Source organism: Phoca vitulina, unplaced genomic scaffold (assembly GCF_004348235.1).
Source record: "Phoca vitulina isolate PV1807 unplaced genomic scaffold, GSC_HSeal_1.0 scaffold2, whole genome shotgun sequence".
Lineage (NCBI taxonomy): Eukaryota > Metazoa > Chordata > Mammalia > Carnivora > Phocidae > Phoca > Phoca vitulina.
This window is the reverse complement of record NW_022589705.1, coordinates 93,656,956-93,906,677: the sequence shown is the minus strand read 5'-3', so window position 1 is coordinate 93,906,677 and position 249,722 is coordinate 93,656,956. Positions and strand designations below refer to the sequence as shown.

The 249,722-nt window shown below is 43.9% G+C and overlaps 4 protein-coding genes across 7 annotated transcripts; 3 read left to right on the top strand and 1 right to left on the bottom strand.

Annotated features, from left to right (window-relative positions):
- Positions 1-16,950: 16,950 nt before the first annotated feature.
- Positions 16,951-32,125, bottom strand: LZIC (leucine zipper and CTNNBIP1 domain containing). 2 transcript variants are annotated; one of them, XM_032393974.1, is made up of 8 exons: positions 32,075-32,119; positions 31,349-31,451; positions 27,040-27,148; positions 25,870-26,005; positions 23,858-23,956; positions 20,880-20,975; positions 20,624-20,705; positions 16,951-19,896 (listed from the first exon to the last, which is right to left on the bottom strand). In XM_032393974.1, exons 2-8 carry the CDS (start codon positions 31,401-31,403, stop codon positions 19,838-19,840), a joined length of 636 nt encoding a protein of 211 aa, XP_032249865.1. In that variant the 5' UTR covers positions 31,404-31,451; positions 32,075-32,119; the 3' UTR covers positions 16,951-19,837. The 2 variants fall into 2 exon arrangements, with proteins under 2 accessions (XP_032249865.1, XP_032249856.1); XM_032393965.1 differs by having other exon boundaries at positions 19,532-19,896; positions 31,291-31,451; positions 32,075-32,125.
- Positions 32,126-32,162: 37 nt separating this feature from the next.
- NMNAT1 (nicotinamide nucleotide adenylyltransferase 1) lies at positions 32,163-56,315 on the top strand. 2 transcript variants are annotated; one of them, XM_032393953.1, is made up of 6 exons: positions 32,163-32,242; positions 33,138-33,259; positions 50,513-50,683; positions 51,797-51,980; positions 55,221-55,363; positions 55,707-56,315. In XM_032393953.1, exons 3-6 carry the CDS (start codon positions 50,569-50,571, stop codon positions 56,105-56,107), a joined length of 843 nt encoding a protein of 280 aa, XP_032249844.1. In that variant the 5' UTR covers positions 32,163-32,242; positions 33,138-33,259; positions 50,513-50,568; the 3' UTR covers positions 56,108-56,315. The 2 variants fall into 2 exon arrangements, with proteins under 2 accessions (XP_032249844.1, XP_032249849.1); XM_032393958.1 differs by lacking the exon at positions 32,163-32,242 and adding an exon at positions 32,253-32,351.
- Positions 56,316-66,489: 10,174 nt separating this feature from the next.
- Positions 66,490-81,416, top strand: RBP7 (retinol binding protein 7). Its single transcript, XM_032393943.1, has 4 exons — positions 66,490-66,562; positions 78,151-78,329; positions 78,454-78,555; positions 81,188-81,416. Exons 1-4 carry the CDS (start codon positions 66,490-66,492, stop codon positions 81,236-81,238), a joined length of 405 nt encoding a protein of 134 aa, XP_032249834.1. The 3' UTR covers positions 81,239-81,416.
- Positions 81,417-122,608: 41,192 nt separating this feature from the next.
- UBE4B (ubiquitination factor E4B) lies at positions 122,609-244,858 on the top strand. Of its 2 annotated transcripts, XM_032393929.1 has the most exons (29): positions 122,609-123,331; positions 162,789-162,975; positions 179,780-179,915; positions 186,130-186,217; positions 187,237-187,381; positions 189,270-189,498; positions 189,963-190,376; positions 191,149-191,298; positions 197,541-197,682; positions 198,598-198,698; positions 199,883-199,997; positions 204,091-204,174; positions 206,851-206,907; positions 207,478-207,594; positions 207,690-207,788; positions 208,364-208,477; positions 209,901-210,099; positions 212,242-212,380; positions 216,535-216,634; positions 217,877-218,004; positions 218,862-218,960; positions 219,866-220,101; positions 227,555-227,681; positions 229,449-229,593; positions 233,995-234,129; positions 235,922-236,113; positions 242,197-242,371; positions 242,935-243,081; positions 243,369-244,858. In XM_032393929.1, exons 1-29 carry the CDS (start codon positions 123,308-123,310, stop codon positions 243,428-243,430), a joined length of 4,086 nt encoding a protein of 1,361 aa, XP_032249820.1. In that variant the 5' UTR covers positions 122,609-123,307; the 3' UTR covers positions 243,431-244,858. The 2 variants fall into 2 exon arrangements, with proteins under 2 accessions (XP_032249820.1, XP_032249813.1); XM_032393922.1 differs by lacking the exons at positions 189,963-190,376; positions 191,149-191,298.
- Positions 244,859-249,722: the final 4,864 nt, after the last annotated feature.

Below are 249,722 nucleotides of genomic sequence, written 5' to 3'. Positions count from 1 at the left end.
GGGGGGAAGGAGGGCCGGGCGCCAGGGGAGGGACCTGAGGGTGGGGCGGGGCCGCGGGGCCGTGGGGCGCCCATTGGTTAAATCGGCCCATGGGGCGGGGCCTCCCGCCTACGGGGAGGGTGCTCGGGGGAGCGCGGGGACGCTTATTGGGCTCCTCGGGAGAAGGTGGGGCCAGGGATCCCGGGGCGGGGCCACGAGATGGGCGGGTGGAAACAGGGTCGTGGGTAGTGGCCGAGCCTTGCTCAGAACGAAGGGGTGGAGCGGAGCGGGGGCGGGGAGGGTGGGCAGGGGCTCGGAGGAGGAGGCGGTCTGAGGGCGGAGCCCGGATTAAGGATGGAGCTGGCTCTGCGGTGAAGCGAGTCTGCCCGTCCCTAGCTGCTCCAGAAGCACAGAGATCCCGTAAAAATAATGGCCTCTCCCACACACGAGTCTGTGTTTAAAAATGGGAGCGGTCAGACGGGGCGGAATCCTCGGTGAGGCCGGTTTCTCCAGGACCCCTAAAAATCTGAAACGGACGAGGTTGCAAAACATTTCGAGGCGTGGTCTTCCTGCGCGGTGGAACTGGGAACATAGCTACCTTTGAAGCTGCTAGGCCCACTCTTGAATTGGACGCCTGTCTAACCTGGGATCCACGGAGCCCAGAAAGCTCAGGAATGGGCCTCCGTGGGTCCGTTCAACTTAAAACATCATGAATCTTCGTGGGGAGTACATTTGCCTGGGGAGAAAGGGTCCATGATTAAAATGTTTATCTGCTAGATGGCTCTGTCTGGAGAGGATACAGGGAGAAACAGCCCTTTTTGGGCAAAATATGAAATGCTTTGAACACCCACTTTCCCTTTTAAAGGGACGCGTGTCTTTAAGAGTGGCCTCATTTTCAACATTTTTAACAGTTACATAGTGTTACACTAACCACACTTTAGAAGCCCTCCTGCCCGGCTTTTCCAGCCTTTCCTTTCGCCTATTTTCCATCCCATCCTCTTCCGCTCCCCTCACATTTCTTCCCCATCCTTATGCGAGAATAGTTTTTTTTTTACTTTATTGTGTTTACATTTTGTAATGTCCATATTACTCTTTTTGAGTTCATAACTATTTTAGTTACAACTGAGGAATATTTTATCAAAATTAGGTGGACTTTAAATAAAATTAAAGTCATGAGGGGCGCCTGGGCGTCTCAGTCGTTAAGCGTCTGCCTTAGGCTCAGGTCATGATCTCAGGATCCTGGGATGGAGCCCCGCGTCGGGCTTCCTGCTGGCGGGGAGCCTGCTTCTCCCTCTCCCACTCCCCCTGCTTGTGTTCCCTCTCTCGCTGTCTCTCTCTCTCAAATAAATAAATAAAATCTTAAAAAAAAAGAATTAAAGTCATGAGATTATGAACTCAAAGGCCAGAAATAGGTCCTAGTCATGTCTGTATCCCCATTAGTATCCAGGCTACTATGTCCACGGCAAGGGCTCAACCAATATTTGCCCACACTGTACCAGCGGATCCTTCAAGTTTCCCATAGCACACCAATGCAAAAAATGTACACATTCAGATTATTATGTAAATATTGAGTTTAAACAAATGAGTTAAAACTAAACAAGTTGCTTGGTATTCAAGACATAATGTATAAATGCATTTTTTTTTTAAAGATTTTATTTGTTTAGGGGCGCCTGGGTGGCTCAGTCGTTAAGCGTCTGCCTTTGGCTCAGGTCATGATCCCAGGGTCCTGGGATCAAGCCCCACATCAGACTCCCTGCTCCGCGGGAAGCCTGCTTCTCCCTCTCCTCCTCCCCCTGCTTGTGTACCTTCTCTCGCTGTGTCTTGCCCTGTCAAATAAATAAATAAAATCTTAAAAAAAAAAAAAAGATTTTATTTGTTTATTTGAGAGAGCCAGCACAAGCAGGGGGAGCGGCAGACGGAGAGGGAGAAGCAGGCTCCCCGCGGAGCAAGGAACCCGACAGGGGGATGGATCACAGGACCCTGGGATCATGACCCTAGCCGAAGGCAGACGCTTAACCAACTGAGCCACACAGGTGCCCCAGCATATGTCTTTTAAAAAATGTATGTATTTTATTTATTTATTTGTCAGAGAGAGAGAGATACAGAGAGAAAGAGCACAAGCAGGGAGGAGCGGCAGGCAGAGGGAGAAGCAGGCTCCCCGCTGAGCAAGAAGCCCTACATGGGGTTTGATCACAGGACCCTGGGATCATGACCTGAACCAAAGGCAGACGCTTAACCCACTGAGCCACCCAAGTGTCCCAATAAATAAAATCTTCAAAAAAATAAAATAAAAAATAAAAGACATATGCTTGGGGCGCCTGGGTGGCTCAGTCAGTTGGGTGTCTGCCTTCGGCTCAGGTTATGGTCCCAGGGTTCTGGGATCAAGTTTGGTGTCGGCCTCCCAGCTCAGTGAGGAGCTTGCTTCTCCCTCTCCCCCTTGCTCTTGCTCTCTCTCTCAAATAAGTAAATAAATAATCTTAAAAAAAAAAAAAAGACATATGCATAAGGATAAAGGTGGAAAAGGAGGCAGAAGATGAAAATGTGTCCATGTGAAATAATGGATGCTTTTCCTTTTTTCAAATTTTTCATAAATCTATTGTTTTTATAGTTCAAAGTTACAATAAGTTCATCATTACAGTCAGTCTCTCAGCTACCCTATCAGCTCCGAGCTGGAAAATTCTTCCTTTCTAGACAAGAGTATTACTTCAGGATTAACTCAGGCTCCACCCATCTGTAGGGTCTTAGAATGAAACACTGAAGGTTTAGGATGTAGGGAACATCTGTTAGTTCTGACAGTCCAGCACTGTCTCTTCCCCTTAGGAAACTGCTCCTCCCTACCCTCTACCCCCTAGAGGTCCCGAGGAGGCTATCAATTACAGTATTCTGCCCTCTCCTCTCCACAAAAAAAACAAACAGGAGAGACATGGGACCCAAGCTGGACCAGTCAAGTGCTACATTCTCTTGACTGCTGGCTAAGAAGCAGTCCCAAGCTGAACCAATTGGAGTCCTTCCCTAAAACTTTCTTTTTTCTTTCTTTTATTAAAGATTTTATTTATTTATTTATTTGAGAGAGAGCACAAGCTGGGGGAGGGGCAGAGGTAGAGAGAGAGAAGCAGACTTCTCGCTGAGCAGAGAGCTGGTCTCAGAACTTGATCCCAGGACCCTAGGATCGTGACCTGAGCCGAAGGCAGCAGCTTAACCGACTGAGCCACCCAGGCACCCATTCCCTAAAACTTTCTGAATTAGAAATGAAGGGAAGCTCTCTTTCCCATTAGATCAAGAGCTAGAAGGATATGACCTAGAAAATGTTAGTATCATCTTCCACACACCACATGGAAAATTCTGAAAGAATAAGTCAATGTTACAAGACAGAAAGGGACCAATATTTGGAAGGAGGAAAAAGGAACAGGTAGAGAAGAAGAGAGACCTCTAACATCCACAGTTTCAGTAGACCTTGTACCAGCTCTGTTCATACCATCTCACACTTAATAGGTCCCCAAATAAGCCTCTCTCCCAGCACTCCCCACCTTGAGTAACCGCCACCACACTCCACACAGTTGCTTGCACCAGAAGCTTAAGAGTCTCCTTGACACGCTGTCTCCTTTATCCCTCATATCCAGTCCATATCATTTCTGCCCCCAAACCTCTTCTTGAATGTCCCCACTTCCCACCACCTCCACTTCTCTTAACCCATCATCAACTCTCATCCTGTCTCCAACAGTAACTTCCAAATGCTCTCTCCTTCAGGCTTTCCCTACCACCCCCAATCCATTTTCTTTTTCTTTTTTTTTTTAAGATTTTATTTATTTATTTATTTGACAGAGAGAAAACAGACAGGGGGAGTGGCAGGCAGAGGGAGACACAGGCTCCCCACTGAGCAGGGAGCCTGACACGGGGCTCGATCCCAGAACCCCAGGATCATGACCTGAGCCGAAGGCAGACGCTTAAGAACTGAGCCACCCAGGCATCCCCCCATTGTCCTCCTTAAAATGTACCAATCTTGTCAGTCCTCTGCTATTCAATGACTTCTCTTCGTTTTCACGATGAAGTTCAAACTTTTTAGCATGGCTACAAAGCCCTGTGTCATCTGGCTCCAGCCTGATCTTGTAACTGGGCTTTGCTGACTGGGCTCCAGCCCCACGTAGGCCTTCTCTCTGTTCCTTGATCACAGGGTAATTTGTGCTTCATGACCTCTAGTTGTGCAGTTCCTTTTGCCTCAGTGGTTTCTCCACTTTTCCCTTCATCACACGACTGAATATTTGATCTTCTTTAAGAAGACTTTTATTTATTTATTTTTTTAAGATTTTACTTATTTATTTGACACAGAGAGAGAGTGAGCACAAGCAAGAGGAGCAGCAGAGGGAGAGGGAGAAGCAGGCTTCCCGCTGAGGACGGAGCCCGACACTGGGCTCAGTCCCAGGACCCCGGGATCACGACCTGAGCCGAAGGCAGACGCCTAACTGACTGAGCCACCCAGACGCCCCAAGGAGAATTTTCTTAACCTGTGCTAGCCATACATTCCAGGAGGGCAAGGACGTCCCTGCAAACCACTCCCACCTAACACAGGATCTGGCACATGCAGATGCCCACCAAATATTGTTGCATGAATAAATAAATTAATAAAACCCATGTAGATACCCTGCCCAGGACTGTCCCTTCCACTGGGCAGCCACTCCTGCTTGCCCAGCTCCACCCCCAACCCCAATGCTATCAACCCCTCCTCACTCTTCACTCATCACATTTATGATTCTGGATTTTATCCTTTCAGCTTTGGGGAGGGCCTCTCTGTGCTCTCAGACACGTATGTATCTTTAAATACTTGTTTTCCGGGGCCAAAAAAAAATCTCTATCCTCTCTGCCAAAGGGATAACTATAACAGTACAAAATTTTAGGCCACGTGTGAAACAACAGAGGAGTCACAGGCTTACGGGGAAGGAGAGCTATTCTGAAGTAGGCTTGCCAAAAGCGGTCCTTAAGTTTTACCCCGTAAGATGGCCTTCCTGCCTAGGAGTTTAGCGAGTACAGAACGAGGATGGGAAAGAAAGGAAGAGACTTTGTACCAAATAAGGACGAGGTTTGGTAGTAAAGAAAAACGAGAACCCATTCTTTTTGTGTTTTGAGAACCACATTTTAAATATCAATTAATAATTTCCAGGAAGATAGAAAGAAGATAATTTGTCTTTTGCTCTGGTCCCGATGTTTGTCTTCCGGTTTACATTTGGTGCAGCTCTAACTTTTCGGAGGACAGAGTGATAAGGGGGCTAAGCGCACAGCAGGCAAGGAGAGCCACAGTCATGCGCCATTCTCCTGTGTTTCGCTTTGCAGATGACTTGTCATCTAATTTTACTTTGGAGATAATAAGGAATTATTAAACACAATGATGAAAGCATTTTGTAGATCAGTGAATATACATATTTTGTGTCACGAGTGGGCTATGTGCAGCTGTGAGCATCTGGCTCTCTGCCAACGTGTCCCCAGAGCGTTGGTTTCTGCATGGGTAGATCCTCCTAAATCACAGAACTCTGTTCGTATTGCACTTGGGAACAACAGGAAGAAACGATTATTCATTTCTTTAGCTGAGGGTAGACCAACATGTCTTGTAAATGTATTTTGTCTGTGCAGAAACATTTTATTTTATTTTTTAAAGATTTTATTTATTTATTAGAGAGAGAGAGAAAGATCACAAGCAGGGGAGAAGGGTAGAGGGAGAAACAGACTCTCCGCTGAGCAGGGTGCCCGATGTGGGGCTCAATCCCAGGACCCTGGGATCATGACCTGAGCCAAAGGCAGACATTTAACCGACTGAGCCACCCAGGCGCCCCTGTGCAGAAACACTTTAATCACCTAGTAAAGACAAACCAACACAGGACTCCAATCTGGATCCAAATACTCAGCTTATCACCCTTTAAGCATACTAGTCTGTTTGTCACCTTTTTCCTCCTGCTGGTTATCGTCCAAAATTACTATCCCGGGGCGCCTGGGTGGCTCAACCAGTTAAGCATCTGCCTTCAGCTCAGGTCATGATCTCAGGGGCCTGGGATTGAGCCCCAAATTGGACTCTCTGCTCGGTGGGGAGTCCCTTCTCCCTCTCCTCTCCTCCTCCCCCTGGCTTGTGCGAGCTACCTCTCTCTCTCTCTCAAAATGAGTAATAAAAAAAAATTTACCATTCCTAAAAGCAAATAGCCTTTACTCTCTGGGAATAAACAGTAAAACAGCTCTTTCCCCCAGCGCATACCAGCAGGCTTCCTATCAGTAGATGTTGCAATGCTACCAATGTATTCAGGGTGAGACTGAAGAACATTCCTGACAGGCAGTTCCTCACCCTGTTGAGGCACAGATTGCCCAGTAGTTTACTGCTGTAAACAAATAGAGGGGCCTGTTCTGATTAAATATGTGTAGCTTTGCTCCTACTCTGCACTGTTGTAAGAGCGGAAATTTTCAAACCTGAGATTATAAACCCTCCTGTTTCACATTCATATGTTTGTCAGGGAGTTCCTGAAATCCTTTGCTATTTGTGACACTGAAGCCTGGCTTTGGGGTAATGTGACAGACACTTAGATTTTGCATTTTGGTCCAGCAGCAATTGCTCAATCTAAATGAACTTTGTGGTTTTCTTTCCTCCACGTCCCCCTCCCCTCACTTTCTTCATTACTGTTCTTCCGGGAAATTTCTTCCCATCAGCAGGTATTTGCCCCCAGCTGGTGCATCAGATGGGGCTCTTTTTTATAGTTAATAAACACTGAAGGCTGAGGGCGGCACATGTACACCCTGGTGTCAGCTAATGAAGAGCCTCAGGTGAAAGCCTATGAAAAGGGGACAGGCATGGTGCAAATGTCCTGGGATCCAAGATTTACTCACTCTTCTCCCACATGCTGCATAACAGATAGTAATGATTATTAATTATTTAAGCAAAGAACATGAGAGCCAACACAGGCAGGAAAAAAAAAAAAGGAAGCTGCACTCTAGGATCCTCTGTGGAAACCATTTTAATTAGCACAAGCTATAGAGCCAAGGGAAATAGACCAACATACTTAATAGCTAAAGAATTTTAAAAAATTCCTTACCACTTTTTTTCCCTTAAAAGAAAAGACAACTTAGCTTACATTTGTGTATGTTGCTGATAAACTGGAACAGGACAGTGAAATGGCTTCCATAGGCTCCCTTCAGTGATGGAAGGGGGGGTGGATGTCGCACGGGGGTGACTGGAAGAGGTTGTCAGATCTTTGCAGATGCCAGTGAATCCTAAGGCCGTGAGTTCCAAGGCTCCCCTGAAGACATGTCTTTCGTGTTCATAAGCGGTTTCAGGTTCATTGAAACCTGAAAGTTGAAGCTCCCTCCACCCTGATTTTCTTTCCTTTGTTCTTTGGACTGAAACCTTCATGAGATTTTCACTTCAAATTTCAAAGCTCGTGTCATTCCTGGTATGTTTTACTTTTTCTCTGTAAATATCATGATACTGAGAACAGTTTTTCTCTCTCAGGTAAGCTGTGACACGATTTAAAAAGCTAAGAACCCAAAAGCTGTGAATACAAAAGGGCATAGGTTTTATTTTATTTTCAAATTCTTGGACTACCTTCACTTGGTTGAAACCAGTCCAACCTTCGCACATTGTCAGTCCCTCGGTTAATGACATTTCCTCTTATAATCAGAGTTTTCATTTCTCATTCAGTCCCATTTAGAAATCAACTCTCATTATTATTATAACCAACCTGGCTCTGTGACTAACAAGAGACTGTTTCCTTTGCAGGTGTTTTTTTGTTCGTTTATTTTGTTTTGTTTTGTTTTACCTTGTTCCAATATTCACACTCTCTTACACTAAGTCCTTACAGGATATTTTAGTTGAACTGATTCAGATCGTCATCAACATCACATGTGGCCTATTCCCTGACTTCTGTTCAAGCAGTCTCTGTACTCATTCATTCATTCAAGAACTATTAGCTGCTTCCCAGGTGCATGTCATCACTCTCAGCAGGAGATAAAGCAGCACATCAGACAAATATCGTCCTTGCCCTCGTGATGGCTAAGATGAGTTACACAATTGAATAATTCACTGCAGCTATAGTTAAGTGCTAAAAGCTGAAATACACCAGTCTGTGAGGCCGTATTATTGAGAATCTAACCTTGCATTAGGGTCAAGGAGAATTTCCTTGGCAATGTAACATTTAAGCTTCCACTTAACTAGGCATTAACTAAGCAGAAGGTGGGGAGGAGAGGTTAGCACACACCGGGACCGGTCCATAAAAAGGTCATGGGGAGAAAGGAAAGCATGGTGAGATCAAACAACTGAGAGAAGGCTGGGTGGCTGGAGTGCAGAGTGATGGGAAAGAGGCCAGGCACTGATGGTACAGCACTTTATAGATCATGCTAAACTTTTGGTCTTTATTCCAAAATAAGAACTACTGAGAGGTTTAAACAAGGACGTGATATGGTGGGTTTGTATTTAAATAGAGAAATATGGGGCACGTGGGTGGCTCAGTTGGTTAAGCGTCCCACTCTTGATTTCGGCTCAGGTCATGATCTCGGGGTCGTGATCTCAGGATAGTGAGATTGAGCCCTGCATTGGGCTCTGTGCTGAGCATAGAGACTGCTTGAGATTCTCTCTCTCTCTCCCTCTGCCCTCCCTACCACTGACTTGCACGTGCTCTATCAAATAAATAGAGAACTATGGCTTTAATATGGAGAATGAAGTAAAATAAAACAACGATGATGTATTAGGGGTGCCTGGGTGGCTCCGTCGGTTAAGCCTCTGCCTTCGGCTCAGGTCATGATCCTGGGATCCTGGGTTCCTGGGATCGAGCCCCACATCCCAGGCCCCCTGCTCAGCCAGGAGTCTGCTTCTCGCCCTGCCCCTCCCCCTCCCCCTGCTGATGCTCTCTCTCTCAAATAAATGAAATCTTTTTTATTTTTTATTTTTAAAGATTTTATTTATTTATTTGACAGAGAGAGACACAGTGAGAGAGGGAACACAAGCAGGGGGAGTGGGAGAGGGAGAAGCAGGCTTCCCGCGGAGCAGGGAGCCCGATGCGGGGCTCGATCCCAGGACCCTGGGATCATGACCTGAGCTGAAGGCAGACGCTTAACGACCGAGCCACCCAGCAGCCCTAAAATCTTTTTCAAAACGTGATGTATCAGTCTATTGCTGCGTAAAAAGCCACCTCAAAACTCAATGGCAGAAACAAACATTTATAATTTTAGCTCAGGGGTCTGCGAATGGCCTGGTGTGGGTCTACTTCAGGCTGTGGGTTGACTGATTCTGCTGGTTTGGGCTGGGATCAGCAGGTTTTAGCTTCAGGATGGGATTAAGTCTGATCCACATGTCTCCTCATTCTCCTCAGACCAGAGGCTACATAGGACATACTCCTCTTATGATGAATGACAAAAGAGCAAGAGTGCCAAGCTAAACCATGGATGCACATTGAAGACCTCTCCAGAAGTCATATCCATAAAAATTCCATTGGCCACATGCAGTCTCATGGCCAAGCCCAAAACAGTGGGATGGTGAGTAATATTCCAACATAACAAAGTGGGGATGATCAAGGCATTTTCCATTCTGATGGAAACCAAATAAATCGTAGAGGCTATTGCTTTCCTCATCCTAAGCCACCTTGCTTTAGCCCCCAAACAACTGCTTTAATTTCCCCAAAGCCTTTAACAGGTAGGGTATGGTATAAAATTGGTGTAATATTGGCCTAGAACTACTTTGATCATTCACAGAATGGTTTAGGGTCCTCAACCCCAATTTTTTCACTGGATCTATGGATGCAATGATGATTTTACAAGTTTTCAGAAACAAATTGACCCCTTTTTGCATGTACTTCTATGTAAACATGAGAGGAGTTTCTTCCTGTCATGGCTGGCTCCACCTTGCCCAGGAACGCTCCCTCTTCTGCCAGTTACTCCAAAGCTACCGGTTCTACAATGGTCTCCAAATGGAGAGGAGAGAAAGTCATAGTAGGTACCTAATTTATGATGGATGGCTCTGGCATAGTGCTATGTACTCTCATCGATGTTTATTTATTTAAAGATTTTATTTATTTATTTGAGAAAGAGAGAGAGACAGAGATAGCGAGAGAGAGAGAGAGCAAGAGCGGGGAGGACAGGAAGAAGCAGGTTCCCCACTGAGCAGGGAGCCCGATGTGGGACTCGATCCCAGGACCCCGGGATCACGACCTGAGCCGAAGGCAGACGCTTAACTGACTGAGCCACCCAGGTGCCCCTCTCTGATCAATGTTTAGATATAATTTTGTTTTTTGTATTTTTTTAAAATATTTTATTTATTTGAGAAAGAGCATGAGAGAGAGATAGAGCATGAGTGGGGGTGGGGGAGACAAAGGGAGAGGGAGAAGCAGGACCCCCCCCCGGGCTGAGCAGGGAGCCCGACACAGGATTTGATCCCAGAACCCTGGGATCATGACCCAAGCCAAAGGCAGCCACTTAACTGACTGAGCCACCCAGACACCCTATTTTTTGCATTTAAAAAAAATTATTTTTTGCAGGGAAATCTGTTGTCCCCCCCACCCCCCCACCCCCCACCAAGCCCTGATTTCTTGTCTCATATTCTTGGGCTCAGCTTTAGCAGTTAGGCATGTATTCATAGCAATTGTCCTGGGTCTTTAATAACAAGCTAGGCTTGTTATGGGCATCAACATTTTTGGTGGGGTGTAAGGCTGAGGGGAAAGTTCAGGTTAAGTTGGAAGCAGCCCTGGGGAGTAAAAGTGAACTATTCTTAGCTGAATTCAAGTGGAGGCAATTCACTTAAAGAACCCAAAGGCTTTTGCAATATCTTAGGTTGACTTTAATGAGTAGTTGAGACTGAAATAGCTCCAGGCTCCAGGGGGTAGACCAAACCTATTGAGAACCTCTCCTAGGAGATAAAAAGGTGCTTATATAGCTTGCATCATGAAGTAGTGTCAACTTCTTCCGTGCCCCCAGCACAGGCTCAGCATGGGAGCATTTCTGCTCATCTTACTAATTGGTGGCTAAGTACAGACAGAACAGAAAGGGACACTTACTTCACTAATGAGTAGAAAAGCTTTCTGAGGAAAGAGAAGACAGGCTCGCAGGAGGCAGGGAGTCCTCAAGCAAGCATACAGGTGACACATGAGACTTTTAAAAACAACTTTGAGCAGGCAATTTCCATTTAATTTCTTTTCAGAGTAAGACACACATAGAAACAGCCTGCTAAAGGGGCTGCAGAGTCTGGAAAAGATAAAGAGGCTAGTTTTAATATGCCTTCCATTTCTGCAGCTAATGACACCCTGCTGAGACAGACTATAATATTAACACAAATATTCCCATAAACTCAGTAACATTCTTTCAGTAGAATGTCTTGGGTTATTTATTATAAGATCTCCTTAGCAGAACTTATATCACTAAAAGGAAATAGAACAGAAAAAGTAATTTATCTCACCTCCAGGAAAGGAAAAAACAAAAGTAACAAAAGTAGGCTTTTTCCCACATTAGGTACTCCCAGTTAATTTTATGATCTTAATTTCCCATTACTTCAAATATCTAGAATATGAATATGAGCTTCCCTTAGTCAAACCAAACACAATGCCTCCATTTTATTTAGTATTCTTAAAATGCACGTTTGAGATTTAAAATATTTTATTCTAATGAAAGTGGTATTATTTAGCTTTTATACAGCTCCTTACATCACAGTTTCAAAGCAATTTATACATTTAATAGCCACTCTTCACAAAATAGCTACATGAATATTTGAAAACATTTGTCTTGTTTTAGAGAATATTAAATGGAGAGGAAGTTGGAATACTTCCGTAGGGGAGGAAAACTATCCTTCCTCTACCCTTTAATGTTGTTGAATGGGACCCCTATTACAAAAGACATTAACAAGAGAAAAGATACAAATTTAATTAATATAAGTTTTATGTGACACAGGAGTCTTCATAAGGAAATGAAGACCCAGAGAAATACCTGAGTGGTTTTATGCTAGGTTTGGTGGAGAGTGGAAAGTCAGGGAAAGATGTTGATAAAGTGTAGTAAAGATGAAATAAGTGTAGTGAACTGAGAGAAACTTAGCAAGTTCTTTTTGTTGGGATTCCTCTCCCTGTCCCTTGTCTTCAGAGATAAGGATGCTGCTGGCTTCTAGGTACTGGAAGGGCACCTCTCATAAGGAAGGCAACTTGACAAAGTGGGACAGACCTAAGAGAGTGGCAGAAGTAGGACTAGAAATGGAGTGACGGGGCTCAGGACATGCTCCCCCAAAATATGGCACCTTGGCACATGGAATATTTTAAGTTGAAGAAATTTGAGAAATGGCACAAAAATTTTCATGAGCTATGTAGTTTCCAAGATTGACCAAAAGGTGAAGTAAAAAATTATAGATGAAAGAGATCATTTAGATCAAATTATATAGATCAGGATTATTTCCAAGCATAATATTCTTTTTTTTTTTAAAGATTTTTATTTATTTACTTGACAGAGAGAGACACAGCAAGAGACGGAACACAAGCAGGGGGAGTGGGAGAGGGAGAAGCAGGCTTCCTGTCGAGCAGGGAGCCCGATGGCGGGGCTCAATCCCAGGACCCTGGGATCATGAGCCGAAGGCAGACGCTTAACAACTGAGCCACGCAGGCGCCCCCCAGCATAATATTCTTTACAATATATAGATACACAGTGAAGTAATGTTTCTAAGGACCCAGCTAACTATGATAGAGTAACATATCTTTTTTTTTTTTTTTTTATTGTTAGGTCTATTTAAAACCTAATTTTATCACTGTAAAATAAACCTCTTGGTAATGCAGCTGGATATCTAAACCTCTATTTTTTAAAAATACCTTTTTTAAAAATTTTATTTATTCATTTGAGATACAGAGATACAGAGAGAGAGAGAGAGAGAGAGAGCATGAGCAGGGGGAGAGGCAGAGGGAGAGGGAGAAGCAGGCTCCCCGCTGAGCCAGGAGCCCGATGTGGGGCTCGATCCCAGGAGCCCGGGATCATGACCTGAGCCAAAGGCAGATGCTTAACCATCTGGGCCACCCAGGAGCCCCAAACCTCTATTTTTTTTTTTAAGATTTTATTTACTTGAAAGCACAGAGGGAGAGGGAGAAGCAGACCCCCACTCAGCAGGGAGCCCAACGTGGGGCTCAATCTCAGGACCCCAGGATCATGACCTGAGCCGAAGGCAGACACTTAACCGACTGAGCCACCCAGGCACCCCTAAACCTGTATTAATTATATGAATACTAAAGAGTCATTTTTTTAAAAAAGATTTTATTCATTTATTTGACACAGAGAGAGAGCACAGGCAGGGGAAGCAGCAGAGGGAGAGGGAGAAGCAGGCTCCCCCCAGAGCAGGGAGCCCAACATGGGGCTTGATCCCAGGACTCTGGGATCATGACCCGAGCTGAAGGCAAACACTTAACCAACTGAGACACCCAGGCACCCTTAAACAGTCATTTTTAAAAAGATTTTATTTATTTACTTGAGAGAGAAATAGTGAGAGAGCACAGCAGGGGGGAAGGGCAGAGGGAGGAGAAGCACACCCCTACTGAGCAGGGAGCCAGACCTGGGGCTCCCAGGACCTGGGGATCATGACCCGAGTCGAAGGCAGACGCTTAACAACTGAGCCACCCAGGTGCCTCCTAAAGAGTCATAAAAAAAAAAAAAAAGACACTGGGGCACCTGGGTGGCTCAGTCAGTTGAGCGTCTGACTCTTGGTTTCAGCTCAGATCCTGATCTCAGGGTCCTGGGATCGAGCCCCTTGTCGGGCTCTGCACTCAGCACAGAGTGTGCTGGAGATTCTATCTCTCCCTCTCCTGCTCTCCCTCCCCTCAAATAAATTTTAAAAAAATATATATTTTTTAAAGACTATCCAATATCCAATTAAGAATGTTTAATGGGGCGCCTGGATGGCTCAATCAGTTAAGTGTCTGATTCTTGATATCAGCTCAGGTCTCAATCTCAGGCCCTGTGTTGGACTCCACTCTGGGTGTTGAGCCTAGGGAAGGGAGGAAGGGAGGGAGGGAGGAAGGGAGGAAGGAAGGAAATTTAACAAAAGAGACCCAAGCAATGTGTCTGGCATATATCAGCGCTCAGAAAATGTCTGAGGAGGGACACCTGGGTGGCTCAGTCATTAAGCGTCTGCCTTTGGCTCAGGTCATGATCCCAGGATCCTGGGATCGAGTCCCGCATTGGGCTCCTTGCTCGGCGGGGAGCCTGCTTCTCCCTCTGCCTGCCGCTCCCCCTGCTTGTGCACGCTCTCCATCTCTCTGTCTCTGACAAATAAATTAATTAAAATCTTTAAAAAAAAACAAAGAAAACGTCTGAGGAAAGAAGAAATGACATCATAGTCAGAAGAGGTAGCCGATAAAAACTGTCCTTGTTCCCACACAGTAATTACTGTTAAGATTTTTCAAAACATGGTTTCTTCTCACCAATCTCAAGACCTAATCCTCACCAGGGAAAAGCACATTTTGAGTTTTTCAAACCAAAAGGGCCTAGAGTACATTTGCCCAGTGCTTTAACAGAATTAACCTGGCACAGTCAACCTCCCACTCTGGCAAGAACAGCACTGTGGGAGGTCCTGAGTGCCTGATGGGAGCAGACAAGCCACTTTTCCAGTCAGACTCCCAGAAGAGAGGCAGGCACATGAACAAGAACGCGCTCACATCCCTCATTTCTCCTCCAAGTTCACAAGTTAAAGACAGAGTCCACATTCTCCTTTCTGAGACTGGGAAGTGGATTTGGTAGGTCTATATGTACTTTTTTTTTTTTTTAAGATTTTTATTTTATTTATTTGAGAGCGAGAGAGAGAGAGCACAAGAGGGGGTAGGGTCAGAGGAAGAAGCAGACTCTCTGCCGAGCAAGGAGCCTGATGCGGAACTCGATCCCGGGACTCCGGTATCATGACCTGAGCTGAAGGCAGTCGTTTAACCAACTGAGCCACCCAGGCGCCCCTATATGTACTCCTTTATACAGTCTTGCTCATGGTATTTTCTTGCAGAGGAACAAACCACTCAAGCTTCCAGAAGACAGGATGAAAAGAAATGCCATAAGACTAAGGCTAACGGACTGAGATTTTACATGTTTGCTCATAAAGTACAAATGCTCCTTTCCTGAGTAAATATGACACAAAATATTTAAGTAAGAGTATAAGCTCAGAGCTTTATAAACCAAATCTAAGTTATAATTTACCAAAACCTAGATTAAATTTGATGTAAAACTTGTGATAAGAAAGTTTTCTTTTTACATACATGTAGTAGTAAAAGTACCACATTTTCTAAGATCATGGTCAAACCACAGGGTTAGGGCAATCAGTTATAATCTAATCTAGGCCAAATACTTGCTTTTACCTAATTACCTACCTCTTTGATTACCACTGCAGGTAACAGCCTCACTTTCAACTTGGTCTGGTTTATGAGTGTTGGAGGAGTGATGCCAGGCCTGAAAGAACAAAGTTTTCACACAAGCAAAAAAAAAAAAAAAAAATCCTTAAACTCCTCTTACAGGAAAGAACAGCCCCACATGACAATTTAGTGGTAACAAAGAATAGTACCTGACCTACTCAGACGTTTGAGAGTAAACATACATAATCAAGATAACCTAAGCCCTTAAACCATGTACTGAAATTATGACTGTAACACAAAGTCACAGGTTCTTGTGGGAAGGCTTCTAAAATTCCCAAAGGGGCCAGAAATTGGGGGCAGAGCATCTGTGGCTGGTGCATTATCTTAGAAAAAACCCTTACCTAATCTTCCTCTTTACTCAAAAAACCAAACCAGAACAAAACAAGACAAAAAAAACCCCAAAAACACAAAACTGGTGACTCTCCTTCACCTTCTTTACAGAAAATAATTTTACTTGTTTACTTATTTTTAATTGCAGTCCGTTGTCTGAGGCCATAAGGAATGTGGTCTTTTCCAGAGGAAAACCACCAAGCACTACGAAGCTTCCAACGGACAGCCTCAAACCTCTAACTTCCCTGGTCCTCTGCATGGATGGCAGACGGCGTGCAGCTGCGCCGTGAGCCCGGGGCAGGAGGCTTTCAGCAGCTTCGTCTCCCCGCTTCGCTGTCAGTATGGCGGGGAGAGGGACTTCAAAAAGAAAGTGAGTTAGGATGTCAAAAGGCCACATTCTAGGGGAATAGCTAGAAGAACCGTATTTTTAACCTGCTTTTAGCAATTTTTTTTTTAAAGATTTTATTTATTTGAGAGAGAGAGAATGAGAGAACACGAGAGGGGGGAGGGTCAGAGGGAGAAGCAGACTCCCTGCTGAGCAGGGAGCCCGATGTGGGACTCGATCCTGGGACTCCAGGATCATGACCTGAGCCGAAGGCAGTCGCTTAACCAACTGAGCCACCCAGGCGCCCCTGCTTTTAGCAATTTAATGAAAATATTAAATACTAGTTAACCCAGTTTCTAAATCTTTTTAATTCCAGGGCCAAACAGACTGGAAGCAATTACGGCTTGTTCATGGGGGTCTGTGGGAATGCTGACAGTTTTAATTTACATATTAATGCTGAAAAACATTTTGAGAGGCAAAGAAGAGCATTCTTTGGCCTTAGTAATGAATAGAGTAAGGGGGAAAAAAAAAAAAGACAGGAAAGTGGTTGAAAAGCGCTAGGCAAAATGGTCTGGGTTTATTTTTTCTGTAATAATTTCAAACTATCCATCATTCACTGTAATCAGATACCATCCAGTGGTGGATTTGTACAGTCTTTTATTTTGGCTAAGATGACCATTCTTTGGCTGAGTTGTCTTCAAAAAAACGCCTAACAATCAAAGTTAACAATATCTGTCTCAACTCCAACTCTTTCCTGGGAACAACTCATTCTACTGCTTGGTTTCTTTCTTTACCACCCACCTAGCATACCTATCTTACCGCTCACAGGAAAAAACAAAGCACTGAAACATAGAAATTGTTTGGGTTTTTTTTTTAATTTTTTTAAAGACTTTATTTTTAAGTAATGTATATACCCAATGTGGGACTCGAACTTACAAATCCGAGATCAAGAGTCACACACTACAGACTGAGCCAGCCAGGTGCCCCTAGAAATTGTTTTAAATTATTAACTTTTATTAAACAGCCCAGTTGTACACTTGCTTGTTGGAATTTACTTCTGCTTCAACCCCAGTTCTTTGAAAAATGCAGGAATTCTTCTCATTAAAATATTAGCTTGACCTAAGGATATCAAAAAGCTGCCTTGGCATTAATTATTGCAGTCTGAAACCTCCCAAGAAGTTTAAAAAACCAGAAGATTAAATATAGTAAAATATGAACTGGAAATATAGTTTGCACATCATTTAATAACTATAATTGTACAGAATTTTCAAATTATTCACTTTTCAACTTATTTTTCTGAATTATACCAAATTTGTGTAACAAAACATATCATATGGCCCTTGAAAGAACTGTTAAATGGTAGATTAGCTCCAATGCAAACCTTTCTGCATTAAGGAAAAGAGGGGAATCCACAGTAATCCTATGTGGTAGGTAGGTCCTACCCACTTATCCCCATTGAACAGAAGAGGAAAATGAGACTCAAAAAGATTAAGTAACCTACCAAAGGTCACATGGCCATAAATGACAGTGTCTTGCTAGGTACTGCAAACTTCGCAACTTTCCCAAAGGAAGATTAATTTTAAGTTGAGTACTAGTCATTGCTTACAAAATGAATACACTAATGTGATTAATGACAAAATATTTCACTGATGTTAGTCTTAGAAAAAGTGTAAGAGAAACCAAAATTAAGGACTCGGGATTCATCTAGGCCCCTTTCAAATACCAAATATTCCTAATTTTCCTTATCCTACTACTGGAGGGGAAGGGGGAATCTTGTTATGGCTTAAAAAACAAAACAAAAAATACCCCAAAATACACATACAGACAGCAATTCCATTCATAGGTATATATCCAAAAGAGCTGAAAACAGGTATTTAAACAAACTTACACAAATGTTCATAGCAGTACTATTTGCAATAGCCAAAAAGTGGAAAAAACCAAATGTTCAAGAGATAAATAGATAAGCACAATGTGGTATCCATGCAAGGAAGTATTTTCAGCCATTAAAAGATATGAAGTACTGGTATGTGCTACAACTTAGATTAACCTTGAAAATATGATGCTACGTGAAAGAAGCCAGACACAAAAGGTCACATACGGTATGATGCCATTAATATGAAATATCCAGAACAGCTAAACCCAGAGATAGAAACAGAAAGCAGATTAGTGGTTGTTGGAGGGCTGGGATAAAGAGGAGGGCATGGAGTGACTGCTTAATGGGCATGGGGTCTCCTTTGGAGTAGTGAAAATGTTTTGGAACAAGATGGTGATGGTTGCACAACATTGTGAATCTATTAAAAACCCTGAATTGTACACTTTAAAATGGTGAATTTCATGTTATGAGAGTTTCACCTTGATTGAAAAAAAAATGTAGAATAGGGGTGCCTGGAGGGCTCAGTCAGTGGAGCATGCGACTCTTCATCTCGGGATCATGAGTTCAAGCTCCACGTTGGGTGTAGAGATTACTTAATAAAACAGACAAGCAAAAATGCAGGATAATGAAATGATGATTGACCATAAAGTCCTAGATGAATAGCAGGTCATTTGCTTCTTCTTGGTTTGTCACAATTTCAATGAGTTTTTGACCATCGTAAACCCATATATAAAAAGTTACCCATTAAAAGTTCCAAATAAGGCATTAATGAAGCTGAGGTCCCTAATTTGTCCAGTTGGCAGAGCACCTAGTAGAGTTTACAGTATACAAGAAGCTTTAAAAATGCTTTTAATTTGTATAAAGTGCAAAGAAAAAGAAAATTGAGAAATACATGAAAAAATATAAAGTGGCCAGAGCCTAGAATATAAGCTAACATACACCTGCATGGGGAAATCTATATATTTAAGCATGCAGAGAAACATAAACACTCAATAGTATGCTTTTCCTCATAACTTATTTTGTGCTTCTCTAAAGACTGAAGAGTAAATAATAGTTTACAGTCACCACCCTCTGGGTTTCAGCAAAGAGGTCACACACAGGGAGGGCCTCCAGCTGCCACTTTCAATTGCCTCCCTGGTGGAACAATGGCAGGAGGTTAAGTTACTCCAGGAGACTCTCAACAGGGCTCCCATTGTTCTAAGCTCAAAACTCAGAGATACAATGGGCCCCATTCATACGGAGGCCTTACAGGCTGAGGAATGGTCCCTTAGAGACAAGTTCTGTTGGGACACCGAATTTTTCATAAACACAGACTTGCCCAAATATGTGTTAATTAGTTTTTAAAAACAGCACAAAATACAGAAATAAAACTCAATGGACACAAAGTTGAGAGTCAGGACACCCAAGTCTTATCACCAGCTCTGTCTTGGATGTGACATTAAGCAAGTTAACTTGCTCTTTCTGAGCCTCAGTTTCCTTGCTTATAAAATGGAAATGATTTCTAAGATCACTTAGAACTCTAAAATTCTATGAACACACATGAGGTCTATTGATGTTGGTACACTATTCACTCCAATAAATGGGGATAAATTATGAACAGAAAAGAATCATTAGTTCACATCTTTTCATTTACTATCAGCACTTAAAAACAAGGAGGCTTAAAAAAAAACAGGCAGAGAAACTGTTTTCTGTTCTCTCTCTCAAACACACAAGACATAATGAATAAGGTCCAATGGGTCCCTCATCCCAACAAGTCTAGGATGACTCAGGCAGGAGCCCTACACAAAGCACAATGATGAAGGGTATAACCAGAAGCCACAAGTATGTTTTTCTGTCACCTTTTCTTAGGTTATCAGTGCATTTCAAGAATCTCTTGATTGCTTTGCAATGATTCAAAATCCCTAGAAGACAAACGCCATTTACAGCAAGAATGTGACCAATGTTCCAATCCTCCACACCATGTCATTTTTTTGTTTTTTCAACCTCAAAACTTGCCAATGCAAGAACTTTGTCTCCGGAGCCTAAGGAGAAAGACACATAATAAACAAAAGGTTATTTCAAATGCATTTACAGTTCCAGATAACAAGGGGAAAATCTATCCCATATATACTGAAATAGAAAATAAAATGAGCTTCTATTATCAGAGCATTACCCCAAACCTTCCCAGTGCCAATTCCCAATTTCCTTTCCCCTGCACAAACATCTGACATACACAGGGTGATTTATTGCTTACAAAACCTTACTCTACCTTTAAATGCGAAATAGAATATATAAAATTTAGTTTACTTTTATTTTTTTATTTTTTTATTTTTTTATTTTTTTTTAAAGATTTTATTTATTTATTTGATGGAGAGAGAGACAGCGAGAGAGGGAACACAAGCAGGGGGAGTGGGAGAGGGAGAAGCAGGCTCTCCGCCGAGCAGGGAGCCCGATGTGGGGCTCGATCCCAGGACCCTGGGATCATGACCTGAGCCGAAGGCAGATGCTTAACAACTGAGCCACCCAGGCGCCCCAAAATTTAGTTTACTTTTAGTTGACAAGTATTTTTAAAATATTAAGTTATATTAATTTAACTATTTTTAAGTAAAAAGTATTAGGAAATAAACCCAATAAGAGGGATTTATAAAGAAAACACTTCTGGTTTTACCTTTAAATGAAGAAAAGGCCATCCTGTTATGTTTACCCATGGCATCCAGTAATCTGGAGCAGTAATGCACGCTCAGCTTTCAGCAACACGAGGGTACTCACCAAGGTCCGTAGAGACTTTCTCAAACTGGCTGAGTATAGCACCTGCATTTGCTGACAAGAAGGCCTCATCATCTGCAGTCAGCTAAACAAAACAAAACAAAGCCCAAGGGAGTGGATTCCAATGTTAACAAGTGGTTCTAAGAAACACCATTAAGAATGTCTCAGGACCACAAACTGGATCACAGATCAAGAAGTTCTGTACCAAATACTTTATACCTTTTCTTTATACCTGATGTATTAAGTTAAATACAGGTACCTTCTCTCCAAGTTTCCTGAGAGCTGTTAGGATCTCCACTTTCTGCTGAGTGTACAGGCCTCTGTCCAGCTTTCCTACCATGAGATCTCTATCCATCTGAAATGGATGAATGCAAAGTATATGGTACTTACGTTAAAAACATTCTGCCCATAAAATCCAGCTTTTCAGATCTACCACTACTACTTTTTTTTGTTAAAGTAATCTCTACACCCAATGTGGGGCTCGAACTCACAACCCCGAGATCAAGAGTTACATGCTCTTCTGACCAAGTCAGCCAGGTGCCCCCAGAACTATTATGACTTTTTTTTTTTTTTTTTAAGATTTATTACTTTTAGGTGGGGAGGGGAAGAGGGAGAAGAATCTTCAAGCAAACTCCTTGCTGAGCACAGAGCCCAATGTAGGACTTGATCACCGGAACCACGAGATTGTGACCTGAGCTGAAACCAAGAGTCAGATGCTTAACCAACTGAGCCACCCAGGTGCCCCCAAATCTACTACTTCTTCAAAAAAATCCTCTAGAGGGGTGCCTGGGTGGCTCAGTCGTTAAGTGTCTGCCTTCAGCTCAGGTCATGGTCCCAGGGTCCTGGGATCGAGCCCCGCATCGGGCTCCCTGCTCAGCGGGAAGCCTGCTTCTCCCTCCTCCACACCCCCTGCTTGTGTTCCCTCTCTCGCTGTGTCTCTCTCTGTCAAATAAATAAATAAAAATTAAAAAAAAAAAAAAAAGATCCTCTTGAGGACTAATATAGAGAACTACAGAAATTCAAGGCAAACATGCCAGGAATGCAATTTACATAGCTCTAGTAAATCTTTTTTTTTTTAAGATTTTATTTTTTAAGTAATCTCTACACCCAATATGGGGCTCAAACTCACAACCCCAAGAACTGGAGTCACATGGGCCACTGACTGAGCCAGCCAGGTGCCCCTCAATCCTAATAAATCTTTTTTTTTTTTTAAGATTTATTTATTTATTTATTTATTTGAGAAAGAGAGAGAGAGTGAGCACAAGCAGGGGGAGCAGCAGGCAGAGGGAGAAGCAGGCTCCCCGCCGAGCAGGAAGCCTGATGCGGGGCTCGATCCCAGGACCCTGGGATCATGACCTGAGCCGAAGGCAGACGCTTAACCGACTGAGCCACCCAGGCGCCCCAATTCTAATAAATCTTAATGATAATCATAACCACTGTCTTGATTAAAAACTCTACTGAGGAACTGGGAAGTCAATAGCTTCCTTTAGAGAGAAGCTGTCCTCTAAGAACTCATTCCCTTAAACTGAAGTGTGGTCCATAGGCTTGAATGAGATAACTGGTATCATGTCTCTAGGAATGTTGGTTATCATCACCTCTATCATCAGAAACACTGATAGCATGTACTAAGCCTGGGTACTATTCCACGTACTTTACATGTATTACATATTATACATAGTATGTGTTTTACCTATATTACTTCATTTATTCTTCATAACAACCTTAAGAAGTAGGGACTACCAGTATCACCTTTTTATAGATGGGGAACTGAGGCACAAAGAAGTTGAATAAGATAAATTATCCAACTTCAATAATAATATTTGTTAAAAAGATTATTAATTGTGTTAAAACAATTTAAAAATAACTTCCCAAGGGGCACCTGGGTGGCTCAGTCGTTAAGCATCTGCCTTCGGCTCAGGTCATGATCCCAGGATCCTGGGATTGAGCCCCACATTGGGCTCCCTGCTCAGTGGTGGGAAGCCTGCTTCTCCCTCTCCCACTCCCCCTGCTTGTGTTCCCTCTCTCACGGTCTCTCTCTGTCAAATAAATAAATAAAAACTTAAAAAAAAAAAAAAAAAAAAGAATAACTTCCCCAAGGTCAGCTACCTTCACAGTAGAGCAGGGATAAAAATCCTGCCAGTCTGACCCACATTCACGCTCTTAACCACTATGCTACTGAATTACCAGTGGTTGCAAATAACCTGTTAATGTCTTAATTATATTCAAGCCTATAAACAGACTTTCTCAAGTACCACGTTTATAGAGATGTTTGAAATTCTTAGATGACAAAGGCCACATGTGCAGAGAGCAATGCCGCTAATGGATTCTAGATGGAATTTCAACTCAGGGCTCCAGAAGTATATGGTAAAACCTTAAAGGTAGGGTCCAAGTAGAAGCAGTTAGTAGCAGTATAAACTGTCATATGCTGTTTAAACCTCCATATTCGTTATCAATAATAATTGCTCAAAAGACTAATTTTGTCAGAAAACTATGGGTTGTGGCTCTAAAATCAACTGATCAGGGGCCCCTGTATGGCACAGTCAGTTAAGGGTCTGACTCTTGGTTTTAGCTCAGATCATGATCTGAGGGTTGTGGGATCAAGCCCCATGTTGGGCTCCAAGCTCAGTGAGGAGTCTGCTGAAGTTTCTCTCTCCCTCTCCCCCTCCCCACATTCTCTCTAAAATAAATAAATAAATCTTAAAAAAAAAAATCAGGGGCACCTGGGTGGCTCAGTCAGTTAAGTGTCTGCCTTCGGCTCAGGTCATGGTCTCACGGTCCTGGGATCAAGCCCTGCATCAGGCTCCCTGCTCACTGGGGAGTCTGCTCCCTCTCCCTACCCCCCACTTCTTCTCTCTCTCTCAAATAAATGAAATCTTTAAAAAAAAAATCAACTGATCAATTTTTTTTCTAACAGACTATTTTTCAGAACAGTTTTAGGTTCACAGTAAATTGTGTGAAAGGTACAAAGATTTCCCATATACCCCTCACCTCTACTCATGCACAGCCTCCCCATCATAAATATGCCCCACCAGAATGGTTCATTTGTTACAACAGATGAACCTACCCTGACACATCATAATCCCCCAATTCCATAGTCTATACATCATTAGGGTTCACTCTTGGTGGTGTTATACATTCTCACCTGACCAATTTTTAAATTTCAGAATAACATAATGAAATTCTGGAGCTGAGAAAACAAATACACACAGCAAATAAATCAATTTAAAGAAACTTTACCTCTGCTAACCTTGTCCGAAGCTGACCTGGTTGTTTCTTTGCAAATAACCTGATGACCTCTGGGGTTTTAAAGGCCTGGCTGATAGCTGCCTGGATAGCCTAGAATACAAGAAGGTAAAAACTGAGCAAAATATTCCAATGAATCAAATATTACAATAACTGACTGATGAGTCTTCAATTACAAATAGGTCTTCCTTGTTTGTCAAACACTGTTATAATTTTAGTTTCCACAAAAGCAAAAATGAACTACTGGGACTTCATCAAGATAAAAAGCTGCACACCAAAGGAAACAATCAATAAAAGTAAAAGGCAGCCTAAAGAATGGGAGAAGATATTTGCAAACGATATATCTGATTAGGGTTAGTATCCAAAATCTACAAAGAACTTAACAAATTCAACACCCAAAAAACAAATAACCCAGTTAAGAAATGGGCAGAAGACATGAATAGACACTATTCCAAAGAAGACATCCAGATGGCTAACAGACACATGAAAAGATGCTCAACATCACTCATCATCAGGGAAATACAAATCAAAACCATGATGAGATACCATCTCACACCTGTCAGAATGGCTAAAATTAACAACACAAGAAACAACAGATGTTGGGGACGCCTGAGTGGCTCAGTTGTTGAGCATCTGCCTCGGCTCAGGTCATGATCCCAGGGTCCTGGGATTGAGTTCCGCATGGAGCCTGCTTCTCCCTCAGCCTGCCACTCCTCCTGCTTGTGCTCTCTCTGTCTCTGACAAATAAATAAAATCTTTAAAAAAAACAAAAACAAAAAACAACAGATGTTGATGGGGATGTGGAGAAAGGGGAACCCTCTTGCACTGCTGGTGGGAATGCAAACTGGTGCAGCGACTCTGGAGAACAGTATGGAGGTTCCTCAAAATGTTAAAAATAGAACTACCCTACGATCCAGCAATTGCAACTACTAGGTATATACCCAAAGGACACAAAAATACAGATTCGAAGGGATACATGCACCCCGATGTTTATAGCAGCATTAGCAACAACAGCCAAACTATGGAGAGAGCCCAAATATCCATTGACTGATGAATGGAAAAAAAGGATGTGGGTGGTGTGTGTACACACACCCCCCACAATGGAATACTACTCAGCAATGAAAAAGAATGAAATCTTACCATCTGCCATGATGTGGATGGAGCTAGAGTGTATTATGCTAAGTGAAATAAGTCAGTCAGAGAAAGACAAATACCATATGATCTCACTCATATGTGGAATTTAAGAAAGAAAACAGAGGAATATATGGGAAGGGGGAAAGAAAAAAAGGAGAGAGGGAAATGATCCATAAGAGATTCTTAACGATAAAGAACAAACTGAGGGTTGATGGAGGGAGGTGGGTGGGGGATGGGCTAGATGGGTGATGGGCATTAAGGAGGGCACTTGTTGGGATGAGCACTGGGTATTGTATGTAAGTGATGAATCACTGAATTTTACTCCAGAAACCAACATTGCACTGTATGTTAACTACCTAAAATTTAAATTAAAAAAAAAAAAAATTTAGTTTCCCTTTGCTATTTCTGTGCATGTCACTGGAGCCAAATACATAACTAAATGAAGATCTGGAAGCTTATGCTGCTTTATCCATAAGTAGACACTCATCTAGAAGTCAAACCCCCAAACAGGGTTTCTTTTTTTTTTTTTTAATTTCATAGTTATTTTAATAACCAGGTGTACATTAACAGTCACTTGATGAACTTTTCTTTAATCTCAGCTAAACTCAAAACACAGTTTTCTTCACGGTTCAAACCAAACAGCTCTTCACGTTCCAGAGCTGCCTCGCAGCTACCACAGATCACAGGGAGATTTACGGTCTGTTCATATTCACCAGACACAGAACTGAACACCCACACACCGTTTTCCAAAGAGGGAACTTGTACAATGAATGCTGGCTGCCCGGGACAGGGTTTCTTTTCTATCTTAAATATACTTATAAAAAAAGAGAGAAAAACCAGCTGTGTCACCAGTGTATGTAAATTATGCTTACCAGTTGCATTCCACTTAGCTCATCTACCAAAGTCATATTTCCAGACATAATTTTCTTCAGTGAATCATTAAATTCACTTAGTTGCTCCAGAGTTTCCTTTTTGGTTTCTTCATATTCATCTGTATCAAGTTCCTCTCTGAAGTACAGTAAACACAATATAGAAAAACACAAGAGTTCCAAGTGAAAAAAGCAATCTTAATATTTGTACTCTAAGACTTCAGATACATATATTTACAAAAAATATCTGGGGGGACAAGGCTGAAAGGAAATGACAAAATGCTAACAATAGATGTGTTCAGATGTTAGTAATATGGGCGTTTTCCTGCAATGTGGTTACCTTGATAATTAAACATTTTTCTTTTACCAAAATGAGGCACACTTAACAAACCACATAATAACTTCCTTTTAAGCAGTCTATGAATCAATTCATAACCATGGGCAAGATACTTAACACAGCCAAGCCTCAGTTTCTTGATCTACAAGCCACAGATAATGATAGTACCTACCTTATAGGGTTGCTATGAACATTACATGAACTACAGAAAGTCCTTGACAAACAATAGGTACTTGACAAAATAGATGCTACTTTTATCACCATCATCAATGGTAGGTAAAATTTTGTGCATCGTGAAATACAACAGCAATGTAGTACCTGTCATCTGAGCACGAGGCTAGTTTTTTTTATTATGTTCAGTTAGCCAAGAGGCTATTTTTAGTCACTAATGGAACAAGCCATTTATTAAACATTTACTACAAATAATGATAGCTACCATTTATTGAGCACCTACTCTGGGCCAAGCCTACTCTTCATTTGAAATAACTACAACAACCTTTCAAAGTTGTTAAAAAAGGCAATGAACAGTTTCAGTCCTTTGAACAGTTAAGGCTGAAAATACACTAGAAGTTCAAGTATATACCAGGCAGGGCTATTTTAAATACTGAAGACAAGGTAGGTGTTACTATTTCTACTTCACACTCAAGGAAATGGAAACTTAAGGGAGTTACTTTTATGACTCCAAAGCTTGCACTTCTATTTCTCCAACAGACAAAGCACTGGGAAGAACACTACAGGCGAAACCAAAATCACACATGGGCCGGCACCCACGGCTGGGAATCTAGCTGCAGAAAAAAGCCATTTGACAGCAGAGCAGCATCCAGTTACACTATTACCTGCATTCCTCCAGATCTTGTAATTGCTGCATTAGTCTATCCAACTGTTCTTCTAAATTCTGCTTTAGTTTGCTTGTCTCTGTCTTTCCTCTGGAAGCCATTTTGATCTCTAAGTAGAACAATAAGCCCACATATAGTATTATTTGGTTATCTGAAATGATTCAACATACCAGTACAATTTAAAATGGGCTATACTCTTTCTGAGCTACAGGTGTGGGAAAGACAGCTGTGCAAAGAGAATTTCATTTTACATATGAAAGTTTAAACTCATATACTAGTAAAACCCCACAAAAATGCCTGGCAGTCTTCCTAACTGACTTGACAAGTTAATTAGAAATCTTACTCTTGGGACACCTGGGTGGTTCAGTTGGTTAAGCGGCTGCCTTCAGCTCAGGCTATGATCCCAGGGTCCTGGGATCGAGCCGGCACTGGACTCCTTGCTCAGCGGGGAGCCTGCTTCTCCCTCTCCCCCTGGCTTGTGTTCTCTTTCTCTCTCTCTAATAAATAAATAAAATAGTAAAAAAAAAAAAAAAAAGAAATCTTCACTATTGGTCCATCTTACTTTAAACGAATTGGAAACACAATTTTATAAAGAAATAGATCTGGTGTGACTTTGCGTTACAAAAAGATTTTTATAACATTCTTTTTCATTCTTACTAAGTACTCTCCAGGACTCAGAACACTCCTAGCCTTATCTTGTTGGTCTTATGTGCATTTACCTGACTTATGGGCATTAACAACTTTTGATATGAATTTCTTCTTTGGAAATGTGCCCATGTTTCTACTGGATTATCTTTCTCTTACTGATTTATAGGAGTATGAAGCCTTTGTAGTTATGTTGCAAATATTATCCCTTGTCTCTTAACTTTAAATTTCACTTAATGTTGTTTTTTGTCATGATAAATTATTTTTACTTTTTTTTTTTTTTTAAGATTTTATTTATTTATTTGAGAGAGAGCGAGAAAGCACAAGCAGGGGGACAGGCAGAGGCAGAGGGAGAAGGAGAAGCAGGCTTCCCGCTGAGCAGGGAGCCCGATGCAGGACTCAATCCCAGGACCCTGAGATCATGACCTGAGCTGAAGGCAGACTCAACCGACTGAGCCACCCAGGTGCCCCACAATAAATTATTATTTTTAATGGCCAAATCTGTCTTCTTCTTTAAGGCTTTTTAGTTTTATGTCCCATGAAGGCAGGCCCTAACCATCTCAAGATTTAAAAATGTATATATTTTGTATTCTAAGATGTACATAAATTTTTCTCTTCTTACATGCAGTTAAGCCACCTGCAACTTTTTTTGTTAATGCTGTAAAATAGGAGTCTAACTTTTACTTTCTTTCAGATGGGCAGCCAGTTGCCCCAACACTGTTTACTAGTCAGTACTTATGCCACTTTTATTGGTTGTTTGTTTTAAATAGGCTCCATGTCCAGCATGGGGCCCAACACGTAGCTTGAACTCACAACCATGATATTGAGACCTGAGCTGAGATTGAGTCGGACGCTTAATCAACTGAGCCAACATGGGTGCCCCATGCCACTTTTAATATAGATTCAACAGAAACAGACTGAAGTTGATTTCACTGATAATGTTCTGGTCCTAAGACATTACCTTGCTATTTTAATTGTTAGCAGTAGAGCTGGTGTACATTGATAACTGATAAGGAGTTGCCTGTATTATTACAGAATTTTCCCCCCCATAACTCTTGGCTATTCCTACGCATTTTCTCTTCTGGATGAACTAAAGAATCAGCTTGTCAAATTCCCTTAAAAATGCAGTTGAGGGGCGCCTGGGTGGCTCAGCTGGTTAAGCGTCTGCCTTCTGCTCAGGTCATGGTCCCAGGGTCCTAGGATCGGGTCCTGCATTGGGCTCCCTGCTCAGCGGGGAGTCTGCTTCTCCCTCTACCCTTCCCCCCTGCTCGTGATCTCTCTCCTGCTCCCTCTCTCAAATAAATAAACAAAATCTAAAAAAAAAAAAAAAAATGCAATTGAAATTTTGACAGGGATTACATTAAAATTAGAGACTAATATGAGAAGATCTGTATCCTTGAAATTTGAATCTTCCTATTAAGGAATATATCACTCCATTTATCTCAGCTTTCTTTCATGATCTCTAATTTTAAAAGTATTGTTTTATTCACAAAGGCCTTGAACATTGGCTATTCTAAGACATTTTGTATTTTTTGTTAATACTGGGAATAGACTTTTTATTATTACAATTTCTTATTATTGTGGGGCACCCGGCTGGCTCAGTCGGTGGAGCATGCGACCCTTGATCTCAGGGTTGTGAGTTCCAGCTCCATGTTGGGCGTAGAGCTTACTTAAAAACAAAAATTTCTGATTATTGCTAGTGTAGAGAAAAGTTACTGATTTTGGCATGTTGATATTACATGCATTTACCTTAACATTTATAGCATTTAAGTTTTTCCATTTATAAAAATTAAACTTACATTCCTTTCAGGAAACACATTTTGCTTAATATTAGATATAACCATTCATTAAAACCTAAACCCTGGGGCGCCTACTGGCTCAGTCAGTGGAGCACGAAACTCTTGATCTTGGGATCATGAGCTCGAGCCCCATGTTGGGTGTAGAGATTACTTAAACAAAAATTTAAAAAAACAAACACCAAAAAAACAAAACAAAACAAAAACAAAAACCCTAAATCCTAGGGTAACTTATTAAAGCATTTAAAATTTTCCCACACATAATCATTACCAGATGATCTGATATGTGAACTTCAACGAAGAGGATTCCTTACATTACACTCAAAATAGAATGTAATCAGTGAAAATCTATTCTTACTACTGTATCTTTTAAAATTGGCTTATCTACAATGATTAATGATATATAAATACAAATGAGCTACATTATAGCCAAAAGTGTAATTTCATGTATAACAGGTTAGCCAGAAGTGTAATTTATTACACATAATTTATTACAGCTATGCTTCATGTATAATTTCTCCTGGGACACATACAATTAAACTTTATTTTATATCTGCTGAATTTTCCAGTAAAAGTAAAACCAAACCTAAAACCGACAGTGTCTTTTCAGGCTCAGTTTCCTACAGTCTAACCACGCTAAACTATGTGCTGTTTCAATTTTTGTGTATGTGCAGCCAAAGCGAGCACAACTTGGTGTTTCAAAACGTGCCATGCACTTTCATCCTTCTCTTTTGAGCCAGCTTTTTTTTTTTTTTTTTTTCCTACCTATCAAGCCCAGGTAATCCATTCTTCAAGGTCTAGCTCAAGGTTCAGTTTCTCCATGTCTTACTTGGTTCCCTCCCAATCACTAAATTGTGAGCAGGGTTTTTTTTTTTTTTTTTTAGATTTTATTTATTCGGGGCACCTGAGTGGCTCAGTCCTTAAGTGTCTGCCTTCAGCTCAGGTCATGATCCCATCATCCTGGGACAGAGTCCCACATCAGGCTCCCTGCTCAGCGGGGAGCCTGCTTCTCCCTCTGCTGCTCCCTCTGCTTGTGTTCCCTCTCTCGTTGTCTCTCTCTGTCAAATAAATAAATAAAATCTTTGAAAAAAAAAGATTTTATTTATTCATTTGAGATAGAGCGCGAGAGAGCGCACACATGTGATCGCAGGAGCTGGGGGAGGGGATAGAGGGAGAGGGAGAAGAGCAGGGAGCCTGACAGGGCTCGATCCCAGGATCCCGGGATCATGACCTAAGCCCAAGGCAGATGCTTAACCGACGAAGCCACCCAGGCACCCCTACTTTTTCTTTATGCATCAGCATCCAGCATAACGTTGGGCAGACAGAAAGTACTGGATAAATAATTGGTAAATGAATAATGAGAACTGATTGCTTCTTCCACGGCATTTCACATCTTATTCTCTATTTAGCACTTATTTGTTCCTTAAATTATATGTGATTTCATTACAGCACATTGTTTACTGGTCATTCTCTCCAGACTATAAACTCTGGGAGAGGAGAAAATGAGTCTGATTCCTCTTTTAGCATCCTCAGCACTTAAGAGGGAATAGGTATTTGATAACTGGATACAGCGTATAAAGGCACCAGATATTTTAAAGGAGGTAAAACTATTTTAAATAAATTTCAGGGAAGATGGGGCACTTTGAAAGCCTTAACCTGGTGCTGCCCGTTATTTGAAATTTATCCCAGAAAGACTGACTCGCTGGCACCACCTAGTATCCAATAAAGGCGGTGCAGCTTTCACAGAAACTGCCGAAATAGCACTCAAAAACTGTCATCCGGAGCGGAAGATGCACTCATTCACGCTCACCTTGTCTCTTAGTACTCTGAACTCTGCACACTCTTGGCCGGTCCCAAAGTGCATAAACCTCCAACTGCCGAAGTTCCAAGTGTCATAAACTTGAGGAAAGCGAAATTGTTCATCAGGACTACAAGAGGCTCAAAGTTCAAACCACTTGGAGGTGGAGTTGGCTGGGAAACAGGGAACCATTAACAAGTAGTTTCACTGACTTCACAGAAACCAGCCTAAAGCAGTCCAGATAACTTTCACCTGAGCAGCCTGCATCGGACACACACCCTTCTCTTTTTAGGAAGACACCATGGGAGAGAGGGAGCGGGGCGAGGAGGGGCAGAAGACGTTTTCTCTCCCGACAGCGCCTCGGGCAGCCTTGCTGAGGCGTCCCCTGGCGATGCTGCGGGTGTTCCTGAGGAAAACCCTGCACCCCCACGTGTCCGGAGCGCGGCTGTCAAAGCCAGAAGCACGGATAAGATAAGGGCGGAGAGCACACGTTTTTCCCGGCTGGACGTGAGCAGCTAGGGACCTCAACCATCGGGACGCGACACGGAGCAGCTCGGGCCACCGCCCCAAACGCCGTCTCCACGGGGGAACTCGGGGCTCCCGCACTTGGGTCCTGCGGCGGCCGGGCTCGACTAGGCCCCGGCTGCCACCAGAGGTCGCCATGAACCCCTGCCCCCGAAACTCTTCCAGCCCTCCCAGACCAAAACCCAGACAACCTCCTGGGGCCCTCGGGGGTCCCCTCTCCCCCTGTGCCACAGCCTTGGTCCCAGAGTTCGGAGCCAGGGGCCCCGCCTACCTGAGGGTCCCGGCCCGGCCGACGCTCACAGTAGGAGTACTTCCGCCGGACGCATGCACTTCCGGCCTCCAGGAGCCAATGAGAATGTAGCCAGGGGTGTTACCCGTCTGGCGTCCGGGCTGCGGGTCGTCTCCGGGAGGACTCGGGCCGGTCGACCCTGAGGACGTGGTAAGCCCTCTAGCCCGAGCCCCCTGAACAACCAGTCTCTAGGGGAGTCAGCGCAGGACTCTGTCGCAAGCATGGGGGAGTCCAAGATGGTGGAACCTTTGAGAGGCAGGTATAACGGTCCCCGAGGCAAGGTCATATTCCAGTTTGGGGCAAGACTCCTTGCCCCAAACTGGAATATCTCCCCCTGTGCCACAGCCTTGGTACCAGAGTTCTTTATTTATTTATTTACTCATAAGAGACAGAGAGAGAGAGAGGCAGAGGGAGAAGCAGGCTCCCCGCTGAGCAGGGAGCCCGATGCGGGACTCGATCCGAGGACCCTGGGATCATGACCTGAGCCGAAGGCAGATGCTTAACCCTCTGAGCCACCCAGGCGCCCCCTTTCCATCTTTCTGTGGAACCAAAAGCCTCGGTAATTTTTCCTCTGGTCCTCTGAACAGGTGATTCACCTTGAAAAAAAAAAAATCCCTTTGTAGAGGCTTCTTGAGCTTGGCGGAGGTCGGGGGGCGGAGGAGGAAGTTTTCCATTCTGAAGGACTTCTCTTTCCTAGGAAATCTGTCTTTCCAAATCCATAAGGACGAGACCCGCCCCCCAGGAAGCGGTTTGACGCTCACGGCCCCTTGAGGACACTACCAGCTGTTGGGCAGCACTTTTAAAGTTACTGAGACCGTGGGCGGAAACCCTTTGACCAGCTGTTGCCATCCCCGCTCCTTGAGTCCGTAGTTCCCAAGGGTTGACGGCAAAATTGTTTCAGAGATGTTGCCTTTCAGGCTAATTCTATTCCAGCCACCCCAAACAGACTTCCAACTAAAGTTACCATAGGACTCTACCAGAGAGAGTTACTTCTGCCAGTTCGAATTGTAGGATTTCGTACTTATTACCATACGTTGTTTTTCAGAGTTACAGTTTGGGTGTGAAACCGCTGTGGCAGCCCAACTTAGAGAACCTTGACACAGTTGGAATGGTTCCAATAACCTACCTTGCAAAAGGCTTCGTGTTCACAGAATTTCCTTTGTGAAAGTAAGTGGACAGCTCTGTTAATGTAATCATCTCTAATTTTTGATATGTGAATGCGTGTGGACGGGTCAAGGCTTTGAAAAATGCGGAACTCCCAGGGACAAATAGGGTCGGTGCCAAACAAAACAAAACTGAAAAATATACTTCTTTGTTTCACCATTGGAAGAACTTGCTAAATACACATTTGCTCATAGTGTACTTCCCCTAATTTTTTTTTTTTTTTTTTTTAAGATTTTATTTATTTATTTGACAGAGAGTTAGAGCCAGAGAGCACAAGCAGGGGCAATGGCAGAAGGAGAGGGAGAAGCAGACTCCCCCCTGAGCGGGGAGCCCTCCTCTGGGCAGGCCCCTGGGATCATGACCTGAGCTGAAGGCAGACGCCCAACCATCTGAGCCACCCAGGCACCCCTACTTCCCTTAATTTTGAGGATGCTAATATGGTGTTCTATTCAGGCATTTGTGTTGGTTTTAGTGCGTGCAATCATAGGAGCTGTGGAGGACAGGCCTCACCCGATCCGTGCATTCTGTTTGCCTGCTCTTCTTTCTCAGTGACTTGATAGGATTCAGCACTTCTATACTGAGGGTGTTCCTTGGGTTCTTGTCTCCATTTAACGGATAACGAAAAAGTATTCCTAGTGCATAAGTAAGAGAAATTGGTTTGGGTTCCAGTTCTCAAACGAAAACAGAATCAAGGCTTTGGAGGGGTTGGTGAGGGAAGAGAAGAAACTGGGAAGATAGGAATAACATGTTAGGTAGGTAGTCACTGGAGAGAGCATGGGGGAAATAACCTCAGACCTGGGAGTTATAACTGGGAAACTGGGATAAGTACTGTTTGGCAGCTGGAGGATTTTAGGACACTTTGACTTGGACTTGGGATGGGAGCCCAGAGAGTGCAGGTTGCTCCAACTAGGTAGGGAAAATGCTGGGGCAGATGAAGCTTGAGTGGCTAACAAGAAGTACGTGAGCCAAAGGCTCTCTGAACATGTGGATCTCTTAAATGTCTACCAGTAGATAGCTTGTACCATTGTAAGTCTTTTTTTTTTTAAGATTTTTTTTTTTTAATTTGACAGAGAGAGAGAGAGACAGCGAGAGAGGGAACATAAGCAGGGGGAGTGGGAGAGGGAGAAGCAGGCTTCCCGCCACCGAGCAGGAATCCCAATGTGGGGCTCGATCCCAGGACCCTGGGGTCATGATCTAAGCTGAATGAAGACACTTAACTGACTGAGTCACCCAGATGTCCCTGTTTTTTGTTGTTGTTGTTGTTTGTTTGTTTAAGTAAACTCTATACCCAAACCTGGGGCTTGAACTCATGACCCTGAGGTCAAGAGTTGCATGTTCCACTGACTGAGCCAGCCAGGCGCACTTCTCCCCATTATTTTTAAGCTATCCTTTTACATTGTACCTAAAATCCTTTCTCTGTAGTCTCCTTAAGGACCTTCCTCCATCAATTATTCACTTTCTTGAAGCTTCTGTGACTTCCCCAACCTAGCAATAGTCTTTTTAAAAAAAAATTAAACAACCTTCTCTTAATCATGATATCTTACTGAAGATAGTGTTTAATATCTCTGGGTTCTAGTCTCTCTCTCTCTACGTCTGTCTGCCTGCGAGATCTCTACTTGGATGTCCGGTGTGTGCCTCAAATTCAATACCTATAAAACAGTAGCCTCTGTATGCCTTCCCTCCACACCTCCTCTAATATTCTTTGTCGACTAGTGGCACACCATCTACCCAGTCACTTGAGTCAGAAATCTCCTCCTTCTCCCTGCATTTCCTTCTCTCCTCCATTCAGCCACTTGTGAACACTTGACATCATCCCTCCTGTTACTACCCTTCATTGTCTCTCATCTGAACCAATGGAGTGCTCCAAAGCAGTGCTTTGCGAACTTTAAAGAATCATACAGATCACCTGGGGATCTTGTTAAGACATAGATTTTGATTCAGCAGGCCTCAGGTAGGGCCTGTGATTCTGCATTTCTAACCAGCCCCCAGGCGATGCCCATACTTGTCCGTTCTGTCTTCACTCCCTGTCTAGGTAATGTCATCCTGTCTTGTGACTTTAAATACCATCTATATGCAGATGACCCCAAATCGCTAGTAAATCTCTATAGTCTGTACTTCCCCTCTGAACTGGGCTCTGTTCTCCATTTGCCTCCTTACCGTGACCACTTGGGTAGCTAGTAGACCTCCCAAATGTAACTTCTGAATAAACTGAACTACAGATCTTCTCCCCTAAACCTCCTCCCTGGCCATCTTTTTGTTCTCAATTAAAGGTGACTCTTACTCTTTCAGTTGCTTAGGCCAGACGTTTTTGGAGTCGTCCTTGACTCCTCTTTCTCTCACAGCCCACATTCCTGTCCTCAGCAATCACATTGGCTCTCCATTTATACTATTTCCAGACTCTGGTGCCTTGTCACCACTTATGCTGCTGCCACCCTGGTCCAAGTCAGCATCAGCTCTCACCTGGCTGACTGGAATAGCTTCCTGTCTGGTCTCCCTGCTTCCACCCTTATTTCTCTCTACGTTCTGTTCTCAACTTCAACAGCCAGAAAGATCCTTTAAAAATCTGTTGGATCATGTCATTTCTCTGCTCAAAACCCCACAGTGGCTCCCTTTCACCTCTTTGACTACATCTGCTCCACCTTCCGTCTGTGAACTCTGACTCAGCCATTCCGGTTTCTCTGTTCCTGGAGCATGACTGGCATACTTCTGATTTTTTGTGGTTACCTTTGCTTATGACATTCTTCCTTCAGAAATCTGCATGGCTCACTCTTGCCTCTTTTAATTCTTTGCTCAGATGTCACTCGTTGGGGCCTTTGCTGAACACCCTACTTAGAATCCCACCTCTCCTTAACTAACTCTTGCCCTGCTTTGTTTTTCTCGCAGCCCCATTATTTAATATACAGAGTATATGTGTATTTATTTTGATTATTGTTTGTCTCCCAACACTGGCATGTAAGCTCCAGTGTGGATCGGGAATTTTGACAGTTGCGTTTACTGCTTTATTCCCAGCATCTACAGCAAAGTGTTTGTTCAGAAATATTTGCTAAACTATGATGAATACATGAGAACTATTTCTAAAGTTCACCGGTACATTACTTCCTGTTGAAACCCGTGAATACATCCCCATTCCTTACAGGATAAAATCCAATCTCCCTAACATCACATTTGAGGGTGGAAAGACCCTGAAAACAGTATTCTAGTAGTTCCATGTTAACTTTTTTTTTTAAGATTTTATTTATTTATTTGAGAGAGAGAGAGAGAGAGAGAGCATAGGCGGGGAGGGGCAGAGGGACAAGCAGACTCCCCTCAGACCCAGCAAGGGGCTCAATCCCAGGACCCCAAGATCATTACCTGAACCGAAATCAAGAGTTGGTTGCTTAACTGACTGAGCCACCCAGGGGCCCCTCCAAATTTTTATTTAAATTCCAGCTAGTTAGCATACATATTTTGTTTCTTTCTGGGGTATATATGCTATTTATTTATTTATTTAATTTATTTTTTAGTGTAAGCTCTGTCCATTGTGGGGCTTGAATTCACAACCCGGGGATCAAGAGTCTCTTGTTCTACCAACTGAGCCAGCCAGGTGCTGAGAATTTGGAGATTTTTTTAAAAATTTAATTATTTATTTAATTTAATTTTTTTTTAAAGATTTTGTTTATTTGGCAGAGAGAGACACAGCGAGAGAGGGAACACAAGCAGGGAGAGTGGGAGGGGGAGAAGCAGGCTTCCCGCGGACCGGGGAGCCCGATGTGGGGCTCGATCCCAGGACCCTGGGATCATGACCTGAGCTGAAGGCAGACGCTTAATGACTGAGCCACCCAGGCGCCCCAATTTATTTATTTATTTTAAAAGATTTATTTATTTATTTGAGAGAGGGTGCATGCAGCAGGGAGGGGCAGAGAGAGAGGGAGAGAGAAATCCAAGCCGACTCTGCTGAGCGTGGAGCCCAACGCGGGGCTCAATCTTATGACCCTGAGATCATCACCTGAGGCGAAACCAAGAGTTCATTGCTTAAGCAACTGAGCCACCCAGGTGCTCCTTAATTTTATTTTTTATTTTTATTTTTTAAAGATTTTATTTATTTATTTGACAGAGAGATAGCGAGAGAGGGAACACAAGCAGGGGGAGTGGGAGAGGGAGAAGCAGGCCTCCCGCGGAGCAGGGAGCCCGATGTGGGACTTGATCCCAAGACCCCGGGATCATGACCTGAGCCGAAGGCAGACGCTTAACGACTGAGCCACCCAGGCGCCCCCTTAATTTTATTTTTTAAAGTACTCTCTAACCCTAAGGTGGGGCTTGAATTCATAACCCAGAAATTGAGAGTTACATGCTCTACTGAGCCAGCCAGCCGCCCCCATCAGGTTCCTTTCTTTCCCTTTTTTTTTTTTTTTTTAAGATTTTATTTATTTATTTGAGGTAGAGAGAGAGAGCGAGCAAGCCAGAGAGACCAGAAGTGGTGGGAAGGGGCAGAGGGAGAGGGAGAAGCAGGCTCCTCACTCAGCAAGGAGCCCGATGTGGGGCTTGATCCCAGGACCCCGGGATCATGACCTAAGCCCAAGGCAGATGCTTAACTGACTGAGCCACCCACGCACCCCCCCCCCCCCCCAATCAGGTTTCTAATTCATAAGTTTCAGCACTATGTCTGAGATGTGGAAAGCCCTCAGAAATGTCAGCGTGCTAGATGGATAGTGTTTGTTAGGTAACTTTTCCTCCGGCAGGTGTCCCCTGAATAGAGAAGCAGGTGGAGAACAGTCATTCCCACTTGTGAAGGTCTGTGCCTGTCATAGATGTGTTGGGAGATGTTTATATTGAATTTGATCCTCCTGCCATATATAGTTCTTTTCCTCAAGAAATAGAGTTGTCTTCACTTCCTAAAAATGTTGAGAGCATCTGTGATTAACTAGCTCCTACTTAAAATACCTCAGAATCTGTGAATACACACAGGAAAAGCAAGAAGATGAACATTATGTGGATCAATTAGTTATTTTCTCTAGACAACCTTTACTGTCATGATGCAGAAGATTGTTGTCACCCATATGGAGGAGATTTTGGTTATTTTTACTCTGAAATTTCCCACTACATTTTTATTTTTATTTTATTTTATTTTTTAAAGATTTTATTTATTTATTTGACAGAGAGAGGGAGACAGACAGCAAGAGAGGGAACACAAGCAGGGGGAGTGGGAGAGGGAGAAGCAGGCTTCCTGCCGAGCAGGGAGCCCGATGCGGGGCTCGATCCCAGGACCCTGGGACCATGACCTGAGCCGAAGGCAGACGCTTAACGACTGAGCTACCCAGGCTGCCCCCCACTACATTTTTAAAGAACAAATTGTTCAAATATACCATCTGAATCACTGTATCCTCTTGAAACTAAATCTAAACTTCTGTTCATTACTAAGATTTCTATTTTCCTTCTTCCTTTTCAGTGCTTATTTCTGTAGCTACCATCCAGCTGATGATAATAGTTTCATGAAACAAAAAAGGAGGTTCAGAAAGTCAGTGTCATAATCTTGAAAGTATTTAATAGAGTATCTTTATTTGGGGTGAATTTGGTTGTGATGTCAATCCAGTGATTTGGGTTGAACTGTTCCTTTTTATCGATTGTCAGTGCTAATCGATATTTAAAGACAACTTTCAGATGACTGGTTTTGATGTGCTTCCTGTGGCCGTAGTTCTGATGTCAGCTGACCATCTCACTCAGGAGCGGCAGGGTGGGAGAGGAGCTTCTGCTCCGGCAGCGGTCAGGTGGCAGTGCTGCTCGGACAGGCTCACCTGCCGAAGACATCCGCGTGAAGCCGAGACCAGAGGGCTCCCGAGCCGGCATCAGACCGTTGGTCTGGTGTCTGGTTGTGTGCAGGCCGCGCTGGCCAGGCGGCTCAGCCCCAGGCCCGAGGAAAGCACTGCAGGATGAATGGGATCTAATTAAATGGGTGGGAAATCATGTGAAAAGGATGGCTTTTTACTCCTTTGCTTCTTGGAGCTCTTGCTTTAGGAGGAACCAGGGCTTCCTCCTTACACTGTGACCACCCTAGCTGAGCAGGTGCTTCCTTGAAGGCTTTGACAAGGATAAGCTACTTGGAAAGTTTTGCTTACCTGTAGAAACCAAGCTGCTCACTGACAGCAGCACAGACAAGTAGTAAAGTTCAGGGGTCGTTTTTTCCTATATTTGGGAGGAAAAAGCACTGTGAGGAATACTTATCTTTTGATTGGAACCTGTATTTACAACATTTTTGCCAAAGGATTTAAACAATGGCACCCGCTTAGCAAGAGATGGAAGGCTCGCTGCTCCCTGCCCAAATGCAGGCCAGCACTTGCGCTGTTGATTGATAGGTTATCTTTTTTCTTTTTTTAAAAGTCTAGTAAAGTGGAATTCACCCACAAAAAGAAAAATCTCTCATGAAATTTTTAAACTTCCCCTGGTGAAATGTTTTAGCTGTGACACGTGTCTAATTAGGAATTCTGTCTCTACATATCTCTATTTTTAGTGTGAGGAGAAAATAAATATTGAAGATTGATGGTGTATTATATATAGACATGCTTTCAGATTAAGATGAGCCCTTGAGAAATTCAGTATTTAAAAACACACACAGTCAGTTGCCAAAACTGTTAACACCATGGTACAGGCTCCTTCACCGAAGGATCCCACACCGAATAGAGCAAACATCCTCTTGAGTGCCTGTGGGACTGGTTCCATATGCGTAAGCAGCACAGTAAACCCTAGAAGGACAGCAGAACAGCATCCATTTACTGGGTGTAGTTATCTCGGAAGAACATTCTTGAATGCAAACCTAAATAGAGGATGTTTCCTCGCTTCCCTCCCATGGGACACAGATGCTCAAAACCTAGCCAAGCTAAGGTTTTCCTTTGACGTGGGCTGTGTTCTTATTATTGGCATTGCTGGTGATAAGAGCTCTGACTGCTTTTTTCACAATTCTATTATCTCATTTAAACCTTAGCAAAACTGAAGCCAGTTTTTTTATCTCCACTTTATATTTCATTTTTTAAAAGATTTATTTATTTACTTTAGAGAGAGAGAGAGCATGGGGGGGCGGATAGGGGCAGCGGGAGAGAGAGAATCCCAAGCAGACTCCCTGCTGAGCGTGGAGCCTCACACAGGGCTCAATCTCACGACGCTGAGATCATGACCTGAGCCGAAATCAAGAGTCAGATGCTTAACCGACTGAGCCATCCAGGCGCCCCTTATCTCCATTCCATAAATGAGGAGCAGGAAGCTCAGAGAGGTTAGGTAGCCCCTGTTGTTGCGGAGTCAGTGTTTCCGCCGGCCTCCCTCTGTCTCTAAAGCCAGTACTTTCACCATCACATATGCTGCCTCTTGTGGAGCTGGGATTCAGCAGGAGACTCTAGAACAGTGCCTAAGGCATTCAACAATTTTTTTTCTTTTAAGATTTTATTTATTTATTTGAGAGAGAGGGAGAGAACAAGCAGTAGGAAGGGTCAGAGGGAGAGAGAGAGAGAAGCAGACTCCCTGCTGAACAGGAGGCCCGATGTGGGACTCGGTCCCAGGACCCAGAGATCATGACCTGAGCAGAAGGCAGATGCTTAACGACTGAGCCACCCAGGCGCCCCAGTGACTATTTTTTCATTAAAAAAATTTTAGGGGTGCCTGGCTAGCTCAGTTAGTGGAGCATGCGACTCTTGTTCTTGGGGTTGAGTTCAAGCCCTACGTTCGGTATAGAGATTACTTAAAAAAATAAAATCTTAAAAAAAAAATTTAGGGGCTCCACGGTGGCTCAGTTGGTTAAGCGTCCAATTCTTGATTTTGGCTCAGGTCATGATCTCAGGGTCATGAGATTGAGCCCTGTGTCTGCTTTTCTCCCTCTCCCTTTGCCTCTCCACCTCCACCCCTGGGCACACTATCTCCAAAATAAAAAAATAAATCTTAAAAAAAAAAATCTTAGATGGGGCACCTGGGTGGCTCAGATAGTTAAGCGTCTGCCTTCAGCTCAGGTTATGATGCCAAGGTCCTGGGATCGAGCACCTCATCGGGCTCCCTGCTCAGTGGGGAGTCTGCTTCTCTCTCTTCCTCTGCCTCTTCCCTCTGCTTGTGCTCGCTCGCTCACTCTCAAATGAATAATGAATAAATAAACTCTTCAAAAAATTTTTTTAAAAATCTTAGACATAGTTTTTATTTAAATCACACATTGCTGGGCGCCTGGGTGGCTCAGTTGGTTAAGCAACTGCCTTTGGCTCAGGTCATGATTCTGGAGTCCCGGGATCGAGTCCCACATCAGGCTCCCTGCTCAGCGAGGGGTCTGCTTCTCCCTCTGACCCTTCCCCTCTCATGCTCTCTGTCTCCCATTCTCTCTCTCAGATAAATAAATAAAATCTTTTAAAAAAAAAAATAAATAAATAAATCACACATTGCTCTTATAAGCACACACATAGGAAAATGTAATCAAAATGTATTAAGATAATCCTAAAACTTTACATTTCAGAGTCCAACACGTGTCTGTCACTTCTTTATTTCAAATTGACGAGGTCCCTGGTTTTCTTTTTTTTTTTTTTTTTAAGATTTTATTTATTTATTTGACACAGAGAGATAGCGAGAGAGGGAACACAAGCAGGGGGAGTGGGAGAGGGAGAAGCAGGCCTCCCGCTGAGCAGGGAGCCCGATGCGGGGCTCGATCCCAGGACCCTGGGATCATGACCTGAGCTGAAGGCAGACGCTTAACGACTGAGCCACCCAGGCGCCCCCGGTCCCTGGTTTTCTACACGGTATTATCTCCTGTCCAGTAACCATTTATTAAATGAATGAATGAATTTGATATTTTTTTATATTATAACTAATGAATTTTATAACACTAACACAGCATATTGTATGGACCCAAATTTGAGGACAACCAAAACAGTTTACTAAGGAACTTATAAAAAATTTCCTTCACCTGAATTTTAAATGTGAATTTTTTCTGAAGTTTCATTCTGAGCTCCCAAGGAGCTTTTTTGTTTGGGCAATGTCTGGCAAATAATAGGCACTTAATAAGTCTTACCCATTTTTGTTTGGGCAATATCTGGCAAATAATAGGCACTTAATAAGTGCTTGATAAATGCACACTTACCAATTGTGAAGAAAGTAAAGATGATACTGCCAACCAAGTTGGTAAGGAGAGGTTGCCTGCAGTATCGGGAAGATCTGGGCCTAAAATCAATACACAGGTCATTAATTTATCAATTATTAGAAGAAATTCACCCTATAAGCATGATACCAGAAGGCACTAACCATTGAATTCTAATTCTAATTCTGGCCCAAGGTTCATTTGGCTGCAGGCAACTCATTTAAGAACCTTCGTTCCTGGGGCACCTGGGTGGCTCAGCCGTTTAGCGTCTGCCTTCGGCTCAGGTCATGATCCCAGGGTCCTGGGATCGAGCCCCACATCGGGTTCCTTGCTCGACAGGGAAGCCTGCTTCTCCCTCTCCCACGGCCCCTGCTTGTGTTCCCTCTCTCGCTGTCTCTCTCTCTCTGTCAAAAAATAAATAAAAATCTTAAAAAAAAAAAAAAAAAAGAACCTTCGTTCCTGGGGCGCCTGAGTGGCTCAGAGGGTTAAGCATCTGCCTTCAGCTCAGGTCATGATCTCAGGGTCCTGGGATCGAGCCCTACGTCGGGCTCCCAGCTCGGTGGGGAGTCTGCTTCTCCTCTCCCTCTGCTTCTCCTCCTGTGTGTGCTCTCTCTCTCCCAAATGAATAAATAAAATCTTTAAAAAAAAAAGAAAAAATGAACCTTCGTTCCTTTACCATGACTGCAAATTAATAGTGTGAAAACAGCCCACAAGTAGTGCAAGAGTTGTTAACATTTACAACCGGTGGACAAATAATGTTTATCATCTTTCTAATTCATGTTAACCAGATATTTTGGTGAGAAAATATCTTGTGGAAATTCTGGCCTTCTGGAGTAAGGAAATAGGCCTTACTGCACACAAAACTCCTATGACAGACGTTGGCAAGTTTAAATTAGGCTAATTACAGTGAGTATCACAGTTCCTTTTCTTGTCACTTAAGTAGATTCTCGGTTTTCAGATTGTTTTAGAATTTCCACATTTTTAGAGCTACAGTTTTTTTATTTTGATGTATCAAATGGCATTTGCTTCATTTGTCCAGTTACTAGCTGACTTTTTCTGCCAAGACTAATGTCCTCCATAGAATCTAAAATAATGTATCAAGTCCCAATCTGGTCACATATGTCTGTGTCACCCTCAGCCCTGCAGACGTTAGCTCATGGGAGGCCGTCAGGACTGGTCTCTAGGGAATCCATACGTTGAAATGTTGGTGCCCTCGTTGTCTCCCATTTAATGGCTTCTTGTACCAGAAGAAATTGTGTTAAGTTAAACTCAGTCTGCCCTATTCCCAGCTATTCTTTTGGTATTGAGGTTTTTGACTTTCCAAAGAGGTAAAGCAGGTAACTACCATTGATAACAGGGGCAGAAACAATGAGGCAGGCTGCAGTTAAACACCTAACAGGAATCTCAGAGCGTACCCCAACCATCTCCAGAGGTAAGACCTGCATGCTGGGCTGTCAGGTAAGGGGGTTGGTGGTGAAAGAACTTACCTTAGCAGAACATACAACTGGAGGACCAAAGCGGTGATCCCAAACAAGAACACTGTCACTTGCCTGCATGGGACACAGCAAGTTACATTTTACGTTACTTCTTTAGTGATAAAATGGGCTTCAAGAAACTAAATTTATGGGGTGTCTGGGTGGCTCAGTCATTAAGCGTATGCCTTCAGCTCAGGTCATGATCCCAGAGTCCTGGGATCGAGCCCCGCATCGAACTCCTTGCTCAGTGGGGAGCCTGCTTCTCTCTCTTCCTCTGCCTCTCCCCCTGCTTGTGCTCTCTATCACTCTCTCAAATAAATAAATAAAATCTTAAAAAAAGAAACCAAATTTAGGTTCTGTTTCATAACAATGTTACATTAAACCATGGAGATAAAGTTTTAAACACAACAAGGATGACTTGAGATCATCCCATTAGAGCAAAATTATGTCTAATAATACTTCACTAAGAATAATGGCTACCATTTATTGAGCTCCTACTATGTAGCAGGCACTGTTGATACTGGTCTCTAAGGAATCTTTAGAACCTTCGTTCCTTTACCATGACTATAAGTTAATGCTGTAAGACAACCCACGGGTAATAGTAAAAGTTAATATTCATCATTAGTAAACAAATGTGTTAAACATTTTTTATTCACTTTCTCATTTAATATGCATAAAATCTGGAGCGCCTGGGTGGCTCAGTTGGTTGGGCGTCCAACTCTTGGTTTCAGCTCTGGTCGTGATCTCAGGGCTGTGAGATTGAGCCCCATGTCAGGCTCCACGCTCAGCAGGCAGTCTGCTTGGGATTCTTTCCCTCTCCCTCTCTGCCTCCCCCTCCCCCCAGCTCAGTCTCTCTCTCTCTTTCAAATAAATGAATAAATAAGATCTTTAAAAAAATATGCACAAAATCCTATGAGGTAGGGACTGTGGTTCCCCATTTTATTGAGGAAACCGAGACTCAGAATGATGAAGTGTCCTGTCCAAGGACAAACACTGAGTAGTGATAGAGCTAGAATTTTGAACCAGGTCCGAGAGTCTTAACCATGCCTCTGTGCCGCGCTAGCTCTGTTCTGGCCGGATGGTTCACACTGAGTGTAACTAATAAACAGAGTACACCTACCTACCACAGCTTACACAACCAAATGAAGTCTGCTGTTTCTGCTCATTTTTGAAATTCTTTTGAGATTATGTGTACATAGTTTCCATGCATATAAGAAAATCTTCTGCAATAACTAATCTCTTCACCATAAATTGTATTATTTACCTTAATTATTTTATTAATCAGGTTTAACAATGAAAGAATTTAGGGTATTTGTAGAAATCAAATCTACCCTCCAAAGACAAAGATTTATCCCCATTGATGGGGGTGCCTGGGTGGCTCAGGCTGGGCGTCTGCCTTCGGCTCAGGTCATGATCCCAGGGTCCTGGGATCGAGCCCCGCATCGGGCTCCCTGCTCCGCGGGAGGCCTGCTTCTCCCTCTCCCACTCCCCCTGCTTGTGTTCCCTCTCTCGCTGTGTCTTTCTCTGTCAAATAAATTTAAAAAAAATGTTTAAAAAAAAAAAAAAGATTTATCCCCATTGAAAGTACTAAAAAAAAAAAAAACAGACAATTTTCAAAGACCCCCAGACTGGTAATCGCACATTGTTACAACTAGGATATAGTTATAGGCTTAATGTGACCATTTTGGAAGGAATAGCATCTTTTTAGGGGTATAAATTCTGATCAGTTGTCAAGTCAATCATATTATTTTAACAGTCAGCCAACATAGATTTAATCATATTGAGCATTTCTGAAATGTGACAAGAAAAGACAGTTAACTATTTTTTTAAATGTTAACATTTAAAAAACTGGCTTAATGTTTACAAAATATTTCGTTAATGTTTACATATCAGGTTTTAAAACTTAAGAGTCAGTAGTTATGTCAAGTACACCTGTTTTTTATAAAATGATTTAAAAATTGAAAATAAATTTTAGTTAAACGTTGAGACTGTCTCAGGAAGAAATGGGCTTTTTGTCATCGAGAGCTGGGGAGGGACACTTACAGCCTGAGCCGGTGTGATCTCGGCAGCCAGCAGTGCAGGTGGTATGCTGTGTGGGCCAGACAGAAGTGAATCATGGGGACGCTGGTCCTTGAGCACCTGGAGCAGGGCACGGAGGATCCAGAGCAGCCCTGTTAGAGCTCCCAAACTACTACTCCCCCAGTTTGTCCTCAGCTTGTCCTGCTTCCCAGTGCAAGTACTCTGGTACCCTGCAGTGATCCAGAGGAAGTACTTTTCCTTGGAGAGGGACAGATCCTTGTTCTTCTAAAGCCACCCTGGGCTATGATGGACGCTCACTGTAACTTAATCCTTCTGTGGTTTTGAAGGTCCTAGCTCAAGTGGGCTGTGTTCCCGGGGAATTAATAAAACCAAGCTGGATATTTGAGATGGGTTGAATGTGACAAGGGAGAAAGCTTCCTTTAGCTGAGAGATCAGCTTCCCCCAGCCCCTTTCCCAGCCTTGCCCCTGGGGAGGACCTGGAAACCTGAGTGCATCCCCAAGGTTGGGGAAGAGCTCCAAGCTCTTTGTTCTGTCCTTCCCTGAAGGGCAGGCAGCTCCCTTGGGGACCCATACCTCCTGTTCTTAGCTTTATTGTTCTTGCGGCTCACAGCACAGTCTCCGGGGGTGGGGGGGAGTGGTGCCTGAAGCTTGAGGTGGGCGGGGCTGGAGCTGCTCTGCTGCTGGCCGGTTACCCTGGTTTCCATGTGGGCCTAGAGTACCCTTGGGGATGTTGTATTCACCACCACCCCATATACCACAGGCACTTCCTATGGGAATTGGGGGATAGGGATGGGAGGAGTGGGAATGAGCCTCAAGTGAACCCCAGTATCATCCTTAGGCTGATAATTGAAAGGTAGGACATTTAAATCATTCTTACGAATTAACTCTTTTTTTGTTTTGTTTTTTTTATTTCCATGTGGAGCATTACTGACCCTTCTGTCCTTTGTTTCTTAGCAACAATTAGCATCCCTCTGATCCCTACCACTATGCTTTGTTGGGAGAAACCTCAAATGTTTGTTTGTTTGTTTGTTTGTTTGTTTATTTTTAAAGATTTTATTTATTTATTTGACAGAGAGAGTCACAGCGAGAGAGGGAAAACAAGCAGGGGGAGTGGGAGAAGGAGCCTCTCTCACTCGCAGAGAGCCTGATGCGGGGCTCGATCCCAGGACCCTGGGATCATGACCTGAGCCGAAGGCAGACGCTTAACGACTGAGCCACCCAGGCGCCCCTCAAATGTTTGTTGAATAAATGTTTCTTATTTCCATTCTCACTGACTACTTAAATTGAGGCACTCATGACTTTGTAACTGGACTTCCTGTCTTGTTTTGCCCCTTCCAGTTAATCCCCTAGCATTACCATCATCAGTATTGTCACTTTCCTCACAAATAACAGCTAGCATTTATTTTTAACTGTGCTAGGCAATATGCTAAGCACTTTGCCATTAATCAGAATTAATTCTCAAAGTAACTGAAATTGGTTGTCATTGTTTCTGTTTTACAGATGAGGAGACTGAAGACACGTAATTTTTTTTTTTTTTTTAAAGATTTTATTTATTTATTTGATAGAGACACAGCGAGAGAGGGAACACAATCAGGGGGAGTGGGAGAGAGAGAAGCAGGCTTCCCGCTGAGCAGGGAGCCCGATGCAGGGCTCGATCCCAGGACCCTGGGATCATGACCTGAGCCGAAGGCAGACGCTTAACGACTGAGCCACCCAGGCGCCCCTGAAGACACGTAATTAAGTGATTTGGTTAAGTTGGTAAAACCGAATAAAGGTTTTAAGTACCCATGTCTTATTTTTCTAAAACATTGTTTTTATAGAACCCTGTTGTCACTCCATTGCTCAGAAAGCTTCAGAGGTTCTCATTGCCTAAGGGGTTAACAGTCACATTGCTCAGCTCCTCAGCTAGGAGGGCTTCTTTCTATTCTGCACAGCTCCGTGTATCTCCCATTTTTCTTCTTGACGAGAGAGCCTAGGATTCAGGAAACTGAGATGCTAACCCTGGTTCTTTCACTCCCTAGCTTTGTCCAATGAGCATAGAATCTGAGCAGAAGTGAGTTGGTCACCCTAGCAGTTGGATCTGAACAATATTGGGCTATAAATAAATGGTCCTGACACACAGATCTTCCGAGCATTGGCAAGTCTTAGAAGTGCACAGCGAGGGGCACCTGGGTGGCTCGGTCGTTAAGCATCTGCCTTCGGCTCAGGTCATGATCCCAGGGTCCTGGGATCGAGCCCCGCATTGGGCTCCCTGCTCCGCGGGAAGCCTGCTTCTCCCTCTCCCACTCCCCTGCTTGTGTTCCCTCTCTCTCTCACTGTGTCTCTCTCTGTCAAATAAATAAATAAAATCTTAAAAAGAAGTGCACAGCGAGGTGTTGTATAGCCTTAATTTCCAGCTCATTCTCAACCCATTTTTTTCTCTGAGATGTTTGTAATACTGAAAAACTAGAAAAACCTACATGTCCAATGATAGAAGATTAACTGGAAAAATGAAATATCTAACAATAGCTTTTTTTTGTAACAAGCTAAATGACTTTGGCCAAGTTTTTGTGTGTTTGCGTGGTGAAGATTTTTTTTTTTTTAGATTTTATTTATTTATTTGACAGAAAGAGACACAGCGAGAGAGGGAACAGAGGAGGGGGAGTGGGAGAGGGAGAAGCAGGCTTCCTGCGGAGCAGGATGCAGGGCTTAACTGAGCCACCCATGCGCCCCTGTGTGATGAAGATTAAATGATCATGTGTGTCAAAGCATTTTATACGTCAAAAAGTGTCATACAACTGTTTGTTTATTGCTGTTTACTGTATTTCTACATTAATTATAAAAATACTCTGACCTCTGCAAGTCATTCCCCAAAGTTCAAAGTCAAACCCAGGTCCTGGGATCGAGCCCCGCATCAGGCTCCCTGCTCCGTGGGAAGCCTGCTTCTCCCTCTCCCACTCCCCCTGCTTGTGTTCCTTCTCTCGCTGTGTCTCACTCTGTCAAATAAATAAAATCTTAAAAAAAAATAAAACTTTATAATAACAAAACTGTTTTTTGATGGTTAATAGGCAATGTTCATCAAAAAAATAGAACTGAGTGATTTGACTTTGAGGGATGGAAATGTTCATTGGGTCAGGGAGCAAGAATTCCTGTCCTCTCAGGTCTTTCTAGCTTAGGGACTAAGAATCAAATTGACATGAGAGAGATAAAGAGGAGAAAATCAAATTTAATAGAGTACATACGGGGAATCCACATAGACATGGAAATTCCAAAGACAGTCAGGCAAAATGAGGCATATTATGTCATTCTGAACTAAGGCGAAGAGAGTGGAGGTCTGGGATTTCAGAGGAAAGGAATGCACCTCACAGGGCAGCAAGAAGAGCAGATGTTTGGTAATTAGATGTTTGCCCTGCCATACAGGTGGGTCCCTCAGATAAAATTTATCTCTGCTAATAACCCTTATTCTGGGAAAGACCCCCAATTTAGATTCTTCTGTGTAATTAAGGGAGGGACAAAAGTTTCTCTTGAGCCTGCAGGGTCTCAGATGCCTTCCACTCAAAGTAATCTGCATGCCAAAGTGGCACATTCTGAACCCCTTCAGCTGACTCCCAGCACAATGAATGAAAAAGACCCCCACGAAGATACAACATTATGCCATTTCAGAGCACTGGGGATAAAGAAGACATTCCACAAATCGGCCAAAAAGAAAAAAGTCATGTAAAAAAGGAACAAGAGTCAGAATGGCGTTAGACTTTCAACAGCAGTGTTGGATGCTAGGAAACAATGAAGAAATGCATTCCTAATTTTATTCTTCTTATTATTATTTTTAAAGATTTTATTTATTTATTTGACAGAGAGAGACACAGTGAGAGAGAGAACACAAGCAGGGGAGTGGGAGAGGGAGAAGCAGGCTTCCCACCACAGAGCAGAGAGCCCGATGCGGGGCTCTATCCCAGGACCCTGGGATCATGACCTGAGCCGAAGGCAGGTCTGTTAACTGTTAACTGTTAACAGTTAACTGACTGAGCCACCCAGACGTCCCCAGACTACTGTTCTGAAGGGCAGGTTGTTGGGGAGTCCTATTTATTTGGTAGTTGATAATGTCATTGTATCAGTTAACTGTGACCACAGTAGTGCATCACAAAACCTCGGCAGCATACAATAATAAACGTTAATTTTTGCTCATGAGTCGAGGGTCAGCTTGTGGGTTTGTTGATACAAGCCCGGCTCAGCTGATCTCGCTGGGGCTTGCCTGTGTGTCCGAGTGTGTCGTCTGTGCTTTGGCTGGTGCAGGATGGCCCCCGCCGCATAGCTGGTGTGGTTGGCTGTCCATCAGTGGGAGTAGTCTCTCTCCCAGGCGGTCTGTCATCCTCCAGCAGGCTGGCCCTGGCTTGTCTTCATGGCAGAGGCAGGACTCCAGAAGAGTGTGGAAGTGTGCAAAGCCTCAAAGGCCTGGCTCAGAACCGCACACTGTCACGTCTGCTACATTGTTTTGTCCAAAGCAAGTCACAAAGAGGGGGAAGGAGATCCCATCCCCGTACAGCAAGAGCTGCAAATGCACCCTGAAAAGGAAGGGTGGAGGATGGGGCTGTCTTTGTCATTGAAGCCACAGGCTTTTGTCCATCCACTTGGAAGGTGGAAGGACATCTAAAGACCCAGAACTGAACTTGTTTCCTTTTTCCTTTGCAGACCACAAGCAAAGTGTCAGAGTTTTCCATTCAGATCAACAACTTCAAATTCTTAGCATGGAAAATTCAGAGAAGACCGAAGTGGTTCTCCTTGCTTGTGGTTCCTTTAATCCTATCACCAACATGCATCTCCGGCTATTTGAGCTGGCTAAGGACTACATGAATGAAACAGGTAGGAACAGTAGCCAGGACACTACCCCAAAATATGGCACTGTGGCTTGTTGGGTATTTTAAGCTGAAGGAGTTTGAAAAAATGGCAGAATCAGGAAGGTCCCTCTGACCTCCTCCGAACCGTTCTCCCCTGAAGCAGCTCATAAAATCTTGATGTGAGAAGTGCCCTCCGTATACTGGGAGGAAAGGAGCATCCTTATTGCTAAAGACAGATGGATGCCTGGAAGAATCTAAACTAATGGGCCTTGCCAAATTTCCCTGAGTTTACTACACTTACCTTGTACTCTTTGCCCTATCATATTTCTCGACGACTGTCCACTCTTCACTAAACCTGGCATAAAAATACTCAGGTTTAACTGTTTCTTGGGGTCTTCATTTCCTTATGAAGACACCCGTGTCACATAAACCTTCTATTAAATAAATTTCTACATTTTTCTTCTGTTTTTCTGTTTTTGTCAGTTTAATTTTCAGACCCAGCCAGGGACCCAAGGAGGGTTGAGGAAAACTATTACCTCCCCTACACAGTATGTTTTGTTACATAAATGATCATGCATATGCTGCTAGATAGATGGATGGTTGCTCAGACTCACTAATAATCCTAATAATCAGGGAACTAAGATTTAAAAATGAGATCTATTTTGCCCATCACATCGACAAGAATGTTTAAATTTGATAGTGTCAAGTATCAGAGGTTGGGCAGAAATGGGTTCTTACATACACTGTAGGTGGACTGTACAAATTGATTAAGGCTTTTTATAAGGCAATTTGGCAATATCAAAACTTATATTGTGTAGGGGGTTGGGGAGTTAGTGTTTCATGGGGACAGAGTTTCAGTTGGAGAAGATGAGAAAGTTCTGGAGACAGATGGTGGGAGACGGATGGTGGTGAGGACTGCACAACAGTGTGAATGTGCTTGATGCCACTGAACCGTGCACTTAAAATGGTGAATTTTATGTTCTGTCTATTTCACCTTGTTTGTAAATGAATGTATGAATGAACCTGAATCCCTGTTTTGAAAAGGGGGGGTCTGTTATAAAACCATATTGATGATAATATTTCCTGTGCATAAAATCTAACTTGTTACACCTCACATCAAATCTGACTCTTTATCCAGGAAAATATAGAGTTATCAAAGGCATAATCTCTCCTGTTGGCGATGCATATAAGAAGAAAGGACTCATCTCTGCCCACCACCGAGTTATCATGGCAGAACTCGCCACCAAGAATTCAGAATGGGTGGAAGTTGACACCTGGGAAAGTCTTCAGAAGGAATGGGTAGAGACCATTAAGGTGCTAAGGTATTTATGGTGAAATCAGCTTTGTCAGTTCTTCGAAAATGGGTTAGGGGCTTTTTGCCATGTTCCAGTGCTGCCTGTGTCTGTGAAATACAGATTTGCAAACTGTGACTCAGGTCGGGAGGGCTTCCTACATACGTTGATTTCTTGGGTGTAGAGCACAGCCGCAGAGCATGGGGCTTCCTTAGACTTTATGCCTTTCATCATGTTTTGAGCTGTTTGCATGCTTGTTACTGTATCTCTACGAGAGAGAATACATAGAGAAGCCTGCCCGGCCTGTCTGTGCCCCAGACAAGAAAGGCACAGTTGTAAGATGTTGTCGTTAATCTTTTTTTTTTTTTTTTTTTTTTAAAGACTTTATTTATTTATTTGACAGAGAGAGCGAGAGAGCACAAGCAGGGGGAACAGTAGAGGGAGAGGGAGAAGCAAGCTCCCCACTGAGCAGGGAGCCCGATGTGAGGCTCGATCCCAGTACCCTGGGATCATGACCTGAGCTGAAGGCAGACATGTAACCATCTGAGCCACCCAGGTGCCCCTTGTTGCTAATCTTATAAGATTTTTTTTTTTAAGATTATTTATTTATTTATTTGACAGAGAGAGACATAGCGAGAGAGGGAACATAAGTAGGGGGAGTGGGAGAGGGAGAAGCAGGCTTCCCGCGGAGCAGGGAGCCCAATGTGGGGCTCGATCCCAGGACGAGCGAAGGCAGACGCTTAACAACTGAGCCATGCAGGTGCCCCCTTTTTTTTAATAAGATTTGATTGATTGATTGATTGATTGATTGACAGAGACACAGCGAGAGAGGGAATATAAGCAGGGGCAGTGGGAGAGGGAGAAGCAGGCTTCCCGTGGAGCAGGGAGCCCGCCCTTGTCGTTAATCTTTTAAGTAGAAAAGAGAGAGGCAGGTAATTTTTTTTTTTTTAAAGATTTTTATTTATTTATTTATTAGAGAGCGAGCGAGAGAGAAACAGCATGAGAGGGGAGAGGGTCAGAGGGAGAAGCAGGCTCTCCGCTGAGCCGGGAGCCCGATGTGGGACTCGATCCCAGGACCCTGGGATCATGACCCGAGCCGAAGGCAGTCGCTTAACCAACTGAGCCACCCAGGCGCCCGAGAGGCAGGTAATTTAAAGCGAGAGAAGCAGTGGTACTTGGTCATGGACGGCCCTGATTTTACATGCTGCTTCCGTGACCACATATGGGGGTTGTCCCAGATCTCTGTTCTGTCACCTTTGAAACAGTTCCAGGTGAGGATTCAGAAACTAGAGGGAGTGACATCTAATTATTACTTAATATTATCTTGAGTATCAGAGAACTTTCTGAAAAACCTTCATGTCTAATGTCTGTTCTTAGAGTTCTGATTCCTTTGGTTCTAAACATATCAGTTAGGGTTTCAACAGGAAATAGAGACCACTCTGAGTGTTTTTTGTTTTTGCTTTTTTAAAGGTTTTATTTATTTGTTTATTTGAGAGAGAGAGTATGAGTTGGGGGAGGAGCAGAGGGAGAGAGAGAACCGTCAGGCAGACTCCATGCTGAGCATGGGGCCAGCTGTGGGGCTCGATCCCCCCGACCCTGAGATCACAACCTGAGCCAGAATCAGGAGTTGGGCGCTCAACTGACTGAGCCAGGCGCCCCAAAAGCAGAAAGGGATTTAGGTGCTCGTCCGGAAGTGTCAAGGGGTGGCAGCAGGGAAGTCGGGTCTGTTCCAAGGTCGTACCTCCTTAGCTCAGTCAGCGTTCAGGAAGCTGTCCCTGCCTCTGCCACCACAAATACGGCTGTTCACCTGTCTCAGTCTCCTGAAGTTGGTGACTGGACAGTGGAGTATGGAGTCCGGCCACCACGCTCATGCTGTAAGAGATGCTTCTCAGGCTCCACAGCCCAGAGAGACGGCCTCTGCCTCCCTTCTTCCTTCCGAGTCTCTCGTGAGTGAATCTCATCAGCAGAATCTCTGTCACATCGAGAACGTGCCGCAGGGACTCCGGGAAGTGTGTTTAGGGCAGGACTGGACACTGAGCCAGCAGACCGTATGCAGCACAGCAACTTAAGAAGAGGAGTGACTTTTCGGGCTCGGCAGGGAAGAGTCTGCCCTCTTCGTTGGCCAGCAGTTCTCCCGTCAGACGGCGGGCTTCTGCACGCCCCCCTGGCCCAGCCTTCCCTCGCGGGCTCCACAGCGGTCGCACTATCCATTCCGTATTAACTCAGCTGCTCAGAAGGGAAAAGAGTTAGGGGCACAGAGGACCCACACTGGGCTCCCCCAGCTATAGCTCATGTTTCCTGGGTAACTTCACAGTGGTAAAGTGGTGGGCATCCTGCTGCCAATCAAGAAGAAAGCTACACACGACTACTGCCTGTGGTCCCTTCCTTTTAGGCCTCAGGCACTTGTCCCCTTTACGACCTTATCCTTGGCCTTGTGGCTCTCCATTACTAGGTCAAGCCACACTCTTCAGTGGTCAAGAGTATTGGCTCTGGAACCAGACTGCTGGGGTTCAAATACTAGCTCTGCTACTTATAAGCTAAATGGCCTTGGGCAGGGGCGCCTGGGTGGCTCAGTCGGTTGAGCATCTGACTCTTGATCTCGGCTCAGCTCTTGATCTCACAGTCATGAGTTCGAGCCCCACATTGGGCTCCATGTTCGGTGTGGGGCCTACTTAAAAAAAAATGGCCTTGGGCAAATTAGTCTCCTGTCTCGATGGGGAGAACAATTCTGATATGATAGTGGGAATAAAAGAGCTGCTTTATAATAACCAAAACATTCACTCAATCAGATTGTTATTGAATGCCTCCTGTGTCCCAAGGAGTCTACCAAGAGCTGGAGTCGCAGCTCCAAGCCTTCACTTCCCTCCACTATGGGAATAATAATAACAATAATAATATTTATGGCACGGGATATTGAAAAGATTTAATCAAATGATCCATGCAAAGGACCTAGTGTAGTGCTTAGCACATAATAAATAACTAATATTCACTCTTGTTATTATGACACACACATAAAGCTTCGAACAGTAATAGCCACCATCTGTTGTGCTCCCAGGATCTCCTTGCTTTCTGTTCCTGATAGCCAGTCCCCAGCACCACTGGCCAGCATCCATGCTGACTGGTCAGGCATCAGGTGTTCTTGTGGTTAAATGTTTTTAATATCACACAGCCTTAACTTTGGGTCAGAGGCTCTCGGGCATCTCCAGAGAGACAGTATTTTAATTGAATGTTGTGAGAAGAGAAATGTGCTATTGCTTTGTTGTCTTGTAGACACCATCAGGAGAAACTGGAGGCTGGGAGCTGTGACCACCAGCAGGACTCACCTACGTCAGGGAGGCCCGGACAGAAAAGGAAGTGGGTGGAACAAAGACAAGATTTTAGTCAAAAGAAATTGCTAGAGCCAAAACCAAAAGGTCTGTATGTTTCATCAAGACTTACCAACTAAAGTAGATAAAATTCTAGAGCTGAGCAAGCCCCCTTTGTATTTTCATTTCATATTCAGTATGTGTGAGTGCCTGGAAAATGCCCCTTGTTAGTTTTGTGAAGGGAGGGAGGGAAGGAAAGGAAAAGGCATCTTGAGCTTATTTCTCCTACAGTGGTTCTTAACTTTTGTGGTATCCTAGATCTCTTTTGAGAATCTGATTCTGATCAAAACTATGAACCCTCTAGCCAGAAAAACACATTGTTGTGTTCATTTTGATGCAGGGAATTATTAGCAAAGCAGACCCTGAAGCTGTGTTTTCTTCTTCTTCCCAGTTGTGCCAGAGGTAAAGCTACTGTGTGGGGCAGATTTATTGGAGTCGTTTGCTGTTCCCAATCTGTGGAAGAGTGAGGATATCACCCAAATTGTGGGAGACTATGGGCTCATATGTATTACTCGGGCTGGAAATGATGCTCAGAAATTCATCTATGAATCTGATGCACTGTGGAAACACCGGAACAACATTCACCTGGTGAATGAATGGATCACCAATGACATCTCATCCACAAAGATCCGGCGAGCCCTCAGAAGGGGCCAGAGCATTCGCTACTTGGTACCAGACCTTGTCCAAGAATATATCGAAAAGCATGATTTGTATAGCTATGAGAGTGAGGAGAAGAATGTCGGGGTCATCCTGGCTCCTTTGCAGAGGAAAGTTGCGGACGCTAACTCATAAATCCTACAGAATGATATTTTGGATTTCCAGTTTGGGAATTTGAAACAGTCTGGGTGTTAGTAACTGGGAAGAGAAATTGTGATCCTGTTTCATAAACTAAAGCTTCTTAAAAGTTTGGTAAAAATCAATAGTAGATTAAAATCAGGTTTATCATTTTATTGGAAATTGCTAAGATGAATGTTTTCAATATGGTCTTTTTTTTTTCTTTTCTTTTTTGAAGAATGTACAAATCCTTGAATCTTTTTTTTTTTTTTTAAAGATTTTATTTATTTATTTGAGACAGAGAGAATGAGAGAGAGAGCACATGAGAAGGGGGAGGGTCAGAGGGAGAAGCAGGCTCCCTGCCGAGCAGGGAGCCCGATGCGGGACTCGATCCAGGGACTCCAGGATCATGACCTGAGCCGAAGGCAGTCGCTTAACCAACTGAGCCACCCAGGCGCCCCAATAAAATCTTTAAAAAAAAACTATTTAATATCCTAACTTTAGTTATAAAGGGAATTAACATTTTGTGCATGCCTGTTTCTAGGCATTCTTCACCAGGGGTGGCCAAGGAAATAATTCTTAAAATAGTGATCTTATAAAGTGCACCACTGATCAGTCATCTTCAGCTGTAAACTTGACACTAGCGGTTCAGTCTCTGGCACACGTCCGAAGTTGGCCGGTTAAGTTTTGCCAAGACACATCTGCCTGGAGCTCCACCTGTGGCCTCAAGTGTTCAGAAAGGTGCACCGGTGTTCCTTCTGCCCACAGCCGAGGTAGAGCAGTAGTGTGGGTGTTAGTCACTGGGGAAAGGAGTTGTGAGCCTGTTTCATAAACTAAAGCTTAGAAGTTTGGTGAAAACTAATAGTAAATTAAAATCAGGTTACACGTTATGCATGTTCTCTCAGCACAGCCTCTGGTGGCTCTGGCCATCTGCCATCTTGCCGCCTTCAGGAATGACTTCAGAGATGACGTCACACTACCTGGAACAGAGAGAACCACAGAGAATGAGGGAACTTATTCAAGGATTTTATTAAATATCAGTGCTCTTAGCCTTTTTTTTTTTTTTTTTCCTCTTAGCCTTTCTTAATAGCTTAATAAACCAAAGATGAACGGAGATCCTACGAACATGGGAAATGCCGCACTGGATGAGCTCAGCAGTTCCTCCTGCTCAGAATTTTGGGCACTGACAAATGGCTGGTTGGAAGAACGCTCCATGATCTCAGTCTAAAACTCTCTTGAGTTTCTGAAGAGCCTTGCTGCTTCTGTTCCAGCCTGCTGTGAATCTGCCATTTGTGAATTTAAGCAGAAAAAAGGGTCTATGTTCTTACCCTTTTCCCCTTGTCCTTTTATATGCACTTTAACCAAAGTAGAACTCCCAAATAATAATTGAGGTCATAGCTTTTTTTTATGTTACAAAGACAAGCTTGTTATACAGTTGGATGCTGATTAAAATTTTGTGGAGGTTTTACCAACTGGTAAAGCAGTAAGACTAGAAATAGCTTTTTATAAAGTAGTTTCATGATTCAGGAAAATCATCCTGTGATAAAAACAGGACTAAAGTTAAATTTCTCATGACAGTACAATAATTTACTTTTTTGCAATTTATATTTCATACCTACACCATTCTAGATGAAGGGCTTATGACTCTGCGGAAGGAAAAAATACTTGAAACTATGCAGTTGTCCAGTCAGATCTGAATACACAGTCTGCATAGGGACAATGTGAAAGCCAGCCAACGTGCATTCTGCAGCTCCTGACTTACTGAAGCCAGCAGGCCAACCTGACAAAGACCGGGAGGGCTGAAGAGCCTGCCGCCAGTAGGCTTCAGTCTCTGCTGACGGAGTGACAGGTTAGAGTCTCGGATCGTAGAGATGAGGGTCATTTCTCCCCCTCCTTAGCTTTTTGGAGTTGAGAGTTGAAGCGGTCCTGAAAAAGAACCGTCTAGAAGCAGATGAAGCTACTGAAGTGTGTAACTTTGATTTCTTCTCCTCGAAGACTGCACTTCGCTCATCTGATGTGTGTACGGACTGCAGAATGCTGGAGATGCTAGAAACTTCTTTTATTTTGTAGAAACTTCTCTTATACCATGGTGCCTTCCTACTTAGAAGTGCCCAACCATGCTCAGCTGTGAGTATATTGACCTCAGGACCCACTGGGTAAAGCCTTTGAGGACCTCCCAGGAGACGTGGTAATAGTGAAATGATCCTGTTGTTTCGCTATTTATGGGTCAATACCTTTGTACATGGAACAAGCTGCTTTTAGCTTTGTCCTAGTACCAAGGATGCTGCTAATGCCACAGCATAATGACATAGTTTTGGGTGACCCCAAGGGCAGAATTTCCTCTTTTGATAATGGAAATTAGAACAATGAATTTCACAGGGGAATAAATATTAATAATTGTGACTTCCATTGAGGAAGAGGAAAATATGCCACTATTTCCTATTATGGCTTTTTCATAATCTGCTTTTGTAATGTGAATTTTGAGTTTAGCAAATGTGTAAAGCTGGTGTTTTGTGTGTCTGATGCTGGTGTTTTTTATGTGTTGTGCTCCTTTACCCCTCACACTGGGTAATTTGAGTGCAGCAAATGAACAAAAGTCCTTTACTGGCAGCTTAATTCAGTTGAATGTACAACGTCTGGAGAATTTTTTGTTGTTTACCTGTTTAGGGGACAAGTGTGAACAGTAAACCATTTAGATAAAGAGGACTGGGTTCTCCTTGGTGATCAGGGTGGAGAGATCGAGCCAGAGGCATGATTTAGGCCCATCTTGCATCAAAGGATGCTCGCTCTTTTTCTGCCATCTGGAGGGTCTCCCCGCAGGATGGAGGGAAGCCGTCAGGGTCAGCATGCATGGTAGTGGCAGGGTATTTTTCTTACCCAGCCTCTGATTCACTTCTGTCAGCCCAGAAGTCACCATATGGTGAAATGGGCTCCTTTAGCATTGACTTCTGGGTGCCACAGGACATCCCTTCCCCTGCCATCCTCATACCCGTTCCCACAGGCCTCATGATCTAGAACATTCGTCGCAGCGTCCACCCACCGGTGAGGCCGTACAGTGGCTCTGAAATCTGTCCCTAGCTTACCGGTGGTGCTGTCTGAACCTCAGGACGCCAGCACTGAGCACCTACGGTGTGCTGGGCGGGACTGAGTCGGAAAGAAACGAGGCACAATCAGGTGACTGGTATAAATGACACACCCGAGGCCTGAATGAGCAGTTTGTCTTCAGAGCCTGGGCTCTTAACCTCTTTATGCCTCATGTAACATAATACTCTTCAAAGAATGAAGTTTTAGCCAAATCTTGGTGTTTTCATCCACCCCAAGTGGACGAGTACAAATAACACTTGCAACATGATAGTCTGACGGTGACGTGTGGTGTGTTCTGTCCGCGCAGAAGGACCAAGTGGAGCCTGCCCGGTGTTAGCAGTTCCTTGGAATAAGGGCAGTGAATGCCCAGAGCGGGGTGGTAGGAGCCACAGGTCACTCTTCAGCAGCAGAGGCAGGAAGAATGGCACCCAGACGCCCGGCCAGTACTGCAGTGCCACCGGGCAGCACTGTTCCCTGCAAGACAGAGCAGAAGCGATTCTGCCCCGGACGCGGGTTGCCAGCGCCAGGCGTGCCAGCCAGCTGGCTGCGGGGGGAGGGCGGGGGCGGGCACTGACTCCCAGAGTCTCCTTCTGCAGAAGAATGCCGTGATCTCTGGGGTCCCTCCAGCTGTGAGATGAGATCGGCCCGGTGGAAGGTTGGCACCTGTCCCTTGTCCTCCATGTGACCAGGAAGCATTTCTTGGAACACTATTATTATGTGAAGTGCCAACGGGGAGCACACAAGTACAAGTCGGTCCCTGCCGCCAGGTCGCCTACAGTTAGGTGGTGAGAAAAGGCCACATCTGGAGCATCAGCAAGGGACTCTGCAGCATCACTGCTGAGGGGTTCCTAAACGTGAGCGCCTGGAAGCCAGGGTGGAGGGCCCTCCAGGGGGAGCTCCTCACACTGGGAATATTTGTCATTCATCCGAAGGCCAAGGAGTCCTGTTTCTGTTCTGTCTGCGGGGCTTTTGTTTTTCTAATGCGGGCAACCTTACGTGGGAGGAACAACCTACAAGGAGATGCTGAGAACCGGCGTGCCATGCCCCCGTATGTTACCACAGTTGTACGAAGGGCTCGCAGGAGGGACTGAGGAGCCGAGGACAGTCAAGGAAGAAAGGAGGTATTTTTTAAAAAAATCGTTTGCCCTATTCGGTCCTCCCCAAGGTCTCAAGAACAAACCGCTGCAAGGGAAATCAGTGAGCTGTGTTTGGCCCAGCTCATGGAGGCAAAGTCCTGCTACCTTCTTCAAGGTACATTCTTGGCATCCAAAGTTTCTCTGGATTAATAGGCTTTAAAACAGTGCAGCTAGGGCGCCTGGCTGGCTCAGGTGGTTAAGCGACTGCCTTCAGCTCAGGTCATGATCCCGGAGTCCTGGGATCGAGTCCCGCATCGGGCTTCCGGCTCGGCGGGGAGCCTGCTTCTCCCTCTGACCCTATCCTCTCTCATGCTGTTTCTCTCTCTCTCTCTCAAATAAATAAATAAATAAAATCTTAAAAAAAAAACTAACAGTGCAGCTAGAAGTATCACTCCCAGACCTGAGCTTCTGGCCACACTGTTCTCGTTGAAATAGTAGTACTCAGGGCGCCTGGGGGGCTCAGTCGGTTGAGTGTCTGCCTTCGGCTCAGGTCATGATCATCGGGGAGCCTGCTTCTCCCTCTTCTCTGCTCGTATGCTCCCTCTCTCAAATAGATAAATAAAATATTTTTTAAAAAATAGTATTGTAGTATTTTTTAAAATATTTTTTTGAAGTATTTTTTTAGATTATTTTCTTCTTTTTTCTTTTTTTAATTTAAATTTTAGGTAGTTAACATAAAAGTGCGATATTGATTTCAGGAGAATTCCATCACTTAAATACAACACCCAGTGCTCACCATAACAAATGCCCTCCTTAATACCCATCACCCATCTAGCCCGTCCCCTGCCCACTTCCCTCCAGCAACCCTCAGTTTGTTCTCTGTAGTTGAGAGTCTCTTACGGCTTGTTTCATTCTCTCCAAAGCTTGCTTTATTTATGAGAGAGAGAGAGAGAGTGCCCATGAGTTGGGGAGAGGGGCAGAATGATCAAATCCTCAAGCAGACCCCGAGCTGAGCAGGAAGTCCGACATGGGGCTCAATCCCACAACCCATGAGATCATGACCTTGAGCCAAAGCCAAGAGTCAGAGGCTCAACGGACCGAGCCACCCAGGAGCCCCATGGTAGTATTTTATTTAACATTTGCTAAGTACTCTCAGCAAGTTAAACATGCTCAGAACGGAACCATAATTAGCTCTTCTGCCCTCAAACAGGTTCAAAAAGGCAAATAAGTTACTTAAGGAGACAAGAGTAATTTAACTTACTTATTTTCTATATCAGGATATTTTCCACTGCAGGTAAACAGGAATTTTAACTCCAGGTGGTATAAACAATAAGGACACTTACACCCAGAAGTGCAGATGGAGGGCCGGATTCAGGGTGCGCAAACTGAACGAGTGGTGTCATCGGGGACCCAGGGGCTTTCCATCCCCCCGCTCTGCAGCTCACGGCGTCCTGAGTCTGGAGCTCCTTCAGTAGTAGGATGGTCACTGTAGCAAGGCTTCCCTGCTCTTGTTCAAAAGTGGGAGAAAGGCTGGCTCCCTGGGGCTTTGTTAAAATCAAAGAAACATCTTTCCCAACAGGCCTACCAAACTTAACCAAACTTATCATATATCCTTGGCTGATTCAAATTCATTGAAACTTGCTTGTCCCTAAAACCAATCACTGTCAAAGGAGGTAGCCCTTCTGTGATTGGCTTAGTCTTAAACTAACCCAGGTCTCACTCCTAAACCTGGACCAAGCTCCTTGATGGCAATGCTTCTCTGCCTTAGGGGGTGGAAGGATGGATGGCATGAAGTGTCCACAGTGTCCACGCCATTCTTTGCTCAACCAGTACCAGACTCCACCCGGTGAGACAAGAGTGAGTCCACTGCCAAGTGCCCCTCATTCATTCCCATCCATTTCGGTCAAGGAGGAGCAGAGTTGGTACACAGGTTTAGGATCTCATCTTGGCTATAATCTTATGATTTACTTTGCCAGTATGGAGAGGAAGAAAGGGCTCAAATTGGCCAAATAAATTTCACCCCTCTTTCCAGAGAGAACTTTTGGTCCTAGTCTAGAAAAAAGATCCAAGAATTGTGGAGGAGAAAATTACTCTTTATCCCATGGCCAAGCTCAGTCTATGCCCGCTTCAACTGAAATTCAACTCTATCCATACCACATGGCCCTTGCTCAAGCTAGCCAAAAGCCATACCAACCGGCACAGATGCCAAAATTATTACTAGTTATTTCTGTGACTTTCATTTTCAGGCCAGCATTTAGAACAATAAGATTTTAAAGGTAGGAAGTAAGTGTGACTTTTCCATGTCCTGTTCCTTTAGTTTTCTGGAATTTAAATAGGCTCCATGCTCCAGAAATCTGGTCAGAGTTCATCGTTCTCTGCCATTAAATGGTAAGATATAGCTAATCCAGGATTTGATATCAGCCTGTCATATTCCGCCAAAGGAATCAATGTCTTATAGTTAGGAGAATCAACAGTCTCATTCTGGGTGGGCCACTCTCGTTTCTCAGCAAAAATGGCATTTCTCCTTTGAAAAAGGCTGCAGCCATTCATTCAACAAACATTTATGGAACACTTGCCAGGCACCGTGCTAGGCCCTGGAGATGCTGTAGAGGCAAATGAGGTGAACGTGGTCTCTGCCCTTAAAATTTTAATGAAAAAGGGAGTCAAAAAACAAACCAAAAAAAGATAATTGTGGATTATGATAATTATAAGGAAGTGGAGATGTGATGCAGAGTAAATGGATATGAGAAATGTATCAGAAGACTGTCCTAAAAAGGTGACTCAGAGATTATTAAAGAGAGTCAAGTATTTTTTTGTCCACGTTCTAAACCAACTGAAAAATGAAATGAAAAAAAACAAATGAATGAAAATAGCATTTAAAAAAATTTTTTTTAAGTAATCTCTACACCCAAGGTGGGCTCAAACTCATGACCCTAAGATCAAGAGTCATCTGCTCCATGGACTGAGCCCACAGGCACCCAGAAAATAGCATCTTTACAACTGAGAAAGTCTGATAAACGTTCAAAGTTGAAGCCTGCTGTGAGGCTCAAAGCGGAATTAGGTAACCGTGACAGATTATGTGTTTTCCAAGATGGCTGTTATGAGACCTCCCATCCCACTTGCTCTTCTTACAATGTGACATTGAGAAATGAGGTCCAAGTTCCCTCCCTTTGGATTTGGGTAGGCGTGTGACTCCAGCGGAAATGACGTTATGTGACTTCGGAGACTAGGGCATAAAAGACAGTACGGCATCTTACTGGTTCTCTTGGAATGCTCCTTCTCAAAACCCAACCCCCCATGCTGTGAGGGAGCCCCAGCAGCCCATGGACAGGCCCCCATGGATAGGAACCTGGCTTCTGGCCCACAGCCCTGGCTGGGCTCCAAGCTAAGACAGCCCGCACTAATTTGCCAACGGTGAGAATGAGCCATTTTGGAAATGTCTTCTCCTACCTGCCAATGTAGGGTCGGGGTACCCCCGCTAATACTACATGGAGCTGGGATGAGCCTTCCCCTGCGAGCCATGCCCAAATTGCAGATTTAAGAGGAAATTAATGATTTTTGTTATTTTTAAGCCATTAAATTGGGGGGAGCAATAATAGCTTATATACTAACTCCCCTAGACTAGACTTTGGAACAGTCAACCAGAGGGAAAGTTTGGATCTGTAAAACAAATACACTCTCGAGTCTGTGTCAAAAGGGGGGAAGGAAAAAGTGGAAATACCCTGCATTTAGAATGTTTGATAGATTAACTCTACCTTACAGTAGAGAAAAATGGTTCAGTGGCTGTGTGCCTAAGGCAAGCAACACATTCTAGGTTTTCCTGGAACTTTTCCACCTGGAGCAGTGAGAGTCCCATGTGTTGGGCATTCCTTCAGTCCTGGGGAAACCAGGATGGGTGGTCACCCTTGCTGCCTCCAAGCAGAGAACTCATTCCACTTCCACGACAAGGAAGTAGGTTTGGAAAGAAGCCAGGGTGTTTAGGGGAAATTTCTCTCCATGAAGAGCATGATTAGAAAAGACTGTTCCCCTAATTGTGACTTTTGAACTGGAAGTCAAAGGAGCTAACCATGCAAAAACCAGAGAAGAACATCCCAGGAAGAGGGAACACTGTATACAAAGACCCTGAAGAAGGAAACAAAACTGCTGTGATTGGAGTTCCTGAGTTGGGGAAGACAGAATGTAATACTGTTGGAGAAGTATCCAGAAGCCAAATCAGGAAGGGCTTTATAAACCATAGGAGAGAGTGCAAATTTCCTTTTAAGAAAAATAGGACAACACCTAAGAGTTTTAAGTAGAGGAGTGAAAAGATCCGAATTACTTTTCTCAAAAGCTTGCCCTCCTGGCTACAGTGTGGAGAATGGTTTGGTGGGATCAGAGGGGAAGCAGCAAGTCCAGGGAGGAGGCAAGACATGATGGCAGCTTAGGTTAGGATAGTAGAACCTCCAGGACTTGCTGACAGATTGGAAATGGATGATCAGAGAAGAGAGAAATCCACAGTATCTACTGGGTTTTTGGCTTGAGCAACCAGGTGACTGGTAAACCAGTCATGTGGTTTATGGAGACGAGGAAAGCGAAGAATAACTATTGCGTGCCGTCCTGGATGTGTTCAGTTTTAGACGCATTTCAGACATCCAAGTGGAGACACCAAGCAGGCAGTGAGAGGTGGCAAAGGAGCTCAGAAGTCAGGCTGCCTGGGTTTGCATCCAGACTCTCCCACCAACTGCATAACCTCTCTTTGCCTCAGTTTTTGTCTCTGTCAAATGGACATAATAACGTAACTATTGGAGAAGTAGGATTTTGTGACGAATGATAATATACACAGTAAGCACTCAATAAATGTTAGCTATTAATATATTTGAGTCTGCAGCGCCGGGCTTGCTCAGTTGGTAGAGCATGAGATTCCTGATCTCCAGGTTGTAAGTTCGAGCCCCCATTCGGTGTAGAGAACTTAAAAATAAAATCTTGGGGCACCTGACTGGCTCAGTTGGTAGACTATGCAACTCTTAATCTCAGGGTCGTGAGTTCAAGCCCCACATTGGGTGTGGAGCCTACTTAAAATAATAAAAAAATAAAAAATAAAATCTTTAATATACAAGTATATATTTAAAGATTTATATTTAATATATAATATAAAGATAAATAATATAAATATTTTGAAATACATAGAAATGTAAATCTTTATATTTAATGTATATATTAAATATAAATATATATTTGAGTCTGGAGCTCATGGGTGAGGTCAGAAATAGACTCTAACTTTTGGAGCCAGCCTATATGGATGGTGTTTGTGACTAATACTGTAGGTTAGCCTCCATTCCCAACCCTCTTCTCGGTTGCCTTTCTCTACTGTCAAGACTGAAGAGGAGATGGGAGATTCCTCAGGCTCCCTTGCAGTTAGAAGTGGCATGTGACAGGGTGCCTGGGTGGCTCAGTCGTTAAGCATCTGCCTTCCGCTCAGGTCATGATCCCAGGATCCTGGAATCGAGTCCCACATCGGGCTCCTTGCTCAGCAGGGAGTCCGGTTCTCCCTCTCCCTCTGCCCCTGCTTGTGTCCCCTCTCTCGCTGTGTCTCTCTCTGTCGAATAAATAAATAAAATCTTAAAAAAAAAAAAAGTGGCATGTGACATAGCTTTGGCCAATGACTGTAAACAGGAATCTAATGACGGGATAATGGCAGGTGGTGCTTTCCCCCTTCCTTCTCACCTGGAACGCGGATGTCTTGGCTGGAAGCCCAGCAGCCAGTTCATGATGGTGAGGTAACCAGCAGGCATAAAAGGCCAGGAGAATCACAGAGACTCCACTTCCACCTTGGGGAGTTGCCAAATCATCCCCCATCCCGGGACTGCTTGATAGGTAAGAGAAACCAACCTCTAGTATGTTGAGACCACCAGAGTTGGGTTTCTTGGCCGGAGACGCTAATTAATGCCATGCATTTGAATTCCCTTGGTCATAAGTACCATGCAGGCAGAGAGAAAAAAGTGTGGCCGGGAAGCCAGGGTTTAGAGCTCAAGAGGAGGAGGAGGAGGAGGAGGAAGGCGCAGGAAAGCAGGAGTGGCCACGCGCGGGGCCGGCCGGAGCCCAGAGGGTTTCCCAGCAGGTGCGTCCAGGCTCGGCTCCTCCGGGCGCGGCTGTCACCTCGCGGTCCCGCCCCGGCCCGCCTCCTCCCCCCGCCCCCCCCACCCCCAGGCCGCAGATAAGCCGAGGCCCCGCCGCCCGCGGCCGCCGTCGCCCTGCCCCGCCATGCCCGCCGACCTCAGCGGCACCTGGAACCTGCTCAGCTGCGACAACTTCGAGGGCTACATGCTGGCCCTAGGTAGGGCGGGCCTGGCCTGGCCGTCCGTTTCCCGGGGCGGCCGTCTCCCCGTACCCCGGTACCCCCGTACCCCCGTCCGTCTCCCCCTCCTCCGTCCCTCCCGTCCATTCTCCATCCCCCCCCACTCCGTTTCCCAGTCTCCCCGTCCTGTGTCCCTACTCCCGACCATCCAGTGTCCCCCCAACCCCCTGTCCCTACATCTCCGTCTCCCCGTCCCCTCACCCCTTCCCCCTTCTCCCCGTCCCCCCTCTTCCGTACCCTCCCCGTCCATCCTCCGTACCCCCCTTTCCGTCCCCCCGTCCTTCCATCTCCCCGGTCGCCCGTCCGTCCTCCTCTGCCCCTGTCGGTCTCTACCCGCCCGGTGGCCAAGTCTCCTGTCCCACCGCGGACAGCTGAGGCGCCGGCCACCTCGCAGGAGGACTCGGGGGTCCGATCCCCGTCCCGGTCCCTCTGCGCCGGGGCTCTGGGTTTCCCGGAGCCCGGTGGCTCTGCTAGGGAGGTCGCCGGCCCTCGGAGTCCGAGCTCCGGGCTGCGCTGAGGTGCACGCGGTCCCCGCCGCCCCCAGCAGGCGACTCTGGTGCCCGCTAGAGTTCGGGAACCGCTTTGGAAATCTTTGGTTTTCTGACTTCCCCGCTCCCCTCGAGGGCTTGGGTGGGGACAAGAAACCCAGACCCCTTGGTGGCCACCCACCCTCGGCCCCAGGGACGCAGTGCCAGCCCGGGGAGGGGGCGGGGGGCGACAGTCCCGGGTGCCTGGAGGGGTTGCTTCTTCGCCTGAGAGGGAAGGGGACTTGGTGGCCGCCCGGGGTGTGTAAGGGGTGGCGGGGGTCTGACCCATGTCCTTGCTTCCCAGAGGGCTTGGAGAATGTTTCCCGCCCTTGATGGTAGAACGCCTCCCTTCCTTACCGGTTCCCAGTTTGTCCTGCTCTTACTGTCATTCTTCAGATGTGGGGCATCGGAGCACCTCGGTGCCGAGCGCCTTCCCCTAAGTGACACCCATCAGTGGCTAGAGCTGCTGGGAGCATGGGGACCCAGCAGCTGCTTTGGCTTCTCCTTATCTGACACTGGGCCTGTTTCTCCATCTATAAGTTCAGACGGAGGGAGGGGCCCGATTTTTTTTCTTTTCAAAAAAATTGTGGTAAACTATACAAGACATAAAATTGGCCATTTAAGCCCTTTGAAATGTACAGTTCTGTGGCTCCAGTGTGTTTTTAAGAGTTCTGTGCTTTTGGTAGGCTTCTCTCCTCCCTTCTCACACCAGGGAGGGAAGTCCGGGGCTTCTCAAGCTAACTGATTCAGACCGCGGTAAAACCCTGCAGCGGAGGAAGGACGTACTTTGCTCATCCCATCCTAGGTTCATGGGCTGGGGCCGTGTAAATTAGACGAACAAAAGACAGCTTAACCACCAGAAGTTAGTTGCACGTGGGCGGGGAGGGCACCTGGGCGCACTCAGTGTTGCGCGGCTGGAACTTGAGCGAGTCTGTGGGGCATCTTAGCAAAGAGCAGTAACTTTGTTGAGAAGTGACAAGACGGAGACTTTGAGTTTAGCTTCTGGGGAGCGAATTGTGGGGAAGGTAACTAACAATACAAGGGGCTGGTTGGGAAGGTTTATCATGGAAGTTCTGGGGCCATCTCTGGGCTGCTAAGAGACCAGAGCTGCCTCCCTAACTTCTGCCTGTCCTGGAACAGAGGGGAGAGGGGACAACTTGACAAATTTATGTCCTGCTTTTAGGCAAATGGGGGAGGGCAGAGAGCTTTGCTTCTGTCGGCTTCTTCCCAGGTACCTTCGGTTCAATATAATCAGTATGCCAGAGTGGCATATTTTGGGATGGCGTATCCTGCTCACCCTTCAACCTGAATCGCATTTCCTTTCTGTTTCCAATTCCTAAGTAGGAATGAATGCTTACGTTTCCCAAAGGTGGTAGGTCCTGATATTTTACTTATCTGCCCACCTCCAAATTAGTGGTGACATGGGACCCTAAGCGCTTTCTTCCCTGATTTATCTGGCTGCGATCTGGCTACTTGTGTGGGGGATAAAGGCTAAACGTCAGGTGATGGCTTCGAATGTTGCCTTGCTGTGTACTGTGTTTGTGACGATCTCCGTGGCTTTTAGAGCAAACCTCTGAGACAACAGGGAATGGAGTCAAGAGTCACCATTCCAAGTATGGGAAGACATCCTGTGCTAAGTCCGTCTGGTATCACAAAGCAGGCTTCCGGGCGCCTGGGTGGCTCAGTCGTTAAGCGTCTGCCTTCAACTCAGGTCATGATTCCGGGGTCCTGGGATCGAGCCCCACATCGGGCTCCCTGCTCAGCGGGGAGTCTGCTTCTCCCTCTCCCTCTGTGCTCTCGCTCTCTCTCAAATAAAAAATAAAATCTTTTTTTTTTTTTTTAATTTTATTTATTTATTTGACAGAGAGAGACACAGCGAGAGAGGGAACACAAGCAGGGGGAGTGGGAGAGGGAGAAGCAGGCTTCCCGCTGAGCAGGGAGCCCGATGCGGGGCTCGATCCCAGGACCCTGGGATCATGACCTGAGCCGAAGGCAGACGCTTAACGACTGAGCCACCCAGGTGCCCCTAGTTTCCCTTTTTGTTAAACGAGGTAGTTGGGCCGGATCGGATATTCTAAGTATCTCAGTTACAGACCAAGAGATCTCTTGCATTTTATATGATAGCTGAAATCAGACTTAAAACCTCTTGCCTGTTCCTCATAAGCTGGGAAGAAAGTGATCTGGCAAACATTGTAAAGAACACAGCCTCCAGGGTCAACCCAGTCTCCCCTGGGCAGATTAGGGGCTCAGGACCAGATGAGGGTAGGGTTTTGTTACTCAGAACTAGCAGGAGCTTCTTAGCTTGCACACTATGTGCCTCACCCCAGATCCCAGATCTACAGCATCAGAATCTGCATTTAACCAGATTCTCAGGTGATTCAGATGCCAATTAAAATTTAAGAAGTGCTGCTCTCTGATGTGTCAAGTGGTCCTTGGGACAACTGCAGAATGTAACTACAGTTGACCTTGAACACACAGGTTTGAACTATGCGGGTTTGCTTATATGAGGATTTTTTTTTAAATAAATGCAGTATAGAATTGTTCATGTATTTTCTCTTATGATTTTCTTAATGACATTTTCTTTTCTCTAGCTTTATTTTAAGAATATAGCATCTAATACACATAACGTACAAAATGTGTATTAACTGTGTTATTGGGAAGGCTTCTGGTCAACAGGAGGCTATTAATAGTTAAGTTTTGAGGGAGTCAAAAATTATACAAGGATTTTCAACTGAGCACACAGGTGCGGGGGGGGCAGTGTGGTGGTGGTGGTGGGGGGACTCCCCTAACCCTAACCCCAGTGTTGTTCAGGGTGAACTGTACTGTAAAACCTATTGTCCCTATTTATGTATGTTCTAATGCCAACTTATGCAGAAGTATTTAGACCTTTCCTGAGGACTTTTGCCTCTGCTAATGGCAAACCAATTTATACTAACTCTCCCAAAGAAGATAGCTAAATTAAGCTAGACTATATATATATATATATATATATATATATATTTTGACTATATATATATATTTCTTGAACAGACTGTAGTTTCACTGTGAATCATCTTGGTGGTCCAGAAAAATCTCAAGACCTGAACTTGAATTCAGGTGCTCCCAGACAGCTAGTAGCCTTAAAAGCAATTTAAAAAAACCCTCTTTGGAGGAAGAGAACGTCATGGCAGCTCTGTATGCACACTCTACAGAAACAATGCCCAGGAAATAATCACAGTCAAACAAGTACATACGGAGATAAAAAGGCATGACAAGAAAATTCTGGAAGGTGTTGCCTCTGTCTGTTGCCATGATTGTGGTGATAGTACCATGGGTGTTTGCTTAAGTCCAGACACATTAAATTGCACATATTAAATATGTACTGTTTTTTGTACATCAATTACACCTCAATAAAGCTGTTAAAAAATTAAAAGACCCTAATAGCAAGAACCCGTAGAAACAAGAACAACAGAAACAGGGTCTCCAGATACTGGGATTATCTGAAATAGAACAAGAAGCAGTTATGCTGAGCTTAATTATGGCAAAGAACCAGAATCTATACAAAGTAACATAGCAGAGTCGAGAAAGAAACAAATAGAAATTCTAGAATTGAAACATAACAAGCAAACTTAGAACAAGCTCTGTTCTTCAGATTCCCCTCTGTGTCCCATGTTTTCAGAGATAAGGATGCTCCTAACCTCCGTTGTAGAGAAGGCACCTCTCGTATGACGGTTTTAGGACCTGCTTAGGGGTAAGGTCAGAAAGCTCTTCTCCCACATACCATTCCTCAGATTCCTTCAGCTTGAACTATTCAGCATGCCAAGCTACCATATTTTGGGGGAGCGTGACCTATGCCCCATCAAGAACAGAGTTTCTGCCTAGGAGGATGAAAAAATTCTGGAATTGGATAATGGTGGTGGCTGGACAACACTGTGGATCTACTTACCACCCTTGAACTGTATGCCTAATAATGGATAAAATGGTAAATTTTATGTTAGGTATATTTTATTGCAAGGAGACTTTAGTAGAAAACCTACAGTAAATCCTATATTACATTTAAAAAAATTGAAACTCCTTTTAAATGCAGTCATTTGAATTGATTAATAAGTACGTTTTATGAATTAGCCTTCCCTCCTATCTTCACCATGTCTTATTGATGTGGGAAAGAAAGGAAAAAGAAAAATTAAATTTCCTTACTTCGTACAGCCCCTGGACAAGTCCTTGAAACAAGCAGAGTGACCTTCCTCTGGGAGCTCAGCTGCCTCAGTGTTGACACTTTGCTAAGGGCAGAAGGCAATCTTAGCCCGACCCCCAGGCTCCTGTAAGTCTACTTTAACTAAAATTCCTTTGGAAACTTCCTTTATCTCTACCCCCCAAGATACATATTGGCAATCATCCCCCAAGCATATGATCCACCGATATACATCTGAAGAGTCTCATGACTGAGTTTTTACCGAACAGTAATAAAGGACCTTTTCCTAACTAGCTAGACCCCCGGGATCCTGGAAACCTTGCTTCCAAAATACCTGGGAGACTTACGCTATCCCTGACCCCCTCCCAACTTGAAAGTCTATAATGGGCCACTCGTCATGACCCCAGTGCAGCTCCTGCTGCCCACGGGTCCTGTGCCCAAGCTTTAATAAAACTACCCTATTGCACCAAAGACGTCTCAAGAATTCTTTCTTGGCCATCGGCTTTGAACCCTAACATCTTTCCTACATCATTATGACTTTACACAGTGAACTAAAACATGTTTTGTTTTGTTTTTAAAGATTTTATTTATTTATTTGACAGAGACAGCGAGAGAGGGAACACAAGCAGGAGGAGTGGGAGAGGGAGAAGCAGGCTTCCCGCGGAGCAGGGAGCCCGATGTGGGGCTCGATCCCAGGACTCTGGGATCACGACCCGAGACAAAGGCAGACGCTCAATGACTGAGCCATGCAGGCACCCCTAAAACATGTTTTTTAAACACAAAGTTTTATACTTCAGGTGAGTAAAGATAGCTCCTATAATAAAAACCAGAGAATCCTTATCTTTTTCATTAGATGGAAGGAATATACAACCAGGACATCCATCCCTTTTGGTGAAAAACAGAGCTTGAGATCTCTGTCCTGGCTGAATATTTAACTTAACAAAGTGCTTAGTAAATTATACAATGTCTTACGTTTAGATTCTTTAAAAAAAATAAGCACATAGCACATAGAAGGAATTTATGACACAGAACTGGAATAATCAAGGTTCTTCTAGGTTCAAGAGGATTGTTTTCAGGGTGCCTGGGTGGCTCAGTCGGTTAAGCTTCTGCTTTGGGATTGAGCCCCATGTGGGGCTCCCTGCTCAGCAGGGAGTCTGCTTCTCCCTCTCCCTCTGACCCTACCCCCCCACTTGTGTGCACACTCTCAAATAAATAAATAAAATCTTTAAAAAAAAAGGAAGATTGTTTTCAATTTTCCTTTAATTGGAACAGATTCTCCTCTTAAAGGGAGACTTTGATTATTCTGTTTTCACCCCCCTTCTTGGTTATAAGCGCATTTATAACTTTGATCTCTCTACCCTTACTCCCGCCCCCAGTAAAAGGTATTTAAATATTTCATTTGCCTGAAGAGAGGGAAGGTCGTACCACAGCCAATAAGAAAGTGTCTCTCCTTAAAGCTACTGTTCAACAAACTCCAGGAATCTCCTCCAGCTTTAATCCATTAATGAATATCATTTAGGCACTTCCTGTGTATTAGGGGCTGGGCAGGGGGAAGGTATATAAAGAAGCAAAGAAAGTGCCTGCTGTCTGAGATTTCCTATTCCAGTGCAGAGGGAGGGCACCTCCCCTGCCCTAGGGCTTTGCACACACTAGGTGTGTGTTTAATACATGCAACTTGACAGAGGAAAAAGCAAATGGTAAGAGACATACAAGTGTGGGGGAGAAAATGCTATTCTTTGGATAAAGGCAGACAGTGGAAACCTTCAATTCTGGGTATTAAATAGTCATCAACTGAAACTACCAGCATTTCACTTTCAAAGAAGTGAGGACGGTAGGGCAACCTATATAGGTTTCATGGGCACAGAAAGCAGGGCTCCTAAGTTAAAAAGGCAATATGGGATCTGTGGAGGCAAATTATCTAAATCAGGAGGGTGTGTGCAGGTTCTTTGCCTTTGTTTTAGGTATCGATTTTCTAATTGGAACATTGGCTTAAACAATAAGTGAGCCATGCAGTTTTAGAATTATTCAGGATTAGGGTTAACTTTGCTTCTTTTTCTTTTACACAAGGATAGTTTTTCACACCAGAACCTGGGAGATCAGTGTAATTGTAAAACAATCTTCTGAAAGCCCAGCAACTCTGTTGAAGCCTCAGATCTAGTTTAAGTACTAATTCCTTAAGTCAAACTTTTAATACTAGAATGGATATTTACGTAATGCTATAAATGTTAAATTTTATCTTAAGAATTAAGCTAACAATCCTGGATGTTGCTGATCTACTTGAATATACAATATGATGTCAATTTTTTCATATACTTATAGAGAAAATACATTCCATAAGAAAATCACAGACAACACTAGCTCTTTAAACTGGATGGTGTAGGAAAAGAAGTGGTGGCCTGTTCTTTTAAAGGTAGAAGTGAGATGAATGCCTGTTAGCAGAGATAAGAGTCAAGTAAGGTATCAGAGAACACCCAGCAACACATCCTGTGATATGCCCCAGCCAGCAACTCTCTTGAGGGGGGAAAAACTCCTTTTGGACTGGAACTGATCTTGCAGCTCCCCAGCATGGTTCTGACATTGCTCTTTCGTAGCTTCTGCCAAATTGCAAGGAGAATTTGGACAAAGAAGTAAGTTTGCCTGCATTTTAAAGTCTGGAGGATAGGGAACCTGGGTGGCTCAGTTGGTTAAGCGTCTGCCTTCAGTCGGGTCATGGTCTCGGGGTGCTGGGATCGAGCCCCACATCGGGCACTCTGCTCAGTGGGGGGGGTCCTACTTCTCCCTCTCCCTCTGTGCTCTCCCCACCCCTCTCTCAAATTAAAAAAAAAAAAAAAGTCTGGAGGAGCTAACCTGGGGGTTGGGAGTTCCTGGTGGACCCCACAGTGGCCAAGGAAGACCCAGGGTATGAAGCTCCAGGCAGGAAGGAACCAGCTGCTAATGGCTGCTGGTGTTCACCATTCTGTCCCCATCCTCCTCCTTAATCCTGATGACTACGAGAAGGTGGTGGTGTGATCACCTTGCGCAAGATCACCATGTAAGCTGGGATTTAAAACCAATTTCTCTTGGCTCCAAAACCCACGTTGCCTCAAGATTAGAAGTGGCTTTGGGATTAAGGGTTAATGTGAACAGATGAAGTTTAGAAAAGTATATGTCTGTCGGCTTCTTTGAGATCCTGCCCTAAAGGGTACACACACACACACTTGTAATGGAATGCAAAATAGCTAGATCATCTCTTCCTTATGCATGAATGTCTTATTTCCTACATAAAAACCTAATGGTATGGAAAAGCATGGCTTGCCTGGATAAAAGCCTTACAAGCACAAAGCCATTTGGACCACTGAGGTCACAGCAAACATGGACTGGCAGAAATTGACCAGACCTTAAGCTGATTTAAATTTTGATCTTTAAGGGCACCTGGGTGGCTCAGTTGGTTGAGCATCTGACTTCAGCTCGGGTCATGATCCCGGGGTCCTGGGATCGAGCTCCTTGTGGGGCTCCCTGCTCAATGGGAAATCTGCTTCTCCCTCTCCCTCTGCCCCTACCCCTCCGCTCGTGCTCTCTCTCTCAAATAAATAAATAAAATCTTAAAGAAAAATAAATTCTCATCTTTAAAGCGACAAGCCCTAAGTAACAATTACAACATGGTAGTACAGATTATAAAGTTCCTGGCAATGAATCACTTCACAGATTTTCTTTTTTTTTTAAGTAATCTCCACACCCAATGTGGGGCTCACAGATTTTAAAAGTATAACTGATGTAAAGTAATAATCTAAAGTTTGTTTTTTGTTTGTTGGGTTGGTTGGTTGTGTTTGACTTACAGAATAGGGTTTAAGGAAAGTCAGCAATAACTATTTTAAATTTGGCTTGGTCTGTTTAATAATGGGATAAGTATTTTAAGGCTTTAGCCTCAGTGCTTAAAGATTGCTAAAAACCAGTAAAGACTGGATCATTTGCAGCTCAAGCTAAAACCTTGCATTCTAGGTGTATTAAAAAAAAAAGAGTTTTCTCAAAATAAGGACATTTATATTATTTTGGGGCTAATGAGATGCTGAAGGAGCCCTGCTCCGTGCTTGGCCAAGTTTTCTGGACTGGAAAGGCTTTCTGGGAAGCCCTGGGTGGCAGTTTCATGTCGGATGAAAACGAAATCTGTTAGGCAAACAAATTAAAATGGGGATCGGCACCTGGCTGGCTCAGTCGGTGGAGCGTGCGACTCTTGATCTCAGGGTTGTAAGTTCAAGCCCCACGTTGGATGTAGAGATTACTTAAAAAAAAAAACACCTTAAAAAAATAAAAAATTAAAAAATGAAACAGGGGTCAACTCTGGAAGCAAACTACCTTCATTGAGGCATGTAATTCTCTGAAATGAAGATTCTTGGAACTTTATTTTACATAATAGGATAATCCTAAATGGGAGAACCATGCATGCTCTGTGGCTCATGGAAATGTCTAGGTGATGAGCCAGCGTCGAGTAGTGCCTGACTGCCTATTAGACCATGTCACCTGCACCTAATAGTCCAGTGGCACCCATCTACATCTTCTTGAGTTAGAGCCCAGTGGTCCTTATGGTACCCCCACATTTCAACTCTTGATCCTCTCCGCTCCTCATCTCCCTCATTCTGCTCCAGCCACCCCAGGCTCCTGGTGGTTCCTGAAACCATCCGGCATACCCTTCCTTGGTGTCCCTGGGCTCCCTGTGATCTCTGCCTTACGCTCTCCCCAGAAATCTGCATGGTTTGCTTCTTCACCTCATTTAGCTCTTGCCCGAAGTGTCATCTGGCTACCTACTTAAGATAGCAACAGGTGCCTGGCTGGCTCAATTAGTAGAGTATGTGACTCTTGATCATGGGGTTTTGAGTTTGAGTGCCAAGTTGGGCATAGAGATTACTTAATTAATAAATAAAGTAGGGGCGCCTGGGTGGCTCAGTCGTTAAGCGTCTGAGCTTCACTCATGTCATGGTCCCAGGGTCCTGGGATCGAGCTCCGCATCGGGCTCCCTGCTCAGCGGGAAGCCTGCTTCTCCCACTCCCCGGGCTGGTGTTCCCTCTCTCTCTCTATCTCTGTGTCTCAAATAAATAAATAAAATCTTAAAAAAAAAAATAAAGTAAAATAAAACAGCAACAGTTACCTCTAGCTACATAATGTGCTCAAAGCTACTAAATGGGAAATGGGGTTCAAATCCACTGTCTATATCAAAACCTGGATATTCTCAGCATTCCATGTTTCTTCTGTGTGTGACTCTGTTTTAGGTTTATTTTATTTATTTTTTTAAGATTTTATTTATTTATTTGACAGAGAGAGACACACAGAGGGAACACAAGCAGGGGGAGTGGGAGAGGGAGAAGCAGGCTTCCCACTGAGCAGGGAGCCCGATGTGGGGCTCGATCCCAGGACCCTGGGACTATGACCTGAGCCAAAGGCAGACGCTTAACGACTGAGCCACCCAGGCGCCCCTGTTTTAAGGTTTATTAAAGATTTCGGGGCGCCTGGGTGGCTCAGATGGTTGAGCATCTGCCTTCGGCTTGGGTCATGATCCCTGTGTTCTGGGATCGAGCCCCGCATGGGGCTCCCTGCTCAGAGGAGAGCCTGCTTCTCCTCCTACTGCTCCCCCTGCTTGTGCTCTCTCCCTCTCTCTGTCAAATAAATAAAATCTAAAAAAAAAAAAAAATTCTAAATGGATAGTAGTATATGCATATTTACAGTGGCTTTCGACCTTTTTTGTTTAGAAACTGTTCAAATGCTTTTTTTTTTTTTTTAAAGATTTTACTTATTTGACAGAGACACAGCGAGAGCAGGAACACAAGCAGGGGGAGTGGGAGAGGGAGAAGCAGGCTTCCTGCCGAGCAGGGGCTCGATCCCAGGACCCTGGGACCATGAACTGAGCCGAAGGCAGATGCTTAACGACTGAGCCACCCAGGTGCCCCTGTTCAAATGCTTTTTAAAATTTAAAAAAAATTTTATTTAAATTCAATTCATTAACTATAGTATATTATCAGTTTCAGAGGTAGAGTTCAGTGATGCATCCGTTGTCCCTAACAAATGCTGTCTTAATCCAAAGTGTAAATACATAAAGCAGACAAAGGCTGAGTTGCTGTGTTTGAGTTTGGGTTGGGGCCTGAGTCCCGTCCCCTTGGCTTCCTTGTCCTCTTCTCTGCCTCTGGGGGGGACTCCCAGAACTGCTTCTTCCAGGCCCTGCTTCAGATCCATTACCTAAGGCACAGCCAGCCAATGACTCTTCCCTGAAAGCTGTTCAAGCTTTTTTTTTTTAAGATTTTATTTATTTATTTATTTGAGAGAGAGAGAATGAGAGAGAGCACATGAGAGGGGGGAGGGTCAGAGGGAGAAGCAGACTCCCTGCCGAGCAGGGAGCCCGATGCGGGACTCGATCCTGGGACTCCAGGATCATGACCTGAGCCGAAGGCAGTCGCTTAACCAACTGAGCCACCCAGGCGCCCCTGTTCAAGCTTTTTAATCAAGCCTCTGGATAGAGTTTTACCAGGACAACTCCCTACAGATCCAATTTCGGCAGCAAGCGGCATTGAAATTACAAAAGAAACAATAGTGATGAAATACAATGGTTCTGGGGAGCCTGGGTGGCTCAGTCGTTAAGCGTCTGCCTTTGGCTCAGGTCATGATCCCAGGGTCCTGGGATCGAGCCCCGCATCGGCTCCCTGCTCCGCGGGAAGCCTGCTTCTCCCTCTCCCACTCCCCCTGCTTCTGTTCCCTCTCTCGCTGTGTCTTTCTCTGTCAAATAAATAAACAAAATCTTAAAAAAAAAAAAAAGAAATACAATGGTCTGAGGACAGCTGCCAAATTCTTAGCTTTTGCATCTCGAGTGAATGTTGAGATTTCTTTTTTAAAAATTGTTTTTTAAGGTATTGACTTTGCTACTCGTAAGATAGCCAAGCTGCTGAAGCCACAGAAAGTGATTGAGCAAGATGGAGATTCTTTTACCATCCACACATACAGCAGCCTGAGGAACTACCTTGTTACATTTAAAGTTGGAGAAGAATTTGATGAGGATAATAAAGGCCTGGATAACAGGAAATGCAAGGTAAAAAAAAAAAAATTCAAATGATAACATAGGCTCTTGATTTTGCAAGATTAACTGGGCCTTCTTAGTACCCGTTGAGGAGCCTGCCAGGGCAAACCAGCCTCTTCTCCCCTCTCTCATGCAGAGCCTGGTCACCTGGGACAATGACAGACTCACCTGTGTCCAGAAGGGGGAGAAGAAGAACAGAGGCTGGACCCATTGGATCGAAGGGGACAAACTTCACCTGGTACTTGCCACATTTTGTTCTTACGTCCCATGAGATGATACAGTATTAAACCATGACAGTGTTCCCACCATTCCAACCCGCTGTTTTCAACTTGGCATGTTACCTTCCAGTGTCTGGTAAAGTAGTCTTTTTCATTTACGACAGACCATATTCCAGGTTTCAAAATAATTTTCCTGTTGAGTTCGTCATGTATTAACGGAAAAAAATATAAAGGGGCACCTTGGTAGCTCAGTCGGTTAAGTGTCTGCCTTTGGCTCAGGTCATGATCCCAGGGTCCTGGGATCGAGCCCCGGGTCAGTCTCCCTTCTCCGTAAGGGGCCTGCTTCTCCCTCTCCGCGCCTCCTGCTTGTGCTCTCTCTCAGTCTCTCTCTCAAATAAATTAATAAATAAAACCTTTAAAAAGAAAAAGAAAAAAATATAGTTCTTATAGATAATATATACATATATTACATTTACCTTAATATATGTATTTTATATATATAAAATAAGGTAGCAAACTGGCTTCATAATATTCTATCAGGTTGGTGAACTATTCATTTTTAGAAAACATTTCCATAATCTCAGTGTCCAGGAGTATTGTTTTTAGGGTGTTTTCTGCTACTACTTAACTTCATGTAAGTAGAGCCTTTTGCATCCGTGGATTTACTTCCTGAGGAAGACTTCACAGAGAGGAGCATTGTCAGAGCACGTCACGGCCGCTCTCTACTTAGTGGCCTTACTTCCAAAAGATCGTCTCCTTGCTGATGCCACCAGCACTTCATGAACATACTAGTTATAGCTCAAGCTAATCAATAATTTTGAAATATAATTCAGAAGGTATAGGGGCGCTTGGGTGGCTCAGTCGGTTAAGCGTCCGGCTCATGATCTCAGCTCAGGTCTTGATCTCAGGGTTGTGATTTTAAGCCCCACATTGGGCTCCACACTGGCCGTGGAGCCTACTTAAAAAAAGAGAGAGAGAGAGAGAGAAGGTATAAAATTGTACATCAAGGCTTAATTATGGCTTTTTTTTAAAAAAAGATTTTATTTATTTGACAGAAAGAGAGAGAGAGAGAGAGCAGGAACACAAGCAGGGGGATTGGGAGAGGGAGAAGCAGGCTTCCCGTTGAGCAGGGAGCCCGATGCAAGGCTCGATCCCAGGACCCTGGGATCATGATCCGAGCTGAAGGCAGACGCTTAACGACTGAGCCACCCAGGTGCCCCTAATTATGGCTTTTTAAATGAAAATTGCTTCCTGCCATATGTATTATAATGGCTTATGTTTCTCGAGTGATGATTTTTCACTCAATTACTGTGCTAAATCTTTGTATGCATTATCTAAGTTGGTTTTCAAGACAATCCTGTGAAAGGGACACTATTTTTTCCATTTACAAATGAAGAGACTGAGATTTAGAAATTCCCCAAGGCTGCCAAGTAGAGATTCAAATCCAGATCTGATAAAAATGTGTGCTTTCAACTCTATGCCTTTTTACCTTAATGTATGGAAATCTAAGCCGGACCCATGAAAACAAAATTAGAGCACTTATCTTAAAATTGGATGTGGGTGGTCTTTGAGGGTCTGGGTAGTCTTTGATTACAAAGGCATTGAATATATTTTGATTTTGGGGGCGCCTTGCTGGCTCAGACATGGAGCATGTGACTCTTGAGCTCGGGGTTATGAGTTCACACCCCAGGTTGGGTGTGGAATATTCTTTAAAAAAAAAAAAGATATTTTGATTCTAGATTGATAAATCTTACACTCTTCTGACAATAGAAACAAAATTAAGAAACTTGCCATCACAAAAATGTAATATGGAACTTCAAGGAAAACACAAATACGTTTGAGGACATACAGGCGAGTTGGCTGTAAGAAGTAATGTTCAAATCGCATGCATCCTTCTTGGCATATACATGAACTCTGCCCAAGCGGAGAATAGAAGGAGCCTTCCTCTGAGGATACTCACAGGGCAATCTCTCCATGCTGTGATATAATACAAAATAAGTATTTGGTCTTGGTACATGGTTCCTAAAACCCTCGGAATCTCCAGAGTAATTAATGAGTGTCTCCTGTAGGCTAATGAGATGATTGGTGGTTGGGGTCTCCCAGACGGCCAAAGATTTAATCAATCATGCCTATGTAATGAAACCTCCACAAACACCCCTAAACGAGAGGGTCTGGAGAGTTTCCTAGTTGGTGAAAACATTGATGTGCTGGGACAGCGTCATTCCTGGAAGGGGCATGAAAGGTCCGCACACGCACCCCCATACTGTGTCCTATGCATCTATTCGGCTGTTCTTGACTTGTATCCTTTATAATAAACCTGTAATGTAAAGAGTGAACCGTTCTTGCAAATTACTGGACCTGAGGAGGGGGTCATGGGAATCCCGTTCATAGCTGGTCCGTCAGAAGTTCAGGTGGCCTGGGACTTGGAACTGATGTCTGAAGTGGGAGCAGTTTTTGAGACTGAGCCTTACTTAACCTGTGGGGTCTGTGCTAGCTCTGGGTCGTTAGTGTCAGAATCGAATTGAATTGTTGGACACCCAGTTGGAAAAGACACCACGTATTTGGAGCCAGAAGTGTTGTGAGTAATAAATAATAATAATAGCCTGCATGCCCACTCATCTTCTTTCTCCTCCTATTCCTCCTTGTCCCTAGGAAATGTTCTGTGAAGGCCAAGTGTGCAAACAGACGTTCCAGAGAGCCTGAGCTGTATCCAGCCACAGAGCCCATGTGTGACTGCAGCTTAACGTTGAAATCTATCCCCAAGTGAACAGATGTTCGTCTGTCCTGGTTTGGCGATGGGAACTTGTGGTCGGAGAGATGTCCCCCAGCCTGTACCAGAAGTCATTTACTCTAACTGGGGCAAAACGGCTCCGTTTCAATAAACCTGTCCAACAACCCTGACTTTTCTTCCTTCTAAATTTAGTGTATCCCATTATTTGAAGAAGTATTTTGAAAGCCTTCTAGGTGCACCATGGACACACCAATGAACAGGATGTAATTCTGTCTTCAAGGTCTAGTGAGGAAATGGACAAAACAAGCATTGGAACCGCAGTGGTAAGTACAGGCAGCTATGAGAACTCAGGAGGGGAAACCTGACTTTTGGGGATGAGCAAGTGGCAGCAGGGGTCAGGGGTAGTGGAGGTGGTCTCCAGGCTCAGAACTGAAGCACAGGTGGGCAGGAAGAATCGGGAAGCATTCCAGGTAAAAGGCTGGGGGTAAGTTGGAGGGATGTTTGAGGAACTGAATGAATGTGTTTGCTGGAGCAGGGGTGAATGTGGATGGAATGGTAAGAGATATCAGAGGAGGCTGGAAGGCAGGCAGGGGCTCTTTCATGAAGAATCTGGAAGGCTGGGCGACAGCTAAGATTTGTCCCCAAAGTCATAGGAAGATGGTGCCTGGCTCTAAGCAGATCTGCACAGCCAGGTTGGCTCACAGAAAGGAACCCCAACTGCACAGAGGAGAAAGGGCTCTAGGTGGGGGATGCAATTTGGGAGCCAGTTTAGAAAGCACTGCTAGAAATCCCAGTGTGAGGTGGTGACGGTCAGGAGTACCTGGAGCCCAAGTCTCAAATACAGTGAATGGACTTGGGGCTGGAGAGAAAAAGCTAATCATGTAGGACCCAGACTCATAGTCCAAGGTGGTCGATGAGCCATGAGCTGTAGGGATGATGGAAGGGGAGGGGTCAAGGGAGATGCCCTGTTTGGGGTTCAGGCAGCTGTAGGAAGAAAGGTAGGAGCCAATCAGAAGGCAACACAGAAGAATGAGCTCTGGATCTTGAGGGGCCTGTGCCCAGTTTAAGCCAGGCCATCAGGAGAGGATAAGATGATGTGAAGCACATAAACTCTGCATATGGATGAGACTGTCTGGGACATTGTGTTTATTTATAAGTAATCTCTACGCTCAGGGTGGGCTCGAACTTATAGCCCCAGAATCAAGAGTGGCATGCTCTACCAACGGAGCCAGCCAGGCACCCCAGGGACATTGTGCTCCAAGTGAGGAGAGAGAAACCTGAGGCCCAAAGGGGTACACTAGCAGGGGTGGCCAGAGGGGCTGGAGAAACAGGGGGGCATCCAGGAAGCAAAGGCAAGAAACGTTTCAGGGTCCAGGGAGTGGTGGGCACTTGCTGAGATGCCCGAGGCAGCAATAAGTCAAGCTGGATGATTCTGCCTCGGTGAGGTTGGTTCAGGGGCAGGGCTGGTGCTGAGCCAGCATGCTGGAGGGTGTGGAAGTAGGGGAGGTGAGCAAGTACAGACAGGGAGCGTTTGGCTGAGAAGCAGAAGGAACGCAGGGATAGTTTCAGGGAGGCCTGCGAGGGAGTGACCGGTTCAGACGGGTGGGACTGCTGGATCAGAGAGTCAGCATGGGGTAAGGGAAGTCAGGAGTGCCCACGGTGAGCTAGGCTCTAAGCTGGGCTTTAGGGGCTCTCTGGACAACAGCTGAGGAAAGGTCTATGCCTGAAAGGAGCTTATAGACTCTAGAAAGTGACAGAATTCAAGAGGAAATTAAAGTCTGAGCATCAGATCTAACTCTTGCTTCAACTAACAGAAACCGACTTGTTAGTTTGACTTTAGAAGCAGTGACTTTAGAGCCAGAGAAAGTCAGAGGGCAATTGTGGGTCCAATTAGATATGGTGACCCCAAACAGAAAGACTATGAAATTGTTTCAGGGTCGAATCAGGTAGTAAGTGGATTAGCTGAGCTGGCAGATGGACACCAGATTTGAGAATTATGTGGTGAGTAATCTCTCTTTTCTTTTTGGTGCAAAATGGTGGTTTACTAAAGCCCAGGGACAGGACCTGTGGGCAGAAAGAGCTGCAGCACTGGGGTCTGGAGGAGTGGTGATTACATACTCAGGACTTGGAGGAAGTAAGGAAAAGGGAGGTTTCAAAAGAACTTTCATATGCTAAAGAGGACCGACCTACAAGATACCAGAGGCCTTGACATTGTCAAGGTAAGGTCGTTTTCCCCTCTAGCAAGGTATTAACATTAAGATAGTTGGGACATCCCTGGAAGAATGCCACACATTTCCCACCCTGGGGGTGGGGGCAGGTTGCAGGGTGTCAGCTTGTGCTTTGTCTTCAGCTAGCCTTCTGCTCCATCATTCCCCGCCCTGAACAATTTTGACCCTTAAATCTTTAAGGTGGTTAGGTGGAAGGTGGTGAGGGTGGAAGGTCGCATGTTCTGTAACGTCTTCCTGCTGAATAGGGGCGTAGAGATGTCCCTACCTATGGGTCAATATTGGTCAGTTGGAGAACACATAGGGGAGTTACGAGAGGGCATTGTAGGGATGGAATCTCGACACCAAGCGGAGAGATACTGAAAAAGACAATGCATTAAGATTAGTGTTCCTAGTGTTCCGGAACCTGGACTGGATCGCCCGACGGAAGAACCAAGCGGCACTCGGAGATCTTGGAGGTTAGGAGGTTTATTTAACGCCCGCGGGCTCAGAAGAGAGTGGTCTCCAAAGGTCTGAACCCCGAGCACAAAGGGGGCAATTTATACACTTCTACTTCCGCATACTTGGCACTTTTGGCGCATGCGCAAAGCGGGGCAGGGAGAAGAACCCGGATTGGTGAAGAACCCGGATTGGTGCGAGCAGGAAGCTGAGCAGGGAGAAGAACCTGGAAGAGCCCCGGGGCAAGGACTGGGACTCTCCCGCTGGCTCGGTCGGCCATCTTGGGACACAGATTTTCCTTATTCCCCCCTTTGATGCCCCTTTAAACAGCTAGTTTAGAGGTCACCATCTTCATCTTCTAAGGGGCGATAGTGAGTAAGGAGTAACTGGAGTCTGATTTTAGCAATTTGAGTAGTGATAAACCTAGTAAGGGCATTAAGAATACAAAGACCAAATGCTACTATGAGGAGAAGCAATAGGAGGGGGCCGACGAGGGGGGTGAACCAAGGGAACCATTGTGAGAGGGTAGCCCACCAAGTTGTCCGCTGGAGTTTTCCCACCGGTGATGTACTCGTTCCTGTAACCGGGTCAGTTTCTTGGACCACCCCCAGCTCATTAGCATAGAAACAACAGTCCTCCTGTAAGAAGAGGCAGAGCCCCGCTCGCGCAGCCGTGAGCAAGTCGAGCCCGTGCCTGTTTTGGAGGACCGAGGCCAGTAAAAGTGGGATCTTTGACCTTAGGTAGAGGGAGCCATCGTGGCTAACCCATCAGCAGATGAAACCCGTGGACAAGTAAGTGCAGTAATACAGCCTAGAGACACCCAATAAGCAATGACAATAGTAAGCTTCTGGGGGAAAGTCCAGTCAGGAGGGGCAACAGTGTAGAGTCTGACTCCCAAGATGAGGGTAGTCACGCCGATGAGAGTCAGGGACCATGGTGAGCAGGTGTCCATCAGTCAGTGGGGTCTCGTCGAAGGTGAAGCCGGAGTGGGTTTGTGAAGTCTGGCTGGACTCTCCACTGGCACGGCTTCTCATCCAAATGGTGAGCTTTCTTCACTCTGGAGTGGTGGACGCACGGGTGATACCTGAGACCTTGAGGGCAGTAGGGGCGGTTAGAACAACAGTGTGGGGCCCTGTCCACTGCGGTTTGAGGGGGTCTTTCTTCCAATCTTTGACCCAAACTGAGTCCCCTGTCTGGAAGGAGTGCACCTGAGACCCAAAGGAGATTGGGGCCCTCTCAATGGTATACTTTTGTAATTTATTTAGGGTGGCCCCCAGGGCCTGAAGCTGCTCCTTTATCCCTTTATCTCCAACCTGATGCAAGTTTCCTGGAAGGCTTCCCAAGCAAGCATGGGGGAGGCCGTCCACATATTAATTCAAATGGGGAGAAACCTGACGTCCCGGGCGTGCAGCGAGCACGCAGGAGAGCTAGGGGTAGCAGATCCGGCCATGGGCGGTTAGTCTCCTGACAAAACTTTGCTAAGGTTCCCTTGAGGGTGCGATTCATTTGCTCTACTTTCCCTGAACTTTGGGGCCGGTAAGCGGTGTCGAGTCTCTAGGTGGTGTTGAGAGATCTGGTCAGACCTGTACACTGGCTGCCACAAATGTGGGTCCGCTGTCACTATGGATTGTCAACGGCAGGCTGAACCAGGGCACGATCTCCCACAAGCGGACTTTAGCTACTTCCCGGCTTTGCTCCGTCCTGGTCGGGAAGGCTTTGACCCACCCAGAGTCTGTGCACACTATTACTAGGAGAGATCTGAACCCCCTGCTCAGCTGCGCATCTGTGGAGTCCACCTCTAGATCTTCGAAGGGGGCTGCTCCCATCCTCCGGACACCGGGCGGGGCCGTGGTGCACACCGAGCATTATGTTTAGCACATGTCATGCACCGTTCACTCGGTGCTCGGCATAGGGCCGCAGCTGACTGATGTAGTGGTGCTTCTTGAGAAGGGCCTCTAATGCAGTTTTCCCCAGATGAGTGAGTTGGTGGTGTTCCTTGACTAGATGCCCTCCAGTTGCTGTTGGAACAAAGATTCGTCCATCTGGCATTATCCACCATCCCTTTTCAGTCAGGGCGGCTCCCTCAGCCATGGCCTGTTCTTTTTCCTTTTCAGTGTTAACTGGGCGGGGGGACTTCTTCCAGGGGTGTCGGGGCCATGGTGAGGGAAGGGGCTCTGTCTATGTCCTCACTGGCTGAGGTCTTGGCTGCCTCATCTGCCAGATGATTTCCCCGCGCTATGGGGTCATCTCCTTTCTGGTGTCCCTTGCAGTGCAGGATTGCTGCTTCCTTTGGAAGCCAGACGGCTTCAAGGAGTCTCAGTATCTCCTCCTTGTTCTTGATAGTTTTTCCTGTGGCGCTTAGGAGGCCCCTTTCCTTGTAGGTGGCTCCGTGTATATGTACAGTAGCGAAGGCGTGCCGAGAGTCAGTGTAGATGTCGACTCATTTGCCTTCACCAAGGGTGAGGGCTCGCACTAAGGCATATAATTCAGCCCGTTGAGCTGACCATCCAGCTGGTAATGCCTTAGCTTCTAGGACTTTAGTGGTTGTGGTTTATTCTTGGTAGGATAAAAGTTTTACATTTAGTGCTGATAACTTTAAAGGTCTATCTTAAACCAACAAACTTGAATATTGAATTATATTCCACCTGGGCCCACTCCATTTTCAGTTTTTACCTGAAACACTGGTGGGGAAATCTGGAGTAAGCGGTGTTAAGTCCAGGGAGTGCTCTTCTTGCTCCTTGATAGCGAGGGAAGGAGCCATGGTGCCTGAGGCACCGAGGATGGTCTGGGAGCCAGCTATGCAGGCTGCAACCCAAGGTGGTGCAGAAAGAAGAAGGGGGAGGGGGAGACAGAAGAGGCAAAGTGTTGCCAGAAGGCAGAGAAAGCGTTCCTGGTTCTAGAGCTCATCAGCTCCAACAGAGGCACAGACGCCATGTTTTCTCGCCAACAAGTGGAGATAGGCCGTCCAAGTCAGGCCAGAGAAGACAGGGAACTTCCCCGAAACAAAGGGAGTTTCAGCAGCTGCTTGGGAATATTCCTTAAAGTCCCCGTCCTGAGGGAGACTAACCACAGTCTGCTCCAGTTATAGCCATTAACCCAAGCAATGAATGAGGGACAAGCCCCCACGTCTATTAGGAAGAACAGTGAGAGAGAGAGAGTCAAGCGTCCCCTTCGTCTGGAATGGCCCGTGTTTCCCCCAGCAACCTGGGTTTCCTCAGAGGAGGCCTATTTAGATAATTGTCATCTAATATGTTGGCGGGGGTGGGGGTTACAAGCTGACACATTCGGGCAAACACATTCTTCCAGAGGCTGTTAGGTCGGGGTCCTGGTGTAGAGCAAGGAAGGCCTAGGTATGAGCAATGAAGGTATCCTAGGTCCATGTGCCCTGTTTCCTGCAGAGGCGATCTAACCGATAGACCCCACTGAGGCCATGCTGTGTTACAGGAGCTCAGTCCTTTCCTAAGTTTTGCAATCCAAATTGTTTCCAGTGGGTTAAAAGGCACCCCAAGGGGGAGTCCTTGGGAACCGAAGAAAAGAGAAGGTCCATTACCTAGAAAATCCCCCCGACTCCCGGGTGGTGTCCCATGCGCAGGATATGTCAGAGGCCCCTGGTGTCACAGCGACCCGAGGCGTCCCTGAACAAAATCGCTATGATCACTGCCGCAGTTAAAGGCCCCTGTAAGAGGGAGGCCCGCCCTGCCCCCGCTTTCCCATTGCATCCTAGGACTGAAATATCATGCCTTGAAGGTCATGGATGAAGGTCACGCCTTTACCTGCTTTGAAGGTATTTTACCTTGATCTTGCCTTTAAGAACCTGCCGCTTTTAACCCATGGAGAACACTAGAAAAGTTTTACAACGGGAAAATTACCGAATTTTGTAATTTAAGTAATGAGTAGAGGACACGGACGGAAAACAGTAAAGATAGAAATCCACCATGATTCTAAGCGACATTCCAACACATGTAGTCCTTACAGCCGACTTCCCTAGAAACAGTCCCCAGTTGGGTTTTAATTCAATCGGGTGCTGCTTTTGGCCGGCTCCCAGTGGAGGTCCCGTGGCCAGAAGCAGCTAGATCAGGGATGTGAAGGGGATCACATTAGATCAATCAGGAAGAATTCTCACATGGGAGTCTTAAGATTGGCAGCTGTCCTGGTGACTTAGGTGGCTGTCCCATGCCCAAGATAGACGACTTTGTATAAGGACAGCAGTAAAAAGAGGGCATCAAGTTTCTGGGTCTTACTACCATCTGGCAAGGGCACTCACTTCCAGCTAAAAGGCAGGCTTTCTCCCTCCCCATGGAGTAGCCACAGGCTAGAGGGCTGCAGCCTGAGCAATCGGCGTGCAAGTGTTCCAGTAAGACCGTACTCCTTGAAGGGCCCCTGACAGGAGAGTAAAGGAAGAGGAGAGAAAGTACTCACCAACTTTGCACTGAAGCTCAGAGTTCAGATGTAAAGACTCAAAGCCCCACGTTTGGGCACCATATGATGGGGTTTTGGAATACAGTTGAGGTTTGGTGGGGTGAGGTCCGGAGCCGACGACCAAGAAGGAATTCTTGAGACGTCCTTGGTGCAAAATGGTGGTTTATTAAAGTATGGGGACAGAACCCGTGGGCTGAAAGAGCTGCTCCCTGTGGTGAGTAATCTGAATCCGGGGCTGTGGGTGGTGCGGGCTCCCCTTTTTGGAAATCTCCTCCCTAACCTAAGGTCATTGCTTTGAGGCAATTTGAAACAATAGGCTCTTGTGGGAGGCAAAATTTTATCAGCATTTTTTAATTTATCCAAATATGGGTAAATGTGTGAATTCCCGGAATTTAGCAGTGAACAAAAGGAAAAATTTCTCCCCTCATGGAACTTCCATTCCCATGGGAGGAGACAGATAATAAACATAAGGTAAAAATATAGCGAATCAGGGGCGCCTGGGTGGTGCATTTGGTTAAGTGACTGACTCTTGGTTTCAGCTCAGGTCGTGATCTTGGGGTCGTGGGATTGAGCCCCACATCGGATTCCACGCTCAGCTTGAAGTCTACTTAAGACTCTCTCTCCCTCTCCCTCTGCCCCTCCCCCTGCTCTCTCCCTCTCTCAAATAAACAAATCTTTAAAAGATATATAATGCATCAGATAGTGGTAAGAGCTACAGAATAATAGTAACAGGGAACTTGGGATGTTGGTGGTGCTCTTCAGGTAAGATGTTAAGGACTCAGAAAGTGTGACATTTAGGCAGAGTCTTTTTTTTTTTTTTTTAAAGATTTTATTTATTTATTTGACAGAGAGAGACACAGTGAGAGAGGGAAAACAAGCAGGGGGAGTGGGAGAGGGAGAAGCAGGCTTCCCGCGGAGCAGGGAGCCCGATGCGGGGCTCGATCCCAGGACCCTGAGATCATGACCTGAGCCGAAGGCAGACACTTAACCTACTGAACCACCCAGGCGCCCCTAGGCAGAGTCTTAAGCTGAGGAATAAGCTGGGTGGATGGCTGGGGCAGAGAATCAGTGCAAAGGCCCTGGGGTGAGAGGATGTGTGATGTGCTAGAGGTGTAGCTAGGAGGCTGAGGGAGCAAGGCCAGGAGTATGAGGAGACGAGGTTGCCTCTGGCAGAGCCGAGAACTTTCAGCAACCTTATCTTCTAAGACTGCTGCTTTGCTGCCCCCGGAAGAGCCAACTTCAGTTTAGGGCATAGAAGCAGTTGACTTTGCACTTCTTTTAGCAAAGCTGTGTTCCCCTCCACCTCTGCTTGCAGGCTGACCTGCTCCACTCTGGCTGGCCCCCATCCATCCTTCTCTCAGGGGACATGACCCAAACAGCAGCAAGTGACCAGCAGTTAGTTCAGATTAAGCAAATAGTCAAGGAAGGGAAGTTCTTGTGTATAGGATGCCAACTAATAGATGGGAAAAGAATAACAGATTGAGAAGATCACGATTTTTCAACCCTCGATGAAAGCATGGCCCTCAGCCATAATCATCATTGGTTGCTAACCGAGTTCTATGAAGAGTTAAGAGGGTCTTTAAAATGGATGGGTTAGGCTGACGCCCCCAAATGAGCCCAGTGATCAATCTTTTTTTTTCTTTTTAAGTATTTTATTTATTTATTTGAGAGAGAGAATGAAGGGGGGAGGGTCAGAGGGAGAGGCAGACTCCCGGCTGAGCAGGGAGCCCGATGTGGGACTCGATCCTGGGACTCCAGGATCATGACCTGAGCCAAAGGCAGACGCTTAACCAACTGAGCCACCCAGGTGCCCCCCGCCCCCACCCACGCCCCAGTGATCAATGTTATCACTCAAGGTAGGGCCAGGTACTGTGTGTGTGTGTGGTATGATGCGGTGAGAGGTGCTATGGGAGTACCTGTGAATCCTCTTCCAAAAAGAACAGAGGGGTGCCTGGGTGGCCCAGTTGGTTAGGTGGCTGACTCTTGGCTTCGGCTCAGGTCATGATCTCACCATCGTGAGATCAAGTCCCGAGTCAGGCTCCCAGCTCAGCGAGGAGTCTGCTTGGGATTCTCTCTCTCCCTCCCCTCCTCACCGTGCTCTGACTCGGGCACCTGCACGCACACGCACTCTCTCTCTCAAATAAATAAATAAATAAATAAATAAATAAATAAATAAATAAAATCTTAAAAAAAAAAAAGAAAAGAAATTGAATCGAAATCAGCTTGTAAATCTAACCACTGGTTCATAGGGAATGTGGGGAGAAAGCAGGGCATGTTACACCATCCGTCAAGTCCAGAATGTGAGGAATTCAATTCTAGAAGACAAATAAGCGATTATGTCACCCAATAACATAGCATGATAAAAATAGAGATAAGGAGAAGTGTTCTAAATTAAAAGAAGTAAAGAAGTAGAAGCCTTACCAATCAAATGCAATAGGTGGAGCTTGTGTATGTCCTGCTTAAAATAAAGCAAACAGAAAAGACCTATCTTAGGGGCACCTGGCTGGCTCAGTTGGAATAGCATGAGACGCTTGATCTCGGGGTCATGGGTTCGAGCCCAACATTGGGTGTAGAGATTACTTAAAAAGGGAAATTACTTAATTAGGGAAATTTGAGTGGATATTAGATGATAAAAAACTGTTGATTTCTGTGTGTTAATGGGGTGTGTGTTTTTTAAACTTACCTTTCAAGACATGCTGACATATTTACATGTAAAATTATACGTGTGAAATTTTCTTTGAAATATTCTAACAAAAAAATTTTAAAAAACGCAAAACATGAGGTGTATCGATGAAACAAGGGTTGCAAAGTTTTTTATAATTTATTGGAGCTGGGTGTATGTGAGTGCTGTGGACAGAATTGTGTCCCCCAAAACTCATGATGAAGCCCTAACTACCAAGTGACTGTATTTGGAGATGGAACTTTAATGAGGCGGTTAAGGTTAAGTGAGATCACTTAACCTGACCCTACAGAATCGGTGTTCTGGAAAAGACTCCAGAGAGCTTTCTCACTGTCTCTCCCTGAAATGCTTCCTCTGCCTCTCCCTCCTTCCCTGTTCCCTCTCCCTCATCTCCTTCCTCTCTTCCTCCTCAGGTCCAGAAATTTTATTTCAAGACTTTATTTTATTTATTGGGGGAGGGGTGGGCAAAGGGAGAGAGAGAATCTTAAGCAGGCTCCACGCCCAGTGCCAGGGAGGAGGCTGAAGGGGCGCTACCTCACAACCCTGAGATCATGACCTGAGCAGAAATCAAGCACCCCATGCTTAACCACTGAGCCCCTCAGGTGCCCCTTATTTTTTTGTAAATATTTATGTTTGTACGTATGGAATCTCTATGCCCAAGGTAGGGCTTGAACTCACCACCCTGAGATCTAGAGTTCCATGCTCCAGGGACTGAGCCAGCCAGGCGCCCCAAGAAAATGTTTCTTTTAAAAACAGTTCCTGACTTAAGCAGCACACAAAATCAAAGTGCATGGTTGTTTTCCTTCAACCTTCATCTTTTAGAACTGCTGAGATCTGCTTCTTCAGGCATCTTTTTTTTTTTTTTTTTAAGATTTTATTTATTTGACAGCGCGAGACAGTGAGAGAGGGAACACAAGCAGGGGGAGTGGGAGAGGGAGAAGCAGGCTCCCCGCCGAGCACGGAGCCCGATGTGGGACTCGGTTCCAGGACCCAGAGATCATGACCTGAGCTGAAGGCAGACACTTAATGACTGAGCCACCCAGGTGCCCCTTCAGGGATCTTTTTAAGGAAAGTTTTAAGTGTCAGAAATCAAACGGGAAAATGCAACTTCCTGAGGCTCTCACTCTCCTCGCTCTCCAAGGAAAGGACGGGCACCCACCTTCCTGTGGCCTTATTTTGGCCCCAAATACCGAGGGCTGGGGAAGCGGCACCGCGTGGGAGCTTCCCGCTCCAGCCGGGCTGCCCCCAGGGGACGCCCAGTCACCCCCTGCCCTGACGCCCCCTGCCCCTGGCCCCTCTCCCCCTGGCCGGGGCGCCCCCTCCCACTCCCCAGCCCTAGCCCCAGACGCCCCGCCCCCTCTGCCCCCTCCCCGGCAGGGCTGCGCTGCTGGCCCAGCGGCTCAGGCCCTGTGGGGGGCCTGCTGGTTGGGGGGCGGCGGCCCCCATGCTGTCTGTCCCCGGCGCCGCTGCCGGGCACCCTGGGCGCCGCCTGGGGGAGACGCGCTGCAAGTTGCAATGCGGGCTCCTCCCCGCCGCTCTTAGGCCGCTCGGAGGCTGCGGGGCCTCGCCGAGAGCGCCCCCTCCTGGCCCAGCCGCACCTCCTCCGCCGGTCCACTGCGGAGGGAGGGAGGGGGCCCTCGCTCTTTTTATTTTTTAGTTTTTTAGTTTTTAGATTTAGGGTGTTTTGTTTACATAACAAAATTTTATCATTTTAACAGTTTTTAAGAGTACAGTGCATTTGCATTAAATACACTCACGTTGCTGTGCAGCCATCCCCACCAACCGTCTGCGGAACTTTTCCATCTTCCAAACTGAAACTCTGTCCCCATTAAACACAACTTCCCATGCTCTCCTTCCCCAGCTCCTGGCAACCACCATTCTGCTTTCTGTCTCTACCGCTCGCTCTGACTCCTCATATATTCGTCCTTTGTGGCCGGCTGGCTTTATAAAGCTCACATCAGGGCTCATCCATGCCGTAACATGTGTCAGAATTACCTTCCTTTTATTTATTTATTTTTTAAAGATTTATTTATTTGACAGATAGAGACACAGCGAGAGAGGGAACACAAGCAGTGGGAGTGGGAGAGGCAGAAGCAGGCTTCCCGCGGGGCTCGATCCCAGGACCCTGGGATCATGACCTGAGCCGAAGGCAGACGCTCAACGACTGAGCCACCCAGGCGCCCCTACCTTCCTTTTAAAGGCTGAATAATATTTCATTGTATTGTTGGCATAGAACACAGTTGGAGGAACCAGTCATCCCTCTGTGGATGCTGGGGTTGTTTCCACCTTTTGGTGATTGTGGATAATGCCGTTGGGAATGTGGGTGTACACATGTCCATTGGAATCCCAGCTTTCAATTCTTTTGGGTATCAACTCCGAAGTGGAGTTTCTAGGTCATATGGTGATTCTATGTTTAACTTTTTGAGGACCTGCCACACTGTTCCACAGCAGCTGCCCCATTTCACATTCTTTTTTTTTTAAAGATTTTATTTATTTATTTGAGAGAGAGAGAGAGAATGAGAGAGAGAGCACATGAGGAGGGGAGGGTCAGAGGGAGAAGCAGACTCCCCGCCGAGCAGGGAGCCTGATGTGGGACTCGATCCAGGGAGTCCAGGATCATGACCTGAGCCGAAGGCAGTTGCTCAACCAACTGAGCCACCCAGGCGCCCCCCATTTCACATTCTTGCCCACAGAGCACAAGGGTTCCCGTTTCTCCACAACCTCCCCAACATTTGCTTTCCGTTTTTGGATAATAGCCATGCATTATCCAAATGCATTTTTAAAAATTGTGATAAAATACACATAATATAAAATGTACCATTCTAACTCTTTTAAAGTGTATGATTCAGTGGCAGTAAGTACAGTCGCAGTGTTGTACAACTACCACTGTCCAGTTCTAGAACTTTTTCATTACCTCAAATGGAAACCCCTTACCCATTAGCAGTCAACCCTTCCCACAGTCCTGGCAAGCAATAATCTACTTTCTGTTTCTATGGAATGGCCTATTCTGGATGTTTCGTATAAATGGAATCATACAATATGAAAATCGTGGCCTTTTATGTGGTATCTTTTTTTTTTTTTTTAAGATTTTATTTATTTGACAGAGAGAGAGAGAGTGGCAGAGGGAGAGGGAGAAGCAGACTCCCTGCTGAGCAGGAAGCCCGGTGTGGGACTCGATCCCAGAACGACCTGAGTGGAAGGCAGAGGCTTGACCAACTGAGCCACCCAGGTGCCCCTTGTGTTAGGTATCTTTAATTTGACCCTATGTTTTCAAGGCTTATCCATTTGTAGTGTATCAGTACTTCACTCCTTTATACAGCTAATATTCCACTGTTTGAATGTCTTAGTAGCTCAGACTGCTATGACAAAACACCATAGACTGGGGAGCTTGAACAGCAGACCAACAACAAAACAATGTTCCACTCATAGCATTCTACTCCTGGCCCCTCCCCCAATCCATGTTCTTCTTCTTATTTTTTTTTAAGATTTTATTTATTTATTTGACAGAGAGAGAGACAGCAAGAGAGGGAACACAAGCAGGGGGAGTGGGAAAGGGAGAAGCTGGCTTCCCACTGAGCAGGAGCCCGATGCGGGCTCGATCCCAGGACCCAGAGATCATGACCTGAGCCGAAAGGCAGACGCTTAACGACTGAGCCACCAGGTGCCCCCAATCCATGTTCTTATCACATGCAAAATACATTCATTCCGTATCAAAAGCCCCCAAATTCTTAACTCATTCCAGCATCAACTGCGAAGTGTGAAGTCCAGAGTTTCACATGAGACCATCGTCTTAATCATATACAGGTGAGATTTGTGGTATGATTCATCCTGAGGCAAAATTCCTCTCCAGCTATGAACCTGTAAAATCAGAAAAGTTACGGGTTTCCAAAACCCAGAGTGGTAGACAGGCATAGGATAGACATTTCTCTTTTCTTTTTTTTTTTAAGATTTTATTTATTTGACAGAGAGAGACACAGCGAGAAAGGGAACACAAGCAGGGGGAGTGGGAGAGGGAGAAGCAGGCTTCCCGCTGAGCAGGGAGCCCGATGTGGAGCCCGATGCGGGGCTCGATCCCAGGACCCTGGGATCATGACCTGAGCTGAAGGCAGACGCTTAACGACTGAGCCACCCGGGCGCCCCAGGATAGACATTTCTATTCCCAAAGGGAGAAGTCAGAAAGGAGAAGGGGGCGACGAGCCCCAAGCAAGTCCAAAACTTAACAAGACAAATTCCAAGAGATATTAAGGCTCAAGAATAATCCTCTTCGGTTAGATACTCTGACCTCTAGACCAACAAGGGCCGCAGTCCCACTCCCAGGACCCACTGGGGTGCATGCTCTATGGACTGAGTCAGCCAGGCACCCCATTCTTGCTCATAGCTGCATAGCAGTATGACCTGGTCCTGTAGGATCTCAGAATCCAACAGCCTTCCTTCGTGTGGTCCTGCTACTTCTGTTCCCTTTAATATCCTCTCTATTCCTGACTTCTGTTGAGATGGTTGATTAGGTCCATGGTTCACACCCACACCAATCTTGTCAAATGGCCAGTGAGCCACATCCTTGATGTTTTCTTTTTAATACACACTTTCTTGTTTGTTGTAATATGGACAAGCTGAGACTTTTCCAAATCTTCAAGTTCTCATTCCTTCTTACCTAGCAATCCTTCTTCCATTCCTCTCTTTCTTCTCATGTTTTACTCTAAGCAGTCAGGAGGAACCAAGCCGCCCCTTCAACACTTCACCTAGCAATCTCCATAGCTAGATATCCAACAATTCCATCACTCTTCGACAAAACACTAGAACCAACGCACAATTCAGCCAAGTTCTTGCCACTTTATAACAAGGATTGCCTTTTCCCCATTGTCCAAAAATGTGCTCCTCATTTCTGTCTGAGACCTCATCAGAATGATCTTGGCCACTCATGTTTCTACCAACATTTTGCCCATGAGAAGGTGGAGGCTTTCTCTCCAGCTTGGCTCTCTCCTTCCTACGCTCTCACCAGAATCGCCGTGAGCCGTCCCTTTATGGCAGTCTGGACTTCTAGTGTGCACCTCTAATCTCCTCCAGCATCTTCCCGTTACAGCTTCAAAGCCATTTCTGCTTTTGTAGGTATTTGTTGCAACAGTACCCCACCCATCAGATTTATTTATTTATTGAGAGAGAGCAAATGAGAGAGAGTACGAACAGGGGGCAGGGAGAGGGAGAAGCAAGCTTCCCCGCTGAGCAGGGAGCCCAACACGGGACTCGATCCCAGGACCCTGAGATCATGACCGGAGCCGAAGGCAGACGCCCAACTGACTGAGCCACCCAGGCACCCCAGGACCAGTTCTCTCTTAATCAGCTTGGACTGCTATAACCAAATACCATAGACTGGGAGGATTGAAACCACAGACATTTATTTCTCATAGTTTGGGAGGCTGGGAAGTCCAAGATCAAGGTGGCAGATTGGGTGCCTGGTGAGAGCCTGCTTCCTGGCTTATAGACAGCAGGCTTTTCACTTTTCATTGCTTCTGAGGTTCTTTGTGACACAAAATATATGGAGTGTTTTCCCATACTAACAACCAATTCTCGGATTCTCTGACACTCACTAGGTGTACAACAGTTCAACTCAATTCTGATATTATCTACGTGGAGTGAGCGTCAGACTCTACAGGTTAAAGGGCTCAGTCCTACCAGACTGCCTCCACTTCCCATGCCAACTGCAAATGGGGTGCCCAGGCTGCCTATACTTTGCCCAACTGACTACAAATTTGGAGGTTCCCATGACAGCTGCCTAGAATGACTCACAGAGCGCAGGAAAGCACTCTACTTACTATTACTGGTTTGTTAGAAATGATACAACTCAAGGACGGCCGAATGGAAGAGATGCTTAGGGCTGGGTACTGGGAATGGCAGGCTGGCATGCCTGGTGTATTACCCTCCCAACACTTTTTTTTATAATGATTTTTTTTTTAAGATTTTATTTATTTATTTGACAGAGAGACAGCAAGAGAGGGAACACAAGCAGGGGGAGTGGGAGAGGGAGAAGCAGGCTTCCCGCTGAGCAGGGAGCCCGATGTGGGGCTTGATCCCAGGACCCTAGGATCATGACCTGAGCCGAAGCCAGACGCTTAATGACTGAACCACCCAGGCGCCCCCTCCCAGCACTTTCATGCGCTCACCAGTCTGGAAGCTCTCCAGAACCTCATTGTTCAAGAGTTTTTACAGAGCTCCAACTCCAGTCCCCCATCTTCTCCTGGAGATCGGTGGGTGGAACAGAGGGTTCCCAGCCTCTAGTAAAGTGTTTAGTCTTCAGGGAGCTGCCCCCATCCTGAGGCTATCTCTGGGACCCACTGCAAGTCACTTCTTTAGCATAAACTTAGATGTGCTCAAAATTGGCCCCTTAGGAATGATGATAGACACTCCTATCATTCAGGAAATTCCAAGGGTTTTAGGAACGTTGTGCCAGGAACCAGGGGCAGAGACCAAATATATATTTTTATATCACACTGCTTTAACCTCAGTTTGGAAAGGCGTTTTGGAACCGAGACAGGAAAACTATAGGGACCCCATGAAAAACATTTTTTTTCACTCCTTTTCCTGCTTCTATTCTTGCTAGGACTTACACCCCCGCCTTACGCATGCCTTATAGCACAGATAATGTATGTCCTCCTTGTAAAGGACTAGGATTTAACAATTTCTTCCATCACAATAGATAACATCCAAGGAGTGACCAGACAGCATCATCATGAACGTTTTCCAGACCACTGACTCACCAAGAGCCCTGTCTCCAGGGCTTAAGTAACTTATGGAGAATGCCTAAAACTTGTCTTTTTTCCTGGATGCCTGAGAAGACATGTCACCAGATCACAATCCTCAATGAAAACCCTGGATCCCAAGTAAAGACAAGACTCTTTTCTTTTTCTTTCTGGTCTCCCAGATGCCCTATCCATATCTACACTCTCTATATATCTTTAATAAACTCTGCTCTCACTTCCTCTTGTCTGATTTCTATCCTGTGTGAAGCCAGTGACCCTCTTGGCTGGTCCTGCCAGACCTCCCTCTGGGTCCTCAGACCCAGCCAGACTGCATCAGAACCATCCAGAAAACAAGTGAAGGATCTCTTTGTCATCTTAAAATGCAAGAGGCTGGGGCACCTGGGTGGCTCAGTCGGTTAGGCATCTACCTTCGGCTCCGGTCACGGTCCCAGGGTCCTGGGATCAAGCCCCACGTCAGGCTCCCTGCTCAGTGGGGAGTCTGCTTCTCCCTCTCCCTCTGCTCCTTCCCATGCTCGTGCTCTCTCACTTGCTCACTCTCGCAAGTAAATAAATAAAATCTTAAAAAAAAATGCAAGAGACTACCTTCATGGTGTTTTATTATAGTTAACTATTGGAAGCATTTTGTCACAATTGCTTAGACTGAATTCAATTCAGCAGACATTCAAAGAGACTCAGTAGGTTTAGAGAACATGAAACAAAAGCCATGAAAAATGAATGACAAATTCAATAGAAATTATTCTGCCATTAAGAAGTGAATTATAACAACAACAAAAAAAGAATTTTAAGTCATACCAAAAGCAGTAATTCATTATGACAATTCATGTTGAATAAGTGTGATGAATAAGTTCTGGCATTGTTTGATAATCCAATGAATGGCAAAGGGTGAATGAAAAGATTTAAATTTTTGTTAATTTGCATAAGATATGCCAATGAGTTGATATGAAACATAACACATCACGACGACAGCAAAACCAAACTGGTTGATGCATGTCATCAATTCAGAGCATTACCACTAAGCACAGGGTAAAAAAAACCTGAAATGCCCTGAAATCTTGCAGTTCATCTCTGAAGCTTCATGGAAATAGCCACAAATTTAAAAACAGTCCTAAAAATACATGTCCTTACCAATAATGAGGGGTTATTTTATTTTTATTTATTTATTTATTAAAGATCTTTTATTTATTTATTTGACAGCAAGAGAGGGAATACAAGCAGGGGGAGTGGGAGAGGGAGAAGCTGGCTTCCTGCTGAGCAGGGAGCCCAATGCAGGGCTCAATCCCAGGACCCTGGGATCATGACCTGAGCCGAAGGCAGACGCTTAATGACTGAGCCACCCAGGCGCCCCTATTTATTTATTTTTTAAAGGTCTTATTTATTTTTGAGAAAGAGACAGAGCATGAACAGGGGGAGGGGTAGAGGGAGAGGGAGAAGCAGACACCCCACTGAACAGGGAGCCCAATGTGGGGCTTGATCCCAGGACCTTGGGATCATGACCTGAGCCCAAGGCAGATGCTTAACTGACTGAGCCACCCAGGCGCCCCATTATTTTTATTTTTAAATAATCTCTACACCCAGTGTGGGGATTGAATTTACAACCCTGGGATCAAGAGACACACACCCTACCGACTGAGCCAGCCAGGTGCCCCACCAATAATGAGTTTTGAAGCAAAAGACACTTTCCGGAAACTACCAATAATAACAAGTAAGTTTTGTTCAACCATACTAGCAGAAAGATTAATTTTTGAACCGAAAAATTATCTTATGGAATTGTCATATGGAGAGGCAAAGCTGCAGAAAGAATTAGTATAGAGGCAGTTAATAAAATTGTTTTTCTGAATTTTTAAGTTTCTTTTTTCATTCTAAATATTCATACTTGAAACTAATTTTGTATTCATTTTCTTAAAGGAGACCCCCTCCTCCCAGTTCATCCCTCAGGTGCTACAAAACCTGGGTCCATCCCTGTACTGGTACTATCTAAAATAGCATCTCACTAATACTATTTATTTAGCCACTTATTTCTCAGAAAAAGCTGTCCAAAACCTACTGAGGTGGATGATGGGACTTTTGGTAGGAAGGTATCCATTTGGTTCTGCTGAAGTTAACTCTACCCAAGCTCTAGATGTGAAATCCATGACATGTGACCAAAACTAAGTCCTGTGACGCTTCCTGTTTTTGCATGTGGTCCAAGGTGATCTAATCTGAGTGGATTTTAGGATTCTAGCTGGGAATTATGGGAAAAGATGATCGCTCTTCTTTGCAGGGCTTGAATGAGGAAATATGTTGTGGCCCAGGGGCCATTTGAACACCCTGAAGGAAGCCAGCCAGGAAAAGCAACGGATATGGCAGAAAGCAGAGAGAGAGAACCAAGAAGAAACTTGGGTCCACTGTTCAGCCTCAGAACAAACGTGACCTGAAAGTCTACTTTTGGACTCTAGTTCTGTAAATCAGTAAGTAAGACCCACTCATTGTTGACAAGCCAGTTTAAGGTGTGCTTTTCTTTTAAGATTTTATTTATTTATATTAGAGAGAGAGAGAAAGTGTGTGCACGGGAGCAGGGGGAGGGGTAGAACAGGAGGGAGAGGGAGCAAGAAAATCTCAAGCCGACTCCATGCTGAGTGTGGAGCCCGACAGGAGGCTAGATTTCACGACCCTGAGATCATGACCCGAGCCAAAAGCAAGAGTCATATGTTCAACCAACTGAGCCACTCAGGCGCCCCATAGGTGTGCTTTTCTTTTACTTGCACAGAAGGTGTCCTAAAAATGAAACACAGTGTAGTTACAGAGAAGCACCTGGGAAATCCTAAGCATTATTGAATATAAACTGTGAAAAATAGGCAGGAACTGATTCTCATGTTTCCTAGTCTCTTTGCCTTAGTTTGTATGACCCAAATATTGATAAGGGTAATGATCATGATAAAAATACAGATATGTTCTCAATACAGGAACATGTGGTGAGGAATGCAAATATGACCAAATAAAATCCTTCAAGCCACGGTTTCCACTCTGCGTGTCATGCCTTGTTTGTTAGACCGGTAGGTACTTGGGTGTTGTTACATTATTCTTTGCACCTTTTTGTTTATCTAAAATATTTCTTAAGTAAGTAAAAAACACTTTGGGTTTAAACAATCATGCTCTGCCAATGGGAAGAGACTCAAAACCCCGTGAAGTATTCATGGTAAGTGTTATCCCTGTTTTACAGATGAGGGACACTGAGTTACAGAAAGGGTAAGTGATTTCCTAGGAGGGTCACGAAGTGGGTTAGTGACAGAGCTGAGAGTAGAACCATAGGCTTTAACCTCTATACGAAACATCTTCTGGATTGGTTTAATGTTCTCGTAATGGCGGTTGGTATTAATGTCCTTTGATGTAGATGATCAGATCTTTCCACTGTAGACACTAGGAACCCACAAGATTGGATAAGAGTCAGGCAAGACTCACATTCAGAAGTGAGCATCTCAGCTAAGTACACATATCTTTGGTAGTGAAGGATGGGTCTAAGTGGGGAAGGGTATGGTGTACGAAGAAAGGCTGAAAAGTGCTATTCACTAAAAGGAAAGTTGAAAAACTAGGCAATAATAATAAAACACTTCTATAATGCTTACTATGGGTCAAGCAATTTTCCAAGTACTTTACAGAGATCAACTCTTAATTTTCACAATATATGAAATAGCTACTGTTCTTACTCCCATTTTATAGATGGGCAATTTATTTATTTATTTATTTTTAAAGATTTTATTTATTTATTTGAGAGAGAGAGAATGAGAGAGAGAGAGCACGAGAGGGAAGAGGATGAGAGGGAGAAGCAGACTCCCTGCTGAGAAGGGAGCCCAATGCGGAACTCGATCCCGGGACTCCAGGATCATGACCTGAGCTGAAGGCAGTCGCTCAACCAACTGAGCCACCCAGGCGCCCTATAGATGGGCAATTTAGACCCTGGGTATTGCGATTTGTAAGAAATATATATCTGGTCATTCAGATGACCAAAATAGATTTCTTATATATATTCGGTCTTCATTCACAGTTCTGCCTCACAGTTCCCCAAACCTAAGTGTTGAGTGTGATAAATGTGTCTTTTGTTGCATTAATGAAGGTGACGTTTGGATCTCACCCAAAGTGGAAGGCTGGTTCCCAGGGTGGCCAACCATGTGATAGGAGGGCTGGAAATTTCAGTCCCAGCCCCCGACCTCCAGGGAGGGGAGAGAGACTGGAGGTTGAATCAGTCAACAAGTCAATCCTGACTATGCAATGAAGCCTCCATAAAAACACAAAAGGACGGGGTTTGGAGAGCTCTTGGGTTGGTGAACACATGGAGAGTAGGAAGAATGGTGCTCCGGGGGCCGGGGTGGGGCATGGAAGCTGTGTGCCCTTTCCAAAGACCTCGCCCTGTGCATCTCTTCATCTGGCTGTTGATTTGTATCCTTTATGATATCCTTTAATAAACTGCTAAACATGTTTCCCTGAGCTCTGTGAGTTTCTCTGGTAAATTAGAGGAACCTGAGGAGGTGATTGTTGGAATGTCCTATCTGCAGCTGGTTGAGTCAGAGGCGCAGGCAACAGCCTGGGGCTTGCAACTGGCATCTGAAGTGTTGGGGCAAGGGTGTGGGGCTGGGGGGGCAGTCTTGAAGGACTGAGCCCTTAACCTGTGGAATCTGATGCTATCTCTGGCAAATGGTGTCAGAATGGATTTGAATTGTCAGACGCCCTACTGATGTCTGAGAATTGCTTGGGTTGTGTGTGTGGGAACACCTCCTCCCACATCAGAATTGGGTCCGGGACCCCCCCCCAAAAAAAACACGAATTGTCTTACGTTAAGAAACTTGCTCAAGGTCACAGTAAAATGGGGAAGTCAGTTTGAGATCAGGTAATCTGGTTCCAGAGTATGTATTTGTAGTCCCATGCTGAACATACATAATATGTCCCATGTCATGAATCATTTTATCTTGGATAAACCCTGGTGCTTCATAAATGTTGCACCTTTGTTCCTCACATATGTTTCTCCTCTTACTTCTGCTGTTTGGGCCATCAGAACACCAGGTAATTATTTCTATAGAGAAAACTTTTCTTTCTTTCTTTTCTTTTTTTTTAAGTAGGTTCCACGCCCAACATGGGGCTTGAACTCACGACCCTGAGATCAAGAGTTGCATGCTCTACCGACTGAGCCCGCTGGGTGCCCTGAGAAAACTTTTCAATTATTCATGTCTTCATTCCTTCAATATACCATGTCTACTACGTGCTCATGCGTGCTGGTTGTTTGGAGCACAGGGACACTTAACGTTTCTAGCGCGTTCTGCTTTGCAGATTCCAAAGCTCCCTACATACAGCAGTCTCATCCCCTTATTCCAGGTCACTGCTCCCAAATTCAGAGGTGTGGGTTCTCACTGTAGAAGCAAGGTGAGGAAAGAACTTGACAACAAGGAAGCTGAAAACACAACTCCCCCATCTTTGGATACTGTGAGTTACATGTTCTTTCTCAAGGCTTCACATGGCAGCTTCACCCCATCATCTCCCAGACTAGGGCATGACCTCCAGGTAAAAATGTGCCAGAATCTGGTTTGTTTGTTTGTTTTAAGATTTATTTATCTGAGAGAGAGAGAGAGAGAGAGAAAGAGAGAGCACGAGTGGGGGGAGGAGCATAGGGAGAAAGAGAATCCACAAGCATACTCCCCGCTGAGCCTGGAGCCTGACGTGGGGCTTGATCTCACGATGCTGAGATCATGACCTGAGCCGAAACCAAGAGTGGGCCTCTTAATTGACTGAACCACCCAGGCGCCCCTAGATTCTGTTTTTGATCTGCCAACCATGTAGGTCAAATCAATAACATGGTTAAGGTCACTATTATAGATGTCCATTATACCTCAATAAGGCTGAAGTTAAAAAAAAAAAAAAAAAAAGCCTGTCCCCCAAAGTAGTCCTGGTTCAGAAATGTATGAGCTCAGTGCTTCTGCTGTTCATAAAGAAGCTTCACAGACTTTGACTCTGTCTAGGTCTCTCGTGTTTTGGCTCCGAGAAGCACTGATCAAAGATCTTTCTACGAAATCATTACCAGATGTTGGCCCCTTCAGACAACTAGCTGGACAGGCCCATCTTTAGCAAAGGAATGTCTCCTAGCAGGCACCTCCATTATCTATCCCTTCTGAATGCACTTAAAAGAAAAACAAAAAAGAAACAAACAAACAAAAAAACAAAGGAAGAGAAGATGGGAGAAGGAGGAAAAACAGCATTTCAATTTTACTGGTAATAAAAATGTAATTTCTTGGAATGTGACTTGTGTTTTCGAACATTTTAATGGCTTTATTGAGTTATAATTTACACACCATAAAATCCACCCATTATAAGTGTACAGTCTGATAATTTTTAATAAATTTATACAGTTGTGCAACCATTCCCACATACCCCGACATTCCAGAGAACATCCATCACTCCAGACAGTTCCTTCCAGCTTGTTTGCCGACTATTGTTATTTTATAACCTTTTTGTTTGGAGTCTCAGACAGTGAACTCAGTGAATATACTTATAATGGATGCTTTTTATATTCACTTTGTTTCTGCCCAGGGCAAGAATCCCTACTTTATTTCCCCTGAGATCTTTTGTAGGATACTATTTCCCCTAATTTTCTTACCCTCCCTTCATTTGAAAGGTTTTTAATTCTCCACAGATGACAGGTTTACTTTTAATATTTACTCGGTGTGCTCATTAGCATTTAATTATATCTTTGGGGTGCAACACTTTGGGCCCTTTGCGAAATAGTCTTCTAATCAATAACAACAAACCAGCTTTTGGTTGTGTGTGAAAAGAACAGGTACATTCCCAGTCCCATTCATGCTATGAAAATGTTTTCTGCAAATGTAAGAATCACCAGTCATGAAATTACAGGATAACCTTTTTTTTTCGTGAAGACATGTAGATTTATCTCACCACTTTGAAAAGTGCTTATCTTAATATTGGGACTGGCAGGGCAGATTCTGGTGTTGGCAGCCCCTAGAACAATGAGTGCTGACAGAGGGCGTTGAGCCCCAAGCCTTAGACTGAGCCCTGTACCTTGTTATTCCTGAATCTGGCGGACATTGTGGTTGCCTCCCTAACATCCATTTTGTCCTTTTCCCATTTTGTCCCAGCCACAGGCTTAGAATGGGATTGGCCACCCAGGTCTGAGAGAGGGCTGTGATTGGTTTGATCGTGGTTGGCATTTCCCACATCCCTAGTGGTTGGTTCAGGGTTGGGTAACGGGAGCATAGTTGACCCATTCAGAGTGAAGGATTTTTATTTATTGTTGGCAGGAAGAAATTTCATTCTCCCTCTATTCCCCATTTCCTGCTTCCCACTTTCTCTTCAAGTCAGGTGGGTCAATAAAGTCCTTTAGTATCTAACGCGGTTTGAGTTGGACTTGCTACTTGCTTCGTAAGGAGTCCTTGTGGACATGCCTTACAGTAACATTGTAAGTATTATTATCCAAATTTCACAGATTAAAAAATTGAAGATTGGAGAAGCTTAATTTGCCTAAAATTTGCTTAAAGTCAACATGATTCTAGGGCCCACATAATTTACCATTGTGCTTTAGTAGTTCTCCCGACCTGTGTAAGTACTCCTGTTTTCTGCACGTTGAATGATGCTGGATAGCATCACCAGATTGAACAAACAAGATATATATATTCCCAATATTAAATATATAACTTGGGGTGCAAGCACATGAATATAAATAAACTAAGAAACTTTCTATTCAAGCACATGAATATAAATAAAATAAGAAAAATATGAGAAATTGCCAGGAAAAAAAAATAATTCCATTATAATGAAGACACTGTTGTTTTCAAGTCAAGAAAAAAGGGATGCATATGCTTAGGTGTACCAGGATACAAAACCAAAAATAGTCACGACAACATCGTTTATAACTGCCAAAGTCTGGAAAGAGTAAGATGGGCTCTTTCCCACCCCAGCTGCCTAAGGATAGCCTGCCATCATGAATGATGCAGTCAGTGTCTGGATGGAAGTTCATGACCAACCACTACCTCAGCAGAAACAATCCTTCATCCTGCAAAAGTGAGGTACCTAAAAGAAATTCGGGGGAAGCTAGCCAAAACGTACAAGACCACACCAGACGTCATCTTTGTATTTGGATTCAGCACCCATTTTGATGTGTTGCAGGACAGCTGGCCTCAGCATAATTTACAATTTCTTGGATTAGAGAAAACAATAAAATGAACCCAACCCTGATTTGCAAGACATGGGCTGTATGAGAAGAAAAAATCTCAAGGAAATGGTGAACTTTTACACTAAAACAGAAGGAGGAAAGTCAGGGGCATAGCAAAGGCCAATGTTGGCGCTTGCAACAAGCAGGAACAATTCTGCAACCATTGCACCGTGTTTCACGGAGCAGATTAACAAGCTGAAAAAATGTAAAAAGAGTAAAATGGATGAATAAGTTGTGGCATACAATTCGTGCAATGGAATATTTTACAGCAATAAACACACATGGACTATGCAAGCCAAATAAAATAACATGGATGAATCTTATAATATTGAACAACAAAGAGGTTATAGAAAAAGACTATAGTATAATTTCATTTATGAACACTTCAAAAATGGGCAAAACATATAGTATATTGTTTGGGGATGCACACATCAATGGTAAAATTATGAAGAAAAGCAAGGAAATAATCACTATGGGAGTTAGGATGGTGACCCTCTAGACACAAGGGACGGGGTTGTGAAGGTAAGTGGGTGACTATGGTCTGGCAACACTATTTCTTTGACAAAGGTGGTGAATATACACGTTTTACTCTATGATAACTTTTGTGCACACTTCTGTATGTGTTATATTTCACGATGAAAGGGTTTTTTTTTTCCCCCAAAGGAAAGGATATCCTTAGAGAAACAGGTGAGAATTAAAAATCTTCCTGTGGGGGCGCCTGGGTGACTCAGTCGTTAAGCGTCTGCCTTCAGCTCAGGTCATGATCCCGGGGTCCTGGGATCAAGCCCCACGTCAGGCTCCCTGCTCGGCGGGGAGCCTGCTTCTCCCTCTCCCTCGTGTTCCCTTTCTCACTGTGTCTCTCTCTGTCAAATAAATAAATAAAATCTTAAGGAAAAAAAAAATCTTCCTGTGAGGGGCGCCTGGGTGGTTCAGTCGGTTAAGTGTCTGCCTTTGGCTCAGGGCATGATCCCTCTCCTCCCCACCTGTGCTCCCTCTCGCTATCTCTGTCTGTCTCTCTCTTAAATAAATAAAATCTTGAAAAAAAATCTTCCTGTGATTATTTGCTATTTTACTGTTGGTACAATTTTTCAGAAACAAAGACACAATCTCTGTGATGAAGTCCAGTTGAACGGAAACATACCAGAATATCATTTGGAAACCTGTTTCTCAGAATAGTGCAAACTAGAACTGCATTCTGGAACCTCATTTTAAATATGTTGTCAATGTCAGCTATACTAAAAAAAAAAAAAAGGAAAAAATGTATGTCAGCTAGAGATATAAGAAAACAGATACTAAATATACCAATGGATAGCAATGTTCAAATAACATAGGTTCATTTTTAAGTTTTTTATAGCTCTTTATACATACATAAAACTTATAAAAACTTGGGATTTTTTTTAGTGGGGGAAGGGGCAAAAGGCGAGGGAGAGAATCTCAAGCAGACTCTGTGCTGAGCATGGAACCTGTGCTCAATCTCACAGCCCTGAGATCAGGACCTGAGCCGAAACCAAGAGTTGGATGCTTAACTGACTGAGCCACCCAGGCGCCCCAGGAGAGAGAGACTCTTAAGCAGCCTTTACACCCAGTGTGGAGCCTGACACAGGGCTCAATCTCACAACCCTGAGATCATAACCAGAGCCCAAATCAAGAATTGGATGCTCAGGGCACCTGGGTGGCTCAGTTGTTAAGCATCTGCCTTCAGCTCAGGTCATGATCCCAGGGTCCTGGGACTGAGTCCCACGTCGGGCTCCTTGCTCAGTGGAGCCTGCTTCGTCCTCTCCCACTCCTCCTGCTTGTGTTCCCTCTCTCCTGTCTCTCTCTCTATATATCAAATAATAAATAAAATCTTAAAAAAAAAAAAAAGAATTGGATGCTCAACCGACTGAGCCACCCAGGTACTTCAAAACTTGTGATTTTTATGTGGTTGCATAAAAATAGAAATGTGCCTTATGTTTTACAGTTTACAGGGTTGACTTACCGTCTTCTAAACAGTTCTATCACCTCATATTCTTATACACACACACACTACGCTGGAAGCTGGGGATGGCAGGAATATGCTCTTTGTCCTTTTGCTCACATCCAACTTATAACCTTCTAAAACAAAACAAATTGTATTTTTTGGGTGGTTTTCTAAATTCAGTGTACTTCTTCCTGCCTCTTTTGGATCTGCTGAGATGTCAGCTAAGTCACATTTGAAGATACTGGAAATATTTAGAGAGAAGGAGGGGAGAGAGGCACAATTAGTATTTTTGTTTGTTTGTTTGTGATAATAGGTACCTCTCTTCTCTCCCCAAACCCCTCAAATCTGATGGGATTAATTTACTCCCACGTGAGGTGGTGACCTTCCACCTTGTCCCTTTCTTACGCTAGCTGACACATTTATCAATCTTTTTTAAGCGAAAAGAGAGAGGAAGGTAGGTGACTTATGAAAATATAGCAAGAGGTAGAGTTTCCTTCAGATAACATTTTTCTTTTTACTTAATAAGGAAATAAAGATATCGAGTTGGTGAATGGGTTCACCTGATTAAAAAAACATTCAAACATTTTTATTAAAATGCAACTACTCATTAGGTTTTAAAAATTCAACAAAACTCTAATATTAAATTTTAAATATAATATTAATGGGGAAAATGTTATCAAAAAGAGGTGGAATCAGTCCATTTGGCTGTAAAATGAAAGTGGGGTTGGGGCACCTGGGCGGCTCAGTCAGTTAAGTGCTTTCAGCTCAGGTCATGATCTCAGGGTCCTGGGATGGAGCCCCATGTGGGCTCTCTGCTCAGCGGGGAGTCTGCTTTTTCCTCTCCCTTGCTCGTCCTCCACTCATGCTCTCTCTCTCTCTTGCTCATGCTCTCAAATAAATAAATAAAATCTTAAAAAAAAAAAAAAAAGAAAGAAAGTGGGGTCAAAATGTTCCTGCTTCTCAGGAGATTATAAAAAATGAATCATTATGTTTTAAAATGTGGGGACATACTAATACAAGTTGAGATCATTGTAAGGAAGGCTGATGGGTAGATTTCCTTCAGAATCCCTGCCTGCTTCAGTGAATCGGAGCTCCGTCCCCCAAACGGGAAGGAATAATCTTTTTCTTTTGGACTCTTTTAGTGCTTTCCTTGAATTTCTTTTATGGCACTTACTACGTTCTACCGTGTGTTATAGTTCTGTAGGTATTTTCTTTCTCTCCCTGACTGTAAGTATCTTATGGGCCAGGTAAGACCTGGGGTGTCCTGATTCTCCAGTTCATCTTTGTGTCTTGCCCAATGCTTTGCCCAGTTAGTGGTTACTGGACAGGAGAATAGATGAGAGACTGAGTCAGCGGCATTCCCCACCTCCCCCGGCTTTGGCAACCACATCTGCTGAGTGTATCAAACAACCCCAGACATTAGGCATGGTCGTGTAATCCCATGGAGATCAAATCCTGCGCCAGGCAAGAGGAATTCTGAATCCTAAACCCAAGTGAGAGTCAGAATAGACAGATTTAAAACAGTTAATGTTTAGAGGTGTTAACGCAGTCACAGGCTCTACCTGTGATTACAGCCAGAAAAGACACAGAGCTACCAACAAGGCCTCGTAAACAGGAGGCAGCCCTGGGCAGGCATGCTGCAGCATTTTATGCAAGAAGAAAGTGAAACATCTAGAAAATTGCTAACACCAAGTCAGCAGCAATAGCAAACAAGATGTAGTACTTAAAGGCTTTGTGTAAGAAAAAAAATTGCTATTATTTTCCTTTCAAGAGGAACTAGCCTTTTCCAATTTATAAGATAAGGATATGTGTCTTGGGAGGTAAAGAATTCAAAGACACCAAGAGTGCACAGAATCTAACAGTGCTCCTGTTTTCTCTCTACTTTTTCCTAAATCTTCATATTTCCCCCCCCTTCTAATAATTCTCATTAACATACAAGATATGTGATTATTTCTCCCAATCTTAAAAACAAAATACATTTACCCACTTCTTGCTAAGGTCCCATTTCTCTGCTCTCTTTTGCCCAAAACTTCTTGAGAGAGCTGTCTATCCTTGTTTTATTATTATTATTATTTATTTATTATTATTATTATTTTTAGGTAGGCTCTACGCCCAACATGGGGCTTGAACTTACAACCCTGAGATCAAGAGTCCCATTGTATTCTACCAACTAAGCCAGCCAGGTGCCCCCCTCACATTGTTTCTTTTTTAAAATTTTATTTAAATTCAATTAATTAACATATAGCATTAATGAGGTAGAGTTTAGTGTAGAGGTAGAGTTTAGTGATTCATCAGTTGCATATAACACTCAGTGCTCATTACATCATGTGCCCTCCTTAATGTCTATCACCCAGTTACCTCATCCCCACTTCCCCTCCAGCAACCCTGTTTGTTTCCTATAGTTAAGAGTCTCTTAGCGTTTGCCTCCCTCTCTGATTTTGTCTAATTTTATTTTTCCCTCCCTTCCCCTATGATCCACTGTTTTGTTTCTTAAATTCCACATATGAATGAAATCATATGATAATTCTTTCCCTGATTGACTGATTTTGCTTAGCATTAATAATACCCTCTAGTTGCGACAGCTGGGTGGCTCAGTTAAGCATTTGCCTTCGGCTCAGGTCATGATCCCAGGGTCCTGGGATCGAGTCCCACACTGGGCTCCTTGCTCAGCGGGGAGCCTGCTTCTCCCTCTCCCTCTGCCCCTCCCCTGCTTGTGCTCTCCCTCTCTCTCTGACAAATAAATAAATAAAATCTTAAAAAAAAATACCCTCTAGTTCCATCAGCATTGTTGCAAATGATAAGATTTCATTTTTTGATGGCTGAGTAATATTCCATTGTATATATAGACCACATCTTCTTTATCCATTCATCTGTTGATGGACATCTGGGCTCTTTGCATAGTTTGGCTATTGTGGACATTGCTGCTATAAACATTGGGGTGCAGATGTCCCTTTGGAGCACTACATTTGTATCTTTACAGTGCAATCGCTGGGTCATAGGGTAGCTCTATTTTTTAACTTTTTGAGGAACCTCCATACTGTTTTCCAGAGTAGCTTTACCAGCTTGCATTCCCATCAGCAGTGTAAGAGAGTTCCCCTTTCTCCAAATCCTCGCCAACATTTGTTGTTTTCTGACTTGTTAATTTTATCCATTCTGACGGGTGTGAGGTGGTATCTCATTGTGGTTTTGATCTGTATTTCCCTGATGCTGAGTGATGTTGAACATTTTTTCATTTGTCTATTGGCCATTTGTATGTCTTCTTTAGAGAAATGTCTGTTCACATCTTCTGCCCATTTCTTGACTAGATTATTTGTTTTTTGGGTGTTGAGTTTGATAAGTTCTTTGTACATCTTGGATACTGACCCTTTATCTGATAAGACATTTGCAAATATCTGCTCCCATTCTGTCGGTTGTCTTTTGGTTTTGTTGACTGTTTCCTTTGCTGTGCAAAGGCTTTTTATCCTGATGAAGTCTCTATAGTTCATTTTTGCTTTTGTTTCCCTTGCCTTTGGAGACGTGTCTAGCAAGAAGTTGCTGTGGCCGAGGTCAAAGAGGTTGCCGCCTGTGTTCTCCTCTAGGATTTTGATGGATTCCTGTCTCACATTTAGGTCTTTCATCCATTTCGAGTTTATTTTTGTGTATGGTGTAAGAAAATGGTCCAGTTTCATTCTTCTACATGTGGCTGTCCAATTTTCCCAACACCATTTGTTGAAGAGACTTTTTCCGATTAGATATTCTTTCCTGCTTTGTTGAAGATTAGTTGACCACAGAGTTGAGGGTCCATTTTGGGTTCTCTATTCTGTTCCATTGATCTATGTGTCTGTTTTTGTGCCAGAACCATACTGTCTTGATGATTACAGCTTTGTAATAGAGCTTGAAGTCCAGAATTGTGATGCCACCAGCTTTGGTTTTCTTTTTCAGCTTTCCTCTGGCTACAAGGGTTTTTCTGGTTCCAAACAAATTTTAGGATTATTCGTTCCAGCTCTGTGAAAAATGTTGATGGTATTTTGATAGGGATTGCACTGAATGTATAGATTGCTCTAGGTAGCATAGACATTTTAACAATATTTGTTCTTCCAATCCGTGAGCATAGAATGTTTTTCCATTTCTTTGTGTCTTCCTCAATTTCTTTCATAAGTGTTCCATAGTTTTCAGAGTACAGATCCTTTACCTCTTTGGTTAGGTTTATTCCTAGGTATCTTATGGTTTCTGGTGCAATTGTAAACGGGATAAATTCCAATTTTTCTTTCTTCTGTCTCATTGTTAGTGTATAGAAATGCAACTGATTTCTGTGTGTCCTCACATTCTTTCTTAAGCACGCTCCAATCAGGTTCCTGCCCTGTCATTCCACCAAAGCTGCTTTGAAGGTCACCAAAGAACTGCTTGTTGCTAAATTCACTGGACAATCTCTGTCTTCATCTCACGGGATCTATCAGCAGCATTTGAAACACGGGATCATCCTTCTTTCTTTAAATACTTTGCTCACTGAACTTAACAGATACAAAGTCCCCTGGTTTTCCTCCTAGTCCAGGCCAGTCCTTGGCAGTTTCCTTTGCTGCATCCTTAACCACTCTTTGCTTCTTAAGGTTGGAGGCCCCAGGGCTCAGAAAGAGACTTCCTCTCTTGCTGTAATCACCCCTGTGGTGATTTCATCCCATTTCATGACTTTAAATTTCATCTATGCACCAAAGATGATCAGCTGATGTCTCTGGTGTGGACCTCTTTCCCAAATTCCAGGTCTATTACATCCAACTATTTACTTGACATCCTTACTTCACATTCTCGTACATATCCTAGATTTAGTATGTCCAAAACTGAACCCATTATCTTCTCCTCAATTCTACTCCACCCATAATCCTCCCCATCTCAATGAATGGCAACATCATCCTACTACTCACAGTTGCAGTCATCCTTGACCTCTCTCTCTCCTTTTTCATTTTCACATCTACTTCCAAATTCTGTTGGCTCTTCCTTCAAAATATATCCAGAATCCAACCACTTCTCCCTACCTTCATCACTGCCACCTTGATTCGAGCCCCAGCATCTCTTACCTGGACCATTCCTCTCGCCTGGATCATTGCGCCTTTTGCATAACTGGTCTCCGTGTTCCTCTTGCTCCCCTCCTATTTTCCACCTGGCAGAGTGATCCTTTTAAAACCTAAGGGGATCAGGTAACTCCTCTGTTCAAAACTCGCCAGCAGCTCCCATGTTAGCATCAAAAGCCACCAATATCACCTTCTACTTGCCCTAACACTCATTCTGCTTTGGCCATACTGGCCCTGCCAGGCCTATTCCTGACTCGGGGCCTTCTGTTCCCTCTGCTCTGAATGCTCTCCCGCTGGTACCCACTTGGCTCACTTCTTCACTCCCTTCAAGTCCTTCTTCAAGTGTTACTTACTCAGTCAGATCTTCTCTGACTACACTACTTAAAATGGAAACACTCAGCTTCAGCATTATTCCCCTTTTTGGATTTATTTTAATCTAGAGCACTTAACACCCTTTAATATACCACACAATTTTTAAAAATATAGTATACAATTTATTTACTTAACTTATTGTCTGTCTCCCTACTGTAGGATGTAAGCTCCACAAGGAGAGGAATTTTTTTTGTTTGTTTTGTTTTGTTTTCCCACTGCTAACCTCTGTACCTTGTCAATGCTCAATAAATACCTGTTGAAGAGTCAATTCTAGGTACTGGAATTTTAGCAATAAACAAGGCAGGGCAGGTCTCTGACCTCAAAGGATTTACATTCTCTTGGTGGAGGATAGTGCGGGGAGGAGGGAAGGCTATCAAATCAGTAAACAAGCAAATGAAATTATTTCAGATTTTGATTGAGTGCCATGAAAGAACTAAACAGGGGATATAATAAAGGAATGATGGAGGAAAGAAGGTGACTTAGGAGAGGGTGGTCAGGAGGGCTCACTCACTCATCCTTAGAATGTAAGCCCCATGAGTACTCAGACTTTGCCTATCTTGTTTAGAGTGGTGATGGGATTTTCCAGGGTGGGGATGGAGCTTCTCAATTTGGAACCTGTTGAGAAACAGGACCCAGGAGATGGAAAAGTAGAGATTTTTTTTTTTCATTTTTCATTTTTATTTTTTTTATTATTATGTTATGTTAATCACCATACATTACATCATTAGTTTTTGATGTAGTGTTCCATGATTCATTGTTTGCATATAACACCCAGTGCTCCATGCAGAACATGCCCTCCTTAATACCCATCACCAGGCTAACCCATCCCCCTGAAAAGTAGAGATTTTTAAAATCATCTTTATTAGGAGCCACGGATGGCTCAGTTGGTTAAGCATCTGACTTGCGATTTCTGTTTAGGTCTTGATCTCAGGGTCATGAGTTCAAGCCCTGCAATGGGCTCCACGCCCAGTGTGGAGCCTACTTAAAAAAATTATCATTATTACTAATAAGATAACGTCAAACTTTACCCCTAAATAAGAAACACTAACGTTAAATGAGTCGGTGGGGCAGTTGGACAACCATAGGCTTCCCAAGAGGGACAGAGCCTGCCCCAGTTTGCTTATTTCCTCAAGGAGAGCAGACCAGAATTTCCGCTCCTTGCAGGTGGGCAAGCACTAGGGTATCAGAGAGAAAAGCCACGTGGCACTGACTCTAGCATGCGCAGTTCCTACTCCAAATTCAACAAGCAGCTAACTTCTTCCTGCCCTGGGGAAGAGTGAGGTGGGTTGATAGTGTGCAGCTGGAATGGACATTCAAATTCTGTCTTCCAAGGAAACATAAGGAATATAAGTGTTTCCTGCTAGCATGCTGTGGCAGCAGGGAGACTCAGATTCCCTGCTGAGGGGAGGGAGGTGGACTTAGGACCCCAGCTCTTGCCCTCAGGATCCACCACAGTGTTTGTGAGAGGCCAAGCTCCCCCTGGGCTGATCCCACTTGCAGGGTGCAATGCTAATTCAGGCCCATTCCTGCAAGAGGTGGGATTTTTCTAATGGGCAACTTTGACCCATCAGCTTGGCCAAAAACTTTCTCGGAACTGCTCTGCAGAGACTTTCTACTTGATGCTACTTCCTTTCTGATGAGGGAGCAGAAGGCTAGCTGAAGACAAAGCACAGGCTGACACCCTGCAACCTCCCCCCACCCTCCACTCCTGGGTGGGACATGTGTGACATTCTTCCAGGGTTGTACCAACTTTTTTTTTTTTTAAGATTTTTTATTTTTTATTTATTTGACAGAGAGATACAGCGAGAGAGGGAACACAAGCAGGGGGAGAGGGAGAGGGAGAAGCAGGCCCCCCGCGGAGCAGGGAGCCCAATGCGGGGCTTGATCCCAGGACTCTGGGATCACGACCTGAGCCGAAGGCAGACGCTCAACAACTGAGCCACCCAGGAGCCCCTGTACCAACTGTCTTAACATTAATACCTCGTTAGAGGGGAAAACAACCTTATCTTGACAATGACAAGACCTCTAATATCTTGTAGGTATCTTGTAGGTTGGTCCTCTTTAGCATATGAAAGTTCTTTTGAAACCTCCCTTTTCCTTACTTCCCCCAACTCCTGAGTATATAATCACCACTCCTCGAGACCCCAGTGCCACATCTCTTTCTGCCCATGGGGTCCTGTCCCCTTGCTTTAATAAACCATTTTGCACCAAAAACGTCTCAAGAATTCTTGCTTGGTCGTGGGCTCCAGACCTCACCCCACCAAACCTCACCTATATTCCAAAACCCCATCACTTTCCTCTCCCCTTTCCATGGTAGCTGACCTGTATGCGGTCTGAAAATCTAAACCTAAATCTTCCCTCTCCTCACCTTCTCTTTTACCCCTTATCCTTCACATGCATTTTCCCCAATAAATCTCTTAACACGTCTATTTCTATCTGGGTGTCTGCTTCTTGGAGGAGCCACACAAACATGGATGTTGTATGCTCAGCACCTAGAACAGGGCCTAAGATGCAAGGTGCTCAATAAATATTTGTTAAATGAATTAATGCACAAATGAGGAGGTGACATTTGAGCTAAGACCTGAAGAATGAGAAGAAACCAGCCATGCAAAAAGCCAGGGGAAGAGTTTTTCAGGCAAACAAGACGCCAAGTACAAAGTCCTCTAGGAAAGAAAGAGCTTGTCTTATTGAAGAGCCAAAGCCAGTGGGGTTGAAACACAGAAGGGGAGTGTGGTATAAGATGAGGCAAGCGAAGCAGAGGTGGCCAAATGCCATAGGATCTTACAGGTCATAAGGAGCTTGGGTTTTATTCAATGAACAATGGGAATCACTGAGGGATTTTGAATGAGTGAACAGCATGATTTATGATTTAAGGTCACACTGACTGCTTTCTGAAGTGTAGGTTGAAAAGGGACATGAGCAAAACAGGACCAGGGAAATAGCCAGACAAGACATGACGGTAGCTTGGATTTTGGGGTTGCGGGTGAGTTGGAGAGAAGAGAATAGTTAAGTTTCTGAATATCTGCAGTACAACCAACTCTAATTTGCTGATAGACTGTGTGAGGGGAAGGAGGAGTCAAGGATGATGCCAAGGGTTTGGGCTTGGGCTCCTGGATGGCTAATGATGACATTTGCTCTAGGGGAGGAGGAGAGGACAGATTTGCGGAGACCATCTATTATGCAGCCCAATACAAATAACAGTTATGCAGCTGGACATGTAACTGGAATTCAGGGAAGAGATTTTGGCTACAGGTATATACTTGGCACCCAGCATACGTACATGCTCTTTAGAGCCGTGGGCCCGAGACTTAGGGAAGGGGTGTCAACAGAGAGGAGAGGGCTCAACACTGACCCTGTGGCTCTACAACATTCATTCATTCATTCATTCATTCATTTATTTATTATGCCTTTGGGGGTTTTTGTTTTGTTCTTTAGATTTTAAGCACTCTCTACACCCAATGTGGGGCTCCAACTTACAACCCCAAGATTAAGAGTCATATGCTCTACTGAGTCAGCCAGGTGCCCCTCTACAATATTTAAAAGGTTGGGTGGAGGAGGCAGCAAATGAACCTGAGGAAGAGCTTCCAGTGGAAAACCAGAGTGTGTGGCCTCATGGAAGACAATATAGGGGAAAGGGTTTCCTAAGTGCTCAACTGTGCTGGATGCTGTTGACAAGGCCAGTAAGTATCGGACACAGAGCTGGAACTGATCTTGGCCTAATGGAGGTCGTTGGTGACTCTGACAAGAGAATTTTCTCAGAACGGTATAGGAGTAAGGGAATAAAAAAGATGTCTCTTTTGAGAGGTTTTGCTGTCAAGGAGGCAAAGAAAGAAGGCATAGTTTGAAGGAGATGTAGAGTCAAGATAGGTTTTTTGTTTTTGTTTGTTTATTTTGAGAGCGAGAGAGAGAGAGAGTGTGCAAGTGGTAGGGAGGGGCAGAGGGAGGGAGAGAGAAAATCCCAAGCAGGCTCCTGCAACCAAAGCGGAGCTTGATCTCATGACCCCGACCCTAAGATCATGACCTGAGCCAAAATCAAGAGCCGGGTGCCCAACCAACAGCGCCGGCCAGGCGCCCCTACTGTATTCTTATGATAAAGTGAACTAGAGAAATAAGGTTATTAAGAAAATCTTAAGGAAGAGAAAATACACTTACAGTGCTTTCATTGAAAAAAATCTCCATATAAGTGGATCTGCACAGTTTGAACCCTTGTTGTTCAAAGGTCAGCTGTACTTCGGGAGGTAATTAGCATTAGATAAGTTCATAAAGGTGAAGCATTCATGAATGAGATTAGTGCCCTTATAAGAGTCACTAGAGAGCTTGTTTCCTCCTCCTGCTCTCAGTCACATGAGGACACAGTAAGTCAGCAGTCTGCACCGGACCCGACCACGTTGGTACCCTGACCTTGGATTTCCAGCCTCCAGAACTGAGAAATACATTTCTGTTGTTTCTAAACCACCCAGTCTATGGTGTCCCATTACAGCAGCCCAAACTAGCTCAGACAATATTAAATGATTAAACATGCCTTGTAAAAGTCAATGTGTTGTATCAAAAGTGTAAGGGACAAGAGAAAAAATAGATAAACTGGACTCTATCAAAATAAAAACTTTTGTGCTGCAAATGACACCATCAAGAAAGTAAAAGACCACCCACAGAATGGGAAAACATATTTACAAATTGCAATCAGACCTTTAGGTACAGAGAACGGACTGGCCAGAGGGGGATGGGACAAGTGGGTGAAGGGGAGTCAGAGATACAGGCCTCCAGCTATGGAGTGAATAAGTCACAGGAACAATAGGTACAGCACTGGGAATACAGTCGGTGGTACTGTAATGGTATTGTGTGGTGACAGACGGCAGTGGTGAGCACGGCATCATGTACAAAGCAGTTGAATCACTGCATTGTATACCTGAAATTAACATACCACTGTGTCAACTATACTCAAAAAAAGACTTGCAAATTGCACATCTGATAAGGGACTGGCGTCTAGAATATATAAAGAATTCTGACAACTGAAAACAATAAAAAGACAAGTAACTCAACTAAAAAGTGAACACTGTTTGGCCAAAGAAGATAGACAAATGGTTACTTTTCTTTTTTTAAAAGATTTTATTTATTTATTTGAGAGAGAGAATGAAAGAGAGAGAGCACAAGAGGGGGGAGGGTCAGAGGGAGAAGCAGACTCCCTGCTGAGCAGGGAGCCTGATGCGGGACTCGATCCCGGGACTCCAGGATCATGACCTGAGCCGAAGGCAGTCGCTTAACCAACTGAGCCACCCAGGCGCCCCTAGACAAATGGTTACTAAACACAGGAAAAGATGTTCAATTTCATTAGCCCTTAGAGAAATGAAAAGCAGAACCACAATGAGATACCAGTTCACACCTACTAGTGTGGCTGTAATAAAAAAGACAGACAGTAACAAGTGCGGGAGAGGAGGTAGATAAATGGGAACCTCATACATCGCTGGTGGAAATGAAAAATGGTGCAGCTGCTGTGCAAAGCAGTTTGTCAATTGCTCAAACAGCTAAACATCTATGGGGCACCTGGCTGGCTCAGTCAGTAGAGCATGCAACTCGATCTGGGGATCGTGAGTTCGAGGACGTTGGGTGTAAAGATTACTTAAAAATAAAATCTAAAAATAAAAGCTAAATACATAACCCAGCAATTCTCGTTCTAGATATATACCCAAAAGAAATGAAAACATGTCTACACAGAAAACCTGTACATGAATGTTTATAGCAGCATCGTTCATAATAGCCCGAAGGTGCAAACGACTCAAATGTCCATTAATTGAAGAATGGATAAGCAAAATGTGATATATCCATTCAGTGAGTATTATTTGGCATTAAGGAAGTACTGATATATGCTACAACATGGGTGAACCTTGAAAGCATATGCTAAGTGAAAGCAGCTAGACACAAAACGCTGCATAGAGTAGGATTCCATTGATGTGAAATGTCCAGAATAGGAAAATTCATAGAAAACAGAAGGCAGGGGCGCCTGGGTGGCTCAGTCGGTTAAGCGTCTGCCTTCGGCTCAATCCTGGGATCGAGCCCGGCTCCCTGCTCCGTGGGGAACCTGCTTCTCCCTCTCCCTGCTTCTCCCCCTGCTTGTGCTCTCTGTCAAATAAATAAATAAAATCTTAAAAGAAAAGAAAAGAAACAGAAGGCAGATTGCTGGTTGTCCAGGGAGGAGAGGGGAGAATAGGAAGTGACTGCTAATAGGTATGTAGTCTTTTTTGGGGGGTGATGAAATTGTTCTAGAATTAGTGATGGTCGAACAACTGTGAATATACTGACCTTTGTATACTTTAAATGAGTGGATTGTACGGTATGTGAATTATATTACAATAAGGATGTTTAAAAAAAGAAGTGAGAAGTGAACATATTAACATCAATGTCACCAGGAGTCCAAATTCTGGCTTATACAGAATTCCTTTCCTGGAGAGCAGATAATATGCAAAGCCAGCAGTGGTCTCATTTTACTCACAAATTCCTTGCATATCTAGCTGTCAGGTTACTATTCTAAGCAAGTACCAAAGGGGGGAAAAAAAAGAAATTCTTTTAATTCTGCAATACAATCTTTAAGATTATGGTTTAGTAAATCATCCAATACAGTATATTCTTCAGTAGGTGGCAAAATCTAGAATTTCATGATACTGCTATGTTGACCACTCAATTTAGATTTCTATATTACAAAATATTTGTATTCTTCAGAGAACAGATTGGTGATCGCCATTGTGGGGTAGAGGTGGACCAAATGGGTAAGGTGGTCAAAAGGTACAAACCTCCGGGCACCTGGGTGGCTCAGTTGGTTAAGCGAATGCCTTCAGCTCAGGTCATGATCCTGGAGTCCCAGGATCGAGTCCTGCATCGGGCTCCCTGCTCGGCAGGGAGTCTGCTTCTTCCTCTGACCCTAACCCCTCTCATGTGCTTTCTCTCATTCTCTCTCTCTCTCAAATAAATTAAAAAAATCTTAAAAAAAAAAAAAGGTACAAACCTCCAGTTATAAGTCCTGGGGATGTAATGTACAGCATGGGGACCACAGTCAACAATACTGTATTATAGATTAGCTATATATATACAATACTACATTGCATATTGTATTGAAAAGTTCTCATCATAGGAAAAAACATGGTAACTATACGTGGTGACAGATGTTAACTAAACAATTTTGGTAATCATTTGTATTATATATATACACACATATCAAATCATTACTTTGTAATGCAAATCGAAACTACAACAAGGGGTACCTGGGTGGCTCAGTCGTTAAGCGTCTGCCTTCGGCTCGGGTCATGATCCCAGGGTCCTGGGATTGAGCCCCGAGTCAGGCTCCCTGCTCCACGGGAAGCCTGCTTCTCCCTCTCCCACTCCCCCTGCTTGCATTCCTTCTCTCGCTGTGTGTCTCTCTGTCAAATAAATAAATAAAATCTTAAAGAAAAAAATAATAAACTACAATGAGATATCATCTTACACCTGTCAGAATGGCTAAAATCTACAACACAAAGAAACAACAGGTGTGAGTGAGGATGTGGAGAAAGGGGAACCCTCTTGCACTGTTGGTGGGAATGCTGCAACCGGGGCAGCCACTGAAAAACAGCATGGAGGTTCCACAAAATGTTAAAAATAGAACTACCATATGATCCAGCAATTGCACTACTAGGTATTTACCCAAAGAATACAAAAATACTAATTCAGGGGCGCCTGGCTGGCTCAGTCGTTAAGCGTCTGCCTTCGGCTCAGGTCATGATCCCAGGGTCCTGGGATCGAGCCCCGCATCGGGCTCCCTGCTCCGCGGGAAGTCTGCTTCTCCCTCTCCCACTCCCCCTGCTTGTGTTCCCTCTCTCACTGTGTCTCTCTCTGTCAAATAAATAAATAAAATCTTTAAAAAAAAAAATACTAATTCAAAGGGATACATGATGTTTATAGCATTATCTACAATGGCCAAATTATGGAAACAGCTCAAGTGTCCACCCACTGATGAATGGATAAAGAGGTGGCATGCACACACACAACGGACTAGTACTCAGCCATAAAAAAGAATGGTCTTGCCATTTGCAATAACATGGATGGAGCTAGACAGTATTATGTTAAGCGAAATAAGTGGGTCAGAGAAACAAATACCATATAATTTCACTCATGTTGAATTTAAGAAACAAAACAGATGAGCAAATGTTAAAAAAAAAAAAAAAAAGGCAAACCTAGAACCAGACTCTTCACTATGGAAAACAACTGGATGGTTATCAGAGGAGAGGTAGGTGAAGGGGGGGTAATGGGTGAAATAGGTGATGGGGATGAAGGAGTGCACTTGCTGTGATGAGCACCGGGTGTTACATGGAAGTGTTGAATCACTATATTGTACACCCAAAACTAATATTACACTATATATTAAGCAATTGGAATTTATGTATTTATTTTTTTACTAACTGGAATTTAAATAAAAACTTAAAAAAAAAAACCCCAAACCCCACGAATCTTTATGCTGTATATCTAAAACGAATAGGATGTTATACGTCAATTATATCTCAATTAAAAAAAACCTGTATTCTTAAGCAGGTAAAGATGGCTTCTTTTCATTGACTCCAAAAGCCTTTCTTGTGTATGTGCAGACACTTCAACATTTTCTAGGTCTCCCAATCATTTATACTTTCAAATTTTACCATCACTCTGGAACACGTTTAAAAAAAAAAAAAAGCCAAAGCAGGAACTCTCTAAAAGGCTAAAGTCAAATAAAATGAAGTCGTACTTGTCTTAGTTTTCTTCCAGATGGGCTTTCTCTGTGGAGGTGAAGTGTCCAAGGGTTTTTCCAGAATGTGAGCGGTCAACGCGTTAGAGGACGTTGGCCCCAGAAAGGTCTTCTCTTTTCCTTTACTTGGTCTGCATCGTGGAGTCGCTAAAAAGCAAGCGCCTGGAAACAACGCAGGCGCTGCGCGGTCGCAGCGCAGACCGGCATACCCTCCTCGCCCAGCTTCCCGCGCCTCCAGGCTCTCCCGGGAGCCTACCTGGACGCGCCTGCCGCGCCCGCCACCCCCGGGCCGTCGCCATGGCACCGCGCCGCCCCGCCCCCCGCGCGCCGTCCGCCCGCAGCCCCGCTCGCCCCTCCCCCGCCCGGCGCTGCTGCGGGGGAGGGGGTGGGGCGTGGGGGGAGGAGACGCAGGCGAGAGGAAATCGGCGGCGCGACGCCCGCGGCCCATTGGCTGCCTCGTCCTGGGGCCAGGAGCCCCGCCTCTCTGGCGGGGTCACGTGATCCCTTTCAAAGATGGCCGCCCTGTTGTTTTGATGAATAATACTTGGTGGGGCGAGGGGGTAAGAGTAGGGGTGGAGGGGTAGGAGGATTTACTCTTCCATCCGGAGCACCGCGAGTCCCGTCCTCCCCCTCCCCCCTGCCCGGGCTCCGGCGTGGAGGCGGGGCGTGGCCGGCCTGCTTTGGGAGGGGAGGGGCTTCCCTCTTCAGTGCTGGGCTCTGCCTCGTCGGCTCTGGGGTCGCCTTACCTCGGGGCATCCACTCTGCAGTCGAACAGTTCCCGCCTGGGGCAAAGGGTAGGAAAGAGCAGGATCTGCTGGAGGAAGCGCACCTGCCGCGCCACCACCACGAAGACCCAGCAGGCTCGGGGCACGAGACGAGCTGGAGACCCGAGTCCCTGGTCTGGGTAACCTGGGAAGCAGAGGGCAATAGTGGCGCCTTAAGATAACCCTGTAGAGCAGCAGCAGTGGCGGCCAAAGGAGGCTGCTCGGGGCACAAGCAGCTGTAGGAGTCTCTGGGGCGATTGGAGTGACCGACGCCAAGGCGGTTCAGTGCCTCTCGTGTTCTTATTTTTTAACCTCTGACTATGCAATTCTGAAACCTCCCCCATTCGGGGGACCAGACAGCCCGATAGACACCTTCCATTCTCCTCCCGCCCTGGTCTCAAGAACAGAAGGATCTCTCCCTAACGCCTTTCACCATTAAGAGGAAAGCGATGGAGGAGCTGAGCGCTGACGAGGTGAGGAGGTTGGGGGACACCTTGGGAGATTAGTTGGCAACTCTTTGGCGCTTTGGACAGGGATGGTATTGCGCCAGTGGTGCCTGGCCTTTGGGTTTGGGGAAGGAATGGAGATGACATTTTCCAAGAATAAAATGAGTCCCTGAGAGGGTCTCCAGTTGTATTCTCCTGTATTACTTGCCTTCTTTCTTCGTTCTGAACTCCATTGGCTTCTTTTCGAGTCTTTTAGGGTCTGAAGAAGAGGAAAGCCTACTGAGGCGTTCATTCGTTTCCTCGGGGTGTTTAAGCAAGAAGGGTTAGATTTACATCAAGTTAAATGTGTGTGTGTGTGTGTGCGTGCACGCGCGCCTTACTGCAGAGATTTAAAGAATAATTTTGGGTGGAATTAGAATGTATGGGTGTATGTTTTTTAAAAGGCAGTATTTGAAATCCCAAGTATGTGTGGCTGTTGCCTCGAATAAGTTGATTAAACATGCGTTTGTGTTTGGGGGTGGCCTACAGACAGATTCTTTGATATTTAACAAAATATGTATCTTCTCAAAAGCCTAGTGAATTCCAGTTAAATTCTGTAATGTAACAAGTACTAATGACCCCTGGCATACTTCTCTCATTCATCCTTTTTCTAGTTTTAGGCCCTTTCAACTTGTCTTTCGCTGTAGCAGACACTGAACAGGAAGCAAATGGTAGCAAATGACTTTGTAAACTCCCCCTCTTATTATTTCTGAAAGGAGTTTTACAGATCTCTTTCTTGATGTTTTAAAGATTATTTAATAAGGTTGTCATAAAAACAGTGGCAATTGGGGTACAAGGAATTCTCTGTGATTCTACTCACTTTTCCCTTCCTTTTTACAAATGAGGAGCTACCCTTTCAGGACCCCTGCTGGCCTCCCTCTCATCAATCTACCTCCTCATTTCTTTCGCTAGTTCATATAAAACTTCCCTACAGTACTATGAAAGTAGTCATCCATCAGGTTGGCTAAGTACATGCTTCCGTTTCAGCTAGAGTAGTCAGTATATTTACTTAGGGACTAAAATTCTCCAGGGATGGGGCTTGCAAGTGGTGAGTTCAGATGTCAGGTGGGAAGGGAAACAAATAATTTTTGTGGGTTGTGATGCTTGGCTATTTGGAGAGTCAGGATTGCTCATTCTGGGCTACTTTTTTTTCTCAAATACATCAGGAATGTAATCTAACTAAAATTAGAAGAATATTGAACGGTTTCTTTCATTCCGGTAGGAACTCTCAAGAGATGATGCCCTTAAAGGCACTTTGTTTTAGGTAATTTTTAAAAATCTGCTCTCCCTTTCTTAACAGTAACTCTAATGGGTAAATTAAGGCAAAGAGTTTATGTTTTTTAGTAGTCCTTTGTTTCCAGAAATTACTTTTTTTCTTAAGGTTCTCTAAGTTGCTGCTGGTTTAGAGTTTTTACATACTTGGTATTTCACTGAGAAATTGTCAAATAAAGCATAGAGACCATTGGAAGATACTGCATAATCTACACTGCACTTTAACCAGTCTTTGAGGAAGTTGTAACTTTTTTGTGACCATATAGGAACAAATGTAATCGTTGTGGAGGAGATCAGAAAAACATTTTTCAAGGTCAACCGAATATTGAAATAAATGTGAAAAATTAAATTCACTAATGTTAGATCAACATAAAATTACGTTCGACAATTAGGTGACCTGAACGAAGAGGAACAGTTCAGTAACTGGTAATTCGGTCTCAGCAGAACCTAGAACAAATTAATGGGTTTTTTTGTTTTGTTTTGTTTTGTTTTTTTTGAATCCATTTCCTTAATTCTGGGATTAAGTGAACAGTTCTCAACAAAGCCATTTCCAGAGCTTTTGCCTTTGTATTGTTACTTGCTTGGTGGAAACTGTGTCACAGATATGGTAGGTGGTATTCATTTGGTTAGAAAATAAGACATTTTTCTTGCTGAAAATTCAAACATAACATCTCAGTGTGAAAACAGGCAAGACAGTGATCTTTCCATCTAAATTCGGCAATTAGGTAAGGCAGAGTTTTATATTCGAACAAAATGAAAATGTCTGAGAATACAGTCCCTACAAAATAGAGGTTGGTATAACCAGACTTGTAGCTTTAGAAGATTTTAGATTATGGGTCCCTCTCATAGATCACCTGAAATTCTTACACTTTTCTTCTCTTGTGTAGAGTAGTTCTTTTTTTTTTTTAAAGATTTTATTTATTTATTTGACAGAGAGAGACATAGCGAGAAAGGGAACACAAGCAGGGGGAGTGGGAGAGGGAGAAGCAGGCTTCCTGCAGAGCAGGGAGCCTGATGCGGGGCTCGATCCCAGGACCCTGGGATCATGACCTGAGCCGAAGGCAGACGCTTAATGACTGAGCCACCCAGGTGCCCCTAGAGTAGTTCTTTAAGTGCCTTATTGTTTGTTATTTATGTGGCACATTACAGTGAGTTCATTGCTCTATGGAGCAGATCCATGACTAAGTTCATTCTCTTCAGGAACCTACATTCCAAGGCTTCATTATGTACATTACATTCAGTCTGTAGCCTACTCATGTGTTGTTCTTCCTATACCAAAATGATGCTATGAGTAGGGGAGGACAGGTATTTTAAACTGTTTTTCAACTGTGGTGATGAAATTGCATTGAAATGATTTGCTTTTTCCTCTTCTTTCTTTTTTCCTTTTTCTTTCTTTTTTTTTTTGGCTTAATCTTCTTTATGACCTAGTTCATCTTCAAGATGGCTGGCTGGGATAGTTAGGGTGTGGTCAAGGTTTTAGAAGAGTGGTAAGTCTTCCTTCTCAAATGCAGAATATGTGACCTTGCACTTTTTAGCAGTGTTCTCTAAGTGGAAAGGGACCGACATTTATTAACAGCCTTAGAAACCAGCTCCGTGCCAGGCACTTTACAACCATTGTCTCATTAAATACAACAGTGCGATCAAGAAGGTCCTTAAATTTTCCTTGTTTTATAGATGAGGCAACTGAGATTTAGGTTAACTGACTTGTCCATAGTGATCTGGCTTAGAAGTGGCAGAGTTGGAATTCAAACCCGAGGTGCCTGATCTAAAAAACTCTTTTTACTACATTTTATTGCTTAACACCTGACAGTAGATTCACTGCAACTTCCATATACATATCCTACTAACATGCTTGATCTACATAGCTTTTCTGTAGGAGTGTTGTTTCTCATGAATGCATTCATGATATGATGGAGTTTATAGTCTTTTTGGTACTAACCCTTCATCAGGCCTCTCCAAAATTGTTCACTCCACAAACATTTTTTTTTTTTTTTAAAGATGCTAGGTATCTCTAGCTATGTGTTAGTTAGGTTAGGAGAAAGTCCTTTTTCTTAAAGAAATTGTAATTTAACTGGGCGGTGGGGGTAGAGATAGATACAGGTAGGAGGTCCAACAATTTCAATCCAGGGCTAAGTGCTGTTGTGGAGGGATGCACAAGACATTAAGAAAAACAAGAAGGGACCCCTGGTGGGGCAGTGCTGTAGTGAAGACTTTCAAGAAAAAGTGATGCTGAATGCTGAGCAGTAGTTGCCAGGCGACAGGCTCTTGGAAGTGGCTGTGAGACTGGGGAGCCCAGGAAAAAGCAAGAATGAGGGCCCAGAGGCAGGATTTTGCTAGGGGAGTGGCTGCAGGTAGGCAGGCACCAGATCTTGGAGGGTCTCAGAAGTACTTAGGAGTTTGAACTTCGTCAGTTAAGACTGTAAGAAGCCTTTGAGGAATGTGAAGGGGTTAGAAAGATGACCGGCAAGGTGTAAAAGTGAGTTGGAAGACGGTGGCTGCAGGCTGGGAGACAGATTAGGAGGCTCGTGTTGCTCTCCAGCAGCGAGGCAGTGGAGTCGAAGGAAGGCATTGGTGGTGGGGATGGAGGAGGGCAGACACCAGAAATATTGAGGATCTAAGTTAACCCACTTCTAACGATCAGATTGATGTAAAGGAGGCGGGGGTGGGAGAGGAGAGAAAAAGATGATTCCTTGGTTTCTAGCTTGAGAGAAGGAGGATGAGGAATTCCAGACAAGGAACAAGCAGATTTTTGGATCATTGAAAGATGAGCCAACATAGAGACCCCCACCTCTGGCCTTTCTACTCCGACCTGTCCATCTCTTTGACCTTTTCTTTCTTTGTACCAAGCCTCAGAACCTAAGCTCACTCTTTTCCCAGTAGGTAATTGCTGCCACACTATAACTAGGATTCTTTCTCAAGCCTGGTAGGGAAGTGGGATGTAGCCTCCCACTTCGTTCTTCACCCTTTCTGTTCACCTTAGTCAAGAGACAGAGAACGATTATGATATCAGCTAACATTTATTGAGCATTTAATATGTGCTAAGCATTTAACTTGCTCAGCAAGGTTGGTAATATCACCCCATTTTACAGATAAGAAAGTTGAGGCTGGTAGAAATTAACTAACTTGCTAAAAGACACACAACTGGGAAGTGGCAGAGTCTGGATTCTAATCCAGAGTTTGATTTCAGAGTTCTTTTTTTTTTTTTTTTTTAAGATTTTATTTATTTATTTGTGGGCGCCTGGGTGGCTCAGTCATTAAGCGTCTGCCTTTGGCTCAGGTCATGGTCCCAGGGCCTGGGATCGAGCCCCACATCGGGCTCCTTGATCCGCGGGAAGCCTGCTTCTCCCTCTCCCACTCCCCCCACTTGTGTTCACTCTCTCACTGTGTGTCTGTCTGTCAGATAAATAAATAAAATCTTTTTTTTTTAAGATTTTATTTATTTATTTGAAAGAGAGCAAGAGCAAGAGGGATCACAGAGGGAGAGGGAGGAGCAGACTCTCTGCTGAGCAAGGAGCCCGATGTGGGGCTCTGTCCCAGGACCCTGAGATCATGACCTGAGCTGAAGGCAGATGCTTAATCGACTGAGCCACTCAGACACCTCTGATTCCAGAGTTCTTAATCCCTTTACTAAACTACCTGAAAACAGAAATAATCTAAGCAAGTTTGTGATGTTTATAGTATTTTAATTGTTCCTTTTGAGATGGGCAGTGGAAGCCCCAGTTATTGCTAAGAGTGGAGCTCATCAAATAGCCCCCTATTCTTGTAGGGGAAGAAGACAGAAAGACTTGTGACGAGAGGCCCTTGGGTCTCCAGGCCTTTGCTTGGTGCAGAGTGCATTTGCTCACTAAGTGCTTAGGGTACGTCTAGGTGGACGTGTCCTCCCATAAGCAGCTCATTGAACTGTATTTACTGTTTACTTGCTGTGGGTCAGATACCACAGGAAGCTGCTTGCATGGAGCTTCATTCCAGTGGGAGGAAACATGATAAACAAACATGTACCCTTAGAATGTCATGTGGTGATAAGACTACCAAGAAAAACCAAATCAGCAAAAGGGGTGGGAGAGTAATGGGGACATGGAGTGTGTACAGTTTTGGAGGTGGCTTTTTTTTTTTTTAAAGATTTTATTTATATATTTGAGAGAGAGAGAGGGAGCTCGAGCGGGGGGAGGGGCAGAGGGAGAGAGAGAATCCCTAGCAGACTCCATGCTGAGTGTGGAACCCAACACGGGGCTCCATCCCAGGATGAGATCGTGACCTGAGCCGAAATCAAGAGTCAGATGCTTAACCGACTGAGCCATCCAGGTGCCCCAGGAGGTGGCTTATGAATAGAAATTTTAGGGATAATAGGGAGCCATCTGGGGGGAAAAGTGTTCCCAGGTACAAGGAACAGCAGGAAACAGGGGCGTGTCCTTGGTCGGCTCCAGGAACAGCAAGGAGGACAATGTGGTTGGAGCCTGCTGAGCAAGGGCACAGGAGCAGAAGTCAGTCATTCTGTCGGCAGAAATTTGAGTTCTTATAACTGGGGTTCAGTCAGTTGTGAGATGCCCTTCCCCACCCCTTTTTTTTCTTCACATTTTAACATCTATTACATTGGGATGCTTGTTATAATGGTATCATCACTATTGGCCAGGTGGCAGGTCTGACACACTTGTCACTTCCTGTTTATGTGCACACCTGGTTTTACCTGTTTATATTATTGCCCCTTCAATTGAGTGCCATGGGTGTTAAATTTAGTTGCCATTTTAAATGCCTTCCCCCAAACCACGCTTTGATCAGCAGTAATTAAAAGCAAATGTTACTTTGTATGCAGAGAGGAATGGCAAGAGCAGTGGGGTGTCAGTATGATATTAGTAAAGAAAATGTTTGTTGTTGGAGGAATGACCACGATTCCGTATTTTATTGCAAAGCACCAACGAAGTGCATCAGGGAGCTTTAGAAAGGCAGCAGCCTGTAAGTTTATGAAGCTGTGCCACATTTTGCAATTGAACATATAGTTAGAAGGATTGCCTTTCATACCTAGGCAATGCAGCTAAAGGTCACAGACACTTCACGTTCCTCAGAAAGAAATCTCAAAGCAACGGGAGGCTGGTGTAACCGTTTACAACTCTGTCCTGGTCTGTTGTTCAGCCATTTTGTTGTGGTTTAATGGGCAGTATTTTTTTCCTTGGCAGTGCAAAAAATAATAGTGCAGCTTATAATCACTGACGTCTTAAATTTGGTGAAATATAATATATGTCCAGTCTTGTTCTAGACCATGAGGATATACCAATGAAAAGTATAGGCAGAAACCCTGCCTTCATGGGGCTTAAATTCTGATTTATGTTTTTTTTTACTTTATTTATTTAAATTTTTTAAACTAATCCCTATGTCCAATGCGGGGCTCGAACTCACGACCCCAAGATCAAGAGTCTCATGCTCCACCGATGGGGCTAGCCAGGTGCCCCATTCTTATTTATGTTTTAAAAGAATTATATGCTGTGAAGTGCATAGACAAAAGGGGAAAGAGTGAAAGCAGAAAGGAGGCCGTCACAGGAGTCACAGGACAGGGTTAGTGTGAAGAAGTAACAAAGGGTCAGAGAGTGATTGGTCAGATAGGGGCGGGAGACCCTAGCACCGGGTAATGGGATGGACGTGGCGTGTGAAAGAGTGGAGTCGAGAATAACCGTGTGAGTCGGGATATCACTGGGCGGACCTTTGTAACAGAGACCTGCAGTTGCAGCTGCTTACGCCAGATCGAGGTTTATTTCTCTCCAAATAGGAGGCTGGGGCTGCTGAGGCCGCTCTGTGTTCAATAGGGGGCCAGGTGCCTTCTGTCGCCTTGTACCAACTTGCCTGACATATGGCTTCCATCTTTTGGTCTGTACATGTCTGCATTCTAGCAGGAGGGAAGAGAGGAGAGGGGAAGGAGAAATCATACTCCTTCTGTCGAATGGCACAACTTGGAAGCCTCGTGATCACTTCTGCTCACCTCCCATTGGCTAATGAAAAATATAGGCAGAACCTAAGGCACGTGGCCACAGCTTCTTGCCGAGAAGCTGAGAAGTATGGGTTCTACTGGGTAGCCAAATGTTCACCTAAAAGTTCTCTTTTGTTAGAGGGGGAGGACAGTCTAGGCCTTTCTTTCCAGACCCTTCTTCCCAAATCTAGAACACACTGTGCACCTTTCCAAAAGAGACAGCCTTCAGTCAATTTCAGAGCCCAGAATCTCTGGCTGATTGATATACAGTCTAGGAACCTTTAGATTGAGATACAAGATGTCATGCGCGTGTGTCCCCACCTTATGTACTGTGATTGAGTAGGACAGAATAATGGAAATAGAACTCTAGTTTGGGAAAGGGAAAAATGGGGAGTATAGACCCCTCACTGGTCCTTAGCCATTATTAGCTCCTGCCAGGCCATGTTGTGGGGACTTCCTGCCTTGGCAGGAGTTCGACTGCTCATTTAGCAGCCCTTGGTCTGCTCTCTTGGAGGAACTCCCTTGTCCCTTGCCCTTTGTGGTGGTTTTTCAGTATCTGTTTTCCTCTGGGAATATGTCATTGGAGAATATCCCCTTCCGGGCGATGAACAGTTTCTCCAGCTTCTTTCCTGCTGGATATTGAAGGAGTTGGCTTTATCAACCCTATTTAGCCTCCGAATTACCAGATTCTGAGGAGTTTAGACTGTAGGCTGTGGACATGCCTTAGGCAGACCTATATTCCCTTTTATCTCTGCATGCAAATTGGCAGGTTGTAGCTTGAATCTGTCTCCTTTTCATGGGACTTCTTGCTTAAAAAGTGGCAAGAAGCCAGTAAGCACCCAAATTCTGAATTGTTCAACCAGTTCCCCTAGAATTACAGGCCATGTTGGCATGCAGGCAGTTATTGAAGATGTCATGGGTTTTACCGTATATTTTGTTGTGGTCTAACAAGGGTTACCAACCTTCTGTCCTGCAGTATCTGTGCCCATGCTGACCCCAAGCCATTGCCACGTAATTGTAGTCTATTTAGGTTGATTACTTCCAGATTCAAAATTCTGTGCATTGGTTAAGATACTGGTTCGTTTGTTGGAGCCTAGCAATCCAAAACAATAATGGCTTAAACAAGGTAGAAGCTTATTTTTCTTTCAAATAAACATCTGAGTAGGTGGTTGGGAGCTGGTTCAGTAATTTCATGATTCCTAGGGATCCAGACTCATTTTGTTTTGTGCCCTATCATCCTCGGTGTGAGGCATCTAGCTCGTAGTCCAATATGGCAGCTCCAGCACCTACTCGCACATCTGCATTCCAGTACTTAGGGACTAAAGGGGAGGGGAGGGCATGTTCCTATCCCTTAAGGACATGATCAGAAAGTGTCACACATCATTGCTTACACCTTCTTGGCCTTCTTGGTGGCTGAATATATAATGAGGAGGCAACTAGCAATCTCTACTGCAGTCATATCAAGAGTTTTAGCCTACACAGCTTGAAAAATGGAGTTGTCATATACTGAAATGAGGAATACTGAAAGAAGATTAGAGGAAGAAACTAAGTTATGTTTCGATCATATTATGACTATATTGCTTAGCAATTATCCACATGGAGATGTTAAGTCAGTTGTTGATATATGTTGGGTTTGCAGCTCAAGAAGGAGGTTGGGGTTGAGATACCAGTCAGGATGTGTCAGTATATTTAAAACCATGAGAATGGGGACATCTGGGTGGCAGAGTCAGTTAAGCTTCTGACTTGGTTTTGGCTCAGGTCATGATCTCAGGGTTGTGACATTGAGCCCTGTGTTGGGCTCTGCGCTCAGTGCAGAGTCTGCTTGGGATTCTCTCTCCCTCTCCTTCTACCCCTGGTGCTTGTGCTCTCTCTCTCAGATACATAAATAAATCTTTAAAAAAAAATAAAATCATGAGAATGGACAGATTACATAGGGAGTGAGCGTAAATAGAGAAGAGAGGAAGTGAGAGGATTGAGCCTTGAGCCTCTTCAGCAGTTAAAAGGTGGGGAGGAGATAAAGAGGACCCAGAAAAGGACTGATAAGGGACAGCCACTGAGGTAGGAGGAAGGTCAAGAGATCATGGAGTCCTGCCATCCAGGAGAAGAAAGTGTTTCATGCCAGAGGGGAGTGTTCAACTCTGTTTAATGTCAGTAAAATAAGTTAGGGAAGGACTAGGCCTTGACAATAGGGTTGGGCAATGTGGAGGTTGTTGGCGACTTTGACAAGGCCAGTTTCACTGCTGGCCAGAATTGGTTCAAGAGAGAATGGGAGGAGGGAATAGACAGCTCAGGAGTGAGGCAGAGGCTCCAGGGATAGGCCGAGGAGCCCTCTGAAAATGGTAGAAGAATGGGTTTAAGAAGTGGGGAGAAAATCCTTGGTGAGCATATCTTTTACAATTTAACTTTTACCATTCTCTATCATAATCATCAATGCCTTTCTTCATTCAGTAAATATTTATTCAGTGTTTACTCTGCTCCTTTCTTTCCCTGAAGTAGGAAGTAAAGGCATAGAGGTAGATTTTGTATATTGTTCCTAGCAAGGTGTTTTGGGCCTGAAGAGTGGCACATACACATTTTGAACTGTAATCAGAGGAACACTAGATCATATTATAGTTAATTTTTAAAACCTTTAATAAAAAAAAAATAGAGTGGCAAATATGTAGATGGTAAATATTACTAATTCTGTTTGTTTACTTTCAACGAGTATAGGTAGGATATTTACTCTCTGCTAGGTACTGAGGGATACACATAGAGAGATACTGTCTCAAATATGAATAAGGCCTGGTCTTTTCCTTCAGGAACTCATGCTCCAGTGGGGAGACAAGAACACAGGCAGCTAGAGTTCAGGTGCTACCCTAGATATTTAAGTAAAGGGAGTGCTGTTGAGGGAGCACTTCATGCTGACTGTTTCCTCCAGGAGGATCGAGTCAGTCCTTAAAGATGGTCGGAGTTTTGACATGGAGAAAAAACTGTGGTGAGGATAAATGTTTCAGTTATTTCTTACTCTGGGCAAACTCAGTTAACATTCATTCTTTTGAAATTGGTTGTAGAAATTATGAGAACCACTGAGGAAAAATAGGAGATGGTGAAAAAATCTGATAGGGGTAGGTATTTGCCGATCTGAAAGGTTTTATGATGTATCAGGCACAGCCAGATATGTCACCCCAAACTCTCTAAACCACTAAGATTTGGCGGAAGCTGAAGGAGGAGTTGCTGGGGGAGAAGTAGAGAAAACAGCAAAGGTGTTTGATTAAAATTGCTTCTCCTGTCCTGATGCCAGTCACACTGCCTTGGAATTGCCTGTGTGCGTGCTGTGCCGACTGGTGCCGCACGGGCTCCTGACTGTCCTCATTCACTGTTTCTTATCCAGCTCTTAGCACAGGGCTTGGCACAAAGTGGCCCATAGTAAATATTTGTTGAGGGGCTCCTGGGTGGCTCAGTAGGTTAAGCGTCTGACTTCAGCTCAGGTCAGGATCTCAGGACCTTGGGATCTAAGCCCTGCATTGGGCTCCCCGCTCAGCAGGGAGTCTGCTTCTCCCTCTGCCCCTCCCCTGCTTATGCTCTCTCTCAAATAAATAAAATCTTTAAAAAGAAAATATTTGTTGAATGCATGAATTGAATACAAGGCGTCTCTTTGTGAGTCCCAATTCTTGTGTTGGAGGGTTCTTTTTTCTTTTTTTAAGATTTATTTATTTATTTTGAGAGAGAGAGAGAGAGAGAGAGAGCACGAGCTGGAGCTGGAGAGGCAGAGGGAGAGGGAAAGGGAATCCCAAGCAGTGCAGGGAGCTCGGCTTGGGGCCCGATCTCACAACCCTGAGATCATGACCTGAGCCAAAACCAAGAGTTGGATGCTTAACTGACTGAGCGACCCAGGTGTCGTAATTGTTTTTTGTTGGTAGTACATTAAGTTGCATTAGTTAGGTAAAGGTAAGCACTTGAAAGAAACCTTATTGTCAGAATTGTAATTCAGAGTCAGATAAACGTGAGTTTTAAGTGAACCAACCAATTGGAGGACCCTGAGCAAAGTACTTTCTGAGCCTCAGTTTCTTCAACTTGTAAAAGTTATGAATATCTATCTCATGGCATTGTTCTTCAGAATAATTGCAGTGGTATGTAAATTGTCTAGCACAGTGCCCTGGCAGAGTAGATTCCTGGGACATATTAGTTCTCTTTTCTGGAGTAAGATGGAATTGTACAAAATAAGAATTTTAGTGGCTGCCCATACAGTATCTAAAAAACTCCATGCATGCACAGCACACCTTGGAGATACTGCAGGTTTAATTCACAATAAAGCAAATATCAGAATAAAGTGAGTCAAACTAATTTTTTTGGTTTCCCAGTGCATATAAAAGTTATGTTTACACTACACTGGGGGCACCTGCGTGGCTCAGTCGGTTGAGTGTCTGCCTTCGGCTCAGGTCCTGATCCCAGGGTCCTGGGATCGAGCCCCGCATCGGGCTCCTGGCTCAGCGGAGAGCCTGCTTCTCCCTCTGCCTCAGCACCTCCCCCTGCTCATGCTCTCTCTCTGTATCTCTCTGTCGCAAATGAATAAATTTAAAAAATCTTAAAAAAAAAAAATACACTACACACTGGAGTCTGTTAAGTGTGCAATAGCATTAAAGTATATATATATATTTAAAAAGTATGTATATATGTATATAAATATAGCATAAAAATGTACATGCCTTAATTTAAAAATACTTCATTGTTAAAACATGCAAACCATCATTTGAGCTTTTAGTGAGTCATAATCCCTGATCACAGATCACCATAACACTTATGATAATAATGAACAAGTTTGAAATATTGCAGGATTACCAAGATGTGACACAGAGACACAAAGTGAGCAAATGCTGTTGGAAAAATGGCACCGGTAGACTTGCTCGAAGCACGGTTGCCACAGATGCTCAATTTTGAAAAACATAATATCTGCAAAGTGCAGTAAAGCAGGGTGCAATGAAACGAGGTATGCCTATAATGCCAGGAGTGTAGAGGGCCGTATCTTACTGGTTACGGTAGCGAACAGGCCCTGGCTTGTGTGAAAGGTTGGGTTGGAATTTTCTCCCTCTATCCCTTAATCTTCCTGAAGTCTCTTCTCACCCAGTATTAAGCTGTACAGTTATCACTCGTCAGGCCTTCTCCCCCGCTTTTTCTAAAATCGGGAGTGATCTGGTGGCCTGAAGGAACCTAGGGGGTAAAAGTGGAGCCAGGAGGTTTGAAAGAGGGGGAGCCGGGCAGACAGGACCTGAGGAGTCCCGGAAGCAACTTTCCATATCAGACCTAAAAAATAATACCCGAAGTGACCCAGTCTACCCAAACCAGAGGACTGACTTTGTCTTCTGAAGGGCCTGCCGGTCCTGCAGTGCCGGGAAGGGAGGGGAAATCTCTGAATTGGAGGTCGTTGTGTTAACTGCTCACCAGCTGCTCTATCTTCAGCATCTTGTCCAGTTCTTGGAAGACAATAGTCAGGCTGGGAGGAGAGGTATCTTTTGGGGCCTAGTATTAAGAAGGGCTGGGCCTTGACTTAATTAGCTTTCTAATTAAACATTGTGGAATGTATTTAGTGCACAATGTTTCTTTGTTCCCTGTCAGTGTTTGGTATAAATTCTAGATGTGTACTAGTGTCGTAATTTAATTAGTTCAATTTTCTGACTAGATGAAGTAGTACTTTGCTTTTATGGGCCTTTTGGGGAGCTGAGCTCCTAGGACTTCCAGGCAGAGCATAGTGAGCACCTGTCACCTGCCAGGCATTCTTCTAGAATCATATCAGGTCAGGGTCTTTTGTTAGACTGTGTCTATACTTGTCACCAGGGCTGGCGTTATGGGCATGTGACCTGCAGTCAGATGGTTTCATGCACGCGTGATTCAGTGCTCTGCTGTTGCTGTCTTGTAACTCTTAATAAATTTTGAGCAAGAGGCCCTGCATTTTCATTTGGTGCCAGGCCCCGCCAGTTCTGTAGCCCGTCCTGCTTTGTCTCTGACTTTCTGGCTGGTGGATAAATGTCTGGGAAGAGTTTGACCAGATCCCAAGATTATAGAAAACCATGTGAAAACTCACCAAAGAGAGATGTTCATGTTCTTATGGAGAAAATGTTAGTATGTGTCTACTATAATGCCATGTCATTAATAGAGTTTCTTGAAATTTTTAACGATTTTCTACTTCTACGTGATATGAAATCTTTGGATAACTTATTTCACTTCATCCAATGGATTCACTTTTTTAAAAATTAGGGTTTTTGACATAGAGGCATTTACTTCTGTATTATCTTTTTCATGTTGTACATCTTATCTCTCCAATCTCAGTAGGACCTCTTTTGTATTTTACCCAATATAGTATGTATCTTGGTCATGCTTTTACAGTATAAACACTTTCTTTTTTCCTGAAATATGGATTGTTGTATTTAAAGCTATAACTCATGTGGGGCACCTGGCTGGCTCAGTCGGAAGAGCGTGCACCTCTTGGTCTCAGGGTCATGAGTTCAAGCCCCACATTGGGTGTGGAGCCTACTTAAAAAAAAAAGAAAAAAGAAAAAAACCTGCAACTCATGTTGGTTTTAACATTTTAAAAATTTTAAATTAAAAAATGTCCTTCAAAGACTGGTTTTTTAAAGTATTAGTATTTCTCTGTAAATATTTATCTGTGCTGGCCAGTCAGGTATTAGGACTGACCAAAAATAATCATGTATAAGTGACTAATTTTCAAAAGTAATAAAGTACATTTAATATTAGAGCTGGAAAATTCTGTATATACGGATGTCCTAGTGGGGAAAACTCATTTCTGAGAAAGAAATGAAAATTGATGGAAAATTTAAAAATGTCTAGCAACCTTTATAATCTACTCAGTAGAACTTTCTGTGTATGATTTGATTTACTCATAAAATTGTCATGTGTAGGGTATTGAAAGATATGAACAACCAGAAAAAAGCAGACAATAGGCAAGATGAAGGGAAAAAGTGCTAAAAGTTAAAAAAAAAAAATATCCAACCACTTTTTCAGTATTGTATATAGATCTGCCAGAGGAATTTACACGTTGGTTTTGGCAGTTAATTATTCTGTGGGCCAGTTAAAAAAAATTATAGCCCTGTTGCACTTTGAACACCAGTTATGTGAAGTAGATGTTTAGATTGTCGTTTTTGGTGTTTTGCTTTCGGATGCTAAAGCACATATACATTTGTGTTTGATGAATATTAATGAATGAATGAACCTTTTACTTTTACATTAGTTAATCTTTTACTTATGATAGGTACAGACCAGATACCATTTCTGTGGAGTTTCATCAAAAGAAGTGCCACAGTTTTGGGGCACCTGGGTGGCTCAGTCGTTGGGCTTCTGCCTTCCGCTTGGGTCATGATCCTGGAGTACCGGGATCAAGCCCCCGCATCAGGCTCCCTGCTCAGCGGGGAACCTGTTTCTCCCTCTCCCACTCCCCCTGCTTGTGTTCCCTCTCTTGCTGTCTCTCTCTCTGTCAAATAAATAAATAAAATCTTTAAAAAAAAAAAATCCACATTTTTTTCCCCTCAAGGACAGTTTGGGGCAGATGAGGTGGTCATCTACTCTGGTTTGTTCATTTTTACTTTGTTCAGATGTCCTCACTCTCAAAAAGGTTTGGTGATTTATGGCCTAGGGAAATGTGAATCAAGCAGTCTTTTTCCTTGAGATGTTATGATTAGAATGGCTTGTGAGTGGGAGAACTTTAGTGAATGCCAAGTGGGAGAAATGCTTGTGGAAGTGTCCCCGTTGGACACCTCTTCATCCTTTTTTATGTTTTGCCTATAGTAAGCCCATTCACCCATCATGGAATGAGAAGGTTATGTGAAAATGTGGCCATTTCTGATTTTATTTACTTATGTAAAAAATTAAAAAAAAAACCCATCTTTTTAAAGATTATTTTTTAAAGATTAGAAAGAGAGAGAGTGTGTGCAGTTGCAGAGGAAAGGGGCAGAGGGAGAGGGAGAAGCAGACTCCCCGCCGAGCAGGAAGCCCTATGTGGGGCTTGATCCCAGGACCCTGGGATCATGACCTGAGCCAAGGGCAGCCACTTAACCTACTGAGCCACCCAGGTGCCCCTAAAAGAATCTTTTTTAAATAGGCTCCACACCCAATGTAGGGCTTGGACTTATGACCCTGAGATCAAGAGGACTGAGCCAGCCAGGCACACCGCCATTCTGATTTTTAGAAGGGAGAAGGGCCTGTTGGCATTGGTGGAGTGATGATGCATAACCTGCAGGAGGAAGTTAACATTAACAGTTCACATTAGGAAGGAAACGTGTATTCACACCAAGAACTTGATGGGCACATAGTGCCCAGAGGAGTATTTTCCCTCCCTGAGAGCACACTATACACTGTTGTCTAGATCTGCTAGAATATTGGCTTTGAGTATTCAGACTGAGTGGGATTGTAGAGCTTTGGTAGTGATCAGAGGAAATGTGTGAACCCTCCTGCAGAAGAATGTACCCTTGGGTCTCAGCAATAATTAGTTTGTGAGTCAATTTAAGATACTTTTCATGTACCTGGGTTTTAAAAAATTCTTTAAAAATGTTGAATGCTGGGGCGCCTGGGTGGCTCAGTCGTTAAGCGTCTGCCTTCGGCTCAGGTCATGATCCCAGGGTCCTGGGATCGAGCCCCACATCGGGCTCCCTGCTCGGCGGGGAGCCTGCTTCTCCCTCTCCCACTCCCCCTGCTTGTGTTCCCTCTCTCGCTGTGTCTCTGTCAAATAAATAAATAAAATCTTAAAAAAAAAAAAAATGTTTAATGCTGTCAATTTCAATTGGTCCCTTTTAAGTGACCAGAATCCATTTTATGGAATAGTGTCAGAAGTAGCTGCTACTTGGTCTTGTCATCTTGTCTGCTTAACCAATTGGGGTCAAAGATGAGAATGGGGCCCACATCATCTCTTTCTATCACTTGGGATATTTTTGGTGAGGACATAAAATTGTACTTGCAAGAATCATTTTTTCAAAAACCAGATGTAATTAAAAAGCATCTCCGCATGCTTCTCTGCTGTATAATGTTGGCGGACTTAGGCTCCTGGTCCTAGTAGTTTCTCTTGCTGCCAGTTTCACAGTCAGTTAACAGATCTGATGCTAATTTTTAGTAGCTGTGCTACATATTCATATTGTTGCGGTGAGACAGAGCCCTGAGCCCAAGGAAAACAGTGTCTGGGCCTAAAAGAAAGATGGAAAAGAGCAAAAGGATGGAGAAAACTTGTGGGCTGAAGTTATGAAAAAAAGTAATACCTTTATTGTGTGTCGGGTAGACACTTGTCATTTGTTCAACAAATATTTACTGTGGGCTGTCTGCTTTAGGCATTGTTTCAGTTAGTGGGGAGATGGTAGTGAATATAGTACATCAAGTGTCTGCCCTCTTGGAGCTTACATTGTGTTTGGGGGAGACAGGCTGTAGACTGGTAAAAATTCAGGTAGTATGTTACATTATTTTTATCTCTGATGACTCTTGCTAGGTAAGTGATATTTATGTCATCACCTTCTTCTAAATGGGGAAACCAAGGCTCAGAGAGATAACACAGCTAGAAAGGGGTACAGCTGGGACTGTGACCAGAGCTGGCCCCCTGAGCTGGCCCCCTGAGCTGGCCCCCGGAGTCGTGTAGAAGACTTTGTGAAGATAGGGCCACCCAGCAACAATTCACTCATCCGCTGCTTGGCCCCTTGTCTCACTTTCAAGTGGAATGCTTTTTAAAAAAGATTGCTCTGGGGCGCCTGGGTGGCTCAGTTGGTTAAGCGACTGCCTTCGGCTCAGGTCATGATCCTGGAGTCCCGGGATCGAGTCCCACATCGGGCTCCCTGCTCAGCAGGGAGTCTGCTTCTCCCTCTGACCCTCCTCCTTCTCATGCTCTCTGTCTCTCATTCTCTCTCTCGCAAATAAATAAAAATCTTAAAAAAATAAAAAAATAAAAAAGATTGCTCTAATGGCAAATGTTGATGAAGAGTCTAGAATAAGTCTTTATTCTTATAAGCTATTTATTATTCTAATTTGAACTAACAATAGTAATACTTTCAGTGTAACAGGTGACTCAGGAAAGTACCTTTGGTAATTAGGCAGGTTATGCCTTTGGTTCGTAGCCCTTGCCAGCCGGCAGAGCGTGGTTAGGCCTACTTAATGTTTTCCACGTTATTGATCAGGCAGAAATTATTGGTGTGGGCAATTGTTGCAGTTTATAAAACTCCTTGTGATGAAAAAAATAGAATCACTGGATTACATCAGAGAATTGTAAGGGCCACAGCCTTTTTTGCTCTGTAAGGAAATACAGTTCACAGTCTGTTTCTGATGACAGGAGGACCATTTCTTTGGTTCTATTGCAGCCAGGGCAGTAGGAGTTCAAAAGATGACAAGTTTGAAAGTTGTGTGGTTTGCTAGTAAGTGCTAGAACTTGGCCTTTGTAAGAATTTTGTACTTTATTTTTGAGAGATTATTCAACTAGAATAGGACTTGTGGAGGAAGTAAGGTAACTTGCCTTGTCTGCTTTCCTTTCTCAGGGAAGGGAAGCATGGCCGGCAACTGAGGGCATGGGGGTAGAGAGAGGCGCAGGAGTACGGGGAGGATTGTCAGATGGATGTAGGATGACCGTAAAATGGTCACATCCAAACTAGGACTCTTCTGAGAGGGAGAATTAGACAGGAGCCCCCGGAGTCCCCCTGCCCTCTGTGACACTTTGGGGCTGGTGGGAAGCATTTGGGTAAAAGCACTAGTTGCTTTATAAAGGTTTTGATTTGGGGGGTCAGTTCTGGACATGGTCATAATATCTTTTGGAGAAGAAATCAGCCTCTTGGTAACTTCGAGTCAGCGTTGTTTGAGCTGGGTGAGTAATCTGGGAAGGAAGGCAGATGATTGGAAAACCAAGGTTGCAGAGGTGACAGTGCTCCTGTGTTCTCTTCCCACTGTGCCCTGGTGTGTCCCGTGGCAATTCTCAGCTGACTGGGGGCCTTGGTCCTTCATTTGTCAGCGTGGGCAAGGGGGTCGGGGATGTTAGATTCATGCGTGTCAACACTGATGGTGGTTACACGATAACAACCAGTAGCCTGTTCCTCTCTCCTGATGTCTCCCTTTTCATGCTAGCAGAGGCCGGGTTAGACTGCTCTGCATTCTACAATGAAATGTAGAGGCAAAAATAAAAAGGAAAATAGGAAGCAGAAGGTAAAAAGAAAATCTTTGTTTAGAATCACACTTTCCAAGGATACTATTTTTTTTTTCTCTAGGTTAGGATTTATTTTTTTCCAAGCTAAATCTTCTTCTTCTTCTTCTTCTTCTTTTTTTTTTTTTTTTTTTAAGATTTTATTTATTTATTTATTTGACAGAGAGAGAGAGAGAGTGCACACAAACAGGGGGAGTGGCAGGCAGAGGCAGAGGGAGAAACAGGCTCCCTGCAGAGCAAGGAGCCCGATGTGGAACTCGACCTCAGGACCCCTGGATCATGACCTGAGCCAAAGGCAGTCGCTTAACCAACTGAGCCACCCAGGCACCCCCAAGCTAAATCTTCTAATGCTATTTCTTTCTCTTAGAATCATAGATTTTTAGAACTTGAAAATATTTTAGAAATCTTCATAGCCTACATTCTTCACTCAAATTGATTTTTTTTATTATAAATTCAGTAGCATGGATTCACTGAGTTCTGTGTGATTCTTTATAAGAATATTTCCAAATCAAGAATTAAGGCAAGAGCAAGAATTACCCGTAATCCTGTTATCCAGAGGTAATCATTGTTAATTTTTTGGCCTATTATTTTTTGGCGTTCCATTATTTTCTCTGTGTGTTGTTAAAAAACAAAATTCAGTGGAGTAAGTTTAAAGATCAGGTTGGCTTTATTCAGTGAATCATGAATCGGGCAGCATCCCATCTAGCAAATGGAAAGGAGTTCCCAAGAGCCAAACGAAATGGCAGACTTTTATGGGCAGAAGGGGTTTAGGAACAAGGAAAGAGTAGAGCACCTCATCTTTCTGTGGGGGCCAGAAAGGGTCTGTCAGGCAGATCACCTCCCTAGTGCTGTCAGGAAATTCCACGTTTACTGGTTTAAGATTATGCTCCCAGGAGAGGTTGAAACTGCTGTTAGGTGAGGTGTTGAGTCTTGGTTTGCTGATATGGGGCTTAGCACAAGTGACTCCATTATGGGCCCGTTGTCTCTCTTTTTTAACTGTGTATATTTGATGTACTCTACTGTTCCTTACTCCTATATCTCTGCTCTTCCTGAAGCCCTCCCTCCCTGAGCATGACAAGCTCGCCCTCTTTTAAGACTCAGCTGCCTTGTTACGTTCCCCTGGAACCTTTCCCTCAACACCCCACATTCCTGCAGGCCCCCACTCTGGTTTGGCTTCACTTCTGCTCTTACCATATTGCATTAGAGCAATCTGCCTTTGTGTCTGTTTCCCCTACTAGATTGACAGCACAGAATAAGTCACATTCATTTTTAATTTCCAAAGCCCATTTATTTCTGCCTGAAACATTGGGGCTTGGCTAAAGTTTGTGGAATCAATGAATAAATCATTTGAATCATATCATATCGTATGCAGTTTTATATATTGCATTTTAACTTAACATCGAATTATAAGCATTTCCTTGCATCCTTACAAATTAAAACACCAATTTTAATGGCTACAGGTTTTTCCATCATTAGGTATACTGGTTAAGTTTTCCCCAAATGTAGGAAATTCGGGTAGTTGTCAGTTTTTTTTTTCTTTTTTTTTTTAAGATTTTATTTGGGGCGCCTGGGTGGCTCAGTTGGTTAAGTGGCTGCCTTTGGCTCAGGTCATGATCCCAGGGTCCTGGGATCAAGCACCGCATCGGGCTCCCTGCTCAGCAGGCAGTTTGCTTCTCTCTCTCCCTCTGCCCCTGCGCAAGAGAGAGAGCATGAGCGGTGGGGGGGGGGGATGCAGAGGAAGAGGGAGAAGCAGGTTCCCCGCTGAGCAGGGAGCCCTATGTGGGCCTCAATCCCATGACCCTGGGATCATTACCTGAGCTGAAGGCAGTTGCTTAACCAACTTAACCACCCAGGCGCCCCAGTTTTTTCCTTTTTAATATATATTTTTAAAAATGTTATTTATTTAGTTTTGAACTTTTTAAAAAAATTATTTTTATTTTTATTTATTTAAGTAAACTCTACGCCCAATGTGGAACTCAAACTCACCACCCTGAGATCAAGAGTCACTTGCTCAACCAGCTGAGCCAATCAGGAACCCCTCTTTTTAAATATCATATCTGATTTTGTGATGAAGCTTTGTATATGAATCTTTGAATTTCTTTTTTTAAGATTATTTATTATTAGAGAGAGAAAGCGCACGTGCGCGAGAGCGTGCGCTGTGGGGAGGGGCAGAGGGAGAGGGAGAGAATCTCAAGCAGACTCCCTGCTGAGCGTGGAGCCCGACATGGGGCTCCATCCCATGACCCTGAGATCATGACCTGAGCCAAAACCAAGAGTCAGATGCTCAGCCGATGGAGCCACCCAGGTGCCTCTGATTTTCTGATAATTTCCCTAAGATTTCTGGAAGCAGAATTACTGGATCAGAGGGTATGATCATCTTTAAGGACTTTTCCAGAATGTAGCCAGATCGCTTTCTAGAAGAGGGGTAGGGCTACTACCTCAGTGTCAGGAGGGTGGGTAGTGTTTTGGAGGACTAGTATTTTTGACGTCACCTCTTCGTGATCCGGCGTCATTTTCTGAAGATGCAGTGGTGCCGGCCTAGTGCCGCACCTGTGGTGGGGCTCCGTCCGAGTCTCGGTTAGGATTAGGGTAAGAAATAGGCTGTGAGGAGATGTGAAGAAAAATAATTGGAAGGAAAATGTAGTGTCAGTGGGCTACTTTTCTTTGTATGTTAATTATATTACAGAACGACTGACTTTGATCTCGTCACTTGTTTTCTTTTTCTTTTTTTTAAACCATTTACTAATCTTTTCTAATCCAACACTTATGACAAATTACCTTTTTTCCTGGCCTATTCTTGAAAAACGTGGTTTTTTTTTTTTTTTTTTGGCATACCAGAAATGATAATAATGATAGCAATAATAGCTAATGTGTCCAGCACTTAGGATGTGCTAAACACTTTACATGGGCGATAACTATTTGACCCTATGAAGTGAGGTTATGGTCAGTGTTTTCATTTTATATGTGCACAAGGAAAGCGATACTCAGTCACTTGCCCAGGTCACCCAGCCATTGCTGGTGGTCGGGTGAGCCCTCCCTACCTGCCTGACGTCCAGAAAACAGGGGTCTTGCTAGAGCAAGAAGGAGTCTTTTTTTTTTTTTAAAGATTTTATTTATTCATTTGACAGAGAGAGAGATAGTGAGAGCAGGAACACAAGTGGGGGAGTGGGAGAGGGAGAAGCAGGCAGCAGAGAAGCGAAGTAGGGAGCCCGATGCGGGGCTCGATCCCAGGACCCTGGGATCATGACCTGAGCCGAAGGCAGACACTTAATGACTGAGCCACCCAGGCGCTCCAGCAAGGAGTCTTAAGCAGCCAGAGTTACCTAGGAAGACCCGAGATACATGTCTTTGCCCTTCCACTGCCCTCCAGGCTGTTCTACTCCCCTCCAGAAATATTACAAGTACCCACCTCCCCCAGCCCCCGACTTTGCTGAGGGGACAGCCCCTTCACATTCCCTGCAGGTTACATTGTCTTCTGCTTTTCAAAAGAAATCATAGTAGTCAGGCACTTGTTGCCTATTCCTTTTATCTCCCTCCTTCATTCCCACTGACTTCTTTCCATTTTCAGGGCATGAAGCCTGCCTCTTCCTAATAAAAATAATAATTGTGGTAGTGGTGGAGAGGAGGTATTTATGGGTGCCACCCCCTGTTCTAAGTGCTGGATTTTTATCTCTGCTGTGTAGGGCAGCGTCTTCATCGGTATTCGTTCTGTCCCATCTTGCCCTGTGCCTGGCTTTCTTGGTAATCATTCAAACTTCTGCCTTCCTTCTCTACTCCTTTTGATTCAGAAGCTCTCCAGTTCACTCCGGTTGTAAAAACAGCAAGATGCCACCTTTGGTCCTGCCCTCCCCTCTAGCTGTCGCTTTATCCCTGTCCTCCCCTTTCACAGACCAGACCCTTACAAGAGTGGATCTCCCCGCCCCCTCATTTTCCAGTGCCCTCCCTCCTTGTGCTCTTTTGGACGCTTCCCCCTTCATCACTGCATCCACACTGCTCTTGCTACGATTGCCAGATCCCAGGCACTTCTCAGAACATGTCCTTTAACCTCTCTTCAGCTTTTGACCTTGGCGATCACGGTTTTTGGCAAGTATCTTCTGGATGCCATGGGTGTATGGCTTTCTTACTTTCCTGTCTCCATCGCAGACCGCTCTTTCCTGATACACCCTAAATGATGTTTCTCAGGACTCTATTCTTGGTCCTCCTTTCGTTTCCTACCTTCCAGGCGCATTTGTTGAATGAATGAATGACTAGCCTGTTTGGGGGCATTCGTTTTATTTATTCCCCAGGTACTGTGGTCCATGCTGAGTTCTGAAGTGCTCAGGAGATAGCAAAGTTCTGCCCTCTTGGTACCTGTAGTTATCTGCCAGTACATACTGTACTAAGTAGATACTGTGTACTCCCTCAAATGCCCTCGATGGTCCTATCCCCTGCTTGAGTTGTGCACCCAGATCTCCAGCTTCCCCAGCTTCTCAACCTGCGGTGCTCATACACGTGGCTCTGCTTGGGGGCGTCCCTGGAAAGCCACTAAACCTCACCGTGGCTCAGTGCTTATCGGGAATAATGTTGGGCGCATGTTTTTACAGCGGATTGAATGAAGGCTCTGCAGCCCATGCATGCCCTGAGAGAGTAGTTTTTATTTATTTATTTTTAATTTAATTTAAGATTTTATTTATTTATCTGACAGAGAGAGAGCGAGAGTAGGGACACAATCAGGGGGAGTGGGAGAGGGAGAAGCAGGCTTCCCGCCGAGCAGGGATCCCTGATCCCAGGGTCCTGGGATCATGACCTGAGCCGAAGGCAGCCGCTTAACAACTGAGCCACCCAGGAGCCCAAGAGAGTAGTTTTTAATCTTTTTTAGAAAGGGACCTCTTTGGGCGCCTGGGTGGCTCAGTTGGTTAAGCGACTGCCTTCGGCTCAGGTCATGATCCTGGAGTCCCTGGATCGAGTCCCGCATCGGGCTCCCTGCTCAGCAAGGAGCCTGCTTCTCCCTCTGACCCTCCCCCCTCTCACGTGCTCTCTCTCTCTCATTCTCTCTGTCTCAAATAAATAAATAAAATCTTTAAAAAAAAAAAAAAAAAGAAAGGGACCTCTTTGAAAAGCTTATGAAAACCGGAGGCCCTCCTGACCCTCCGGTTTTGAACCTGCCCTTGGTACTCTACCTTAAATCAGGCCACACCAGCAAAGGTGATGTGTGGATCTCCTCATTGGGGCCCCTCTAAAATTGCTTTTTCTGAATTGTACTGTGGCATTAAGCCTCTGCAGATACTGATACGTGGTTTGTGTTGTCAGTCACACACTATGTTGATACACATGTGTAATGTGTACGAACCTCACTTCTGGCTTAGTCTTATCTTTTGTGTTCTCATTTTACTTCTGTCCTAATATCCTTATCTATTTGATTTTAAGTTAAATTAAAAATACTCTTATGTGTTGTTAATCCCTTTGAATCTAGTCGCTAGAACAAGGAAATGGAAACCATTTCCATCCATCCATACATACGTACATCCATCCATCCATACATATGTACATCCATCCATACATACATACGTACATACGTACATCCATACATCCATACCTTACCGTGTCAGCTACCTGCCGGGCATTCTGTTTGGGTGTTCTTACGGGCATCTCACCCCAGAGTGTAGTCAGAACTCACCTTCTCTTCTCAAAATCTCCTTCTACAGCCTCAATTTTAGGGAGTGGTACCAACCACTTAGGCCTGAAATCTAGACTCCATCCTTCCTCACATCTCACTTGCAAATAATGATCAAGTTCTGTTGAGTGAACACATGAAATATCCCTGGAACTGTCCCTTCCACAGTCCCCATCACCCAGGCTTGCTTTGTCCCGCCCCAGTCCATTCTCCACATAGTAGATAGAGTGATTCGTTTTCAAAGACAAATCTGACCCAGTTATTCCCCTGCTTAAATCCTTCAAAATCTCTTCCTCACCTTCATGAAAAGGTTCAGTTAGGATGGTATTCAGACCGCACCATGAGCTTGTCTCAGCCTGCCTTGTCGTGGCCGTACACGCTCATCCTTAAACAACTCAGAATTCCCTAAAACACTGTGTTCTCGTAAAACCTCCCAGCTTTTGACAGTGCTCCTCTGTCCCTTCACCTGACTAACTCCTCCGACCTGTCCTGAAGAAGAAACTCCAGTCAGGTGACGTGTATGCGTAGCATATGAGTTTGTATGTTGCTCGATTTTCTTTCTTTTTTTTTTTTTTTTAAAGATTTTATTTATTTATTTGACAGAGAGAGACACAGCGAGAGAGGGAATACAAGCAGGGGGAGTGGGAGAGGGAGAAGCAGGCTTCCCGTGGAGCAAGGAGCCCGATGCGGGGCTCGATCCCAGGACCCTGGGATCATGACCTGAGCCAAAGGCAGACGCTTAAAGACTGAGCCACCCAGGCGCCCCTTGTTGCTCGATTTTCAAAATCACTGCCTAGGATGATTTGTCATGACATTAATATATAGTCGGTATAAGTGAATTTGAATCCTGAAAACCCACTAGTGAGAAAAGGGAGGTGATACTGTGCACAGATTCCTGAGAGTACCTCTGGGGAGTTGAAGTAGTTATACACATACAGTAAGTAACAGAACGGCTTATCGAGCTGAGGCAGAAACTGAGATTTATTTTAAGGATGCAGGGGTCTTCTTTCTGAACCCAAGGACAGAAAGATGGCTGGGTCACAGGAAGAGACCGGAACCCAGAATCCAGATGCTGCCTTTGCCTTGGGTTTCTGCTTCGTGATACTCACGCCTTGTGCACACTGCCCATTACCTTCCTCGTCCTCACTTAGCAGCCCCGGAGACCCAGCTTCGTGCCTACTCTGTGCAGCTAAGCCCAGCTGGAAGAAACACAAGCCGTGTTGGCGGATCTAATTTTTCCCTCAACTTTTTGCTCCGGGAATTTTCAAATCTGCAGAAAGGTTGATTGAGCCACCTAGATGCATCGGTGTTTGGTGTTGCCTTCTTGCACGTTCACTTTAGCTCTCTCTGTACGTGTGTATACACATGTGCGTACATACACACGCGTGTGCATGCATACATGCGTACGTAATACACATACCTGTTGGTTTGGGCTGAGCTGTTTGAAAGCGTGGAGAACCATAAAGCAAAGATGGGAAATAGGAGGTGGAAAGGGAAGGCCTCCCTGGGGGGGTAGCATTTGAGCCAAGAGCTGAGGAGGGGATGCTGGGCAGTTATCCTGGGGAGCAGTGTCCCCGGGGAGACAGAGGTAACAGTACCATAAGTGACCCCTAACATCACGTATGTGGTGAATTAAAAAGAGAGTCTATTGTACCGGACTGTGTTCTTTTCAGATATTCACTGCCCCTTCCTGGGGGGAGGGTCTCTTTCTCCTCCGCCCTGCTGGCTGTAGGTGTGGCCGTGTGACTTGTCGGAGCCAATGAAATGTGAGCAGAAATGAATGGGTCCCTTCTGGCCAGTACAGCCTGTGCCTGGTGGAGGCTCCTTTGTCATCCTGGCTGTCGGAGCGAGGATGATCTTGAGCAGAGCTGCACTTCCACCTGAACGTTTTCAGGGTTTACAGGCAGAGCAGGAAATAATGATGGTTTCATTTTCTTCTTCAGAAATTGTGGGAAAGGAGGAGATGGGAAAAAATAGGAATTTATTATGTATCATTGCCATTTTCATTTATGTATCATTTGCACTTAATAATAATATCCATTGTAATGTAAATATGCCCAAATGGAATTATTGTGTGTGTCCTTTTGCAACCTGCTTTTCCAACTTAATTTTAAAAAGTACTGTGGTAAAACATATAAAAATAATTCTCCTTGGGGGCCCTGGCTGGCTCAGTCGGTGGGGCCTGTGACTCTTTATCTCAGGGTTGTGAGTTTGAGCCTCACAATGAGTGTGGAGATTGCTTAAAAACAAAATCTTTAAAAAAGAAAATCCTCCTTTTAAGAACAGGAGATCTTGAAGTAAATAGAAAACCCGTTGGGGGCACCTGGGTGGCTCAGTCGGTTGAGCGTCTGCCCTTTGGCTCAGGTCATGATCCCAGGGTACTGGGATCGAGCCCCACGTCGGGCTCCCTGCTCGGCAGGGAGCCTCCTTTTCCCTCTCCCTCTGCTGCTCCCCTGCTTGTGCTCGCTCTCTCTCTTTCTGTCAAATAAATAAACAAAATCTTCAAAAAAAAAAAGAAAACACATTGCTTTCTTTTAAAGATACAGCAGTATTGAGCTCCCTGTGTATGCACGCGTCTGTAACCTCCCCATGAAGCGGTAACAGATACCCCAGACTGAGTTGGGGTCTGAGTTGCCCTCCTTTGTGTCTTTTCTACTCTTATTACATCTTATGCAGACCTCGTCGTGCTGTATCATAATTGTTGGTTTTCGTCCATGTCTCTCCCCCGTGGATCTGGAAATCCTTGAGAGTGGGGATTACGGCTCAGGTGTTGTCTTATCTGGACTTCCTGCTACAGTGACTTCAGTGCACTTAATAAACCAATAAAAGACTGAATATGAGGGCAAGATTATGTTCATACGTCATTTTTGTTTGTTTTATTTGCTGGTAATCCGTATACTTTGGACCAGAAAATAGAAATGTTCTTTGTTTGAGGGGCGCCTGGGTGGCTCAGTCGTTAAGCGTCTGCCTTTGGCTCAGGTCATGGTCCCAGGGTCCTGGGATTGAGCCATGCATCGGGCTCCCTGCTCCGCGGGAAGCCTGCTTCTCCCTCCCCCACTCCCCCTGCTTGTGTTCCCTCTCTCTGTCAAATAAATAAATAAAATCTTTAAAAATTAAAAAAAAAAAAAAAAAAAAGGTTCTTTGTTTGAGTGTATGCACTCATCAAAGAGGGAGCTTACTAATACTCCAGTGTTGTTAGAGTTGAACACAGTATCTGAAATACTAACATTAATATATAAATTCATGAATTCGGGGCGCCTGGGTGGCTCAGTCGTTAAGCGGCTGCCTTCGGCTCAGGTCATGATCCCAGGGTCTTGGGATCGAGCCCCGCATCAGGCTCCCTGCTCAGCGGGAAGCCTGCTTCTCCCTCTCCCACTCCCCCTGCTTGTGTTCCCTCTCTCGCTGTGTCTCTCTCTGTCAAATAAGTAAATAAAATCTTAAAAAAAAAAAAATTCATTAATTCATAACTGATAATGAACAAGTACTATGTCCTCAGGGGAGTGAGGCTGCCTCTATGTGAAGATCACTGTAACTTCAGAAGGGATTTTCTGCCATAAAGATCAGTGGGTTGTGGTTAACATCGGGTACTCCAGAGTTAGACTGCCTGGGTTCAGTCTCCTCTTTCATTTTCTAGCTGTGTTACCTTGAGCGAGTCATCTAACCTCTCTGAGTTCAGTTTCCTCATCTGTAAAATGGAAAGATAAATGTACTGATCTCTTTGGATTATTAACTAGGTTTATAAACTGAAGCCCTTAGAATAGCATCTGGCGTATGGTTTAAGGGTTGGGTAAGTGTTAATCATATTATTATTTTTTTACATTTTATTTTATTATGTTACTTTAGTCACCATACATTATTACATCATTAGTTTTTGATGTAGTGTTCCATGATTCATTGTTTGCGTATAACACCCAGTGCTCCGTGCAATACGTGCCCTCCTTAATACCCATCACCGGGCTAACCCATCCCCTCACCTCCCTCCCCTCTAAAACTCTCAGTTTGTTTCTCAGAGTCCATAGTCTCTCATGGTTCATCTCTCCCTCCGATCCCCCCCCTTCATTTTTCCTTCCTACTATTTTTTTTTTTTAACATATAATGTATTATTTTTTCAGAGGTACAGGTCTGTGATTCATCAGTCTTACACAATTCACAGCGCTCACCATAGCACATACCCCCCCAGTGTCCATCACCCAGCCACCCCATCCCTCCCACCCCCCTCCACTCCAGCAACCCTCAGTTTGTTTCCTGAGATTAAGGGTCTCTTATGGTTTGTCTTCCTCTCTGGTTTCATCTTGTTTCATTTCTCCCTCCCTTCCCCTATGATCCTCTGTCTTGTTTCTCAAATTCCTCATATCAGTGAGAGCATATGATAACTTCTCTTTCTCTGAAGTGTTAATCATATTATTAAAAATTACTGTTTTATCTTAGAGTTTCCAGCACCCTTCTGGAAGTAGTTGTCAGTGAGTAGCCTAGAAAACTTTATTATCTGAGTACTCAATTAGCTTCCTATTTGCAGGAGAGGAGGTAATGGGATTGTATTGAGAAGTAAGGAGATAATTACTTGTGTTCAGTTGAAATCTTTGAAGGAGAATTTAAGTCACTTCTTGCCATAATGTTAAAATTGAAGCAAAAAGTATTTTTGTAGGGGAACCTGGCTGGCTCAGTCGGTAGAGCATGGGACCCTTAATCTCAGGGTCCTGAATTCAAGATCCACATTGGGTATGGGGCCTACTTAAAAAAAAAAAGAAAAGATTTTTCTATATTTTTGGACTCATGTATAATAGGGTGACAGTAGCAGATTGAATTTAATATATTTTTTCAAATGGGGGAGGGATTTAGATGACAAGAGTCTTGGAGCTTTTGAGTGCAAATTAATTTAAAATGGTGAATTTTTAAAAGGCAACTGGTGAACTTTTGGTCACAGAGGTGTGATGTTCGGATTTGAATTCATTTACTCTGAGATACAAAACCAGCAATAATCAAAATAAGAGACATCTCCAGGACACCATTCCAAAGAGTAAATATTCAAACGTGTTTATGTTGGAATTCAATTTTTTTTTAGTATTGAAAGATGCTTTTGTAGAATGACTATTTACTAAATTTAAAACAATGCTTTTTGGATTTACCGCTCCTCCCCCCGCAAAAAAAAAAAAACCCGCTAGAAATAAGAGGAACAGTTTGGCCCATCCTGTCAGAGCCTCTGCCCCACGCCACCGCAGAGGCCCTTGCTGTTTTGAACAGTAGCTGTTTTCAGTCTATTTTTAGTTGATCAGGAACATGAGAGTAGGAAATGCATCAAGATAGAACAGTTCTGGGGAAAGCCCTATTTTAATGTCACTTGTGAAATGAGGACTCAAATAGTCAAGACCAGAAAAACTCTAGAAATGAGATTTCATGATCTGTGTGTTTGAGTTTGAGTTGTGGTTCAGGACATAAGTTGAGGAATTGGAAGTTCCTTTTTTATGCTTTTGGTATTTTTTCTTTGTGACATCTGGGAAAACCAAATCCTTTCAAAAAGGACTTGTTTAACTTAAGAGAGGTTATACCAATCTTATGTGCTTGGTGTTAAAAAGTAGAGTAAGCAAAGAGAAAAAAAGTTTAAGAATATTTTGATGTGCTGAGCTATTTTTAGTTTGTGTCTCATATGTTGTGATGTTCTGTTTGTGATAAAAGTGAGGTCACATCTCTTAATAGTCAAATTAATTAGATAAGCCCTTATACCTTCGGTTGCTCAAAGCCATCTCCTGGGGGTCTCCTGTCTAGATAGTCCCTGGGTCTTTGGGCTGCTAAACCAGTTCATGGCCACCCCTGTCATAGAAGGTGGTCAGTCCCCGGAAGGGCACTGTCCTCCGTTGAGTGCTGTGCAGGCGGCCCAGACTGCTGGCCCTTTCGTGGCTCCTTCTCCTCTTCCCAGTAGGTCTTTTAAGATGGTGGTGGGTGAGGACTGGTTTTATCAGTCATCTCCTACCAGTTCGTGTCATGCACGGACCTGCCTGTGTCCCTTACTGCACTCCTCTGTCTTCGTTAATAGTCCACAGTATATTTCACAGAGTCCTGATTCTTCACTCCTTTTTCTTTTCTTTCCTTTCCTTTTCTTTCCTTTTCTCTTTCTTTCTTTCTCTTTCTTTCCTCCCTTCCTTCCTTCCTTCCTTCCTTCCTCCTTTCCTTCTCCTTCCCCTTCCCCTTTGTGGAGTGTTGGAGGCAGGGATTGGGGAACACCAGTGCAGTGGAAATCTTTCTTGGAAAACTTCCTTCCTTCAAACCCATATTGCAGTGAGTCAGGACATTTATTCTATGTTTGTTTCACCCAGGAGAACATTTAAATTTAACATCTCAGGCTGAACTTGGCACCAGATTTAAAAGTGGCTTTATAGGGTGCTTGGGTGGCTCAGTCGTTAAGCGTCTGCCTTCGGCTCCGGTCATGGTCCCAGGGTCCTGGGATCAACTCCCACATCGGGCTCCCTGCTCAGCGAGAAGCCTGCTTCTCCCTCTCCCATTCCCTCTGTTTGTGTTCCTTCTCTCGCTGTGTCTCTCTCTGTCAAATAAATAAATACAATCTTAAAAAAAAAAAGTGGCTTTATATTTTTTTTAAAAACAACATGTGTGCTTTTTCAAAATAATGATAATATAAATTCCTAAACACTAAATTTCATGTGCAAGACATTTTCTAGTACTTTTCGGGGCACCTGGGTGGCTCAGTCATTGGGCATCTGCCTTCGGCTCAGGTCATGATCCCAGGGTCCTGGGATCGAGCCCTGCATCGGGTTCCCTGCTCGGCGGGAAGCCTGCTTCTCCCTCTCCCCACTCCCCCAGCTTGTGTTCCCTCTCTCACTGTCTCTGTCAAATGAATAAATAAAATCTTTTAAAAAAAAGACATTTTCTAGTACTTTTCATTTATTCTTTCATTAACTCAGCAACTATTTAGAGAGCACCTTCCGCGTGCCAGGTACTCCTCTCGGCACCGGTGAGGCGTCAGAGAGAAAACAGAGAAGTCCTTGCATTAAGAAAGCTAGAGTCGGGGAATGGTGAATAAGCAGTACATAAACAACATCACGTATATAGGCGGTCAGACACGAGCCATGGAGAAAAAGGAAGTAGAAAACCGGGCACAGAGGGTGGTTTTCTCACAACTCTTGGAGGCTACGGTTTTTACCCCACCGTACAGATGTGGAAACTGAAGCACAGGGAGGGTTAAGTGACTTACCTTTTCTTTTTTTTTAAGATTTTATTTATTTATTTGACAGAGAGACAGCGAGAGAGGGAACACAAGCAGGGGGAGTGGGAGAGGGAGAAGCAGGCTTCCCGCGGAGCAGGGAGCCCAATGCGGGGCTCGATCCCAGGACCCTGGGATCATGACCTGAGTCACCCGGGTGCCCCTATTTTTAAAGATTTTATTTATTTGAGAGAGAGGGAGAGCACAGAGGGAGAAGCAGACTCCCTGCTGAGCAGAGAGCCCGATGCAGGGCTCGATCCCAGGACCCCAAGATCATGACCTGAGCCGAAGGCAGACGCTTCACCGATTGAGCCACCGAGGCGCCCCAATAAACAAAATCTTTAAAAAAAATAAAATTGTATCATGTTGGAAACATAAAAAAGACTACATTTGACATTTAAGTTATGAAGAACAAGATGAATACCCACAGACCCGCTACCCACATTGAAAGTGTGCAGCCCAGCGAATTTTCATACAGTGGACACACCTGTGAAACTAGTGTCATTTTAAAAAACAAGACCATCACCGGCACCCTAGAAGCTTGCTCATGCTGCTTTTTTCTTGTTTGTGAACTTGATATAAATGGAATCATGCAATCTGTGCTTCTTTATATGTAGCTGCTTCTGCTTAATATTGTTTGTGAGAGTCATCCAGGCTGTTGTGTAGAACACCAGCTCATTCATTTGATCGCTCCCTGGATTCCAGAGTAGGAATGTACCACCATTCATTTATCCTCACCGTAGTTTTTAGAGCACTTTTACATATACCACCCCATAACAGCTACCTGGGAAAGCTATTTAGGGCTGAGTTTATTATCCCTGTTTCCTAGCTGGGAAAGAGTTAAGTGTGTTATCCAAGATGACAGCAAGTGTGGCCAATCTGTGGTGGCACCAGAACGCAGGTTTCCTGACGGATCCTGGGTTCACGTCACTCTGCTGCAACCACATTTCCTGTTGCGTCGTGCATGTAACAGCACTGGGGTCTGTAGCCCATCTGTCTTCAGACGCTTCCATCTTTCCTTCTCTTCCTTGGCAGGGTGGACTCACTCCCCTCCCCTCCCCCCACTTATGCTCTTTTGTTTTTTTCTTTTTTTTTACAATAAAAAGATCTCAGGAATCGGTACTTCCAGTCTCCCATTCTTTGTTGGACCTGCTCCGGTCAAGCTTTCAGCCCCTACATTCCATCAGAATAGGTCTTGGTGAGGCCCTCAGTTCCCACCTCATTGCCAATTCCAACCAGCAACTCTTCAGTCTTCACATTGCTCAGCCTGTCCACAGAGTGATGTTAATCGCCGTTGAAAGTCTCTGACTGGTTCCTAGGAAGCCGGGGTCAGTTCTCCTGGTGAACCCAGAGGCCTCCCGACACCATTCTCAGTCTCCTCTATTGGTGTCACCTCCCTTCCCCTCCCCCACTCCAGTTGTTGGTGTGTTGCAGGGCTTCATCCTCAGACTCCTGAATCACCACACAGTGCCTAGGTGACCTCATCCTGGCTCACGGCTCTTCGTGCTGTCTGGAAGCTAACAGCTGTCCAAGGGTCATCCTAACCTGCCCTCTCCTGCACGTCAGATCATGTTTTCATTTTAATTGCTATTTATTTAATGACTATTTATTTATTTTTAAAAGATTGTATTTCTTTTTTCTTTTTTTAAAAGGATTTATTTATTTATCTGACAGGACACAGCGAGAGAGGGAACACAAGCAGGGGGAGTGGGAGAGGGAGAAGCAGGCTTCCTGAGGAGCAGGGAGCCTGATGCAGGGCTCGATCCTAGGACCCTGGGATTATGACCTGAGCTGAAGGCAGATGCCTAACGACTGAGCCACCCAGGCACCCCAAAAGATTGTATTTCTTTATTTGAGAGCGAGAGAGAGAGCACAAGCAGGGGAGGGGCAGAGGGAGAGGGAGAAGCAGACTCCCCGCTGAGCGGGGAACCCGACCCAGGACTTGATCCCAGGACCCTGTGATCATGACCTGAGCCGAAGGTAGACGCTGAACCGACTGAGCCACCCAGGCGCCCCCCTAATTACTATCTTATACTCAATTAAAAAAATCATAGAATTCACACAAAGACAACTCCATCTGCATGTTTAATAATCATGTTTCTAGAATAACTTTTATCTCCTCCTTCCGTCCCATGTTTTTTACCATTGTCTTTGTCTCAGTAAACTGATTTGATAAGTTGCTTGGGCCCAGGACATTGGTGTCAGCCTTATTACCTCCTTTGGTTCTGTTCTACTTAAATCCAGTCCATCAGCAAATCCTGTGAGCTGGCGCTCTGCCTTCAAAGTATATCCCAGTTGACCACTCACCACGATTTTCACAGCCACCCACTTGTGTTTAGGTCGTCGGCATCCTCCTACGTAGCCTCTCTGCCTATTTCCTTTCTCCCCTACAGTTTATTCTCCATAGCAGCCAAAACAATAATTTAAAAATGTAGGTTGAATTATGTCACTTTTCTGGTCAAAACCCCCTGGCAGCTTCCTAGTGTTTTCACCGTGGCTACAAGGCCCCTTCATGCCTCCGATCTCATCATCAGCTGTTTCTTTCTTTCTTTCTTTCTTTCTTTCTTTCTTTCTTTCTTTCTTTCTTTCTTTCTTTCTTTCTTTCTTTCTTTTCTTTCTTTTCTTTCTTTCTTTCTTTCTTTTCTTTCTTTTCTTTCTTTCTTTCTTTCTTTTCTTTCTTTTCTTTCTTTCTTTCTTTCTTTCCTTTTCTTTTCTTTTCTTTTCTTTCTTTCTTTTTTTAGATTCTATTTATCTATTTGACAGAGAGAGACAGCAAGAGAGGGAACACAAGCAGGGGGAGTGGGAGAGGGAGAAGCAGACTTCCCGCCGAGCAGGACGCCCGATGCGGGGCTCGATCCCAGGACCCTGGGGTCATGACTTGAGCCGAAGGCAGCCGCTTAACGACTGAGCCGCCCAGGTGCCCCTCATCATCAGCTGTTTCTATCTTGCTCATTTTGCTCCAGCCACACAAGGCTTGCTGACCTTGAACATGAGTCAAGCACACTCCCACCATACTTCCCAGATACCTACCGGGTTTCCTTCCTCTCTTCCTTCATGTTTGCAGACGCCTTATCAGAGAGGCCTTTCCATCCACCTTATATAAAAATCGCAGCACCCTCCCCCCAGCATGCCCTGCTGTCCCTCCCTCTCCTACTTTATTTCTTTCTAATGGTGCTCATAACCACCTGGCATTCTCTTTGTTAATTTGGCTCTTGTGTTTTTGGCCTCCGCTAGAATCTGAGCAGCATGAGAGCGGGAACTGTTCAGTTTACTCTCCCGTACTTGATGAGTATTTGCTGAATGAGTGGCTATCTGAAGAGGAGTTAATGGCAGAAGTCTGAAACTCTGTCTGGGCTTTGAATTTTCAGTTAAACACTCTTCTGTGTGGCTTTACTGCTTCGCTTGTCTTGCTTCCCTGTATTACTTTTTCCCGTTGTTCAGTGTGTACAGAGCTGTTATGTGCCTGGCACAACACTCAGTGCTGGAGATAACACCAGTGAAAACAACATAGCCGTGGTTTTCTCATTGAGCTTCCGTTCTACTAGGGAAACAGATGGTAAGCAAGACAATAAGAAATGGATAATGTAATGACAGGGGTGCCTGGATGGCTCAGTTGGTTAAGCATCGGACTCTTGGTTTCAGCTCAGGTCATGATCTCGGGTTCGTGGGATCGAGCCCCACATGGGGCTCTGCCCTCAGCATAGAGTCTGCTTGTCCCTCTCCCTCTGCCACTCCCCCTGCTCATGGGTGCATGGGCGTGCACGCTCGCTGTCTCTCTCTCTAAAATAAATAAATAAATCTTAAAAAAACAAAAGAAATAGGTAATGTAATTACAGACCATGCAGAGTGCTTGAAGCATGTGATCGGAGGGCTACAATATCAGTGAGTGTGGAGGGGAGGATAGTGCTAGATAAAGTGATCAGGGAAGTCCTCTAGAAGGAGGTGATATTTAAGCTGAGAATGGAAAGAAGAGAAAGAACCAGCCATGCCAAAAATTAGAAAAATTGCTTCTAGGCTTAAGGAATTGCAAGTGGCTGAAGGTAAGCTAGAGCTTAAGATGCTCTAGGAGGTGTCAGAGGGCCAGTGTGGCTGCCGCCTAGCGTGGCATACGAGGAGCCTGGAGAGACAGCCGGTGGCTCCATAGGACACGGTGAGGACTTGGTTTTTATTCCAAGTGCAGTGGGAAGCCATTGAATGGTTTGAGCAGGGGAGGGTGGTTTGTGTTTTTAAAGAATTACTGTGATTGCTGTGTGGAGAATAGATTGTAGGGGGAAGTAGGATAACATGCTTTCTTATCACTTAGGATTTTATTTTATACTTAGATTTTGAAAATCGCCCCAGCCCTTGGCAACAGCTATTCTGCTTTCTGTCTCTATGAATTTGACTACTCTGGGTACCTTATATAAATGGAATCATACAGTACTTTTCTTTCTCTGACTGGCTGATTTCACTTAGCCTCGTGTCCTCAAGATTCATCTGTGTTGCAACACATGTCAGAACATCCTTCCTTTTTAAGGCTGAATACTGTTCCATTGTGTGTATGTGCCACATTTTGTTTATCCATTTATCCATTGATGGACACTTGGGTTGCTCTTGCTAATAATGCTGCTGTGAACATGGGTGAACAGCTCGCTGTTTAAGTCCCTGCTTTCATTTCTCTTGGGTACTTCCTAGGAGTGGAATTACTGGATCCTATGGTAATTCTATTATTAATTTTTTGAAGAACCACCCAGCTGTTTAAAATGGTGGCTGCACCACTTGACATTCCCACCACCGGTGCACAAGGGCTCCAGTTTCTCCACATCCTCACGAACACTTGTTATTTTATGGTTTTTCGATGGCAGCCATCTTAATAGGTATGAGGTGTTATCTCATTGTGGTTTGATTTGCATTTCAGAAATCTAAAACCTTGAAAGTGTTTAAAGAAAGGAATGTGGAGCCTTTGCTTTTACCAGGCCAGAGTGGACACAGATAGATTCCTTGGGACCTTTCGCAGACGGCCTGGTGAGAAAGGGTGGTGGCCTGGATAGGGTGGTGGCAGAGGAGCTGAGGGGAGAGGGTGGACCCAGGTCGAAGGAGCAGAGCTTGGTGATAAACTGGGTGTTTGAGGAGATGAGGGGAGGCGAGGAAACAGTGAACAAAAATCCTGGGTCTCTGGCTTGAGTAATTGGATCGGGAATTTCTGGTCCATGTTCCCCACCCTCCAACCCAGGTAAGTGTTCATGAAACACTTCAGTCATTTCTTTCAGTGAGGTTTTTCGTCTCAATCCCACTTCTCCCTTGGATGATTTGTGATGACCTTCACCGTTCGCCGTTCAGCTCAGGTCAGGGAGCGCTGAGCACCTGTTACAGAGCAGGTGCGATGCTTGACAGTAGGGAGATAAGGATGAATAGGAGAAGGTGGTCTGGCTCTCAGAGGTTTGGTCTCAGGACTCCTTTATGCGCTTACGAAACCATGAAGATCTCAAAGAGCTTTTGTTTAGGTGGGTTCTATTCATTGATATTTACCATAATAGAAATAAAAAGTGAGAAACCTAAACAAAATAATGAAAACATTGTATGTTAATATAAATAATATATCTTTAATGACAAAAACTACCTTTTCCAAAACAACATGTTTAGTGACAAAAGTTGACATTATCTTCACTTCTGCAAGCCTTTTAAATGTCCGATTTGCTAGAATACAGCTGAATTCTCATATTAAATTCCGTATTTAAGTTGTTGCAACATGACATGTCACATAGTCTCTGGAAAACTCCACTGGACACTTGAGAATGAGAGCGAAAGAGGCAGATGTCTTAGTGATACTGTAAAAATAGCTTTGGCCTCAGCATACCCTCTGCAAGGGTCTTGGAGATCCCCAGAGATCCCCAGACCATTGGATTAGTGGTGAGGGCATATGCTCTGGAGCTAGATTACATGAGCTTACATTCCAGCTCTGCCACTTATAATTAGGCAAGGATGTAACCTCTGTGCCTCAGTTTGCTCATATATAAAATGGGCATAAGTACCCACAGAGGCTCATTATAGGGGTTAAATGAGTATGGATTCATAAAGTGTTGAGAACATTGCTAGAAGACAAAGTGCCACATCAGTGTTTATTTTAATTTTATTATTATTTTTTAAATTTGTAATCTCTGCCCCCAACATGGGGCTTGAACTCACAACTCTGAGGTCAAGAGTTGCATGTCCAACCAACTGAGCCAGCCAGGCGCTCCTCAGTGTTTATTTTTAATAATTAAGACCTGATCTTTCCTTCAAGGGATTTAATCTAGTGAAATAGATAGATGAACAACCAGACAACTTGAGGATTTTGTGTAAGTTCGTTGATAGATGTATTTGCAGCAGGGGCATAGGAGTGGGTTTCTCAACTTTGGGGTCAAGAATCCTTGGTCCTTGGTTGTGTGAACAATAGAAGGAGCAGATTTTCTGCAGTGTTAGAATGACAGATTCTTAGTTCAGATGAGGTCCATCCCAGTTAGCATTTGTCGTAGGTTAACTTTTTCATCTTCCTTATTTGTAAAGGAATGAGTGGAGTAGCCTAGTTGGTTTGCTTCTTTGATGCCTATGTAGAGCCAGAAGCCTTTCACAGTAGTTAGATGTCCTCACTGCCTGGGACAGCAGGTGGTCAGTGAGAGTTTATTGCCTGTTTATAAATTAATGATTATCAAAATGTGAGGGAAACATTTCTGGGATCCACTGGGATTTTGTGGTAGATATTTGTAATCACTGGATAACTCTGGGGTATTATTATAAGGAAGAAGTGGCAGATTATATTTTTATTGCAATTAAGTAAGACAAATTGAATTGCTTTGCACCTGAAAGTGATGGCAAAATTTGGGTCTTAGTGTAATGTTTGTTACTTTTGAAACTTTTGCTTTAGTAAATTAAATTGGGTATTTATTTGAGAAACAAGACAGAGGATCATAGGGGAAGGGAGGGAAAAAATGAAACAAGACAAAACCAGAGAGGGAGACAAACCACAAGAAACTCTTAATCTCAGGAAACAAACTGAGGGTTGCTGGAGTGAAGGGGGGTGGGAGGGATGGGATGGCTGGGTGATGGACATCAGGGAGGGTAGGTACTATGGTGAGCGCTGTGAATTATGTAAGACTGATGAATCACAGACCTGTACCCCTGAAACAAATAATATATGTTAATAAAAAAAATAAGTGAAAAAATAAAATCTCACCTATTTAGGGGAACCTGGGTGGCTTAGTTGGTTGAGTATCTGACTCTTGATTTCTGCTCAGGTCATGATCTTAAGGGTCGTGAGATCGAGCCCTGCGTTGGGCTCTGCGTTGGTGTGGAGACTGCTTGGAATTCTCTCTCTCCCTCTCCCTCTGCCCTTTCCCCCACCCCCTTCTCTTAAAAAAAAAAAAAAACAACACACACACAAAAAACAACTCACCTATCTCACCTATTTAAAATAACCAAGTTACGTGGTTTTATTAAAATAACAAGCTTCGGGGTGCCTGGGTGGCTCAGTCGTTAAGCGCCTGCCTTCGGCTCAGGTCATGATCCCAGGGTCCTGGGATCGAGCCCCGCATCGGGCTCCCTGCTCGGCGGGAAGCCTGCTTCTCCCTCTCCCTCTCCCCATTTGTTGTGTTCCTTCTCTCACTGTATCTCTCTTTGCCAAATAAATAAATAAAATCTTTAAAAAATAAAAAAATAAAATAACAAGCTTCCGTGTGTTTAAAAGTGTAGTATGGCAGATTCACGCTATCGGTTAAGGAAGTGTGATAAACAGGGATTGTAAGGCAGTAAGATGCAGTTTTTATTTTTTTTCTTAAAATTTTTTATTTATTCATTCGAGACACACAGATACAGAGAGAGAGAGAGCATGAGCAGGGGGAGAAGCAGAAGGAGAGGGAGAAGCAGGCTCCCTGCTGAGCAGGGAGCCGGATACGGGGCTCAATCCCAGGACCCTGGGATCACGACCTGAGCTGAAGGCAGACGCTTAACCATCTGAGCCACCCAGGCGCCCCAAGATGCAGTTTTTAAAAAGTGAGGTGGTAGTTTGTGAAAGTACTGGTATGCCAAGTTATTACTTGTCTTGGATGAGTCCTTTTTTCTCAAAGCATATTTAGTTGTTAAGCTCTGGTGTGGTTTTCGATGCTTACTGACAACGTTAATGTTGTTCTTAGGCAGAATTGTGTTTCTACAGTTGAGTTATAGAATGTCTTTTCTCCCCTTTTGTAGATCCGACGGAGGCGCCTTGCACGACTTGCTGGTGGACAGACCTCCCAGCCGACCACCCCGCTCACCTCGCCCCAGAGGGAGAACCCTCTAGGGCCTCCTATAGCAGCATCAGCCCCAGGCCCCTCCCAGAGCCTTGGTCTCAATGTCCACAACATGACCCCAGCTACCTCCCCAATAGGTGCATCAGGTAAGCCTCACTTTCATACCTGGGACACGTTTATAATTTCAGTCATGGCTTTCTAGGAAGCTTATGGTTGTGACATTTTCACAGCAGGGTAAAATGAATTGCACAGCAGCTTTTTAAAATCCTGCAAGCAAAAAAAAAAAAAAAATTCTGCAAGCAGTAGTTTAAAAGATTAAGATCATTATATTGTGTTTTGTTAATCTCTATTCATTTTTATGGTGATCTGTTAAAACTAATTGTTTTCCTTTCCATAACTTTCATCCTTTGTTTCAAACAGAGTCAGGTCTTAATCTCTGATGGCAAGGCGATTAAGACTTAATTTGACTCAGCTGATTTTATGAGTTTGGTTGGTGCTTTTCTTTTATGATAAAATCATCTGAAAATGCAAGATTGAAATAATGGTCAAAATAACAAGCCTCTAATTATGGATTTCCTTGTCTTCATTTTACATTGTCTTGTAACTCTTTCTCTGAATTTTCAGGGTATAAAAGTTTATCTGATGGGATGTTTTATAGCTATCTCATTGACAATTTAACTGTTGTGAAAATTTCTTTCTTTATGATTAATGGGCTCACAGTTGATACCCATGATTGTCTTTGTTGGGAAACAGTGATACTGACGCATACTGTATATTTGAAAATACCTGTCTTTTATCAAGTGAACTTTTCTACTGAACATAAGAATTATTACCATTATAATAAGTATTATAATTAGGATTCTAATTTTGAAAAAGCAGGTGCATTCAGATCTGCATTCTTCATCATCATGTCATTGACTAATTTAATATGATTGTTAGTTCTGCAGTCATGTACAGCACTCCCTTAGCTGCCTTCCACATAATGTCTTTCTGAACTAGGTAACTCGTCAATTAAGAGTATTTGCAGAGTTTCTGTTACCATAGCTCTTGTTAGGCATTGTGGTAGACTCTTCCCCATGTAAATATAAATGCTTATACATCCTTCTGTTGATTATAAAAGTGAGAGATGCTTAGGCCACATCATCAGTTAGTAATAAACAGTGCCTTTGCCTGAAAGGTCTCCCCTGTACACCTTTGAGAAGCCGTGATGGTCTTCTGGCAGGGGAAGGGCTCGGGATCCTAGTTGGGTTTTTGCCCTTTCCTTAGAGACAGTGCTACCAACAGTGCCGTTTGTCTCACCAGGACCAGGTCCCCACCTGGAATGCTGGAGATTGTTGGGGGAGGGCTAGTGGGATGGGGAGGGGCCTGAGATCTCACTGCAGTAGCGGTGGGCATACTGGAGACCGGAGCTCCGCATGCACATGGTCATTGCACCTGGTCATAGCACCCTGCCTCTTTGGGACCACCAGGAATCATCACAGCACGTGCCCTGTCCTGCTTATGTCAGCCACCGCGTCTCCCAGGTCCTCATCCGTTAACCTCTCAGTCTCTAATCTGTGTATGGTTTGTTACAGACACCTCTCTCCCCCCACCCCCACCCCCAGTTCTGAAATGCTCATGGTCAGTCCCTGGCAGAATCCTTCTCTATGGACAGCCCTTCCCCTTGGGGCTCTCGCTGAATTTACGCTCTTCCTCTGTTGCTTTCTCGTTTCTTCTTCTAGGCCACTCTTCCTCCTCCCTAAGAACACATAGATTTGAACTTCGTGTCGTCGGACTGTATTCCCCACTCCTGTCCTTGTCGCAGCCATCCCCTGAACCCGCTCTCCCTGCCTCATTCGGTCCACTGTCTCCCTGGTACTGCCTGTGTCATGATTCATGGTGATTTCAGTAGCGACATGGATGACCTTCCAGGACTCTGCCCTCTCACTTTGGTGAGCCGCTTTCCCTCAGTGACCTTGTCTTCCATCCGACATCAGCTACTCATGGCCGTGGTCATGCTCTAGACCTTTACATCTCAGCGACTTCCTGACTACCACCTTCAGCTTTTTGGCTCACCCCCTCTATGCCACTTTCTTCACTTCTCCCTCCCCCAGGGTCCCCACTTCCCTCCTTTCCCCATTTAAATTCCACAGTCATTCATTGTCACTCCTCTCTCTTGCCTCCCTCTCACTTTGTCTTACTTCCTTGGTTAAACCATGCTCCTGGTTTGTTTCATAAAGATTTTATTTATTGATTTATTAGATTTATTTATTTATTTTAGAGAGAGCGGATGCACACATGGGCAGAGGGAGGGGCAGAGGGGGAGAGAGAGAGAATCCCAAGTGGATTCCTCGCTGAGTGCGGAGCCTGACGCAGGGCTCCATCTCAGGAACCTGAGACCGTGACCTGAGCCGAAATTAAGAGTTGGATGCTTAACTGACTGAGCCACCCAGGTGCACCTAAAGATTTTATTTTTAATAAACTGTACACCCAATGTGGGGCTTGAACTCAACAACCCTGAGATCAAGAGTTCCATGCCCTACTGATTGAGCCAGCCAGGCAACCCCGTCCATGCTCCTGGTTTCAGATACCATTTCCTGGCTCCTTCCTGTCTCATGCTGTGGGACAAGACTAGACAAAAGTCCAGAACCATGCTATCTGTCTCATTTCAGATTTGTGGTCACACACTCTCACAGGTAGTTAGAGTGTATTTCCCATTCACTCCCCCACTCCACAGGTCGTTTCAAACCTCCTGCTTCAGTGGGCAGCACCTCGTTCTCTGTGCAGCTCTGGGCTGATGGCCTGCCTTCCTATTTCATGGAGAAAACAGACACAGGCGAAAGGGAATCTCTGTAAGCTCCCCATCATCGCATCCTCCTACCTGCCTGTACGTGTGGCCGGCCGGTTCTTGTTAAGCGTGAACCGTCCACCCCTGACTGACTTCTGTCCCCAGATCCCACCTCCTCTGTCCTACTCAGAGCCTTTGCCCGAGCACTTCCCATCTTTCCTGCTTCGTCAGGCTTTCTATCTCAAGTGGTAAACTTTTATTTTTTTAACAGTCATTATAGATGCTGTTCCTTCTCCCATCATGGGAATACATAAAAAGGAACTCTCTTGATCTCATTTCCCCTGCCAGCTTCCACCCCGCTGGCTCTGCATCACAACAAAACTTCCGGAGTGACTTGCCTATCCTCTGTCTCCTTTGTCTGTCCTTGCACCCACTGCTGATTCGAATCCAGCTGAGTGAGGCCTCCTGCGGTCTGCTCTGAGTCACCATCTTGGCCTCAGTTGATGGGGCTTTGGCCCTCTTCTTGAAACACTTTCTTCTTTTGGCTTCCAGAGCTCCACACTCTCTTGGCTTTCATCCTGTCTCTGTCTGTCTCTTCTTGCTGCTCTGTATGGTTCTTTTTCATTTCTCTGACCTGTAAATGTCAGGGGTCTAGGGCTCAATATTTAACCTGTTGTCCTTTCCATCTGTGTTGATTCCCTTACTGATTTTATCTGGTTTCCCAGCTTTAATTATTATCTCTAAGCTGCTGGTCCCTAGGTTGATCTCTCCAGCCCAGAACTGTTCCTTGAACCTCAGACTCCTGCAATGTCTAAGAAGCATCTCACAGTTAACATGTCCAAGATTGAGCTCCTGCTATTTCCTCACATCTTGTCTTCTCCTTGAGTCCCATCTCAATAAATGGCAACTCATTTTTTTCTAGTTGCTTAAGCCTAAAACATTACCTCTTCTTTTTACCTCATATTCTAGATCAGGGGTCAGTAAACTTTCTGTAAAGGGCCAGGTAGTAATATTTTTGGTTTTGCAGGCTGTATAATGTCTGTCACAACTATTCGTTTCAGCCCCTGTAGCACAAAAGCAGCCATAGACAATATATAATGAGTGTGGCTGTGTTTCAATAAAACTTTATTTACAAAAACAAATAGTGGTCCAAATGCAAGGTCCAAGGCACCAACATCTCCTGCCTGGATTATTGGAGTGGCTGCCTAACTGCTGTCTCTTAGGGTAGCACCAGACTGGGTCCCACTAAAGCACAAGTACAACCTTGTTTAACAGCAGGGTTATTTTTCACAGCAAGCTCATTACGTTGCCATCACGAACTACTGGAAAACTTGGGCAGCTCTAGATGGTTAGTTCTGGCCAGTGCACCTCTATGCTGTGAAGTCCTGATTATGTTTCTCACATAATCATCATTATTCATAATCACAGTTAGGTAGGTATTATTAGCTATGTGCCTGGCAGGTTGGATAAACAAATTTTCACAAATTTATTAAATAAACAAGTTTAAACGAAACAGAAAATAAGCACCTCATAAGGTGGGCCACATCAGTCTTCTGTTGGCTCCCTCCATTGGCTCCCTACCTCGTCAAGAATGAAAGTCACAAAAGGGGGAGGGGATTGGTTAGCCCGGTGATGGGTATTAAGGAGGGCACGTACTGCATGGAGCACTGGCTGTTATACGAAAACAATGGATCGTGGATCACCACATCAAAAACTAATGACGTATTGTAGGGTGACCAACATAACATAATAAAATTAAAAAAAAAAAAAAAAAAAAGAACGAATGTCACAGTCCTTACCTTGACCCAGGGCTGTGTATGCCCTGGCCCTGTTTTGGCTCTGACCTCCTTTCCCACTGCGCTCCTCCTCCTTGCTGCCTCTGCTCCAGCCATACTGGCTTCCTTACGCTTTCTGGAACATTCCAGACATGACCACTGTTGGGGGCCTTCCTGTTGCTCTCTCTGCTTGGAATGCTCGGGCCCTAAAAATCCACATGGCCTTTCATTCAACTCTTCAGCTGTTTATGCAAGGGTCACCTTCTTCGGCCACACTGTGAAGGTGCCACCTCTCTCTGACGTGGTACTTCTTCTTTGAGCTCTGTCATCAGCTGATGTAGCACACACATGACTTGTAGATCCTGGTTTCTCTGCTTCCCCTACTAAAGCAGGGACTTGGATCCATTTTACCGACTGCTCCGTCCCAGTGCCTTTAACAGTGCTGGGAGCGTTAAATCTGTTCATCTAGTGAATTAATGACTCACAAGAGAAAATGGCCAAAACAACATAGGCATGTATAACCTAAATCTCAAGAGGACGTGTTAGTTTTCCATTAAAAAAATGCAAAGAGTTGCTGTGAGGAAGATGAAGGCTAGTGCTTGTTTTCTGTGGTCCTTGATGGTAGACGGAGGGCCAGTGGGTAGATTTATTGTCCACTGAATATGAAGGAGAGACTTCTGTTCCAGAATCAAGAAGTGCTTTCTGACAGACACAAATCCTGGATAGACTGGCACCCGTGGTGAGGAGTTCCTCATCCAGGAGAGACGTGGCGGTCACTTGGCAGCCTCCTTAGTTGAGATGCTCTCTGCTACAGGGTTGGGGAGCTGCAGTGAGTCCTGCTAGTTGCTTCTCCCATCGGTGGTCCCAGCTTCTTGCAATGCCCCCTTTCCTAGGGCCGCCATAGCAAAGTATTGCAGACCTGATGGCTTGGAACAACAGAATTGTATTCTCTCACAATTCTGGAGGGTAGAAGTCGAAAGTCAAGGTGTAGGCAGGGCTATGCTTCCTTAGAAGGCTCCAGTGAAGACTGCTTGCCTCCTCCAGCTTCTGTTGGTTGCTGGCCACCCTTGGCGTTTCTTGGCTTGTGGCTGTACCACTCCAGTGTCCTCTGTCTTTTCGTGGCCTTGCCTCTATGTGTATCTGTGTTCAAGTTTCCCTCTTCTTGCGAGGACACCAATTACTGGATTAGGGACCACTCTAAGCAGCATGACCTCATCTTAACTTCATGACATCTGCAAAGACCCTGCTTCCCAGTGGAAATATCATTTATGGACTTTTTTTTTTTTTTATCACCATCCCCTCCTCCCTTTATTTATTTATTTTTAAGATTTTATTTATTTATTTGACAGAGAGAGACACAGTGAGAGAGGGAACACAAGCAGGGGGGAGTGGGAGAGGGAGAAGCAGGCTTCCTGCCGAGTGGGACTCTATCCCAGGACCCCGGGACCATGACCTGAGCCGAAGGCAGACGCCCAACGACTGAGCCACCCAGGTGCCCCCCCACTCCCTTTAGAACATAAGGTTAGAACAGGGACCTCGTCAATGCTGGTCATTCCCTTATCCCCAGAACCATCCCCAGAACCACTCCCCAGACCCGTACCGGCATGCAGTAGGTACTCTGTCCGTGCCACTAGTTAAAGGACTGAATGAGTGAAAAAATATTTTTTGTTGGGAATGTTAGTTGCAAAATAAGACTCCAGTTCTATTGATTGATTGATTTTATTTTTAAGTAATCTCTACACCTAATGCAGGGCTCAAACTTAGAACCCTGAGATCAAGAGTTGCATACTCCATTGACTGAGCCAGCCTGGCACCCCTTGAGTTCTAGAGAACATTTACTATAACATTACTCTTGCACCATGACCAGATCTAGCTGTCTCTTTGCTTTTCTTGGCATTCTGAACAGAATTTTAAAAATCCCTAAGCCTATTTTTTTCTAAAATTTTACCAAAAAGTTATTATAGAATATTCTGGACTTACGTGATAGATAACATCCATGAGACATAGTACCACCTGTGAACCCCTGATGGAATCTCTGGCTCTCTACACCTCTCCCCCACACCAGCAGGCCATTGCTGTTCTGAATTTTGCATTTATCATGCTCAGATATTTCTTTTTCTTTCTTTCTTTCTTTCTTTCTTTTTTTGCTGCATTGTTAATATGACATTGCTTTTGCCTGTCTGAAAACTTTATAAGTATGGGTAGTATTTTTCCTACAGCTGATTGCCACTTTTTTACAGTCATCGTTGATTATGTTGCTTTTATGTTTCAGTTCAGCCTGCTTGTATTTAGGGCCTACAGCAGGCCAGACCCAGTGCTAGGTCATGGGAATGCAAATACGAGTGAGGCTCAGTTTCTTTCCTGGAAGAGCTTACTGTCCAGTACGGGAGAAGGTGTTCTTTCATTTCCTTTTAAGAATCTCTGCTTATTAAATTCCTGGGAGGATGAACTGGTTTCCTTACTTCTTCCCCCCTCTTTAGATTGGTTCGTGATTGCCCAGCCTTCAGAAATTCTTAACCCCCTTGAAAGATTTTAATTTTATAGTCTTGTTTTGAAATTATACTTCTCTTCCTTCTGTTCCCTTTGATGTCCACCCCTCGGACATCTTGAATATATCCAAGGAAATCCTTACCCTTCCTGGCTGTCCTGACCTCTCCGAAGATGTGGCCTTTCTTGCACAAGAGTTCCCCAGTGAATCCTTTATCAGCTGGTTTTATCTTGACAGAATTCTTAGGTCTAGTGGAGCAAGTTCCCTTGGGTGCCTTTTCTACCCTCTCCAGTCGGAGTTCTTTTTTTTTTTTTTAAATTTATTATTTTTATTTATTTATTGGAGAGAGAGAGAGAGAGAGAGCCCAAGAGGGGGTAGGGTCAGAGGGAGAAGCAGACTCCCTGCTGAGCAGGGAGCCCGATGTGGGACTCGATCCCAGGACTCCGGGATCATGACCTAAGCCAAAGGCAGTCGCTTAACGACTGAGCCACCCAGGTGCCCATCCAGCTGGAGTTCTTTTTTTTTTTTTAAGATTTTATTTATTTATTTGTCAGAGAGAGAGAGAGCGAGAGCACAATCAGGGGGAGCTGCAGAGGGAGGAGGAGCTGGCTTCCCGCTGAGCAAGGAGCCCGATGTGGGACTTGATCCCAGGACCCTGGGATCATGTCCTGAGCCGAAGGCAGACGCTTAACCGACTGAGCCACCCAGGTGTCCCCAGCTGGAGTTCTTAAAAGACTGTTGTCTTTTCATGAGTTCTCCTGGCAAACCGATGAAGCCTTGGATCGGCATCTCAAAGTATATTTTTAAATGCGAATAATAAAACATAGGATCACAAAGGAAACCAATGATATAGAAATATGGTTATCACAATATTTTTAAAGATTGTGGCATAGTAATTTATGTGCTTCTGTGTTAAATGCTTTAGATAAAAGATCTAGCAGCTAATCAAACAGCTGCTATAATTTCGACCCCCTAAATTCTGTTTCCATCTCTTGTAAAGCACCTCTGCTGTGGGAACAGAAATGAATGACGGGGCCTGTTTGGAATGAGTAAGAAGCCAAATGATAGGTTTGGCTTCTGGGCTAGTTCCAGGGTTTGGATTAGAAACACAGAAGCCATTTCCTCTGTCTGCCTGCTAGTCTTTAATATACTTAATAATTTAATCTAAATTCTTCTTATGTTTGAAAATGATCTTCATCCTGCTTCCACTTACGCATTTGGACACTTGTTTAATGCCTTCTGTGTGCTGGGCACTGTGTTAGGAACCCGGGCTGCAAGCCAAGATGGGGGGTGTCAGAGGGCCCCGAGTCCGGCAGGAGGGGACGTCCTCATGGAGGCTCGCGCGCTGCACTGACACCGCCTGGCCGCAGGTCGTCTCTCTCTGCCCCACACTCCCGCTTGCGGTGGCCAGCTGTTCGGGAGAATTTTCACTGAAGGATTTATCTGATTGAAAATTCTGCATTAAAACAACAACAACGACAGGATTATTACTTCTTAAAATAGGGAACATCCTTCCATATCCCATTACAGTTGTTATTCTAAACCCTCCAGATTTGTTTGACATGTTTTATGATCTGTTTTACATTTCATTTTATATCGGTTGTTATCAGTGATCTACTGAACGCTGTAAATTCATGCAGCCTTCATTTACTACCTATTTGTTTAAATCCTTTCATGTGTCTGTTCGGTTCTGTTCTAGGTCACATTGCTTGTAGTCTCATGGGAGAAGACAAACAGTTTTTAAAAACCATAAAATCTATCAGGTGGTGAGAATTATTTTGGAGAAACTAGAGAGTTATGTTGCCAGGGTATGAGGGCATAGCTATTTTCAGTTAGAGAGAGAGTCGATGGTAGGCCTCATTAAGAAGATGACATTTCAAAAGAAGCCTGAAAGAACCTGGGGAGCAAACCAAGGGATTATCTGTTGGGTGTTCTTTTCTGACAGAAGGAACAACAGATGCAAAGGTCCTGGGGCAGAAATGGGCCCGGTGATGATTGATGCAAGGCCTGTGATGGTGCCGTCATCTTTAGTTCCCCTCAACTTCCTTCTCCAGTTCTGATACTGAACATCATTATTAAATAGCAGTACATTTGTAGAAATTTCAACAAAATCACACTTTTATAGTTAATTGTCTTTGGCTAAGAATGCTATTAGCAGTGACAAAATTATAACCTTTCATCCTATCCTTGATTGCTAATCCAGTATTTAAATCTTTTTTTTTTTTTCTTCTTCAGAAAGAAGCCCTATTGTTTCCACTTGGTCTGCAGCTTGGGAGAGGGCAGGGAAGAGGGCTCGAGGATGAGTCAGAAGCAAGCTGGAGGCAGAGGCTCAGGCAGAAGTTCCAAGGCCAGAGGGCTGCATTGGGACCCCTCGCAGACTGCAGGGCTCGGGAGGCTCCTGGTGGTGGTTGAAAACCTTTTCGCTTTAGTTGTGACAGATGTATCTTATACCGGCATGAATATTTCATCTCACTGGAGTGGCTATTTGGTCATCCAAGGGGGGGTATATTTTACATATATTTTGGCCACCAGAGGGGCAGGATATTCTATACATTGGGCTGGCTGCATTATTATAATGGGCTGTATTATATAGCATTATTCCTAGGGTCATGATACTTACTTTGTGAGTCTGGAAAAAGTGCTGACAGCTTGTTAGTGAGAGGTATGTAGCTCTGGGAATCAGATTCCTGTCTTGACCTGGGGTTGGTCCCTTTCTTCTCCTCCTCTATCCCCATTTAGGCTAACCTGGTCCTTGAACTTCTGTTGGGTCTGACTCCATGGGACATGAACATTATGACACTCCTGCTTTCACTGCTTAGGTCATGCTTTCAAGTCTCAGGAGGACTCAGAGGTCAACAGTGTGTGAGAGTGGTTTCCATAAAATGTACTTCCTGTCTCTTGGGGAATTTATGGCTTAGTAGGAGAGGTCAGACATGTCACCTGCTCAGAAGTCTTCTTTGTCTCCATGTTTGCAACTATAATGTCGTCCAAGAACTTTCAGGGTCCTCTGTGATCAAGCCTCCCTTCATTTCACTCCATGTTCTGTTTTCAGAGCATCTCTGCTCCTGTTCTAGCACCATCATACTCACTGCAGACACTGATAACCCTTAGGAATTGTGCTGCACAAGCCATTCTTAGTTTTGTGTGCATTTATCTTGTTTTCCTAACTAGATTGAAAACTCTGAATAAAGCTGTCTTATATTTCTCTTCTATCTGTTGAGCTCATAGTAGGTATATGTCCAGGAAGTAATTCTCTGGTTTTGATTTGGGAATATGCTGGCACTTTTTCTCTCCATCCGTCTCCAGTCTCCCAATTGGAATCTGAGGGAGTGTGTTTAAGAAAAATTAATGTTTTGGGGACTCCTGGGCGGCTTGGTCAGTTAAGCGTCTCTCTTCGGCTCAGGTCATGATCCCAAGGTCCTGGAATCGAGTCCTGCGTTGGGCTCCTTGCTCAGCGGGGAGCCTGCTTCTCCCTCTCCCTCTGCCTGCCACTCCCCCTGCTTGTGCTCTTTCTCTCACTCTGACAAATAAATAAATAAAATCTTTAAGAAAAAAAGAAAAATTAATGTTTTGACATACAGCCTTCTAAAACTGAGTCATGAAAAAAATAGAAAATCTGAATAGAATGATTACTAGTGAGGAGATTGAGTCATTAATCAAACACCTCCCAACAAACAAAAGTCCAGGACCAGACAGCTTCACTGGTGAATTCAAAGAATTAATACCGATCCTTCTCAAACTCTTCAAAAAAAAAAAAAGAGGAGGAGGGAACACTTCCAAACTCATTTTATGAGGCCAGCCACTGCCCTGATGCCAAAATCAGAAAAGAACACCACAGGAAAAGAAAATTGTAGACCAATATCCCCGATGAATATAGGTGCAAAAATCCTCGACAAAATATTAGCTAACCAAAATCAACAGTACATTAAAAGATCATATACACACTGTCATCATGTGGGATTTATTTCAGGGACCCAGGGAGGGTTCAATGTCTGCACGCCAATCAGGGTGATGCACCACGTTAACAAAACGAAGGGTAAAAATCATGAGCTTTCAGAATAAGCGCTCAACATCCATTCATGAGAAAAACTCTCAACAAAAGTGGGTATAGAGGAAATGTACCTCAGTATAATAAAGGCCATGTATGCTAAGTCCACAGCTAATGTTACACTCAGTGGTGAAAAGCCAAAAGCTTCTCCTTCAAGATTATGAACAAAAGGTTGCCCATTATTGCCACTTTTATTCAATATAGTTTTGGAAGTCCTAACCAGAGCAGTTAGGGGGAAAAAAAAAATCCAAATTGGAAAGAAAGTAGAACTGTTGCTATTTTCAGATTTGCAGATGACTTGATACTTTGTGTACAAAACCCTAATGACTCCACCAAAATACTGTTAAAACTGATAAATGAATTCAGTAAGGTTGCAGGATATAAAATTAATATACAAAAATATCTTGTTTTTGGGATTTTTTAAAAAAGATTTTGTTTTTGAGAGAGAGAGAGCAGGAACGGGGGGGAGGGGCAGGGGGAGAGGGAGAAGCAGATTCTCTGCTAAGCGGGGAGCCCAACACGGGGCTCAGTCCCAGGACCCTGGGATTATGACCTGAGCCAAAGGCAGATGTTTAACTGAGTGAGCCACCCAGGAGCCCCAACAAAAATCTCTTGTGTTTCTATACAGTTATAACAAACTATGGGAAAAAGGAATAAAATAATCCCATTTACAGTTGCATCAAAAAGAACAAAATACCGAGGAATAAATTTAACCAAGGAGGTGGGAGATCTATACACTGAAAACTACAAGATGTTGATGAAAGAATTTAAAGAAGACATAAATAAATGGGAAGATCTGTGCTCACGGATTGGAAGAATTAATATTGATAAAATGTCCATACTAAGCTAAAGCAATCTATAGATTTGATGCAATCCCTATGAAAATTTCAATGGCATTTTTCACAGAACAAAGAATCCTAAAATTTGTATGGAACCACAGTAGGCCCCTAATAGCCAAAACAATCCCGAGGAAGAACAAGCAGGAGGTATCACACTACCTGATTTCAAACTATTATAAAGCTATGGTAATCAAAATCGTATGGCCTGGCATAAAGACATTCACATAGATCAATGGAACAGAATAGAGAGCCTAGAAATAGACCCACCCATATATGGTCAATTAATTTATTAATTTACAATGAAGGAGCCAAGGATGTACAATGGAGAAAGGACAGTCTCTTCAGTAAATGGTGTTGGGAAAACTGGACAGCCACATGCGAAAGAATGAAACTAGACTATCTTACACCATACATAAGAACTCAAAATGGATAAAGACTTGAATGTAAGCCCGGAAACCATGAAACTCCTAGCAGAAAACATAGGCGGTAAGTTCCTTGATGTCAGTCCTGGTGATGGTTTTTTTTGATCTGACTCCAAAAGCAAGGCAACAAAAGCAAAAATGAACAAGTAGGACCACATCAAAGTAAAAAGCTTTTGCATAGCAAAGGAAATCATCAGCAAAATAAAAAGGCAACCTACGGAATGGGAGAAAATATTTGCAAATCATATATCTCATAAGCGGTTAATATTTAAAATATATGAAGAACTAGACCTAACTGTGAGACCCGGAACCATAAATATCTTTGGGGTACGACTGTTGACTAAACTAAAGATGAGTCTCCTTTGGTCTGTGACAGTTTCTTAGTCTTTCCATGGTTTTCATTATCTTGACAGTTTTGAAGAGCTTTGTAGAATCTCTCTTCATTTGGCTTTGGCTGATGTTTTTCCTCTTGATTAGACTGGGGTTTGGGGTTTTGAGCGAAGAGAATCACACATGTGAAGGGCCCCTCTCATCACTTCCTCCCTGGGTGCACACTGTCCATACCACCCCTCTGGTGGTGTTCACCTTCACCACCTGGTTAAGCTGGTGATCACTAGGTCTCTCTTCTGTGAAGTTATGATTTTTTCCCCTTTCCAGACTCAGTTCTTTGGAATCAGAGTTCCTAAGTCCAGCCCACCCCACTCAGGCAGTGGGAATTAAGCTTTACCTTCTGGAGTGGGGAATGTCTACATGTAGATACGTTATATGGAATTCTTCTGTAAGGGACATTTGTCCTTCTCCTTATATCAGTTTGAACTCATGTATATTTATTTTGTACTTTGAGTTCTAATTCAAATTGCTGTATTATTTATTTTTGCATTATTATTTTGCACAAATTGTTCTAGCTTTGGCCATTGGGAGCCCTTTTGGGTTGACTCCTCTGTTTGACATGCTCATCTTTTAATTTTTTTGAGTATTGTCTCTTTGGCACTGTAAGATGCTCCAGGCTCATCCTGTCTTTTCTCTGCATTAGCCCGCCACTCAACCATTTTTCTAAGGAGCAGTTAAGGTCTTTTGATTCCAGGTGTATGATTCTTTGCATGATTCACCCTTTTGACATGAAGGAAGGGAAACTCTATCGCATAAGTAAGAAGATTAAATCATTTTTCTAATTTGAGTTGTTGGTTTTCTTCTCTTAATATTTTAGGTACCACTGTATTCTTTACAGGTTTGAAATTTCATTCTATTTGTGTTAATTCACAAGAACAAAATGTTTTCACTAGGAAGTTAGCTGCTGACTGAATGTATCAGTTGGCTTTATGGAATAGAATATGCTCATCATAAGTACTCTTGAGGGGTGAGGTTTGGTATTGGCCAAATAAACTATGAGGGTACTCTGTGTTTTCCATGAATGTTAACCCTTTAGCTTAGTTCATTGTCAAGATCTATGTAAATTAGCCTTAGAATTTTGATTAGTAATAGAATGATGGTTCTTTTTATAACACTAATATCTTTTTAAGCTTTGCTCTTATAATTTTAGAATGCATGAAACATATAGCTTTGGTTTAAAATAGCTGTGATCAAAGCAGTGTTCAGCAGTTTGGGGTAGTGGAAATAGCATTTTCTTTGGAGTCAAGAGACATGCATTTTAATCTTGCCTCTATTTCTAACTTGCTAATAAGGGAAGTTCTTAGACTTCACAGATCTCAGTATTCTCATCTATAAAGAAGAGGATTGGCCAAGACCTTTAAAGTCACCCCCCCCCACACACACACACCTTTTTAACAGCTTTATTGGGGTTTTAAGGTCCCTTTTGGCAATTCTGTGCTTCTTTTTATACTAGAATTTAGCAAGCCTCTGTGTGTGTGTGTATGTGTGTAAAATACTGGACTAGATCTAGTGTTACAGCTTAAATAGGCATTTGGTCTGGTTTATACCTGAAAGGGAATAGCATTCAGGAAATACTACAGTACTGGGAGGAAAATCTTGGAGAAGTAAAACCCTCCTTCTTATTTCCTTTAAAATTATGGCCTTCCCACCCAGAATGTATAATTTTCCTTTAACAAGCTCTTATTAGTAATCAAAGTTTGGACAGCTGCCATCTTGAAAGTTTGTAGTTCATCTTTTGTTAAGTAGACGTGGCTTTCTCCATTCTTTGTTACACCACCCTCACTTTTTGAAGACTTGTTTTTAAATTGATAATGCAGAGAATTTCTCATCTTGTAAAGGAGAATTGGAGAAGATTATGTCTGTTTTAATTCTTTGATATCTGCCTTTATGGAGATGAGGAAGGGGGGGAGTCTCCATTCCTTGAAATTGGGCTTCCTGACAGTAGTGTCCCAAGTTGGGAGCGGGAGAGAGTGAGAGTCACAGGAGTTACGTGTGTGCGTGCTTTGGAAACAGCGATATTTTGTGCTGTTGCTTTGATTTGGTTTTAGCCACAGTATTTAATTTATATTGACTATAAATAAAGTCAAAGACACCATCATTTTTAAAGTTTAAGAAAGCAGTGGGGTCACTCCAGATTCTAGATGGGATTGAGGAACACTGTGATACGTAATAAATTCTGGGGAGAATTGCCCCACTGGACCCAGGATATGAAGATCACATGGAGGGTTCAAGAAAAAAAGAATTCAGATGATATCCTTGATGTTTTATTAAAATATTGCAAACACAGTGTTCTGTACCGTCTGGTATACTCTGGCATTGCATTACTGGAGGATCATTGTACATGTAGTGTAGCGAGGGTTCTTTTTGTTTATTTTTTTATTTTTGAATATTTTATTTATTTATTTGACAGAGAGAGACACAATGAGAGAGGGAACACAAGCAGGGCGAGTGGGAGAGGGAGAAGCAGGCTTCCCGCCAAGCAGGGAGCCCCGATGCAGGACCCTGGGATCATGATCTGAGCCAAGGGCAGACGCTTAACAACTGAGCCACCCAGGTGCCCTCAAATACAGGTTTTTTTAAACAACTTACTCTGTTTAATTTTAGAACTGGTTTTATAAGGTAGAAATTTTAAAGCTGCTTAATTGCTATTCCATAAAAATTGTTGAACTTTATTATTATTGATTAATTTTATTTAAAAACTGTTAGGGCGCCTGGGTGGCTCAGTTGGTTAAGTGTCCGACCCTTGATTTCAGCTCAGGTCATGATCTCAGGGTTGAGATTCTTGAGATTCTCTCTCTCTCTCTCTCTCCCTCTGCCCCTCCCCCTGCTCACGCTGGCTTACTCATGCGCACACTCTCTCTCTGTAAATAAATAAATTCTTTAAAAAAATTGTTAGACCTTTTATTGTGCTAGGTAAAATAATATTCTCCTAAGGACCTTGTTGAGGTTGTATTATTTATTCCTTCAGTAAATAGTTACTGAGAGCTTACTTTGGGTTACATTCTTGAATTCAGGAATTGAAAGTTTTACTATCTTCTCCAGGCTTATTTCAGAGTTTTTACCACATTAGGTACTTTCTGTATTCTCCTTGAGTCTATTTAGGAATAGAGGATTTAGTTTCTCTTTTCTTTCATGAGTCCTGCAGAAGCTTTAATAAACAGGCACATGTTAAAACCCGCCATCAGGAATGGATGGACGTTTTCTGATACTCTTCAATGAGAGACAGGGAAAGGTGGCAAGTTTACTTTCTTGTAATGCTGGGAGTGTTCAGGTTCATCCACTTGGTACTTGTTTCAGCTACAAATGGTAATTCCAGTTGTGGTTGTTTTTTGTTTTTGTTTTTAATGTCTCATTTTTTAATTTAAATTCAATTAACTAACATATAATGTATTATTAGTGTTAGTCTCATTTTCTTTTCAGCAACTTAAGTATATATTTTTTAAAGTACTTGCAAATGCCTGGGTAAAACATTTTTCCCCCCATGGAAAGATAGAGTATTTTTTTAATTCTATGAGAAAAACATGGTTTTAAAGACATTGATAAGAAATAATCTGCCCCGTACTCATCGCTGTTGTTCTCTATACTGTAGGCCCTATGAAGGCAAGGGCATTGTCGGGGTTTTTATTTTCCCCACACTATCATTCGATGAGATGTTCAATCAATAAATAAGTTGATCTGTATTTAAGGACATTGCTTAGATGGCTCTGTTGGCATGTTTTCAGCATTTTGTTGTGAAAATCTTAAGCCTAAACCAAAGTTGAAAGAATTTTGCAATGAACACCTATATACACACCATCTAGATTCTACTATTAACATTTTGGTATATTTGCTGTGTCACACATCTATCCATCTGTATATTTCTATAGCCATTTATTAACTTATCTTACTTTTGGTACATTTCAAGGATTTTTCTGGACCATCACGGAAGCTAATTTGTATTCGGGAACCATATTCGAATTGGTGAAAGAAAAAGTGATGAGTTAGTTTTGGCTATCAGATGTAGCTTTGTCACTGACCTCACATGACATATATGGATAAACTATGATTTCTTGCTAATGTTTCTATGATTTTAATATTGAACATTTAACATGATCTCCTGATAGAGATTCCTCATTTGCTGACTGTCATGATGGTGTGAATGCTTATGTTTACTGTCGCCATTACAGATGGCTTTAATGTTACTTCACAGGAAACTTAATTTTTCCTGTCTTTTCTGGCTAGGAGTAGCTCATCGAAGCCAGAGCAGTGAAGGAGTCAGTTCTCTCAGCAGCTCGCCCTCCAATAGCCTTGAAACCCAATCTCAGTCTCTCTCACGTTCCCAGAGCATGGATATCGATGGTGTCTCTTGTGAAAAAAGGTAAAGTAAGCCAGTTTTCCAGTAAGCTGTCGGGTTTATGGAAAGGGAGAGATTCAGTCACTTTAGTCTCTAGTCCGCTAGTCCCAAGTGCCAGCCCAGAGATTTATGCCAGTCCTTAGCAAATTAGTGCGAGATCTATGAGATTTATAGGTCTTTGTATTATTCTGAAATATTCTTTATAAGTTTTTTTGGTTTTGGTATTGAAATCTTTTAGGAAATAATGGTATAAGTGGTAAAAAAAAAAAATGTTTTAAATTTTTTCTAATGTCCTCATTTGTACATACCACGTTGGCAAGCTTATGTCAGTCCCTAAAAATTTCTTCAAAGTTATACTGATCAGTGAAATTTAAAAGTTTGGGAAGTTACAGACAGGTAAGCCACATACCTTCGGAGCTCCATAAGGGTCAGGACGTCCTAGAGCAGAGTCTGCCTGTGCTGTCAGAGTGCCGTGAGTGGGTGACAGAGTGGCTGAGGTACTGATTTCTTTATTGCGTGGGCAGGCCAGAACTCCCCACCTCCCAGCCCAGGACCCGTCTTCTCTGCCCTGAAGCAGCTCCCACAATTTACGCCAGTGGACCAAATACTATTTTTCTATGTGTGTTATGATGTGGAAAAGGTTAAGAAGCATTGGCATAGAGTTTCAGCACTTGGTGGGATTGGGGTAAGGAGCCAGATGAGAGATCACCTCACATTAGGTAAGAATTCAGAAAGGACTACATTCTCAGGAAAAAGATCAAGTAGAAAAAAAAAGTCAACCCCACAGAGTGAAAACAATTGTGTTCTTATTACCTTAGCTCTGAGTAGATATATTTTTAAAAAATCAAGTCATCTCTGCAATTTCATGGCCAGTGGGTGACTGCATTGGGTCTGGCACCTAGATTTACACTATTGGTATAGTCTGAAAAGCCTCAAGCTGAGAACTACCATACACAGTGGAGCCAGGCCTATACAGCCTATAAGGCATCTAACAGAAGCAAACATAAATCATCCACGTCTTCAGAGGATTTCCTTAGAAAAATTTCCAAGAAGTGTGAGTTCATGGTCGGAAATCACAGAACACACTAGATAAAAGCCACCATGAGTAAGATACCACAGCATCAGGAACAACAGAATTGTTCACCTAGAGATTTTTGGGGTTTGGAATTACCAGATACGGGATACAAAACACATATGTTTAAATAAATTACAAAGGGAATTGAAAACATGAATAAGGGGAAAACAGCTATAAAAACAACCAAGCACATTTGAAAAAGAACCATGTAAAATTTCTAGAAATGAAAAGATAATTCAAATGGAAGACTTGATGCAAGAGTTAAGACAGTTGATTAGACATAGCTAGAGAATTAACATACTGAATGGTAGAGCTGAAGAAATTACCCAGAGTGTGCCACAAAGAGAAAAAGAGATGAAAACTATGCCGTGTATTTAGAGATGTAATGGACACAGGGCCAATATATACCTAATGGAAATTCAAAAGGAGAGAGTAGGGAGACTTAAAGGAATTCCCCACACCCCTCTTTATTCCATGGTTTTTCCTCTACTGGTTTGGAAGCCATTATCAAAAAGATAAACGGCTAAGAATTTTCCTAGAGTTGATAAATGATATTAGTCCTCTGATTAAAAAAGCCCAGAAACTCGCATGCTGATTAAACCAAGAGAAATTCGTATCTGGTCATTTTATAGTAAAATTTCCAAACATCGAAGACAGAACACCTTTAAAGCAGCCAGAGAGAGAAAAGAGATTATCTGCCAAAGAACGATAGATGTCTGAATGACGGAAGTCACATGGAGGCATAATAGTGTCAAAACGCTGAAAGTAAGTTAACTGCCCACTGGGAATTGTGTACCCCTGTGCACCTTTCAGGAGCAAGGGTGAAATAAAGACACTTATCGATTCAAAAAACAACCAACCAAACAAAAACAACCTGATAGTCTGCCACCAGAAGACCCCAACTTTTAGCAGATGTAGTTGAAGAAGAAGGAAAGTGATCTCAGGACTGATGTCTGAGATACAAGCTGGAAGGATGAATGAAGAAAATAAATGTGGTACATCTAAACAAACGCAGTATAAACAGTAGTAACAGTATATAAAATAACACTGGGGGAGAGAAGTAAAACAATGAGTTAGATGTAACATGCTGGACAGCATAGCAGGGAAGCCAGAAGTGGGGTGATTAGAGCAAGCTCTAAGGTCCCTGTGTACTTGGGAGAGGGGTGAAGACACTGGCCAACTTTTAGATTTTGAGTTAAGGATACTTGATAAAATTTAAGGGTAGCCACTAAAAGAACGGGAATGGAGTATATTTTCCAAACCAGTAAAGGGAAAATATGGAATGGGAGTTGGGAGTTGGGAGGGATTTAAGTCAATTCAAAAGGAGGGAAGAAAGAAGCACAAGTTTAAAAAAAGGGACAAGTAGCACAAAATAAGAAGGTCAAAAGAAATGAAAATTGTTTATAAATCACAGTGAAAAGGCTTAGATTGGGGTAAAAACAAAACAGAACTCAGCTTTATCCTTGTTTACAGAAGGCACACCTGAAACATTAGGTTAGATCTTCAACCTTTCACTGAAAACAAAAGAAAGGGAAAAGATATCCCACACAGAACTAAACAAAAGAAAACGGGGGTAAACGTATTCATAAATTAGACTTTAAGGCACAAAGTATTATTAGAAATAAGCACTGTGTACTGTTTAACAGTTTCCAAAATACATGCACTTAGTAAGAGGACAGCAACAGCACACAATAAAGCACACAATAGTAGAACTAGAAGAAAGTGACACATAACTATAATGGGAGATTTTAACACATCCCATGTTTCATCCATCGATAAATCAAAAAGAATGAGCATCTGTAAGCATATGAACAAACTAAACAACACAGCTAAAACCTTGATCTAATTGACAGATACAGAACTTTGCACTCTACAGTTGGAGAATACACGTTCTTTCCTAATACCCAACGACCGGAGAGTTTCTATGTGACGTTTCACATAGATCATGTTTTCTGACGAGGGCATTACGTTAGGTAATTAATAGAAGAAAAAAAACTTAAAAATTTCCTCATACGGTTGGCAATTTTTAAAACAGAGCATGCTTCTAAATACAGATCAAAGAAGAAATCATAATGGGAATTTGAAAGGCTCTAGAACTGAACAATAAGAAATATTCCATGTTACGAGCTGTGTGTCATAGCAGAAGTGGTCCTCAGAAGAAAATATAAAGCTATAATTTACATGAAACAAGGAAAAAGAGAATATAAATAAGTATTGGAAATAAAAAGCCTTTTCTGGGAAGACTCCCTGGATATGTGCATGGCCAGCCCCCCTCCTATTTGTATTCATGTGGCATTTCTCAGTGAGGCTCACCCCATTTAAAATGGAAAGGCCTGCACTCTCAATTGCCTTTTCCTTAATTTTTCCATAGCAGTTATCATTATATGATATGTTTTACTTATTATGTTTATTAGTGTCTTTCTCCCTCTAACTAGAAGGTAAGCTCCATGACACAGGGATTGTTTTGCCCCTTTTGTTTGTTCACCAACCTCTCTGACAACTAGAACAATGCCCGCACAGAAAGGGGATCTTGGTAATGTTTGTTATTAAAGAAGAGAATTCCATGAAAGAAATGTAAATATGCAACGTGCAAATAAACATGAAAATCTGGATGAAAATCAAATTCCTAGAAAAACATAATTCTCCCAAAATTGACTCAAGAGGAAAGAGAAAACCTGAATGATCAAAAACCATGAAATAAATTGAATCAGTATTTTAAAATTTTCCAAAGCAAGCCCCTCGCTCATATGATTTTATGGGCAAATTCTGCCATTCCAGTTATACACAGATTTTTCCAGATGATTTAAAAAAATAGGGAATACTTAACCAACTCAATTTATAAAGCTTGTAAGACCTTAATATCAAAACCAGACAAGAATAATATAAAAAAAAAATTACATGGTAATCATGCTCATGAACGTACTTGCAAAAATCTTGAGATACTGACAAATCAAATATTATAACACATAAACAGCAGACGAAACTTCTGTGGGGCTGGATGCCAGGATAGTGGTTGCTGTGGGCTAGCTTAGTTGCGGAAGGGTCATCGGGGTGCTCTTGGGGTGCTGGGAATGCTCTGGTTCTGATGTGGGTGCTGATTACATCAGTGTTTCTTTTGTGAAGCTTTATTCAACCAAAGACACATGATCATCTATGGATAGGTCTGTACAGATATTTCAATTATAAGTTTAGTTTAAAGTAATAATATAACATAACATGAGCCACTTGGATTTATCTCAGGAGTGCAAGGGTGCAGTGTTAGTGAATCTATAAATATCATTCCCCACGTTATATATGAAAGAGAAAAGCCATATAATATTGGTAGTTGGAGAACTTTGATAAAATTCAACATCCGTTCATGATAAGAATCTTCGCAAACAGGAAACAGAAAGGTGCCTCCTAAATTGACAACATGGCAGAGACAGAGTTCAGCAAATATTCCACATGATCCCCTGCATTTCCAGTTACCTTTGCAGTTAGATGGGGACCAAGTGACTAGTTTTGTCCAGTAGACTGTGAGTGGAAGTGACATGTGTCACCTTTAGGCAAAGGCAGTTGAGCCGATGTTCCTCCTCCATCCCTCTCTTCTCTTGCTCCAGTGACCTTGGAGGCTGTGTATTGCAGATGGCATAGATTAAAGATGGAGTAAGGATGCTTCACTCTCACCAGACTCGGCGTAAGCAAGAAATAACCCTTATAGTGTTAAGCCTCTAAGATTTCCAAGTGTGTGTGTGTAAGCACAGCAGAGCTTACCTTATTCTGACTAATATAGTCTCTCAAGAAACTACAGCAACTCTCATACTCTGGGGTGAGAAATTAGAAACACTCTCTTTAAAATCAGGAAAAAGAACAAAGATGGCTGCTCTTTCTATGTCTGGTCAACGTGGGGATTCTACCCAGTGCAGTACAACAAATAAGGATTAGAGAGGAAGAAATAAAACAGTTATTATTTGGAGATGGAATTATTTTCTACCTAGTAAAACCTACGTATAAGTAAATAAGTTGCTTCTGAGAGGTCTATATCAGTTATATTACTATGGACTAGCAACAAGAAATTAGAAAACTTAATTTTTAAAGAGGTACCATTCACCGTTTCATTTAAAAACATATGGTACCTAGGTATAAATTTAGCAAAAGAAGTGAAAGACTTATAGAGAAAACTATGAAAGCTTATTGAAAGACCAGGGGTGCCTGGGTGGGCCAGTCAGTTGAATGGCTGACTCTTGATCTCTGCTCAGGTCTTGATCTCAGGGTTGTGAGTTCAAGCCCCGCATTGGGCTCCGTGCTGGGTGTGGAGCCTATTTAAAAAAAAAAAAAAAAAGTTTATTGAAAGACCTTGAAGAAGGTCTAAGTACTTGGAGAGAGATACTTATCGATGGACTCAATAACGTAATGATGTCCTTTCTCCCCAGTTTGATCTCTAGAGTCAATGAAATTCTAGTGAAAATACCAACAGGATTTTCAAGGAATCTGTGAAGCTGATTCTTAACTATGTGTGGAAGAGCCAAAGGCCAAGAATGGCTAAGACTCTCTTGAAGTAGGAGCGTAAGGTGGAGACATTGACCTAGCAGATAATCAAGATTTATTGTGAAGTATTAGTAAGTAAGATAGAGTGGTTTTTGTTTGGGGACAGGCAGATTATCTAATGGAACAGAAATGAATATCCAGGAAAAGACCCATATATAATATACATGGCCATTGGACCTATTGAGAGGTGATTTCCTATTAGCATAAAAAGGATGGTCTTTTAAATAAATGGTGCTGGGAAAATTATTTATTTAATGTGGGAAAAAATAACATATGTGCTTAACCAGATTTTTGTGATCAGGCTCTGATTGTATGTATACCATTTAAAAATAATATGTATAGAAAATAACCTCTAATTTGCTTCTGAAAGTGAGCCTAAGAAAATGACAACTTAGGAAAAATATTTCCAGCAAGTATAATAGACAGAATGTTTACATCCTAGTTTATGAAGAGCTCTTAAAAGTCAATCAGAAAAAAGATTTTATTATTATTTTGCCTTCTTGACTGATTTTGACTTCTTTGCTTTATTATTTTGCCTTCTTGACTGATACTTAAGAACTTTTCCTCAACCAGGAAGCTATGACATTGGGTGGATTTATAAAAGGTAAAAGCCTTATTTGTCTTTTATACTTAAAGCATGTCCCAGGTGGATGTGGATTCAGGAATTGAAAATATGGAGGTTGATGAAAACGATCGAAGAGAAAAGAGGAGCCTCAGCGATAAGGTTGGTAAGAGATGAAGCCCTTGCTTCTGTTTTTAGAACAGGTAATATAAATACCCTTTTAGTTCTTCCATCTGCAGAGTCGATTAGAGTGCACAGCCCCAAGTCAGCAAATCCTATTGAGGTGACTCTTTTTTTCTTTTGAGGAGAAATGGAGCCTAGATTGCCCTAATGGAAGGAGAGCTCACTTCTTTCATCTGGTCAAATCCTTCAGTTACCTTGGTTTCAGATCCATATTTCTATCAGTAAATTGAGTTTGTAATGAGAAGGAATTTCACGCTAACTTGAACTTTTTCTGTTGGTCTTTTGCTTACGCAAGTAGGTCATCACATCTTCCGTAGTATTCTGAGGAGAAAATGGCTGGGAATTGAGGCAAGAATACGTGAAGTCTGGTAGCACTTAGAAGCTTATTTAAAATATGAGGTCTTTATATTTTGTTATCATCTGAGCTTAGTTCCCTATAGTTAGCCAGAGAGAGGTGTTTTCTTTTGGCGGGTGTCATGGGGTAGAATTGGTAGAGACAGTTGCCTCACTTACTGTGCAATGATTTATGCGTGTTCAGCAGCACTTGGTGATGGTCATCTGTTGGACTGTGGCCTTCTGATGGCACGATGCTTCATTTTGTAGAGTTCTTGCATGTTTCCAGAATTCTTTTATATATATTTTATCTGTGACAGAAACTAGTGAGTAACATTAAATTCTGGAAAAGTTTTTGGATGAAAATTAGTTCTGTGCTGATGTTATCCTGGTCCTTTGGCGTTCAGAAAAGTAAACAAATAGGATGTATGTACATCCTTTATCACATTACTCCCTTGGTGATTACAGGTAATGTTCCCACTCTTTTATCCACCCCCCCGTAGATAATTATAAGCTTATGAAACCTCCATGTTGGTACTTCAAAGTCATAGTAACAAGTTCATTTTTCCCTTAGTCAATGGGTGAACAGTTGTATGTATTTCTAAAATATCCTCATTAATAAACGAATTACTTGAAATTAACCCCCAAATCTTCTTCCTCACAAGGAGCCTTCCTCGGGTTCTGAAGTGTCTGAAGAACAGGCCTTACAGCTGGTCTGTAAGATCTTTCGTGTCTCCTGGAAGGACCGGGACAGAGATGTCATCTTTCTTTCTTCTCTTTCTGCACAATTTAAGCAGAACCCAAAAGAAGGTAGGAATCCATCTTAGCTGTTAAGAGAAAGCAAGAATGTAAGATCTTTGCCCTTCTGTTACCCGCATTCACTTTCTCTTGCTCTGGGGTTATATTTTTTGACTACAGAGATAGTTCTTGATGAGGACACTGCTGTTTGGCCACTTTCCACTGATCTTACTGATAAATTATTTTTTTTCTACTTTCATGATTTCTCTAGAAGAAAACTATATAAATAAGTTGATGGTCTCCATTGTTTCAGAGTTGAAGTTATTAATGTCTCTAATAAATAGGAGTGTACTGGACAGTCTCTAGGGATCCTGGGAGAGGTGCTCTGTATGACCTATACTTGCTTTAAGTGCCTGTCAGGTCATGTGCAGACAGTGGAGTAAATCCGCTTGATTAAATTGCTTAGCCGGATAAAACATTGATACTTTGCTGTGTTCCAGGATTCTATTTTAAGAGGCTACCCTAAACCACACTTTTATAACAAAGTAATAAAACTTCTAGCAAGATACCAGCATTTCAGGCACTGATACTCTTCTTTACAGAAGTCATTTGGAATGCAGAAGAGGCAGGGGTGGTTTGCTGTAGTGTTCCTTTGCGTATCACTAGAATATAGCCCTGACGGCAGGGATTTTTGTCTCTTTTGCTCCCTGATGTATTCCTGGTGCCTAGAAGGGTGCCTTGCACTTAATAATCCCTCAATAGATGTACTTTAAATGAGCGAATGAAAAGGAGATCATCTTTCCCTTTTTTGTGCTGCCCATCTTCCCTGGCAAGAAAAGTCCCCTATGTTCCTGGCAGATGGATAGTTTACTTCTGATTTTACTGGGATCTTCTTATTAACTGGTTGTAGATACGAGCCTAGCACCCGTGTGTTTCAAAAGCCTGCCACTTGTTCTTCTTCTTCTTTTTTTTTTTAAGCAACAGCTACTTTAAAAAAAAAAATTTTTTTTTATTCCAGAGCAAGAGAGTGAGCAAGGAGGGGGAGGGGCAGAGGGAGAGGGAGAGAGAGAATCTCTACCAGACTCCCTGCTGATGTGGAGCCTGACACGGGGCTCGATCCCACAACCCTGAGATCACGACCTGAGCCAAAATCGAGAGTCGGGTGCTTAGCCGACTGAGCCACCCAGGCGCCCCCTTGTTATTATTCTTATTGTAAACCTTAAGATTCTTAAATCTGTCTTGTACACATATAAGTGATAATTTTTAATAGCCAAATCGGATAAGATTTACATGTGTTACAGCTCTCATTTATTTAGTGATATTTAAAATGTATCCAAAGACCTCCAGGAAAGCATTTGGGAGCTTCAAAGAATAAGGAAGCAGTTAGAAAATAGAATTTGCTCCAGAAAGCCAGATGGTGACTAAGTATTAGACACTTCATAAAATATTTTGAACCTCGCATTTAGTAGTTTTACTGTATATAAAGCATAGGTAGGTGAAGAAATGTAACCCAGCTTTACTTCTAGTATGATAAACAAATGTCCATAGCTGGGAGTAGCAAGACCATAGCGATAGGGTTAATATATCTCAGCAGGGATTCTCATTGGGTGCACTCCAATTTTCTTTCTTTTTTTTAAAATAAGTTTTGTATTTTGGAATAATTTTAGATTTACAGAAAAGTTTTGGAGATTGTGCAGGGAGTTCCCATATACCCTTCACCCAGTTTCCCTAAGGTTACCATTTTACGTAACTATAGTCTATTTGTCAGAACTAAGATATCACTATTACCTGAACTCAGGCTTCATTTGGATTTTTCACCGGGTTTTCTCCTAATGTCCTTTTACTGTTCCAGAATCCAATCCGGATACCACATTGAACCTCTGGTTCCAGTTGGCTGATTCAAGGACTGTGTATATGAAGAAGCATGTGTAACCTCTTCTTTATTCTGCCTTTCCAACAGTGTTCTCTGATTTTAAGGACTTGATTGGCCAGATTTTAATGGAAGTGCTAATGATGTCTACTCAGACTAGAGATGAAAATCCATTTGCCAGTCTGACGGCCACATCACAGCCAATTGCAGCGGCAGCTCGGTCACCAGACAGAAATCTCATGCCCACTGCTGGCTCCAACCCAGGAACAAGCCCCCTGTTCTGCAGTGTGGGTTCCTTCGGTAGCAGCTCTTTCTCTAGGTCAGTGCACTCCCTTTTGCACATCTAGTTTGGTAGTCCAACAGCCATGAAGTGTGTGATGGAGGGGACTGCTCACTCACGGGCCTTTGCCAGTCGGATTGTGCCATGTGTTGTGTTTGGGCGGGTGCGTTTAGTTGTGGCTGGAGATCTTGTCTTTTCCAGATTGGTTTGTTTGGCTTCCCACGGTTAGGCTGTTGGTAAATTTTAGAAGTCAGTGGCTGTAGAGAGTACATTATTCTTTGGAAGGAGGGCTTTATCAGACTGTAAATGTAGCCTCGAGATCGGTGCGGTAATTAGATTATAGCCATTCAGATGAGTATCTGAGAGATTTGTACACTTGAATGCTTAGAGATGCAAAGTGTCATTGTACTATTCTTTAAAAGCTTGATATTTTCCATTTTAGTTATTTACCTCAAGTTTTTCTTCAATTTTCTCTTCTTTCCTCTCTTTCTCAACTGATTTAGCCTCTATGAAACTAGCCCGGCTCCCAGGACAAGCTTCTGGAGCTCGGTGCCAATGACGAGTCCATCCTTTGCCTCCTCCCCTTCCCGTGCAGCCGGCCAGATGGCTGTGCCGTCCATTCCCCTCAGCCCTCATGGCGCGGCTCCCGGCGCTGCCGGAGGAAGCCAGCCCGCGTCTTCACGGTATCGCCCCTACACTCTCACACCCCCGTGGGGCTCTTCAGCTTCTCCTACCCCGCGGTCCCCCGGCATCTCCATCCTGTCCAGCTCACCCAGCCTCCCTGCCCTCGCTAGTAGCCCTCAAGCAGTGCCTGTCAGCTCTCCCAGACTGAGACCCGGCAGCCTGGGGCCACCTTCCCTGGCCACCTCCCCCAGTGCCATGAGCAGACGTTCCTCATCCCTAAGGATCTCTCCTAGGTATTTATTCAGCAGGAAAGCTGCGTGCGTGTTTGCAGTGCTGGGAGAGGCGATTAACTCGGTTTGGAAGAACTGCTGTGTGACGCTGACCTCAGTTACATGTGCTTTCCTGTTCGGGGTTATTAACCTGTGTGTCTAACTAGTTTGGTAGGCTCGCGCCCCGAGTCCATGCTTCTGCCAGGCTCTGATAACAGTAGAAGGTGTGGGTGTTCCATTGTGCGTCCCTCCGTCTGTTCTTACCCCTCACTCTTCCTCCTTCCTGGCCAAAAAAAAAAAAAAAAAAAAAAGAAGTCACTTTTCATTTTTTTGAAGTCTAGTTCATGTGTCATTCCTCATTACAGATGAATTCCAGAGGCTGTGGGCAGTTTGTATTTGAGCGTTGGGGCTCACAGGAGCACATTTTAGCTCTTCGTACTGTTGTCAATCAGAGTTGAAATACCGTTAGCCCAGGGGGTGGTGGGAGCAAGTCTTGGGCCCGTGTCCCTCACCTCTGATCACTGGGGCGGGGCCGGTGTTTGTGCCTTGACCCTTTGATTTGAGCCTCTTAGAAAGAAGCAGTATCAGAATTCCACTAACCCAGTGCCCCCCCCCCCGCGCCCCCCGCCGAATGTGCCTGTGCATTTATGTCATCGAGGTGAATTATTTTTCTGCATGTCAGTAATCAGAACTTTTAGCATAACATTTAATTAAAAAGGGATAGCAGTTGCAAAAGCTTTCTACCTCTTGTTTTTCCTTTGTTCCCTGATGACCTTTTTTGCTTTTGTTGTGGTAGTATGTACGACAATCCTTTCTCCTTCCTCTTCCTCGCACTTTCTGGCGACAGTAGTGATGAAGATGAAGAAGAAGATGATGATGGTGATGATGGTGATGATGAAGGTGGTGGTGGTGGTGATGAGTTTTCTTGTGTCCAGTTTGGGTCCAGGTATCAGAGGAATGGAGTCTTACCCCTGCATGTGCATAGGTGCTTAGGAACTAACTTTTATGAGCCCTCATTATGGGCGTGCTTTGGATCTAAACAGGGTAGGGTCAAATGAGACAGCCTGGATAGTCAAGATGTGGGGAACTTGCATGTACCGAGGCTTTAGGACCTTACCTGGGGTAAAGTGGCACGTAGGAAAATCTTCATCGTTGTTGCCTGGTAAGTTTGGAGGAAAACTTATGTGTAATCATTTGTCAGAAACAAATGACAGATTAAAGATGAATCATCAAGCACACCCACCCTAAGATCTGAAATGAGGTAGCCTTCATTTAACTATGGCGAGTGTTCTCGTGAGCTGCCAGATGTGAGCAACACGTACTCAGTGGGGCATGTTTCCTTACGTACAGTTGCATGGATTGCTGCTACTTAGGAATGGCAAAGGGGCTGGGATCGCGTGTGCGTGTGTGTGTCTTTTAATTACCCCTTCCACCCCAGCTCAGGCTGACAGTCTGTTCAAGAGCATATGGGGCCATCCTGTCTGGTATAACTGATTCTGCTTTCACTTCTAACCTTAAATTTCACTGATCACCTCCTTGACCTCAGTGAGGCTAGACCCTTGTTTAGACAGCCTCTGGAATGACAACAGAGGCTGAAACTGAGTTCGTGATGCTGCTGAATGGTCCCCCCCCCCCCCAAAAACCTGTGAAAAAAGACTGCTTGGGTTTTCTAGGTGATTGGGGGCAAGAAAATATAATAGCACCTTCTTTCTGAACCTCTGACTCATTGTCTTACGATTTTGCTCTTAAACCGAAGTTTCCACTGGACTGATTTGGTATTTGTGCCCAGCACTGCTCAAAAATAACTCCAGGCTATAAATAGAGACGGCAGTAGGAGTTAGGTACACTTCATTAAATTTGACAGTGTTCAGAAGAATCATTAGAGAGAGTACATAAAGAGAGAAAGGAATGTTGGTGCAAGGTTGAATATTGATTCAGGAAGGTTGATGTTTGTATTAGGTTGAACATTGTATTACTGTTTCTCAAGTGAATTTCCCAAAGGTAGAAGTGTCTTTTTCATGTGGATAAAATCCTACTGCACGATTATAGTAATGCAGCAGGCATCCTTTTTAGGAATCAATTTCCATACATGATGAAAGTGCTTTGTTATCTGTTTTACTGTAAATTGTGAGAGAAATGCTCTCTCTCCCTGGCCTGTTTCATTCCAGCTTGCTCTCACCAAGATACCAGATGGCGTGCTGCTTTTACTAGCACTAGACTCCTGGCATCCCAACCTTGTCTCTGATCTAGATTCTATAGCTACAAGGAGAGATAACCGTGTAATAATAGCTCCAAATACTGACTGAGCATCGTGGGCCAGATCCCGTGCCAGCACTCTGCACACATTATCCCTCTATCCTCACAGCAGCCCTTCCAGTTACTGTAAGGAACCTGGGGGACAGGGAGGTCAGTCACATAACTAAGTACGTGGCAAGGCCTGAGTCCAGAACTCACCTGCTTCACCACCACACTGTGCTCCCAACAGGACTCGTGTTGTTCTTGTTCCTTAACTAGTTATTTTGCTGCCGAGTGTTTATGCATCTACTCTGTTCCTTGGCAAGGAAGTGCCAGCATTTTACTCGGTAATTACAAAAGTCCATTCAGTTGGCAGGTCCTTTGCTGGCTGTTAAAACGGAATCTGATCTATCCAGATTTTGGCAACTTAACAGCTTTTGAATAGCTATCAAGCAGAATGTGAGAGGATGTGTAAAAATATATAACTGATTAAGCAAATAGAGAGGAATTCAAGAATGCACGTAGGGCCAGAACCAAGAGGAGGTTAATTTGAGTGATCAGGAAATAACAGTTATTTTCTTGCCAATCGATCTTCCCAGAATTTTATTTACTTTCAAGTAAGCAATTTCAACACCTACTCCTTGCCCGGTAAGATGAATGTTGTAGAAGAGCAACAGGGGGCCGCGTCTGTCCCCCTCCTGCCCGCCTCCGGCTCGCCCGGCGCAGTTGATACGTTACAAATGTTTTTGGAAGTAGTTGGGACATACGTACATATGTTAATTATCTATAGTGGGGACGAGAAGGATTAATTTAAGAAAGGTAGAACATTCCTTCCGTGACGTTCTATAGTCCTCCGGAAAGAGCTGTATAAATTCTAAGGATCGACCTGTTGCAGGAGTGGAATGAGCGAAGTGAGAGAATCGTCTTGTAATAAAAATAACATAGCATTTGCTCTGAGGAAAATTTTTCCGAGTGTTTCCCAGGAAAGAAATCTGTTTGTAACTGCTTAGATATTTCAGTGAAGGAGGTAGAATCTTCAGTGTCGTGAACCTGTGTGAATAGAGAAAGGGAAAATTAGCAAATGGTGGAAAATGTTCACATTTACCCTCTCGTTTCTGCTGCTCGTCTCTGCTTGGAGATGAAACATGGCAACAGTCCCACCGTGTGTGTCTCCAAACCCTCACGCGCAGTGTGCCCCTGCTCACACAGAGTAAAACCCAAAGCCTCACCCTGGCGAGCGAGACCCTTCGTGTCACGTACATGCACGTGCACACGTGCACGCACGCACGCGCGCGTTCCTCCGTTCTGACCTCACGTGCCTCCCCTTGCCTGCCCCCTCCGCTGCTCGCCACCCTGTTCTTGACCTCCCCTGGCATACTCCCGGCTACCTTAGGCCTTCACACTTCCTTCCTCTCTGTGGACAGCTGTCCCCAAGGTGGCTGCATGGCTTGCTCCCCTGACGCCCTTGGGTCTCCGTGTAGACACCATCTTCCCAGAGGGTCGTATCACACATTATATAAAGCACACACGCACGCTTACTGCCCGTCTCTGTCACCGTGCTCCGCTGTCATTGTTCTTCATAGCATTCCTATATTATTTTGGACTGTCCCCCCCCCCAGAGTGTAATCGCTATACCAGCAGGGTCTGTTCCGTTCCGTGTCTGCCCCCAGAGCCTGCAGCAGCGCCTAGAATGCACAGTACACTGTGAACATTTGTTCAATGAATTCACGTTGCTCGAACCCGCACTGCTCTGACTTTGCCTTGCACTGAGAAAACACAACGTTCTAAAGTCTGCATTCAAAAAAATGAGTTACACAGGAGAGAGATTATTCATACCATTATAGAAGAAATTATCAAGGAACGTGTTTTCCTGGTGCATTTCAAATGGGATTCAGTTTGCAACAGATCTGATGCACGTCGGCTCCCCTGGAAGATTTGCATTGTGTTTTCAGAAGGAGTCAGGTGTATTTCTATTATGCGAAGTAATCACTTTATTAAATTGGACTGTCGGTGTAGTTATCAGAAAACGGTTCACACATTCTCCCAGAAGGAGGTGTAAGTTTGTAGATACTCGTAGGACTTGAATGTGACATATTTCCAGTGTGGTATTCCATGTGTCACAGTTGTAAAAGCATCATGAATTTGGGAATAACTTGTTTAGGGAAAAATGAAATGTTATTTTAAAACTTTAAAAATGTTTATTGATAGCATGAACATATGCACACAAACACTACACCACTTTTCTCCTTCAGAGTGGCATTCAAAATTTAAGTCCAGCGCTTTCACTTTGAACCTAAAGATCGTTGTGCGTTTTGATCATTGAGACCTGTGTGTAGTGTTGTTGAGACTGGCTGCTTTTCATGCTAGGGGATCATGGTTTACTTTAGCACCTGTAGGACCAATCCTAAAATTTGTAATCTATGAACAAATACTGGAGTTTATTCTACATTTCCTATTTGGTTAAATTTTATTTCATTTTTTTGGGTCGTCTGTTCTTGAGAGTCAGCTGAAGTGTTGTTTGGTGTCTGGCAGATGATCACCAAAATATACCAACTTCTTTTAGCTTTGAAAATTCTCTGATACATTCTGGATGCCTTTCACTGCATTGCCTGGCATGAGACAAGCAATCTTCTACATACATTGTCACTTTTCATGTCTCAGTGAAATAGTTGTGAAGGTACCTCAGTTGGCTTTGAGGTGTTCACACTGAAGTTAAAATTCAGTGGGAAGTGTTGGCTAAGAATGGAACCTAGTTTCAGCGTGTGAGTGGCCACCATGTAAGCATGCTGGCTTCCCGCAGATGTTCGCATGCTGGCTGCGGGGAGTGACCCCGTGGAGCTGGCAAGGACCTATCGGCATCAGTAAGATGCTTTTCATCAGAAACGTAAAAATGTGAACAATTTGGGCCTTATTATCAAGGAAATGTATAGTTGAAATTTTCATTTTAAACATGAGGCAGATCGGTTTTCATTGTTTTCTGCGAGAGAGAGCCACTCAAAGGAAAATTAACCTTAGTTGTGTCTGGGGAAGGCCTGTGTTGGTCAAGTTCATCTTTGGAAGTGCAGTGGATAATAGAGTCACTGGGTCCCTGACGTCAGACAGAGGAGGAAAGAATCGCAGATAGCTTGAAACTGAGATGGTGCAGTAAGAAAATATCTCCCTTTTCCCTTTCTACTTTTGGGGATTCACCACACTTCTCATATTTTTGGTTGGTTTTTCTCTTTTGTTCTGATGTTGCTTTTTTTTCCGCCCTATGCTTTCTTCTCTCTTCCCTTCTGTCAGACCTATGGAGCAGATTGTAGGAATTCAGATTTACTAGACTCTGGCCTGAAAGCCTTGGATTGAAAACTGGCATTGTTTTCATCTCTTTAACTTTAATATCACACTTTCATTCCAAGGTCAATTATATATCCAGTTGACCCCCGAACAAGATGGGTTTGAACTGTGCAGGTCCACGTATATGTGGATTTTTTTCAATAAATACGGTGCAGTACCGTACATGTATTTTCTCTTCCTTATGATTTTCTTAATAATATTCTGTTTTCTGTAGCTTAAGAATATACTGTAAGAATACAGTATATAATACATACACAAAATACATGTTAATCGACTGTTATGTTATTAGTAAGGCTTCTGGTCAACAGTAGACTATTAGTCTTTAAGTTTTGGGGGAGTCAGAAGTTAAATGCAATTTTCAATTGCATGGAGGTGGCAACCCGAATCCCTGTGTTGTTCAAGGGTCAACTGTATTTTTCTAAAATTCTAAGGTAGTTATGCATATATTCCAGAATTAGTTATGTATATCTATGCATCTACCTGCATAACGTATTGTTAATAGCTCAATCCCTCTTAGTCCTGTTGGTTTCTAGCCTTTAATTGTCTGCCCCAGTTGAAGTAGGGATGGGCCTTTCAAGGTCATGATATTCTTCCCATCCTTTATCATCTTTCATATGTAATTTTTTTTGCTAAGTTTATGTCTTCTCATTTCCTTTTCATTTCAAAATTCCTAGCCTCTCCCTGTGCCATGATTACTCTCTTTGTATCTTTTGTGTATATCAAATAAATTTGTGAGTTAAACATCAGATTTGGTATGTGACTTGTTGATGGTTGATCTAAACTTTAATTTCCTCACTTGAGATAATGTTTGGCTTTGGTCTCGGCGAATAGTTATTACTAATCATAACAGTGCTTCATGTTGTATCCTGCTTATAGTCTACGACGCACTTCCATTTGGTTTCCTTTAAGCCTCACTGCACAGGAGATGAGGTTCTAGGTTCAGGTCACAAGCAGGCGGTACAGCTGGACCAGAACCCAAGTTTGGATACCCCCACACAAGATTTTTGTTTTGTTTGTGTTTACTCTACAACTTTGCCTTTTTCACTGAAAGTTTTAGAAATTTTGTGTTAATAACAAATAATTTTATGTTTCCTTCTATAACTGGACAGTTTTCCTCTTCTGGTCCTACTGCCAAATGCTGGATGAAGGCTTTTGAGATTATGTCAGAAGGCATGAGAAGGGGTTTTTTGTTAGTCTTTATAACTTCACTCCTGCTGAGTTTGATGATGGCAGTAGCATAGTCTGGTTTCAACCTACAAGTCGGTCTGAGTGAAGACGGCCAGTTTGGTTTAAGCACATGTGCTATCCCTTCAGGTACCCAGCACAGTAGGTCTTAGTCCTCCTGGCCTTGTAAGTTGCCACTCCCAATAGGAGAAGATGTTGGGTTTCTGCTCCAACTCTCTTCTTAGGTCAATACAGTGTTTACTAAGAGTTACTGTTGTTGGATTCGGAGCAGGTGCAATGAGCAGTCAGCTCCAACCTTGGCTGCATGAGTGTCTGCTTTGTCGTGGGTGCAGGGATCCTAACAGGCTTTCTGCTGCAGAAATGCAAACTCTATCAAAGATAATTCATTGAGAGGAGGTAAGAATCATCAGTTTTCTTTTCTCTTCTCCAAAGTTTGGGAGCCTCTGGTGGGGCCAGTACTTGGGATTCCTACAGCGACCATTTCACCATTGAGACCTGCAAGGAGACAGACATGCTGAACTACCTCATCGAGTGTTTTGACCGAGTTGGAATAGAGGAAAAAAAAGCACCAAAGGTAATATGCAATAGATCCACTTAAAAACCCATAAGAACCTGGTTATTGTTTGATAAATAATCTTTTGCCCCCTTAAGGAACATTTCTTCATTTATTCAATCAGGAAAATGGTTCTCCAGCATGTATTATGTGCCAGGCGCTGTGCTGGGAGCTCAAGGCGTATCAGTGAACAAAACAAAGATCCCCCCCACCCTCACAGAACTCACATCCTAGTGGAAGGAAGAAGTGACGGGGGCAAGTGCCACTGCCACCAGTGACTTGCATGGTGGCCCTTCTAGTTCCTGGTAGTCTGTAACAAGTGTAGTAATAACCCCCATGTATGGAGTGCCCGCGGACTGCTGACCTTGTGTTTCGCCTACGGGAGCTCAGATTCTCACGGTTGTTCAGTTAATCTAGTGTAAGATAGGTATTATTTTTACTGTATGAATAACCAGATGAACCTCAGAGACACTGAGTAATTGTCCGGAATCACATAAAAGTTACAAAAATGGGTTTAAACTCCAGAAGCTATGCTTTCTCTCCTCTTTCATGCTGTCTTTATTATGATTTCATTCCCAGTTCATTGTCCACTTCTCGTTTCCAAACTAGTCAACTTGTCCACCTGTTAGTTACATATTTGTAAAGGGCCTCTCTGGGGTTTGTTGCACTGAACCTTAAGCAAAGGCGGAGAGCGGGCACACAGCTCTGAGATTCCCGCTTGGCCACCTCACTCTGCGCTCTTCCGTGACCGTAGATTTCAGTGGAGGCAGTACACGTGGACGGTACAGTTACTCTGGTTTGTTCATTATGAGTCAGGCAAGAGAAAAGCATGCCATTTCCTGGAGATTGACGTCTCCCGACTCTTGTCAGTTTTCAACAGTACAGGCTTATTTTGTTTGTTTTTGCAGTCCTGACCTCCTCCGCCTTTTCTTTCAGATGTGCAGCCAGCCAGCAGTCAGCCAGCTTCTGAGCAACATCCGCTCACAGTGCATATCCCATACTGCATTAGTCCTACAAGGTTCCCTCACGCAGCCAAGGTAGGGAAAACCGTGTGCACTCGTGTTAGCAGGGAGAGGAGCCTATCCCTCAGCGGACATTGGGCTCTCCGGCCGACTTGCCTCACCTTGGATAACACACTTTCTCACCTGGAAGACAAAAGTGGTTGAATGGATAACCCAGGAGGTCCCTTTCCTTCTCTGAAACACTATGAAAATAAAACACTGTCTGCTTTACTTCTAGACCACTGTTGAAATATGTCAACGTCAAGGCAGGAAATTAGTATTTAGTTTAAAAGCAGCTCCTTGAAATCAGGGGAGATCTTTGAAAAAATGTGCAGGTTATCACTTTCCATGTATCATACAATCAATTTCTGTTATTCAGTGATAAATAACAGTGGGAGAGCAGTTAGTTTGGGAATCACCCAGAATACACTACATTATTGATTGTTTCGGAGGGTCCCATCAAGGTTTCTAGTTCAATATAAGAGTATTTATATATTTCATTATTTTATGAAAATATCTGAAGGAAAAGTAATGCAAAAATTTCTAAGGAAGAAATGGCAAAGTTACATTTATTCGTTCTGGATGTTCTTATATTATTTTCTGTACCAGAACCATCTGTTTTTGAAACTTGTCAAAAAGAAGGAAAAATTTGGAGGCGCCTGGCTGGCTCAGTCAGGGGAGCGAGGGACTCTTGATCTCCCGAGGTTGGTCGTGAGTTCAAGTCCCATTTTGGGTATAGAGATTACATAAATAAATGAACCTTAAAAAGGAAAAAAAAGAAGAAGAAGAAGAAAGAAAAGGATAAACATGGACCAAAACCAAAAAAAATATTCTGTGGTTAAAATTAGCAAGAGTTTTATTTAAAAGTCCTCAGCCACCACTGATCTTTTCTTTTCAGTTGGATGTGCCATAAACAAATAAGTAAAAGAGACATATAATGCTTTATTTTTTGGGTAATGCTTTATTTTTAAAGGGCTTGACTGTAGGAAAAAATGGATTCTTTGAAACTTTCTATAGTCTCTTCATTAAAAAGACCAAAAAGTGATTATGAACAATTTAAGAAGGGTGGTCTTTTGCCTAAAACTGTTGTGTAGGATATTTGGGAGATTTAAAGTTTGACATTTGACTGGACACGTCTGCTGACGTGACAGCCCGTGTGCCGTGTTATCGCACACTGATGAGCTGAGCCATCGCGGTCCTTGACTCTTGTGGGTTCGCAGGTCCATGCAGCAGCCGTCCTTCCTGGTGCCGTACATGCTCTGCAGGAATCTCCCGTATGGCTTCATGCAGGAACTGGTGAGGACCACTCACCAGGATGAAGAAGTGTTCAAGCAGGTGAGGTTTTGTGAATTTGCTACCAGGACATTTAACCTAGGAGCTTCTATGCCAAGGCTGATTTCTAAAGACACCATCTATTGAAAACTTCTGTTTCAGAATTTGAACATGCATGTGTTAATTGCTCAGAGAGATCTGATACTTCTTTCTTGAGATAATCAGATTGACAGCTGCATTGTTCAAATCATTTGTCCATTTCAAGCAGTCAAGCATCAAGTATTTTAAACAGTGCTAAGTGCCTTGAGAGGGAAGAAGAAGTATAAGGCCCTGTCCCTCATTTCAAGGTGCTTTTAACACAAGAATACCAAGAGATGGCATAAGACACGACGTGCATTTGCCAGTTGAGTCGTGTTGAAAATTAGTTCTCCGAGTTTACAAAAAGATTAGTAAACCAGCGATGAAATTAGCTCAGTGCAGTTTGCGTACCACACAGAATCTTTTGTCTTCTCGCCACTCAACTGGGAACGTTGTCTCATATCTTACTAATTACTTCTTTCATTAAGTATTCATACAGCTTTTATATCTCACTGTGTGAAGTCAAGTGAAAATGCAGATACGGGATATTTAGTAATAAAGCTGTTTATTTAGTCTTGAAAGTTTCTTCTGAGGTGAAACTTTGGCATCACGTTTGGTTGCTGTATCCCAACCTGTTTTGTGACATGAGCACTTGGCCACAGCAACTTCCACACAAACTGTTTCCAGTGATGGGAGGATTTTTTTTTTTTTAAGGATTTTTATGACACTTTCTTACAATTTACCATATGATCGTTTCTTTCTACACAGAACAGAGGCAGTAGCTATAAGTGATATGATTCCTTTTTATTTGTTTTTATACCTAATACCCATGTCCAGCTCCACACTGGGCCTGCAGCCTACTTAAAAAAAAGAAAGAAAGAAAGAAAATAAATAAGCATCTTGGAAGGTTTAAGTGGTGCCCTCTGTTCTGTGTATGATGTGCATTAATTAGAATACTTTCTCGGGGCGCCCAGCTGGCTCAGTCAGTAGAGCTTACGACTCTTGATCTTGGGGTTGTGATTTCTAGCCCCCGCTGCGTGGGAAATAACTTAAAAAATAAATTCTTAAAAAAAAAAAAAAATGAGAACACTTTTCCTGTTGTCTTCATTTCAGGAACCCAGAGTAGCTTTAGCTCTATAAAATCAGCCCAGTGATTAGCTGAAAGGACTGTGTTATACCTGTCTTACTCATAAAGAAACTTACACAGATGTTGTGAAGTGACCTCTTTTTTTTTTTTTAAGATTTTCTTTATTTGACAGAGACACAGCGAGAGAGGGAACACAAGCAGGGGGAGTGGGAGAGGGAGAAGAAGCAGGCTTCCCCCGGGGCTCGATCCCAGGACCCTGGGATCATGACCTGAGCTGAAGGCAGATGCTTAATGACTGAGCCACCCAGGCGCCCCCTCTTTTTTTTTTTTTTTAATTGAGATGAAATCCACATAACAAAATGAACCAATCCGTGGCATTTGGTACATTCGCAGTGTTGTGCACCCACTATTTCTTTTTTTTTTCCTCCGGTGGGGGAGAGAGAAAGAGAGATGGGGGAGGGGCAAACAGAATCTTAAGCAGGCTCCACATAGAACGTGGAGCCCAACATGGGGCTCGATCTCACAACCCTGAGATCATGCCCTGAGCCAAAATCCAAGAGTCAGACTCTTAACCGACTAAGCCACCCAGGTGCCCCCCACTATTTCTTTTTCTTTTTCTTTTTTTTTTTTTTTTTTTTTAAAGATTTTATTTATTTATTTGAGACAGAGAGAATGAGAGAGAGAGAGAGAGCATGAGAGGGGGGAGGGTCAGAGGGAGAAGCAGGCTCCCTGCCGAGCAGGGAGCCCAATGCGGGACTCGATCCAGGGACTCCAGGATCATGACCTGAGCCGAAGGCAGTCGCTTAACCAACTGAGCCACCCAGGCGCCCTACCCCACTATTTCTTTTTAATCATAGCATTCTGATGCCTTTCCTTCCACTTGGTCCTGAACACTCCATGTCTGTCTTTGTGTTACCATGTGTTTTTTTCTAGAGAGAGATGATGACTGAATGGAAAACAGCGCTTCCCTTTTCTTGTCTGAAGAGTTTGGCAGATTTGAACTATTAAATCTTTTGACTGAAACTTCAGTCTCCTTTTAATGTTTGAGATATTCACAGATAAATAAATAGCAGCTAGAATTTAGGATTGGAGATGAATACTTGTATTTTTTTTGTCATTGCTCCAAGGTGTTTATTTGAAAACAAGAGAATCATTTAAAATACATAAGTCAAGGGGCGCCTGGGTGGCTCAGTCGTTAAGCGTCTGCCTTCGACTCAGGTCATGATCCCAGGGTCCTGGGATCGAGCCCCGCGTCTGGCTCCCTGCTCGGCGGGAGGCCTGCTTCTCCCCCTCCCACTCCCCCTGCTTGTGTTCCCTCTCTCGCTGTGTCTCTCCCTGTCAAATAAATAAATAAAATCTTTAAAAAATAAATAAAAAATAAAATAAAATGCATAAGTCACACAAATAGCGGTGCCTGGGTGGCTCAGTTGGTTAAGCGTCTGCCTTCGGCTCAGCTCATGATTTCAGGGTCCTGGGATCGAGCCCTGCATCAGGCTCCCTGCTCAGCAAGGAGTCTGCTTCTCCCTCTCCCTCTGCCCCTACCCCCTGCTCGTTCTCTGTCTCAAATAAATAAAATCTTAAAAAAAAATACGTAAGTCACACAAGTATTATAATGCTTGACTATTTGAAAAATATTATAGCTAGTAATACCTTGTGTATTATAAATTAAATCCTACCTGCAGAAGAGGTTAAGTCTACTAGAAAACATAAAGATGTTTTCTTTATAGCATTCTGGAAAAAAATGTTGAGATTATTCTAGATGACCAATTGTGAAAATTTATTTTGGTGATTTGGGAACTTCAGTTTTGTTTTTCTTGATTGTGATGTTGTCATTCCCCCATCCCCACACCTCAGCTTTACCTATCCATTTTTAGCTAGCTTCTGACAGCACGTTACTTCTACCCTGATGGTTTGAGTTGCAAAAACTGGAACGATCTCTTCCAGAGCTATCTTGTTATCTGAAGACACCCCACAGGCACTTTGTAATCCAGGGCACCTTTTTTTTTTTTTTTTAAATCCTGTGCTCCTTAAATGACCAAGCTGCTCAGTACGATGGGATGAAATTAGTAGGAAAGGGAATTTTTCAGATTTTCTAGTGGCTTTATAGAGCTCTTCCATTTCAACTTGCTGACATTCGGATTGTCAGCTGTTGTTTATACCATCTTCTACTTAATGTTATTAGTCTTGAATCCCAACCAACTCTCTAAATGAGTCGGTCAGTGAGTACGTTGTGGCATTTGTAGATGAGCTGTGCTGAGCAAATCTTGCATGGTGATAGCATGCTCTGGTGTTGATGGTAAACTTGTAAAAATAAATACGGGTGCCCTCGAGCTCTGGCATCATGCTCATGTTTTCATTATACCACAAACGGAGGTAAGTCATTCTAGTCAAGTTTAGTTTTGCAGATTCCACATTTACCAGCTACCTCTTTGCTCTACATAATTAAAGTCAATGTAATGATAATAATATTCGTTACTGGTGTGTTTTTCTTCTCTTCAAAATAAACAGGAAGGGATGGGAAGAATCAGATGGAGGTGGGAGAGTGGCTGGGAATAATTTTTTAAAATACTGATAGAGTTGAGAAAATAGTGGAACATTTAGTCCAGTTTCTTTACAGATTGTAGGTGCTTGGTCATCAGAAACATATTCATTGTCCAGATGTAGAGAATTTAGTTGACTAGAGCGAGGACCCCTGGGGACTCCTGTAGCGGGCTCAAAAATTGTGTTTCTATTGAGTCACTCGGAGTCTTGCCCGAGAATTAGGGCTCACCAGATCCTGTTACCTCTGGAAAATTCAGCTATATCACTTTATGGTCAGCCTCGTCCAGAGCCACACTCCGTGGCTGGATACTAGACTCCTTTATAAACAAAACAGCTTTTCCTTGGGGAGGGTGGAAATGCTTAGACATTCAGATTCAGCACTTTATTTTAACATGCCTCCTGTTCTTAATTTTTCCTAAGCTTATATTTCCGATTTCTTTTTTCTTACAGATCTTTATCCCCATTTTACAAGGCCTGGCTCTCGCTGCCAAAGAGTGCTCCCTCGATAGTGACTACTTTAAGTACCCCCTCATGGTAAACCTCTCTTCGTTTTCTTTAAGCCATTCACCAGATGCTTTCTTCCAGATGATTGTAACACACACTTTTCTTTCAGGTGATCAACCTTGTTTTCACACTTAAAACCTGAAAGCATTGTGTTGGCCATGCAGTGTTTGATGTGCAGTGAGATGTATCAGTGAAGGGAGGGAGGTAGTGGCCCAGAACATAATCCGCACACGCGAGCCCTTGGCAGGAGTCAGTGATGTAGGCACTAAAATACACTTCGTCTGACTGTGTAGCTTACGAAAATGTTGGCTCTTGATTGTATCCTTCTGATCTTCCTGGCAACAGGCATACATTGGAATGCAGTTTTGTTATTTAAAAAAAAAGAAAAAGAACTATTACAAATGCAAGTAAAAAGGCATAGTTATACTAGGAAAAGTAACCCAGCTTTATGCAGTGACAGAAAAATCTCAGAGTAGTTTTCTTGTTTGCCTTCCCCATTTCCTTTAAGCTTCCTATGAGAAACAGACCTGCTTGGCTCCTTCAGGCACCTATAGCAAGAGTAAATTGTGGGCAGACTGCCCCCTAGACTCTCACGGAGGGTCTTGACTGCTGTGAACACACTGGAACCAGAAAGAAACGAAAACACCCTTTTCTTTGTGAATTGGCTTCTTGGAAATTTGGGGAGAAAAATACTTTGACATATGACTAAATAGTTTTCACTCTAGGATGTGAAGGAAAAAATACCAAAATACAAAATTCGCTAACTCTGAATAAATACAGTCCCATAAATTGAGGCCTTGGTTAAATTGATCTTTTTACTACAGCTGTTCCTTGTACTCGTTCTACTGACTTAATTCCATCTTACCATTAAGTCAGTATCACTGAGGACCTCTTCTGTGCCAGACACTGGGGCTAATTAGACAAGGCACCTCTCTACGAGTTGTTCCTGACCCACTGCAAAACTCAAGTCCGCAACAGCGCAGATAATCACAGCATGATAAATGCTAACACGGGGGTGTATGTGAAGGGTGCATGTCTCTATTTTAATCAGTCAAAATGGAGCTAAGAGGCGAAGATACTGTGGGAAATTAGAAGGCGAAATAGCAATTCTTTTTAAAATAACTTTGAATGGATTTATGTCAGGGCTCCTTCTCCTGCCCATGCCATTTGGGTTCCAAATAAAATTCTGTTAATCCTTGTGCATAATTCTGTCTGTGCCAGAGAAAAGGAAGTGAAACCATCTGATTGTTTGAGTCCAGTGATGAAATACTCGAGTGCACATTCATTCTCAGTGGATGATGTAAATGTTCCTTCACAGAATGGTTAGCTTTTCTGTTGCGGTCTGAACTGGCTCGATGTCTCAGTAAGGAGCGTTCAGTGTCAGATATCAACAAAATGTTCTTCGTGCTCAAAAGACAAAGGCCTCCACTATGACAGACAATAGTTTTATTTTATACCATTACTGATCCTTGTACAGCCGAGAGAGCGCTGTGTGAGGAAGGACAATGGGAGCAGGAAGAGGAAGACCACTGGAGCTGCAATCAGAAACAACTGTGATTGTTCTCTGGCTCCGTGCCTCCCAAGGTTGCCATGCCCTGGAATCACCTGGGGATTTTTAAAAAACACCCGGTACCTGGCTCCCACACATTGTGATTCCGCTGGTCGCGGGTATGGTGAGGATGGGGCCTGGCGCTGGGTTTTTCCAACTCCCCTGGTGATCCTAATGCGCAGCACCGTTTGGGAACCCCTGCCCTCTGCAGCGAGAGCTTTTCCTTCTCAGTGGCACCTCAGAGACCTTTCAGTGCCTTTCAGCAGAAGCTGGCTGGCTCGGGAACTTTGGTAGCCGTGTTCAAATCACAGGAAATGAAGCTCACTGTTAAAATAGTGTTTGGTTGGAAAACGCCGGCTACGTTAAACTGTGTTTATGTCCCTAAAACCTACTTTTCCTGATTCTCTAATGTGAGAATGATTGCAGCTCCAAAGGAAAATGTTGGAGTTCTCAAAAATATCCAAGATCTCGAAGCCAACTAATGCTTTTAAATATGTTCTGAATTTGGTAGCTTATTAGATGGTAATGATTTATAGTCCTATTTAGCACTGGCAAGACTAGCCATCTCAAGTTTATGAAGCATATCTTTTTTTTTTTTGACATGAAAAGATGTTAAGTGAAAAAATCACTTTTTATAAAAATATACACATTTATTTCAATGTGTATAGGCACAAAGATTATGGCTGGAAAGCTGTTAACTAAGATATCAATAGAGGTTAATCTCTTCGGGTAAAGTTTATGAGTGATTCTTAGTTTCATTTTGTATTTCTATTTTATCTGAAGTTTTTTACAACATGCAGGTATTAGCTTATTCATCAGAAAAACAGTGAAGCTCTTAGTGTTTTGGAAGGAATGCAGATGTATTTAAAGCAGCATTAGAGCTGTTCCTTGATATTACACATGGCAGTCAGTTTAAGATGGAATACATTTAAATGACACTTTCTGCGGGGTGCCTGGGTGTCTCAGTCGGTGAAGCATCTGCCTTCGGCTCAGGTCCTGATCCCGGGGTCCTGGGATTGAGCCCTGCACGGTGCTCCCTGCTCAGCGAGGAGTCTGCTTCTCCCTCTGCCTCTGCCCCTCCCCCCTGCTTATTCTCTGTCTGTCTCAAATAAATAAAATCTTTTTAAAAAAATGACACTTTCTGATCTTATTTCTAGGCTTTAGGTGAGCTTTGTGAAACCAAGTTTGGGAAGACACACCCTGTGTGCAATTTGGTGAGTGCCTCCCTGATGGACTTGCACATGTTCAATGGATGTGTAACTCCGAAGATATCCCCTTAAGTAACATGTGGAAAAAAAAAGTCTCTTAGAGGACATTTAGATTAGATATAGGTAACACGTCTGGGTGGCTCTCAATAGTTAAATTGGTTAACCCTATATGTTACTGCCTGGGATGAAGTTATTTATTTTCTTCCATGATTTTTGTATAAGTATCGTAGAATGAGAAAAACAAGTCCTATGGAAAAATTTACCTGAGTCCTTTGATAGTGTAAAAATAGTTCATCTGAACTCTATCAAAGAACTTCTCGAAACATAAAAATCAAAAGACTATCTTGTGAAAATGTAGAGGAGTTGGAGGCTTTTCTGCCTCCATATGAGATGAGAAAATACCAACAGAGATCCTGCACGTTTGTGAGCTTTGGGTTTCTGTGTGTTCACTGTCAGCCATGGTACTGGTGGCTGAGACCCAGCTGAACAGGTTGGCTGTTGAGAACTCCATTCATTACATTTTCCCCTCACTTGCCGATGTAGCAGCTTGACTTGCCTCTTCCATTTTTTGCGTAGGTGGCTTCTTTGCCGTTGTGGTTGCCTAAATCCTTAAGCCCTGGCTCTGGGCGGGAGCTGCAGAGACTCTCCTATTTGGGGGCTTTCTTCAGCTTCTCAGTCTTTGCAGAAGATGATGTAAGTACGGTGGCCATTTGTGCTTTGCTGCTCCGATGTTCAGATGCCTTCCTAAATGTGCATATATCGATGGAATTTTTCCCTTCTCTTCCCAGGCTAAGGTGGTTGAAAAATATTTCTCAGGGCCTGCCATTACCCTGGAGAACACTCGCGTGGTCAGCCAATCACTGCAGCATTACTTGGAGCTGGGAAGGGTAGGTGTTTGGAAAATGAATTCAAAGGACGAGTAACAGAGAGGCTGTATATAAATAACCAGTGTCTTGAGTAATAACTGCCACAACAGTGTGTGGCATCACTGGGGACTGGTTCTGAGGTTAGCGGCCACGCTCTCCCTCCAGCCTGCTCGTAGGCCTTTAAAACATGAGAGTGAACGAGCGCTGTTAGTGTGCGCGTACTCCTTGATGACTCGTGTGTCTCAAGTGTAGATTAATATGTCTTCAGTTCTGAGGTTTTTCGGCAGCAAAATTAGAGGCTAACGATAGCATAATTAAGGTAATTTTGATCCTGTCCCTAAAAGGCAATAGCAAAGGCTATTTTATTAAAACTCTAACTACTTGCCTCCTCCAGCCCACCATCTGCTTTCACGCGAATTGTCTTGACACAGTTGAATTTGGACACTTCTGTTCCTCTTGTAGTCAGGTTCTCTTAAAATGAGCGGAAGAAGGAGAGGAGAGAAAGGGGGAAGAAGCCCAGCTGCTCTTGAAGTCAAAGGGAATCATTTTTAAAGTCAAGTCTTAATTTCTTTTCTTCCTTTCTAAATAAATTCCAGCAAGAGCTTTTCAAGATTCTGCATAGTATTCTGTTAAACGGTGAGACCCGTGAGGCTGCTCTTAGTTACATGGCAGCTGTCGTCAATGCCAACATGAAGAAAGCACAGATGCAGGTAGGATTCCTAAAGACCACTTTTATTGATTCACTAAATTCATTCGTCTAACTTGTCTTCACTCAGTATCTACCAGGCATTGTTACAGGAAATGGTGACATGGTATTGAGCAGGATAGAAAAACGTCCTACCTTTGTGCAGCTTATGTTCCATAGGCTAAGTGAGTAGGCATATAAATATATTATTTCAGGCAGTTGTAGAATCTGTGAAGCAAGTAAAGCAAGGTAGAGGACTCAGGAGTAACCATGGAGGTACCAGAAGGAAGGTAGGGGAGTTTTGATCAGTGGTAGGGAAGACACCTTTAAGGAGGTGACGTTTCATCAGAGACCAGACTGATGTGAAAGTCAGCCATTACAAGGCTGGGAAGAGAATTTTCTAGACCTGTGTAAGGCACCAAGGTGGGAATGGTCTAACTTTGGAACAAGCCCCACACGCAGACTTCAGTGGCTGGAGAATAGCGTACAGGAAGGAGAATGGCGGGTCATGGGCTAACAGGGTGGGCAGAGGCTCCATCAGGCTGGGGCTGACGTGGTAAGAACTGTAATGGGACGCCCCTGGGGGTTTTTCAGCAAGGAAACCACCAAATGTGCTGTGTGGAAAATGGACTAAAGTGGGAGGAGGGACAGAAGCAGACCCGAGGAGACCAGTTATAAGGTTATAAGTATATCAGATCTGGTGAGGAGCCTGGTGGCCTGGACTACTGTGCAAGGGTAGAGAAGTTAAAAGGGCATCCTTCCTATATTATTAATAAGTAATGATTGAATGATGTGAAATTTCTACTGAGAAGAAGAAAAAGGGTATAGAGAAGAGTGTGGCCCTGCATGAGACTACCATTAGTAAATGGTGGGACCTTAGACATTTATTTCTCTGTGCCTCGGTTTCCTAAGTGCTAAATGGGGATAATAATGGTTCCTAACTGTGGGTTTACTATCCATAAGGCTGTCAGAACAGTGCCTGTTGTTAACTACTGTTATTAATACTTGTTATGTTGTTGATACAGGACTTCACTAGTGATGTCAACCAGAGAAGCTGTTAGTCAGACGGTACTGAGTGAAACTAGGGTTTTGATGCTCTTGAGGGGAAATAAAGAAGAGAAAGGAAGGAACATTTATTGTGTTTCTACTTAATTTTGAAGATCTTAAGGAAGTCATTTAACTCTCTGAGCCTTAGTTTCCCCCTCTATGAAATGTGAATAGCAGTATCACTGACTTCCAAGGGCTCTTCTGAAGATTCAGTGAATGTATAAAATGCTTCACATAGGATTAATACTCCACAGAGAGCACCTGCTGGTAAAATGACAACGGTGATGATATATGTCCTCTCACTGACTTTGGGATGAATGTCTGGTTTCCTTCCTTACAAAGTTGTGCCAAAATTTCCATTTAAATCATTATTTTAAATACCTTTTTTTCATATTCCACAGACAGATGATAGATTGGTATCTACAGATGGATTCATGCTGAATTTCCTTTGGGTGCTGCAGCAGCTAAGTACAAAGATCAAGTTAGAGACGGTGGATCCGACATATATATTCCACCCAAGGTGTCGGATTACTCTTCCTAATGACGAGACGAGAGTGAACGCGACGATGGAGGACGTGAATGACTGGCTGGCTGAACTTTGTGAGTGACATTGCTCATTGTGAGGTTATTAAAACGCTGCCCTTTTATTTAAAAACTTCTTGTAAATTTATTTTATTTGGATGCTAGTGATTACTCACAAATTGTTGTATCCTCTCCAGAAAATGAATTTATGAGCCAGAGATACACAATAAAAATTAACGCAGTAAAAATGTTCTTATTTGGCCTAGCCAAAGTCAAATAGATACATAGAACAAGTGGAAAGAAATATACTATTCAGAGTAAAACAAACAAACAAAAAAACCCAAAAAGAAATATAATAAAAACAATAGCAGAGACTTATGATAGAGATTTTATATACCAATTAAAGTTCTCATGAAATATTTCATAGATCTTGATGCTGTGTTGGTATTAAAATATGAATATTTTAAAGGTATTACAATTGTTGATCTTTTTCCTTTCTGTGTTATAAAACATGTTAATAATAGATGTCAAAACCCTATGGCATTTATTTTTTAAATATTATAAAATCATTCATGGAATAGGATAGAGATTCCATGCTTACCTGGCAGTATCATCATCAGATGCGTGCACACATTTCAGAGAAACATGTAAACTATAATAAGAACTAAGTATCTGATGAACAATAAAGTTAGTATTTGATTAGTGTGATTTGAATTAGTCACTGGTATCGTCTTGGAATCATATCATGATTCCAGAAGAATCAAAGGGTTAAACATTTAAAAAATATATATATATATATATGTATACACACACACACACACACACACACACACACATATAAAAATAAACATAAAACATGAAAAAACCAAACAGGATTTGACCCACCCATGAAGGAAACAAATTTATAATGATTTAAGAAACGAAGCATATCATCAGAGACAATATGTATATACAGTATCTTAATAGATAAATATGCTTTTTGTAGAGTGAGACAAAATGAATATATAAAACTTAAAAATGGGGCAAAATATATGTCATACGTTTGATAGAATCATGCCTTTCAAAATGTAGAACTGTTATAAATGTATAAGGCCCAAACTAAATTCTACCAAGAGACAGTTTTATTTTGGGGAAAGAAATGTAAGCAGTATATATCATAGAAAATAAAATATACTTGTTGGAAAAAATATACATACTAATAGGAATTAGATACAAATTGGAAATTCAGGTTACTGTTGTATATCTGTAAATTATCCAAAAACAGGGACGTCTGGCTGGCTCAGTCAGTGGAACTTGTGACTCTTGATCTCAGGGTTGTGAGTTTGAGCCCCATGTTGGGCATAGGGATTACTTAAAAATAAAATATTTAAAAATAAATAAACAGATAGATAATCCAAAAACAAAGCGATAAGATAGAATATAAGTTTGTGAGGAAATGGATGGCATTTAATCAATTTATTTAGTGAATTCTGATTTATACCAAATTTATAACACTGTCATTCTCAGTAATTTTACATTTTAGAATATGCTCCCAATGCTGGGAGTGGGGTGAGGGAGTAATTTTTCATACGTAGATCTTCTAAGCACTGTTTATAATAGAGAAAAATTAAAAATGACAAACATGCCCACAGTAGGGAAATGTCTTTGGAATCTGTAGATTATTAACATAGTCTAATAACATTTTGAAATTCAAGATGATGTTTCATGACCTGTGTTGAATTATAGGAATGGTTATATAAAATACATCAGGAAGGCACATAACGACAGATTGTTGATGTACATCTATGCAAACATTTAATCAGATGGGGCAGGATACCTAGTCATTAAATGGAGCTCATAGGAATTCTGTCCTAAGCAGGATAGAACATATAAGCAGGACGTAACTAGTCTATATTTTTTTAAATTTTTTTTAAGATTTTATTTATTTATTTGACAGAGAGAGAGCACAGAAACAGGGGGAGCAGCAGAGGGAGAGAGAGAAGCAGGCTCCCCGCCGTGCAGGGAGCCTGACATGGGGCTCGATCCCAGGACCCTGGGATCATGTCCTGAGCCGAAGGCAGACGCTTAACCGAATGAGCCACCCAGGCACCCCTAGTCTGTATTTTTTAAAAAACATGCTTAAACTTCTTGAAAACTCAAGTGTAATTCTGTCTTAATTGTGCTTTTTTCTCCTGATTTAGTCTTGTTAGAGACTTTAGGGAATCATGTTATTTTTCCTAGATGGAGATCAGCCTCCATTTTCTGAGCCGAAATTCCCTACAGAATGCTTTTTTCTTACCCTGCACGCCCACCACCTCTCCATCCTGCCAAGCTGCCGTCGCTACATCCGCAGACTCCGGGCCATCCGGGAGCTCAATAGGTATGTGCGTGACTCCATGTCCTGGGATTGCCTGAGGTACCACTTGTTATCACAAAGCAAGCAGTTCCGTTGTGACCAGTGGATTCAAATGTGGGGAGTAAAGATGTTGCAGTGAACCATCTGCTTCTGCTTCCCCATCCACAATCCTCAGTTGTCCAGAGTTCTTTATGTGGCAGAGTGACCCAACCTTGGTTTCTGAGAGTCCTCAACCCCTCGGTATGTGGTTACTAAACTTCCATTAACTTTTTTCACTGAGCATAGTATTGACCAGGAGCCACTTTAAAGGATCTCCCAGGTTCCAGACATTCTCCTTCTTCCCTGGACTCTGAAACAGTAACTCTAGTTTCCTTTGATAATCAAGATCATTTACTCCTGCCATCATGGAATTCCCTTTTTTGCATGTTATCCGGTAGCATAAGGAACCCACAATGGCTGGATAGTAGCCTCAGTTTCCAATGCACCATTGTTGTGTTTCTTAGTCTAAGCATTTTTCCCCGTGTACCAACACCTCCAAATAAACAAATCACAGGAACAGGAAGCAAACACATAGTGTGGCCACTGCATTTGGCTATGAGAAAAAGGATGTCATATCTGCATCTGTAACTCTATCTCTGTGTATCTATCTTGCTAATCACCTGTTAATGCCAATGGTTACTCTGTAGATGCTTTAAGATTTTCTTTCTACACATATTCGTGTTGTTGGTAAATGAAGTCAGTTTTCTTTCTTATGCTTTTTTTCTGTGCCTTAGTATCCTGGCTATAATTTTTAGTACAATCTTGAATAGAGGCAGCTTTCTTGAAATTTTTCTATTGTTCCAATTCAATAGGGGAAAGTTGTTTTTTATATCCTCTATTACCAGATGAAGAACATTTCCCATTATTCCTAGCATTTTAAAAGTGTTTTATTCCTAACAGAAGTTGCATTTTATTAAATGCTTTTTCCATAGCTGTTAAAGAGATCAGAAATTTTTTTCTCCTCTATTCTGTTAATGTGGTTGAATTACATCAACTAGGTTTTTGGTTTTTTTTTTAATGTCAACTAGTTTTCTGATATTAAACTAGTCTTTCAGGGGCGCCTGGGTGGCTCGGTCGTTAAGCGTCTGCCTTCAGCTCAGGTCATGATCCCAGGGTCCTGGGATCGAGCACCACATCGGGCTCCTTGCTCCACGGGAAGCCTGCTTCTCCCTCTCCCACTCCCCCTGCTTGTGTTCCCTCTCTCGCTGTGTCTCTCTCTGTCAAATAAATAAATAAAATCTTTAAAAAATAAAAAAATAAAAAAAAAACTAGTCTTTCATTCCTGGAATAAACTCAGCTTTTATGTTATTGCTTTTATAACTCATTGGATATTCAATTTGCTATACTCTATTTAGGATTTTTGAGTCTGTGTTCAAAAGAAAGATTGACCTATAATTTTCATTTCTTGTTAAGTCTTCCTCAGATTTTGGTATCATGCTTGCCATATAGAATGAGTTGGAGAGTATTCTTTTTTTATGCTCTTTGGAAGAGTTTATTGTATAACAGTTTTGTTATTTCTTTCTTAAATGTATGGAAACATTCATTGATGAAGCTATCTGGGCTTAGATTTTTCTTTATGGGAAAGCTTTTAATTAGTGTTTTAGTCAATTATTAGATATATGACTATTTACACTTTTATTTCATCTTGTGTCAGTATTTCTATGACATCTAAAGTTTCAAAATTTCTAGGCCTAAAGTTGTTCATAATATCTTCTTTTTATCGTTTTAATGTCTGCAGGGTCTTCATTATTTCCTTCTACTTTCTCTTAGTTTAAATTTGCTTTTTTGTTGATATTTCTATTGCCTCTTAAGATTGGTACTTATATCATTCATTTTCAGCCCTTATATATGCATTTGAGGCTGTTTCTTTCCCTCGAAGCCTGGTTTTAGCTGCATCCCTCATTTTTGTGACATTTGTCACATTTTACTGTTCAGTTCAAAATGTTTTCTAATTTTTATTATTTCTTATTTGACCTGTGGGTTATTGAAAAATATATTTTTGAAATTCCGGATTCTTGGGGAATTTGTCTGTTTATCTTTTGTTACTGATTTCTAGCTAAATTTCATTATGGTCAGAGGACATGTTCTGATTTGTGTCCTTTTAACTTTATTGAAATTTGCTTTATAGCCTAACATGTACTTGAGTAAATGTTCCATAGAGACCTGAAAAGAATGTGCTTTCTGTGTTGCTTATTGCACAGTCTCATATTTTGTCGGTTACGTCAGGTTTGTTCATCTTTTATTCAAATTTTTCTCTTTCTGCTCATTTTATCAGCTTATAATATCAATTATTGAGAGAGGCTTATACAGTTTCAAACTGTGATTGTGAGTTTGTCTGTTTCTTCATCTTGGAGCCCTGGGATCCCATCTCTTTTACTGACTTTGGATGATCCATTTCAATGGGACCATCGACTGCTTTCACTCCCACCCTACTGTGGACGGTCACTATTGTGCTTCTCGAAGATGTCAGTGTTCCCCTCACCTGTGTACTTTCCAGTGCTGTGATACGAGAGATGTCCTCTAGGATATGGGGAGGGCGAGAGGGCAGGTTTCAGGAGGAGGGGTTGTCTGAGCCAGTCACACATAGTATTATATATCAATATTCTCAGCTTCTTAAACTTTAGATTCCTTCCTCTGAATTCTGTCAAGGGATACCAGATAGCTCAGCTTCACCCAGCATAGGTCACTGTCAAATTCCAAGTTTGAGTCCACTAGCTGGTGGCACATTTCAAGTCCCTCCCAGCTACTCGTGATAATCTTGAAACCAGGATCTCTGGTAGGTGTAACCGTGTCAGTGAATTTAGTTCTACATAGAAGGATCTTTGCATGGTTCACTCTTGCTGATCAAGTGTCTCCTGCTGATCAAGCATCTCCAGGACCCATTCCACACACGCTCCCACAGTCTGTCAATACAAATGTGGTAGGTAGAATAACGATGTCCCAAAGTTGCTCATGTCTCAGCCCATAAAACCTATAGATCTGTCACCTTCCATGGTAAGGAGCCAAGGATGTGGAAGAGAATAAGTCCAAGTGCTTTGAAATCTACAGCAGTTTGTTTGGAAAAACAAATTTGTTATCACATTTGTTGTCAAGACCACCCAGTTAGAAGCCGAACAAGGTTGCCTTGCACTTTGCCTCATTGTTCCATGAGCCTGTCCCGTGTGGCTCCCTAGAGGTGGGCTGTCAGGCCAGTCTGCCATCCCACAGGGCTTCTGAGCGTCTCCCAGTGCCATCTCCCCCTCATAAGCTGCAGAGACAGGTGTCACACAGCAGTCTTAGTGGCTGCAGTCTGTCAGATCATCATCAGTTTTGGGGAGTGAGGTATGTACCCGGAGTTCACCTTTGAACCTGACCTGGCAGGAAGCCGCTCCAGGGTTCATCCTGACTGTAGAGCCTCTGTCACTGCTTCTGGCAGAACTCCTCCACTACTATGCTTCCAGAAACACTGTGTGGCTGCCACTCCCCAGGATTCACTTCTGCCTCCAGCGAGGGTTCACCTCTTGATGGAAGCTAGGTCATGGGCAGATTCGCTGGCAGCAAGGGAGTCTGGGAAAGTGTAGGTTCAAAGAATTTACCAACCTCCAGTTTTCTGTACATTATCTTGATAGAGAGGGGTTGATACAGCATTTAGTGAGCCAGTCTCTAAGATAGGCAGGATATGGCCTGACTGGCAGGTGATATTTGGGCAGGCATCTGAAGGAAGTGAAGGGGCAAGCTGCAAAGATAACCTCAGAGAACAGCATTCCACACAGAGGGAACGGTTGTGGGAGAGGAAATGGAGCTGCCATTGTTGAACTAGCCTTCGGTTTGGGGTAACTGACCAGGTCTAGTAACCATGAATTTTCACAAGGGACTTCTTTTTCTCCCTCCCAGGAAAATAAGGGAACAATGTATTTCTTTCCAAAAGAAATTATCATATGTCATTAAGTCTAAAGTACCATCAATTTTAAGACATTCATGATATGAGGAACCAATAAGAAAGAAAAGTTCTGCCAATGAATGATAAGAAATACTCTGACTTTAAAGATGCTAAAATGTGGGAGGAAATGTGTATCTGACAGTCCTTGAAATGGTCACAGTGAATAGATAAGATGGATCCGTGTGTCTTCTTGTGTTTGACCATTAGTCTTTGGTTTCAGAACTGTGGAAGATTTGAAAAATAATGAAAGCCAATGGAAAGATTCCCCACTGGCAACTAGACACCGTGAAATGCTGAAGCGTTGCAAAACTCAGCTTAAGGTTTGTAAAGTGAATCACAGTCGTTCTAGATCAGCCTCTCCATAGCGATTTTCCTACCAGAATGTGTGCCTTGAGTGAGCCATGCAGCGTCCTTTATCCTTCATTGTTCTTTCCCCTAAAGATAAAACATGGCACTTTCAAACTAGTTGATGATCTCACCTGGGTCTATATACAGTATTTAAATCAAGACAGAATCTGCAAGTGCTTATGCCAGTGACAACATGAATTCTTCCTGGTTTTATCGTCCTCAGTTTGACATCACCTGCCTTTCTTAACCCTTCTGCAAGGTTCTTCCCCTCCGCTGCCTCCCAGCCCGTGACCCAGTGTGCCAGGCATGCATTTTCACGATGTGTGGCTGAGTGGATTTGTGGCAGTGGGAAGACCCTCCCCCCTCCCCACCGTCCCTCCTTCTTCATTTGTCGTTAAAAATGATCCACTGCACGGAACCTAATTGTAGACAGGAAGATTTCCGCTGGTGAGAGACAGCTGAAGACGGATGCTGGGCAAAGGCTGTGTAGACAGCTTATTTATGCATTTATCTTGTGTTTTTGTTCAAATTATAAAACTGAATATTAGCGGGTTCTGCTTTCTGTCAATTAGTAGGAGGATATGTGGACATTTTAACTTCGATTTCTGGTGCAAGTTAAGATAGATTTGTTTTATTTACTAATAAACTAGACCTGCTGAGATGCAGAATACACCAGGGGCCCTTTCCTGGCGTCTGTAGACCCCCGTGAACACCCCACAGACATGTTAGAAGGCGCCTGGAAACTTTAAACAGATGCGCCAATATGCATGCATGCCTGGGTTTCCTTCTCACAGCTGTCCTCTGAGGTGGGTGTGGGACCCTCAGTGGACAAGCATTTTGTCCAGGGGCAGCTCATAAATGGTGACCTGGAATTCAGGTGCAGATTTGTCTGGCTTCTTTCCACTAACCATCTCTGACGCCCATCAACCCTGTCCCCCAGTCAAGCTATTTAGATATGACAGTATTAACTTCCTTTTTGAGCCTTAACTATGTGCTCAGCTTTCCGCCCAGTGGTTTGCATGGCGTACTTTTTTTTTCTCAGAACAAGGAAAGCTTTTGGGACATGACCAGCACGTTAGAGCTAGTTAGAGATGAAGCTTGGGAAAAGCCTAGAACCTCGAATTCCCATCTCCTGGCCCATTCCCTGGCCAGTCAACGCTGCAGGCACTTGGCTACCAACTAATCTGTGGGTGGGGGCATACCTCCTTCCACAGAAACTGGTACGGTGCAAGGCCTGTGCTGACGCTGGTTTACTCGATGAGAGCTTTCTGAGAAGATGTCTGAATTTTTATGGCCTTCTCATTCAGTTGCTGCTCCGCATCCTGGACCCCGCCTATCCCGAGTGAGTGTGCCCTTCCTCCTCACCTCCTCTCTCCTCGGTGGGCTGTGTTGTCTTCACTGTCCTCCGGTCGATAGCTAAAACCCAAACCCTTACTTTATCAAGAATCCGTTCTTCAATTTCTAGGTTGTACCTGTGTAGACTACAGAATTAGTAGTATTAATAAGTGTTTTCCCAGTGATTACAGTAAGAAGGGAATGTCAGCACCTATGAGTTTAATTTTGACCTGGTCCTTTTTACAAATTGCCTATAGATTGATAGAAAAGGAAATCTACAGATTGGAAACTAAAACCTGGAGGTAACAGGATATTAGGCCCGTTTGAGCACTGGGTCCAGGAAAATACCCAGCCAGTTATTATTAGTTTATTGTTACTATGAAATGTCTGGACCGACTGATGTTGATGAGGTTGGCCCAAGGCCCTCTGCAGGAGTAGAAAATATTATTTAAAGTTATATATGTAGCTCTGTTGCCTCGAAACAGTTTGATTTGCATAAAATGACCAAATATGACCCTTTTATTTCCTTCGTATTTTATTACATTAGCCTTAACAGAAAAGCAGTAAAAGGAGAAACATCTCCTACACACCCTCATGCATCCACTGTCTTCATTCTTCCCTGTTCATTTCAGATTCTAGTCTCCTGGCTTGTGTACCTTTTCCGTATTTGTGTTATAGGAGGTTTTTCCCCCAGTAAAATACTTACTTGTAATGGCCATGTCATAGTCCTTATAGTTTCAGGTGCCATGATTTTGTGGGTTTTTTGTTTGTTTGTTTGTTTGTTTGGGGTTTTTTTTGGGGGGGGGCGGGTTTCCAGGTGCCATGATTTTGTTCTGTAACTTGTGCTTTTATTCTCTTTGACAGTATAACACTGCCTTTAAACTCAGATGTCCCCAAGGTATTTGCAGCATTGCCTGAGTTTTATGTAGAAGATGTTGCTGAATTTTTATTTTTTATTGTACAGTAAGTGCCTTTGACATACTGCATGGTTCTAATTTGTTTTTATACATAGAGTGTATATTGTATTATGAACTATATTGCAGCCCTCCATTTTATGCCTGAAATTTTATGTAACTGCTGTAACTGAATGCTGTCTGGAGACTGGAAAAATAAATCCAACTATGGCACCAAGCCAGTTCCAATAATATCTTCAAGACAGAAGCAGGATTAACAATGCTGATAAGAATGTACTCTCGGAAAATTGAGTTGAATTTCTAATAATTGAGTATGTGTTTCTGAGAAACAGAAGGAGCAAACAGTTTATAAATATCTAAGTGAACATTCAAAAGCCAGAAATACCCACATCTATATTTTGTACCAAATTTTTTTTCAATTATAACATTGGAGAAAGCTTACAAAGAAATGGTTTGAGTTTATAACTGACGTTTGAAGTTTTTTGTTTTGTTTTTTTTTGTTTTTTTTAATTAAAACAATTACCAGAAAAAAATTTCAGGGGTGCCTGGCTGGTTCAGTCAGTGGAGCGTGTGACTCTTGATCTCGAGGTTGTGAGTCTGAGCCCTGCATTGAATGTAGAGATTACTTAAAAATAACATCTTTAAAAAAAAATTTTTTTAAGCCTTTTTTGGTAGCAAAGCTCTTTTATGAAACTTACCTCATAATTTAATCATGGCTTTGGTTTATTTCCTAAAATAATATAAGTTAATATAACATGCTTCAGCCAGTAGACACAATAGATTTAAAATCTGTCTAGTTATAAAGTAAACAGTCATTTGAAACTCAGCAAGTTCAAAGGAATTCAGTATCTTGGCTCCTAGACCTGTTGGCCCCTTCCCTGCTTGATGACCCTAGCATCTGCCCAGCGAGAGTTTCTGGGAGCTTTATTTCTTGCTCTTCTTGCCTCTCTCCAGATACTCTCCTCAGGTGCTTTATGAGCCCTGTACTCAGGATATTGTGATGTTCCTCGTTGTGATGTTATGTAACCAGAACTACATCCGAAATCCATATCTGGTGGCCAAACTGGTAGAAGTCATGTTTATGACCAACCCTGCTGTTCAGCCACGAACCCAGAAGTTTTTTGAAATGATTGAAAACCATCCTCTCTCCACCAAATTATTGGTCCCTTCACTGATGAAGTTTTATACAGGTAAGAGTATTCGGATAGGCAAGGTCGTCTAAAGCCAATGGACGGAGTTACTCTCATTCTGGTAGCTAATATCCTGATGGCCACTTACAAGTATAACCTACTAACCCCACCACCGGCAGAGAATGTACTGTTGCTTAGTTTTCCCTAAGGAGTGGAAATATCCCATTGACTATTCTACGCACTAGTCCCTGACGATACACCAGGATCCACTGAAAATCAGATGAACTTTTAGCTACTTTTATAATACTGTTGTATAACTCAGAGTTTCTAGAACGTGGGTAAAACAAGGAGCTTGTTAAAAATGTTTATTTTTGAACCCCACTCAAATCAGTGGAAACAGGCTATCAGGGAGTCTACTCTCATTCACTAAATCCACACACATTTACTGAGTGCCTGCTAATAGCCGGGCACTGTTCTAGGTGCTAGGCTACACTGGTGAACAGACAGAGAACACATCAGACCCTCTGTAAGGAGGTCCTCCACTTCTGGATGAATTGGATTCCAAATTTTTATGCTTAATTTGGCTTTTGAACTACAAATATGTTTTCATCAAGCTGATTAGCTTGGGACCTTGTTGACCTGTCTGCTAGTAAAGGCATAGGATTATACTAATGGTACATTTTCCTTCCAGTTTGTACATGTTGCAGTAAAGGAAGTATGTCTTGTCTGCCTTCTCTTCTGTTGAACCTAGCACATTCTGGGCACTCAGTAAGTGTCTTTAGCATTTAGTAGAGTGTACTTGCCATACTCTGGCAGAAACACTGGCTGTGAGTACGGCCACTTGCTGTTCACTGCAGCAACAGAAGTTTGAGGATTCCTCTGTGTGACAACCGTCAGCGATAAACATCCCTTCCCTGTCGACCGAGACCTGCTCCTGCTCATTTGGAGCCGGTGCCGTCACCTCTTCACTACTAAGGCTTCCAACAGTCCATCTACCTCCTTTCTCTTTCGTCACCATGCTTTGTAACATCTAATAAGAGTTTCTCTGGGGTACCTGGCTGGCTCCATTGGTAGAGCATGCGACTCTTGATCTCTAGGTTGTGAGTTCAAGCCCCACGTTGGGTATAGAGATTACTTTAAAAAAAAAAAAAAAGGAAGGAGAGAGAGAGAGAGAAAGAAAGAAGGAGTTTCTTTTCTTCCCAGCCTATGGATATCCTCTTAAACCTAAAGCAAATAGACAAGCACTTTGAAGTTTTGTTAACACCCTCACTTTGGCAACAGCAGAGAGAACACTCGTGGGTAAAAAGCCTCTTGGCCCTCCAGTCCTCTTTCATTCCTTAGTCCTGGTAGGGAGGACCTTCCTCCCTGGTAGAGAGGGCCATTCAGGTACAGATGATGAGTTACGTATGTACGGGACACGACCTCATTCAGTGTCTTGCACATATCAGACTTAGTTGAAGATAATTCTGCATTTCTTAAAATAACAATAAGGTGCCACCTCTTCTCACCTGTTTATTTATTTTTTAAGATAAGAATACCTAGTGCTAATAACATAGTTGTAGAGAACTACTCTAACCCGCCAATGCCTGTTTCATCTCCCCGTTAGCTAGTATGTGGAATCAGCGCTAAGAAACTCTTATGAGAATGTAAATTGGTAAAACCTTCCCAGAAGGCGGTTTGGCAGTCCACACCAAAAGCCCTAAAAATGTATATATCCTATGTATTGGTCAAGGTCCAGTAAGGAAAATAGAAACATACCAGTTATTTTTATTTTATTTTATTTTAAAGATTTTATTTATTTATTTGACAGAGAGAGACACAGCGAGAGAGGGAACACAAGCAGGGGGAGAGGGAGAAGCAGGCTTTCCGCCGAGCAGGAAGCCCAACGCGGGGCTCGATCCCAGGACCCTGGGATCATGACCTGAGCCAAGGGCAGATGCTCAATGACTGAGCCACCCGGGTGCCCCCATACCAGTTATTTTAATAGAATTTAAATACAGTTGACCCTTGAACAACGTAGGAGTTAGAGACCCCCCCACATAACCAAAAATCCACTTTTACCTTTTGACTCCCCCAGGTTTATTAAAAGCCTACTATTGACCAGAATGTTGAATTTGTTATGTAGTACCTTATCAGTAACATAAACAGTCAATTAACACATCTTTTGTATGTTATATATATTACACACTGTATTCTTATGAGAAAGTAAGCTAGAGGAAATAAAATGTTATTAAGAAAATCGTAAGGAAGAGGGATGCCTTCAGCTCAGGTCATGATCCCAGAGTCCTGGGATCGAACCCCACATCAGGCTCCCTGCTCACTGGGGAGTCTACTTCTCCCTCTCCCTCTGCCCCTACTCGTGCTCCCTCGCTCTCTCTTGCTCTCTCTCAAATAAATAAAAGTAAAATCTTAAAAAAAAAAAAAAAAAAGAAAATCATAAGAGTAAATGCATTTATGGTCCTGTATGTATATTTATTGAAAAAAATCTGTAAGTGGACCTATGCAGTTCAAGCCTGTGTTGTTCAAGGAGCAACCATATAAGGAACTGGTCAAATAGATATTGGAGGACAGAAAGGCAAATAAGAACTTTGGCGTAAGGCAGATTATGGGTTCAGGAAGCAGCCATTATCTCTCTCCAGAGCTGGGGGAACCCAGGGAAGAGGCTGGAGTAAGTAAAATCTGGCAGCTCGAATGAGGGCCAGGACAGAACTGGGACCTAGGTCTCTGAGGAAGGACACTGGCCCGCTCATGTCTCTGAGGAGCGCAGGCGAACTAGTTCTGTGACTGTGGGACTGAGCTGGAGACTGGAGGTAGCTGCTGCTGATGGGAGGAAGGACCATTGCTGGCGGGAGCAGCCCGCCTACGGCCTGGGACCAAGTCCCTGCCGCCCTGTAGTTTTCCAGTTCTCCTGCAGCGCCCCCTGTTGGTGGACCCGGCAGAGGGCCGGCTGGCAAGGCGAGACTTGGGGAGTCCTAGCCCCGGCCTGGCAAAGCCAAGTATAAAGGGTGGGTTGGGGGCTGAGAGCAGCTAAACAGACAGCTCACCCTTCTGCATGTAAACTTAATTTCTAGTAATCTGTTCTGTGGGGATAATTATAAATGTGTGTGCACGTTTATAATGATACTGCAGCGTTATTTATAATGCAGTGTAGTGAAAATACTAAAAACAGCCTAAATTTCTTCCAGCTGTGGATAAATTAAGTAAATCACAGTTTACCCATGAAGTGGGTCTATATGAGCTGCGAAAAATACTGTGTTATTTACATTAAAAATGTCAAGTAATGAGCCCATATGTACGATATGTTGGTACGCATCTGTATGATAGACAACAGCGCGGAGGAGCATGTACCACAATGCTAACAGTGGGTTGGTTAGTTTTGAGTGGTAGAACTGTGAATGGTTTGGTTTCTTTCTCTTTTTAAAAAATTATCTGAACTTAATTATTCTGCAGTAAACATGTATTGTTAGTACTAAAAGCAAAAAATGTATGGTTAAATGTATTTTATACTCGGTAAGTGCCCTGGGCCTGTCACTGTGGCTTTGGGATACAGCATGGGGGTGCAGAGGGGTGGGCCTCTTCCTGGGAGACCAGTGCTGGGTCTGGCAGAGCCCCACTAGTAAGATCCGAGGAGCTTCTTTTCCCCTGTGCCACCCAGCGGTGTACCCCCTGGCCCTGGACCACGTGCACAGTCCTAGAGAGATGACACCCGTACTGATAATGGCCACGACTTACCGAATCCTCACGAATCCTTTCACTTAATCTGCACAGCCATCGTCAAGATGGGGGCTATAAATATCTCTGTCTTCCAAATGAGGAACCTGAAGCTTAGAAAGGCCCAGAAGCTTGCTGAAGGTCAGCAGCTAGTGAGGGGCAGCAGCTTCAGCAGGTGGACCTTAGCACAGGTGCCCCTGACTGCTGCACTGTTAACTGTTGTGGTCACAGGGGCCCAGTGCGCAGAGAGCCCTCCAGTGGGACACCGAAGAAGACAGCCCCCCACTCGTGCATCAACCCCATAATAACACCTGCTGACTTAGGTACAGACTCTCAAGCGTGAACTAGAAATGGACCTATGGAACAGGCTCCTCTTTTCTTCCCCCAGAGAATATCCTAGCTTTGGAAATGGTTAAGATCAAATTTTTGTTTCAAAAATAAAATTAAGTTCCAAAATCAGAGTATTTTATTTGTGCCAGCCATCAGTTCCTTAAGGACCAGCTTTCCCAACCTGGCTACTCAGAACTTAGAAGAACACTGATAACTAAGACTTACTTCCAGACTCTTCTCCTCCCCAGGCGGATCTGAATCAGCAAAGCCAGCATTAGCCCAAGTAGATTCAGTCTCTAATTCTACAAATCTTTGTGAAGCTCTTACTGTGTGTCAGCACTGGTTTTGATGCTAAGGCCTAGTGGTGAGGATGTCACGGTCACTGGTCTTGTGAGCCAGGTGTTCTAGTTGGGACATAGACAACGGAACCAATAAATAGGATACTTGCAGATGGTTGGTGTGGGAGGAGGGCATGACGCTACTTTAAGGAGCACAGTCAGGGAAGGTCTCTGAGACGGTGACTTTGGAGTAACATTGGAAACGAGACAGAAGAGTGAATCATACGAAGATCTCAGCCACAGTGTAGCAGGCACCCGGGACGGCAAGTGTAAAGGCCCTGAGGCCTGGGCAGCTTAGTGAGTACGAGGACCCGTGGGAGGGAGCACAGTGAGCAGCAGGGGAGCAAGGCCAGCCAGGATGTGGTTCATTTCAGGCCTCTTAGAACTCGGACGTGGGAAGTAGAATTCGGGCCGCTGCAGTTCTGAGGGAGCATGAGGAGTGAAATTTTTTAAATGTTGGCATTACTTAGCTTTTGCTGTGCTCGGGAAGTGGTATAGGCATTAAGGGCGATTTTGGGGCCATGAGAGGCTCTGTATCAGCCCCCCGGCGTCTTTCTCAAGTAGACTCTTTTTGAATCAGCTCTCCACACTTTAGTTCACACCTTTTCAAAATAAAGATTTATTGGGCGCCTGGGTGGCTCAGTTGGTTAAGCGACTGCCTTCGGCTCAGCTCATGATCCTGGAGTCCCGGGATCAAGTCCCGCATCGGGCTCCCTGCTCAGCAGGGAGTCTGCTTCTCCCTCTGCCCCTCCCCCCTCTCATGTGCTCTCTCTCTCTCTCTCTCTCATTCTCTCTGTCTCAAATAAACAAAATCTTTAAAATACAGATTTATTTATTTATTTGAGAGAGTGAAAGAGCGCTCATGAGCAGGGATGGGGCAGAGGGAGAGAATCTTCAAGCAGACTCCGCACTGAGTGCGGAGCCTGATGCAGGACTCAGTCTCACCACCCTTGAGATCACGACCTGAGCCGAAACCAGGAGTCAGACGCTTAACCGACTGGGCCACCCAGACGCCCCAGTTCACACTTTTCTACAGTTAACAAAATGACACTTAGTTCATTGTAAAGAAAGGTTGACCTAATGAATATGTATAAGTGCTTTCAGGTCTTTGTATGATAAGTGTTAATTATCTTATGCCTCTCATTTTTAAATAACCTTTCTTGTCACAAAAAAATATGTTCTTTGCAAAATATAGGAAATACCAAGAAGAAAATAAAAGTTACTGATAGTCTCTGCCCTCAGAATCTCTGTTAACATTTTGCTCTCTATCATATATATGGGTGTGTGTGTGTGTGTGGTTTTAAATATGATTGGCCCCATTCGGTAACCTGTGTTTTTCACTTTGTATATCACAAGTATTTTTTCATGTTCTCTGTTGGGCATTTGCATTTATATTTTTTCTCTAATACAAATAATACTGTAGAGAGGATCCTGGGAGATCAGTCTTTGAACCTGCCTGCATGCGTTTTATAGAATTGGTGGGTCAGAGAGATGGGCTCGTTGATGGCTTGTGATGCAAGTTGTCACGTTGCCTTCAGGGGGTTGTGTCACTGTTCATTCTCACCAGCAGTCAGAAGGTAACCTCCCGCCCAGATTCTCACACGCGGTTTTGTCATTTTTGTAATAATCTGCTAAGTTGATAGGTAAAAATGGTATCTTATTTTAATTTACATTTTTATCTTTTTCTTGAGCCTTATTGGCTTTACCTGACAACTTTCCCTCTTTTTAAAACTTGTCATAAACTCAGGAACTTCTCACGCTTAAGCTATTTGTCTTTTGGATAACTGAGTTTGATCTTTGTTCCATTTTAATTAATAGTACACAGATGTTGGTAATTGGTAATTGAGTGATGAGTACATAGGATTTTACTAAGCTTTTCTCTACTTGGGTACATGTTTGAAAATGTTAATTATACAAAAGTATTTAAAATAATAAGGCATATTTCGGAGCTATTGCAGATTCAGATCCAGACCACTATAATAAAGCAAATATGAGAATAAAGGAAGTCAGATGGATTTTTTCCTTTCCCAGTGCATATGAAAGTTATGTTTACACTATACTGCAGTCTGTTAAGTGTACATTATCATTATGTCTAAAAAACCAATGTATATATCTTAATTTAAAATTGGGGCACCTGGGTGGCTCAGTCAGTTCAGCATCTGTCTTCGGCTCAGGTCATGGTCCCCGAGTCCCAGGATCGAGCCCCCCGTCAGGCTCCCTGCTTAGCAGGGAGTCTGCTTCTCCCTCTCCTCCTCCCCCCACTTGTGCTCTCTCGCTCGCTCACTCTCAAATAAACAAAATCTTTTATTTTTTTTTAAAGATTTTATTTATTTGACAGAGAGAGACACAGCGAGAGAGGGAACACAAGCAGGGGGAGTGGGAGAGGGAGAAGCAGGCTTCCCGCGGAGCAGAGAGCCCGATGCGGGGCTCGATCCCAGGACCCTGGGATCATGACCTGAGCCGAAGGCAGACGCTTAATGACTGAGCCACCCAGGCGCCCCAAATAAAATCTCTTAAATAAATAAATAAAAATATTTTATTGCTAAAAATGCTATCATCTGAGCTTTCAGTGAGTCATAATCCCTGATCACAGATCACCATAACAAATATAATAATAATGAACAAGTTTGAAATATTGTGGGAATTACCAAGATGTGACACAGAGACACGAAGTGAGCAAATGCTGTTGGGAAAATGGGGCTGATAGACTTGCTTGATGCACAGTTGCCACAAACCTTCAATTTGTAATTTAAAAAAAACAAAAAACAAAAAACCCACAGTATCTACGAAGCGCAATAAAATGAGGTAGGCCTGTAGTCACATTTAATAGGTATGTGGACCTTAAGAAAATTCAACCCAGTTTTTTTTCTGGTCATTGGCGGATGGGTGCTGTGCCAATGAGGCCAGCTGCTTTCCGAGCCCAGTTCATTTGGTGTGTCATTGCCGGCCCTTCACTGTGAGGCTTGTGTCTTCAGAACCACCTCCTGATTTCTGTCCTGCCTTACACGTGAGAGAGAGGTGCACGATCTTATCACATCTCTGAGTTTACAGGTTTGTATGCGCTCAGTAACATCGTGGACGCAGTAACTGTGTTTAGAAAGGTAAGGCAGTCCCCATCCTTCTCTCTTCTCTAGATGTTGAGCACACCGGAGCCACCAGTGAGTTCTACGACAAGTTCACCATTCGCTATCACATTAGCACCATTTTTAAAAGCCTTTGGCAAAACATAGCTCACCATGGCACCTTCATGGAGGAGTTCAAGTGAGTATCGGGCGCCCGATGTCACAGCTTGCCCTCTTGCAAATCACAGGTAGGGTGACTGCTTAAATCTTTCCGAGCTGATTCTCCTGGACTGTTGGCTTGGTCGCAGCCTCCTTTAAGTTTTCTAGATGGTCCTGCTACATGTGAGCAGAGTTAACTAAATGTCTGTGCTTGCGAGGTATCGCTGAACTTTAGATTTGTCAAGACACTTTGGGGATGGTATGTATACATAAAGAATCTATAAATATTCTGAGATGATCCGTGAAGTGTTTTTGGGTGTTTCTGCGATTACAGTGTTAAGTGAAGTTGTCAGAATGACTGGAATGAGAGCGTAGAGTGTTCTGGAACATGATGTCAAGCTTTAGATGTGAAGTGTTAGGAAGACTTCAGATTTGGAAGCGGTTAGGTTGGGGTTGTCATTTCAAATGTCACTCTTTGTAATAAGTCCCTAAACCTTGATTAAGGACTTTTTGTTACCTACCTGAAATTTTAGTGGCTACTTAAATCTGGACATTAGTCATTTCATCTAAGTTACTTTAAAAGGAAAGGTGCTTTAAAAAGAAGGGAGATGAAAATGTTGAACTCTTGAATTATTCTTCAGGAGAAATTTTATCCCATCTGCTTGGATCTTTTGCAACCCATGTTAGATCACTGATCAAGTCTAGCTGTCACTTGTTAGCTGAGTTACTAGTCAATAAGATTTCGTATTACCAGTGGAGTAACCATTTGCTAGATAGGTTTCTGCAGAGTAGACTCTTCAAGTTAATTCTCTTTCCAGAAGTTGCTCTTATGGTCGGAATTATGTTCCCACAAACCCTGGCATGAGCTTAGACCAGACAGGCCCATGGCTTGATCTGCGTGGTGCTGAGTGGGAGTGCTTGCCCTGAACTTTCCTTGTTCCTGAAATCTAAGCTTCCCACCCTTGTTCACAGGAACTTCTCCTCCCCGGCACGGGCTTCCCGCCCCCTGATTACACAGCAGTAGATCCTAAAGTGTATGTAGCTCCTCTTTGCTCCACTAATCTTGCAGTTACAAAGCCTAACGGTGCACCGGCATCTCAGTGCCCCAGCGAGCCCTGCACTGTAACAGGATATGCAGGACAGTTTTATAGATGGGAAGCTTCAGGTTCTAGAAAGTGAGTTGATACTCTCCTTTATCAATATCGCAGCTTCCAGCTTTTCTTCAATGTGTCTTTATAATGAGGAATCACTGTATTGGTAATTCTCTTGTCTCTTATATGTGGGTAATTGTGCTTTCTTTGTATCTTGGTGAGTTTAAGCATATTTTCTAGTCTGGAAGAGTGTCTTTTCTACTTAAAGTCATTGAGAGAATGAGCCAGGGACGTGTTGGTAAACCTGCTCTCTGAAGAAGGGGAGAAAATTCAGCATTTGCTGGTTTTCCACACTTGATCTTAGCCAAAAGGCCGAGAAGCGGGATGTAAATACTTCCACTGGTGCCAAATTTAAGCTCTCAAGGGAATCTGCTCACAAAATCCTGAAGTATTAGCAATTGGCTCTCATAAATTGTGCAGGGTACCTCCATTGCACTGCTGAAGTGGGCTTATCACACTTACTTCAAAGGAGGAACAAAATCCAAGGAGAAACTCCATAGTCCTTGACCTCCGCAGTACTTGAGTGGTGCCAAGGTGGGCGGTCTTACAGGACGACGTGGTGGCACTTTGGGCGGGGGCCCATTTTCTTTGGGATCTGCTGCGGCATTTTGCCTCAGGGAGCTGTATGACCATGTCCAATGTAATTGCCTTTTCAGTTCGGGGAAGCAGTTTGTTCGCTATATAAACATGCTGATAAATGACACGACGTTTTTGCTCGATGAAAGTCTGGAGTCTCTGAAGCGAATCCACGAAGTGCAAGAAGAGATGAAGAACAAAGAACAGTGGGACCAGCTGCCCCGGGTGAGGACATAGTGGGACAGCTGTGGTGGGGAAGCTGCCTTTTGCCCCGGGCAGAGCTCTGCTTTGGGGCCACATCTGTGGGCCCTGGTGACGTAGCTCTGACTGACTTGTCACTGCTTGTCACCTCCCACCTGTGGGCTTCCATGAAGTTACATCCCAGGTTTGGGGTAGGAGTAAGCTTAGACACCTGATCTAAAGCTAAGAAATGAGTTGAGAAGTCTTTCAAAATGTGTCCTGAAAACTTTCTTGCCTTTTTAATTTCAAAGGGCTTTTTTGGAGAAGAGCTTTTATTATCTGAATGTGTTGATGTCAATTTATGAAAGTAGGAAGGAAATCTCTAGAATGCGGTGCCAGACAGGCATTTGGTTTGCTCATGTGATCTTCAGACAACTCTGTGACTCATGCAGGATTCTGGTGGGTTTTTTCCTTCCAGTTGATCTTGGTTTTTATGTTCAGTTATTAATGGAAGAGAGGGCTGTTTTTCCAGGTTCCATGAGAAATTCATGCTGTACCAGTGACAGCACACTGACACGCTTTTCTGACATTACTTGCAGCTGTGTAGATGGGTCTCTGATCAGTTACTTAGCCCTCGACAGCTACGGGTGACTTCATACATTGGTTCGTTCTGTGCCTGGTGTTCTCAGGCTCAGAATCAGAACTGCTTTCCAAAAAGAGTTCTCGTGGAAAAGTAGGGAGGACTGTTTTTTCTTGACTAGCAGTAGCATCCTCAAAATGAAAATGCTGTCGAGCTTCTAATGCTTAAGATAAGGTAAGCACATATGAAAGCCCATTTAGGAAAGGTTTTCATTCCAAGTATTGAGGCAGCTTTGATGAGAAGTTTCCATCTTGCTGTAGCTAACGTGCTTACACCACAGACTGAAACCTCCCGGGGGCTTTGCCCAGGGCCCGTGAATGCTGGATTTCCCGCGTCCGGGCTGCCACACTGCTAGAACCCCTCTCGTCGTATTCTTGAGACGATGCAGTGGTTGTCCTCTTTGTCCCTGGCACTGCACTGGCACCTGTCCGAGTCCGGCCTGCCCTCTACCCTCGTATTCATGTCTACACACCTGTTCAACTGTTTTGCTGCTGTGCCTCCAAAACTTCCCTCCCGCACCTCCCCATGTCGCATGGGCGGGAGGTAGCTCAGACTTGACGCTCCACGGCCCCCCCTACGGTAGCTCTAAGAGATCCTGCCAAGCTTACCTCCCATTCTGGTCTGTTGGCTCCAATCCGGACTGGGCCCTAGGCCCTTGCAGAACAGGCTGGGAAGCAGGTGAGGCCAGTTGAAGGAGCTCCAGCTTTGGAGTCGAGGGCACCTGGGTTTGCGAGCAGATACTGCCATGCCTTCAGAGTTCCTTGATCTCTGTTTCCTTGTCCACAAACCAGAGACGATCCCTGCTTCGCAGAAAAGCAATGAGGAGGAACAGTAGGTGTCACCACGTAGCTCAGGACTGGGTAGCTTCTGTTGTTTCATGTGCCTTGAGACATTCCCTCTGTCCACAATTCTCTACATTCCGTTCTTATGTATTAAAATCCTACCCATTCTTTGAGTAAAGTCTTGTCCAAGTAGTCCCTCATGGTTGGACTACCCCAGTCAGTGCGGCTGCACAATCTTCACCTTTCTCTCTACTTCTGTAGCGCCCACTTTATGTTGCTCGAGATGCTCATCTCAGCCCAGCTAATGTCGGAGATGGTGGGATACTGGTCTGTGGCACATTATCTCATTCACAGTCTGTGCTTGCTAGCATTTGCTTATGAGATGGCCGAGCAATTCCTATTGACTTTTCTGTGCTCATGGATGAGAAGACAGCATAAATAATCCTTTCAAGCAAGTGCTATTCCCGACGTCATGTCCATTTGACCTTGAAGTCACTTTCTGCCATCCCCCTCCGTGCCTGCTCCTCCCACGGCCCGTCGTCTGAATGCTGGAGGAGGCCACTGCTCGGCCCTCAGGTTCTCCCCTTCTCTCCCCACGCCCGCGGCTGAGGTTGCTGTCTCTCAGCGAGGGTGCTAGTTGGAATCGTGAGTGCAGCGGAATTTTGCCATAGCAATAGTTCGTTATTATGAGAGACTGCACCGACGTGGCAGGACATTTAACATCTCGGGCCAGTGATGTACCCTCCTACCCCGAGCCCTGTCAGGCAGCCAGAAGCGCTCCCACACACGGCCTGATGCCCCAGCTCAAACTCACTGCTGGGTGATCTCATCTGTTTAACGGTCTGTATTCTAAAGATTCCAGAATGTGTCTCCTCAGCTCCTATCTCTCCTGACTCCAGACCTGCTTCACCAACCAGCTGTTGACTTGCCCCTCTGCCTGGTGGTCTAATAGTATCCCTTAGTGGGGTCCTCCACATCTCCTCTCCGGGTCTGCCCAGCCTCACTGAGTGACCGCGGTATTCTGTTAAGTGCTCTGACTCAACGCTTGGGAGTCTTCCTTGATTCTTCTCCCTCAACAAGCGCCTCAAGACTCTACCCTAAAATGCCCGTATCTGGCCTCTTGCCCCACCTCCAGGCCACAACCCTCTCCCACCTGGCTTGCTATAGCCTCTCTCACCGGTCTCTCGGCCTCCACTCTTGCCCGTGTCCATCCCAGAGGGATGCTGTTAAAACCTGTTTGCTCAGGGGCGCCTGGGTGGCTCAGTCGTTAAGCGTCTGCCTTCGGCTCAGGTCATGGTCCCAGGGTCCTGGGATCGAGCCCCGCATCGGGCTCCCTGCTCGGCGGGAAGCCTGCTTCTCCCTCTCCCTCTCCCCTGCTTGTGTTCCCTCTCTGGCTGTCTTTCTCTCTGTCAAATAAATAAAATCTTTAAAAAAAAACAACAAAAACCTGTTTGCTCATTATCACCACTTGACTCAGAACTCGTCCAGGCTTCCCTTCTCACACAGAGTCCAGTCCCAAGTTAGAGTGGGCCCCCGGCCCACCATTTTCCCCGTCACCCACTCTCCCTGAACCACACGGGCCTCCTTGCCCTCCTGCTGACACGCTTGCTGTTCCCTCGACTGGGAGCACTGTTGCCCCCGATTTCTGCTGAGTCTCTTCTTCAGACATCCACCTAAATGTCACCTTCTCAGAGGCTGTCCCTGACCACTCTTCCTCTCTTCTTCTGCTTGCCTTTTCTCCATCACTCTCGGACTTGTGTGTCCATGTGGGCGTTTGTCTATTGCCTGTCTCCCTGCCTGCGAGCTGAGCTCCATGAGGCCTGCGAGCCTGCTGGTCCTGTTCCGCGCTTCAGTGCCTGCAGGTGGGCCTGGCCTGGACGAGGGCCCGGATACCATGTGCGGAGGAAAGCGTGTGGCACGCAGACATGCATTGCACTAGTTCTCACCTTGTCCTTATGTCTTCCTGCTTGGACGTGTGTTCTATGGGCGCATTCTTGGCCAAGGGGGCAGCGGACAGTTACCCAGCATCGCTGCACGGCGTCCCCCACGCACCTCTCAGAGGGCACCGCCCCAGGAGGTCCTCCTGTGGCGACATCAGCTGCTCTAGCTTTGCCCTCCCCTCGCATGAAGTAAGACGGCCTCTGAGCCGCGATATAAGAATTTTCGTCTTTCCTGCTGTTGCTGGGTGTTTTCTCCATCCCAGAGCCTTCAGTGCTCCACCTTGCTTTACCCCCGAGTCAAACACACCTTATTATCTTGTTTCCCCGCCCCTGGCAGAATTGAAGGAGGAGGACAGTGCCAGAGGCAAGCATGCTGACAGTTGTCCGGGGCGACAGCCCGAGAGCACAGCGAGACGAAACTCAAAACCTTAGCAGTCTGGGGCGCCTGGGTGGCTCAGTTGGTTAAGCGACTGCCTTCGGCTCAGGTCATGATCCTGGAGTGCCTGGATCGAGTCCCGCATCGGGCTCCCTGCTCTGCAGGGAGTCTGCTTCTCCCTCTGACCCTCCCCCCTCTCATGTGCTCTCTCTCATTCTCTCTCTCTCAAATAAATAAATAAAATCTTTAAAAAAAAAAAAACCTTAGCAGTCTGGAGGCGCTTGGTGTAGAGGCAGAACCTCTAGGCCCCAGTATCGTGGCATAGCACAACACGTGTTTTTAAAATAGTAGTGACCACAAGTTGTTATTCAGGGAAACAAACTATCCTGGATTAGCAACCACATGTATCGGGTGTGATGGAAGATTCACTAATTTCATCCCGCACAGAAGTTGAAGGTGACTTCTTTTATCATTGAGGAAATAGGGGCTCATGTAAGTTAAACAGTGTGCTAAGGTCACCTTACTCAGAGACCCAGAGAGTTCTCACGCTGAAAAAGAATAAACTTCAGTTATCTGGAAAATTCTCTGGTTTGGGTCGTTCTCATTCCCTCAGCCTGTGGGCTTTGTTGTGCGCTCGTCCCGTTTTCCTTCACACTCGGCGTGCCGGTGAGCTCACGGCCAGTGCTGACTTCTGCTTGGCCTTCCTAGGATCAGCAGCAAGCCCGTCAGTCCCAGCTTGCTCAGGACGAGCGTGTGTCCCGCTCCTATCTTGCCCTGGCAACAGAAACCGTGGACATGTTCCATATCCTCACGAAGCAGGTCCAGAAGCCGTTCCTCAGACCGGTGAGTAGAAACTTCGGGATGTTTATTTTGTGTGTCGGATTCCACAGTCAGGCTCCGTCACCTGTCACTAAAGGTAGTTATTGAGATCCTGGACGTTTCAGCTCCGAGTTGCTAAGTGAAAGCTTGATGCTGATTCTGTTCCCAGTTATGCTAAGTGATCTAGCACTCTGGGGCGAGACCAAAGTCTGCAAACAGTCTCTTCCAAAATAACGTAATTCGCTTTCTGCTTACATAGCACATGGGATTATTAATGCTGAAGCTGTGACATATATTTATTGTTATTAATTCCTGTATTTTATTTATAGGAAAGGTAGAAAGTAGCATCAGTTAGAAATTAGAATGTAGTAAGTAGAAATCATTGATAACGGGTAAGATCTGTGGTTCTCCTGGTTGTAGCTTTGTTACACTCAAGAAGCCGAAGGGTAATGAGAGCCATAATTGGGGTTTATGGTAGATTGAAGGGAGTCAGAATATTTGGCCTTGATACTATTAAGACCTGGGTCCTGCTTCTGAAATGGAAACTGAGTGACCTAACTGAAGATCGCTGCTTTGTGTTGACCCCCTGCCCTCCCCCTGCCGCACAGCACAGAAGCTTTATGGTGTGGCCAGGACAAGGGTGGTGACGAAGGCAAGGAAGGGGCCTGGGAGCTGGTCATTAATTGCCTGGAGATATGGAGACAGGTTTACAATGGAACGTAATTTTATTCCTCACTTCCTCCAGTGTCCGTGCTCAGCGTTCTCGCCACACCCTGGCCTGGCTGCCTCTCAGCAATGAGTCTCCTCCTCTGTCCGTTTTCCATTTCACTTCTCTTCACAAAAGAGCAGTGGAACGTGAAACAAAACCGAGCTCACTATTGAAAGCATGCAAACACCGCAACTAATTCAAACAAGATAGTTCAGACCCTTGCTTCCCTGGGGCTTGCAAATGGAATTTCTTTTAACTTTTCCTACCAAGCCCAGACAGTGAAGAGTTAGACAGTGGGCTGCAGTCTGGCCCAGCTACTCCGCTTGGTTCTTGTAGCACAAAAGCAGTTACAGAAAAAATATATATAAACAAGTACGTGTGGCTGTGTGAATAAAACTTTATAAAAATAAGCATTGGGCCACATTCGGCCTGCAGGTAGCAGTTGGCCAATCCTTGCACTAAAAACATGTTTTATTTTATGTTTAGGAACTCCCAATTCAGCGAGTCTTTGATTGTTAGGAAACTATAATAAATTATTTGAGATGGAGGGACACCTGGGTGGCTCAGTCGTTAAGTGTCTGCCTTCGGCTCAGGTCGTGGTCTCAGGGTCCTGGGATCAAGTCCCACATCGGACTCCCTGCTCAGCGGGAAGTCTGCTACTCCTTCTCCCTCTGCTGCTCCCCCTGCTTGTGCTCGCTCTCTCTCTCTCTCTCTGACAAATAAATAAAAAATAAATAAAAAAAAAAATTATTTGAGATGGAATTATGAGTGATTTTCCCTCTTAACCTGCTTCTCAGTGAATTTGGAGTGATACTTGTTTTTGTCATTGAAAGCGTGAATTTAAAGAAAAGGTTGCCTTCTGTTCGTATTTATAGATATTCCACCAACCTGTAACATTATTAGGTGTTAGAATTACTGGATTAGAGATGGAGAATAAAGAAAATTTTGCATATAAATGTCCTGCTTCAGCTTATGACTCACAGTACATCTAAGGGATTCTTTGAAGATTAATCCAGCCAATTCATGTTCCTCCACTGAAATGGGAGTTTTGGTCCTTCTCGCTTGTCTCAACAGCACGAATTGTCCTCTTACCCTGTGATTTCCTAGGAACTTGGACCCCGATTGGCTGCAATGCTGAACTTTAATCTTCAGCAACTCTGTGGCCCCAAGTGCCGTGACCTGAAAGTTGAAAACCCTGAGAAGTACGGCTTTGAACCAAAGAAGCTGTTGGACCAACTGACGGATATTTACCTGCAGCTGGACTGTGCCCGGTTCGCCAAAGCCATTGCTGACGACCAGGTCAGTGCCCAGGGAGCAGGCCATTTCAGGGGGAGGCTGGGCCTCAGGCCGCCGACCCGGCTGGCCAGAGTTCGCATCTCTCTGGACTTCCTGGCAGACCCATCTGTCCCTGGGTTTTCCCCACTTGGAATCAGGGAAGGCGGTACTTTTCAACTTGTGGTTTGGGAGGTTTTTAGTACGTAAGTGGAAATAATCACCACATGGACCAGGGGATCTTGTCTGGTGTAAATGAAGATGAATCAGCTCTTTTCCTTCGGGTGTGAAAGCCAATTTGGCTCCCGGATCCGTCTCCAGTGGGGTTCCTAGCCCATCCTGCCAAGGGCCTCATGCAGCAGATCCATCACCTTCCCACCAAGGTCCAGCCTTCTCAGGGGCTCAGGGGTCCCAGTCTGCTTCCCAAGCCCCCCACGCTGGTGCTGCTATTATTGCGATTTCTGGTTTCAAACCTCGTGTGGTTATCTTCATAGTCTTCTCTCTGCTCTGTTCCTTGTGTCTGCCGCGGTCATGATGCCCGTTCCATGTTTGTCATTTCCACACCTGCCAATGTAATCCAAGCACCCCCACCCCCTGACTTCCCAGCAGTCTCATAAAGGGTTCCCCCACCCGCCGTGTTCTTCTGTCCTGCATCATGGCAGCATCCTGAGAGCTGACGTTTATCATTTGAATACCAAATTCTAACCACTTGGCTTGTTTTCGTTGACTTAATCCTCGCAAAATCCTGTGGTATAGGTTCTATTAGATTCCTCATTCTTACCTGAGGAAACTGAGGCACAGAGAGTTGACGCAGCTTGCTCCAGGCAGCAGGGAGTATGGGATAGAGGCAGGGTTCATACTCAGGCAGTCTGGCCCTGAGCAGGTACTCCCAGCCTCTCTTCCCTCTACTTAAAACACCCAAAAAGTTCCATGCCCATCTGTCTCTCCATCTTTGTTCACACTCTCTGTCCAAATCTCATGTTTCAGGTTAACCAGCAGTAGGGGTTCTAGAAGGTTCTTCACCCATATCTCACCCAAAGGAATGATAGTAAAATATGGAAATTGTAGGTACTACTTTTTTTAATAACAGCTTTACTGAGATATAACTCACATATGTGGGTACTTTTGGATGTAAGCAAGAGAGTCGGTCTTGACAGAGTGACGGGGAAACAACACATATGTCTAAAGCAGGTTTTCCATAAAAAGTGGTGGTATAGGGGCACCTGGGTGGCGAAGTAGGTTACACGTCTGCCTTCAGCTCAGGTCACGATTCCAGGGTCCTGGGATCAGGCCTTGCATTGGGCTCCCTGCTCAGGAGAGAGCCTGCTTCTCCTGTTCCCTCTGCTGCTCCCCCTGCTTGTTTTTTTTCTCTCTCTCTCTCTCTCTGTCAGATGAATAAAATCCTTAAAAAAAAAAAAAAAAAGGTGGTCTAGGAGGGGGTAAGAGTTTGCAGTTACTGTGGGGAGGTGCAAGGATGTTTTTCTAGCTGATAACTCTACAATACTGCACATGCTGACCTATGGACGGTAAGTGGCAGTCTGCAGTTAGACAAAGAAAACGAAGATGCGCCCGCATCCGGATGGGGGTGTCTGCTGGACGGCAGGCCGACTGCAGCCAGGCTGTGGTAGCCTGGCCAGAGGTCGCGGTGTGAGAAGTCCCCAGAGACTCTTCTGCTCTTTACTGTAAGAGACTTGGAAGAGTCACGTAGCGGGTCTTGCTGGGAGGCCTTGCTGTGGCTGCCACATCACGAGTGGTGAACGTAACCAGCTTGCAGTGTGAATAAACACAGCACAGCCCGTGAGATGGTGAAGACCAAGTGGGGGACAGTGCCCGGTAATACCTGTGGGGTGGGGTGGGGTGGGGGCCCGTGGTGGCACCCGGCTTGAGTCGTAGGCCGCACTTTCTGCACCGTGGCACGTGGCTTTTCTTGACTGTCTAAATCGCCCTGCTCTTCCAGACTCATGAAGCAAACACACACGCGCCAGTGTCGCCTTGGACAGGAAAACATTTTAAGTGGGCTTTTTGCTTCCTTTTACAGTGTGGTGTTTGTTCTGATTGTTGGGCATTTTCCATTTATAGTGGCTGTAAGCTGATTAGGGCCCTGATGATCGTCTCAGAAGAGGGTTTGGGGGGCTGAGGAAGGAAGGTTGGAAATCTAGAAAGCTCCAGAGGAATAGTAGTGGAATTTTGTTTTCTCTTTTGGGAGCAGTGGTCTTGGTTTGGCCTGGTATGTCTGGGAAGACCAAGGAAGAAGAAAATGGCGGCCGTGCAAGGAAAGAAACTCAGAAGCTTCTCTCCCCGTCAGCCAAGAGCGGACTAAAGACAAGTGTCTAGAAGAGGTGACAGGAGGACCGGCACGAAGAGCCACTGAGCTTTATGCTCACAAACTGGAGGAGAGAGCCCCTTGTCAGAGGAGGAGTGGAGAACAGTTGTCCTGGAGATGAGGGAGCCTAGGACAGGGAGGCTTTAGGGGGACTCTGTGTGCTGCATTGATGGCCATGCAGGACTAGCTCTCATGGACAGACTTTGTGCATGGACTGCAGGTCTGCTGTTCCTGGAGCACTGTCCATTAGCACTGGGGTCTGTTCAAAAATAAAGAATAAAGAGGGGCGCCTGGGTGGCTCAGTCGGTTGAGCGTCTGACTCTTGACATCGGCTCAAGTCATGATCTCCCAGTCATGAGATGGAGCCCCACATCGGGTTCCACACTCGGTGTGGAGTCTGCTCAAGATTCTCTCCCTTCCCCCTCTGCCCCTCCCCTTGCTCGCACTCAAGTGCTCTCTCTCTATAAAATAAATAAATAAAATCTTTAAAAAGTAAAATAAAATGAAAATAAAGAACAAAGAGCCCATCTGAAGTCACACTTCTCCCACCCATCTTTCCTTTTTGTTTTTGTTTTTTTTTAATTGAGGTGAAATTCACATAAGATTCACCATTTTATTTATTTTTTTTTAAGATTTTATTTATTTATTTGACAGAGAGAGACAGAGCGAGAGAGGGAACACAAGCAGGGGGAGTGGGAGAGGGAGAAGCAGGCTTCCCACCGAGTGGGGAGCCAGATGCGGGGCTCAATCCCAGGACCCTGGGATCATGACCTGAGCCGAAGGCAGACACTTAACGACTGAGCCACCCAGGCGCCCCAAGATTCACCATTTTAAAGTGTGCAATTTGGTGACTTTTAGTGCATTCCCAGTGTTACGCAACCTCCACCTCTCTCTAGTTCCAACATCATATGCAGACATCTCCCCTAGAAGGAAATGCCATATTTATTAAGCAGGCACTGTCCATCCCCCCGTCACTCCAGCCCTGGGCAACCACTGATATGCTTTCTGTCTTCGTTTTACCTAATTTTAGATTTACCTATTGCCTATTCTGGATATTTCATGTAAATGGAACAATACAGTATGTTACCTTTTGTGTCTCGCTTCTTTCATTTAGCACAATGTTTTTGAGGTTCATCCACGTACAGTACTTCATGCCTTTCTTATGGTTGAATAATATCTCATTACGTGGATCTACCATGATGTGCTCATCTGTTCATCCATTGGTGGACCTTTGAGTTGTTTCCACCGCTTGGCTATTATAAATGGTGCTGCGCTGAACGTTTGTGACCAAGTATTTGAATACCTGTTTTTAATTCTTTTTTTTTTTTTAAGATTTTATTTATTTATTTAACAGAGACATAGCGAGAGAGGAACACAAGCAGGGGAGTGGGAGAGGGAAAAGCAGGCTTCCCGCCGAGCAGGGAGCCCGATGTGGGGCTCGATCCCAGGACCCTGGGATCATGACCTGAGCCGAAGGCAGACGCTTAACGACTGAGCCACCCAGGTGCCCCTGCCTGTTTTTAATTCTTTTGGGTATATACTCAGGAGTAGAATCGCTGAATCTTACGGTAATACGATGTTGAACTTTTCCAGGACCTTTCCCACTGTGTCCCACAGTGGCCGAACCATTTTCCATTCCCACCAGCAGTGGACAAGGGGTCTCATTTCAGTTTCTTCGCATCCTCACCAACACTTGTTATTTTTTCATTTTTTTTAATAGCCACCCTATTGGGAGTGAAGTGGTACTTTACTGTGGTTCTGATTCACATTTTCATAATGACAAATTTCATGTGCTTCTCGGCCATCTGTATATCTTTTTTGGAGAAATGGCTATTCAAGTCCTTCACCATTTTTTTTTTAATGGATTGTTTGTATTTTGTTGTTGAATTGTAGGAGTTCTTTATATATTGTGGATACAAGACCTTTATCAGATATATGATTTGTAGATATTTCTGTGTTTAATTTTTTAATGACTCCGTAAGATCCTTGAGGACAAGAACAGCATCTTTGCTGCGTCTCTGACCCAACCCACATCAGACCCGAAGCAGCAGCTCAGTAATGTGCCTTTGTTCCATGCATTGATTCCATTGCTTTGTGAGGCTGAATGCCACATCCCCTTATCACAGGTTGCCTTTGATTGCTGATAATGCCCACCACACTGCTCTTAGAAGTTGACTTATAAGTAAGCACAAGTCAGTTGGTTAAAAACTCATCATCATTTGAGAAATAGAGTGGGTGATGTTTCACAAGGATAGCAAGTGGCTCCTTGTTACAAAGAGAAGTTCAAGGTGAAATCGTCTCAGTCTCAACGGCCAACCCGCAATAAGTCCCTGTGCGCAATATTTTAATTTTGCCCTTCCAACATCTTACTATAATCTTTTGGCCACTTATCCGCCGTGCCCCTCCCCAAAGGGATAGAGACTGTGGCTTCCTGGCTCAGAAGAAGGAGATGTCAAATAAGGTATTTGCTGAATCCGTGTAGTAATTTAGTTTCAGAAAACTATACTCGAGGCTCTTGGAACTTTTCAGGATTGTACGAGATTACGAGATGGCTTTTAGGATTCCTGCCAGGCCGATGCTAGTGCATGCCCTTCCCTCTCTCTTCCGTGTGGGTGCGTACACTCACTTAGAAACTGAAGTTAAAGAAGAAAAGAAGAAAGGTTGAGAAATCTCAACCCCATGCTCTAAGAAAATACAGGTATTGACATGAATTCATCCCATAGACGTTCGTCTGAGTCCTTGGAAGGGAAGCACCACTCAGGGGTTATTGGGCCATCGTTCAGAGTCTCAGGCTTGATCAGTCTCCTCCTCTGTTCGCATCACTGTCACTGAATTGACAAGTGGCCAGTGTTTTTGCCATAAGTGCAAATTCGGATATGCTGTGATATTTCAAAACGGCAATGATGTATATGAATTAGGCACGTGTCAGGTGGCTGTTACCACCCCCCATTTTATGCCAGAGGAACCTGGGGCCCAGAGGGGTTTGCTTGAGACTACCCAGTGGGTAGACTGTGGAGCCAGAGTTCAAGTCCAAGTTCATCTGGGTCTTTGGTGGGCACTTGTCCTCTCTCCACCATCCCTCATGCTCCTCTCAGCAGAGCACCTGACATTTAACAGTGTTGAGCTGAGAGCTCTGGAGGAAAGACTGACCACGAACAGGATAAAGCTCCTTTTGATTATGAACCATGTTGGGTTGCTTTCACCATGTTGACCTTTAGGGAAAAGAGGCGACATTTGTTGCGGGGCAGAGTGCCTTTCAAAGCCTCACACAGAAGCGATTTTCATTCTCTTTTTAATATTTAAATTTTAGGGGCGCCTGGGTGGCTCAGTCAGCTAAGTGTTGGACTCATGATTTTGTCGCATCATGATCTCAGGGTCCTGGGATCGAGCCCTGCGTCAGGCTCCCTGCTCAGCAGGGAGTCTGCTTGTCTGCTTGAGATTCTCCCTCTGCCCTTCCCCCCGCTCTCTCAAATAAATACATAAATAATTTAAATTCAAATTTTAAAAGAGCTACATGTTTGATATAGAAAATAATTCCAAAATTCAAAATTCCCCTCATTTGCCTCAATCCTAAGTCGTCCTCAGAGGTAAGGACCTGGTGCGGTCTGGTAGGTGTTACTCCGGTCTGTATGTGTTTATAGCCGTGGAGAACTGTTTATGTACACGTTAGCATTTTAGGGCTTTTTTAGAAAGACACAAATGGATCATACTTCAGGCACTTTCTGCAGCTTGCTTTCTTCCCACTTAAAATATATTGATGTCTCACATTGTCTTCCCTCATTCGCAGAGATCCTACAGCAAAGAGTTGTTTGAAGAAGTGATCTCGAAGATGCGGAAGGCGGGGATCAAATCCACCATAGCGATCGAGAAGTTTAAGCTCCTCGCGGAGAAGGTGGAGGAGATAGTGGCCAAGAACGCGCGCGCAGAAATCGACTACAGCGACGCCCCCGACGAGTTCAGAGGCAAGCGGGCCGCTCTCTTCGTGCCGAATTCTTTGAATTACCTGGACACACGTAACGTGAAAAGACAGCGTTCTGTGCTTTTAACTTCTGTATGGTGTGCTAGAGTTACTCCTTGAGACACGTTGTCTGAAATTACATTTGCCTACTTTTAGTTCCTGTTGTAAATTAAAAGGGGGGAAAAGTCCTTATCTTGATTTCAAACCGGGTACCAGCTGTGAAAATGCCGAGCTCAGCCTTGCCTGCGCAAGAGGGCATTTGCGTTTCCGAGGAAGAGCCCTGGAAGGCCTCGGATGAAGGGCTCCAGCCGCTGTCTTTCCTGCAGAGCCCTGGTCCTTTTCCTCTGTCCCCCCCCCCCAAGCTGTAGCTGACGAAGGGGGTGTCCCCCTCCCCCGAAGGCACCGTGGACATCTATATCTCATGCCAACTTCGGCTGCACTTGGGGGCCTGGTCGGACCATGCGATTGCTGTGTCTGTGGATAGACACTGTTAGGAGGGGCTTTGTTTCGTTTTCAGTTTCAGTTTTGGGCGCCGAGATGAGAGTTTGCTTTGCTTTGTCTCCGCAGACCCTCTGATGGACACCCTGATGACCGACCCCGTGCGGCTGCCGTCGGGCACCATCATGGACCGCTCCATCATCCTGCGGCACTTGCTCAACTCTCCCACGGACCCCTTCAACCGACAGATGCTGACCGAGAGCATGCTGGAACCAGGTAGAGGAGTGGCGCCCGAATCCCGTGCCAGAGATCCATCAGAAGGGGGCAATTTACCAAATCCAGAAGCTTCCATAGCTTATGGCACTTCATGGAAAAAACACGAAATATTCTTTGCTCTGATTCACTGTGGGAGTCTAGTCCTTATGTCCTGCTTCTTCCTCAGTCCTCGTGTCAGTGAGGGAATGAATGGCCTTTTCTTTCCGTTTGGAGAGAACTGCAGGCTGCGTCTCCTAGGAAGAGCCCTCCCGTCCGGGGCCATTAATCCTCTCCTTTTCTCTTCCCAGTGCCAGAACTGAAAGAACAGATTCACGCCTGGATGAGAGAGAAACAAAACAGTGATCATTAAACCGTCCCCCGTGCCCACCCTCTGCGAGACAGCCAAGGCCAGCCAGGCAGGCGGAAGCCGCGTCGGTGGCGGAGACGCTGTTCAGACGTTTTCGGCCCCGCACGGCAGAGACGCCGAGAGCCCCCCCAGAGTGACCAGACGGTGGAGACCTGCAAGGACGTGGATGAGAAGAGGAGCCCCATTCCTGTACATATATTTAAGTGACACACATGGTCAAAAGCTTGAGGGACACACTTTACGATTGCTTGTCTAATAAAGCTCGTCCTTCCTATGTCACCATTTGGGGCTTTTGCAACGGAAGTCTTTTAGTGATTGATGACAAATGGGTCTGGGCAGCATCCCGTTCATCCCCCCCCCCCCCCCAATCCAATATCCGTTGATTTGATTGTGATTAGAGAACCTTGGACATTTTGCTGCTAAAGAATCCTTCCCCCGCTCCCTTCCTGACCCGACTTGCACTGCTGTGGATTTTTTTAAGAGAAGCAAAAACAAAAATAAACTCCTTCCCCCTGGCCCTCCAAACATATACTCTGTGAGATAACTGTGCCTGCAACAAAGTGTTAATCCTGGGATCGTATTTTTATATCATATTCACATATTTGTTTTTTTTAATTGGTGTTAGATGACATGATTAATAAAAAAGGCAAGATATTTTCAGAATTCGAATTTCAGTTTTTATTTTTTTTTCTTTTGAAATGTCCCTTTAAAGTTTTTTTATTCTAAACAAAGTGAAGAGAACCTGTTGCTCTGGTCCTTGTCATAAGGCCTCTATTAGGAATCTGAGGAACAGCTGCAGCAAAGGAAGTATTCAAGTATATCAGGATTTACACGACTTACGGTTTTGGGGGGCGGGCCCGGCGGGGGGGGAGGGTGCGGACAGTTCAAAACCATTACAGTTATCCTAGGAGGGAAAAGAAATTCCTCAGCTCTGGAGTCTGTGAGTTCGAGGCAGGGGATCATCTGTAGGACGTGTCCTTTGGGGCTTGGCCTGACCAAAGTGAAAACAGGGTGCAGGAAACGTGGACGTGTGTCTGCTTGTAAACACACACACACACACACCCACACACAGAAACATAAGACTTTGTATTACTGCTCCCGACTTTAACATACTTGAATTCTCGCATTTCCTTGGGGTAAAAAAGGGTCTGAAACCGTAAAGTGTTTGGAAGAAATTAAGCTACGAGAACAGACTTTCTTTTCTTTTCCTTTTTTTCCACCCCCCTCCACAGACAATGTCCTCTGTTCGATTCCTAACGCAAACTACAATAAATGGTGATACACATTCAGAAGGAACCTTCTTTGAGTCTCTTCTTTTTGTGGAAAGCAAAGGGGTGGGTGAAGAACAAGAGCCAAATGAGTTTGCATGTGGTGAATCCTCTTGTCTGCAGCCAATTAAGAGTTGCTATTTTTAAAATAAAACTTTCGCGTTTGTATCAGTCTCGGTGCTCCATTTGGTTCTCATTTCACCGTTTGCGTGTGTGAGGGGGCTGAGCTTTGTCACATTCGGTCTCTGCTATTCTCAACTTGGTCCCCGTGGCCAGTACCTTTTCCCTGACTTCTCCAGTTCTTCCTCAAGGCCAGCCCGTGTCATCGTGCGATGATAAAAGCGAGCATTTACTGTGTGCTGGGTACTCTGCACGAAGAGGCTTTTGCACATTTATGGCTTCATCCTCTAAGAAGGCGATACTCTCGGGGCACCTGGTTGGCTCAGTGGGTTGAGCGGCCGACTCTTGATTTCGGCTCAGGTCATGATCTCAGGGTCCTGGGATCAAGCCCCCCGTCGGGCTCCCTGTTCAGCGGGGAGTCCGCTTGAGGATTCTCTCTCCCTCTCCCTCTGCCCCTCCCCTGCTCGCAAGCGCACGCACTCTCTCTAAAATAAATCAATCCTTTTTTTTTTTTTAAGATTTTATTTATTTATTTATCTGAGAGAGAGAGAAACAGCATGAGAGGGGATAGGGTCAGAGGGAGAAGCAGGCTCCCTGCCGAGCCAGGAGCCCGACGTGGGACTCGATCCCAGGACTCCGGGATCATGACCCAAGCCGAAGGCAGTCGCCCAACCAACTGAGCCACCCAGGTGCCCTAAAATAAATAAATCTTTAAAAAATAAAGAAGACAATACTATTGTCTCAGGTTGTTTTTAAACACATCAGGTGTGAGGTGAGGGGAGGTTAGGTAACTGGCTCAAGGTCACCTGGTCAGTTAGTGGAAGAGCACGTGTCCAGGCTCCGAGGTCCATGCCCCCAACCACCGTCGGTACTACTTCTCTTGAGCAAATTTGTACTAAGTCACTTCCCCTCCCCCCAGAAATAGAATGCATTCATTATCCCACCATGCAGATAATGCCATTAATTTAGTTCACTTTTTACTAAACCTGTTTATGTGTATGCTTAAAAAATTATGTTTTGGGGCTTCTATGACTAATTGTTTATGCATCTTATGAATATGTATTATTATCTCCTCTCTAACCAGATTATAAAGTCTTCACAGGCACAGATTCTGTCGTATTGTCTGCACGTCTCCGTGAAAGTAATAGAATGCTGCTATATCCCTCCGTACGCCCTCAGCATTTTGAATATTAAGAATTCAGAGGTCTCAAGGATCTGCGGGGTAGGACATGTCTTCTGTCTGTACCATCTCTAGGGGCAAGATAATTCATGTTTCTATTTATTTTAGAGTCTCAGGGTTACTGTTTTATAGAAACTTATGCTTGATGCAATCTGTTAATTACGGATATTAAGATAAATTCCAAAATATTTTAAAAGTAGGTCTTGGCTACAAGAAAGATGGTCAAATAAGGAGGAGGATCCGAGTATCAGATGAGCAGAAGAGAAATGGTCCTTGGCAGAGAGATGATTAAAATAGCTTCTTCCTCGTTTTGTGACTCACTATTGTGTGGGATTTTAAAAGGAGTTGATAAAATATCTTTTGAAAAGATAGCACATTATTTTGTGCACGTTTTGCAACCTTTGGATTTGGTGCAGAAAGTAGTGAATTTCACCGTGTTTTGGTTGGAGTGGAAAGGAGACATAAAGAGGCCTGGTCTCACTAGGTTAAGTTTTTGAGGGAAGGAGACCTCCACGGTGGCCTATGAGCTTGGCCCTGATATCTACTAGTGTTGGGCTGAAGGGAACCACGTTGGTTGTAGATAACTTGTCTTTCGTGAGCATATTCTATGCTCAAGCCACTCTTTCATGTAGTAATTCACTTAATCCTCAACAACTATCTGAAGGAGATGCTGTTGGTGAGACAGGCATGTGAGACTAAGCCACATGGGCTTCAGAGTCATCCCTCCAACGCTCCTGCTGTGTGGCAGTATTCCAGAATGGCCCAGCTTCAGAATGCCCAAGGACATACAGAGAAGCAGCATACGATTCTGGAAGGAGCTTTGGCCTTGGGGTCAGCTCCAGACCCAACCTTCATGGGAAATGGTGAAATGATTTCAATCTCAGGGCTTTGCTTGCTGGCCACTCATTGTCAAGCCCCAAATTTGTATCTTCAGCCCAGTCCTCTCTCCCGTGCTCAACACACTAGTCTTCTCTGATGCCCTCAGAGTTCTGAATTAAGTTCCTCCTGTTTCACCCCCAACCCGCTCCTCTTTGTCTTCCCATCATGATAAATGGCAACTCCATCCTTCTAGGTCACTTGGACCAAAAACTTGGGAGTCATCCTTGATTCCTCTCTTGTGCTCTCCTCCTATCCAGTCTGTCCACAGATTTCTCAGCTCTACCTGCGGAATGTACCCAGAATTCAGCCACTCTTCACCAGGCCCACTGGTGTGACTGGTCTGGGTCATTAGCAGTGAGCTGGCTTATTGCGATAGCCTCCTGACTGCTCTTCCTGTTTCCTCCTTGTTCTCCTTTCTCATAACAGCAGCTAGAGTGGTCTTGTTAAAACTTGCCTAAGATCAGGGGCACCCGGCTGGCTCAGTCAGTGGAGCATGCAACTCTTGATCTCGGGGTGATGAGTTCAAGCCCCACAGTGGGTGTGGAGAGATTACTAAAACCAAGAAACAAACAAAAACCACTTGACTAAGATCACATCGTTTCTACGCTCAGACCTTCCATGGCTTCCCAATCCCCTAGGAATAAAAAGGATTTTACAGTAGCTTAGAAGGCAGCACGCTCCCTCTCCATGATCTCTCTGAACTAACAACCTACAGCTCCCCCTTCCTCCAGCCACCAAGCCTCCCTGGCCTCCTTGCCCTCCTTAACCTGCAGGCATGCTCCCCACACTGCTAGGGCCCTTGTATTTGCTCCCTCTGCAAGGAATCCTCTTCCCACGGATATCCACCTGGAACACAGCTCCCTTAACAGCTTTAGGTCTTTGCTCAACTATCACCTCCATGAGTCCTTCCTTGTCCTCCCTGTTTAAAATCACACTCATTATTTGCTGTCCCTTGCGATTCCCTTTCTTTGCATTTTCTCCTTAGCATTTATCATTAGCTAACGTATAATATCACTTACTTATTTACAGTTTATTTCCCCCACTAGAATGTGTGCCCCAGGAGGGCGGGATTTTAGTCTGTCGTGTAGCCCTAGCACCTGGAAGGGTGCCTGGCACAGGGCCAGCGCTCAATCTCTTTGTTGAATGAATGATCTCTTCCTGTATTTGTCATTCCAGTTGTATCATTTATCTGTTGCTGCAGAACCAGATCACCCCAAAATGTAGTGGCTTGGTACAGTAACAGTGATTTTATCTCCGTTAGTTCTGGAGGTTCCAGGAACAAGCATCCAGGAGGACCAGACAGAAGCTGTATCATCTTTTACAGTCCAGGCTTGGAAGTCACACAGTGTGACTTCTGCCTTAGTCATAAACCCACCTGGATGCAAGGGGAAGGGATGTAGAAGCCACTGCATGACAGGATGTTAGCATTGCGTTGTAAGGATAGCTTCTGAGATAGGAGATACTGTTCTGGTCACCTTGCAAAATAAGATCTGCTGCATTCCCCTCCCACCAACAATTTACAGGCTCCCTATATGCCAAATACATCCATCTCTTCCCCCAAAGACTCCCAGATTTCATCCCATTATGGCATCAGCTTGAAGTCCAACATCTCATCATCCAAGACAAGTCCAGGTGCAGGTGAGTCTCCTCTGATGTGATTCTTCAGGTCCAGTCCCTGGAGTGCTACTCCTCTTGATTTAAAGCTCTGTGAACTAAAGATACAAGTTATCTACACACACACACACCATACAATGATGGGACAGATATGGAAAAATCATTATAGACGCTCCTATCCAAATGTTGGAAAATGGGGACACACAGGACTCACTGGCCCGTAGGAATTCTGAAATCCCACCTGGCCCGTGTTACCAGTTCCTTACGTAGGAATCCGCCCTACAACCTACCAACTGTTCACCAAGACTCTCAACTCCACCCTCTGGGCTCTTGGGTTTTGCCCCTGAATCTTTCCTCCCTTTTCCATAACAAAACCTAATCGCAATGAAGTGGGCATCTCAGTCTGTTTCCTGTTCATAAAAAGAGGTTGGGTTCAGAAGTCTCTTTCTCTATTGCCTTTCCTCTAAGCCAGAGGTACTTTCCTCAGAACAATTCCCTTAGAATTTTGTGGGTTTTCTATGAATCTCCTTGGGGTTGACTCTACTAAACAAAAGCTACACCCCTAAATCTCTTCCAGATAAACTCTTCCCTATTTAGGATTTCTTGTGAAATCCTTAAATCTTTCTGAGCTCTTAAAGGAGTTTGTAGTCACATTCTTGGCCTCGTATGTACATGGTTTCTAAAGATCTAAATGGCTTCCGGAGGCAACAAGAAGAAGCCAGGTGACACTTTCAGTGTTTTGCCTTGCGGTCTCCTGACCTCGATCATTGAGTCCACTCCTCCACATTTACTCTTCCTCTAACACAGATGACGGCGTTGCCAAAACTTCCACCACCGTATGACAAGGGGCTTCTTTCCTTCAGCTTCCAATAACTTTTACTCACGTTCCTTTCAAGCCTCTTCAATGGCTTTTGGGCTGACTAACAGCATCCTCAAGGCACCCCCGCCTTCTGTCCACCATTCAGCCCCAAAGCCAACGCCACGTGTTTTCGGCTTTGTTACACCCACACCCACTTCCAGGTCCTAAATCCTGCTGCTAAACAGATCGCCCAAATTTAATGGCTTAAAACAGCTGCTATTAATTTATTATCGTCTGTCGTGGTTCTGGGGTGAACTGAGCTCAGCAGCCAAGTCTTGCTCCAGGACTCCGGACAGCGGCAATCGCAAACCTGCAGAGGATGAGGTCACCCGAAACGCTTCCTTCCATCTGGCCGGTGGCTGGAACACCTACACG

Bases quoted from the DNA above. Each gene is read 5' to 3' on its own strand.
- UBE4B (XM_032393929.1), top strand. From the start codon at position 123,308: ATGGAGGAGCTGAGCGCTGACGAG. The intron at 199,998-204,090 runs GTGAGGTTTTGT...TTTTTCTTACAG, and splicing joins ATGAAGAAGTGTTCAAGCAG to ATCTTTATCCCCATTTTACA. The intron at 227,682-229,448 runs GTGAGTATCGGG...TTGCCTTTTCAG, and splicing joins ACCTTCATGGAGGAGTTCAA to TTCGGGGAAGCAGTTTGTTC.
- LZIC (XM_032393974.1), bottom strand. From the start codon at position 31,403: ATGAACAATTTCGCTTTCCTCAAGTTTATGACACTTGGAACTTCGGCA. The intron at 20,976-23,857 runs GTAAAGTTTCTT...CATCCATTTCAG, and splicing joins TTCGGACAAGGTTAGCAGAG to ATGGATAGAGATCTCATGGT. The intron at 20,706-20,879 runs GTACCTGTATTT...TGTTTTGTTTAG, and splicing joins TCAGGAAACTTGGAGAGAAG to CTGACTGCAGATGATGAGGC.
- NMNAT1 (XM_032393953.1), top strand. From the start codon at position 50,569: ATGGAAAATTCAGAGAAGACCGAAGTGGTTCTCCTTGCTTGTGGTTCC. The intron at 51,981-55,220 runs GTATTTATGGTG...GTTGTCTTGTAG, and splicing joins GAGACCATTAAGGTGCTAAG to ACACCATCAGGAGAAACTGG. The intron at 55,364-55,706 runs GTCTGTATGTTT...TCTTCTTCCCAG, and splicing joins GCTAGAGCCAAAACCAAAAG to TTGTGCCAGAGGTAAAGCTA.
- RBP7 (XM_032393943.1), top strand. From the start codon at position 66,490: ATGCCCGCCGACCTCAGCGGCACCTGGAACCTGCTCAGCTGCGACAAC. The intron at 66,563-78,150 runs GTAGGGCGGGCC...TTGTTTTTTAAG, and splicing joins GGGCTACATGCTGGCCCTAG to GTATTGACTTTGCTACTCGT. The intron at 78,556-81,187 runs GTACTTGCCACA...CCTTGTCCCTAG, and splicing joins AAGGGGACAAACTTCACCTG to GAAATGTTCTGTGAAGGCCA.